Here is a 230,575-nt window from a genome sequence, read left to right on the forward strand (position 1 = left end):
ATTTTTAAATTCTACCCGGCAAAAATCGAAAAGGTTGACGGCCTCAACAACAACTACAGGCTCTTTTTTTCCCATAGAAAAAATTGGTTGTTGTTATAAGTTGTTGGGAGGAAAAAGAAATTTTCTTTTTTTCGGTTGGTTAGTAGGAGAAAAGACACATTTTTTGAGGGTCAGGAGAGCCAAGAGGCCCAAGTTCAAGGTTGTGTTAACCAGCCGTTCGTCTACTACTACAGTACACACACACAAGGCAATCATTTCAAAAAAGAAATGGTCGTTTTGATATTCTTTTAGTTTATTTTTTCCTTTAAGATTTTAACGAGTGAAAATGAACAATCAAATAAAATAGAAAAGAAAAGAGAATCGCATCCGAAACAAAATAAAAAAAATCTATAAAAGGATAAACCGGCCCGACTCGGTTTTTGTTACTTTTTCGGGGGGTTGGTACTACCAGTCCGTCAGTCCGTCAGTCCGTCAGTGCAAAAGAAAACAAAAATTTAGTGAAGATGACTGGGCGAAAATTTGAAAAATTAAAATTTGTTTTTTTGAAATTTCGAATAATCCCGCCTAATCTGCAGAGGAATTTTTGAATTCAAATTTGTTGTTGAAAGATGTGACTCAACAACCCGTCGGGATTTTCTTGTTTTTCTTACACCTGAAGGGAAAATAAATAGAGGAAGTGACGTGCTGTGACGCAATGTCGGGTAATTCCGATCAAATTCTGTTTTTTTGCGTGTGAAATCGTGACGACATTACACAAGGCCACACGAAATTCGAAATAAATTTGATTTGATTTCCTCTACGCATTGGCCTAGTAAAATAAAATAATTTTAAAAAATAACTGGGCTAGAGACGTACGACGCCATTTGAAAATCTTTTCCACTCCAATTGAAGTGAAAGAAAAAAAGAAGTAGAATCCACTTTTGATATACGTACACATGCATACATACATATAATTAGGATAATATAACAGAAACTTGTTCTTCTTTCCAGTCTGTGGTTAGATTTCGTCGTTCCATCCCCGAATTACATTCACCGCGCGCAATTTCTGGATTAAAAACTTTTTCAAAATTTCTTTTTTTTTCTCCGATTTTTTAAATTGGCCGCCCTATCTCTCTGTCTCTCAGCTGGCCGAGAGATGGGCGGCAAGGTCGCCGCCGACTACTGGGCGCCAATCCCATTTTTTTGTTTCTACGAATAATACAAAGCCCAATGCACCTAACCGTACGTATGTAGTACGATAAAGATAAGCGGGTCAAAAGAAAAAAGATTGCCGGACGGAATTATTATGATGTACACACGACAGCGGAATTTTTGTTGTATTTTATATTGCGCCCGTCTAGGGTTGAGCTGGGCCGTATAAGAGCGGTGCTGGATGTAATTATCGCCGTAATTATTGTACGCCGAGAATGGTCGAAAATGTCCAACCTTTTTTCTTTTTCTTTTTCTTCTTTGTGAATGTTTTGAAAGGCAGATCTTCTTTATCTCTCGGCGGAGAGCTCACGCTCCCGATGGCTTTGGTTGTGTGTGCAGTCGCCAGTCGGTTGGGGAATGTCGTTGACCCCTGGATATGCACCGGCCCGCCTCTAAATGTATTTTCCCAGTAAAGGAAAAAGGACAAAAAGGAAAAAAACGGGAAGAATAAAGATGCCAAATAGGGCGAATTATTTTTAGGCCCATTTTCTCCATGTCCATTTTCATCATTTTCCTTTTTTAAAAAAATATAAAATTTGAATTTTTTTTTTTTTTTTTGCGGAAAAAACTAAAAATTCCGGTTTGAGGAATTTCTTATTTTATATTTTCACGTGATGGAAGGAAAAAATATTCTCACGATTTTTTTTTTGTCAGGGGGTTTGCGTTTTTGAATATTCTTTTTCGGCGTCGGCGTCGTACCGTATTATATATCCATCAGCCCGCCAACATTTATCGTGTCTACCTGCCTAGATTTATTCAACCGGTTTTTGTGTCTATTTTTCTTTTTTTAAAAAATAACCTAACGGCCGCCTTCGATAACTTTTGCCTCCCCTACGACATTCACAACATCTCAGCCGATGTTATTTCTGTTTACGATCGAATTCGATTTGCTCACGATGGGTGGAAAAAGAAAAGAAAAGAAAAAATGTCTGGGCAAATATTTGATTTCCTCTTTTTATGTTTGAAAAAATGATTATTTTTATTATTTAGCCAACGTGTGTTGTAGAGACGTGACTCATTCCAGTCTCTCTCTAGGCAAACGCCCATTTTGTTCTCTCTCAACTTCTTTTGTTGGACACCAAGTGCACTTGAAGCAGACGCAATTTTCCCTGGCTTGCATTGTATGTACAGAGGGGCGTGTCACTTGTTCGTGATTTCACGACTCTTAACCTTCACCTTTTACCAATTTCCTTCCTCTTTCCCCTTTTCTCATTGTTCGTTTTTCTTTTAAGAAAACCCCTACGGCCTTTTTCATCCGGTTTTTCTTTTTTTTTAAATTTTGTATCGAAAAAGGCGCCGATTTCTTTGAATTCAAATTTTTTATTTTATTTCTCTTTAAATCAATAAAAAGTTGGAAATATTCCAAGTTTGGCTCGTGCCCTACATTATGGACACGCCAATTTGACCTTGACAGCTTGTTTCTCCTCAACACTCGACCGAAAAAAACTGGACCACCGTTTTTATTTTATTTTCTTATCTCCAAAAAATGTTGGTGATAAAAAATAAAATAAAATAAATAAAATTCAAAATAAGAAAGAAGAGCCGATCCGGTTAATTCAGTCACTGACTCCAATTATTATTCCCCTTTTTGCTCAATTTCTTTTTTCCTCGTATCATTGAGTTCCCGTTAAGTCACTAAGAATCGCATCACATCACAGCCCGTGTGCTGAGTACGTTGGTTTGAAATGGCGCCGGCCCTGCTGCTCCCGATGGCCCGTTTCAACAAGTCTAATCTTATTTCTTTCCCCCACGTGGCGATTTCGATCGGTTCTAACCGGCCAAACTCGATCACCCCCCCTTCCATCGCTTGAATTGTTTGATTGACACGACAGTTAAGTCCGAATTTCTTTGAATTGGTTACACGAATGTTCATTGGCCATCCGTCCAGCATACAAAAGAGTGTCTCAGTCCCACTAATGAAAGCGTCGCTCGTTTGTTTTGTCTAGCCCAAGAACAATGCCCTTATCCTTTTAGGCCTATCGGTAAAGAAAGAAAGAAAGAATTGCTCGTTAACTTGTTAACTTGTTAACAAACCAAAGAGGGCTTATTCCATAGGATAGATATTAGATTTAATGACTAGACTTTCTCAGTACAAACACAAAGGGGTAACGAGTTTTTCTTCTCCGTCCTAGAGGAAAAAAAAAGGTAAAAAGATTTCGAGTTAACAAGGGAATATCACGCGGTCAACGAACTTTTCGGTCTGAGCTTTCGACTTGTGTAACTAATTGAATTACATTTTCTCTGTCGACATTCCCGAATTTTTCTTTTTCTCTCTCCCTTCGTCGTCTGTGTGTACAACTCGACGGACGGACGTGATGGGAAATATTTTTCTTCTTCTTTGTGGTGATGATGATGATGACTGATGATCGAAAAATATTTTGTTTACTCTCTTGTTCGTGACAATCTCATCAGCGAAATTGGATTTTTCTCTGCCAGTCCACCGGTCGCATTCCGTGAATTTGAAAATGGCGCCATTTTACCCGCAATTCAAATGGCGCAAAAACACGTTTGGCGTAGTGGTGCATAAATGGGGGCCGTTTGTTTATTGAAGCGCATCCGCCGTCAAGTGTCGACCGAAAACTATTTCAAAAGTTTTGTGAACATTTTAACATTTTATGATCTGTTTGAACATTTCTAGCGCTTCCGCTAAAACGAGTTTATTTATTTATTTATTTCGGGTAGTACAAGAGCTGAGGAGCTCCTGTCCGTCACAACAACAACAACGGGAGCCCTTAATTACATAGGCCAGTGCGTTTCTTTTTCTTGTCCGTCCCGTCGGTTCATTTGATTCCGCAGCTCTCCGAAATTTTATTTAGCCAAAGGCGCAATTCCTTGTACGCGGAATGAACGCACCGGCATTCCTCCGTGTACATTAGCCCCAGGCTAATCTGCATTTTTTTTCTGCCGGAAGTCGTTTTCTTTCCTTGTTCAAAAAATAGAACAACCCGCGAAAAATATTTATTTTTCAAAAAAAATAAAATTCACCAAACATTTAGTTGATTTATTTAACCGAGTGTAAACAAGTTGCCTATTTATTCCTTTGTTGTCAAATGGCCGCCATCCGGCCGTGACTCATTATTATCCCGAATATTTTTCTTCAAACGACAAAGTTCCAGTTTCTGTTTTAAAAAAACTTAATGATGGCCGGCCGCCAGCTAAATAACAACCAACAAAATCAGGTCTATTATGTAATCGACGTTTATTCGAAGTGGAGGGAATTTTTAAAATTGGGAAAAAGGAAAAAATTTGCATAAAAATTATTCCTTATAAAGTCTCTTCTTGGTAGTAATCGGGTCGAGGGGCTACTGGAACTTTGCTGGCGCTCCTGATGGAGCTGCTGCTGCTGCCGGATCGGCCGTTGATGGGAATTAAATTGCGGCGGTTCAATTCGGTGCGGAGTTCCTCCAGGAACTGGTGCTGCATGTGTTCGCCCAGTCGACGTTCCAGCTCCTCCCTGGACAGCATTCTCAGTTGCTCGATGTACGGCTGTCGTCCGGCGATCGTGTTCGGCTCCGGCTCAGAATCTTCCGACTCTTCCGGTTCCGGTTCCGGCTCGACGACTTCCATTTCTTTGTAGACTTCTTCGACTATCACCGGCATGATGACCACCGGCTGGGCGGCCGGAATGTGTTCCATCTCGCGGACCATCTCCACCGGCCGTTCGACATTCGATCGTTCCATTTTCTTCTGTAGAAATTTCCATCAAAAAATTGTGTGTCGATCGATTAGGGCGAAATTTGTTTTTTTCCCAAGATAATTTGAAAAATACTTTGGACTTTGACGAGCCGGCCATGATGACGATAAATAACGTGACTGATAAAATGAAAGACAAGACGCTGAGCGCCGCGACGGCCACTTCCAAATCGAACCACAATTCGCAGTTGATGGTTTGATCGTTGTCTAATTGAGCGCAGGGATGATCGATATCATTAGAATTGATTTTGGACGATTCGATGGCCGTCATGGCGGCCGATCCGGCCGAGCAGATAGCGGCCAAAACGCCCACCAAGGCGCTGAAGCAAAACCTGTCGCCGATAAGGAAATTTCGTGATAATTTGTCCAATTTTAAAATTGAAATAATTTTTTTTTACCCGGAAGAGGATCGTTGGGAAGATGTGCAGCAGAAGCAAATGAAGCCCGTCAGGCAACTGACGGCCCCGCTGGCGATGGCCACTCCATTGTAGAGAATGAACGGACCGTAAGAGTCTTTAAATTGGTCAAAGCTGATGAAAACGTATGTCTGTCCATTTGAAATTTTTTTAAAAAAGAGCGCGAAATTTGATTTAATCATCTTCCGTGAAGTCAAATAAAAAAAATGTCCAGGTGTGCTGGGTCAGTTATATGTACAATAATACCTGAATGGCGACAACTGCGATGCCCGTCAGGGCCAGCAAAACCGACGGAATTTTGGCACGCACTTTCCCATCAGGTTTTTTACCGTTGCTGTCACCAGACATTTCCTATTTGATGTTTTTATTTTTGTATTTTTAGTTTTAAAACACCAATTGAACTTGTTTTTTTTTTTGAGAACTGTGAAAACCTGGCCGGCAACAACTTCTTTTTTTAGATTTCGTCACCCGAGCTGTGATGGATCACCTCGTCCAGGAAATGTTGCAAAATAATCCAGGACACTGGGCAAAATACAGTGGAACTGTTGTTGGAAGAGCTGGCCAGAGAAAGATTCTCAATCACGCGATAAAAAATGACTGGCCAAACGAAAAAAATAACCAATGGAAGCCATGATGTAAATTGACCGAAAGATAATGGGCCCCAAAAGGTCCAATAAATGTTGATCCCCTCGCAACTTGGGTATATCGATAGATAAATGTCGCCCGCAATGACGTCAGATAAGATAATGAGTTTTTAGTTGGGGTGTTTTAAAATTTGCCCAGTCTGGAAATGAGTCATTGATTTCAATCTTTTGGTTGTATATTTTGAAATTCTTTTCAAGTGGGCCGGCCATTTTTATGAAACAGAAAAAATGGTCAAGTCAAAAATAACTTGGATAAATTATCCAAGTTATTTATCGTTAATTATCCAGGATAATTAATTCATTCTGGTAAATTATTGGGTTGGATTTGAATTAATAGCGGTAGAGGTTGCTGTTGTTGGCGCTGGGCTTGGCCGGCACCGGTGGCGGTGCTGGACGTTGTCGCTGATTGTGGAGGACCTGGAGCCGGCCTCGATTCATCGGTGGGACGTTGTTGTTGGCACTGGACGGAACGGCCGGAGCTTCTCGGACGGGCTGGTGGTAGACACTGGGCGCTGTGGGTGGTTTCGGCTGCTGTTGTTGTTGTTGTTGGTGTTGTTGCTGCAGAGACAACTGCTGCAAATGATAACCGTATTGAGGGTTCAAATCGTCGTAACTTTGTTGGCTAGGGGCCGGTTTGGCGCTGGGCGGAGGTGAATAGTTATAGGCATTGTACGGGCCGTCCTTTCCGGCCAGATTTTGCGGGTTGTTGATGTTGTTGTTATTGTTGGTGGTGGTGCCGATGCGGGCCTGGGGGATGATGGGATCCAGGGACTTGTTGATGGGCGAGTCCAGGTTGTCTGTGAAACTTTTAGCGGCCGACATTCCCAGGAAGATGACTATGCCGATGAAGATGTACTCGCTAAAGGCCAGGCCGCTCAGGACGGCCACCGTCACTTCCAGGGCGAACCAGTTGGTGCCTGAAAATATTTTTGGGTATTCGGAATTTTAATTTCCATTTTTAAATTTCATTTTTTAATTATTTACAAATCAATTCCGATGGGTAAATGGGGTTGGCCTGGGATTCGTTTGAAAATCTGCACGGGTGGGACGAGTCGACATTGGCCGATACCTGGACCCAATCGGCTTCCAGGGCGGCCAGAACGGTCGATCCAGCGGCTGCAAAAGACCCGATGACGGCCATGATCATTCCCCACAACAACCTAAATTTAAATTTAAAACAAAAATCTTGTTAAAACATTCAGATAACCGAATTCCTTCAAATTGTAACGGTCATCCGGATGAACTGGATTTTTATTTTTTATTTTATTAGAACCCCCGCCACTTGATTAATTATTCACTCCACGTATATATTTTTGTGCTGGGTTTGGCGATTTAGATGTATGTATATTTACATCTTGGTTGTTGTTGCCTTCTCGGCGAACACGATGACGTAATAGAGTCCGAAGAAAAGGCTGGCGGCGCTGTTGGCCAACACCATGCCCGTGTAAGCGTCGCTCCAATTCCGGTCGCCCGTCCCCTCGCCGTACAGTTTGCTGTAGTAGCCGAACACGTACAACTAGACCCAATGTCACCGTGCCAAAAACAAAAAAAGGAAAAGAAAAATTAATTAAAATGTTTTAATTAATTAATGAATTAATTTTCTTTTTTTGGAGTGTGTGTGACGTGTTGATGAATTAGTTTGATTTAATTAAAATTGTTTTTTTTAGCTGGACATCTGATTTTTAAAAATGAAATTACCTGCATGGCCAGGATGAAGGTTGCCCAGACGATTAAACAAAATGCTCCGATTAAACCCAATTTCTTTTTCAATTTTGGGTAGTGAGCCATTTTTAATTTTCGGCTCTTTTTTCTTCTATCCAAATTTGAAATGTGATTCGTTCTAACGTGAATGAATCGGCGGAGAGAGACGGACAGGAAAACAAGACGGACTAGTAGCGTAGTAAAAATGGAACGGACAACTACAATTTTAACATTTTGGTTTTTTTCTTTATCAGAGAGCAATGTGTATGTAAGGTGAACCGGACCCGTGGCCGAAATATTTTTATACTGATAATATAATCCCCCCCCTCCCTCCCTCCTTCTCCTCCTCCTTCTGCCCAGTTTGAAAATGTTTGACACCAGATAGTGTCCATTTTTATCAGTTTGGTAATGTACTAATGTGTGGCTGGACTCATTTCGAACCAATTTCTAATATTTTTATTGCACAGCGGTGACTGTATACACTTTTGATCTATTTCGTAAATGCCCGAAACAATGACGTCAAACACGTTAGATCATTTTGGCGGACTAAATATTTGTTTTATCAAGTTGCACACCTGCGCTGTGTGTGTAATAATTTTACCGGATTATTCGATCCATTCTCGGCGATGAGTTTTCACCAGCCCAGCAAAAGTACCGTTGCCCGTCGTGTGCGGTAATCGATTAGCCTTTTCGTCCGGCGCGTGATGATTATTAACATATAGATATAAATTATTCACAGCCTCTCTTATAAGACTTATGTGCACACCTTTCCCATCTCTCTGTGCAAGGGTAAAACATACGGGCCAAAATTTCTTGTACGTACGTGTAATCGTTCAAAAAAGGCCAAGACACACAATCGTCTGTGCTCGCCGAGGGACCTCACGCCGTGACACGCGCTTTTGTGTCTGTCTGTAATAGACCCCGAATAATATAGTAAGCCCACGCCCTTTTTTCCTTTTCTTTTATGCATTCAATAGACAATTGATTTGGCTTTGACGATCTTATCGAAGCTCTTTTTCTCTCCGGTCTGGGTCCTAAATGCGCCCGTAGCATCGGCGGGATTATTCAAATTCTCCCATCGCATTCCTTTTCGGAGAGCGCGCATCTCTCCATCAAAAAGCGATGGACCACCCTCGAAAAAATGGTGGAAAACTTAGACAAGTCGCACCATTACATCCATTTACATCGTCTCCATTTTCGCCAGTCGTTCCTTTTGTTCTGTTTCACAAAAGAAGAAGAAAAAACGTTCGTGAAAATAAAAATCATTCGGTGAAATTTTCTTTTTTTTAATCCACAGAATTATATTTCCACGTCGTAATAAAAATTAAAAAAAATGATATGGCGGATAGTGTGTGTCTTATTTTCTTTTTTTGGGGGGAATAACAAAAGTCGTGACTCCCGAAACAAAAAAAAAAAAATTCTTTCGAGTTGGTTTTGTTGGTTGTTTCTAAATAGTTACGTATTAGTAACATTTTATGGAGTGTATTAACATTTTCTTTTTTATTTATTTATTTTTTTATCCTTTTCACGAAATGCGACAAAACATTTTGAAAGGTGACCGTGAACCTCGTCTCCACCGGCAGTTCACACATGTTTTGTATCACAGCCAGAGTCCAGGGGCTCTGCTGCTGCTGCTGCTGCTGGCCCCGGATGACTTTCATTCTTCTTTTTTTTTTTATCTTTTCCGTGCCCTCGGGCGGGTATAACTTGAAAACACTTAAATCCCGAGATCCTTTTTTTTTTTACATATACGTCCAAACACACACACACACACAGAGATGGTTGGCTGTGTCGTGAATGCTGATTATATATTTATTTTGAAAATAAAATCTATTGACATCAGCGTAAAATTGTTTTGAAGTTTTCTGCTGGCCAGGAAATATATATTTTCACCCCCTCACACAGAGAAATTTGCATAAATTGCGCAATCCAGATTTTTATTGGGCATTGTTTTTGGTTTTTTTTTTAAACGTTTCGTGACAAATTTCGCCGTAGTTCCGCGAGCGTGATTCTAGCCAAGATGGTCAGCCCCGATAATAATTATTTATTATCTCGAATTTAAAACGTTTTTTTTCTTTTTTTTTTTCAAAAAAGTCTAATAACTAACGAGTATTTAGCCGCTGACCTGACGCTGTATATATAATTGTTGCAAAGTCGTAAACATTTTCAAAGGTGGGAAAAAAATAAGTATATAAATATAAATTTTTTTTTTCTTTTCTTACCTGATTAGAAAAAAGCCGATAGCTAAAAAAAAAATTTGTTACGATCAATTTCATTCTGGAAAGACTCGGGTTATTTTTAGGAACCCCCAGAGCGCGTTCGTTTGAAAAAAGAAAAAATAGCGCCAACTTCGGGATTTGAACCTCGGCAAAAGTCATTGGCACAAACGATCGTTATTTTTGGTTTTTATCAAAAGCCGATCGTCGGGACAAAAATCATCTGTGTTCTTCTCGTCGACCTTGTAATTTTGTTTTCGCTCGTGTTATATAGCCTTGCCAAAGGTGGTAGAAGAGTCAAATATTATTATATGGACTCGTCTCGCATGAAACACATTTCGGCTGGTTAACAAAATAGCAAAAAAGAAGAAACATGTAGACTTGTAGAGCCCCCACAAGGTTGGAATAATCTTCGCATTGACCAGTCAACGCACTCGACCACTAAAGGAAAACCTGAATTATGTTTTTTTGAACAAACTGCGTCGTTCGTTATCACCAGCACCAGCGCGCCGTTGAATGTGTTTGTGCGTATTTTTTAGTACAGAGAGAAAATAAACCAAATGAGCTTAAAAAAACCGCCTTTTTTTTTCAAATAGACTCGGACCGGAATGAGTCCGGTTGCCTACACACACACACACACACAAACTGGCGCAATTTACGACGACGCACAAAATACGCCGAGTCCTTTTTTTATTTAACAATTTGCGACTTTTGAAAATGAGTCGGAAAGAAAATGGTAATTATCCGCTTAAGAAAATGTCCGAATATTTTCCGTATCATTTTTTAACGAGGTGGACGTTGTCCGGAATTTATTCCGACGGCGCCAGTGGAAATATCTAGAAGAAGTAGGAGGAGTGAACCTGTTGGGATATGATTATCACATGTGTTCTAGACGCAATAACCTATAGGCTATTTCGTTTGTTATATAAAATAACGCACGAAGAAGAAGAAAATGGATTTGCCATCGCCGCCAAATGTCTTGCGCAGCATTTTTATCGGGCAAACATATCGACTCGGTTAAACGCAATTCGATGAAATCCATTAGCATTTTTCTTTTGGTTATTCCCATTTCGAGTCTAGACAATAACGTCAAATTTATCAAACCAAAATAAAAAACCAAATGGAAAAATTGAATAAACTCGTTTTTTTTTCAAATTTCCCGCCGTCATTCAAATCAAATTGATTTGAACGATTAAAATGGAAATTTCGCGGGAAAAAACAAAAAATTGAAATAAAGATATCCGGGTTTACTTTTTAATGTCAAAATGCACTTTATCAAGTCTTAATATTTGGAATAATAAATTTAAAAATAAAACGCGCGATTTTTGAAAAAAAAAAATTTAAGAAATTTATGATATATTTTCTTTCCAACGCCAAAGAATTCTTTTTTACCATTCCAAATATGAAGGTATATAATAGCATACACGTGAATATGCTATATATCTGGCGGACTAACGGTGAATGGCTTGCCCAGCAAGAACACGATGATGATCTTTCTTGTTTCTACCATCGCATACATACCGAGTGTGCGGCTGGAGAAAATTCTTATTTATTTATTTCTCTCTTCTTTTTGTTAGTTTATTACACATGACAAAAGCTATTTTCTGCCCCCTTTGGTCTCTACTGATTTATTGTTGCCTTTTTCCCCCCTTTGTGTGATGCCCTTAAGGACTCACGGGAAAGATTCACGTGTTAAAAAAAAAGGCAGCAGCCAAAGTCTAAACTCCGGGAACTGCTGGGATATTTTTCGTGTGGCAAGAGAATCGGTTGATGGCCGCCGAATTCACCTCTGGGGCCCTTTTTTTTTCTTTTATTCTCCGTGGGTATCTCATCTTTGTGGCTCATTCTTCACAGCCAGGCTCGAGACAAACTGTCCGTTTTTCTCCGGGATAGAAAGAAAAGAAACGCACATGTGTTATACCCGGTGCGATGGATGGAAGAAAAACTATAGGATACCCACCTGAAAAGTGATTTGCATTTAGACACTTAAGGGAATATCTTTTTTTACGTCCAGAGTCGAGCACTTGTTAGATTATCGGCTTTTTTCCTCTTCGGAATATCTGATTTCCTTTGAAACACTCGCGCGGAATTTAAACCAATAAAAAAAATGAAGGTAAAAACCAAAATTTAAATTCAAATGTTTAAATTCGGCGCCAAAAAAAAAGGTGAAGAAATAAAAATTCATATTTTTTTTTAAATTCGCCGCCAAAAAAAGAAGAAGGAAGAAGAGATTTGAATCACAATGTTACGTATTATCATCCATATATGTATGCGTGTGTGTGTGTGTATGTCTTTTTAAATGTCAGCGAATGCGTCTGCCGGCGTCAGGTTCTTTTAAGTATCCGATTCATCGCCTTCCATTTTTTTCTCCACATCCAGACGCCGAGATATGCGCTCGGTGAAAAATTCCTTGAAATGTAATAATGAGTCAGCTGATGTGTCTGCTGGGAAGGCAAACACACAAGCCGGAGAAAATGTTATATGTTAGTTATTACAACCCGGTTTCCAAGGTCGGTCACATCCAAGTCAAACAGACGCGACTAATTGGTTAGAATTGAATATTGATACAAGATATTGGTCGAGTCATTCGTCTGTCTCGACTGCACACACAACATTTATACAGTCAACCTTTTTTTAAATTTGATTCATTTTGATTTAATTTTTTTTTAAAGAATTTTGAGTAGTTTAAAAAAATATTGAGTTGTTGAAGCAGACTACTACAAGGTGTTAAAATAAATAACATTTTTACGGATTATTTTATTAAAGGTTAATTGCGTGATTTTTATGACAGTTTCATTTCTTCCGGGTGTTGCGCAATTTCCTTTTTCGCTCGGTCTCGGTCTGTGTGTGTGACGAAAGCAGCGTCGGTAATTATCTCTGCTGTGGTAAATGTAGCGATCGTAAAAGTTTTTACTTTTAATCAAAGATTCTATCGAGATTTTTTAAAGAATGGAAATCAACAAGGATTCTTTTGATGAGATAACAATCACACAGAAATCGAATAAAAATTCAGTTTTTAATATATTCATGTGCGACTAAGCAAAAGATTAAAGTGGCAAAAGTTTAAAGCAGAGTATTTTTGAAACCTAGAGGTTGAATAATTGAATAACAATTAAACCATAATAAAATAGGAAAAAAAAATGAACTCTGTAGACCAATGCTGGCATCGCCAGATCAATGTTAGCTACATCTAGAGTTCTGAGCCTACGCTTTTTAGGACTCAAAGAACCGCTGTATTCAGTTAACCATGGATTAAGAATTAACTGATTGACTTACAAGTGCAACGTTGAAAGTCATTTGAATACCTAGATGTGGGTCTTAGGATTTTAATGCAATACTTCCATGCTAACTTTCTTGCACCTCGATAGTTTCAATTGAAACCAACGATAATCCATTCCATTGACGAGTTACTATCCCATTTACTTTAATCAGTTAAACTTGCGTCCGGGTGGGAAAGCAGCCATGCTCCCCAGGGGAGTCGAACTCAGGTCTCAAAGTGCTCTTGCGATCACTAAGCGACGCCTCATCCTACTCACCCACCCTTCTCTTATTAATTAATCGATTTTTTTTAATCGTAATTTTTTGAACATATTCCTGCTTAACTTGTTGATTTTTTAAATGTGGTTTTTTTAAATTTTACGTGCTTTTTGCTCTTCTTTTTACGTCGAAAGAAAACAACAAATTCAGGTGCGACTACTAGATGGCGACTGCAAATATAATGTATTAAATTAAAATATGGCTGGTAGGTGGCGTCATGGGCTCTATTTACTATTTAGCAGTCGACAAAAAATGCAGAAACAAAACATGCCGAATCCGAAAGTAGTAAGCATGCTTTCAGAGTGAACGAGATTCTCGATTCGTTGTACGAGAGAGACTGGTTGTAACGTTTTGAAAATGGACGACGACGAAAAGCAAGAGAAAAGAGAATTGAGAAATTGGAAAAGAAGGATGAAATATCGAACAAGTGGCAAGTTCAAAGGAAACATACAGACATTCTGTTCCAGTGATGATGAAAAACCTCCTGTAAAGAAGAAGAAAAGAAGTGGAGTGAGTTGGAAAAAGAATGTGGACCGTACAATCAATCCAGAAGGTTTGTTGTTTTAACCACAATCTATTTTCTAGAAGTAAGACTTCTAAAAGTGTAATCTTAGAATCTTCTCCAGAGTTATGTGGTCAATTCGAAACATCCAGCCATTATTCAGAAGAAGATGAGATTCTATTGGCTGAGATGGAAAGACAGGATGACGAGACAAATGAAAAACACAAAGAAAATCCAGGTACAAACAATGGTTGTGCTAATTGTAATAAAAGCTAATAATGAAAACATACATTGAACGCTACTTAGGTGTTGAATGAGCAGGGGAAAGCTGTTGCATTTACGAGCAGCAATCTGAGAAAAACATTCAAGGAACCCTAAAAGTTATCTAACAAGCCATCGACCGTTCGCGACAGAAAAAATACCTTGAAAAAGCTGGTAGATAAATGTTTTTATTTGTTTACTTAATTTACCACTACAGCTTATTCTACTTTTCTATTAGTTGAAAGTCCTCGAAGTCTCGAGTGGTGTAAGTGGAATGCTCTTCCTTCACTCACCCAACTGGAAACAGTCATCAGTGAGAATCAATGTATATGGGCAGATTGGAAGAAAATTTAAAAAGACTCCAGTGTTCAAACTAGTATGTAAGGCTTTTCACAAGGAAGTAGCCATTTTTCAACAGCAAACGTCCTCCTCCAGTTGCTGACAAAAATGCTAAAAAAAGTAAAAAAAAATCATTGGCAAACAAAAGTCAGTGGACGTATTGTGTTTGTTGAAACACTGGAAAACAATATAGTCATGAATTATAACCATTCCTGTCGTTGTCATTCATCTTTCAAGTTTTATACGTAAAGCGCGTAAAGTTTGGAATATCATAATTCAATATGTGACTAGTAGATGGCGCTGGCGTCGCACAGTGTATTATGTAGCAGTCGACGAAAGTTACGAAAGATGAGCAATGGCTGACAAATTTTTGCCAAGCTGATGTGTGTTATCGCTTATCCGTTTGATATCTTTTATAACAAGGCTCATCCTCATTGCTGTTTGAAATACTTTATTAGTTGATTTTTAGTCAACATTGTTAGTTTTTATTTGTTACCGTAATCTTTCATGCTCATTTCTCATATATCTAACAGTCCATTCTCAGTCTCTCAGAGTCTGGTAAGCACTTCGTAGTCTGTGGTTAGGGTTTCGATGGGTGTTATTAGCGCCAAAAGTGAAAAACTGAAATAGTTAAGTTGCTAAACGAAGTATCAATTTAATTTATTTAATAAATTTTAAGCAGGATTTGTGTATCCAAATCATGCTAACTATACTGCTGATTATTAGTTTCAAAATCATCTGTTCTCTTTCTTGCCTAGTGTCAATGCTACTAGGTCAATGTCAATTTTCAAATTAAATGAAATAATCTCATTTTTCTGTATCATGTGATATGAGAAAATGTTAACTTTGACATATCTGCCCATTTACATTTCTGCGCACTGTCTTAGTGTGTCTTAGGTTTGCAATTAATTTAACATTCAGATGCTGGTTCTGCTTCAGAAAATAGTAGCGTTATGTATTGTGTTTCCTTTTCCAAATGTAATATTTTACTCTTATTTATTTCATTTAGGATTCTCTGGTTCAATTGACTTAAGTATGTGGCTTCCCAGATCCAGGTCAGTCAAGTTATGTGAAAACTCCATTGACGGCACCTCTGTACATGTGGCTGATAATGAAGCTTAAGCCTACCAGCAAAAGAGTAAGTCATTATATTATTATGTAGCTAGTAAGTGATTAGTGGAAGAGAAACCAGCTTTCTACCAAATTATTTACAGCCCAAGTTTACTTTAACTTTACGGGTCTCTTGTTCTTTTACCAATATGACTTACAGCTTACACCAGTTTAGACCAACTGATTCCTAATTCTTATGAAGAATGTGTTACTAGGCCCAATTACTCGACAGGAATTTTTCAGTAAATATAAAAAAAAATAATTAGGTTAGAGATTTAAATCTTAAGTGAGTGTTCCGCTTCTTCTTGAAGAAAGTGAGCTTCTTTTTACGAGTATACGTTGAACGAATGCTCGTGATAAATATTGTATTGAAGTTGAATGCAAATCCTTTTATTAGCTAGATCCGGTTCACTTACTTCCAACTGCTGCATGCCCGTTCGTCGAGTGGTTCGTTGTGTTTTGCAACGAGCTTCTTTCTTGCGCTGAACAAGATTTAATTTCAACCTTCTGGAATAGTCTGTTTTGTGCGCTGCTGGGATTCCCGTTTGCCACATCCGTAGATTAGGTGGGAAGCTGATTTATTGTTTCGTTCGCGCCAAAATTCTCGCTTACTTTCAGAATTGCGTAACAGTAGACCTACATGCGTATTAGACAACAGCTATAGACGTTGTTACATCGGTCCGACATGCAGTAAAACAGAGATTTAGTTACTTAAGAAAATCTTTATAATGTCACATTTCTAAGTCTCTCTTTCAAGGTCGAGTATGCAGTTTACCCGTTAATGTTAATTTTATTAAAAAGTGATTTCAATAACGCCCCACATTTGGCTAGTGTAGGGCGATTTCTGAACACATCCGGATCCTTCCGGAATTACCGAAGGATTTCGGTGGATTTTCCCTTTGCCATCAGGGAAGGGTTGGTTGTCACTGATTTCTCAGGGTATTTCACCTGAGTCTGCTGGATTTTACACAACAGGTTGTTTACAAGCAAACCTGATGGTCCGTTCCCTCCGCCGAGTCGGGGGACGAAGTTCAACCGAATATTACTCGGATTGTACCAAATCAACATACAGCGGGTCTGCCCGTGACTACTTCCGAGATTATCTCCCCTCCTCAATCTCAGTGGAATCATCAAGCCCCCTAGACTTTTCGGATATAATATGACGCAGAGTGGGCCTTTTATACGCTTTTATACAATTTCTGTGGCGCCACCTGATGGTTGGGTGGTTAATTAGTTATGTTCCCTTTGAGAGTCGAACTCAGGCCATGATGTGTTTAGGCATGATGTTACGCCCTATCCGACTCACCCACTCTGCTCACAATATTACGTGTTTTAATTGCCGATAGAATTTTGACATTGACATGTAACATCTAAATTTAATATTTGGCACTTTATTACATGGAGGACAAGGTCAAAAAGCAGCTTCCGCGGGTTATAGATGAGGCAATTTTTCAAGTGGAATTTTCGCATAAATTGGCTGCCGAGTACCGACTAGTGACTACTTATGATTGTTTTCATCTCTTCTCTTAACATTAAATGACAATTTAAAACAGAACTCAAATATTAATTTTCTTTTCCCTGTAGATTTACTGTAGAAAAATGTCTATTTTCACCATTTATCGTAGAATATGCTTAAACTTTGAGTTTGGTTCATGTCTGGCTGCTCACCACTTACTCTGTTTTGTTAATGTTATTTAACCAATATTTGTTTTACGTGAAATTATTCAGGAAATTTCCAGTTCAGTCGACTTAGAGATGGTGCCCAGACTGTCCTCAAGTTCCGGTGTCCAAACTCAATTGACGACAGCATATAGATGGACTGATGAAGGCTACCAGCAAATGAGTAAGTCAGCCTATTATATATTAACTCTATAGCAAGTGTTCTGTAATATTTTCTAAAAATGAGGCTAGAGACTCAAATCGTAAGTGAGTTAAGTGTTCCGGGTAATAAATTAGGTTAGAGATTAACATTTTAATAATCCTCAGAAATAGTCAAGTAGGTTACATGAAAACAATGTAAAATCAATTGCCTTTTTTTTAAATTAAGAATTACTGCAATGAACTATTTTTTACACGTCTTGGTTCACGTCTCTTGATCGCGATGTCTCATTCAAAATGTTCACAATATCCAAACGATTCATCGGAGTAGGATCGAGTAACTTTTTGACTGCACCATTTTCACTAGAGAAATTCATATTCAAATAGTCGATGCTGACTAATGACCCGATGTATTTTTCGATCATCTCGGCAAGATGAGAGAATGTTGGCCTTTTCTTTGGATCTTTCTCCCAGCTCCAATTTTTCATAATTTGCCCGAATAAATTTGGAGAATATTACGGTGGTGTCATTCGATATCCATTTTGAATATCTTCCATAAGTATTCTGCCATTCATTCCTTGTGGTAATGAAATAATTCATTCGTAGAGATCGGGGGGATATTTCATTTCATTTCTGTCTCACCTGGGTATGTGATTTTGCCGAGGGAAAAGATTTCCCACAAGAGAATTCCGTAAGACCAGACATCCGATTGACTGGAGAAGATGTGATCCGTAAGGGATTCAATGGCCATTCACTTAACCGGTATTAAGCTCTGTCCACCAAAGAGAGATGATCGCAGTGTTGATACAGTTATAATTTTACTTGGTTCTCAGTTTACCTCTTCCTTTTTCTCGTATTGGTAATCCTTCATTTGTTTCGCCATTCCGAAATCGGCCACTTTTGACGATTCCGTGGTCGACCAAAAGAACATAGCGGGCCGCCAAATCTCCGTGTAGTACCTGTTGGCCAGATCATAGTTGTAGTTGTAGTAGACTCGGCGCGCTAGTAGATGTACAACAATAGTCATTTTCAAATTTAGAAATTAATTAGGCCGTAGGTCATTTGATTGCACGCACCTTTTTGCTGGACAAAAATTTCATTCCCCAAGCTATTTGCAAAATCCAACGGACTAAATCCCAGGTTGAAAGAGTGAAACCTTCGTTGACGTGGTCACTAAAATTAAAGAACAGATTAACGAATCGACTTATTTCATAACGATTTACCTTTCAATTATTTTCGTTTCGCCTGATCCAGTAATTGGTAGCAAGTCACCTAATTCGTTCAATTTGTTGCCAAATTTGTCCCGATCAAATAACACTGTAGATTGCCGAAACGACAATAATCGATTATGACGAAAATTTCTTCTGCAAATTAATGCCGCTGGTTGTGTTAATTTTCCAAAATGTGTTTTGTTACTTCTTGAATTCACCTTAGACATTTGTTTTGGTGTAGGCCCCTAGTAAATTAACGACGTTAACGTGCGAACCCAAGTAGATGAGAATTTCAGTTCTCTGATGAGAGATGTCAATGCTTCATTAGACTAGGCAGTTGCTCGATTCACATTTTGACGGCCACTGTGGTCAAGGTTTCAGTTCCTCCAAGGCCCACGGCTTCGGCCATGACGACTTTATGCTTTTATTTTTGAGCAATTTTTTTTTTTATTATTGTCGTCAGATTAATGGATGGTGATAAAATTGTTTCAACAGAAAACGAAGAACGAACCGAGTCTGAGTCTCTTCCATGAAAATTCCCATTTCTTGTCGTAGGATAGAAATTCCGTTTAATATTCAATCGGCACGTCCGGGTCGATTCTATCTGGATCTCCATCTAATCTTTTTTCAATGGTTTTCTTTCCCTTAATCTTTCCATGAATGCCAATTGAAATTCTGATCCGATGGAAGAAAACATCGTATTAAAATGGTGTAGGAAGTTATGAGAATGTTCCGTTTCACTTACATTGTCGATATAATATTTGATCCCAATTCTAACTCCAATTACGAACAATAGAGCAAAAGTTATAGATATACTGATGGTGATTGTAGTCTCAGTTTTATCGTTGAAAGTGACACTGAAGAAAAACTGCCTGTGCCTCGCTTAACCGCAACTATTTTTCCATCGACACTCGTAGGTTCCCCTTTCTGTTCCTTGCAACTTTGAGGTGCAATGTTGACGAGATTTCGTTCTTATAAACTGCTTCAGTGTTTTCCTTGTTCTCCTGAAAATAAGTATACTTTATTTGCCAAAGGATAACGACGAAGCCACGAAGAAACTAAATTACCTTAAATCATTGAATTTAATTTTTCTAATGCGACAGAATTATTTACCGGTTCGTTGTTTATTTCTGAAGTCCGAAAACAGATTCAAAAATTAAATAATTTTTTAATGAATTAAAATATTAAAATAATAAAAAAAAGTATTATTTTTGCCTTTGATTGTGAAAGAAATCTGTTTTCGATCCGCTTCGTGTGAACATTGGAATCTTGTGTAGGGTGTGTCAAGGGTTATGTTATGCAGATATAGTCGTCCCTCATACCTTGCCGTTAGGGGTAGTGATGAATGTGCCACTCTGCTCCATGAATATGTTGCGTACTGCTTCATCGTTTGAATTCCTGTAGCAAGTGACAGAATTGGCAAATCACGACCATCTTTATTTTTCCAGTACTGTCAAACCTGTTGGCGGGTCATTCTCATCAATGATTTGCATTACTCCGTTGTCGTTGATCTGATAGGACCAAATCAGGGATGAAGTGACTGGATTGATTTCTTTAATGCGGCAGATTAAGGTGACGTTAGTTCCTTCTACTCTTCTACTGGATCAGACTCGCCAATCCTTTCCAAAGAAAATATTTTAACTGTTATTATCGATCAATGATTTTGCTTTTCCTTGGTTTAACTGCACGTTAAGTTACCTATCCCGTCGAAGATGAAGCGTGCAAAGTCTGTCATTTGCCGAAAATCATTTGGCAAGTACCGCTTCAAAAAATCTCGGCTGAAAGTATCGATGCCGTTAGATGTATGGGGAATGTCGACGTGTTTTCCGTTGATGACGTCCAGCCTTCCAGTGCAAAAGTACACAATATCTCCACGAAGATTAATCTTCGTTTTCTTTATTGTAAATCCTCTTCTTGGGTCGAAGGACCACTCCGAATCGGTTTGGGATAACGAAACCTTCATAAAGTTTCATATTCGAAATAATTTTTTTTTTTTTTTATTTTGATCGAAGGTTGGCTGTACTGTCATGGGTACAGTCATGCCTCACTATTGTTCGTTTCTTTTTTATAGTTGCACCCACGACTTTACACTGTTGGAATCAAATGTTTCCACATAGACTTCAAGTAATTATAGACCTTTTCGTAAAGTTCAAAGATCATTCCCCAGAAGAGATCGACGGCGACATTAGGGTGAGTGGGTTTGCAGGGGATAGTACAAGGTTTTCCTGTTTCGGTGGTGAAATGGGTCACGTTGTTTTTGACTTCCAAAAAGATCAATCGATCATGGCCTGTCAAATAAAATGAAATAGATTCAATAACGACTGATCGTTTTGTCATCTTTTGTAATAATTTTCGCGTTTCATTTGCTCTGTGACCAATGAGTTTTGGGAAAAATACCAACTGTAAACGTAGACATATTGACGAAGGGGTGAAACGGTACGCGAGAAGCTAATTGAATTGCGGCATTCAAAGTATAGCCTATGTCTGCAGGTGTTACGTTTCTTAAAGTGAGCGTCGATATGTTGTGCGTTTTGTTAATGTTGTCAGTAATTTTCAAGCGTCCATCCTGAATTAATTTACGTAATGGCTGTTATTTCCAATAGAGTTCTTTAGCAGTTCTTATGATTCCAATTTCCAACCTTTTTACTGTTGTCAGGAACCACCCATCTTAGTTGAGGAGCGTAAGACCCTGCGGTGTTCAAAGCACAGGTGATTGTTAGGTTTGAGCCGGTTTCGATCCCCTGTTCTTTTCCACTCGGAACTGCTGTTAAATAAGCTTGTTCGCTCAGACCGATCCGTGTCGAAAAGAAAAAGAAAAGTTCAAACAACAAAACAGTTCGCCCACTAAACTGTGGCAATGGCAATGGCTTCCCGAGCATTGAAACACGCATCCGTCGTGATCTCGACATTTTCTGTCTATGGCAATCACGAATTTGGTTAAATAGGCGAAGGAAGAAGTCAAATAACCTTTTCATTTTTTTAAGATCACGTGTAAGAATTCCAAACCGCAGAAAGCGGTTTACCGGTAATCAAAATTAATCAATTAAATACAAATATTCTCTTTCCTTGAATTTCCAATTTCAAAACCGATCTCAACTTCCTCATTTTCCTCTTTTTTTTTCCTCATTCCTCTTCAAAGTCATCGGTACAGAATTTGTTGCGGATATTAGTGGTTTCCCTCTCAAGTTGTTAAAATTAGTTTCCTTTTTCCCGTTAGGCAACTGATGGGCAAAATTGATTAGAACTTCTTCGATTAAAGTTGATCTATTTTCTATTACTATTTTGAAGTATGAACCCTTTTCGCTTGATAGCTCGATTTTTAGGGTTGTTACCACAACACAAGAATTCCAGCTTTACTCTTTTTCAACATTTAAGTTTGCACGCGTGCAACTACTTGAGCTCTTGAGTTGCCATAAAGCTAAGCGTATTACTGACAAATTCAACACGTGTCAACCATGTGAGTATCCAAGATGTGACGAGATGTGATTGGCCTAAACTGCATGGAGTAAAACACATTTGGCCTTCAGTCTTGTGTAGTACGCCTTAGCCCTATGGGTTAAAACGTCGTAAAATTGAGGATCAACAGCTCTGGATGAGGCCAACGGGGATTGAAGTATTGTATACGTGGAAACACGTTACATGGAACCTGAACCGAAGGTACGAGTCCTTGGGTCAGATCCTCACATTTTTTCCCCAACAATACTGGGGAAAGTTAAACAAACGTCTTTTATCTTTTTTTTTCTTTTTTTAAATTAATCTTTTGCTTATTGTTTCTTTTCTTTTCTTAAAGTAAATAAGCGACCATTATAGGGTTTAATCTAGCAAAGTTTACCTTTGCAACTGGGTCGAACCCCTTTCTGTGGAAACGTTTTTTCAAATAAATTTTTTTTTTCAATGGTTTGAATTGATTCTCGGGGGGTCCACATTCTAAAAAACAAACATCGAATCAATGTTTCGTATTATGAATGAAAAAAAAATCATCGAATACCATTTAACGGACTGAGGAGAAGCGAGCCAAATTTAAGTAGCTATCAATCGTGTTAGCTAGACGTTAGCGCTCTTGCCTAAAATTGCATCATGTTATGAGCATTTTTAAATCGGTGTGAACAAATTAAGAGAAAGGTGTTACTGAAAATGTGCAAGGTCTGGCCAACGTTCGATAACTCTGGCCGAAATCAACGTCATATTGTGCCGTTCTTTGTCGGAAGTGCTGTCGAGCGTGTGAGCGAAATGTAAATATTAAGAAATGCTCAATGACCAATATAGGGCGTCAATATTTAGTATCGTTTGTTAGGATTAGAACGTCGCCTTATTTTATCAGACAAAATACGCTAGATTGTCACTCAAGAGGTCCAAATTTTTATTTTATTATTTATTAAATTTTTACCACTATTTCTTCATGCTCTCCCTGTGAGATATCCTACCTTTAACAAAACACATGTTTTCCCAAGATAATAACGCCGTGTATGTTGAATTCCCCTTGAATATTGTAGCTGAAGTGGTGCCTTACGAAAACATGTCTTACGATGGAATCAGCTATATGGTCATAATCGTAAAACATTTCAAGAGGTCCTTTTAACGTTTCTTGTTGCCGCTGAAATGTGACAATGTTTCGGCGTCGAATAACCTGTTAAAAATTGTTTATTTATTCGACTTCCCAACCTAATATCTCTTCCTGAAATCGTTGGGCCTTCACAGTCGATGGCGCGGGATCTTATGTATTCACCGCCTTACTAGCTTTAATGGGTTTTAATTTCTCAAACATAACTTATTCTTAACTATTATTTTATCAGCTGTTTTATGTCAAATAATTCTTGGAAAATGTCAACAGCTTAAATCCTATATTTACCCTTATAAGATACACATACACGTCACATGATTGATAATCGCACGTATGTTTATGTAAGAGATGCTTCGTCGAAGAGTTTTATGATTTCTTGAAAATTTATAGTTTCATTTTTCCGTAATAATGATCGTACGTCAATGCCATTGACGTCGCTCCTGAGTTGGATTAATAATTTGATTGCGTCGATTAATCTTTCGTTTGAATTAAATTGACACATTAAACGGAGTGCGTTGCTTCCGTAGTTGCTTTTCTCATTGACGTTGATCCCGAGTTGGATTAATAATTTCATTGTGTCGATTAATCTTTCGCTTGAATTAAATTGACACACAAGATGGAGTGCGTTGTATCCGTTGTTGGATTTCTCATTGACGTCGATCCCGAGCTGGATTAATAATGTCATTGCATCGAGTACTCTTTCGTTTGTATTATTAGCACATAAGAAGTGGAGTGCGTTGATTCCATTGTGGTTTTTTTCATTGACATCGATCCCGAGTTGGATTAATAATTTGATTGCGTCGCTTAATCTTGCGCTTGAATTGTACTTACACAACACATGGAGTGCGTTGTTTCCGTCTTTGTTTTTCTCATTGACATCGATCCCGATTCGGATTAATAATTTGATTGAGTCGATTAATCTTTCGCTTGAATTATTCCAACACAATAAATGGAGTGCGTTATTTCCGTCTTCGTCTTTCTCATTGACATCGATCCCGATTCGGATTAATAATTTGATTGCGTCGATTAATCTTTCGCTTGAATTATTCCAACACAATGAATGGAGTGCGTTGTGCCCGTAGTTGTCTTTCTCTTTTACGTCGATCCCGAGTTGAATTAATAATTTGATTGCGTCGATTAATCCTTCGCTTGAATTAAATTGACACAATAAATGGAGTGCGTTGTATCCGTTGTTGGATTTCTCATTGACGTTGATCCCGAGTTGAATTAATAATTTGATTGCGTCGATTAATCTTTCGTTTGAATTATTACGACATAAATAATGAAGTGCGTTGTCTCCGTCTTCGTCTTTTTCATTGATGTTGATCCCGAGTTGGATTAATAATTTGATTGCGTCGATTAATCTTTCGCTTGAATTATTCCAACACATTAAATGGAGTGCGTTTCTTCCGTCTTCGTCTTTCTCATTGACGTTGATCCCGAGTTGGATTAATAATTTGATTGCGTCGATTAATCTTTTGCTTGAATTATGAAGACACGATATATGGAGTGCGTTGTCTCCGTAGTTGTTTTTCTCATTGACGTCGATCCCGTGTTGGATTAATATTTTGATTGCGTCGATTAATCTTTCGCTTGAATTATTACAACACAATAAATGGAGTGCGTTGTCTCCGTCTTTGTTTTTCTTATTCACATCAACCCCCTGCTGGATCAAGGTTTTTAACTTTTCGTTTTGATTTGTTGAAGGAAAAATTCTGGAAGTAGCTGGGTATCTTATTTTACATAGTTCAAAAAGTTCCTTTTCTTTTTCTGCAAGCTACATTGAAATCAAGAAATATTAAATGCAATGGTTAATGCAGATACTTGCAAATGTAATTTAGTTTTATGTTTACCTTATTTTCTTCTGATTTGAGTCTATCAACAATATTTGATGAAGATATTCGATCAGCAGCTTCGTTTTTTAACATTTCGGTAACAAGATCATATGCGTAGTGCCATCGTTCTATTTCTGAAAAATAATTTAACGTTTAAATTCCGTTCTGTGTTTCACGTAAATATAGCTTAATTTACTATTCATGTTGATCGCTTTATCTCCCAAGATGTTGTTAATAATTTCAATCTCATTAGAACCGTAAATGTGTTGCCCGTTTAACAGAAGATAAGCGAAGACGAGGCCTAGTGCAAATACGTCGCTTTTGACGGTGCCTCTGAGTTGCCGCTGCCCACCCGTTTGAGATTCCTGAAGTAGTAGTTTAAGCAACTCGGGCGCGTACCAGTTTCTTGTTCCTTTTACTCCACTACTCATCGGGTATGTCCCTCGCTCATTCACAGCCCTGGACAGACCAAAATCAGCCCATTTCATTGTTACCTTAACGTCTTGCGTATTAGTGCTGGAGTTGACCGAGATGAGAACATTTTCCGGCTTTATATCTCGATGAATTATATTCTTGGAATGTATGTACTCGAGACCAGAAGCCAATTGCGAGAAAACTTCAAAATGGTAGGGCAATTTAGGCCCTTTGTATTTTTCAGGATGATCAGGCCTTAGAATTACCTGATCTAATGATGCGGTGCAAAGCTCCAAAGCAAATACCCTATAGAACACGATAGACGATACCCAATTGCACAAGTTACTTCTTCATTAACTTTTTAAAATGTTGTAATACAATTTGATATCTTACTTGAAATCCTTGTCACACTCAACGTGGAAAAGTTTGACGATATTTGGGTGATCTAATTTTCTTAAAGCTTCTTCCTCATTATCGTTAGCCATGTTAAGGAGAACTCTTTTGACTGCCACTTCACGACCTTTAAACGTTCCTTGAAACACTGAACCATAGCCACCTTCTCCTAATTGAACTTTCCTATTGTATTGGATTTCCATATTGTTGTTTTTAGAACAGTATCTGCTTAGTCGAAATTTCGAAATTCCAGCACGAATACGAAAGCTGTTAGGAGTGGTTTGACAGTGTGACTTACTCTTTCGAACGAATCTTACGCAAATGGTGTCGACCAACATGAAGTGTGTGATAACGGATAACAATATCTCAAAGATAATGGTTCAGATAATCTGACTGTAAAACAACAGGCGAAGGAGATGCGAAATATCAAATATATTTTTTAAGAAGTCTAGATGGCGGAAGATTATTCTTATACCATTTTTAATTGAATTATTTGGTTAAAAAATTTATGAGGTAGCGTTCAAGTGCTGACAGTGCTGACACCATTTACCTCGTGTGAATTTTATTCTAAACTAAAAAATAGTTCCAAGATAGTTTCGTTTCCATTTTATGTATTTACACTGTTTTCTTATCAACTTCTCATGGCAATGGAAAACAAATATGTGTTGTTATCACTTCATGTGCATTTTCACTCTTCCCGTTCACAACCATATTCTAGATTGTTCATGCCGAATTGGTTGATTTGAAATGACCAAAGAATTCAATTAATAACAGTGGTGGTGGGCCTAAACCCGTACAAGAAGAAAATAGGTTTTGTTTTGTAAACTCGGAGCTCTCCGGCCTCTTCTTGCGTTAACTTATCACCTTGCTAACATTTGCTAATTTACATTTTGAATTAACTAAATTATAAAATACGTGAGATTTGACTCCTATTTCAATCCGCATCTGAAACCCCCTTCTGATTCAGCATTTATTTTTTGTGAAAAACATCATTTTTTGCGCGTTTGTGACATTGTATATTTTCAGCTATTTAATTTACAAGCAATAGAGGCCATAGTAGGTTAACTAAACGACTAAACGACTCGATTCAAACATATGAATCAACACAGTTATTTTGTTCCATACGTATTCTCTTATCCCATTGCCTCTTGCGGTCTTCCCATTCATTTCCCAGAAAAGGGGTTAGGGTACTTCAAGATGAGTTAGAAATGAATCCATCATGGCCGCCGTTCCTTTTTTCTTACCCCTACCCCTTTTTCCAGTCAGTAGTCGTTTGTATGGTGGCTGGATCACTTGTGCATGTTGCTTCCGGATCTGCTTTCCAAATTTGTTTGGTGCTTAAACAATGTTATTCAAACTTTTCCTCTGTTAACAGAAAGATATAGTGTCGTACTGTTTTTTAGCTTGTGCATTGACAGAAATGTTACTGGATACTTTACACCTTCGTGGTCTGTGCTTTACATAAAGTGATTCGAAAATCGGCAAACTATACAAGAGATCGTACGGGGCACATTGAAACAGTTCCTTATGTTTTGTCATTTTATGCGGTTTTCTGATGAATATGCATTGGAATGTTGACGAATTTCATCTATCGGATCGCCTCGTGAGTTTTCTATATATTTTTATTCTGTTTTTCACATTGTGAAGCTTGTTTTATTTCTTTTCTTCTATTGGCACACCGGTCGCATTTGATGATTTTCCGTTTGCATTTGATCTTTAGACTGTCGAGCATTAAGTCTGTCTGCTAATCACCTGAATGCGAAGACATTTTGTCCTTCCACGACTTGCCTTTTTCGTTCACCGATTTTTTGCAACGATCGTCAGACAATTTAAAAAATTATTATAAGACTCTTTTCAGTACTTTGGCCACTTGCGAAATTGTACAACGAATTGTTTTCGCAGCCTTTGAACGTTACTATTCTGTCACATTTTATGCGGAAGCTTTCGATCACTTTGTAACAACTTGTTCAAGTTGCGGCGTCTCATTCTACTAATCTACTTGGCGTTTAGAATTTGTTTGCTTCTATTTAACTGGTTTTTGTCTTTTTTTTATTCTCTATAGCTACCCGGATTAGATTGACGGAGTACACCAACCATCCGGATGAAAACTGCCATTCATGAATCGCCATGCAGAGCTCGATGCGACGTGGTGACCATCTTTTCTTTTTCGAGGTTAGATTTTCAATTTTTATTATTTTCCGTTTTCATTATTTTACGTTGGTCGGTCAGAGGGTCGGCCAAAAGTTTTGGTTTATTGTGGTACGAAATTCAAAGGTTTTCCTATTTTCAAAGGCAGCTATTAGCTTTTTTATTTTCTCTCATCAACATCACCAGATCATATCTTAACTTGCCTTATCACCTTGTACGCGTTTTGTATAAATACTGTCTAAGTTAAAAGCGCTTGGAAATGACCATCAATATTTAAATGATGGCGTCTGAAAATCCATATTAATCAGGTAAACCAACGAACGCCGTAAATGCACTGCAATTAATACGGTTTGGAAAATAACAATTTATACGGCGATAAATTCGTTACTTTTCACACTTGTTAATCAAGCAATTTGTCTTAAAATACCGTGGGCAGCGTCCGTACATTAAAAGTAGTTTTCCCTTTAATAATTTAACGAAGAAACTTGTCTGTGGTTTCTTTTCCATTTTGTTTTTCTGTTATCAAATTCTCTCGTCGATGGAAAATAATTTTAGTGATGACTTCATGCGCGTTATCACCCGTTCCCTTAGCAACTATTTTCTAGACTGTAGTTGTCAACACGAGTTAGATTTAATGGGCCAAGAACTTTGACAAATCTTGCTTAAGTTATTGGTACATATTTCGTGTTCTAGCGCAACCAATTGACAACTATTAGCTAACTTTCATCAAGCAACTAGCTGCTATCAATTAAGCATTTTTGACTTTCCAGTAGAATCTTGGACGTTCCAACGATTAAAATTGAACAGCGGGTTGCGCACGGTTATGCAAAATACATGTGATTATTCTCCACCTCACGTGCACCACTGTTTAAACTTGAAAAATTGCTCTTAAAATGTTCAAAGATTTGCATCCACGTTATTTAAAAAAGGAAGTTGCCTAGTCAATCTATCCTTCTTTTCTTATCGAAGCAAGCAACGAGCTGGGGTACTTAATCAATAAAAAAAACAAGCAAAATCTTACCTGGATTTCATTTGATTTTTGGGTTACGAGCCTTTTCATCTGACCAATAGATTGCGGCACTTATTTGGGTCGACCCGTACCGTCCATCGTTCCAATGATGCCGCAGAGCGCACGATTCTCGATGCGGAGAAAATTATTTCGGTCGAGAGCTATTTTCATTTCATTTTTGATTTCACCATTGATTCACATTTGTTTTGGTGCCGGCCCCTAGTAAATTAACGACATTAACGTGCGAACCCAAGTAGATGAGAATTTTTAATTCTCTGATGAGAGCGGCCAATGCGTCTCTAGACTGGGCAGTTGCTTTAACCATTTTGACGGCCACTGTGGTCACCGTTTCAGCATCTACAATGCCCACGGCTTCGGCTTTGAAGACTTGCCCGAAACAACTGGTTCCCAGTTGTTGGCCTTTATTTTAAAGAATTATTTTCACTTGACGAAATAATGGATAACATTTGTTTCTAGCGAATAACTAACCGAGTCGTGAGTCTTGGGGATTCCTATTTCTTGTCGTAGGGCAGGAATTCCGTTTGACATTCCATCAGCACATGCGGGTCGATTATGCCTGGGTCGCCATTCATTTTTACTTTCAAGAGATTTCTCCACATTTTTCTAAAGGAGAATTTGAATTGAATTGAATTTTCAAATGTGCCGAAGGAAGGAAACGTGCTGAGAGAAGAATTCCGTTCCATCGCTTACCTTGTCGAGGTAAATTTTGATACTGTTTCCAACTCCGATTGCAAATCAAAGTGCAAAAATGATTTAAATGCCGTTGATTGCAGTAAATGACTTTGCTTCACTACCGTCGATTTTTTCAACGGTAGTGAAACTGACAACTAACCGCCTGTGCCTCGCTTCGCCACGGCTTTTGCTCCACCGACATTCGTATAAATTCCATTTTCAGTTGCTCTTCCTTCGAGTGGCAAAACGGACGCGATTTCGGTTTTGTTGACTTTGCCGGTGTCCCCGGTGTATTTCCTGTTATTAATTCTTGAGATCAAGGCAATTGTTTGATGAAGAAAGGCTGATGCTGCGAAGAATTAGTTTATCTTGAACCACTGAACGTTGACATATTGCGATAATCGGTTTGCAGTTCAAATTCTGGGCTGTTTTTTTTTTCTAATGCGACAGAATTATTTACTGATTCGTCATATCATTCATTACTGGTCATACTTTGTACAGCTGAAATGCGCCAGATTAGTGTGACGTTGCTTCCTTCTGCGGGATCGTTAGGTTAACCTTTCCAGTTCCATTCCTATTAAGAATTCAGTTTTCTTTTGATGTCAATCGACACACTTTCATTACTATTGAGCATGATTTGTTTTTTACTTAAAATTGAACTTCGTGTGCGGTACCTATTACACTTAAAAGGAAGGGTGCAAAGTCTGTAATTGGCAGTTTATGTTTCGGTAAAAACCCTTTTAAAAAATTTGGGAAGTCATCCTCAATCTTTTTTTCTGTAATTTTGACTTGTTTTCCTTTGATGACGGCGACGGTATATCAGGTGGATGCCGTTTGTGTTGCTTGTCAAATTCAGGCGTCCGCCAATATCCTGAAATAATGGCCGTGCTATTGCTGTCATTTCCAATATTCAGAATGCTTATTATTAGTTTAAACCTGTATGTTTCTCCTGTTTTCAGCCGTCCACGTCAAGTTTGACAGCTCGGGAAGAATTAAGTAATCGGCCAATATACAGGTGACTGTTACAGTTGAACCGGCTTCGACCACCTGTTCATCACCGCTCGGGACTAGTAGTATCAATGTTTCGGATTAAAAAGGAAAAAAAAAATCATCGAATACCATTTATCGGACTAAGGAGAAGCGAGCCAAATTTAAGTAGCTATCAATCGTGTTAGCTAGACGTTAGTGCTCTTGCCTAAAATTGCATCATGTTCTGAGCATTTTTAAATCGGTGTGAACAAATTAAGAGAAAGAGATTACTGAAAACGGGCAGTTAAGGTCTGGCCAACGTTCGATAACTCTGGCGGAAATCAACGTCATATTGCGCCGTTCTTTGTCGGAAGTGCTGTCGGGCGAGTGAGCGAAATATGAATTTTTAATATGCTCAATGACAAATTGGTTGTCAATATTTAACATCGTTTGTTGAGATATCGAACGTCGCCTGGTTTTATTTGACAGAATACGCTAGATCGTCCCTCAAAAGTTCATCCTCTCAGATTCAGGGCTTCCGCATTCTGAAAAAAAAAAAAAACTTAATTATAATTTCCGCTTAAAAATTAATTAATCGTCGAATACCATGTAACGGACGGGGGCCAAATTTAAGTAGCTATCAATCGTGTTAGCTAGACGTAACCGCTCTCGTTTCAATCGGAACGTCGCCTTTTTTTTATTTGACAGAATACGCTAGATCGTCCCTTAAAAGTTCAAAATTTTTGTTAAAAATAAATTTAAAATTTTCCCAAGACGCCTTGCATATTTTTATTTGTAGCCGAAGTGGTGGGAATATTTTTATAAGAAATAGTCTACCTGACGATATGAACATATGACAAATTGATTATAGTAAATTTGTAAATAAATGTCGTTGTTGAGTCCTATTAGTGAATAATATCCATGTTTTGACTAGATCTAATTTTGGTTGCTTTTCTACTACGTTTTAATTTTTATTTGCATATGATTTCTATAGGACCTTGAAGAAATGACACCACTCTTTGTCCTTCACGCTTGAAGGCCGCGGGAAACATTACGTAAAACTGGCATGCGGTGGTATAGAGGTTGGGTGAGAATGACGCGTGTTTCATCATTAACAAAGCAGGTACAATAGCCAAGCAAGGGTAAGCTATATTTGGTATTCATTTTGATTTTGGTTATTGTAGACCCATCCCCAGGAACGTCAACCTAAAGAAGGAAAGGCCAGTTTGCATTTTCTTCACGCTCGAAGGTCGAACCAAAAACGTAAAACGTGTCATGCGACGGGGGAGAGGTTGGGTGAGGACGACACGTGTTGCTTCATTATCAAGCAGGTACAATAGCCGCAAGGCTTAAGAGGTGGGTCAGGGTGAGAAAAAGAAAAAGTCGTATAAAAGGCGAGAGAAAAGGCTGTCGAACTTAGTCGAGTGAGCATCTGCGACACGGCAACAACTGCTGTGCACTATTTGTCACTAAATCGCAATCATGAGTAAAAAATCCGTTAGTTGTAGCTTTGTATCAATTTCTATTGTTTTTTAGTCAGTTATTATTGCATATTAATGTTCAAATTATTTATTGTATAGTAAAATGTGGCGTCGTCCTGCTGTTGGTTGTTGTCCTCAAATCCTCAAATACTACACCACCGAGGCTTCAAAGTATTACACTACAATTTATGCTGCCCCGAGCTGCATCACCAAAGAGCCCGGGTACTACATCGTGATTCCATTCGTTTTAAGCCATAACCATTTGGTATTAATTTGATATTGGTTTATGTAGACCCACCCCCAGCAACGGTAACCTGCAGAAGGAAAAGGCCAGTTTGCATGTCCTTGACGTTCGAAGGGAGATCATTACGTAAAACGTGTCATGCGGTGGTTAAGAGGTTGGGTGAGAACGGGAAGCGTTTGCTTCATTATCAAGCAGGTATAATAGCCGCAAGGCTCAAGAGGTGAGGGTGAGGAAAAATCGTATAAAAAGAAGAGAGAAAAGGCTATGGGAACTCAGTCGAGTGAGAATCTCCGACACGGCAACAACTGCAGCTCATTATTTGTCACCAACTGCCTTCTTCATTGTTATACCGTTTTGCAATCACGGGTAAACATTCATTTTTATTTCGAGTCGTGCATTAATTTTATCGAGAATTTTATCTTGTCTTCACTTGATATGACCAGTTATATTCGATAATTAATTTTCAAATCGTTTATAGGTATCAACAACTATGGCGCCGTGCTGCTGTTTGGTGTTGTATGGTTAATGGTTGGGTCGACCACGGGTGAACCGATGTCTCCTGGACTTGGTGGATACCAAGCAACAGCAGCGAAAGAATAGTGCACCACGTCGCCGCCTTACTACACAACAACGTCTAGATACGCAACATCTACTTGCTGCGCCGAGGCTCCTAAGTACTACACCACCGAGTATACTGTCCCAGCCTACTACACCGAAGTCCCCTAGTACTACACGACTACGAATGCTGCCCCATCTTACTACACCGAGGCTCCATCTTATTTCAATACCAAAGCGGTCGAGTACTACACCGAACCGCACGAGTACTACTCTGCCCCGAACTACACAACCACAACTGAGGCGGCCAAGTACTACTTAGCCCAGACTTGCTGTTCCTTCCCTCTACGTTTAACTGTAATACTACACCGAGGATCCAGTCTTCTACACCATAACCTACGCTACATCCAGATACTACGACGAAGCCCCCAACTACTACTACACCGAAATGTTTACTTCATTAAGTATAACTCTGCTCCAAGCTACACCAAGGCCACCGAGTAATACACTACAACCAAATGGTAAATATTCTGTTTCTACATGGAGTTTTGTATTATTTTTTCTGTTCGTTAATATGCTAGTTATTATTGGAAATTCATGTTCCAATTATTTACCTTCTAGTCAACTATGGCGTCGTGCTGCTGTTGGCTGTTGTATCCTTGACGGTTAAGTCGACCACTGGTGTACCGATGTCTCGGGGGAATGTGGATACCAAACCGCGACGCCGCCGTCTTATAACACAACAGCAAACGCAACAACCGGTTACTTCACCACCAATTCCCTGGAGTATAATCCACAACTGATGTCCCGAACTACTACACCGAGGCCCCAAAGTATAACTCCGCCCCGAGTTACACCACCAAGGAACCGTTGTTACTACACCACCAAGGCACCGGAGTAACTACACCACCAAGGCACCGGAGTAACTACACCACCAAGGCACCGGAGTAACTACACCACCAAGGCACCGGAGTAACTACACCACCAAGGCACCGGAGTTACTACACCACCAAGGCACCGGAGTTACTACACCACCAAGGCACCGGAGTTACTACACCACCAAGGCACCGGAGTTACTACACCACCAAGGCACCGGAGTTACTACACCACCAAGGCACCGGAGTTACTACACCACCAAGGCACCGGAGTTACTACACCACCAAGGCACCGGAGTTACTACACCACCAAGGCACCGGAGTTACTACACCACCAAGGCACCGGAGTTACTACACCACCAAGGCACCGGAGTTACTACACCACCACGTATGCTGCCCAAGCCTTTTACACCGAGGCCTAAGTACTACTCCGTTCCCAGCTACTTCACCAAGGCTACAGCTTATTACGCCACCAAAGCGGGCAAATACTACACCGAAGCGTCCTAGGACTACTCTGCACCGAATTACTACACAGCGGCTGCTCCCTCGTACTACGTTGGATCGAAATACTAGACTGAGGTTCCAGTTTACTACACTACAACCCACGCTGCCTTCAGCTAACATACCGAGGCTTCGCTCCCATACCGATGCTCCTAAGTACTATACAATTAAGGCACCCGAGTATTACATCACTACTTAGGCTGCTCCCACCTACTGCATCGAAGCTGCGAAGTATTCCACTGCCCTGAGTTACTACACCATTAAGGCACCTGAATGTTACATCACAACCTTCGCTTCTCCAGTTTACTACAGGGAGGATCTTAAATACTATAGCCAAAATTTCTGACTTATCTAATTGTGTTCAAATTTGTCGGTCACATCTTAATAGTTACTAATCACTTGGAATCGTTGAGCTTAAATGAGAAAATAAATTTTTTTATGGTAATCATCTTCTACGATTTCTCTTAACACCTTCAAGCATTTTTACCAGTTGAAAATATATTGACACGACTGCAACACATTATTTTTTGACAAGTGATAAGACACGGCAAACACAAAACTTAAAATAGGAATTGCTTTATTATCCCACCTCCACCCACAATTCCACCACATTTTACAATCACATACACACATAAATACATACACACACCAAAGTTAACCCGTTGGCTGCCACGCCATACAACCGGTAGGTTGCTCTCTACTACTCTACGCGCCACGTCTGAAGGATCTATGACCAAGGTGGGACTTGCCATTGCTGACAAGTCCGTGCTGAAAAGGGGGAACTATGGTGCATTGCCTTGTAACAGGCGCCTTGCGGCAGATTTGGGCTGGTGCGACTTTCCGACCCCACGGCATGAAAACCACGAGGCCGAACAGCGCACGCAGCCCGTGCTAAGGAGCTAGGGGAGAACAAAGGCGTGGCAGACAACGGGTTAACTAACACTCACAAACATATTACCAACAACAAACGATGATGTGCGCCGACATTTTGGAGATACCGGCGACGTTTTGGTGTCCACCTTCTCGACGTTTCCTCTGCATTACCTGAATAAAGATAAAACAATTCTTATTTAGTGGCATGCCAATAAAAGTTACATAATACAGATGGAAACAATAATCAGGTTTTTTAGCTCAAAGATTTAAAGATGACATTTTTTTAGCTTAAAATCAAGCTTGCAATATTGAGAACTGTTAACTGAACAAAGCTCACTTGCTAGTTTTTCGAAAAAATTTCCGGAAGTATACCGGAAGTAACCACAGCTCCTCAACCATTGAGCTGTCATCAATTTAAACCACATATTCGTGATCTCCATGAAATTTGGGGTCGATTAAGTGTGTTTAAAACGAAATCCAAAATTTGGCCAAAATCGAGAATTTTCCTGAACTATAGTTCAGGAAAATTTTCGAAACCGGAAGTACGCGTACGTAAAAAAGATAACATGAACTTTACCACAAATTTTACGAGGATCACGAATATGTGGTTCTTTCGTGCGTCAGAAGAATATTTACTGAACTACTGACTGAAATGTGAAAACCGGAAGTAGAAAAAAAATGCAATTTTCGAAAATTTAACAAGTGAGCTTTGTTGCTCGAATAGTAATCGTCAGTTATCACTAATTATTTCAACAAAATAACTGCCAATTAATGTTTAAGAGATGTGAAAAGTAACTGGAACTGACTGTTTTGACAGCTGCAAATTATCAAAATGCCATCTAGCGTTAGAAAAAAGAAACGTCCAAGAAAAACCGTTTGCGCGTAAGAAGGGCCTGATTTTGGAAACTATTACACAGACAGAGTTTAACGCTACTAGACTATTAATAGATAACCTACGAAAATAAGTCAATTGTTACCCAACAATCTGGGCATTACCTGGGCATAATCCCGTAGTGAATGATTACAGGTGTGTCACAGCGGGCGGAAGCGAACACTGAAGTGATCCAACTCGTCAATGAAGAAAGACAAGTTCTGCAGCAGTTCATACAAAGCAGTGAAGCTAGATGAGCGGACGTCACGAAGATAAGGATGGAGAAGACATTGGTGGAAATCCGTCTTCCGTCATGGACAAAGGTCAGCATTGGCACAAGAATCTCCGTGCCAGGAACACACGTATCCATAAAGGAACTGCGTGCTCTGTAAAAAAAAATGTTGTACATTAATTGAAAAATAAAAATGAATGACTCTTCATGTCTCTGAAACTCTAAGTGGAAATGGTACAAGGAAATGATCTTCGTTATTTACAAATTAACCTATGAGAAATAAAACTCTACCTATTTCTTAGCTGGGTTGCCTTCTAAACAGAAGTAAAAACAGCCACAACAACAAACATGCTGTTGCAGGGTACACCACCAAAATTGTGAGATTCGGAAAAGATCCTATGGTTCATGAGAAAGAATACCTATGTTAAATGAAAATCTGAATAGTAATGGTCTCGTAGCAGTAATGGGGAAATACCTTATCTCAGAACATTTGTATTCCAGTATGTGTGTGCATCAAACATGAGTTTTAGGCTTGACAGCATGATGGGTTTAATGGGTGGAAATTGACTGAGCGCTAAGTCAACTTGTTGGAATACTGGCAGTATGCATCTAGAATTTGAAGAAATATGTTGGTAACTTGGTACAGTATAAAAATAAGGAAACTAGGTAAAGATAAACCTACATATGATACGAAGTTCAATTTGGCATTTGAAATCACAGGATTCATTGAAATTTCACGATGTCAGAATGTCAACATGGGCGACCTGGCGACATCTAGTAATGAGTTTTGAATCTTAAGTTAGTCAGGTCACAGACAGACATGACATGACATACAACCTGCAAGCTCACAACCTGTCTTCTGAAGCAAAATAATTTTTGTTGCAAGGTATTTATTGTACCAAAATTATTTTTGATTACTGTGTTCTTTAAGGCAATAATGTTCATGTTAATTTTTCCCTGTCAAGTTGTAGATCTTCAAGATATTTATGCCTTCGCCAGATCCAATTCTTTGCTGCTATCTATTTTGGGGACAACAGCGAGAAAATGCTGCTACTCAAGATTATGTGGTGTAATTTAGGACAATGTAAGATTGATAGATTTGAGGTATGGTTTTCTGTTACTACAATATGCGGTTTGAAAATTATATCTATTATATACTCTCCTTTCAGGTTAATCCCTCTCCACTGTTCTAGTTGCTTGGAAACCGACGAGAGATTGCTGGAATTGAAGACTGATCATTTGTGTAGATGTAGATAACTTACAAGTGCATAATCTGGGCTCCCTTCTTTTCTGTGGCCCTGTTTCCCTAACTAACCACTAACCAACGCCCGCCGGTGGTCACTCACTCGCTGTGTCAACCAGGAGGAGGGGAGGGCTCTGGTCGAACGGGGACTTGGAAGGCGCATGATCCGATGAAAACTTTTGGAGGGTCATGAGTCTAACCCGGAAGCCTAGTATGACTATATCTCCCCAGTAAAACTGGCCTCGTACTTCTCTCTTCTTCTCGGTCCAGATACTATCTCTGGGGGCCGTAGACAATTCCAATTGCATGTGCGAGTTTTAACAAAGCAGGCCATGCGCTACCCAATGAGACAAAAAGCGATGTTTAATTTTTGTGGAATTAGAAATTTTTAAAATTGGTTCTGGAATAAGTAAAATTTTTAACTTATTTACTGACATCAGCTAAAATAAAATATTGCTTTTTGTGTCATTGGGTAGCGAGTTGCTTGCTCAAACTCGCACAAAAATAGACAGAATTATATATTATATGTTTTTGAAACAATTTAGATTTTATTGACTATTAAATTCATATTGCACATTACAAGAGTTATATGGAAAGGAAAACTATATGTAGGTATGTTTGTTGGATTAAAGGTTATAGGGATGTGGGAAAAATATGACGGTGTATTATGGTGGGATTATAAGTTATGGTTTTAATCATTACCTAACATGTAGGTAATATTTTATTTACAACAAACCTCTAAATTTTTTTTAAAATTCAATCTCCCCCCCCCCAACATCCTCTACATTCCTTTCCCAATCTCAAAACATGTTTATTAATTGTTTGACATGAATTCCCCAGATTTCTGTTTTTGTTCCCTCATAACATGTAAACGATAAACTGCAGACCCAATGACAATCAAACAAAACAATGATGCAACTTCGGTAACACGACACCAGCACCAAGGAACAGCCTGCAGTTTAACATGAGATGTAAAAAGATCTTTCACCAGCATAGGCTGCAACAACGTCCCACATCGGACATCAACTAGGGAACAACCTATAACCAAAATGAAATGAATTAATCTTCAGCATGAATGGAAATGCTGTCTGAAAAGACAAATTAATGTCACTTTATGTCGTTTAACCCAAGTATTCTGAAAAACATCTGTAGTACTTATTATCTGAAAGCTATTGTTGAAACAAAATTTGAGTTGAAAAACAAAATTTACATGAAACTAGATGCATCTAAGACTACAGTACAAAATCATTGGAACTTTTTAGTCTACACTGAAAGAAAGATTCTTTCAGAATCAAGTATCAACCTATCTTGTGTTCAATCATTTTCTCTTTAGTCCTTTACACAGTCCAGACTCCAGAACTTAATATATTTAAATTGAAAGAAAATTGTTTTTAATGAAATCCCTAAATGGTAAAACTAAACAATCGAATCAAAACTTTGTTCCTGAATACTTTATAAGTTTTACTTCTAACTTAACACGATTAATTTTCAAATAAACTGAATAAAGTAACTTACTGGCCTTCAATTAGTGCACATCTATTGAAGTTCACAGTAAAGGTAAATGAGACTTCTTCATGTAAAGAAACATACAGCAGGACAAGTAGCAAGATGAATACCTTTAACCATCTGGCTACATCAAATCCATGTGCATGTTGTGCAACAACAAGGGAGCTCTGAAGACTTTACCAGGCTGTTAATCCTATTTAAAAAAAAAAAAAAAAAACTCAATTACTCTTAATGAAAAATGTCTCAAATGACACAACAAAAATGATGGAAGTTATCTTAAGTTATGCAATCCCTCAGAATAAATGTTACAAAGGAACCTACAGTTTGTAAGCTTTTGCAATGTAGGCACAACTGAAAATTCTACAACAGATTAGTTAAGACTAAAGAGATAGTCACCAACTAACTAAACCTGTAGTCTCACAGTTAAAAAGATAAACAATATATTTACTTTAATTGTTCTGAAGTTGACGAAACGTGCACTTCAGGTATAGGAAAAGAGATATTTTGGCAAAATGTACAGCTGTTCCACACGATCAGATGAAATTGCCAAGTAGAAATTGCACGCTATGATGCCATACAAATAACTAAATTCACAAACAAATAATTAACATTCAGTATCCTTTAAGAATCCAAACAAAAATTAGTAAATTACCTATTTAATTCGCAGTAAACCATTACGATTTGCATTAATTATCTCACTCGCACAGCGTCTCGGAAACAAATGGCACAAATTGTCACTAACGAATGGGCACTCGCCACCTAGCGACAGTCCTCAGCATCCACAAACCACAAACGAATGAACGGCTGGATCGCTGCCTCGCTGGATTGCTTCCAAAATTTTCAGACAGCTTATCATCCGAAATTCCGAATATTGAATCCTACGGGGATAAATGAAAAATGAATCATAAATATTGTTGCCAATAGTCTATAAACTTTTCTCTTTAATTTTAAGGAAATTAAGAAGTAAATTTTGCAAAAAAATAGAAAGAACAAAGAAAGACTCTTGGCTTGAGTCACTCTTCCGCCGAAATCCAGCTGATCAACATGACTGTGTTCGTCAATCGTTCCACAGAGAGGCCCTATTATTCAGAACAGATATTATTCAGACCCGTAACACTTGAACTATGCCCTCTGCAGTGATAACAGAACCAAGGACGCGTTTAAAAAATATAGACTTTTCCACTAGTTGAGTACCTCAAGCCGAAGCAGACACTCCTGTACGGATTATCTCAAAACTGGTTTCGACAACAACAGTGGATTTTCACAAAAAAAGTAAGAAAAATTCAAAAATAAAAAATATTCATCGTCTGATTCAATCGCAATATTTGTGTTGGTATGTAAAAAAAAAAGTTCCAAGTTACAATTAACCAAAAGTTAAAACGTTTCCTATTTTTACAATTGTTACAAGTACTTTTACTGTAGGCTACTTCAAAATGGCAATATCTTCCGAAAAATGGCGACTGGCGCAATATGCAATACTTGTGCTAGCAATCACAAATAGCTCTCAATCAGAACTGCCGTCATCTTCCTCATGGGCTAAACTTCAAATATCGCCCAGTGAACTGTGCTCAATGCCTTACGGTAGTTTCAGAGTCAATATTTACGAACACGCAAATAACCACAAGACAACTACACCACCAACCCGATACAAGTATTTCTACGCGCCCATCGCCCTGCTGGACCACAAAAGTGCCGTCACTTCGTTCAACAACGTGACAAAACAAGCCGAAGTTCGTTTCCGCATCGAAATGTGGAACGACAAAGTTGAGAGCCAAGTCGTCAAATATTTGACGGAATTCGTCCGTCAATCAGTCCAATCCAATCAGGTGCAAGTCATCCCTCTCGAAAAAGTTGTTCTGGCCAGCACGAAACCTTCGACCGTCTTTTCGCTGTCAACCGATTGGCTGCCCTATCAGCTGCACAAGTCGCTGCAATTTACTCTGTCGTGTTTCGTCCAAAGAGATTGCGACCAACTAGCGGCAGACATGCGCATCAACCCACAGCAATTCGACCACTTCAAACTCCTCTTCAGTCTGACGTCACAGACATCACAAACTAAACAAACGGTCATCCGCATCGACAATGTCGTCTCGGGTCAATTGGTCAGCGACCTTCTCCAGCGATTCGATCAAGACGTTCAACAAGCATTTCTGACGGCTAAGGACGAGAAGCGACTCTTGACCGAAACGATAACCAACGTCTTCGTGGAAACGTTCGAAGACTCGGATGTCGTTTCACCAAATTCCGAGTCGCAAGTCTACAATTTATTGAGAAATCTTCTTATCTCTTCCAGAACGGTCATCAAAGAGCAGAGCGACAAAATGTGGGACTCAGTTTTTTGGAACGAGGACAACTACAGACCTGATAAAACCACCAAAACTTTGAACGAAATCTTTAAGAAACTCGATACGGAATCCCAGAAAAAGATGTCGGAAACGTACAACAATAACAAAAAAGTAAGTGGTGGGGGGAAAGTGGGATTTCTCAGGTTGTTTTCGGGCGAAGCCAAATTAAACAACGAATTTTCACGTCACGGGTCGACAACAAAAGAAGACATAGAAAAGTTCTATGAAGAGAGTAAGGACCACGTTGAGTGGGATGGAGAGAAATTTTCACCCAAGCCGTTGTCACTCAGTAGAATCAATTTGGTGCAATTACGGGACACGCAATCTTTACAGGATCGCAAAGTGAGCGTTCGGTTCTCGACTGCCGTCCTATCCACTCCCATCAATTTTGTACAAAATACCGAATTGACAGTCACTGACGAATGGCAAAATCTCAAAGAGGAGTTGAAAGGTATTTGAAAAAAAAAAAAAAAAAAAAAAATAGAAACAAAGTTTTGATACTAGTAACAGATTTTGCTGTTAACCAGATACATCGAAACGATCGAAAAGTTTGGAAGAAGCAAACCTTATTCTGACCAAAAAATTGGAAGAAGCAAACCTTATTTTGACCAAAACATCGGGAGGTATTATTTAAAAGATTCACGTAAGGAAGTACGAAAAAGTAAAAATGCTATTTCTATTTTTAGAAACCCGAAGACATATTATGCTTCTGAATAACCACGAATTTGTTTCGACCCTATCGATTGAAAGCTTAGCTAAAAAGGTATCTGAATTTAAAAATTCAGTGTGTGAAGAGGTCGACCGGTGTGGCACCAATCGGCGCAAAAAATGGGGATTTGGGGGTAAAAATTGATGAGATTGAAATTGATGAATTGAAAAATGATTGAGCGCAGGCGCGCTTCGCGCAAATTAGGGACTGCCATATGCTAGCTTGTCCTGCTAACGAATTTCTCCATCATTTTCATTTCCTCAGGAGTGGTAAGAACAATGTCTACTACAGTTACACTTGTTGCCACTATACTTTATAACCTAAGCTAGTTGTGTGGCTGGAATGTAGGGAGAATCTCTTTCACTGCATTAAATACAGTTGCCTATGCTTCCTTGCTTATTGTTTTTAAAAAATACCAAGAATACAAATTATTGACTTACCAAATGTTAATTGGTGACAGCTGCATATTTTCTAGGGAGCTTGATAAACAAATAGAATCAGACACGGATTGTTTATCTGAAGGTTCAAGGGCCAAGGCTGAAGTTAAGTAGGAGCTGCTGGTTGACTAGCCATGTTCTCCTCGATTTTTTCTCTAGAAGATATAAAAAAAAAGAAAATTTAGCTATTATGTACTGAAATTATTAAAGACATAAAGCAACATAATGTATTGTAGAATTAATGAAATTTCAATAAATGTCAGCACTTTATAAAAATTATTCGTGATGGGACATTTAGACATTTACATACCTTCACATGTCTCTGGTTAAAATTGCCATTTGAATTCCTTTGAATCCGCGATTCAGATGCATTGGGCATATGATGATTGAATTTTTAAAAAAAAGTGCCTAGTAACCAACAGTCCAACCCCATGCAGACTGTGTAATGAAAAGTAATGCATCCTACTTACTCCTCCTAAAACAATGTGTTTAAGAATCATTTGACAATTTCAATCAAAAACTGAACCTAGTCCGATATTACCTTTAATTTCTCTTATTAAAATAAAATATTTCGGTTGAAATTAGCAAACATGAGAACATTAGCGTTAGGTTTTCTAGGTTCGGTAGAACGGCCAGGAACGGCATGTTAGCATGGCTGGCAGCTGGCTGCATGTATAGCAGGCCGGAGACGACGAAGCTCTTGTGGAGTTGTGGTGGAAATCGGAACCACACGCAAGAAACAGACCTATGTAGGTTTGGAATCGGAAGCATATAAGTTTTTTTTAATTATTATTATTTTTAGCTGGTTACAAACACATGTTGATGTTTGTTCATAGCAATGTTTGGGTAGCCATCCTTCAGTCCACTGGTTACAGGTTTGACCGTGTTTCCGGCGCCACTGTCAAAGAAACGATAAAGTTAGCTTCGCCTCGGCAACAATTTTTCTACAATACCAATTATGAGATATGACAGATGCATTTTGATGATCATTGAAATAATTTAAAAATAAATAAAATACATTTGCGATCTGCATTCCCATAACGCTCGCGGTGTCAATCGGGTTCTGTAGGCCACTATTCCCGAAGATTTTTTCCCAGACTTTCACATCGCTCGACAATAAACGCCACTAGAAACATTTAAAAATTTGTTAAACATAATACTTAAGAAAACACATTAGACTTGGGTGTGATTGTACATGAATTTTGGAAAGCACATTTACTGTAATATCTTACTTTGAAAAATGAGTTGGGTTGCGGTTGCTTCCAGAATAGAACTAGTCGTGTCAATCGGTGTCAACTGAACACAATCTTGTCAATTAACACATTCAGATATCAAACACAATTTGTTAACAAGCAGCAGCGGGAACAACAAAGGAACCTTTCTTTAGAATCAATTTTAACTGTTTAATTTCCTTTTCCTCTCCGCACACGAAAACGGACACAAAAATGATCTTGGTTGTATAAGCTTGAAAACATTTGAAAAACATGAAAAAAAAACTCTTGGTTTGTCGAAAACGAACTCAACAGGCAAAACGTGAAAGCCTAACATTCAGTTAACTCGTTTAAAACAGTAAACAGTCCATCCGTTGAACCCAATTAAACTTTCTTGCAAACCATTTTATGCTGAGCCCAGTGTTGACGTTGGCATTCCACGCAGCAATAAACAGTGCTTCGGCAACGGCTGCAGCGTTTCAGACTTTGGGAAACTTTCTTGCAAGCGGCGCAGCAATTGTTGTCATTCATGGATCTGTTTGAAACATCAGAAGATTCAAAAGTAAAATGTGGGTTATCGGTGTAAAGTGGTGAGACGAATGTAGCCATCCACGGACTGTCTTCTCCCAGCGCAAGGTTTTTTTTCTGCCAAGTGCTGGGTGTGATCTTGAGTCTGTTAAGCCGCAGGATGAATCTCAAAAGCTGCGAATCTTCAGTCGTTTTAATCGAAATGGTTGATACTTTCTCGTTCCCGGGGGAAACTCGCTTTATAATCTCGGCATTCTTTTTCTCGGTCCATTTGCCGTCTGCAGCAAGTTTTTCAAACAATCGGCAATCAAAAGCAGAAAGCAAAAGGACTGGACTGCCCGTCGGAGTTGTTGAAACAGGACGATGGACTAGAAAGAACCAGTCGGGTGTTGGTGCATTCTCCCGTTTGATGGTGACATAACGAGGACGAGAGGGATCCAAAAACAGAATTTGCATAACGTAACGAACAACATCCAAAGGAGATTTTCCCATCATCGAAATATTTTCCAGATGATTAAAATTGAATTGGCTTCTAATGTGATTTCCCAAGGAATTTAAATTGCGATTCGATGATTTTTCTTCTTTCCAAGGTTTTAGTTGATCTGGATCTAAGACGCTGTGCAAATTGTGAGCAGGTCGGTACTCACATGGCCATGGTTCCCACAATGCTTTCTTTAGCACTAAATCAACATGACAGCCTTTGCGATGGAGGGTAGCGCGGATGTCATCGACAAGAATCGGATACGGAAATGACAGCGACAACGACTTGAAATTCTCAGGCTGCTTCAGTGACAAAGTAATCTCGTGACAGGATTCACAAGGCGCCTTATGATGCGTTGTTACCTTTAAGTCTAAAAAAGAAAATTAGTCATAGCAATTACACAAAAAAACGTTCACAAACCCACCTGAGACACTTTTGGATGAAGTAACATTGATTTTTAGATGGAACTGATCTTCGGACTCGACGCAACTGTCGACCTTCATGCTAAATTCTTCAGGAGCTGGAACCTCAAGTTCGGTTTTCGCAGGTTTAAACGGGTACGGAAAACTCCAGTTCTCGACCTGAACAGATTCAAACGACTCAAAGACGACAACTTCTGAACCATTCGGTATATCCACGATGATAGCACGATGAGTTTTTTCGAGCCCGTGATTAGGAATCAGGAGAAAAGAAATTGACACTTCTTGGAATCCGGTTGAGGACTTTTCCAGTTTCACTTCAAAGTTGTCGATGAAATGGACACCTGGTCCAGAAAAGTCGTAACAGTTCCCTTGCTTCGCTTTCGGAAGGAGTATCAATCGAATGCTTGGAATTCCTGATAGAGAAGCCATCTTGTCACATGACGCAGTAGGAATGTTTGCGGATAACTTAAGAATCTTCTGGCCATTTTTCCAAGCTTCAAGTGTTCGTCTAGCGAGTTGAAAATTGGGATTCATCTCGGCCGGCCTGACATCTTTCTTCAGCCAGTGGTCTCCTCCAAGCCGTTGAATCATCGAGTTCACTACGTAGCTGAACGTTTGCGGGGTATACAGCAACATGCCACATCCGGCTCCGGGAGGGACACCAGTGATTCGTAAAGGAAATTTTGCATCAAAGCAAACGTTCGCTAACTGATCCAGGAATTCGTCCAGTACAGAAGATGGTGACATGACAACGTTACGAAAGGGAGGAGCTCGTTGCCAGCAAACCTCAACAGGGGGCGTCATCAAGCGTCGCAAGTCAACAAATTCAGGCAATCCTAGTTCGATGCGGCTTTTGAGACGTAATCCATAAATAGTTGGGATCATGCTCAACGGGCAACAGAGGGCTTTCTCGAGGTACAACTTGACAGATTTAAAATCGAACCATCTTATAGTTTCGGTGAACAACATTGCTGATGGGTGATCTGACAACTTTCCGCTGCATGCGAGGATCAAATTCGCTAATCCGACATGATCTGCAATGTTGGAGCAGTCAATGACGTCGAACTTGTTGACGTTTTCGGAATAGCAGAACTCCAAGGCATCCTCCAAATAGAAGAACAATTCAAAGGTTTTTCCGTCGTTGAGGCGTTTTCGATAGAAAGAAAGAAGGTTTCTGAGTATTTTCTGGCAGGAACGTATCATCATCTTGCTTTTGATTGAAGTGTCCAGTTCTTCTTTAACTAGCGGCAAGTATCCCTCAAAAGGGCACAGTGAATAACTGAGTGTCCAGCGGAGTGTTGCGTGGTCAAGCAATGTTGGATTAAGACAAACGATCTTGATATCGTTTTCAAGTCGACAGCTACCTTTTTCAAAATATTGCTTAGCTTCTTCACGAATTTTCTGCCTCGCAGAATCGTTCAATCCTTCAAGCCCAATACTTCTTTCCAAGTTAAAAGCTAGATCATCAATGACAATCGAAAATGAACTTTCGTCTTGGAATCCGAATCCTTTATCAAAATTTCGCTTAGCTTCTTCTCGGATATTCTGCCTCGCCGAATCGTTCAATCCTTCAAGCCCAATACTACTTTCCAGGTTAGAAGCTAATACATCAATGACCGTCGAAAATAAATCGCTGTTTTTCACTTGCTGCAATTCTTCTCCATTTTCAAGCCTCCAGAGTTTAGAAATAAACAGTTTCCTGGAAAGAAAAGGAAGTAATTAGTACATCAATCCAGTTATAAACTTGAACAAAAATTTTACCTTTCAGAGCCTACTCTTTTCATTAAAACACTAGCTTCAGATTCAGTTTTCGACAAAACAGAAAGCCAAGAACTCCACACTTTCTTCAACATTTCAGACTGACTAGTTTTGGGGACTGAGATATTTTCAGGGAACAAATCATTCAACAGGTCCTTCAAAACTCCTAGAAATCTCTTACGGGTGACTTCTGGCCATTCAAGATTGTACCAAACATCCCAAAGGAAAGCTATGTTTTCGTCATCTTCGGGGTTGAAATCAGATGCTGATATTATTTTCAAAATAGTGATGTTGCGTGCTACAACTGATGGATTGCGGTCATTTGCATGGATTTGCATGCCATTGCAAATTTTGTTTCTTGAAACATGAAGTATGTTTCTCACATCACCACTACCCAGAAAAAGAACCTAAATGCAAATGGTGCAATTCAGAAATTAGTTATCAATCAAACAGATTACTCTGCTGTGGGTTACCTTCAAAGATGAACTGCATGGGTTAAGACCCCCTACTTCATAGTTGAAGTCTTGCAACACATTTCGACTTCGAGTATTACCAAAAGGGTAATTTATAGGATTAGCTTCTATTATCTCACGTTGTACAGTAGTCAACATTGTAGCAATAATTTTGTGTTCTTACAATTTACGTGCATAAATTAAGCACTTAACAGTTAAGTTAACAGAGGAAACACTGGAGGTGGAGCGATTGCAACGCGTTCACCAGAGGGCAGAGGTTGCGCTTGACGACGGACACAACGAGTCATCACACCATCTAGCGGTCGGCATCCAACGACTTACGTGGAAACAAAGGGGGGAAATTTCAATCACTGTGGACAATATAGATCAGGGAGGACTCCTCCCTGATATAGATAAACGGCTTTACAAACAAGATATCTGTCATTCAGACCCTGAAGTTCAGTCCAAAAATATCAACGTCACTAAAACCGGACTTGAATTCCTTTTCTTTTACTTTTGATTAAATTATCAAAGAAAACAACAAGGAAAAAACAATTTCTACTAGCAGAACTTAACTTCATGGAACACCCTAATTTTGAAAAATAAAAAGAGAAACATTAATTGAACGCCAAATCAATTCCCATTGAACGTGTATTGGAAATATTTTAATAATAAACAAGGGAAATGACAAGTGAAATCAATTCTCACCAATTACGAATAATATCACAAGAGGAATGTTGATCATGTCTGGACTTTATTAGTGTGTTTGAAAAACAATTTTTCTTTAAATGAATTATTTCAGTCGTTGAGTCACATTGGCCAATGCGACAGCAAATGCCTGGACAGCCGAGAACGGATACTGGAAATCTAAGGTGTAGGCATTTCCGTCGATTCTTCCAAACTGCATAACCTGGTCAAACGAATGCATCTCGTTAATAAAACTGGCGATCGTCAAACACTCTTCAGTATCTTCCAGTACTGTACCTGTTTTCCCTTGAATTCAATTTGAAAATTCTTCGCCGACTCTTGGGTCACTCTTCCGCCAAAATCCAGCTGATAAACCTGACTGTGTTCGTTCCACAGCGGGGCTTTATTATTCAGAACAAATTCGCACCTTCGTTTCGTCTGGGCCGGCGGCTCGCGTTCTTCAACTTTGTTGGCTGTTGCCGCATTCTTTTCGGCTATCCAAGTCTGTCGCAGCTGAAAAATGGGAAAAAAGTTATACGATCAAATAAGAAAGTTTCAAAAACAAATTGGAAATACCTTATTGAGCAGCTGGGCTTTTTGAAAACTTTCGAGATCGTGGAAATTGTGTACTGTTGTAGCCTGAGGGTCGTCGATATCATCGTCTGAGCTATCCATCGTCATTGCAGAAGCGGCCGGAGTAGCGAATCGATTTTTGCCCAGGCGTCTGGCGAGCAACGGAGAATTGAGCAATTGCCTACAAGAAATTCAGGATCGATAAATCAATTATAGATTGACCTTTGGTCGATCGATTTTTGGAACATAAAAATTTAAACTTTTTGAATTATTGATGGGCACAAGTTTACCGGATGGGAGATTGATGGCGTCGTTCACTTTTGGCGGTAGCCGATGAATTATTCCGGCGGCGGCCTATGGATGGACTAGGATTAGGAGTATTGGGTTCGGATCGGCCAGCTGTCGATTTCCCAGCCGACGATGGACACTTGCGACCAAACAGTGGACTAAGACGGGCTAGAGCGAACCGCTTTTCCTTATTCACTTTGTTATTGGTTTCGCTATCCGAAACGTGCTGGACCTGCAAAACTTGGCTGCCGACTCGAGAGCGGAACGAACTGGTATTCGTTTTCTTGTCCGCCGTCATTCCTTTAGTAATTGGCGGCTGGGTAATCTGAACGGCCCACGAACTGCGCACTCCAGATAATCCGGGGCCGCCGCTCCGGTTACTACCAAGGACGGGACTAGAATCCAGTGAACGACTCTTCCGTCGTCTGCCGGATAGGCGATTGTTGCCACTGCTGTTGACTGTTGACGCAAGATGCCCAGCGCTTTGACTGCGCCACCGGACGGCTGGTGTTGACAAAACGATTCTCGACTCTGATTGGTTATTCCATTCGATCCGCAGCAATTCATCCGGCGTCGACTGGTGCTGCTGTTGTTGCTGGACGGGTCGGCGATGGTGAGTCGGTGACGGCGGTGGTTCCATCCGGCCCCTTCCGGCCTTCCTTCTCAACCGCAAATTGGGTGTCGTCAGTGGAACGATGGGCGGATGCTGACGATTCGGCGGTTCCCTGTTGGCCTTCGCGTGTTCTTCATCATCCGACGGGCAGATAAACACGGGCGATGGCCCAGGTTCTTCGTCGACTTCAGGTCCAGGTGAAGAATCGCGTAAATCCACCACGCCCAGGGTCATTTGACGCGGCTGGAGGTGCAACAGCGACGTCTTGTACGTAATCTGACCGAGATGCGACGGAAGAGAAGGAGCCATTCCGGTGATTTTGAATCGAGTTCCCCAAATGTTGGACGCCACTTCGGCCAGCGTCGATTGCTGCCCAAATTTCAAACAAAAATGCCAACATTTTAACATCCATCAATTTTTAATTGAAATTCTGAATTGTTTCAAACCTCTTGGCTATTTGTTTTAGATTCACTGACATCCCCGGAACTCGGAAGATTGACCGACTGATTATTGAGTTGTTTCTTCCCTCCAAACTTGCGGTGGAGTCTCGGAGTCGATACGCAACTATCGTCCGTTTCGGAATCTGAATCGTCATCGGGACGATGTCGCCGGAATTTACGTCTGAGACCCTGGAAAAATTTACGGAAGAATAGTCAGAATATTTGCGGCGACGTCTATTAGCCCAGAAACAAACAAAAAAAGAGAAAAAAGGAACAATACCGGACTAAGTAGCTGCTGGAATTTGCTGCCGGATGGTTGCGGCGGAGCCAAGAAATGTTCCGAATTCTTGTTCAGCAACGGCTGGACTTTGTTGGTCTCGTTGTTGGCGATTTTTCGCGGGTCATAAATGACAAATTCCGGCCTTATCCTCGACGTTGGTTTACCCTGAAGAAAAAAAGGGGATGGAGTAACAGCCGGTCGTAAATAATGCGCAAATGAAATTGCGGCGACAAATAGCCAAATAGGAAAGGGGGAAAGTGTTGAAACCTTGAGAAGAGGAATGAGTCCGCCGAGGAATTCGAGATAGAGCGTGAAACCCACTCCGCCACCGCCGCTACCACCCGCTGCAGAAGCCGCCGCTGCGGCTGGATCGATCGGATCGATCACGCCGTCCGCTCCGTGACAGCCGGCAGCGGGAGAGTCGTCGTCGTCGCGTCGTATCATGGTGCAGTAGAGACGTGTGTTGCCCGGCGGCGGTCTGCAGACATAATCCCGGATGCGATGCTCCTCGGGAACGTGACACTTGAAAAAGACAACACGACGATGAATAAATTGACGACAAAACCACAACATTTCAAACAAAAACAAAACAAATTCGAATTGTTACGTGGACGGTGCTGGAGAAGAGGGAAACGACCAGATTGCGGATGAGTCTGGGCACTCGATCGGCGAAAGTGGCGTCGTCCAGCTGATCCGGTCCGGTTAGGCACCGCCTCAATTTGAGTCTGGCCAAATGTTGGAGTGAGGCAATCCGCCTGGGTGAAACCCAAGCCACGTGAACGGTGCATCCCGTTGCTACGAAGAGACGACGATCGTTATGTCCCCAGGTGAAACTTGTAATTGGAGCCTTTTTTTGTTTCGCCCATCAAAGTCAAAAAAAGAAGAAAAAAACTTTTTAATAAGAGAAAAACGTCACATTTAATGATGGCAATTAACAAAAAGACTTGACAGTTTCAAATATCTTCTCTCCCTGGAAATTTTCCTGGAAAAAATATTTTATGGCGTCCTTGTCGTTTACTAAATTAACAGTTCAAAAGGATCGATACTTTGTGTAGTACAAGGACTCGTTTTGTTGTGGTAACCGAAACCCTCGGTGGTGGTAAGAGGAACGGGGGAAAAAAGGCGGAATTGTCATTTAATAGAAACCTGCGTGTAGGGCACGGCGATGCGGAATCGTAGGACTCCGCGGCTGTTGTAGAACTGCAGGATGTTGGCGTAGTGATGAAGTGCAGCGGTGGATGAGCTTTGGACGTGATGGTGACCGCCGAGGCAGAGTAATTCGCCGTCGTTATTCCATTCCATCATGGGAGCAGAGAGGGGTTCCTTGTTCCAGCAAGGATCATCTTTGCCGCAGTGTCCGCCAGTTTCATCTTCATCATCGTCGTCCAGGGCGCAGCAGGGATGAACGTCGTCGAAACCTTTAATCAAACTCAGACGGCCACCGGCAGTCAGGACGGCCAGGACGTGATGTTGATCCTCGACTGTGCGCAAACAAACGTCAAGAAATCAACAAAGCGGAAGAAACAAAAAAGAAGAAGAAAAAGATAACGTACCGCCACCGGATAAGGACGAAAGTAAATGTCCGTCAGCTCCTGCCGACTGACGGCCGGTGCCGTTTGAAGTAGTAGCTGCAGTTGACGTCGGTTCTTCCATTTTGAATCGAGGGCAATTCCAGGCCAGCTGGCGGATGCCATTGGCTGCTGCTGCTGACGCGCTGCCACTACTCGATACCGAGCCGGGCGACAGGGAACTCGACGGCTCCGACATTTGAATTTGGGCTATCACGGCCCCATTGTGCACATCCAAAACGACGATTGATCCACTCGACGTGCCCAGATAAACCTGTTGGATTCGACGATGATAATTTAATCCAAAATAAACAAAAATCAGAAAATAAAAAGAAAAACCTGTTGATCGTCAGGTGTCCAAGTCCCGGTGGTGATGATGGATTCCTGGTTAAGGATCGTCGACCAATAGCGCTGTCCAGCCACCGAACCAACGAGAACAAATCCGTCCTGTTATACGGGGAGGTAACCGAAACATACGACGTCCATTAATACTCAGGAGCTCAGGAGCCAACGAGAGAAAGAAAAAGAAAAAAAAAGGAACTCGACCAAAAAAAGAAGGATTGGTACACATAAAAGATATTAGTGAACGAAGAGAGAGAGAAAGTCTCTAACTCTCTCTCTCTGGGGGCTTTTGTTCGAGAAGAGACCGTGATCCAATTTGCGACGCGGCTCTTTCCTTCTCCCTCTCTCTCTTATCGATCTCTCTCCCCAACCCCCATACATGTATCCAGGAGGCTTTGACGTCATGATCAATACTTACGTAAAAAGCTTCTCTGTCAACCCATCACCCGAGCCCGGTCTATATATCTACTGCCCTTGTTAGGTCCTCAACAACAACATTGAAGTAGAAAAGGGTCGTAGTCGCGACCAAGACCTCACTCTCTTATACTACGACGGCCATCCATCGTTGACTTTTATTTATTGACAATGAACTTTATTGGTTTTACGGGTCGGGTTGGGGTGTTGGTTTTGAGCTTCTCTTTTTTATTTCTGTATTTTTTTGTTTGTTTGCGTTGTGTTTCTTTACCTGGTAAGCGATGACTGCCATGCGACCGTCGTGAGACCAGGAAAAGTGGGTCACCTACATACATCAATGTATTCACGCCGGAATAGTGAATTAATGATCGTCATTGGATAGGCGAGCGAAAATAGAAGAGAGAAACGGGAGAGATTATAAGCATTGTAGTATAAATAATGAGAAGAAGAGCCCCAGAGATATGGGCGGATGAAATTACCGGAGTGTTCCGATCGTTGATGAGCTCAATGGACCATCTGCCCTCGTAACGGATCCAGACGAAGATGATGCCGGATGCGTCGCACGTGGCCAGTTTCTGATACGGCTCGTTCCATCTCACTAAACTGATCTACATAATTCAAAACGGAGTTAAACATTTCAAGTTTAACCAAATTTTACGGATCCTTCCGGCTAGTTCCGGAATTCAATCCAATTTTTTAAAAAAGAAAAACGAATAAATCCAATTAGATGATACCTGGGCACGATGTCCACGGAGGTTGTAATTCGTGCGCGGAGGCAGTGGAAGGTGCGGAGGAGCCGGCGGAAGCGGTAGACTGCCGGATATTTCATTATCCGTCGGCGGATTGAACGAGCCGAGGCCGCTGTTGACGCGATGAGGTAGCGTGCTGGTGAACGTGACTCCGACAACGCTCCGGTTGTTACCAGCCGCTAACCAGCCCTCTTGATAGTAGCTGGTTCGGTTGAGCTTCCATCCGTGTCCCTTTTTTATATTTCCATTTCGAATCGAATTGTCAACACACACACACAAATGATCATCATCGTCATCAAGAGAGAAACCCAACACAATATCCCCCTTGATTGAGGAGTTCTTCTTGGCTATGGATGCAATCCAGTCACGCTCAACCAGACACGTTCAATCAACGTCTTAATGACGAAAATCAATAACACTATTTATACATGTCTGTCAAAAAATAGCTGCAATGGCGAGAAGAAACCCCCCACACACCAAAATAAGGATCGAGCTTTTGCACATGTTATTTTTCTATATGTACGATAAAGTCATCATCATTTTTTCCCCCTCTATAATAATAATCCTAGGCCATCCCCCCCCCCCTTCTCAAATGTCCACCCCATCTTTCAATCGACCGTCCTTGTATAGAGCCATTTATATACACACACCGAGTGTGTAGTATGTGCTGGGCTCGTGTGCGCGGTCCGTTGTATTGATCGGAACTTTGCCCTCCTCTCCTCCACATAACCCGCCAACACAGTTGAAGGGAGAGAACCTACTTTTCTCTTCTTTTTTCTTCTTATTCTCCTTCTTCCACTTGAGCGTGAAACAAAAGGCGAACGAAAAAGAAGAAATAGGAAACAAAAGTTTTTTTTTCGGATGGAAAGGGGGGAGCCTTCTTTCTTTTTGTTTTTCTCGCGCCTTCGGTTCTTCTCGTGTGAAACGAAATCAACTGGGGAACCAATTAAGAAAAGTTTGCGTGAAAAATGGTACCTCTGGCTGCTCGTCAGGGACACGTCCCATCCACGAAAGTGAATTGATGACCGAATCGCAACGCAGTTGGCTGCTGGGCTCCTCGAAATGCAGGTGCATTTTCTTTTTTTCGGCCGGGCCGGATTGACTTCACCACCTGAATGGGACACACACACACCACACACACACACACTACACGAAATACACACACCGTTCTTCTAGGACTGGACGCCGGAACACTCGAAACGGAACTGAAATCCACGCAGACCCAAAATTTTAAATTTGTCCTTTTTTGTTGTTTGTTTTTTTAATATTTTACAGTTATCGCGTCACGAAAACTGACAACATGTGCAAAGATAAGAGAAAATAATAATAATAATAAAAAAAATAAGAGGATGGGATGAGAAATGCGACGAGAGAGTTGACGGGCTACGTGGACGTGTTGACCCGTCGGCAACTCTGCGCAACTACCCGCCGACGCTGTAAACCTGTTCATTTCTGTGTGCCTTTCACGGTTGAAGAGGTGCGGGAGAGGGGGGTGGGGTGGGCAAAAGAGACAGAGGGGAAAAAGGAGAAAGGGGGAGGGATCACTCTCTCTCTCTCAAGACGTCGCCGGCGTCGTCGATTCTGCGCATCCTCGGCGCGCGCTATCAAAGTGAAAAGTCGACACACGACACGAAGCGAAAATTCCGTCGCTCTCTTCCAGCGACATCTATTAAACAACACGACAACTTGACATTCGAAATTTAAAAAAGCAAAAACGGATTATTTCATTCAGTTAAAATAAAAATTAAGGCAATTTTACTTTTGAATTTAAAAAGCTGCTTGGAAGGCCTTGAGCAGCGGAAGTTTGAAAAACGGATTGCAGTGAAGTTCGAAATCGGCCATGGTCTCGTCCGAAAAATCTTGTGTTTCTGTGTCGACACATTCGACAATGCGGAATGAATCATTAAAGTTTAGATTACAACAGGCACAACTTTGTTTGTCTTACTTTCGAATTCCAAATCGACATTGTACGGCAGGATTTCATCTGACTTGTAGTTGAGCGAGATACTAACGTTGAAATTTTTGTCAGACTCGTCCGAGGCTTTGACTTGAACCATCACTTTCAATGTATCGCAACTAGCATTGACCGATCGATCGGAATTCTTTCCAAATAATTCCTGCCAGAAAAGAGTTGATTACATGTTAATATTGGCATGCAATTTCGACTGGAAACTTGCCTCGAGCTCAACGATTTGCTGCTGCCGATTGGTGAAACAATCGACCAGCTTGGATATGTCCCAAACGAGTTTCTCCAGAGGCTTCGTGTGATCCAAATCGAGCTCGTCTATCGATTCCGGTAGATAACATTTGCCGATTTCATAACCTGCAACTCGTCACGCCAAACAGAGTTTGAAACCCCAATCGAGAAATGAAATTAGATTTTAATCGCTCGAAATACCTTTCTTGGTAAATTTCACCGTCATGGCGTACGCGTCATAATACGCGGACTTGTACATGGGATGGAAATAGAACGTGCACGAATTATCGCTCAATTTATCCACCGACACCCCTGCGTGGGAAAAACAAAAACAAAATAATGATTAATGAATTACAAATTTTCCACTTGGAATTTGTGTTACTCTTAAATACAAACAAAACAACAACAAACCGGAGAATTTGGTCGCCTCCTGAATCAATTTCCAGTTCTTCACTTGACGGTCTTCCAGGTCGTGTGTCCTTTTCATTACCGTTTTCTTTTCGCGCTCGATCTCGTCCAGCTGCCTACGCAATTCTTTTACTTCTGATTGAAGCTGCTCCACCGCCGGATTTGTTACGGCTTCTTCTTCTTCATCCTCCTCCTCTTCTTCTTCTTCTTCTGCACTTCCACTTTCGACTTCTTCCGCACTTCCACTATCGACCTCTTCCTCACTTCCACTTTCGACTTCATCCTCTACAGCTTCCATAATCTTGTTGGGTTACACACTACGTCGCGTTCACAATCTGGAAAGAGAATAGAAAAAGAATATAACGTGAAAGAATCGATTCATGAGATAAGAGATCGATTTGTGAACCAGCCGCCGGCTAGAGAGGGGGGAAAAAGGCCAACACATACGGGACACGAACATCAGTCGTGACTCAAGGCCACTATAGAGACACACGTGTGAGTTGATTGTTACCAGTTGGGTTCGCCGTCTGCGCAGTTTGCCAAGTGTCTTGTTTATATATTTCCTATCCGCGCGTGCAACGGTTTGATTCGGCGTTTGCTGCCCAGTTATTGAGAGATAAAACAAGGGAAAAGATGAGTACTCCCGCACTGCACCTAGACGATCCAGTTAAACTACAAAAGGTAAGATTAAATTTTACAAGCATCTGTCAATGAAAATCTTGACTCAATTAATTCTGTTAATCGGGTTGTTATTTCGATTAAAATGCTAATTTTCTTCATTTTACGGGTGAACGGTCTTTCGATTGGTCCCTAAAGTAATCATATTAACGGGCTAGGGGATAGATAAACATCAATTTGATTGACTGACAACCTGATAACAAAGGACTTTCTTCCCCCCCCCCCTTCCAACAGGTTCTTGAGTTGGTGCGAGGTCTCGACCTCACGGCAGACACACAAAAGAAGATTAGGGATGTTTTCGAGTCTGAGATGGAGCTGGGCCTAGCCAAAAACCCTCCTGTGGCATCTTCGCTGCAAATGGAAAACACTTTCTTGCCTGAATTGTGTGATGGCTCAGGTTTGATGCATCCATCGATTTCAGTAATGAATGGGAATAGGACATTTTCTTTATCTGAATTTCAGAGGAGGGAGATTATTTGTCTCTGGATCTGGGAGGGACCAACTTCCGAGTCATCTGGCTGAGAATCAAGTCTGGAGCTGTGGTCAGCGAAGCAGTTCAGTACTATCAGGTGCCAGAGGATGTTCGTCTTGGTCCAGGGGTCAAACTCTTTGATTTCTTGGCCGAATGCATTCACAATTTCATGGACGGCAGGCAACTCAAGGGACAGAACCTTCCACTTGGGTTCACATTCTCATTTCCAATGACCCAACAGGGACTGGATGTTGGCATCCTCGTCTCATGGACAAAATCATTCAATTGCTCGGGTGTTGTGGGTGAAGATGCTGTCAAAATGCTTAACGATGCTATTCATCGACGAGGAGACACAGACGTAGACGTTATCGCCGTTTTGAATGATACAACAGGTAATGATTTACGTTTGATCATCAAAGTTAACTATTTCTGCTACTTTAAACGTTCACTATACTAATGGCAAGTATACTTTTATAATAATGAGAAAGTTACCTTGTGATTTGTTGGAGATGTTAATTTACTATGTGAATATGTCAAATTGTCAACATAACTACTGTATCACGATGTGAAGTTTTTCGGCGGGATTTTCACCTAACATAGTTGCCAAATTTCACTAATGCACAATTTTATTTGCACTACAAAAATTCGATCCAATTCCGACTTGCCTTGTAAATTCTCCGTTTCTTTTCTCTTTATCCATTCCGAAAATTAAAGGAACTCTTGTTCAAGGAGCTTTCGTCGACAGGAAATGCGCAATTGGATTGATTCTCGGTACGGGAAGTAACGCGTGTTACATCGAACGAGCTGATCGAATTGAAAAGTGGGAAGGAGAGCACAAGGACGTCAAAGAAGTAATTCCATCTTTTTAGATATCCAAGATAAACTTTCTAAATTTTTTAAAATGAATTAATAGGTCGTCATTGATGTCGAGTGGGGCGCTTTCGGAGACAATGGCGTTCTGGACTTTATCAAAACAGAATATGACAAAGAAGTGGACCGAAACTCTCTGCTTGTTGGGTCCTTTACGTGAGAATAATATTCCGTTAGCTATTTTCTTGATTGAACTATTACGATTAATGATTACAGATTCGAAAAGCATTTTGGAGGCAAATACCTTGGTGAGATTGTGCGCTGTGTATTGATTCGTCTAACAAAAGAGGAACTCCTGTTTCAAGGCAAAGCATCAGAAGAGCTCCTCCAACATGGGGCATTCACCACACGTTTCGTTTCACTCATTGAAGAGTTCAGTCACACACATTTTCTTTCACTGTAAGGAAACATAAAACAAACATTTGGACTTTAGGGACAACGTGAATGGCGTAGATGTCAATACCACCGGCGCTCTCAACGAGCTCAAATTAGCCTTCAATAAAGAGGATATTGAAATTGTCAAGTACATCTGTTGGCTCGTTTCAGACAGGGCAGCCATCCTCGTTTCTATTTGTAATTAACTACATTGGAATATGGGTTTGTGAGAAGACTGAAAGAATTTTTTGAATACAATTAAAGGTACGGCGTCACTTTTGGAGCGAATGGACCGACCGGAAACTACAGTGGCCATCGATGGATCTCTCTTCAAGCACCACCCTCGTCTTAAATCGTTCATGGAGAAGTACATTGCTGCTATGGCACCAGCTAACAAATTCCAGCTGATGCTGGCAGAAGATGGCAGTGGAAAAGGTGCCGGACTGATAGCGGCTATCGCAAGCAGATTGAAGAAGCAACAAGCCCATTAAGAGAAAGGTTGAAAAAGCTGGGCTCTACATTCCAAATCTAAAGTTATTTGTTCTGTCTTGTGAAACAAAACTAAAGACTAAAAAAATTATAAAATTATGAAATGTCTAGTTTTTTCTCGAGTGTACTTCCATTCCATCGATACAAGCTATTCACACTATAAGGGTTTCTCTTTTCACTCCAAAAACTTATTCGCAAGCCTTGATCAAGGCTTCAGACACCTCGATGCTGATTTCAGCTTCGGCTTTAGCCACATCAGTAGACGCTGAAGCCAACTGACTCTGGGATTGGGCTAAAAGTTCCTTTGCGGCGCTGATGTCGAGGGTGTCGACGGGCACGGCCTCCTCTGCCAGTAGTTGCACTAGAAACAGAAAATATTGTAAAAATAGATACTCCTGGATTATATGGTTACAATTTTATACCTGTGGAGTCTTCGTTGATGGTGACAGTTCCACTGGAGACGAAGAATTTCTTGGTACTGCCGTCGTTTTCAAAGACAGTTACAACACCAGGCTTCAGGACTGCAAGTGTTGGTACGTGGGCAGGCAGAATACCAAAGCTACCGCTAAAGGATGGAACATCTACTTGTTTCACAGAAATGTTGTTGTACAGAACCTAAAAATAACAGGATTTTTAGTTATTCTGCATTATTTCACTCTGGTTTGATTGAGTCTTACATGGGAAGGTGCTGCGAAGGTTAGAGACATTGAAGAGCCATCAGCATAACCTCGAACCTGGCAGGCCTGGGCGAATCGCCCGGAGAAAAGTCGAAGTGCTGAGCGAGTCAATGCCATTCTATTAAATATGATCTGGAAATGGTAAGAAAATGAAAAATTAGTATTTTTGCCAATCAGCTGAAGCAGATTGAGAGATTTTGAGCAAGTCGAGTAGGACAAAATAAGACACGAAAATCGACCAAAATTACTGTGGAAAGGTGAAACTAGAGTAAACACAAAACTTTTCTAATTCTATGGCCAATTTCGGATGTTTTATCTGTACAAAAACTTATCGGGAAAAAGCAAAAATTATTTTTTACCGTGCAGAAAGCCGGAAACGTGAACGAACACCAGATGGCAGGCAGATGAAGACAGTGATAGCCATTTATTAGTGGATCCCTAAACACATATTTTCTCAGTTTTTAAAAATCGATTTAAATCAAATTTGTATTTCGTAACTTTTATATCATATTATATAAGAAATTTATTGTCTGAAAAACTGTTTGGCCTGTTATAATTCTAAATTGTATATAATAAATATCTAATGAAGTAATTTCAGTCGCCATCTAGCGTCCAGAGTGGAGGGCGCCCAATTTAAAGAATTTTTTTGAGAAACTACACGAACACATACCTGTACACATACCTGGGCCACTAGGCGTTGGTGTTTCTGTTAACCAGTATGTAGAAATAGAAGAAAAAAAAAGCGCCTTGTACTTAGCATTCTTGGGCATGTTTGGGTCAGCAAAGCAAGCATTAAAAAAAAATCTCTTTTCGTCCCATTGCGATCGTTCTAGATAATTAGATGCAGTAGGACTAGAACTACTAGGTTTATATTGATTCAATTTACCCTAATCGTAGCCACTAACCAGATAGGACATTGACTAATTAACATTTTTTTTTTACTCGACTGGTTTCACATTAATTATTCATGAAATTGTGACGCATTGTTCATTCGCATTTAATCGTATATTTTTAAAATAACTGTGATCTTTTCAAACTCAGATACAGAAAACAAAAACTTAAATTGTACATATTCATGTATGCCACCGTTTTACTTGGTTGACCGTATCATTGTACAAACCGGGCATGCATTCGACATAATCAAATTTGATTCAAACGTTATTGTCATCATCAAAAGTCTCTGGAGAAATCATCAAGATGCTTTTCAGCAGAAAATAAGCGACTTTTTCGTAGGGATTATCACTTTGATTCGAAACGGTCAGAGTTTTCTTCGGCACATTGGAATTTTGCGGAATATTGGCGATGGGCAGACACAGCAGCTGGTGATGGTCATCTTGCCCGTTTTTCTCCGATCCCATCGGGCTGGACTGGGCGGCCGGCAAACAAGTTGGCGACACCTCAATGGCGGGATACAAAATCGTCTTGATCGTTCCGTCTTCCAGCGGCGTCGAGGAAGCCGGAACCAAACCAATTTGATAGTAGCTGTACTGCTCATTGGAGCACCAACGGGCCTCTTCAGAAAATCCATGAAAGGCCCTACTAATTATTCCTAGGCGTTCTTTCCCAGAAGAGATGGCCGGAAAAACTGGGAGTCGATAGACCGGTTCCAGATTTCCGATCAAATTTTGGATGCGCTCCATCAGCGGATCTGGAATGTAGTCGATTTTCAAAATGAAAACTCTGGCGCGCTTTTCACAATTGGACAGAGGTCGGGACTCGATTTCCGCCATGTCGAACATGCCCATCTGGTTGCCTTTCAACATTAGACAAATTGCGTCAATCTCACTCCGTCGCAGGATCAGCCATTCCACCATATCGGACAGGAGCATGCCATCGGCAATTGTTTTGATGTCGTTGGAAACCTGTTCCTGGATGCACTTTTTGGCGATGAGATTGACATTGAATTGCATTATCTCGTTTTCGATGGGTTCCAGCAAGTCGACGAATTGGCAAATGGCTCTTTCGAACGGAGGGACTCGATTGAGAAACGGATGCTTGGCTATTCTTCGACTCTCTTTCATGATCCAGTGCCACTTCCGTTCGACTTTCAGCCTCTTATCCGTCAATCTGTCCAGCAAAATTCGAGTTTCAATCTGTTTGGGGATGAGACGGCGGACGATGTAAATGGGACGCCATAATTTGGCGGGTTGATTATCTTCTTTGAAATTAATAACGTCTCTCAGGAACTCACAGGTTTGTCGGAACGGAATCTCTGTCGGTTGAATATCTTCCAGACTGCTGAGAATTCGACAAGACACTTTGTCTAGTTCAGCTGGCGGCTCGGTGTTGATGGCATTGGGTCCGATAATTCGATCGAAATAAGCTTTGGCTACCAGGTAGATATTTTCTTCGGCGCTCTCCTTGGATTCTCGTCGCCAATCGACGGTTCTGCTCATTGTGCAAATCAGCTCCGCTCCGAAGACGACTTGCTCCACCAAATGGGTGGCCCATCCGCCGCTGTCTAGCTGATAGTCGTACATTTTAGAATTGAAGAAATGTTGATCGAGAGTCTCTGTCCTCCGAACGACACGGAAAAAGACGCTGACTGTCGCTTCATTTTCATCGCCTTCTGACGGATTGGCTCTCATGAAATCGGCGAACCAAAGGTGATTCAAGTCCACCGACCCTTGCTCGATGCTCTCCTTCAAGTGTGAATTAATTCCAAGTAAAGAAGATTTGAATTTGGCGGGCTGGTTGAAGAAAAAGTAGCGTTCCGTTTCCGGAATCAATTTGTGCTCGATGTGTATGGCATCACCCGGGACTAAAATGCCACCTGTTTTTTCGGAGAAATAATAACCAATCGAGGGTAAGAAAAATATAATTCAATTTACTTTTCAAGATGTTATCGGTGTAGTAGTTGTAAAGGTCTCCAACCAGCACGTCGCGACCCAAAGCGGAAACCGATATCCGAGAAGAATCCATTTTTAGTCACTTATTAAATTAACTTATTGTTATTCCAGTAACCTGGACAGCACTGAAGCGACTGGAATCCGCTGGCAAACTGATGCCAAGTGACGACAATGGCCACACGACGACCGATAGGTGCTCTGGAAACAAACAAAAGGTTATCCAATCAAAAATAAATTCCAACGACTGACCGCTCCAGTTTTGAGCGTTGGCAAACGAAGCTGTGAGAACCAGCACGTAAGGAACGATGACCTGTGGTCCAGACAGGATTTGACCGCTCCGTGTTCTTTTAAAACAAGCACAAAGGTGTCTTTGTTATTTCTCTAGATATATTCTCAAAGAGGAGCTGTGACATTTCCTCCAGAAGGGCTTGCAAGATGAATAGTTTGACACGGATCGAACCGGTTTTTGTTTTTAATAATTGCGTGGCGTTATTTGAAGAGAAAAGAAAAATATAAGAATCACCGAGGTGTTGTTGAGCATGATGTGACCCGACAGCTCTCCTCTCATATTGTGATGCCCTCCTGTCATTTTCGGGATGAAAAGCGATGGCCTCAATGTCAAAGTCGTTCACTTCAGTGTATCTATGTGATTATTTCGAACCGTAAAAGACAATATCCTTCTGTTTCTGGCTGTGAAAAAATGGGATAAAATCCTCCGTTCACTCCTACTGTTTTGTTGGTTTTCTGGAGAATCACGCACCTGAAATGATAAGAAAGTTCCATGTATATTCGCAATCCATCCCGAGATTCATTTCGCCGATTGGCTTCAATTCAATGAACTGACCGACAGAAACAAAAAAGAATCATCTAAAAATTTATTCCATTTTCGAAATGAAATGTCACGCGCAAACTGGTATTCTGCATCACACAGGGATCGCCCAACAAATTAAAAATGCAATTCGTGAACCACACCCAGTAATAGTTTAACCCCAAATGGACGAAAAGGTCTGAACCAGAGCAGTGGGAGAAATCTTACATCTGGGATCACATTCAAATTCAGCGCTTTTTGAGTATAATTTAATTACCTTCGCGTGATGAAATTTGCATGTAATCTTATCCATTAAGCTTCCACAGTTTGGCCCAAAATACTTTGCGTGTTCGCTCGACAACTCAGGTAAAATCTCCATTTCAAACTGATGGGCGGTGACTATGTGATACGGCCTTGTCCGATGACTCCAAATCAGATTGGATGGATCTGCTGCGGATTGGCTGAGAAGCCCGGATGTGACACATTCAGTTTGTCGACTCCAGTAGCTGCAGGAAAAACAAGAAACTAATTGTAAAGTAACAAATAACATTGGGAACACACCCTAATCAGCTCCCAACTATTAAAAGCAAAGTAGCTGGGTAAATATTCACTGCCTCAATCGGCAGATGGAAAACAGTGTTATGTGTTTGCAGTTCGGTGATGGGTTTCTAGATTCAATTGTGGCATTCAGTTTCGTGATTCACTTGTTGGCTGAACTTGTTTAATGTTTTTGTGGGGATGCTAGCTATAACTACATACCTTATGGTGTTAAGGTTAATCTGTACTTGTCACTTTAAGAGCTGACATCAAGTTGAAACCTGTGGCGAAAATATTTTTAAGTCACCGCGCATAAGAACCCTTGTTTGGTAGCAGCTTAGAAGGCCGCTAAAAGTTTTTTTAAAACCCAGATTCGGGAGTTAAAACAGGTTCGGCATACAGTTGATTTGTCGAGAACAATTTTGTAAAGGCTGCTCCTTGGAATTGATTAATAGATCCAATACGGGACAAAAGAAGAACGGGGTCCCATAGAACAACGAAAAACGACAAACAACATCTACAACTGTTTTTGGTCTTGTAGTACAACGAAACAAATGTTGGGAAAAACCACAAACTTATTTGAAATTTAAAAAAGCTGGTGACATTTTCTTATATACAATGATTTATCTGTTCAGGATGAGTTATTGAATTTGAAACTATTTTGAAATTAAAAGAATAACAACATACTACTACAATGAATAAGCCCTCTGCGGTTGGCGATGCTGCTATTTTACATAACGAATTCGTCTTTGTCATTTTTCCAGACGTGCTCTTCATATATGCGCTCCTCCCGATACAATCAAATGTCAACCCAAAACTTGTTACAAAGTTGTTTGTCATTGGTTCTCCAGCACCCCATACAAATTAAAACAGAATTTGTTTTCGTCACAAAATTATTCATTTGTCTGTTAACAGATTTCTATTTTATTTGCAAGCTGATTTCATTGTATCGTTAATTTTCTTCTACTTAAACTTGATAGCAGAATTCCCTTTTTTAATCAGAAAAGTAAAAGGTGAATACACCCGATAATTTGTCCTTGACAACTTGCCGGTGCAAGTATGAATATCTCAGCAGCTCACAAATAATAACGATCACGTCACAAAGACACGTACCCTTTCAGGTTATTACCGGCGGATCAGTTCGCTTGTCAAAACCTATCTGTTTATTACGCATCAGAATTTATTTCGTAAAAAATCTTTTAGTGATAAATCAAGTCGTTTGGAAAAATCTATAATTCCCTTTTAGTTCTAAACCGCAATGTTTTCCTATTTTAAGCTTCAGTTTTCCTATTAAAAAATATAAATAAAGGCTTACTTCATTTTAACCATTAGATGAGTTCAGCCATATTGTGTGGGTACAGTGCTCAGCAGCTTTGTATGTTAAACAGGAACGCTTTGGCTGAAAACGGTCAGTCTTGGAATGGACTCTGGATAAACAAATTTTCTGTTAATTTCACCAGATCTTTAGAAAAAGTAATAACTTGTATGTAATACCATATAATGTTGTAGTCATCAATAAAAAAGTTGATTCTTATTGGTAGATTTCAGCCCCTGTCTGTCTTGACTGTAGCATATATTGGCACAGCCTGCCATCGGTGTAGACCATTTCAGCCACTTTATCTATTTCCCACCCACACTTTGTCACTAATTTCTCACCTGGCAGTCACAATGGATTTTAGATTAAAAATTCTTGGTGATTTCTTGTAGTGAAATTTCAGAGGAAAAACTTGCATCACGCACTTGTCAGACATCAATAGAATCAAGTCAATTTCAACTTATTTACCCAAAACTGCATTTTTCTAACAAAGAGCACAATGCAAAAAGTGTGAATGAAATGTTTTTTTTTTTTTCAAAAGAAAGACAATCTTTTCTTCTATCCACTTGCACTGTTTTCAATTTTTCATACTTCAAAACACTGTGGCTATACTATTAGCAAAGCAAAATGCCCTGCGAGACACACGTTGCCACACTAACGTTTCTTGCTTCAAGTTCTGTTTGGTGCGTCGTACCTTTTTGAAAATGTGTGGGAACAATCTGAAAATTATTTGATCTCTGCTGAATAGTCTGACCGAACGGTTTTGCATTTGCCGAATATTGATTGTTCTTTCAAGCAGTGTTAACCTAAAAAATTCCAGTGCAGCTGAATCTTTGATCAGATATGCTGTTCGTTTCACAGCTGACAGGTGCTAGAGAATTTAATCTGTCTTGATCAATTTTGCAAAGAAAAGAATGCGGTCCTAGCCAAATATCAAATTCCCTCGCTCTGCCCCCCTTGTGATATCGTATCAAGTTCTACTTTTGAAATTAAATTCGGACAATTGGAGCATCAGGAGCATTGGGTATCAATCAGCAAAACAGGGAAAAGAAAACATTTTCATTAAAAAAACAAAAAAAACAATTGAGTCGCTGGAAACTGGTAGCAGGGCGTGTTTAGTTGTCTGAAGTTTTACTGGGACAGCTTAGTCAATATCAAGTTAGTCACGTGCTTAAATTGGATCCAATTTCGCACTGTTCTTCGGCTAATCAAAATTCATTGGCGACAATCTCACATCGAAAACTACTCGAATTTTTCGGAAAACATATTCTATAACAGGTCAAAAGCAAGCTCATTTTGTGTACAACTAAAGTAATTTAATGTTACACGCTTTTTATTCACAAAATTCGCGCATGATGTAATTTTATTTCTCATACAACGTATAAGGTAAGCCGTAAAGAGAAACTGGTTGGTATATACCCAGCACTAGACCACCCCCTTCAAGTTGTAGAGAACCGGATTTTATCAGCTTATTTGACTTTCAAGAGTTATCATGGTACTATAGGCACTATGATGGATTTAAGTTTTCGTGTCCTAGGACGACGATTATTACCTGTACCATTCACTGGGCTGTGTTGATGGAAAAATAAAACGTGTCGAAGACTCCAGTCGTGATGATTTATCGTCATAGGCAACAATATTTTTGGTAGATGATGGATTAGACCCACATTTACATCAGTTAAATTATCATCATCTCCACACCAGATGGTTTTTGGCAGCGCATGGTTTAATCAAAATTAAACCTGTTACACATTACCGATTGGTTAAAAAGTCCTGAATCCATTCCTGTTCTGGTCCTGATATCTTTTTTTTTGAAGTCCGCACTGTTTTTGTTTTTAGGTGGGTAATCAATAAGATGTCGCCCGTCTTGTAGACAGTTTTTTTTCGGGTGCATCCAAGATTGGCGTCTGACTAGAAACAGTTTCCAATTTGGGTGGGCTCTCAAATTTGTTGTCTAGCCGAGTCCAAAAGGTCTTCCTATTTTAAACCGGTGAAATTTTGTCCTATACGTGATACTTTACATATTCACGTTCATGTATGTGGTTGGTTGGTTAATTCTTTTTTTCATTCTATGCTGATAATTTGGTATTCAATGTTCATCTGCCCTGTGTCGGGTAACCTATTTTCTGTTGTCGTGCGTTAATTTTCGTCCTTATCTTGATTTGAGCGGTTTTTTCAATATTCTCCAACAACAAAAAATACTTCTCATTTGAATAATATGCAATCTTTTACGATGTATGTGCCGAGTTATTGTTCGCTCATCTGAAATCTGTTATGTTTCTCATTAAAGCTGAACGGCTGCGCGGAGACTTTTCTATCGCTAGTGATTGATACCTTTGTCGGTATTTTTTCGCAAATAGGCTTATTCCTAATGAATTCATCATTGATTGCCCTAGTGTGAACTTAAGTTAAATCAGCTAAAAATACAAAAATTATTTGATTTTTAAGGCAAATGACTGGATAGATTTGTCCGCTGAGCAGTCTGAGACTATTTACCTGTTATTTACAAAATTGTTTCTCATTAACACGGTACATAATTTATTTTAAAAATTAAGTTATCCATTTGTAAGAATTCAACTCATGTTCCTAGAATAGTTTAATATAAGACAAGAGGGCCGTTTGACTGGATTATCACTTTACATCTCATCTGATCGGGTGCCTGAATAATATTTGCAAAATGAATTGATGGAAAATTAAAGACTGCAACTATAGATTAATACTTTTCGTTTCGTGTCATATCTTGTGATTGTTGCTAGGAAGAGCAAAAGAACATCGTTGATCGTTCATGCGTTGTGACTGGAACTGAGCGATCAAATTGAAAAATGACTCCTCGTCGTCCACAGGATTGCTGTCTCCGTTAACCTGTCAATGTCCAATAAAAACAGATGTATTATAATTGATTAAGATAAGATAAAACGAAATAAAGTTTAAACCTTTTCAATATTTTTCTGATGACTTAGATTTGAATCAGTGGGTGGTTTGATGGAACCATTAGAACGATGCGACAAACCGTTGGGTGGACTTAATTGCTGCTGTTGTTTAATCGGGTTACTTTTGTCCGGTTCAACTACACCAGAACAATACACCGGCAAACACACTCGGGGTGAAGCCTGCTGCTGGACGGCCGGATACAAAATAGTCTTGATAGTTCCGTCTTCCATCGGCAAAGAAGCCGGAGCCAGTCCTATGTGGTAGGAATTCTTCTCATTCGAGCCCCATCGAGCCTCTTCCGTGAACTCAACAAACGTCCTTCTCATCACACTAAGACGTTTCCTTCCGGATGAAACGGCGGGAAAAACGGGGAGTTTGAACACCGGCTCTATACTAACACCAGTCAAATCCTGGATGCACTCCATCAGCGGATCTGGAATGTAATCAATTTTCAAGATGAATATCCTGGCGCGTTTATCAAAATTCGACGGCGGACGAGTTTCAATGTCCTCCAGGTCGAATATGTCCAGCAGAGTGTCTCTAAAGAGCATGTGAATCGTATCGATTTCACTCCGCCGCCTCATCAACCAGTCGATCATGTTGGACAAAAGAGCACAATCGGAAACGGCTTTCAAATCGTTGGTGATTTTATCTTGCTGGGGGCCTTGGGGGTTTTCCAAACACTTTCTGGCGATGAGATTGACGTCAAACTTCATGATCTCGCTCTCTGTCCGCTGGAGTAAACTGATGAACTGATAAATGGCTCTTTCCATTGGCGGGATCCGAGTCAGGAACGGATGCTTGGATATCCTGCGACTCTCAGACAAGATCCAGTGCAGCTTCCGTTCAATCTTCAACTTGTCATCCATAATCTTGTCCAGTAAAATCCGAGTTTCAATCTGTTTGGGGATTTGACGGCGGACGATGTAGATGGGACGCCATAATTTGGTGGGCTGATTATCTTCTTTAAAATTGATGACGTCTCTCAGGAACTCGCAGGATTGTCGGAACGAAGTTTCGGTCGGTTGGACATCTTCCAGACTGCTGAGAATTCGACAAGAAATTTTGTCTAGTTCAGCTGGCGGCTCGATGTTGATGGCATTGGGTCCGATAATTCGATCGAAATAAGCTTTGGCCAGCAAATAAATGTTTTCCTCGGCGCTGTGCTTGGTTTCACGACACCAGTCGACAGGTCTGCTCATGGAGCAAATGAGCTCTGCTCCGTAGACGACGTGTTCCACCAAATGGGTGGCCCATCCGCCGCTCTCCAGCTGATAGTCGTACAATTTCGAGTCGAGGAATTGTTGATCGAGAGTTTCGGTCCTGCGAACGACCCTGAAAAAGACGACGACTAGCGCTTCATTCTCGTCGCTTTCACAACACCCTGACTGACTAGTTTTTAGAAAGTTAGAGAACCAGAGGAGGTTCAAGTCGACAGCGTCTTGTTCAAGACTCTCATTCAATTTCGAGTTGGTCGAGCCCAGCCAAGACGATTTGAACGTGGCCGGTTGGTTGAAGAAAAAGTAGCGCTCCGTTTCGGGAATGGTTTTCTGATCGATATGGATGCACTCGCTCGGTACAAGAATGCTACCTGTTTGGATACAGAGAAGAAAATCAAATTAATGAATGGATGATGATATAAATGAATGGGATCTCACTTTTAAAAATTTTGTCGGTGTAATAATTGTAAAGGTCTCCAACCAACACGTCACGAAAGAGAAAGGAAACCGATTTTCGAGCAGATTCCATTTATAGTTAAATACGCGGAGCTCATTGTTCACCTATTTCCCAGCAGTCAATAACAATTTCAGATGCTCAATCCTATTGTCCCATCAAAAAGTTACACTATTAATTGCGGTTGACATTATAGGTAAATGTTTAAAACTTGAAGAAATTCTGTGACACGTTTTAGTTCAACAAGAAAGTCACGACAAACAGACGATTAACGATACAACGAAAACAACTGAAACAAATGAAAGGTGAATCTCCAATGACCACTGGAGCTTAGCACTGACGAGATTGGAATCCGTGAACGAACTGATTCAAAAGTCCAAACAAGAATCATGAAATGGCCACGTAGAGACCAGATGTTGTCCTACCCAAAACGAAACTACTAATGTTTATAGCCCGGCTTATTTTCTATCATTCTCGAGGGCCGACCCGTTCCAGTTTGACCATAAGAAGAAGGTAAAAGGAGGGGGAGAACGATGACCTGCGTTCTTTTTTTTTAACTTCTCCAGACGGGATTTGTTTTGATCACATCGACATTAATACAGCTCGATTTCAAACAAACCTTTGGCGTGTAGTACACACAGTGCAATTTTTTTTTCCAAAGGAACATGTGTTAAACAGGTTGAACAGTTTCCCCTTTCTTTTTTGAAAAAAGTGGCTAAGGCAGAATGCAAATGGCAGGGGGTTAAATTTCCAAAGAAAACTTCCATCCAAAATGGACAGGTGAATGAGACGGTCGAATTCACAAGGACATTGTCGTCGGATATTTGGACGCCAAGTGGACCATATCAGCTCAAAGTATATCAATTTCCCCCCCATTGATAGACAATACAGTTTTCTATTTTTCAGTAGCCGCTTAAGACAAACTTGAAATCTTCAATGTCGAGTTTTAACCTGAACCGGTCAAACAACTATCCGTCTCGGTCGACAACCACGCCTAAATCAATCGTTTCATGATACCAAATTAACTTATTTAAAGATATAGGAGCTAGAGAGGCAGCACGAGCGAACCTTTTAATATCATAATTTGAAAACTCGTTTGCGCGCGTGTCTCATCAGCTGCCTTTTTCGTCACGTGCCTGTCGATTTCGACTCGATGACATTCGAAGGCGCCAGAACGTCGCCCGAACCAACCCCAAAATAACCCACAATCTGTCCCGATAAAAACCTTACGGTGTTAAAATTAGACGATAACAAAATAGTCGGCGCAAATCCAGTTATTTGCTGCTGCTGACGGCTCCCTTCCAAATGTTACACATTTTGACTTCGATGTTGAATTCATTAAAAGATGAAAATATTCAAATTTGCCGGGGAAAAAACAAACTGGTTTAGTCCCCTGCTAATTTAAAGCTACTTACTATCAGATTAATCGAACAAATTCCTTAGAGTTGATGACAAAAAAGGTCCAGCGCATAATTTTCCCACTTGGCATAGACCTCCCGTGTTATCCTACACCGTGACGTGGACAAAAGAGGGTGGTGAGAAAAGTCGTCCAAGTTTTCTGAAACATAAAATAGAATAACTGGATTAAGTTACTATAACAACGGGGTAGATAACAAAGTCACGTTAGTTGTTATAATAATAATACATCTTGGGTGTGCAATCTTCAACAATGGGGATACTACATGCCCATAGTTGTATTGTTTTAAAAAGACAAAAACTTGGTCGTATTAACACGAGGTCAACGTATAAACTCGTTATTCATTTTTGCGTGTTATTCGTTTTAGCTCGGTTGAGAGGCAACAAGAATTTGATCTTTTTGTGAAATTTGCAGGTGTGGTTGCTGGACACTTCTTTTGTTAACATTAAAGTTAAATTCTTAATTCGACCCACCTTATTTTTCATGTACGATGACCAAATCAAGTGGCGCTTAAACTTTAGTTGCTGTTGATTTCGTTTTGCAAATACCTAAAATAGACTTTGGCGTGATGATTTTGACAAGATTTTTTTCAGCTTTCGCAAAAAAATCGGGAGAAAATTTCGTGTTCAATCTATCGTTGGGTCTGGTTTGTTGAATTAATATTCCAGATTTTTATTTCATCGTATTGATTTGGTAAAAAAGATAAAATGATAATGTCAAATTTGGCTTTAAGATTTGAACGAGTCGATAGATTCAACAGTTCTACTAGTTGATTTTTATTCGTAAGGTCATTCGCCTGTGGATGAATTCCGTTATCAAGATTTGCATTAATGACCTGTCCTCATTTGAATTTCCTCTCAAATTGCAATAAAACAACACTCAGTTGGGCAAAAAAAGAAACTTACTTTTAAGGTTCATTCTTGGAGATAATAAGACAATAAAATTCACAAGATTCAGCGAGAATAATATGTAACGATATCAGCCGTCTGAAATGACAGCGTGAAAATGTAGTGTGGGCGTACAAAACTGATTTTCTGTCCTAATAAGTTCTCTCCCTGTTGAACGAGCGAAAAAATATTCAAGGCAACAATAATTCGTCGTCTAAACATTTCAAATGATGACGAATGAAAAATTTCAACTTCGCAAGAACACCCACTCGTGCACAAAAGGATGTGATCTCGAATGATTTAGTCGTAGCCGCTCATAATCTAATCTAACAAAGGTGATTGGTAGTCGACGAAACATCAAATAAAGCGCTAGCAGCGACTGAACCTTTAAAAATAGAAAAGTGCTTTTGATGTCGGAAGCGAAATAAAAGTTAGTTAATTACTCAAATCAATATATTTGTCACATAGATGCTGAACAGGGGGCATGCTCCAAAACGTCAAAGGTTGACGTTCGGTGATATATATATGGTCTAGAAACCCTACGTTTCGTCATTCGACAATTTCCTGTATCACGAGATCCTATCTTGTTTTAGGTGCTCTTTTATACTTGCACTACGTTCGTTGATCGTATTCAAACAGGTATATCGACCAATCCGTTTTGTATTTCATCTAAAACTTGCGTGCTCAATATATTACCCAAATTGTTTTCCGCAATAGGTACAACAAAAGAAAATGAACAACACGACAAGCAATCAAGAAGGTGACCATATCGTTGACCCGGAAAATAACGACGACTACAATCCCATCGACCCTGTTTTCTTCCTAATAATCGTGAAATGTGTCTGCTGTTCAATCGGAATTCCACTCAACGTTTCGATCATCGTCACCATCATTCGCCATCGCCAGTTTCGCAGTAAACCGCGCAAAATTTTCCTACTGGGCATCTTCTTTTCTAATTTGTCGTTTTTCGCCCCCGCCCTGATCAAACTAATTTACTGGGGATTCTATCCAGTCGAATCTCTTTGTAAAACATATGTCGCACTCGTCGGTTTGCCACAAAGTCTTCTCTTGTCCAACATGTTACTCGCCCTTGTTGATAGGTATTTGGCCATTAACGACCCTTGGGCCCATCGAGAAAAGATGACGGTTCGTCTAGCGTGTCCCGTTGTCGTAATAAGTTCCGCATTGATCGTGTTAATCCTTAAATTTGTTTACATTGCCGGACTAGTTCCGCTCCGCTGTCAAGAGCTGCCCATTCACTCCAACATTCTGGCGGCAGTTTTAGTAACGCTTTTCCTATCGTGCATCGCAATGAATTTCATCGTCTACCGGCAGACGAAGATTCACCTACGTCGTGATTCCCGAACGCTAAGCCCACAGGGCACCAATGAAGAGGCTCAAGAGATTCCTCTAAATGACAGGAGCACACGAGGATCGGCCAGCATATCCCTCAACGATCATTTGGCCAATAACAGGCGAATGTCCATCCATGTTGACAGAAGGAAATCATTTGAAATGGAAATTGAAGCCACTTGTACCTTGATTATCGGCGTGGCATCTCTTTTCGTGACGGTTTTCCCGATGTTTATCTTGCTCTTGATTATTATGATGTGTCAACTGGTTTACAACGAAGAACTTGAATGTAGCAATCTCACCTGGCTGATGACATATTTCAAGGAACTGGGCTCCATCCATGCTGTTTATAGCCCATTGATATTTCTGGTGAGAAACAAAGAATTAAGGGTAGTGTTATTTGATTGCTTCCAATAAGTCATTTTGACAGGAATTTCCCTGTTGAGTTTCACAATTACCTTTGATTTGATTCAAGTCATTCACTCAACTTAAAACTACGTGTGGACTTCTTCTCGTTTCTCACGACAAAAGCTAAATTATATTTTTGATTGACTCACGAACGAATGACACACAACTCCACCTCCATGTCAAAGATCTCCAAGTCCCAGCTTCACACCTTGTTACCTTATTCAACTGTTTGTCCCTTATCAGCAGTTATGATAGCAGACGATACTACGATACAAGCGTTTTGGGTGTGCAATCTTCAACAATCGGGATAACTAAAAAACTCGTGCCCATAGTTGTATTGTTTAAAAAACAAAACTTCAAAGTATCATGTTTAAAATAAAACAAAGTCGTTTTAAACACGAGGTCAACGTATAAACTCGTTATTCAATTTTGCGTGTTATTCGTTTTAGCTCGGAGGCAACAGGAATTTGATCTTTTTGTCAAAATTGAGAAATTTCCTGGTGGTTGCCAAAAAGTTATTCTTAGTTCGCCCCACCTTATTTTTCATGTATGCTGATCAAATCGAGCGGCGCTTAAACTTTAGTTGCTGTGATTTTGACAAGAATTTTTTCAGCTTTCGCAAGAAATTCGGGAGAAAATTTCGTGTTCAAATCTATCGTTGGATCTGGTGTGTTGAATTAATATTCAATATTTTTATTTCATCGTATTGATTTCGTAAAAAAGAGAAAAAGAAAATGTCAAATTTGGCTTTAAGATTTGAACGATAAATTCAAAAGTTCTACTTGGTGATTTTTATTCGTAAGGTCGTTCGCCTGTGAAGCTGATGAATTCCGTTATCAACATTTGCATTCATGACCTGCCCTTATTTAAATTTCTTCTTGAATTGCAATAAAACAACAGTCAGTTGCGCAAAAAAAGAAACTTACTTTTCAGGTCCATTCTTGGGGATAATAAGACAATAAAATTCAAGAGATTCAGCGAGAATCTGTAACGATATTAGTTGTCTGAAATGACAGCGTGAAAATGTAGTGTGGGTGTGCAAAACTGATTTCCGCCCTAATAAGTCTCTCCCTACTGAACGAGCGAAAAAAAAAATGTTCACAGGCCGATAACAATAGTCTGTTCTAAATATTTCACGACGAATGTAAATATTTCCAAATGAATTTCCACAAAAAACCCACCCAGACACAATAGGATGTGATCCGCCATCTGAAATGAATTAGTTGCGCAGCAATCAGGAGCAGCCGCTCATAATCTAATCTAGCAAACGTGATTCGTATACATCGATGAAGAAGCACTAGCAGCGACTGAACCTTTAAAAATAGAAAAGTGCTTTTGATGGTCGCAAGGAAAAGCAAAGAAAGTTAATTGCTCGAATCAATACATTTGTCAAATAGTTGCTGAACGTATGCCTCGTTGGGGGCATGCTCCAAACGTCAAAGGTTGACATATATATACCGTCTAGAAATCCTACATTTCGTCATTCGACAATTTCCTGTATCACGAGATGTGCCCAGATCGCTCTCGATCTTTCCATGTGTTTTTCAAAGTATTTACACTAGACGTTTTTTGATCGCCCATCAGTTTCTATTCAAAAAAGGTATCGACCAATCCATTCGCATTTAATCTAAAACTTGTGTGTATTCCCCCAATTATTTTTCCGCAATAGGTAAGGCGCCAACTTGGGAAAAAACAAAAAAATGAACAACACGACAAGCAATCAAGAAGGTGGCAATATCGTTCAACCGGAAAATAACCAAGAATACAATCCCATCGATCTTGTTTTCTTCCTAATTATTGTGAAATGTGTCTGCTGTTCGATCGGCATTCCTCTCAACGTTTCGATCATCGTCACCATCATTCGCCATCGCCAGTTTCGCAGCAAACCGCGCAAAATTTTCTTACTAGGAATCTTCTTTTCTAATTTGTCGTTTTTCGCCCCCGCCCTGATCCAACTGATTTACTGGGGATTCTATCCAGTCGAATCTCTTTGTAAAACATATGTCGCACTTGTCGGTTTGCCGCAAATTCTTCTCTTGTCCAACATGTTACTCGCCCTTGTGGACAGGTATTTGGCCATTAACGACCCCTGGGCCCATCGAGAAAAGATGATGGTTCGTCTAGCGTGTCCCGTTGTCGTAATAAGTTCCGCATTGATCGCGTTTATCCTCAAATTTGTTTACATCGCCGGACTAGTTCCGCTCCGCTGTCAAATGCTGCCCATTCACTCCAACATTCTAGCGGCAATCTTGGTAACACTTTTCCTATCGTGCATCGCAATGAATTTCATCGTTTACCGGCAGACGAAGATTCACCTACGTCGTGATTCCCGAACGCTAAGCCCACAGGGCATCAATGAAGAGATTGTCCTGAATGAACGAGTTTTCTTCAGCAATGAATCTGGATCAGCCAGCATTTCCCTCAACGATCAGTTGACTAACAACAGGCCAATGTCCATCCACGTGGACAGGAGGAGAACGTTTGAAATGGAAGTTGAAGCCACTTGTACTTTGATTATCGGCGTGACTTCACTGTTCGTGACAGTTTGTCCCATGTTTATCTTGCTCTTAACTATTATTGTTTGTCAACTTGTTTACGATGCTGAACTTGAATGTAGCAATCTCATCTGGCTGATGACATATTTCAAGGAACTGGGCTCTATTCACGCTGTCTATAGCCCACTAATATTTATCATGAGAAACAAAGAATTAAGAGTGGCATTGTTTAGTGGCTGCTTCCAACCTTCTATCGTTCAATAAAAAAGTTTACATGGTTTCTTATAGGTTCCCTAATAAAAACAACAACACATTTTTGCTATTGGTTATGCAATAAAAAGAAAAGGGCAAACCCATGTTTCACATTTGCCTTAGCATTTTCATTCGAGTCTTTGGTCTAACTGAACTACGCATGTGTCAGACGTTTTGGCTTTTTACCTGATATTCCATTATTTCTTTCATTGAAATAGCTAAATATTTATTTACTGACCTTTGATTGACTCACGAACGAATGCCGGAATTCCATCACCACGTCACATGTCCATACAAGTCTCACCCACCTCCAATACACTTTCAATTCAAATGTTCATTTCAGCTTCTGTAGCAGACGGTACTCCGAGAAAGGAAACGGACTATGGTGGTGTTTGACAGATCACACAAAAAAGAATTTAAATGAGTTAATTAAGTATAAAAATCAGTTAAATTAGAATAAATTATTTAAAAATCCCATAGTACTAAATTTATTTGTTTTTATAAAACTCTAATAAAACAATTGCAATATTATTACTTCAATTCGAAAACATTGCTAAATCAAGAGTGGCATTTGTTTTGTTTTATTTTATCGAATTTGAAACAGAGACAAAAAGAGAAAACACGCGCAACAGCGTTAAATAAAAAATTAGCCAAGTGTGCTTGCCATTGAAAATGTACTGCTATTTCTTTTCTTTTTATTGAATAGCGGCCACCACTTTCCCTGTCACTTGAATCAATGATCGTAGTCTCAATTCAACGGAATCCGGAACAAGACACTTTACCAGACGTCACGATCAGCCGTCTGTTCTGTGTTCTCCATACAGTTCAGTTCATTATTCACACTTCCGTGATAATAAACAATGGAATTGAAATAACTTTCCCTCTCAGATTAGTAGACCATACACCGACATGAAAATTGAATCGGAGAATTTTTAATAACTAATCCAATTTACGTGTGGATAAAAGATCCGGGGAACTATAAAAAGCGGCAGCAATTCAGACAGAATTCATCAGTACGACTTCGTTTGACGAACAAGTTCATCTACTAGAACCCATTTCAACATGCATTGCAGCAACAAGGTAATTTTAAATCATATTTAGTCATATTGAATCTGAAATAAACTTACGTTTTCTGGTTCAAAAATTAGGTTTGGATCATTTTGGCCGTGGCCATGGCGATTTTCGGAGCCTCGGATGCCGGTCATCTCAGAACTGGAGGGTACGGCGGAGGGTTCGGCGGTGGGTTCGGCGGAGGATACGGTGGGGGACATGTATCCTCATTCTCAGGACACGGAGCTGGATACGGAAGCTTTGGCGGAGGAGCCGGATATGGAAGCTTTGGCGGAGGAGCTGGACATGGAAGCTTTGGCGGAGGGCACGGAGGTGGATACGCCAGACCGGTATCTGTTGTTGTTGTCGGCGGAGGTCATGGTTCCGGATATGGAAGTGGAGGAGGCCGTGGTTCCGGATACGGAGGTGGAAGCCACGGACACAGATGCCCACATTGTTGAATCCTGAAAGTAATTTATTTAAAAACCCTGAATATTTAAAACAACCGTCGCAGGCAGACTGGCTAAAAATAAACAAATTATCATATTGAACAGAAATCTGGAGATTTTTATTTCACATATGACATGAACAAAGCAATAACAGGTCTCTAAATAGATTAATCTTCTCCAGCAGGCATAGCATCTTCTAATTTCTTGACAAACTTGACTCTGAGTTCTGTGGTTGGATCTCCTTTCAAAGAATCTTGGACGAACCAACTGGTGACTTCAAGTTGCACCTAAAACAATAAAATATCAGTAATTTATGTTGGTCACAAGCTGTTCACATGTTTACCATTTCACAGGCTCCCCTGATAATGCCACAGAATAGATTACAGTACTTAAGGCTGAGACAGCTCTCTGGCAACTCTACAAATTCTGTCATAGGGTTTTGATCGAACAAGAGTGAAAACTCATCACTGGCAGAGGACCAGCTGGTGACGGTAGGGTTCACTCCAAGATACATTTTGAAAGCACTTTGAATCTTCTCTGCAGTATCTCTCATGTCAGTACATCTGGCAGTTGATGTTCGTGCTAGGAAATCTTCAATGATCCTAACACCAATATTGTATCCCATTCTGTCAAGTTGTCGATTCACATCCTCAGCATTCTCGTAATCCTTCAATAGCTGACTTACTAATGCTCCATAAGTCAACGTAAACAGCTCGGAATTCTACATTACCGTTTCAAAACCACACACGAATAAGTCTAGGTTAGAAAATTTGTTAAAGTGTGTAGAGAGGTAAGTGCTTACAATCTTTTTTGCATCGGTTGCTCTAACACCAGGTCTCGCCATTGCTTTTAATTAAATCGAAATAATTATTGCTAAAGCTGATTTAAGGATTTAAAGATTATAATACAGAAACTTTCTGTCAACACACTATGTTCTTCCTCTTGACAGTTCGTGTAACGCCATCTAACGGAGAGTAACTCCAGTAATTTGAAGGATCACAAAAATGGATGCGGTACTTTTTGGCTTAACGGGATAGCAGTAACTACATCTGGTTTAATACAATTACTATTCAAGGACTTATCCCATTCTAAAAATTAAAATTATTAACAGTTTTAGTCATTCTTTATCACAAAATTGCGGATTTATTTTATTTCAAGAGAAAGGAGTGCAGGTGTAATGATGGATGGAAGCTTTCATCAAGATGCGTATCAGTACTGATGTTATTTAAAAAAGACATAAGTAACCCTTATTACCCTATATAATAGCGTATTGTTCGTAAAGTAGTTCTCTGACGCGATAATAGTCGTCGGATATACAGCCTTCGAGAGTTACTCTACCCGATTCATTCTGTAGAAGCGATAAAATTTCGTTAAATGATTTGATCACAATTATTAATTATATTAGATCTTACCCTACGCAGTGCAACGTTACCGTTACAACACCAAAGAACACCACCGATAAACTCGGACGAGATACCATTACGCACAAGTACTTGTTTAAAGTCCGATAATTTTAGTTCGTTGATGTACGATGTTTCGTGGCCAGGAATCTAAAACAGATTAAATCATTCAAAATTATTTTCAATTGTTACGTTATTTAAGTATAAAGTATTATTTACATCTTTAGGTTCTAAAGGCTCTAACAGCGGAGCTTGTTCTTTACGGAGCGAATTATTTTCTTTATCGTCCAAGTCCCTCAAGTCCTCTGCCTGTTGAAAGAAAAACAATTACTCCTTATTTTTCCCCAGCAATTTTAAGATTAACTGTAAGATTTACTTGATAAGTTAGCCTTGCATCAATCCAAGCGACTTCAGCATCCTTGGCTTTACCGAATGAAAGTGAAGAAAGTAAAGAGTCTTTCAACCTCACTTGGTAGATGTGACTTTCAATAGTTGCATCTATTGTTTCCCCTTTTCGTGCTATAAATGCTTTATTATCAGATGATCCTTAATAAAAGAAATATCAACAAATTTAGGTTAGCATATTCATTTTCTGCCTTAAAATCAATTTTACCGGTTGAAAGACACAAATTTTGCAGTGCTTGACAGGATTCGGATGATCCCCTGACGACGATGGTTCGTTTCGGTTTCATCGATTCAATCAGTTTGATAATGGATTCACCATCAGATCGTCCTTCGAAATCAATATGCATGATGCTTGCATTGATTGCTAGGGTCGTTGTGGTAGAAATGCACTTGGTAGGGCACTCTGCTTCCGGCTAAACGAAAGAAATGATCATGAGACTCAAAGCGATGCATTGGAAGTTAAAAATGACAAAAAATCATACCTCTTCTTCCCATTTAGGCTTTTCAACCGAATAATCGGCCATTTCGTGATCTTCCGACTCGGCAATGACGTAGTCTTCCGGGCGGATAATTTCGCCATACTCGTCGAATTTGATTTTGTCTTCAAAATATGGGAACATGGTAGGATGTTTCTTGGAACTTTTAAAAAAGTGTTGCACTGCTCCTGTCGTTTTATCGTCGGACCGGACAACAATATCATGTCGGCCTTTCTTGACTTCGTCTTCAGATTCACTAGACTCCGCCGCTATCTGATCTTTTATTTTTATCCCAGATAAAATATTTTTTTCGCGTTCTTTTCTACGGAATTCTTCCAATTCCGCACCTTTAAAAAAAATTAATGGAGTTCTAGATTAGATTTGTTTGTTGCGTCCGCAAAAGCAAATTAGCTTACCCTCTAGTTTGACTCGTTGTTTAAGCTCGAGCGTGACAGATTTCAAGTTACGCTGATCATGTAGCCGCTGGCCCAGCGTTCCTTGTCCTGACCGGCTGGTTAGAATGATAGAGTTTCTTGCATCAGAACACCATAAGGCAAATAAATCCCTGGCGAATCCACACTCCAGATCTGGGCAGCTTGAGAGAACAACTTTTGAGCCAGCAATACGGAGGACTTCTGGCAATGTATGACACAGCTGCAAATATCTAAAGAACAATTTGCTTTAATATTACTTCTAAAACTTTATAAATGCTAGATTGAATACTTGAATCCAAAAGGATTATTCCTGGCCCCTTCAAAGGATTTCATTAATTTATCTGACATCCATTCGATCTGTGACTTGGCGAACTCGTTGACATTATAAGCCACATTGTTCAAAAGAGCCAAACTGTAGGCTCTCAAGCCAGATTCTTGATTTCTCCATAGTTGCTCCAACATATGAGCCAATTCGAGAACTCTTCCAGCCGTATCGACAGCAACAAGGACGTTTCCTCCTCCTCTAAGAGTCTGTAGAATGTTGGTCATGAGCTTTTCGTCACGACTTCGCCTTCTGGGTTGCGCGTAAAGGGTGTTATACGCATCGGTAATGAGAAGAGACGGTCGCTGAATTTTCTCCAACTCACAACCGTTTAAGTGGCGTTCTTTTTTATGATTGTAGTCAACAGCATAAATGATATCTTCTTCTCCATCTTTTACTATTTTCCACACAGTTCCTCCCAACATGTGCCCTGCTGGAAGGGGTGTGATGATCAATCCTTGTCCCTTTCCTGTAAACAAGTAGTAATTTCAGTATGAAAAACTTGAATGAAATATTAGGACTTGTTATACCTTTGAGAGGCACACTTTGGCTGTATTTCAACTGAACAACTTTGTCAAACGAATTGTCAACATCATCCAGAGTGAATAGATCGAAGTCTTCCCTGAATAGATACAAATGTCAGTCATCTTGAATTGAAATTTGAATTAATCAATGTACTTACATGTTGTCTTTGGATTGATACCAATCGTACATAAACATCTGACCCATTTTGTAAACAGGAACTGTTGCATACACTGGACATGTTAGTCCAAGTTTTCCAACTGCATATGGCAAAGCTCCCAAGTGCAGCTGATCAGGATAGGATAGAAGCACTGCATCAATTTTGTTGACATGCTTCTTTAGTTCATGTATAAATCCTTCTGAACACTTTTCATCCCATCCACAGTCCAGCAAGAAAGTGAAATCGTCAACTTTGAGAAGGTACGAATGTGGCGAATCGTCAAGCGCGCCCGAAAGCGCGCAAAACTTGATGATAGACGTCATATTTGTCTACTGCGGATTGTTTATCATGAGTAAATTAGTTGAATTGGATTGTTGTTGACGTGTTCCTCTATTAATCATGTAGGAACATATCGCATTCTCAATAACCGAAATTGGAATGTCTGCTTGGTTTCATCCTACGATGCCTGATATCTTTATTCAAAGAATAAATGGGATTGGCCAGATTAGTGTATCATGCAATGCTGCTCGTCTAGCAGACAATTTCTTTCACAAAATTCACAATAAAAACTCGTTAAAAAGTCCAGCTGTGTGTATAGTGAGTGTTATCGGTACAGTAACTAGAAAAAATAAATCCATGGCAATGTCTTATTCTCGTTTAACTCAACTGAGGCTATCGCTTAAACATTTCCGAAGATCATGTACCAGTACATCGAACACAAGACCGACGGCCGGTATATCTCAAATTGCCAAACTAGGTAATGACAAGGCAGAGGTGGAGAAAAAGAAGGAAGAAGAGGATCGCGTAACATATGAACTCCCCAAAGCAATGTATGCTGAAAACAAGAAAACCGTCTTTCAGTTATTCTCCAGTCAAAAGAACTATGCAATTGAAGTAATCAGTGTTCTTAACGCGATCGAATTCTCGCCGTATGGAGTTAAAAAAGCGTGGAGTGATTGGAAGGAAGATAAGCTCGTTAGATCACAGTTGTACGTCAAAGAAAGAGCAGAGTTTCTTGGCCCAGAAATAGCCACTGGTCATTTTATTTGTTTTCGAGGTGGCAAAGTTCGCTTTTATGGCCATAAAGACTGGATTGTCGAAGACCCTGATTCGGATATCATACCGAATTTACCCAGATTTTACTTGGAATCTTATAAAATGGAAGCTGTTGACTGTTCAAAAATGACTCTTGTCTATGAAGGATTGGAAAACATGAGTATATTAATATCCTGTTTCATGAAAAAATGTAAACCAACACATAACCTTGACATTTCTTTTAGAAAACATGGAGAAGCTCAAATGGTTGAGCCTGGAGTCGTGTCCCCGTATTGACGATTGGTGCCTGGACAGGATTTCCGGCGAATTTTGTGACACGTTGGAATATCTGGATATTCGAAACTGTCCACTGGTGACAGATAAAGGTATCGCTTCATTAAGTAAGATGAAGAAACTGAAAACTCTTCTGGTTGGCGGTCACCCGGAAGCTAAAAATCTTGAACTTGTATGCCTCATGCTTGAGGACGTTTTGCCTGAATTAACCATCCGAGGTATTCTTTATTGCGATGAGTCTTTATTGACAAATGACGAGGCCCACGAGTAAAATGTAAAGTTCTTTCAACAGTCATTTGCCGATTTTTGTTCTTGAGGAATTATTATGAATCAATACATAAATGTTAATGTTTATTCCATCTTTTAACTGGGAAAAAAAGACATGAAGGCTAATATGAACGGGTTGGGTGTTTTTTTTTTTCTCTCCAAATCGCAAAAGAATTGAATCAAGAAGAAAAATATTGAACGTAGTTACGAAAAGATGAAGAGGACCGAATTTACATGACACAATTTTAGCGGACTTGGCGAACTCTTAAACAATATTTGGATTAAGGACGGGGTCACACATAATTTGTTATTGATTATTTTTTTTTTTTCATTTATTCAATTCCCAAATAATAACCATTAATGTTGTTCAGGGTTTATTTATAACTACTTGGAAACATACAATTATGACCCCCTGAAACCCACGTTCTTAAAAAAATTAACCAGTATACTATAGATGGAGGGGTAAGAGGACTATCTAATTTTAACCCAGTTGTTGTAGCCACGGTTTCTCGCAGCTCTGCAAAGATGTTCATTCCTAGCAATCAATGAAATAATGGAAGTAAGAAAAAAGTGTCCATGCAATTACGATTAAATCGAATTAATAATACCTTATCCGACGACTCATTTTTACTCGCAATCACCGACTCGATGAAGGTCCGTCTGTGGATACACATAAATATGGATTACAACCTGAAAAACGTCGCGGGAGTGGCGCGTTAAAATTATTTTTGTAAGACTAATCTATGTTTACCAATTGACCTGATTGTAAAATAAACCCACGAATCATGCACAAACAAGATTTGTCTGGAATCGACAAGCCATCAACTTGACACACCCAATGACGACATCACAACACTTGAACAGTATTCCAATCACACAACTTACTTGGAGCCGAGTACGCTGAGTTGTGGTTGATCAGGGATATCTTCATCATTTAGAATTTGCAGAATACGACTGGCTTCAGCATGTGGATCATCATTCAAAATTTCTAAAGCAAAAAAACATTTTTAAAATATTTAACAAGTTCACAATTAATAAATAGCTATGACGTCTTACCAATCGTTCTTTTTTCAATGTGTTCTTCGAACTTTTTTTCGCGTTCCATATCTTCTGGGACAGGTTTAGGCGCTGCTGGAAAAGTAATCAATACTATGCTCATGTTATCTCGGCTTCCCTAAAAATAGAAAATTCATTGGTGATGACTCAAAAATGGCGGAAATGCACAATTTGTTTTTACTTTGAAGAGGCAATGGTCGACGACAGCAGAGCAGACTTTGGTCAAATCATCTGTGATGGTTAATTGATGACGAATGAATTGGCATAAGTCGTCGTTTGTCATCACGTCCCAGATTCCATCACAAGCAAGTACGAGGAACTGATCTTCTTCCGGTTTTCGCGTTTCGACGTAGATTTCTGGAGCTGGCGATACCAACTGCTCAGTCGGTCCTGAGTCACACATATGAATGCACATTTTTTTAGAGTCATGTGCCAGGTAAAACATTAAAGAGCATTTATAGTACCTCTGCCTTCTACACTTTTGTATTCAAAGTCGCCGAGGGCTCTTGAAACTGCTAACGATCCGTTAACCCTGTGAATCATGACCGAACCACCAGCATCTTGTATTCTCTTTTTCTCGGCGGCCACTGTCGGCTTGTGATCCATCGTGCAGACGGCTGCCAACCCATTTCGACACAAAACAGCTCGAGAATCACCACAATTAGCAATGTAAAAGTGTGTAGGGGATATGAGTGCTGACACTGCTGTCGATCCGCTCTTATCTTCACCATTTGCCACGCACGGCATTTGTCTCATAGTCTCGTCCAACCTTTGAAAATGAAAAGATAAGATAAGATTCTTACTAACTAAAGACGCAATCATTTTATACTTGAGGAATCCCGCGTGAATTGCTCGTCTAATGATACTTTCAATTTCGTTGTTTCCCTCATCACTATCAGCACTCTTTGCTGAAATTTTTTTGAAGTCATCTGTATCAATGATGGTAGGCAACAAATTATCCGCACAATGAGTCGAAACAGTAGAGCCGCAATGTCCATCAAATACGGCAAAGAATGACCAATCTATAGATTAAAAAAAAAAGATAAGATGAAATCAGTCACATGTTTGAAATTTAACATGCAATTTTTGTAATAGATGATGAAATGAACAACCACATGGTCAATTATTTTAATAAGAATGAGAATTTAAAAACTGTCACTATGAAACAAGACAAGCAACTAGTTACTTTCACCTTGGAAATGACTTGATCAACCAAACAAAAGAATTGAAACAAATGTGACGTTGAAATTACCTTTAAAATCTCCTGGCAGCCCAATGACAGCACTGTGTGAGTCCTCCATTTCTACACGCCATCCTTGCATGCTGACAACACCATACTTGAGCCCATTGCCCTCATTACATTCTTGACTTTTTTCTGTCTTCGGTTTATCTAGGAATCCACCCATTTTTTTTCTCAGGTGAAATAGGGTTAGCAGGTACACAACAGCCTTTCTCTTGGCCTCACTGATGATTTGTTTACTTGGAGCACTATTTGTACTGGATTGTACATCCATGCACAGATGAACGTCCTCACAACTGTCTGTCGGTTTCTAGTGCTTTCCTAAGCACATGACACTGCCTAAAATAAAACATGAATAAAAATAATAAATTACTAAGCATTAACAAAAATGACATGTGTGAAGCTTAAATGTAATATTTTTTCTATATGACAATGTAGATTTTGCTTAGATTTACAAGAATTCAGCAACAAACCATGCAGCATGAACCTCATGAGATGAAAAGTCTGTTAAAATGGCTGACATATTATCACAGGGAGATAACAACTTTGAAAAGGACCATTTCAAAAAAAAAAAAAGAATCAAAGACCGTACCTGTGTATGGTCTCGACTCAAGATAACGCCGCCTTACCGTTCTATGTCAAACGACTATCGCCTCCTCGTTATACTTTTTTTTATCGATTTTCCCGTTTTTGTTTTGGTCAGTTTCAATTACACTGCCAATAATTCTGTTCAATGGAAATTGAGATGGGCGACAATTCAATCAAAATTTGAGACACTGCAGATCAGTTTCGCCTGGCTCAACTCAATTTCGTCGCCTTTTCTTGCAAAATCAATTCACGAAAACGAGCTAGACTAATCTCACGACAACGTTTTTGCCTTCTGGCGTAAATGGCTACCCGATACGATATGCACAACTATCGATAGTTAAAACTATGACATCATCGCCCAAAGTCCACGAAGTCGTAATTTCGTAAACGTGATCAGATTATCATTACAATTAAAATGACCTTCACATTTAATAACTATAAATGTAAAAAGCATATTTTTTATTACACATAAAATGTGTTGTGAGGTTCGAAAATTTGACGTAAATTGAATGGCCATCTGATGAACAAATTGGCGACTAAAAAATATACCGATTTCTGTTTAGAATTAGATATATAGAAAAAATTAAGATAAGATATAATGTTCTATTTTACGTGGAGGATAATAAATTGTAATATCATCATTCACCATCATGTATTCCATTGTCACAATCTCACTTTTTACACATACTCATGGTAAACAAACAAAAAAATCTTTTCAAGTCAGCCCAAACCATAGAAAGTCAAATTCCTAGACAGGAGGAGTTCAGAGGAAGGGTGGTATGGAAATTAACCAGTTTCTTTAAAAAGTACACACAATTTTCTTGAAAAAAAAATGGATTATTTCCCTGCTCCTCCTCCCATTCCCATAAGGTTTCCTAGGCCACCAGCTCCTTGTTGAAGTTGCCTCATCATATTTTGCAATCCTCCCATACCACCTGTATAAATAGAAAGGAAGGATTTTTAGTTGCTTGGTCTTAACATAACATTTTATTCGTTTCACATACCCATTCGTTGGAGAACGGATGGGTCCATCATGCGGGCCATCTGCTGGTTCAATTTGGCCATCTGTGTGGGATTGACATTTTTGGTCATGTCTCCTCCTGGAATTTCCAAAAAAGAAATGATTATCCTACCAAATAAATTTTGACTAAAAATGTCAACACTTTCACTTACCTTTGAAAAGACCTTTAATGCCGCCCATTTTCTTGACGACGGCTGCGAACTTTGTGTACTGGGAAATCAGTTCTTTAACTTCGCGTTCAGTCACACCCGACCCTCTGGCTACCCGCGCCATCCGAGTAGGTTGTTTGCTGAAAAGTTTAGCTCCATCCTGATGGTCCAGTTCCGAGTCGTTCATGCTGTCCATGATTGTCATTAGTTTCTTCAATCTGGCCATCGACTCTTGCTCACCACCTTTGGTCATGAAATCTTGGCTGAAACCAGGTATCATTCCCTACAACGGCGTAGAATGACATCTCACTTTCTTTAAACATTACAGGCTGCGCAAGAATCTACTTACCATGATTTGTGAAAAGGGTCCCATTTTCATGATGTTGGTGAATTGTTCGTACATGTCGCGCAAAGTGAATTGGCCATGTTTAATTTTCTCTATGAGCTCTTCATTGTCGTCTAACTTGAGCTCATTAACCTTGTCAATGAGGCCTTCAATATCACCCAGTCCGAGCAATTTACTGATAAAAGGTTTGGTTTTGAAGGATTCGAGGTCATCAATGTGCTCTCCAGTACCGATAAAGATCACAGGACTCTGAGTAGCCGCCACACTGAGATTATCAAAATCGGGTTTGAGATTTTTTAAAACATTACAGTATTCTTTTCAACGAAATTTGCTTACGCGCTAAGAGCACCACCACCTTTAGCGTGACCGTCCAACTTTGTGATGATAACTGAACCGACATCTACTTTTTCCTTGAAGGCACGGGCTTGTGCCTCGCAGGCCTGACCGATGGAGGCGTCCATTACGAAGATGATGTTATCCGGTTTCTATCGTTAATAAAATAATTCTTTTGTTATCTTCTCTTTTTTGTGGCGTTAAACTATTCAACCGATAAATTTCATACCACTGCATTTGAAACTTGCAACATCTCCTCGAAGAGGGAATCCTCCTGTTTGTGTCGACCGCTCGTATCCACGACGATGAATTCGAAATTTTCAGCTTTGAACATATCCACACCCTCCTGGGCAATAACCACTGGATCAACTTCTGTGTAGCTAAGAACCAGAGCATGAGAGAATCATAAAACATTTAATAATAGGGACTCCATTCATGTTTTACCTTCCATAAAAAGGGATTCTGGCTTTAGTGGCATTCTGTTTCAACTGATCATAGGCACCAGCACGGAAAGTATCAGCACAGACTAGACAAGACTTCCAGCCTTTCTTCATGTAGTGATATGCCAGTTTTGTGCAAGTAGTGGTTTTACCAGAACCTTGCAGACCAACAAACATGATCACATTTGGTCTTCCTTTCACTGGCTGATAAGGCTTCACTCCAGGATCTACCAACTAATAAGGAAAGCCAGTAAGAAATAAAGAAATATCAGGGTTAAATCAGACAAATTACCTTGATTAGCTCTTTGAAGACAGCACTCTGGATCATTCGACGCTTGTTCAAACCACCAGCCATGTCATCGAAATCGATGACTGATTTCACATTTTCTCTCAACTGCTTAACCAACCTGATGTTAACATCCGATTCCAATAAAGCGGCGCATATCTCTTTGAGCATAGCATTTAAAACCTAAAATGAAGTCAAAGTATGATATTAGGGTCATACATGTAGCATATTTTTGTTTGTTTAGGGCTTTACCTCTTCATTGATGACGGTCGCATTACTCAACGACCTCAAGGCCGAGGTAATTTTCCTTCCTAAATCTGCTAACACCATTTTTGATAACTATTTCACTTATTATTTATTTATTTTAACAATTTGTTTTCTCAGTTTACACTATTTCCCCTGCAGGAGAGAGACACGACGAGCACGTCACTCTCTATTTGACTCCCTAAACACAGAAACGAAGTTGTTCTCACCAGGTTGGTAAATTCGCCATTTTGCGGGATTTTTCAATTGCAAATTACAATTTCAAATTCGTGTTGAATGATTGTTTTGTTTTGTTTGTTTAGGGCGGAAATAGATTTTTTGAACATTTTATCGGCAGTTGAGAAATATATGTTACAGGAGAATTGTAGATAAACTTACGGCCTGACGCGATAGAATTAGGATAACAAATAAAATAGCAGTGAAATAAGCAAAGAACTGACTTGACATTTGTGATAAAAATGTTTCGTAATTTTGCAGAATATTAAGTTAGAAATGGTTGCAAGCGTTACGAACCGTGATGTTACTGAAATTCACTGCCGAAAAGTAAAAGGATGTTCTGCTCAATTAAAAGCGAAATTAAAAGTATTATTTTACCATTTAAAGACACTTTTTAATGTACAGACCATTTGCAAATAAATTACATTGATAAAAACCAAACTTAAGTAGATGTTGCCTTTTCTCAATGATCATCACGGGTAGCTCCTGGACAATTTGAAGTGAGATCTTGATCATCTTCGAATTTGGTGGCGCACCAGGAACAGTAGAAATGAACTTGACGGAGGTAGGCTGTGATTAGCTCCAATTGCTCACCAGGTTCTAAAAGTTCTTCTTTTTCTTCAGCCTCTTCTTCTTCTTCTTCGTCAGATGTGGGCTCTTTGATGACCTCAGGCCAGAACCAAGGTTCAGCCGGCTCCAAAATGCTTTTTTCTTCGTCCAGCACTTTGCACATGCGTTGGCTTTTTCTCAGATCTGCGTGGGTGAGTTTCTGGACGGCTTCATCCTTTTTTCGATTTCTGAACTCGGCCACACTGGTCGAGTTACTCTGACTGGCGATTCTGTTCTGTAACATCGTCATCTTCCTCTGCAGAATGTCTTTGACAGCTGCTTCTCTACCCAGGCCAGCTCGATCGACCTTTATTTCAACAGCCACGGGCTCCACTCGGCCTTCTCCCGTTTTTCCTAGACCTTTGCCCGGATTGTAGCCCATCTTTTGCAACATGGCAAATCCTGCAAATAAAAAAAAAAATAAAACCATTATTTTTTGTTTCATTAGGACTATTAGAGTTCACTTCATTATTATATACCTTTATTCTGGCTGGTGATGGCTGTGCTTAGTCCTTCTTCACGTTTTTCGGCTTCTAAAACTTTGACAGGCTTGTTCAATTTTCTCATTTTTTCATTGGCGCTACGATGTTGTTCCTCCAACTGGAATTGTCTTTTGGTGCTTTGCTTGAATACTAGGCCTGGGCGGACATCCTTGACACTGAATAATAGTTTCATTGTTGAAAATAAATAATGTTTAGACAATCTTGTGGTCAAATACACAATATAGATGATTCTTTTTTTTCTTATGATGTGTAATTCTTAGAACTAGAAAATACAAACTGTGACCACTAGATAACTACTTCAAGTTTGTTATGATAAAGCCATAGTTGAAGGTGTGTAATAACAGTGGAATTGTTCAAGTAGTGGGTTATTACCATGAAGATAAGAATTCCTCAGACATGTAGTCGGGTTCTTCGTCACTATCAGCCATTACTGTAAATTACAGATCTACAAGAAAATAATAAAACTTGTGTCGCTTGTGTCTTGTGTTTATAAAAATTTGCTGTTCGATTCGGTGTCGAATTTTCGTCAGTAAGCAAAGTTGCCATTTTCGTAAAATGGTCCGCGCTAAAATTCAAGCGGCAATTCAAAAACAACTAAAAGACCATTGTCACGTTAAACAACTAAAAGACCATTGTCACGTTATTGACTTATTTCATTACAACTTTTCGTAACTGCTTATTAATTATCTTTTCAAATTGAAAATTGGGCTTATAATCTTTATCAAAATCGATGGAAAAAGTATAGTTTTGAATTGATTCATCACGATCGATCCTAAACTGTAGTCCATTTACTCGTACGCTTAGTTTTGCGAATGAAGAAGAAGAAAAGTTAAAAAGGCAAAAATTTTATTAAATTTTGATAGATGACTGTATTCCCGGAAATTCACACGAAACCACAAATTTCGGTTATGACCAAAAACTACAGACATTTTGCATTTTACCTTTTAAGCCAGCTTAAAAGATTGCGCATGCGAATTCGCTGGTGAAAAGCGACACATATTTTTCTTAAGGATATGATGGTGGAGGAGCTGGATAACTAGGAGGAGCTGGAGGAGAATATGCTGGGGGAGACGGTGGTGAATAGGCTGGTGGGCTGTATGCAGGTGCCATGGGTGGCATGTAAGCAGGAGGGCTATATGCAGGAGGACTGTATGCAGGTGGCATGGGTGGCATAGGTTGCATGTAAGCAGGAGGACTGTAAGCAGGGGGACTAGGAGGAGCTTCATATGAAGGTGGGCTGTAAGCTGGAGGAGCGTAGCTTGGAGGCGAGTACGCAGGAGGAGCATACGATGGAGCTGGGTAGTCCATAGGCACCGGAATAGGGACTGCGACCGGTCGCCTGACAATTCCTACCACCGGAATCGGATTTCCGGGATCTCCGGGTAATTTGGCTCCACCTCCACCGCCGCCGCCCGCCTTTTTACTGAAGAAAATGAAGCGCTTGTCTCGGTTGACTGAATCTTCCGTCGTCGTCGATCCTTCCGATTTCACGGATCCTTCCGTAGTCGTAGATCCCTCTTCGGTGGTCACTTCTTCAGCTCCGGCGGCCATCAAACTGATAAGAACTACCAGCAGCGCCATCACAAGCCCATTCTAATTCAATAAAATAAACCATTGATTAAAAATTCGAAATAATAAAAGTAAAGGGGAAATGAATTAAAATTCAGAACAGTAAAATTACCTTGAAGAACTTCATGTTGGGTGTAGGCAGAAGACGATTGAGATTGTAGAGAGAACTGTACTAGTCCGATGAAAGCTGGAGATTGATGCTGATTGAACGGTCGCATAGCAGTTTTATACATTTGCCCATACCTGCCAACTTACATGACGAGGGGAGGAGTTCAAAATTCACCCGAATGGCCGCTTCACCTGTGACCTTCCAGAGGCTAATCGTTTTTAATATTTAAGTGTCCATTATTGTTCCTATCCATTTTTCACGGAACCCATCAACTCCGTTATTATCCTCTTTCATATGTGAATTTTCAAACGACAATAACAACAGCCCAACAAACAAATATTTCAGGTGAAATTCTATCAAGTATTAGCTTAATGATACTGCACATTAATACCTGAAAATTTGGATGAATCCAGTCTGGTAGATTTACTTTTGTTTCCAACGCTGTTATTAAATAACAGATGTTTTTTTAGGATTCCTAAAGAAGATTAAACTGCTTGATTAACCCTACAATATTGAATATTGAACGAATATGGCTATCAATTCCTGGAAAGTAGTAGGTATACTAAACTTATAAGATTTATAAAAAAATTTCAAGTTTTTTGTGTTCGTTTTTCACAAAAATTTGTGTCTTAAGGTATCGTCCTTGCTATATGTCATTTGCACCTGTGACACCTTGAATATGTGGCAATCAAAGGCCAAAGATACACAATATTCTCCTCTGATTTCGTTGTTTCACCTTAGGTGTAAGGTCACAGAAAAATTAGTACTGGAGAAAACGGAATAAAAAGGCCTGGCTGAGTGTTGAATAGCATCATTCGATCTTCTGTTGGCATCAAGCAAACAGCTCGTCCTTTGGCTTTTATTTGTAATTCATAAAGTTGTTTTATTCACGACAAGATGAAGGGACTTTTCATCTCGAAAATGGTAAGTTTTAATTATTTATTTCTATATTGTTTTGCAATTGAAAGTGCAAGTTTTATTACTGTTCGACCGAAATTGACAAATTGTATCAAATTTTTTTAGGTTTTACTAGTTGCGTTTTGCGTCTGGAATTGCCAGGCGGATAACGTGACCGAGACGGCGCAAAATGACCGGACGAAACGGTTCATCCTCTTCAAGCAATCTAAAGGCATGGGCTTCGGTTTGGGTGCTGGACCAAAAGCAAAAGGTTTTCCGGCTATGTCGATGGTCGGCGTCGTCGAGCAACCTTATCCAGTTCCGGTAGGAGTTCCGGAATATCCTGCATACGCTCCTCCGAGTTATTCACCACCCGCCTACGCACCGCCTCCAAGTTATTCACCACCTGCATACGCCCCGCCTCCCCCTGCTTACAGTCCCCCTGCTTACATGCCACCTATGGCACCCATGCCACCTGTGTACAGCCCTCCTGCTTACAGTCCTCCCGCTTACGAAGCTCCTAGCTACCCCATGCCGTCCTATGCTCCACCAGCTCCTCCAGCCTATGCTCCTCCAGCCTATGCTCCTCTAGCCTATGCTCCTCCAGCACCGCCAGCCTACGCTCCTCCGGCACCTCCTAGCTACCCCATGCCAGCACCCCCAGCATATTCTCCTCCAGCTCCTCCTAGCTATCCTGCTCCTGCTCCAATGTATCCTTAAGCGAATTGTCCTTAAGGCAACTGTGTGACGGCATTCTTTTAAGCGGGCTTGAAAGGAAAATGGTAAAATGTCTGTAGTGTTTGGCACTTACCGAATTGTGTGGCTTCGTGTGAATTTTCAATAATACATTCGAATGTCAAAATCAAATAATTTGTTTTTGATTTATTAATTTAATTGTCTTCTTCATCCGGTGGTCCTATGTTGGTTTTCCACAAGTAGAGTTGAATCCATTAAAATGTTGGGATCGCTTTGATGACTCTCTTTTCTGAAAAGTTGAACAGATAAAACAAAAAGTAAATGTCAAATGAAATAAGAATTAAGTCACATGTGTTAAAATGACTTGGTATAGTAAAGTAAGCAAAGTTTTACTATAGAGATGAATAGGAGCGAACTCAATTTTCGAATATATCCAATAACTAAAAAGTTTCCTTATTAACCTAACGGAAATTAAACGTCATAAGCAAAACCAACAAATTATTCATACTGGCAAGTGGCAAATCAAAATGAGAGAAAATGAAGAAGACGCACGGTTACGTAAAATCAAACAGAAATTCAAGTTGCATACGTGCTCTCAAGAGGGTCATATTTTGCCCTTGAAATAAATTTTTGCTTCCAAGGCTCAAATGAATATTATATGTAAATAAATAAATACTCTTCATCCAAATTTAGAAAAGTTACATTCGAATTAATTGGAACTCAAAACACAACAATTTCCACACAAACAATTCCCGTGACTCACTTATCCACTAACATCAAATTTCAGTTTATCACAGTTTATAACCTTGCGATGGCATTTTCGACTTGGAAAACCCTTTCAGCGCTTTCACTAGGGAATCGGAAAAGGACAATCTAGGAATATCAGCATGTCAACAACTGCGAGAAATTTGTTAAAAAACAAACATTGCGGATTATTAAGGCAGGTGTGTCAACAAAGGTATAAAATGATGGAAGTGAGATATCAAATCCGTCAGTCACTTTTGATCGCTGAGCGATTATACATCACAAGATGAAGTTGAGCTTCATTTCAATATTGGTACAACATTAATTCTATAATCTAATTGTGTCAAATAACTAAACGTTCATTACGATTTCGACAGTTTGTTTTGGTGTTGGCAGGATCGGCGAAATCCAGTGAAAACCGTCAGAAGCGTTTCATTCTTTTGAAAAAGATAATGCAGATGGGTGGCGCTGCTGGAAGTTCCAACATCTTCCAGGACGAGACTCCACCGCCTCCTGTTCCAACGTGTCCCAACATTTACATTCAACATCAGCAACCACAACCGAATTATACACCAGCGTACAATCCACCGGCGTACAATACACCAGCGTACAATCCACCTGCGTACAATCCACCTGCGTACGAGTACACAACGCAACCCAATGTGTACACTTCACCACCTCCGCCAAGTTACGCTCTACCATCACCATCGACATACGGCTATGTTTCATCAACTCCTTCGCCACCGCAATCAAGATACGAACAGCAGCCATCTTACCTTCAGATGCCACCCATTTACAAGCAGCCAAATCCATCCTACGTTCCGGAGCAAAGTTATAATTCGCCGGTTCAATCATCTCCGTCGTCCTATCAGTCACCACTGGTAAAACTTCACATGTTCCAAAAATGAAAAAAAAAAAATGAAAATACACAATTTCAGCATAAATGAGTTAAGCTTAAAAAACTTTAAATTTGGCATAACATAGATCAAAATGTTTTCTGTTATAACACCTTAACAAATCAGCTGTTCCTAATAATGAGATGCCAAATTAATCACGGTCAAGTCAACGGAGATAAAAATGAGAATTTGGCTAGGTGGCCAGAAAACTCGAGACCCGAGTTATTTTTTCTCGTGACTTGGCAAACGATATCTCTTTTTCGCATGAGCTTTTGAAAGATTGGAAAAGAAACATCAGTCAACGAGAGAATTCGCACGAGGTGCCGACGAGAAACAAGTCCACTTAACGCCAAGAAAATCCAGTTTACAGCCATCTCATGCAAAGTATTTGTCCATCATTCCAAACAATTAATTATGCAATCGTTTTTAACACGAATAAAAATTATACTAGTGTCCTAACATTTAGTTTACATTAGTATAATCAGCAAAAGCACGTTGTGGCTGAGATAAGTAGCTTAGCAACACCCTTGTATACTAGTTTTTAAATGCAAGTCATTGGGTTCATTGTGTATACCTGATGCAACTATTGGTGTATATATACAACAGCTGTGCGTGATCGTGTTCCATTATCACGGCGTCACACTCGATATGCACCGGGGACCGGTTATTTGGCTGTTTTTCACGAAAAACACACACAGTAGTCTGCCGTCAGTCGTGCTCCCTCTACGTCGTCTGCAAATGCTCCCGTCATCACATTCCTCTGACGGCCGAGTCTAATTCAATCAGTGTGTTAATAATCTGGCTTCCGTCACTGCCCCTCTTGTTCTTGAAAAATAATTATAACTGAAGGGAACTCTACTAGCCAACAGTGATGCATAGCTTCGGAGCATTGTGATTCAAATTTTTTCATCTTAGATTTTGGGCCACCTCTTACATATACTCACTGAGATTTCTGCCTATACTCCCCACACTGCACATGTTTCAAGTGCACTGTTATCTTGTGTCGGTTTTGGCTTTGTCCGCGTCCACTGCCGTAATATTACGAGCTTTTACTTTTTAAGTGTGCGTCGAGTTGTTTGCCATTTTGCATTTTCTTGTTTGCTTTATAATTACAGGTAAATTTAACCTAGAGCTACTTGACTGTATACTAACGTTTGTACATCTTTTGACAATCTATTGCACCGTTGACTGATTGACCAACCTAACAGACATGAAAATGGAGAATTCTTGTTTTTTTAACACTTTAGGAGACTTGCTAGGCTGCATCTGGTAGGATGAGTATGTCAGTGAGAAATCGTAACAAGGTAGCAACAGACAATTTCTACTATTTGTTAAATCAATAATAGTCATTTGAGGCAATGCCATGGCAAACCTACAGTTCACTCCAGAGAAGAACACTACCATGTTGATTAAAGAGAAGACAACTAGTATTTCAAGAGCATTCCTTGTCATTAGGATGCTCTTCTTCACCACCGTGATTGCCCTGAGTGTGTTGATTGCAACAGGTATCTCAGCTCATCTTGACGCTTGAAGCAGAAAATCTTAATGGACCTTCTAAAATTGTGTTTTCAGTTATGGTCAACAATAGTACAGGCTGGATTTCTCCCCATCACAGCACCAACTTTTTGGACAAACTTTCACTTAGTCTCGGTCTTCAGGAACATGTATATACGGTCGTGATTGACGCCGGAAGCACAGGCTCAAGAGTGTTGGCATTTACGTTCCATCGATCGTTATCAGGTTTGAGTTCATTATATCAGTATATTCCAGCTCTTTGTTTTTAACTAATAACTTGTTTATTTCATTGCAGATCGAAGCGTAAAGCTTGACCAAGAATTCTATTCACATATCAAACCTGGATTGTCTGCTTTCGCTGACGACCCCAAGAAAGGGGCCGACTCGATCAAGCAACTTCTAGACAAAGCCAAACAAGTTGTCCCTTCACACCTTTGGCACCAAACTCCCCTAGTACTTAAAGCAACGGCTGGATTGCGACTCTTGCCCACTGAAAAAGCCAACCTGATTCTAGAAGAGGTTATCATTATATTCTTCTTAACTTTATCTTGAATTTAACTCAAAATTTAATTGCCAGGTTCGACTAGTGTTTGAAGAATCTGGATTCATGGTGACGCCTCGTTCGGTGAGCATCATGGATGGAATCGACGAAGGATTGTTTTCTTGGTTTACCATCAACTTTCTTCTCGGTAAGTCTCATTTTCTCCTCTAATTAAACACCAAATAACAATCAAATGTTTATACAGATCGGCTGCATCATCCTGAACAAACGGTTGCAGCTTTGGACTTGGGTGGAGGCTCGACTCAAATTACATTCGTCCCAAAACGTAAGACATTTTTATATTTTGCTATCAGACCAGTGTATTAATTAAACATTTTAAATCATTTAGAGAAAAGTACAATGGAAGCAGCTCCTCAGGGATTTATCCATCAAGTAGCCACCCTCCATCAGAAGATTGACGTCTATTCATTTAGGTAACTTTTCCCTAATAAGTTATGTAACACACTAGCATATTGATTTTTCTCTTGACCCATACAGTTACCTTGGACTGGGCTTGATGGCGGCCCGGAAGCAGATCCTGTCTGCTGGCCAAGACGAATCAGAAGTGGAACTGCGTTCTCCTTGCATTAATCCCATGGTCAAGAAAGGCTGGACTTACAGTGGCGTCAATTACGTCGTCAAGGGGACTCACGATGTCGACGTCGAGAAAATCCCCATGTCCGAGTGGCAAAAGAAGGGTGGCATGCCCAAAGCTGATTTTAACGAGTGCCTCAAGCTCAGTCGAAGTCTACTAGACACTTCCGTTCACAAACCTGCCGAGCTCAACGAACGTGAAGTGTTGGCCATTTCTTACTATTACGACAGAGCCAGTGATCATGGAATGATTGGTAATCGAATCTTTTTGTTCCAATATCTTTCAATTCATTCCAACGACCTTTGAATTTTCTTTTACAGACTCTGCAGACGGAGGAACTCTGACCATCAAAGAATTATTCAAAATGGCAGAGCAAAGTAAATCGATTCAGAGACCGCATTTAATTAAATAAATACTAATTTGATTTTTGAAATTGCAGTCTGTGGCGTCCCGAACCCTGACCAAGCCTTTGCTTGTTTGGACATGACTTACATTTCTGCTTTGCTCCATCACGGTTTTGGACTGTCCACCGACACCAAACTGCAGGTTTGTTTTAATTGATTTTTAATTGGGTTTCTAGTCCGAACGAGTTAATAATTTGTTTTGATTTAAACACCAAACAGCTGAGGAAGAAGATTGACGGCTACGAGACCAGTTGGGCTCTGGGTGCAGCTTTCCACGTTCTCCATAACGGAATTTAAAAAGTGCCAGTGAGACATATCACTTTTCTTTTTTTTTGGAAAACAAAAACTTAAAAAAGTAATAATTTTATGAAACCAAGATTATCTTTACTCTCGGTTGTTTCTTATGGTGTTAATTGAATTTTCCTGTGCCTTCCTATCTCTACATGGTGAACTCTATTATTCTACTTTGGTTTCCCGCTTCGCCCCACACAGCCCCATTTTTTATTTTAACATTCCTCAACGGCGCTTGATTGTTTCGAAACAAAGTGCAATGCTACACACACACATGAGTCGAACCTTTTCCCATTTGCCACCAATAAGTTGTATTTTTTTCCCCTGTTTTTGCTCCTCCTGTTTATTATTTCGCTGCGATTAGTCATGGAAATTAAGTAGTGGCTTTTCTACCCTTCTTCCTTCTTTATATTCGAGTGGGTTTGTTTTCTTCAACTGGTTTTTAAGAATATCCATTGTATATAATAGTTTGAAGATCGTGGGGGATTAAATAAATCATATACATTAATAGCCGTGTTTCTTTTTCATGAAATATTATAGGTCGTTATTATTGCACATCGAGTTGATTGAATCTGATCGCGTTCAAGCGGTAAAACAGTGACGATATTATCTTAGATATTATATTACTTGCTATGGCATTTAAAAAGGGCACGTACTTTTCAAAATGTTTTAGATTTCAGTCGTTTCTTTTTTCTTTGACATACGAGTGTTAACCTTTTAATGACATTTGCACATGCTGATAGAAAACTGAGAGTCGGCGTGTCCGTCACGTGATTAATAATAAGCAAATGCACTTTGAAAGTAGTTCAAAGTTAAATCTGAATTTAAATCAATGATGCTGCAGAGAATGAAATTCTGATATGAATATTAATCAATCCAAATCAAACATTCAATACTAGTTCAATCAAGTTTCGGTGGCGCTTTGTCGTTTTAAAACGCGCATCACGATGACTTGCGTGAAAAAGAGTTGAAGCGCAAGATAATAAATGTTTTTGATGTTCGTTTATCGTTGGACGTGGGCTGGTTACTTCACAGTTGTGAACGGAATGCGCTTTAACACTCGAGTGCTGCTAATGTCTAGTAGTTCTGCTTGTATACTTTGTATTGTATACCAAAATAGACTCTTGGAACAACACCAACAATGTCGTTGATCACAATGCAGAGTGTGAGGCAACAAGTACCGCGGTAGTACTTATTTGCAAAGGAAAAATAAATAAAAAAAAAAATAAAAAAAAAGGAACTCACTTGGAATGAAGAGGATCGTAAATCATCAACTCCGTTCCGGAGCAATGCGGAGATTACAAAGTGATGTAATAAACTGCGGAATGTTGCCCTGCGGCACTAGCGCTGATCCGGCACTGAAATAGAATTTGTATAAACTTGACGAATTGCGTAATTAATGTACTATCTTGTGACTAAATTTTAAATTATTAGGCTACTATTTCATCTCAACTCTTATAACTATTTGGGGTGGGGATTTAAGTAAGGATTACATAATTCGACGGGAATGCTACACTTGTTCTTCGCTACGATCGCCATTATTACGTATAATTTTCTCGGCCACTTCTTTGATGGTTTCTTCGATCTGTTGGTGCCATCGGCGTTCCATGATGAATTCAAAGACCTCGAAGAATTCGCCAAAGTGATGGGGGAACAGGACGTTCGTTAATTGGAATCCGCTTTCCGCTTGATTGATGAGGTTTTCCGCATGAGTTTGCACCGTTGAATTATTAGCCACTGGACGTTGATGGATTGCGCCTATCGCTTCTGCAAAAATATAAAAGTGACAGGGAGTTTGTTATTCACCCGGAATTTCTTTCAGACTATCTATTTCTATTTTTGCCTCCGGTTTGAACATCGTTGGATATTGCAACATCAGTCGAAGAAACTTGATCGGGTGGCACTTCGGCCGGAAATGACGTAACGAAACCACTGAACGCCAACAATTGAATCGAGACCAAAATGAATAGCATCTCGTTAAGTTTCATGATTTCTGAAAAAACTCTTGAATTCAATTAAGTCAGTGTGCACTAAAAAATTGTTTTACACGTCCGGAGGAGAGAAACTTGTAACTGAAAGATGGTGAGGAGACTGCGGTTATCATTTCGGGTGAGGCTTGTTTTATATAGGCGCTTGACAATCTAGAGGCTAATAGACTAATAATAAATAGGAAAAATTTTTATGGACATGAAGGAGACGTTATTATCTAAGGTTTATCAATGATAGAACGATCCTTAAATAAGTGTTAAAAAAAAACCGCTACGCTACACATTGGATCATTAGATCCGTTTGTAAAGCCAGAAATGTTTGTAATATACCCCGGTTGACTTTGGGCGTTGCACCATAGAGGGCAAGATTTTCTTTGCTAATAATAACGAAAAAGGACATGGATAACAGCAATGAAATTTTGTTTTAAATCCTATGTGCATAAAAGACTAGACGAACGATAGAGGGTCCTATGTCTCTGTAGCACTTCCGTATGTTAAAGAATAGGCTTGAAGGTGAAATCTCTACTGTAATGCTGTACTCGTAAGAAAAAGTCAAAGATAAATCGTAGTTGACCGTTGGCAAACAAGTTTTCAAGGGAAATTATCCATAAATAATTCTGCGAGTGGAAAGGAAAATCCTTTTTTGAGTTTGTACTCGACGAACTTAGTGTAGATTTCGTTATCATTTCAATCAAAATTGTTCTGAGTTTTCGCAAGTGAAAAGTATTAGCCACTTATTAGCCGCAATAAAAACGTTTTCTCGAATTTACCATTGAATAGATTATATTTTATATTACGGCTAATGACCCTAACCCGAAGAATCAAACTAGAATTGTGCAAAATTATTACATGACATTGACATTTTTAGTTTGATTCCCATTTAAATTAAAGATAGGAACGAGCTTTATTACACTAACTTTTTGGAAAAATCAATTATAGCAGTATTACGTTACATACGAGGTATTAAAGGTGAAATATTAATTCCGTTTCCGGGAACCAACAAATCATCAACCTTGAGGATTAGCAATCTCATTAGCCTACATTACCCCAAAACTTTACCCCCCTAAAAAAAGATATTCCAGGAAAAGGGAAGCCCCATTTAATTTAAATAGCGTAACATCTTCTGGTTGTCATATCATTCTTCTTTCAGCAAGCAACAGAGTAACTTCACCAATTCACCATGGGTCAAAAGCAATCTTCGTCCGAAGTCACCGACTCCGAGATGGCCATGACCAACAGAACTGATTTGTCTTCCCAATTTACAAACGTCATGAGGTAAATTGAAAATTTCATTTCTTTTTTCTTTATCGCTTCCAATCTTATAATTGACATCATCTCATTTTTATAGCAAGTCATACCAGACGGATGAATGCTTCAACTGCGGTGCCGCACTGGAGGATAGCAACTTGTATAACTCGTCGACGAGCTCATCGAGAACCCCGAAATCATCGACGGAACTTACCGTCCGATGCCGTCAATGTCGCGTTTGTGATTCGACGAATGTTATCTTGGAAAAATTCCGGTCTGTCGTCACATCATCCCCTCGTTCTATTCCGATTGTGCCGTCTGCCCATAACGAGTCGAACCAATTTAGCCACACGAATCATCACCTTATGAGGACTAATTCATCACATGACATGCCCAATAACGCCACAAGCACTTTTACCGAGTCCTCGTCGACCTGTGTTTAACTCTATACAACCCTACATTTTGTACATTGATGAATAGCTGTAAAATAAGTTTTTGAAATAAATGTTGAACTTTGAATTTAAATCACGAATGCCTATTGCTCATTATTTACTTCTCGATTAATCATAAAACGAGGTGGACCGGGGCTTCAATAAAGATTGACATTTTCAAAAAAGAAGACGGGTTAATGTAACTTCTGCAGTTAGAGGCGCTGCTGCAAGATTGTTAACTATCAAAACTCGGTTTTGAATTCTTGATCGATTGTCGGAAATTATGATATGTCTTTAGAGATGTTTAAACTTTAAAAGTAACTGAAACTGACAGCGACAAATAAAAAATACCACGTAGCTATCTAGCGTTACAAATCGGAAATGGAACGAACTAACGTGAAGACGTCCCCGCTCTAGCTCGTTGACACTCGATTGGCATAACAAACAATAAAAAAGGTCTGAAACAGCTCGAGACTTACGTCTCATCTACTCACCAATTCTTAATCATCCCGTCGTCACCAATAAGCCGCCAACAGTCCACAAACAGCTATAGCTCAAAACTCCAAACCTCACCAGGTGAAAATCGGCGCCAGTCCTTGATCCTTAAAAATAAAAAACAAACAATAAGTTTTAAAAAAAAATCTTGGAAAATGAACAAGAGCTGAACAGTAGTTTTTCACACCCCTTAAGGACGGACGGAAATCCGGCACATTAAATTAAGAGTTCACAGAATCACGTGAGTCATCCAACTGAAAGCGTAATTTACTCTTTTCGACTGAAAAATTGTGAATGGTTTCCGTAAAATAAATTATCTTATCTTTTTAATCGAATTTCCTATTCGGATACCAAGTCATTTACGCGGGATAGAAGGAAAATCAAGCCACAAACATCCGTTCACCGTTAGTCACATTAATACAATTTAATAACGGGAAAGGAAGACCTGTTCTTAGTCGACGTTTGAAATTTAAACTATTGGAAATGCGAAATGCTTCGGTGGTGTTTTGTTTTTAGACCTGGGTGCAATTACAATTGAGAATGTGTTTTATTTCAAAGAGATCGGAAATTCCGCTGCCAAGACTTATATTTCTTTTGTTAGCAAATCATATCGTACAAACTAACCAAGACGAAATATTTCATAACGTGGGAATGGCTGAACAAGTGACTGAAGCCGACTCAGTCCTAGTACTCACTTGCATCGAAGTGTTAAACCTATCAGATGGTGAAATCAAATGGGAAGTTCCTCGAATAACAAAATATAAGGAAGTAAAAATTAAATTGCATTATCTAAACTTTTAGTTGCTGTCATTCTTTCAAGTGATTTCTCTAACACTTTGAGAAAACGAAGAAACGCCTTTATGAAACAACTGTTACCAATGAAACGCACTTGATCTCGACTATGACTTAAAAAACACCGAGCCCACTGACACGGGCATTTACAAATGTCGTGGGAAAAACAAAGAAGAAACTCGCTATGTTTATGTTTCCAGTTAAATATTAATTTCTTTCCTTCGAGGACATTTGGAAGTCATCAATAAAATAACCTTTTGACTCGATTCAGGTCACGTAAAAATGGCTTTCATGGACTATCTTGCTAGTACGTACGCGCCAAATTTCAAGGCTAATCCAGGAGAATCTATTCAGTTTCCTTTCAAGACAACTCATCCTAACGTCAGCAACTCAGTTTTTCAGCAAACAACAGAAATAGGAGTCCATCCCCGAAATGAATTCTTTGAGGTAATTCTCAAAAATTCGATCAGAAACACTTTTAATGGTGTCGGATGAAAGTCTCTGCATATTAATATTATTTCAAAAAATCAAATTAAATTGCATGTCGTCTTGTTTTTTAAAAACACATTTGGAATTCCTCATCCCCGCTTGAAAATCCAAGATGGTCATTCAACTCTCAATTCGGACTGACGTTGGCGAACGCAACCATTTTCGACACTGCCAACTATTATTTTGTTGGCTCAATGCCCTTCGTTAACGGAAAACGCGTGAACATTAAACATAACGAGGAAACTAGAAAATTTCTTAGGTAATCCTTCCCAGTGGATAAACTCAAAGCTAATCATGAAGTATCGTAGCGCGTTCCTCTAATTGTAGAAGGCAATTCCATTTCGATACTTTCCTAAAGCAGCTTTTCGTAATAATTTACGATCGCAAAATTAGGAATAGAACTGGAAAAAGTTGGAGCACCTGGCGATCCAGTGGAAGGATCGAACGTCATTTTCATTTGTACCACTTCTTCGTTTAACTTCAATCTTTTACCTTTTCCACCGAAATGGACTATTATCAATCACACCTATCAATGCATTAACCTGTTACCTGTAAAGAGATTTCCTGATACAACGCACATCTCTTTGGAGCGAACAAACAAAGGTCTAACTGTGTTAACATTTTACCATTGGGAGATTGAAAGATTTTCCATATCATATCATCAATTGATGCAGATATTGAAATAAAGACGGAACGAAAATGACTAATACTACTAGACTAATAATAAATAGTAAAAAAAAATACATTTCCACATCAACATAAATGGAAATATCTTGGTAACCTGGGTCAAGTTTTCTTTTTAAAGACATGTCGGTTTTAGGGGAGACGTTATTATTCTTGAAGTGTTACAAAAATACCGCTATGTTGCACATTAGATCATTATAGATCCGTTTGTAAAACCAACAGTTTTTGTAATACCCTGGTCGACTTTGGGCATTGCACCATAGAGGGCAAGATTTTCTTTACTAATAATAAGGCAAAAGGATTTGAATAGCAATGGAATTTTGTTTTTTAATCCTCTGTGCATAAAAGACTAGACGAACCGTGTAAGGTCCTATGTCTGTATAGCACTTCCGTAGGTTAAGGGATAACGCACAAAATCAATTCATTTTTGGTTTCATCCAGTTCGTGGCTGGATACCCAACGCCTTGATATAAATGATGTAATCTTACTTTTTACGCACTACGGTTTTTTAAACAAAATGATAAATCGTAGGTGACTTTGGCAAACAAATATCCAAGGAATTATCCATAAATAATTCTGCGAGTGGAAAGGACAACCTTTTTTTGAGTTTATACTAGACTGTAAATTTCGTTATAATTTCTATCAAAGTTGCCCTGAGTTTTTGCAAGTGAAAAGTATTAGCCACTTATTAGCCGCAATAAAAACTTTTTCTCGAATTTCTCATTGAATAGATTATATTACGGCTAATGACCCTAACCCGAAGAATCAAACTAGAATTGTGCAAAATTATTACATGACATTGACATTTTTAGTTTGATTCCCATTTAAATTAAAGATAGGAAAGAGCTTTATTACACAAACTTTTAGGAAAAATCAATTATAGCAGTATTACGTTACATACGAAGTATTAAAGGTGAAATATTAATTCCGTTTCCGGGAACCAACAAATCATCGACCTTGAGGATTAGCAATCTCATTAGCCTACATTACCCCAAAACTTTAACCCCCTAAAAAAAGATATTCCAGGAAAAGGGAGGTTCCATTTCATTTAAATAGCGTAACATCTTCTAGTTGTCACATCATTCTTCTTTCAGCAAGCAACAGAGTAACTTCACCAATTCACCATGGGTCAAAAGCAATCTTCGTCCGAAGTCACCGACTCCGAGATGGCCATGACCAACAGAACTGATTTGTCTTCCCAATTTACAAACGTCATGAGGTAAATTGAAAATTTCATTTCTTTTTTCTTTATCGCTTCCAATCTAATAATTGACATAATCTCATTTTTATAGCAGGTCATACCAGACGAATGAATGCTTCAACTGCGGTGCCGCACTGGAGGATAGCAACTTGTATAACTCGTCGACGAGCTCATCGAGAACCCCGAAATCATCGACGGAACTTACCGTCCGATGCCGTCAATGTCGCGTTTGTGATTCGACGAATGTGATTTTGGAGAAATTCCGGGCTGTCATCACATCATCCCCTCGTTCAATTCCGATTGCGTCGTCCGCCCATAACGAATCGAACCAATTTAGCCAAACGAATCATCACCTTATGAGGACTAATTCATCACATAACATGCCCAATAACGCCACAAGCACTTTTACCGAGTCCTCGTCGACTTGTGTTTAACTCTATATAACCCTACATTTTGTACATTGATGAATAGCTGAGAAATAAGTTTTTGAAATAAATGTTGAACTTTGAATTTAAATCACGAATGCCTAATATTGCTCATGATTTACTATCTCGATTAATCATTAAATGAGGTGGACCGGGGCTTCAATAAAGATTGACATTTTCAAAAAAGAATATAGGTTAATGTGAGATTGAGAAGGGGTGATCCCTATGAAAGTGCATCCCAGATCGCTATAGCAGATTGGGCAATTTCATCTATGCTACAAAACCATTAAATAACCTACGGCGATTGTGATATTTAGTAGTTAGGATAAGGACATTAGATTGGACATTGCTTTGTTAATTTTAATTTTGATAAGCAGATCTCAGTTTTCCTTTTTGAAAACAAAAAAAACTAAATAAATTTGCTACGTTGATTACGTTTGAATAGAATAGGCGGGGCTTCTAAAAAATATCTACTCACGCACTTGAAAAAAAAAACTGTTACTGTCAAGAGAGAGAGAATAATTGGAAAAAAAAAACGATTGACTGTTTTTACATTTCAATGGAAATAATTACCCTTACTCTGCAATTAGTACTACCACCCGCAATGAAAATAACAGTTTTTTTTTTTATATTCGATAAACTGACAATTTCAAAAACCTCAAAGTCAACGATTCTCAATCAGCATTTTAGCGGACATGATTGAACTCAGTAGATCGACCAATTACCTCAACAAAGCGAAAAACACGCATGGTGAAAGTATCCACGTCAGATGCCAGTATCGCACTGCAGTAAGAGAAATTACCACGGGACAAAAAGAAGAAAGTCAAATTCATTATCCAGACATTGCAAGGAAAGGACACAACGGAACGGCAACTCACGTAGTCACAGATCCAATGCGATATACTGACGCTACTTTCACTTTTTCTAGGGGATTTTAAGAGCAACGAAGATGACCAAAATGTAAATGATGAGTTTAAAAGTATATGCGGATATACTTGTAAACGTGCTTGTAAACGCGCTTGGTGGAGGATTGAGCGGTACTTGTGTCGGTGAAAGTATTTCTAGAAAACCTGAAAACTCAAACATCGAGTGCCAATTGAGCGGTGATTTTGATATTCCCAAAAATGTCAAAGCCCCCCAAATCGTACAAAGTGGCCATCGAGTTTTCCAGCAATTTTATCCAAATTTTATCTGATGCGATTTCTAAAGACCCAGCGGCTGGAAACGAGACCCTTGGTATACCTTGTGTCAAATGGTTCTACCCGCTGGTGTTTAATGCAAGGTGCCGATAGTGCACCGACCATTCGCTATGAAATTAGCCACACGTTGGCCTCTGAAAGCGTACGTATGATGCAAGATTATAACGAAATTGAAGAAATGGGGAGAAATGGTCGTCGATATTCGTGGGAAGTCCAACGTGGATTCTTTCAGGCAGCTGCTGAATCGACTCAATAGTGAGCAATCGGTTTTCAAGACAAATCGAAATTATCGATGGTTGGATCAAAAACATAAAGAAATATGCATGATAAAAAGGTTCCAGACCATGGAAAACTTGACAAATAAAAATAAAGTCCTACTTTTCCCAACAACGAAAAAGTTTCAATAACAAACGACAATATTCGTTGTCTTGGAACTCTTGTTCCCTTTTCTATTTCACCAAGAACCTTTCCTGAATCTTGTTAGGAATCAAACGATGGTATCAATGAAGACCTTTATACCATGCCGAAGCATTGCAATAACGAAGAGTTTTGGTGTGAAAATAACGACATTTTCGAACGGATTGAAAAGGAAATTGACCCTAATAAAGGAAATTGATTAAATACATTTCTTTACTTCATGAAGCCTGCCTATTAATTACTCCTCGGTCAGTTTATCATCAGAAAATTTTTACTACAGATCTCCAAGAAAACTTTCTAAATAACATTAAATGTACCTTTTGGAGTGGTGCACATGTTATTTCACATGTTAGCAGCTAGACGACCAATGATGTGCTGTAGGACTGATGATGGCTGGTGTTTGCTTCCTCCCAAACGGCAGTTGACCCTTTAACATCATTTCAGATTCTTGTAATCAATATCTGATGTCCTAGATCTTTTTTTTTGGCATCTGTATAAAAGAAAGAGGATATATACAAATGTATCAGGAATCATTTCCAGACTTATAACAAACTTAAAAAAGTTTTGAACGAGATTTTTTTGTAAAATCTGCTTAAACAACACAACCCCAACCATATGTTTTAGAAGGTTCATACTGCATAGTGCATAGGCACAAGAAGGAAAAAATACTTAACATATCATGTAAAACACTGCAAAGTCAAAACACCTTTAAAAATGCCCACCTGCCCGGACAAGTAGGCCACACTACACTTACAGAATAACACAAAGTTAAGTTATGGCATGATGTACATCATAGTAATAATTACCTTTTTCTTTAATATGTAATAAAACAATTGCTTCAAAAATGTAAAATTCAAATGGGAACTTTGAGTCTTAACACGTTAGAAGATCAGCAGCAGCGTGGTATTGGTAGATATGGGAGTGAAAGTATCGTCTGCTTCTGCTGCTGCTGTTGGTCACGTGATGTCATTTTTGCACAAATTTCAAATTTATGGAGAGTACGAAAATAAAAAGATTCGGTTTTAGTTCCGTTATAACTTTCCCTTTGTAAGCATCGCTTTGAGGCACATTGCTGTATAGAAATACAGTTTTCGCATATGCTTTTTCTATTTAATTTTTATTTGCTTCATTATTTTCAAGCGTTGTCGTCACATTAGAAAATATGTTCTTATTCGAATGGTCAAGCTTTCACTTGTTCAAAGCAAATAAATATCATGCACGCGATTTCTTTAATTTCCTACACACTACACTGCACACATTCGTCTCGGTCAAGCCCGTCAGACTTTATATCTGGGTTAGACCCCTAATGGCCACCAGGGGCACTGTAATTTGATTTACAAATTGATCAAGAAGAAGACGTTTTGTCGAACCTAGCTGATAAAACTGAGGAAAAGAGGAGAAAGCTGGTGAGTGGTGATGATCGGGACGATTGGGATCAAGCTAACAGATGTTTCTGACCTATCTATTGGATACTTTATTGCGATGTGTCCAAGTCTGTTGAACCGACTGTTTTCTCCTCTAGTGTCTGTGTTACATAACGATTGTTTACTCAGTTGCATGTGAAATAAAATGTGTTGGTTAAGGTTGACTTCCCAGCTCGTTTAATACCCAACATCTTTTCAGCGTTTTGCGGTTAACATTAGGTTTCTATCCCACATATTCGAGTCAAAATCATACCTTTCTAAACATTTTGTTTTGGTAAAAACCCGGCTCATTATAATTTCAACTGGAAACTGTTTGCTACTTTTTAGCGAATTTTGGCGCGTGCCACTTTCCTCATATTTTCCCTTCAAATGGCGGAATTAAACCAGGACGATTGGAAATTTTGCGAAAAGATAAATGTTTAGAATGCCCTGAAACACTTTGTCAACAGTAAAAGCTCAACTCACTGTATCAATTTTCCAAATTTTAGTTCAACGAGCACTTTATAATCAGTGAGACTGGGAAAACACTGTATTCCCACGGTTACCATAGCTTTTACGATTATCAAAAATAAATATTATTGGGTTATATTACAGGCTAACAGTAAATTGCTTCGGTAAATGAGCGGACCGCTTGGTGTTAATCACTCCACGCAATTTGAATACAATAATTGTCCGGAAATTGCTTTTTTAGCGTTTTGACGCACTGCGACAAAACTAAATGGATTTATTTTGACCAATTGTAAACAACAACTAGTGAATAGAACGACAGAGAAATGATAGAACATTTTTACACAAATGATTCGACGTTTCTGAAAGCACGAATGAATTTAATTTCTCGAAGAGCTTGCTGCGAAGAGATTATCATAAGCATATGAATCGTAGACATCAGGCTTGTACTCGGGAATATCGTAACTCGCTGGAGCCTGTTGATAATAGTTTTGGTAATCCGGCTTGTAATACGGCTTGTACTCCGGCTTGTACTCCGGTTTGAACTCTGAATTGAAATCAAGCGTAAATGGAAGCTTGAAATCAGGCTTGTACTCCGGCTTGTAGCCGGGCTTGTAGTCCGGCTTGTACTCCGGCTTGTAGTCAGGCTTGTAGTCAGGCTTGTAGTCAGGCTTGTAGTCAGGCTTGTAGTCAGGCTTGTAGGCAGGCTTATACTCCGGCTTGTAGTCGGGCTTGTAGTCGGGCTTGTAGTCGGGCTTGTAGTCGGGCTTGTAGTCGGGCTTGTAGTCGGGCTTGTAGTCGGGCTTGTACTCCGGCTTGTACTCCGGCTTGTATTCTGGTTCGTACTCCGGCTTGTAGTCGGGATTGTAGTCGGGCTTGTAGTCCGGCTTGTACTCCGGCTTGTAGTCAGGCTTGTGCTCCGGCTTGTGCTCCGGCTTATAGTCGGGCTTGTACTCCGGGTTGTATTCCGGCTTGTACTCCGGCTTGTACTCCGGCTTGTATTCCGGCTTGTAGTCAGGCTTGTAGTCGGGCTTGTATTCTGGTTGATACTGTGGTTTGTACTCCGGCTTGTACTCTAAATTGAAAGCAGGCTTAAACGGAGGCAGGAAATCAGGCTCGAAATCAGGCTTAAAATCGGGCTTAAAATCAAGTTTAAAATCAGGTTTGAAGTTCGCCTCGTAGTCTGGCTTAAAATCGGGCTTGTAATCCGATGTATAATCGCCTTAATAACAAAGTAATCAAAATTAAAAAAAGAAAGAAGAATATAATCCAATAACAATTCGATAGTTGCCTTTATAGTTTTGCCCATGGTTGTAATCCAAGGCATGTTCACCATGTCCATCATAAGTATCAGCCCATTTGACCTGAAAATAAAATTGGATTAAGCTTTTAAAATTTTTATAGGTTAACTGAATTAGATGGGACTTACCTTGGTGCGGAAATTGTCGTTTTTGTACTGTTGATGACGCGAAACGTGATGGTCGGCATTGCCGCGATTGAATCCAAAATCGTATTCACCTTCCGCTGGGAAATTGGCGTATTGGAAAAATCCTTGTAATTTGTCGAAAGGTACCTCATCCGCCGACGAATTGACCAATAGTCCCACAAGAACCAAACCAGCCTGCATAGTAATAATTCAGTTAAATATTTAAAGAAACTCATTCAACAATTTAAAAAAAGACAATTTACCAAAGAGTAGACGTTCATGGTTGAGGACGTTGTTGCTGGGTGCTGAGGCGAAGTCGGAGAAAAGACTGCGCTGCTGAAATGGTGAGCACCGAAATGTCTTTATATACCCAAGACTGGGGGGAGATAACCGCAGCAACGCTTATAGGCCATTCAGTGTGTAATATTGTCTTCTTCTTCTTTAAAAAAAAATTTCTCTCCCGGCGAAGAGATCGTAAAAACCAGCAATATGTCCGTCTCTCTCCTTGATGGATGTTCCCGCCTCCTTTTTCTTCCTATACACATCGGCTGGTGCTGCACTGATATTATATCCCCGCAGCTATAGGTATTTCTCCGACTCAGCGAAGCAGATGCAATACACACTTGAGTGTGTATAAGGTATATATCTGCTGGTCGAGTTTCACTGTTCTTTTCACTTGCAGAGAAGCCCCGTTGAAATCTTTTCTCTCTTCAGGCGTGTTATGGGACTCCCACCTGCCGAATCAAATAGTTATAATGTGTGATTAGCCGGTTCTGTGTGAAAGAAAATGGTGGCAGTTACAGACAACTTCATCGTGGTGTTAAATAAATAAATAAAGTGGACCTCATCTTTTCTCGTAGCAGAAAATGTTTGGCAGTTAAAAACGAAAAAAGAAACTCGCCGGCCACTCTCTCCTGATGGCATCTGTCATGCGTTGCTTTTTTCTTTTCCTGGATCATGCTGTACTGACTAAAAAAACACCGACTAGGTACGAGCTACGCTATACGTAACATCCCAATTACATTAATAGCGAGTAGACCCATTCAGTCAATGACGTGCATTTCATTCGTCATCGAGAAATTTCCCGGCTCTGTCAACGGACTAATTAAAAGCACCTGGCGTGGTAAAAGGGGGAAAGAAGAGGGTGCCGATCAACAAACAAGGAAAGTGTTTCCAAAAAAAAAAAAAAAAAACCCCTGTGACCAAATTTTCAAGAAATTAATTTAAACCAGAAGAGAAAATGAAATTCATAGATCGTGTGAAACTAAAACGAGTATGTAGGTGGTGGACGTAGAGGAAAAATAAATTTGCGGATCTGCCCGGAAAAACCCACAAACCGCAGGGTATAGATTAATCGGAATCTAACACAGGTTTCGTGAAGGATTGGCTTTCAAGGAAAAGTGAAAAAAAGACAAAACGAAATGTAAACAAAATAACAAGGTAAAATAAATTACCTGATGGAACTAACCATACAGTGCAAACAGGATGTTACATTGGAGATATTTCAACCACTAGAAACCCACCCACTTTTCGCGTCATTCGACTGCGTTGGACTCGAAGCAAGTTGTAATCTACCAGTTGAGTTCAGTTTATTAACATTACTTAATTTCAGAACACTATTATCCTAACCTTCTAAACATTTAAATGCCTTGTTGGAGGACTAAAAAGAAATTATCCTGAACGAGTATGATAGTATTAGGGATCTGAAGTTGACGGACGTGGCTACAAACGCAGGAAGTGATGCGGTTTCTATGGAGACGGTATCACTCCTATTTAATGCTGATTATACTTATCATTGTGAAACGCCAAAACAAGACTTCACAGATTGATTAACCGATTTTCACAGTGGCAGTTGAATCCTGGTCACAGCCGAAGTAAAGTGCGCAGTACAAGAGTGGTGTGGTGAGAACGACGTGTACCAACACGTCCATCTCTTCAGTAAAACAACTTCCAGTGGCCCATTCACTCCTGTTGAGTTTAAAGGTATCACCAATTTTTCACCAAGTTCAAACAGGATGACGCAATTTGTTGATTTTGAAAAATAGATAAGCAGCATTTAAATTTTATGGTAAAAGTTTCAAGTAAAGAAAGATATTTTATTCACTGGTGATCAATTCCAGACGATTTAAATCTCAATAGATATTCGATTTGAATTGTAGGTGCAGCTCACATCACACTGGTAAAAACTAAAACAAGAAAAAATGAACTGTGATACAGATGATATATCTATAAAAGTGTTGGAAATGCATGCGTTGGGCAGAAACTTTAAGTTGGGGACTCTTTACGACGCCCGAACGGACCAGACGGTCCCAGGTATAGACCATTTCATTAATATTACACGTAAAAGCCATTTTTTTTCTAATAGATTTAGCGATTTATGACTGCAATTTCAGGCTACACTTTGTGGAAAGATGAGGATTTGCAGACTATCAACACCACGCGCAATGAAGGTAAAAGTTTCTCGATGATCGCCTCGGACAAGTTGACGGAAAAATTCGGAAACCTCGATATCAACGGTTCATTGAAAATCAGTGTCCTGCTGGGCATGGTGGAGCCCAAAGGATCGGCGGTTTATCTCAACCAGAAGAAAAGTCATTTCCGCGAGTCTAGCACCCACGTCATATGTCAGTACCGGACGGCAATCAAGGAGCTTACCATGAACCAATTGGATGAAGGAAAGATTCGTTTTCCAGACATTGCCAGGACGGGAAACAACGGAACGGCAACCCACGTCGTGACCAAAATCCAGTACGGTGCCAACGTCACGTTTACTTTCACCAAACGTTTTGAAAGTGACGAGGACGAGCAGAAAGTTAGTGGCGAGCTCAACATCCGTGCCAACAAGCTCATAAACGCACTCAATGCAATGGTGTCCGATGTCAATGCAAAGAGTTCAGGAACGAGCAGCAGGAATGAAAATGACATCGAGTGTCACTTTCAAGCCGATTTTCAACTACCCCAAAATGTCAAAACGCCAACGACGTACGAAGAAGCCATCGAGTTCGCCAGACAGTTAATCCAAGCTTCATCCCAATCGATGACCAAAGACGCCACAGACGGAAACCAGCCCCTTGGAGTGCCCATCGCTGTGTGGCTCTACCCGTTGAGGTTGATGAAAGTGGGCGAAAGCGCACCGGCCATTCAATGCGAAATTGGTGTTGCGCAAACATCGGAATGCGTTCGGATTATGCAAGAATACCAAGAGGTGGAAGATTTGCTGCACTACTTGCTGAGAGACCCTCTGGCGCAGCAAATGAAGCCATTTCAAAAGAAGCTTCAACACTTCCAGCAATATCTAACATCGCTGCGTGACCAGCTCAAAAAGATGCTGAGAAAAATGGTCGTCGACATTCGCAGCGGCAAGAATACACTGGACCTTCTCAGGCAAGTGCTGGATAGCAAAACGAATGACCAATTTCATTACTTAATCAATACGAATCACCTGAGTCAATGGCTGAAGCAAAAGCACGAGGAACTGTGCGCTGTCAAGCGGTTTCAAGATGAAGTGAAAGAAAAAATAGGACAAGATCAGAGCAAAGTTCTTTTCTTCCCTTCGCCGGAAAGGCTGCAAGAGCAATTCACAAAATACCCAGTGGTTTACGGATTCGAATTCGCATTCTCATCGTTAGCTAGAAACGAAACATTTTTGGAAGAACTCAGGAAACAGACTCTGCACACGGATGGCATCAATGAAGACTCTAAAATTTCTGAGAATGATGAGCTCTGGTGTAGGAACAGAGACATCATGAAACGGATCGATAAGGAAATTAACGATTTCGCCGGACTAGTCGAAGAAAAATCCAATGACGAGAGATACGCCTTTGCCTTGACGGCACCTGAAGAATACAGTGAAACTTGCGCGTTACATTCTTCGATAATTATTTACCTCAAGCAGAAAAAGTTGATTGCGGGCGATGCCGAACATTCAAGCATTTTTAATCGTTTCGAAGAAGATAGGATCGAAGATGTTCTTGAAATGTTGCAATTGTATGAATAGCATTTCTTCGGAGGTATTTCCCGGTTAAGAACTCAAAGTGCAGAGCGACAAATATCAAAAAGTGCAAATCAATTTGACCTTGACTGGCAGTTTTTTAAATACTGTGATTTTATCTAATGTTTCTTAAAATAATTTTCATCTTTTTCTCTGTAGGTCATGATATTATATTTCTGACTTTTTTAAAAAATGTTAAAATCAAACTTTGAATATAATCGTTGTCATTCAAAAATTAAAATTCAAAATCAAGTTTTTTTTTCATTACTAAATCAGTACTGGAATGACCTGCAAAACTCAAATCTATCAAGAGTAAAAAATCAGGAAAATCCATCCAACTTAAAGTGGTATTTGACTAATATTTTAAATAAATGGTCGTTATTGTTTCCTTAAAATAAAACAATTCGACACACAACATTTTCAAGAGCTAATTGGACATGATTCAAAGCCAAATCACTCCATTTCCACGAGACGAGAATTGCGCTTGTGAGAATTCAATATTACACTTTGTTAACAAAAAGAGGGTGAATGACGCCGGCCTAACAAACACTCACTTGCATCTTAAAGTCCCATCGTCGAGAAGTGGCGAAACATTTCTAGGAATAAAAAGCTCCTTATTTTAATGATGACTTTAAATGACATCACACCTTTTGACAAAGGGCACAAATGTCAAAGGAAATGGGATAGAGATCGAAACGTCGGTAACATCATATGGTCATTACAAACAACAGAACCTACGTGCCTAAGAAGACAAGGGGGCAGCCGCTAAGTAAATGCGCAAAGAAAAATACGGTAGGCTTACCTCAATCAGAAAGGTAGGGCCCACGTTGATTTTTTCCGCCATCAGTTCTTTGCTCGGACTGGGAAGGTAAGAAGATGCCGGCCTTGAAGCGTCGATAAACGCTGTAACAGCGTGGGCAGTCATTCAAAAAAACGAATGTGGTAAGAGAACGAGACCTGAAAAGGACAGCGACTCAAATACAAAATTTAAATAATAAATTTTTCTAACTAGAATATTGATATTGAACGCAACCCACTTGGAACACCAACATGTGCGCACCGCCGGTCACGGGCCGCACCGGTCACTAGTGAAAAAATTAATCAGCCAGCAGTAGAAGTCCCCACTGTTGGATCTGAGGCCATCTTTACTAACAAATAAATATTCGACTACCGATTCATTCCGTTTTTTAAGTCTCCGTTAGCTATTGGTGAAAAAGGAGGGACGAAAGTGGTTTTTATCTCTGAATGTATGACCGAACCGTAAATATTTTTTCATAATGATGATATCACCTTTCTAACTCTCCAGGATTATCGGTCGACATGTTGAGTCACCAGCAACCAGCGCTTGCTCTCCAGGAATCCAAGGAAGCTCATTCGCAGGATCTTCATTTTCACAAGATTTTGTTATAAAAGAAAACACAGTAGTTGAAATAAAGAATTAAACGTTAATCCACTGTGCGATGTCTATAGTAATATCAGCTACGGTATATGGAACACATAAAACTTAAATCTATAGAGATAAGTTTAGAGCCTACCTTGTAAGTGAAGTCATTCCTCCCACATGCAGCAACGCGTCGCATCATGGCGAAGTGAAGACCTGTGTCACCAGGTGTCGATCCGCAGACAAAATTTCGGATTCGATGCCTTTCCGTAACACTGATGAAAACGTGATGATGAATTTACGACAAATAAACTGAATCTGAAAAAAAAATGACAACAAATAGTGAGAAGAATTAGATTTACTTCGACTGTGCAGTATTTCAAATCTTGCAAAATGTTGTTGGAGTTCGACTATTTTTCGGGGTGAAACCCTCTTTCAGAAATAATAGGTATTTTCACCGCGAAACTAAGAGCAGTTTTTAAAAGATCGGTAACAAGCATCAGCTTTGTCGTCATCGTTCTATTGCGGTATCCCTACAGTCGAAAACATTAACTAAAAATTTTAAAAAGAATTAAATAAGATGATGGTATTATAAAATAAAAACCAGAATGTATGGAAGATCATCCCTTCCTCTACCTCAAAACTAATAGTTCACTTGCCTCCGTCTTCTTGGTCAGCAGAAGAAAGACATCTGGGACGTGACGTGATTCTCGAAAGGCCAAAAACATATACTGAAAGATGAAGACAAGCTAATTAATTATATTGACTCCTGCTGACGTACTGCTGCTCGATATTCTCAAACCACACAACTTCCCAAACCACACACATCCCGAGAACTGACCGGATTAAGCAATAAAAGTTCAATGAAAGAGGATATGAATACATCTGTAGTATTCAAGGAGAGAAAAAGTACATGCTTACACAGCTCAATACACATAAAAAGGAAGATATAAAGAATCGCCAACGAATTAACAAATGAAAAACAAGGGAATTTCGGACAAAGCGCTGACAATTATTTGACTGGTGTCGCCGAATAAACACTTGTACAGAAAAAGGAAGCATTACACAAGGAACACGGAGCTTCTGAATAACTTGAGCACAACAGCAGGCAAGAAGAAACACAACCTGCACAGAACAATTCTTCGGACACTTCAAACTGCTCTTGAAATTCCTCAATGCACGCCTAATTGCGTAATCGGGATGGATGCATTGGTTGACTTTAAGAACTACATTGAAAACTTGTAGTGCCGTTCGCCCAAAGGAATTTATTAAACGTGGAAATTAACACGAGTTCAAGAAAGCTTGTACGACTGATGTGAACAATTTCGACCTGCAATTGTCTCAATCAACCCGATCTCTCCACCGAGCAAGTTCGCATTCGTTTATCGCAAACAAACGAAGGGCACTTCTTCCGTCGTTGTCCAGGGAGTTTGGATCCGCCCCTGCATCCAGCAGCAATAGAATTACTTTGAAGATTGAAGTCGGTGTGCAAGGAACTGCACACGCTTTCAGTAAGAGCTGGGAGTTTTCTGTAGTCCATCTGTTATGGGTGAAGACGCTGAGCGCGAGTAGATTCTCTACAAGGATATTCTCTTGTGCTGACATGCTATCCATTTCATAAATTGATTGAAGAAGGCATTTGATGAGAAAAGACAGCTGCGATACTCCCTCCTCTCGAAGTCATTTTGGATTCTTCGCTTGGACAATAGTGATTGTAGAATTTTACCAAGAAGTTGCACGTGAAGTCCATGCAAACGTAGAGGCTTTCAATCTTCAAAAACGTGCCAGGTTTGTTGAGAATTGGAACACTATAGAAATGAAAGAACAGATTAAATAAAATTTACATGCAAGTAAAGAAATAAAACTTTACTGTTGGTATGGAAGTTCTTGTTGTTGGAATGTTTTTAACATTTGGAAGTTTCTACGTTTGCTTGGATTTCATGTGCAACTTCTTGGGAAAATTCTACAATCACTATTGTCCAAGCGAAGAATCCAAAATGACTTCGAGAGGAGGGAGTATCGCAGCTGTCTTTTCTCATCAAATGCCTTCTTCAATCAATTTATGAAATGGATAGCCTGTCAGCACAAGAGAATATCCTTGTAGAGAATCTACTCGCGCTCAGCCTCTCCACCCATAACAGATGGACTACAGAAAACCCCCAGCTCTTACTGAAAGCGTGTGCAGTTCCTTGCACACCGACTTCAATCTTCAAAGTAATTCTATTGCTGCTGGATGCAGGGGCGGATCCAAACTCCCTGGACAACGACGGAAGAAGTGCCCTTCATTTGCTTGCGATAAACGAATGCGCACTTGCTCCGTGGAGAGATCGGGTTGATTGGGATAATTGCAGATCGAAATTGTTCACATCAGTCGTACAAGCTTTCTTGAACTCGTGTTAATTTCCACGTTTAATAAATTCCTTTGGGCGAACGGCACTACAAGTTGTCAATGTAGTTCTTGAAGTCAACCAATGCATCCATCCCGATTACGCATTTAGGCGTGCATTGAGGAATTTCAAGAGCAGTTTGAAGTGTCCGAAGAATTTTTCTGCGCAGGTTGTGTTTTTTCTTGCCTGCTGTTGTGCTCAAGTTATTCAGAAGCTCCGTGTTCCTTGTGTAATTCTTCCTTTATCTGTACAAGTGTTTATTCGGCGACACCAGTCAAATAATTGCCAGCGCTTTGTCCAAAATTCCCTTGTTTTTCATTTGCTACTTGGTTGGCGATTCTTTATCAACTTCCTTCTGATGTGTATAGAGTTGAGTAAGCATGTGCTTTTTCTCTCCTGGAGTCCTACAGATATGTCGAAACCCTGTTTCATAGAATTTGTGTTGTATAATTTGACAAGATTGTTACAATAATGGTAAAAGAACTTACATGGAAATCAGTGAAGACAACATTGTGATTCGCAAACTAATCAAGCCCAAAGGAGACAAATCCCATCATGAAGCACGAGTTTAAAAATTCTAGAAATAAGAAAGCAGATTAGAAAAATGGTTTACACACCAGTAAAGAAATCAAACTCTAGTGATAGGTTATTCTTACATTTTGTGTAGATTAGATACAAAAATTCTATGTGAAGGTCTGAGGGAGCGCTGAAACTTTTCCAGTTTGGTGATCTGACTTGACGGACATGGATTCTTTATAAAAAACATTCACGGGTTGATAGGCTGAAATGAGAAACCAGTATTTCATCAAAATGAGACAATAAAGTAATTAACTGCATCAACAAAGTAGCAAACCAATGATAGTCAAATAACAACTAAACAAAAATATATTGCCAGTGTCGAAACACAAATTTAGTAGTTTTATCTTTTCTAAATGATTGCCAATTGGGCCTCCATTGTTCATTGTCTATACAACCAAATTATTTAAAGTGTTTTTAGAATAATTTTCAAGTTTTCAATTCTCTCATGGAGCAATAAAATGAAAGATACTCTTATCAATTTATCATGCTAACAAAGAAGAACAAAAAAATAACCAAATGCAAAAAGAGTGAATTTATACCAATTGTCTTCATAGAGAATTTCTAGTGTAGGCAAAGTGGCAAACTAAGAAATTTACTTCCACTTGCTTCTTGCATGCACTTCCAAGCACCAAATGGAATGGAGACTGCCCGGAGTGCTCGACGCCCCGAGCCCCCGACTGGCAAGTGTCAAGCAGGAACCAGGAAGCAGCCATTGATGCAAGTTTCAGTGACACCTGGTGGCTGAATTCGAGGCCTTTCTAATTCGATTTATTTTTTAATTCTAAATGAAATACGATATAATGTTGATAGACGTTTAATCGAGAGTGAATAACTATGGGGGAAAATAAATAAGAATGCGTATATTTACTTTTATAAATAGGAACTTAACGAATCTTTAGTTGCCGACTGAAAGTGCCGCAAGGCGAAAGTGCTTGTGCTACACGCAGCGATTTCCATGTGTGTCAGAGAAAAGATGTGTGGTATTATTTATCAAACTATAAGGAAGTTGCATGACGATTATTACTTAACAAATTGTCAGTATAAGTACGATACATTTTTATTACACAAGAAAATAATATAAAGTATATAAAGCGCCCATGGTTTATTGGTGTAATGGTTAAAGGCATCTTGAAATTTGAATACCTGTTGGCGGCAATGCGTTGCTTTTTTTATTTTCCTGGGTCGTGCTGTACTGACTTAAAAAAACGCCGACTAGGTACGAGCTACGCTATACGTATCGCAATTACATTAATAGCGAGTAGACCCATTCAGTCACTGACGTGCAATCGAGAAATTTCCCGGCTCTGCCAACGGACTAATTAAAAGCACCTGGCGTGGTAAAAGGGGGAAAGAAGAGGGTGCCGATCAACAAACAAGGAAAGTGTTTCCAAAAAAAAAAAAAAAAAACCCTGTGACCAAATTTTCAAGAAATTAATTTAAACCAGAAGAGAAAATGAAATTCATAGATCGTGTGAAACTAAACGAGTATGTAGGTGGTGGCAGAGGACAAATAAATTTGCGGATCTGCCCGAAAAAACCCACAAACCACAAGGTATAGGTTAATCGGAATCTAACACAGGTTTCGTGAAGGGTTTGCTTTTAAGGAAAAGTAACAAACAACAAAACTTAATGTAAACAAAATAACTAAGGTGAAATAAATTACTTTGTGCAACTAACCATAGGCATATAGTGAAAAATAACAGGATGTTATATTCGAGGTTATGACCCGAAATCGTTCGCGTCAATCGATTGCGTTTTAAGACTCAATGGCGTTGAGGCAGGTTGTAAAAGTTCTTTTAATCTACTAGTTGAGTTCAATTAATGGTTTGGCCAGTTCCGGTCACTTCATTGATGACACACTTTAAGTTTGAACTTATTCTGATAAAGAAGTCAACCAAAGTACTGATTCCATCACATCTGTAGCACACTAGCACCACTGAATAAAATTAAAGTGGGGATGTATGGGTGAGTGGTCTAGAGCGTCAAAGCTTCAATGAGGAAGTAATGAGGTTCTGGGATCAAATCCCTGCTGAACTCGGCATAACCGGGGTGTATGCACTGATTGATTTCCAGTACAATGTCAAACACTTCTAACGCCGTTCGCCTGAAAGAATCAATCAAGTTTGAACGAAAACCTAAGTTCAAGAATTCTTTCACGACAGATGTGAATCTGCGGTGGGGGTAAAACAATAAGGGGGGGAGGGAGGGAAGTAAGGGCGTCGTTTTGAATTCCTGACGACAATTCTTGCTACCTGGTGAATGTGTCACTCGCTCTCGTAAGAAAAGCTAAAAAAAACTTTTTAAAAGTGCACAAAATACTTGATCGGATGCCAATATTTTCCCTCCCACTTAAAGTATTGACAATTATTTAAGCAGCCTAACTTATAAAAAATATGTTCCACGCTAGGCCCGAAATGAATCTACAATTTTTATATCCATATTAATTTATAACATCAACAGAGAACAGACCATTCGATATCGCATTTAAATCAGTCAATTTTGATATTTTGTTTTATATTAGCTTTCTTCATTTTTTGTAGTAATTTGAGACTTGCCGCTCGTGACGCGATGAACTCGTCAGGAATTCGAGGGGGCCTTTTTCAATATTTCAACATGTAAAATAGTTCATTTTCATTAGTAATGGACAATGATTGAGTAGAAAAAAAAAACAAGTTTGTAATTTGAACATGCAGTATTGTTTACTTCTTTATTATTTTTCGAAGTCAATTTTCTTTCACGTTATGGACTTGCAGAAAGTGTAAAATTTAGCTAATTCAGTCTTCAGTGGTTAGTGAAATATTATAAAAACTTAATTTGACCGGTGTGAATGGAAATGAATAACAGAACTACAACTACCGTCATAAGTGTAATTATTCAGGCCTGAAATTTTTTTCGAAAGAACTGTTACAAAATACAACCAAGAACGGTTCAGAAAGTGAAGTTGACTAGAAAAAATAGGGCGGGGTTAGCGTTAATCGCTTTATTTTTAAAATCTCCTATTATTACCTGAATTCGGTTCCATGGAATTCAGTACGAGCTTCTTTCACTGCAGGTTCGATCTCCCCTATTTCAGCTTCAGACTTTTGGGTTTGTAATTCGCAGAATCTGATTGTTTTCTCCTTTTGCAGCAGCTTCGAATAGCCAGTGTTGAGAAGTTTATGTTTCTCCTGCGATATTATTTTTTCAATGTTAGTTTCTATAGTCAGCTTTGGGTGGGTTTTAAATATTTTCGTAGCTAGTTTACAAAATAATACCTGTTCCGGTTTGTTGTAATCTAGGAAAATTAGGAGGGAAGACATTTCTAGTAGGTCGTTAAAGTCGTTATTTAACGGAACGCTTCGAAATCCTCGACGAATGCACGACAGCTAAGTAAATATTTCAAGAGTAATTCAATAAATAACCAAAGAATCAAAGTTAATTTTCACTTTCACGTTGACTAAAAAGTTTCATGTAAAAAATTCGTCATGAAAAGAAATTGCAGTGAAAGTTTGAATTACCGGATATGTGGCTTGCGCTATGAAGCGGGAATCGCTAAAACTATCTAAAGGAAAAAAAATCCATTTGAAATTAATATGGGTTGATACAATACATCGATTAACCAAAGTCTATAGAAATATACCGCTGTCATAGACGACAAACCGTAAAAAGGCTAGTGATGGGCGCGAAACATGAAATTGGAAAGATTCGTCCCAAAATGGATTAAAACCATTATCGGCTGTAACCACAAATAAATTTAAAGATAGACAGTAATACTTAATCATTATGCGCATTAACTCTCTTATCTTACTTATGGTCTTTGTGGTGTGCTTATTGCTGCTCTTCATATCTTCATCACAGCCGATTATCTCAATCTCGACAAATGGACTAACTACTCCTAAGCTGGTGGTGAGGCCGTTTGGACGGTAGATGAGGTGACGGGCAGAGATGATCTAAATTTTTGAGAAAATTTTTGTTAATTTTTAGCAGAGCAATTGAAAATCATAATTGAATTCCATACCATCACGACGAATGAAACTGCAGTTTCATCAGTCAGTGAACAAACGGAAGACGGTTTGTAGTCACTAGAATACTCCCGCAAGTAACTCGGCTTTAAAACATATCCACATTTTCCATTTTGCAGAAACTTGGCTTCGTTTAACTGCATACTTCTGTCTGTTGATATTAAATAAATTTCATTCTTTAACACGAATACAACTAAGTTAATTATTTAAGTTCTCTGTAATACCGGGTGTTTGATAATTTAAAGCCACAAGCTGAGAGCCGACATTCCAAAAAGGAACTGGGTTGTAATTGCTAGAATCTATCCTTTTACCGGCCGGATAGATGCGGCTTAGCATCACCTATACACACAGTAGAATAAAGAAAATTTTAAGTTAATGAATGGAAAAACGTGAATTAATGCTGAAAATACCTGATGATACCAGAGAAAGAATTGGTACTCTTGTTGAGTCATCAGCTTTTCTGGTTCGCAGAAGGACGACATTTCACAAGGGTTTCGACCCTTGCTAAGGATACGTTCTTGATTGAAATGCGTAGCCTGGCAGTAGACGATGATATCGGAGAGTCCTTTAACAATGCTGTATTTATTTTCGACTTCGCTGAACTGGATCGTATCATTGTTCTCTTGCTCATCAAACGGTGGTTCCGTTTCACATCCGCTTGCGTTCCTTGGTAAAAGAAATAACAATTAGATCCTTGATAACTTGTTCTTTAGCTATCCTATTATTTACCTGATAGCATTAGCCCAGTTTAAAGCATTTTCTCTGGATTCCACACCTAGTTCGATTTTTTCTGTTTCGGATGCTAATTTTACGAGCACTATCCACCTCGGTATTACTCCACCCTCAACTGTTTGCTGCTCAGACTCCGACGACCCATGAATCGTTGACTGGCGCACTTTCAACAACTCCACTGTTGCCCCCGTCATATCGAAGAAAGCGTCTTTTTTCTGTAAGCCTTTGGTTATGCCAACTGCGGACTTTTTAAACAAGCAAACATTATTCAAAGCTCAAATTTAGCATTAATAACAACTAGTATTGAATTGTTAATTCAATTTACATTTTCTTCTTCGTGTCGTATTCCTTCGTCGTAGTCGATTTCTTCCGTATAAGAAGCCATGAAGAGGCACTGATATTTTTTCCCATAGTCCCCTCGCCACCAATCAGTGTCCACCTTCTTCACGTTTTTGATAATGGCGTCTTTAGGGAAACTGAGCTCATCTTTCCTTCGAGCATTGTAACTCTGCAGAGTTTTCACTGATATCTATTGATAAATTGAAAAATTATAAACTGGTTTAAGTTTTCTTTTAATGGCAATACCCTCATGGATTCCATCAAAGCTGTGCAATCAATGTAATTAGAAGGATCTTCTGGTGAACACGAAATCGCTATTTCAGCTTGGGGATTCTGTGTTACAAATAAATGGCATTCAGTTGACAAGTGATTCACATTAATACTGAATTATATTACCTTTTCATAATGGCGGATCGCCTCTTCCGTCACTGGTAAACGAAGATGAACTTGCTTGTAAAGTGGGTTCTTTTCGTAGTGGCTTATCAAGGCGACAAGGCTAACAAACTGGGCTCTTCCAATCATGAATAGACGACCATCTTGCTTGATACGGCAGTGTTTTATCTCCGTTTCAGTCCTGAATTTACTCAACAGCAAATACAGACAATTAAATATTTTAATTTTGGAAAATACAGTATCTTTAATCATTTCTAACCTGAATGAGATAGTAAACAGGTCCGGATCGTTATCGCTGGATCTAACGAGAAATGCACCGGATATTGGAATCTTGCGAAGTAACTCGACAGCTTCCGCCTGTCCAATATTTGGGTGGAACCAGTTTTTCCCCACGTGAGTACGGAAATGAGGAACGGGTTTGTCGAAATAAACTTTGAAATTCTGATGGAGCGATTAAATTTTACAGTAAGTATTAGTGGAGCAAAAAGGTAATAGAGGCATTCACTTACTGGAGCTTCATATGGATTAGTTTTGTAATAATCGACTAAACTACACAAACTGTCGAAAAAAGGTCCACCATTCTTTAACTGAAAATCTTTCTTCCGTTTCCCAGTTTGACTAGTAACTACTCTACTCTTGATGCGGATGTTCTCGACTTTGGATTTGTACCTGGAGCAACGTAATGGGTTATTCGTGCGGCACATAATAGCCCCATCAATAATTTATCAGAAGAAAAATTGTCATTACCAAAATGATATTGTATAGTCTCCGATTAGATTGCCACTGTTGCGGACTAGGAAAGTTCCATAGCCTAGTTTGGGTCCGTACTCTTCCAAAAGTTCTTTTGCCTTGAACTTTCCACCTTCCATATGACCGTGAAACCAGACCTCACTATAATGCAGCTCGTATTCCACAACATCATCCGGTATCTGCTGGTAAACGTAATTCACTTCCCCATCATCCTCTTCCTCTTCGTCCGGCTCGCTTCCTTTACACTGGAATTTCATGTAGAACATTTTGGTGTCGTTGAACACGACGAAATACGAGACCCAATCAGCACTCGCCTTATCTCTCATATACAGAACGCCGGTCATTTTCCTCAAATTTTCATCTGTTTTTACAATTAAACACTGATAAAATTATTATTATTTTACTTTAAACTTTTAAATTCTTACCATTTTTAGGAGAAACAGATGGCGAAGTACAAGTACCGGAATTTTCGGGTAGCTTTTTATTCTTGATGATAATCTTCCCCTGCAAATCCTGAGGTGACGGCAGCATTCTCACGTCATCCAGTTCGATTGGACTCTTGAGCAACATAGAACCAAACACCTCTTCATAAATCTCGACCATTTTCAATTGCTGCGGCAGCGAACAGTGGTTCTCGATGGACAAGATGACTGGGAAAGATGAAGTGACAAAAGCGTATTCCTTGATCGTCTTCACAACTTCTAGAAAACTGATTTTTGACGTCAAAGTCATCCCGAGTAAACCGTGGTAGATTAACGGTGTTCCGTCCGGACCGTCCCAACAATCCAGTTCGACGCAGCGACAGCCTTGCATTAGACATCTGGCGTAAGCCTCGCAACTTGAAGGGCTTTTCAGCTGGTCACCAGTTAAATACCTTAATTCATTTTTAAAAAAAATAACAGGATCAGTTATCAGGGAAATGATTCAGTTATTAAATTTCTGCACTCACGTATTATGGGAAGAGGCGATCCAATAACTAGATAAAGGTTGCGTCATATCCTGATTGACAGTCTTGTGTTGAGGATCGAAGAGTTCGTTGTGATGTGAAAACAGGTAATTAATGAACTCTTTATCACAAAAAAATCCTTTCTCGTAATCTTGATCGAAATTATTCTGCCGTGGATCTCTGGTAAAATCTCTCATGAAGTTGGCTATCAATAGATCGCTGTCCTTAAAGGCTTCGCTGTCACCCTGTTGCGCAAGGAATGCCTTGAAGTTTGAAAGAGTGATCGTATTTTCTTCAGAAGAATATTTGGAAAAGAAGGAATCGAAAATCTGCAAAGTAGAAATGCAATGGCGAGTTAGAAAATAGGCGAAAGTATTATGCATGACAGAATTCAAGCATTTCACCTTTTCATCGTAGGTAAGTAGATTGCAGAGAGATGCGAACTCGTCGAACGATAATTCGCCAACACTCCGATTGTTGACTTCGCTGAAAATTTCTTGGAGCCGAGTCTTGGGGATTTGACAGTTGACTTGCGGCAAAAAGGCTCTGATATCCTTCACATTGACGTTCTCTTTCTCGGAAGTCATGCGGTAAAATTCCTTCCATAACCAACGTTCCATCCGCACCGGGTAGGAAGCATTGATAGTGTCGTGAGTCAGACTACGTAATCCCTTCACCCAATCGTCGCGCTCCTTTTCGGATTTGGCTGTCATGTTAGTATTTTAATATCAGTGTGTCGTATTCTGAATAAAAAAAGAGTTTTAGATTTTAGACAACTTACCACAGATAGAAAGGGTTTTCATATTAAATTCGCGCGTGTAGCAAATGACAAAGCATCGAGCCTCTTCGAGTTCTTCAGTCTTGACGATTTGCAATTTTGACAGCAGCTCAAAGTTGCTGGAATTTTTTCCACTTCTGATTTCTTTGACATCTCTTAAATCAACTGGTTGACAAAAGACGAATTGATTAATTATGAAACGGAATTTTAACAGGAAAATATGAATTTTGTACTTATTCCTTCGTAGGTCTTCTTTTGGATCATTCCCAGTTTGTTCCAGACAATTTGACGGGACCATCTCTTGACGGACAGATGCCTTTTTTCAGGAGCTTGCTTATTAAAAATTTTCAAGACATCCGTGCCAATCTCGAACTGAGAAATAGTTTTCTCCAGATCATAGAACGAGTCAGCATCACTGAAGTCGTTAAAAGTCACCATGGTACTAAACGATTTGGTTTCTGGGTTTCAAGAAATCACAAAGGAAGAACAGGTTATGACAAATTTCCTGATGATTCACTTCTGATATGAGAGAAATGTGGGTATAAAATGCTGGAAACCATTATGAACCACTAACTTCTTTATCAACCTGAATTTCCGCTCATTTTAAAAATGCCAAGGTTAGAAAAGAAAATGCAGGACGTCAGCCCACCAACATTCGTCCGGTCTTTGGTCGCAGTTAAATTATTCCAATTATAGTAGCAAAAGCCTAAACATTTATAGAAACATTTTGATTCTTAAGACAGTTTCCAAGTGCAAAATATTCGTCAATAGTTAAAAAATTCAGAAGATTAAACATTCTATATCGACGCTTTCCTAATTTTTAAAATTAATTGACACGAAAAAAAACTATATTTTACGGAAAATTCATTTCAGCATAAAAGTGCCCACTTGTCCGCTGATCCTATTTACATTTACAATTTCCTCGTTGCCCGGATGATCTCCCTGACTACGGCGCTTGGCGAAGCTAAAAGCTTTTAAATTTCATGGACATGTTTATAGCAATGGATAAGACTCCCTTTGTCACATCAAATCTTTTAATTTTGTCTCGTGCACAAATTAATCCTTACAAATTATAAACCACAGATAATAAAAATTTGAAAAGTTTTATCTTACCGGAATCAGCACGTGTTTGCGGTGTGAAAAGATACCACTCGAACAAATTTTCTGTAAAAGAGTTTGGGCATTGGGATGGAAGGGGAAGACTATGCCTTCTGATGATTGTTTGCCTGTATCAGAATAGAATTACTTGAAATTTCACAATAAATAATTTTTTAAAAACTTGATTAACCCTCTTGAGCGGGGAAAGGTGAAACGAAATACGCCATTCCATGTTGCACTATTTTAATTCCAAGTTCCAAGCTGTTTGGAAAAAAGGGGTCAAAAAATAATTATTCTTGTCTATAAAGTTAGGCGCCCTTTCTAGAAGCAGGATCGTTAACCTAGGAAAAACCAAAATGGATAGTGATACAGTAAACCAAAAAAGTAATCAAATATTCTACTTTGCAAACTTGTGATTACGGCACTTGATCATTTGTTATCTGTTCTAGTAGTACCATTTAGACTTGAGAATAACTTAGTAAATGTCTATTACCTTATTAGGTGAAGCAGCTGAAGCACAATGGAATTTTTCAATCGCCATTCACGGTACGTATTGAGGAATCAAGATCCTGAAAAAAAAATAACATTGCGCCACTTCCTAATGTTAGTTAATTAATCCGTTTTTTGTGCAAAACATGCTTGTTATTATAAACGTGAAATTGTATTTAGTCAATTAATTTTAGAACGAATTTGTAAAAACGCTAGGCGATCAAAAAACAAAACACAAAGAGGAAAAAATCAAACAATGTAAAATGCTAAATCAGAAATTATCTTTAAACAATCTTCCGCATAGTGGCAGAATTGCATAAAAATTAAAGATAAAAAAAAACTGGAGGTTGGCAATGATTTTAAAACTAGTACTCAGACATGCTAAAACGAGTTTCAATTAAACAATGTCTTTAAACTTTGAATTTTCTCCTTTAAACCAAGCCGATTCAACTGTGACTCGGCGTCGGCTAAAAGGAAAGAAACCAACTTCCGTGTCAATAACAATTTACCACCGGAAATCTTGTCCAGCGACCAGATACAACTCTCAACCATCTGAAATCGATGCAATATTGATTTGCTATTGACGGATATTTTGTCTTCCAAGAAATTCACCATGTCCAGTACAGTTGAATAAACAGTTTCCCATTTACATTCAACTTCCGAGTTTTGATCGCCAGACGGTAATTCCGTCTTCAGTTGAACGCATTCCAATCGATAGGGCTTGATGGAATGTACGTTCCAGTTGCACTTTTCCGGGCAAACGGTACAGGTACCCGCTTCCGTCGACATGGACAGATCTATCAAGGGCCAGTAGTAGCCGGTCCTTCCGTTTTTATCCATGAAGACAGAGGAGCTGCACGTAACGTTGCAATGGCTGCAATTATTCGCGAATTGTCCGGCCGGAAGCTCAACTTGCACTACTTCTTGTTTTACTTCGGTTTGACAATTCTTCATAATTTGCTGCTTCCGCATTTGGCAATTCGATTCCATCTGCTTGGCTGTTACCATTTCTTCCGTCATGGCAAGGCCGTTGTTGATGAGCGACCGGATTTCGTACACTGTCGACTCAAGTCTTTTCCTCCCACTCAGCAACTTCTTTGTCAACGACAGCGATTTCTTCTTCATCGTGGCCAGCAAAGTGAAGAATGTTTGGACGTCATCATGCCAGGTGTCGCTCACGTAGTCGCTCGGCTGGAAGCAGTGAATGTTTTCCTTGAGGTCGTTGGCGAAAACGGACAGAAACGATGAACTGATTTCAGTCCCGACGTTGCAGATCATGTCCAACTCCTCGACACTTTCCTTGTTTTCAAAGAACTCGTGAAAAATTTCAATCGTTTCTTTATCTCTGAAAATTTCCAGTTCTTCTTGGTTAGAGTCGAAGTTTGGCGTGTCCACAATCGTCAGGGAGAAAGGGATCGGGAATCCTTCGCAATGGTGGATGTCGTATACTTTGATGCAGTTTGTCTTGACTGCGTCATCCTCTTGAATCAATTGTAATCGGAACTTGTCTTCCTTGTTAACCTTAAAGATATAGTTGATAATTCCATCGATGAATTTTCTCCTTTCTGAGCCGTTCGCTCCCAATACCAGGACCGTTCTGTGCTCTTTTTTGTCGTGTGCTTTACCGAAAACAAAGCGCTCGAAATTTGAACTCGACTCGATTGATTTTCTCTTGAGCGGAACAGCGAACACATCCATTCCGTTTTGGTTCAATATCTTGGTGGATCGCTTCATTAAAGTCTCAGGAAAACGGATCTCTTTGTCCGGTGCTCGTTCTAGTTCATCGAAGCTTTTTTCTTCAGGTAACAGACGGCGACGTGACAGAGGACCCCATGGTCTACCATTTCTAAATGAATTACCTAAACATAAAAATAACAAACTAAATTTGAGTAATACTGGATCGGCAAAGAATTACAAAGAAAGCTACCAAGATTTTGGCGATTGGTAGAAACAGTTCTATCCAGCGAACAAGACGAGTCCGACAACGAAACAGACGCAGCTTGAAGCTCCTTTTCAGACTCTTTGGGTTGATCTGGACAGGAATCTAAAAATGCGTACCAAATAATTATCGATAAACATGAAATTCAATTACTAGAAACTTACTCTTTAGTAATTCGCCCGAGGTCTTCCCATCAAGTTGAATGATCTCATCGATTTTCTCCTGACTTAATTTTGATCCGTCAGATTCCACTGCCAAAAGAAAAAATTCAATAAAAAAAAAGCTACAAAATTAATAATAATAATAATTTCGTACATCTGTATGAGAGAAGATGTGCAAGAGCTTTCTTCAGGTGCTCGGCTTCGCGACTTTTACGTTCGGCCTCCATCCGGACCTCTTCCAGCATCCGCTTTACTTCCGTCAAATCGGCTGATTCCACCGACTCTCTGCTCACTCCAAGTACTGAATTGGGCGTCAATTCCGCCGAAGACGGAATACTATTTTCTTTAGAGCTGAAATTTCCCGATTCTCCATCGGATCCAGAAGATTCCTTTTCCTTCGGTGTCGATGTCTCGAAACTGTTTCTCGCCCGATCCGATTCACTATCCGAATTCCGCTTCTTCTTCTTCTTCGACTCTTCCCTGCTTCTTTTATCTTTGCGGTGGGACTTGTTTTCCTCTACTGGAACGCGAGGACTGGCTTTGTCCTTGGACTTGTTGGAACTAGAAATTTTCTCCCCAATTTTTTCTTTGGCATTGCCAGACGAACGAGAGATTTTCACCCCTTTTGGGTCCTTGTCCGTTTCTTGCCTAGCCTTCTTTTGGGGATTCATTTCCTTTTCAACAGATCCGCTACTGCGCTGAGGTGAAACATTCTCTCTTCTCCTTTTCCCTGTAGGGACGGATTTCTCTTTCTCGACTAAACAAATACAAAGATTTAAATAATTAACTTCTAGTAATCTTCAGTAACTTAATGAATCTTTAATTACCTGCTGGTTTCGGTCCAGTGTAAGGTCCCCAGTAATGGATGTTTAGTTTGAGTGCAGCGATAAAACGATCCAATTTCTTCTGAGGATACTCCTGGAGGAAACTCTTCTTCATAAAAGTCGATTGTCCATTTTCTTCTTTGCTAGCTCTCTGGAACGTGTACAGCGACGTTTTCAAAGAATCGTACAGCTGGACGATATTTATGCCGAGCTCCAACGGCCAATCTTGGAAGCAGATTTCAATGGCCTTTTTAGGAGTGACTCGACCACCTTCGTGAAGCAAAAAGAGACCCACTTGCCACCGGAAAGCCTCCACGTGCATCTTGGCACGTGAATAAATGGGATGAGCATTATGGCTGCGACGATTGAACATCCCAGGACAACCATTGGTGGAACAGTGATCATTCTTCACACAGTAAAGGTGGCCTGTTGGAAGGTGAAGTTTCAACTGTTGGATGTTATCTGAAATGGTGCCTGGTAGGAAGACGAATCCCTTGTATACTGTTTGGCCATTCTTGTCGACAAGTGATTCCTGTTGGGTGAAAGTTTTCTCAATCAAGCTATGTATGTAACATCTTGAGCCCTAAGGCACTTAAATTTACACATTTGATACAGCATTTCACACATATTAGTCAGAAAGAGCAATCGAGGTGTGCTTGATACTTACGAAATTGGGTGGAAGAGATTCAGATCTTTTCTCCATCAGCTTTCGGTCCCTTGTTGGATTCATTCAGATTGTAGTTTTGTTCTTTCGAGAGAATTTTGTTTCGATATTGCAAAGAAAATTGTAAAATCAGCAGCAACTAGGAGATCAAACTATCTCTTGTCCTCGCGGGAAACTGACTGAATCTTTTATGTTAGTCAGCTGTTCAGTTCAGGTTAAAGGGGTGGGTTTTGGCGGTTTTGCATAATGAGCTCCAGCGTTGCAGAATTTATGCGATACATAAATTCTGTTTACGGCTAAATCAGGCTAAATGAATTAACGATAATTGATCAAACCAGATCAAACCAAAACTTTGTTTTAAAAATTTGAAAAGAGTGTTTAAAATTAATATCGTTTAGCGAAAATGTTACAATAAACGAATACAAATCTATAATCCACACATGGACCTAAATAATGGAAAATGTCCGTCTGTGGATTGGATGGGCTCTAAAAGCACCCGGAAAAAATCCTGCAAAGCTGCCACACCCATGAACCAGTGAAGCACTAGATGAGATTCGGTTATGTTGTCAATGCGCTCATCTGCTATTCATCGTTGTCCTTCACTGAATGTTTGCACTGCATTCCCAGAAAATCTACTGGACCAAAAACACAGATAAATAAGATTTATGCAGATGTGCACTAAAAAAGCAGCTTGGTGCTTACTTTTCATGGGGAATTGGACACTGAGAAAGTATACACGTATAAAAATAAACGGTTTGTGCACCATCGCAAATTATAAAATTTTGAACATCATAACTCTTTGGGCAGGCATAGCATGGTGAACGCATTGACGTAAGCAAGTCCATTCCCGATTCCTTGACTATTCCAACTCATAAGCTCTCACGTTATTATTTTCTATTTAAGATCGTGACCAAATGGATAAGCTACAGAGGACATGTTTTGAACAGCTTTTTGAACTTCTTTTGCTTTCTTTAATCTTATAGTTGTCCACTCGAACCAAACATTTTCATAGCTATTGGGAGTCTGCGAAAGAAAATTGCCCCACCTAAGGTGCAACAGTTTTTAATTGTAAAAAGAAAGCAAAAACATTAATAGTTTATAACCTTTGAATGAACTTGAGCCTCCATAGCTCATCTGATTCTCGAATAATATTGTATAAAGGCCGACAGGAAACCATAAGACTTTGCAAGTCAGATATGGAAATAGTATCCAGCGAAAAGATGTAACATATTAAAACTTCGTTAGACAATGAAAGAAGACTCATTTTTTTTCTGAATCTATTTTTCGACCTGAAATACACAATGCCTGTTTAATGTGTACGTTCAAATTTCAAAGTACGAAACGGACGAACATTCGATCGGTTTAGAAATTTAGCTACCGATTTGGATTTAGAAAAATCATCGCCAGGGTGCCAAATCTTCAAAAACAAATACTAGTGTCTAGATCAAAAAATGAATAAACAAATAAAAACCGTAAAAACAGGCAAAAACAAACAATTTTTTCGCGAAATGGAGTGAAATAAAAATAATAATAAAAAAATGGCATTTTTCATGATTGGGATCTATGGCTCGAAGTTTGGACTTGGGAACTTGTTTGGAACTAGGAGTAGGATGGAAATTGAAGTTTGGAACAATTTGGTGGAAAGTTGGAGTAGGGCTTACGAATATGTAAAAATGAACGACTCAAGGCGATAAAAAAACAAAGCACAAAGAGAAAAAAATCAAACAATGTAAAATGCTTAATCAGAAATTATCTTGAAACGATATCGGTAGGGCTTGATGGAATGTACGTTCCAGTTTTCCGGGCAAACGCCACAGCAAACGGGCCAGAGGAAGACGGTCTTTCCCTTTTTATCAATGAAGACATTGGAGCTGCTGTCACGGTTACAATTGCTGCAATTATTTGCGAATGGTGCAACCGAAAACTCAACTTGCTCCTCTGGAACACGAGGACTGACTTTGTCTACTAGAAACTTACTATTTAATAGTTCGCTTAAGGTCTTCCCATCAAGTTGAATGATCTCATCGATTTTCTCCTGACTTAATTTTAATCCGTCAGATTCCACTGCTAAAATAAAAAATTCAATAAAAAAAAAAAGCTACAAAATTAATAATAATAATAGTTTCGTACATATGTATGAGAGAAGATGCGCAAGAGCTTTCTTCAGGTGCTCGGCTTCGCGACTTTTACGTTCGGCCTCCATCCGGACCTCTTCCAGCATCCGCTTCACTTCCGTCAAATCAGCTGATTCCACCGACTCTCTGCTTACCCCAAGTACTGAATTAGGTGTCAATTCCGCCGAAGACGGAATACTATTTTCTTTAGAGCTGAAATTTCCCGATTCTTCATCGGATGAAGGTGAAACATTATCTCTTCTCCTTTTCCCTGTAGGGAGCACGGATTTCTCTTTCTCGACTAGATAAATACAAAGATTTTAATAATTGACTTCCAGTAATCTTCAGTAACTTAATGAATCTTTAATTATACCTGCTGGTTTCGGTCCAGTGTAGGGTCCCCAGTAATGGGTGTTTAGTTTGAGTGCAGCGATAAAACGATCCAATTTCTCCTGAGGATACTCCTGGAGGAAACTCTTCTTAAAGTCCAAGCGTCCATTTTCTTCCTTGCTAGCTGTCTTGAACATTTTCAGCGAATTTATCAAAGAATAGTACAGTTGGTTGACATCTTTGCCGAGCTCCAACGGCCACTCTTGTAAGCAGATTTCAATGGCCTTTTTGGGAGAGACTCGACCACCTTCGTGAAGCAAAATGAGGTTCACTTGCCATCGAAAAGCCTCCCGGTGCATCTTGGCACGTGAATAAATGGGATGAGCATTATGGCTGCGACGATTGAACATCCCAGGACAACCATTGGTGGAACAGTGATCGTTCTTCACAAAGTAAAGGTGGCCTGTTGGAAGGTGAAGTTTCACATGCTGGAAGTGATCTTTATATCGTCTGCCTGGTAGGAAGACGAATCCCTTGTATACAGTTTGGCCATCCTTGTCGACAAGTGATTCCTGTTGGGTGAATGGTTTCTCAATCAAGCTAATGACAAACATGTACGTAACATCTTTAGCCCTAGGGCACTTATACACATTTGATACAGTATTTCACATACACATATAGGTCATACCATGCAATCGAGGTGTGTTAGATACTTACGAAATTAGATGGAAGAGATCTCTCGCGTCTTGTCCTTTTCACTGAGTCATCAGATCTTTTCTCCATCTGCTTTCGGTCCTTTGTTGGATTCATTCAGATTGTAGTTTAGTTCTTTCGAGAGATTTTTGTGTCGATATTGCAAAGGAAATTGTAAAATCAGCAGCAACTGGGAGGTGGAACTATCGCTTGTCCTCGCGGGAAACTGACTGAATCTTTTATATTAGTCTTAGTCTAGTCAGCAGTCAGCTGTTAAGTTCAGGTTAAGGGGTGGGTTTTGGCGGTTTTGCATAATGAGCTCCAGCGTTGCAGAATTTATGCGATACGTAAAATCTGTTTTACAAAATATCGTTTAGCGAAAATGTTGAATAAACGAAACAAATCTGAAATCTATAATCCATACATTGACCTATTTGGAAAATTTCCGTCTGTAGATTGGATGGATAGGCTCTCCTGAAAAAATCCTGCAAAGCTGCCACACCCATGAACCAGTGAAGCACTAGATGAGATTCGGTTATGTCGTCAATGCGCTCATCTGCTATTCATCGAACGATGTCCTTCACTGAATGTTTGCATTGCATTCCCAGAGAATCTACTGGACCAAAAACACAAATAAATAAGATTTATGCAGATGTGCACTAATAAAGCAATTTGGTGCTTACTTTTCATGAGGAATTGGACACTGAGAAAGTATACATACATAACAAATAAAAATAAACGGTTTGTGCACCACTGCACCATCGCAAATTATAAAATTGTGAACACAATTCTTTGGGCAGGCATAGCATGATGGTGAACGCATTGACGTAAGCAAGTCCATTCCCGATTCCTTGACTATTCCAACTCATAAGCTCTCACGTTATTATTTTCTATTTAATATCGTGAACCTGGGCCCAAGTCTCCACAGTTGGACAACAGTTGGACTGCCAACATGTTCTTCATTGGCAGCCTCTTTGGTGCCATATTTTTCGCTGGCATCACGGCCAAGCAAATGACAGGAGTTCATTTGCGAATCGCCGTCTGTCACGTAAGTTGAACAAAAAATTATAGTTTAGTACCTAAATTTTCAGCTAATAATTTTTTAAAAAAAAATTAAGGAACCGCCAATTTTCTCCATCATACGAAGTCCAACCAACGAGAGCTCCGTCCGCTATGTCGGTTTCCCGAAGGACTTTTTTGATTACTTATCAGCTCTACTGGGTTTCACGTCAGTTATCGTTGACATTCCTCTAATAAATTTAAAAAGTTGGTTAATATTTGATAAGTCAATAAAATCGCAGGTATTCTTTCGTGGAAGTTACTCCGACTATGGTGAACAGTAAAGGATCGATCGATGAAGCCATCATCGACCAAATTCTGCAAAAGGTCATTTTAAGCTTGCTTAATAGCTTTAAATTCATTTAATTAAACCTTAAAAAATTTCGGCAGAAAGCTGACATTGACGGACGTCTAATCTCACCCACTGCCGACCGTATGAATTACATGGATTTCACCTCGGCCGTGTCCGTCCTTAATTTCGCCGTGATTCAGCCCATGCCAACAATCCAAAAGGGATTCATGTTTCCGATTAAACCCTTTCAGTCAACGGCAAGTAGTTCAAGTAGAATTAAATCTATTCAAATCAATTCTTAACAATTAATTTTGTCATGAAAAGGTTTGGTACATGATTTGTGTGGCATTCGTCTCGACGGTGGTGTTTTTGAGCGTGATTACGCGATTGATTGGACAACAAATCGGGACACAAAGTAACATTCGAGTTGTCACTCGGAATGTCTGGTACAGTTTTGCTATCCTTACGGCTCAAGGTGATTGGCGGGTTGTTTGAAGTTCGAAAAATCCTTTTTATAATTTTCCATTGCATTTGATGAACCTAGGCGGATATTTCCCGTCCAATCGTTTGCCTCTTCGTGTACTGGCCGGTTCCTGGTGCCTGATTGCCGTCGTCCTCGTCTACGCTTACAACAGCACGCTCATCTCCTACGTTTCTTTGCCCACCCATCAGCCGATCGTCAACACTTTCGAGGATCTGGCGGCCAGTAAGACCCTCCGTGTCACCACGCAAAGAGGCAGCCTATCCGCCGAAATCATTTTGGTAACAATTTGATTACAAGTTATCTAGAAGAAAATCTTTTGATTCTCTCATCACCTGGATTTGTCAGAATTCCAAATCAGGAGCGTTGAAAACACTGGGCGATTCGCTCAGACGCCATCCGGAAGATCTTCTCCTGACGTTGCCTGGACAATTTGACAGAATTTTGCACTCTGGCTGCTGCGCTTACGTTGAAGTTTGTGATTATTTAAAATTAATTAACTAAATAAGAGAGCGATTGAAAACATAATTTGAGTAATAGGTTAGGAGACTTGGAGAGTTACTTGTGCACAAGAGTATGCTGGAACATCAAGGCCAATGCAAATTGACCATCGGAAAAAATCTGGATTACACCCAAGTTTGGAGTTTCGGCGTAGCTAAAAACTTCCCTTATCTTTCCAACATCAACATGGGGTAAATAGGATTAAAGGCCGTTTACCGCATCAGGCTATAATGGAATTCAATTTAATTTAATAGGATACAACTGATGCGCCAAAGTGGCCTGATAACTCGAATCGGAAAGACTTACTTGAAGCCAATCGACAAGTGTTTGGCAAGAGAGGCCGGCCACAATAAGCCGAACAAGATCAGCCAGTTGACACTTTCCGATTTGGCTGATGTGTTTACGATGATTTTCGGCCTGGGCTGCCTGCTGTCGGCCTTGGCGTTTCTCCTGGAAATGCTCATGTCGTCAATCGGCTTCAGGGTGGCTAATGGCGCCGAACCGGGAATCATCATTATATGACTGTCATACCTTTATAATCAGTCCATCCAAATTGACACGTAATCTGCAAATGTCTTTTATTTAAAAGAAAAAAAAAATTTTTGATTTAATTCACCGGAACCCAAATGGGAAATGCGGATGGGCATGAAATAATTTGCATATACGTTGGTAAATAATTATCCCTTGAGACATTGATTTGTCATTTCAGTTTCTATAGCCGCTTGCATAAATTTTTGAAACCTGTTTTGCATTTTGCTTTATTAATTATTACACTGCGCATTTTGCGGTTTGAAATGGGTCGGATAAGAATCGGATGTACACATCAACTTCTCATCACTAAACCAACGCCGATTTCCCTACACGTTCCTAATGCCTTTTGGGCTTTCATGAATTGTTAAGAGTAGTAGCCAACAAATCACGGACTATAATGTATCAATCTGTATGCATCGGTGACTCCATCTGCATCCGATGGAAAATCTCAACCGAGAAATTTGTACAAAAATTCGTATGAATTAACAAACTGAAACACGCAGTCGGTATACAAAAAGTATTGAATAGTTCAGGTTTATAGATTGCAGTAGCTTTGTATATTTATCGATTGGTTACCAGGCAACGATACGTTATCTAACATATGTAACTAATTTAACGATATTGATTTAGCATGGACGTTATCTACACAATGCTCGAAAAAACAACAAATGGAAATCAGAAAATGAGAGTATATGTTTAGTGTTTCCATTAGGCATTAGGATAGAAAGTATTACCCAAAAGTATGAAACTAATATTATTTTCATTTGTTTCGGTTTGTTTATTGGTCACGCCAAGTTAGAAAGGCTCATTCAGCTTAATTTCTTATAACGTCTAGACAAGTTGAAAAAATGTGAAAATCCGGTGACGCGATTTCGTTTGCTAACATCGTTGGATATGGCCAAAAGTCTTAATTATATTTTGGAAATTTCGTTGATTTCTTACTTACATGTGACTATCACTTAAATATGATTGGTCATGTGCAAAATTGTTTAATCTTTCCCATTATTCATAATTTTACGCAAAACTAGAGCTTTTTAGTATATATTCGAATAAAAGCATGTTATGGTTGAAGCTAGGAGAAAAGTAAATACTAATACTAAAAACTAGGCCACCACTATACAGGGTTTCCTCAGCTAATCGTGATTGGGGATTAAGACTCTTATTTTCATTGTGGGCATCTATTCGATTAGTGTTTTTTGTCTTCTAAATAACTGGAATTCAAAAGTAATTTAACTCTGCTTCGCTGTATATGGGTGAAACTATTTGGCAACAAATTCTAACGAAATATATAATGAATAAAATATCTAATACTGGCTATGTGTTTCAGCAATGTGCGATAATAGAATCCAATCAATATGGATAATTAATGAAGCAACTTTTCGGAGTTCTGCGACACAAAAAGTTTAATTTAACGGAATTCAAGTTTTACGGAACTTTCAAGCCGAAGACGTTCAACTTTCACAACAAAAAGAAGCTTCCAAGTTAGAAGAGAAAAAAAAATCAAGAAAGAAAAGTGAACAGTCCATAAAACCCATTTTAAAAAAAGAAAGAAATATTGACCAGTTTGAGTTATCCAATCAATGATAAGGTGACTGCTTCATCCTCGGGAAACTGGGCTCTTTTCTCCGCATTCGGCACGTACCTACGGCCGTCGAATCTCTCAAAATGAAACCAAATTTTATCATGCTCGATGGGAACAGCCGCAGGAAGGAGCTCCAAGGTTTCTTTAAGAAAACAAAACAAAAAGATATTTAGATGGTTATTTGATATTAATTCTTATTGATCCAGAAACGCATAATTGGTTACCTTCAGGAACGTTTAATTGAAATTGGGGGTTATCTGCATCACTATCAACCATCAAGATATGATAGTGCGGCTGATCTTGGCTGGGAATGACTTTCTTTGTTCGGTAACAAGCTTCGTCTTCATCAACTTCCTCATGGTCCGAATCATCATCGCTTGTCACATTGGACTTCCATTCTTTCGATTCTTGGAACTTCACATACCAAGACACAATAACGCAAGGCTTCCTAAAGTTTCTTCCCCGTTTTTTGTAATTGCAAATCACAACGAGACCAACTGAAAATTTTAACGAGGACGGCCGATGATGAACAGTTTTCTGAAGAAGACAAAACAATAATGAAAGGGAAAACTTTGCACATTTAAGATATAACCTCACCGCTGCAGCGATTTCAGCTTTTTGTTCGTTGAGCTTACTGATACATTCCTCTAACATTTCCGATGGACTCCGAGAATATAAATAACGAATAAAAGTAGGTTTATATTCTGGAGACTGAAAATAATTCTATACAAATACAACAACATTAATTAATCGTATGAATTTGTTTATACAGTAGGTGGATACCATACTTGAAGTAGTTGGATTGCATCGTCTAATTGGATTCCCAAACCTATACAGTGTTCTGCGTAGTACGTGATTGTGTTTGGGTTTTGGGGCGACATGGAGCACTCCAATCGTACATAGAATGACAAATCGTCTCTCACCCTTTCCCGCCCATATTCATCATATTGGTTCCACAAAATTTCCGTTAAAACTTTAAGCATATTAAACAAAACCGAGTCGACTGATGCTGCTGGTTGTTTTTTGAGGGATGGATGCAAACTTGACTGGTTTAAAGACCCTCCACGAAAGACGTCAATATAAATACTATCGTCCTCTGACCTAACGAAAGGAAACCAAAGAATCTTAAAATGTTAAACTGTATAGCAATAGTTCATGCTATTACCCGGCTGAATCCTTCCATCTAAGAAGAAGCTTTGGACGGTTCATCAATCTATCCGAGAGACTATTTTCTTCTTCAATAAACTGGCGGTCACCGTGGTCACAATAAACCGCCTCACAAACAATGCCCATTTTCCTAGCCACTTCCTGATAGATGGCACACAAAACTGCTGGGCAACCTTCCTTTCTTTCAAACGCCTTCAAAGTATGGAGAAAGAAAAATATAAATAAATAACATTAGACCTTGATCAGCATTGCATTTTAGCCAAATTGATAAAGTTGCAAGGCATACCTGTTGAAAATTACTATAGAGATTGCAATAAAAATATGGAAGTTTTTTAAAACCCAATTCATTGAACATAACTTGGTTTATGGAATCCAAAATTTTAAGATTTTTCTTCTTTGGCTCATCAGTGCTAGCACATGATACTTTTCCCACTTCCAATTCCAGAAGTTGTTTCACTCTATCAGTTATTTTTTCAATGGAGTTTTCCAGTTCTTTCAAAGAAGTTTGTTGTTTTCCATGTTCCAATGTTGACCACTGTGATATAAGTGCAACTCCCTCAAACAGAGACTTTCGAGATTCTGGTTGGGCCATAAAATCTCTCCACTTTTTGTCCAGTATAGACATCCTCACTTTGACTAATACATCTCTGGCATAGTGAAATGTGGTTTCATTTTCTCTTCTAAAGAAAATCAAATTTTGGTTATGTTTAAATTTCTAATAAATTACATGAATTAATTGATAGTCACATTTTCTTGTCATAGACGATTTCTTCAAGTTCATTCTGCACACACTCAGGAATGGGATATGACCCCGCAATCAACTCATTGATCACAATGAGGGGAGATTGACCCAATGGATAAGCTACAGAGGACATGTTTTGAACAGCTTTTTGGACTTCTTTTGCTTTCTTTAATCTCATAGTTGTCCACTCAAACCAAACATTTTCATAGCTATTGGGAGTCTGCGAAAGAAAATTGCCCCACCTAAGGTGCAACAGTTTTTAATTGTAAAAAGAAAGCAAAAACATTAATAGTTTATAACCTTTGAATGAATTTGAGCCTCCATAGCTCATCTGATTCTCGAATAATATTGTGTAAAGGCCGACAGGAAACCATAAGACTTTGCAAGTCAGATATGGAAATAGTATCCAGTGAAAAGATGTAACATATTAAAACTTCGTTAGACAAAGAAAGAAGACTCATTTTTTTTATCTGAATCTATTTTCGACCTGATATACACAATGCCTGTTTAATGTGTACGTTAAAAGTTCAAAGTACGAAACAGACGAACGGGTCGAACGCTCGCTCGGTTTAGAAATTTAACTACTGATTTGGATTTAGAAAAATCATCGCCAGGGTGCCAAATCTTAAAAAAAAAATACTCGATCAAAAAATTAATAAACAAATAAAAAACCGCAAAAACAGGCAAAAACTAAAAAAAAATTTCGCGAAAAGGGGTGAAATAAAAAAAAATATTTAAAAAATTGCATTTTTCATGATTGGGAATTATGGCTCTTTTATGGTATTGGAATTTCGAAGTTTGGACTTTGGAACTTGTTTGGAACTAGGATGGAAATGGAAGTTTGGAACAATTTGGTGAGTAGGGCTAGAATTAATTCGAATAAATTTGAATTCAATTCAACTTGAATTGAGGTGACGACGTCGTCACCCTATCTTTACAGATATAGGATAGGACTCCATAAATTAGACATTACAACATTGGTTTACTAAGGGTTCTTATGAAGTTTTCAATTGTCAACAAAGCAATGCTACACGGCAGAATTGTATCATCCCCATTCGATGTGTTTCACTTAATTTCACTTATTGTCAGCATGTGGCACATCTTACGTAGCGTATGTCAGCGTATCACAAAGGCATCACAAAACTGTAAATTGATCATTGAATTTCGTCGCGTTTAGCTATTTGCCTGTAGGCAACTATCTATACGCCTTGACTGGACTAGCCAACATCGATTGTGAATGTATTGTATAAAAAGGTGAATTAGTGAAATTCTTTGATCAATGAAATAATCCTATTCCATAATTTTCTATTCCAAAACGATGGCGACTACATCTTAGGATAAAATAAGACATTTTCTAACTAATAAATTTATAGGTTAAAATATTAACCAGTTACTACACAGTTACTACACCGTGGAAACCGAATGTTCCGGAGCAGCTGGTGTTTTCGTCCTGAAGAAACGAGATGAAACCAACAGCTCCAATAGAAAGACCAGGAAAGAAAAGCCGCCACCTAGGCCGAGGACAATAAAAGAACTGGTCATTATGTCGTAAAGAGTCAATTGGCTTTTCTTCGGTCGGTAGGCCTCCCTCGCTAAACACTTGTCGATCGGCTTCAAATACCGCTTGGTAATTTGAGAATAGAGTCCCGTTTCACGCATCGTTTGGAGCCTGTTAAAGTGTCGGATCGGTGAGAAATTTGTCATAACCCTTTCAGAATGACGTAATGTACCCTCTATTAATTTTGGATAAATGAGGAAAGTTTTTAGCTACGCCGAAACTCCAAACTTGTGAATAATCCAATTCTTTTCCAAAGGTCAATTTGCATTCGCCGCCATGTTCCGCCATACTCTTGTACACCAGCAACTCCCCAAGTCTCTTGACCTGATGAAAGCCAATCAAGAAGATGTGGAATCCATTCTGTCAATTTCTTTTGGTTTTTTTTCCCGTGACATAATAATAAAAGACGTAATGTTACAGAAATATCCTATATTACAGCAGTTGGAGAGTTTTTTTGTATTTCGACGAAGTCAGTTCCACATAAGTCTCTCTACCTGATGTAGTAGCTTTTTAATCACGACACTTACGGTGCAACTTGGATGGCGACTTCCGCGGCCGTGAATAATTCAGCGCAATATTTCTGGTGGTGGTGCAATAATCCTTGTCCTCCATAAGACCCAACAGTCGGAAATAACAAAGGCTTAATTTTTTTTTTTTTTTTTAAATAAAATAGTGATGGACGGTGGTATTTTTGATACACGATTGATTGGGCAGACATATCGGGACACAAAGTAACATTCAAATTGTCTCTGGGAATGCCTGGTATAATAGTTTTGCTATCCTTACGGCTCAAGGTGATTGGCGGGTTGTTTGAAATTCGAAAAATCCCTTTGATAATTTCCATTCCATTTGATGAACCTAGGCGGATATTTCCCGTCCAACCGTTTGCCTCTTCGTGTCGTGGCCAGTTCCTGGCGCCTGATTACCGTCATGGACGTATCTACATATACACAATGCTGGAAAAAAAATGGAAATCAGAAAATGCGAGTAGGCCGCTATATAAGTGTCCTTAAATGAAAATGGAAAGAAATGATCAGTTTAGGTATGGTTACGTAAATATCTTATCACCTTTTCGGTGACTCACGTAATAAAAGGTCTAAATGCGTTCAAGATAAATCGAGACAAACAAAAAGTCGCACGTCAGTTATTCTGAAGAATTTTTTTCGGGTTTGGCCGAGTCATGCGACGCGATGCGATGTTTTCATTATCGTCTACCATTTTACCACACCGAGATAAACAATTTGAACACATCATTATTTCCACACTACTCAAATGCGCACTGAATAAAATTAATCAGCAGGTGTGTCCGTAATAGACTGAAATAACATATTTTCCCACGTTATCCTCTTCCCGATTCTCAGTTACATTTTGATTTCCGTCAGAACTATAACACTAATTGCTTCGATCCGTATAACAGGGGAAATGGCGAAACATTTTTCTCCTTCCAAGTAACGTATTAAACAACCAATTAATAAAAATATCTTATTAGTGAGCTCGTTGAATTAAAAAGAAATTACCGTCTGTATTACAGAAAAAATTCTCCAATGAAGAATCAGTGGAATAAAAACAGCAATCGTAACGTTGGGAATAAGCAGTAAGTTGTAGAACAATAAGAACATTAATATTTATTTCTTCAAATTTGACTTCTGAAATTTGAACTGTGATAATAACTGATAATAACTTAATAGATAATTGTTCTTTGCTGATATGCATTCAGATTTTCAGGTCAATTCCTGGAAATCAACCCGGACGCCAAGTTTCTGGATGGCGAGCAGGTGGAAGGGATTCACTTGGTGACGGATTTTGATTTAGTCCGTCAGTTGCAAGTTCGTTTTGGCCAATGCGCAAATGGACCGACGGACTTTTTCCCGGCCATGTGGCCGGTCAATTTGTCAACTGGAAACATTTCATCCCTCGAGTCTGAGCCACACGTTGTCACTCCCAAACCTTACGGGACGCGTTATTTGCTCTATGTCAATCCTTCCGGTGAGATGTTCTTGGAAAACATGACGCAACACATCTTCCGCATCGATGACGATCACGCAATTCAAATGATTTCTTCGGATGGGCAATCCATCACCGACGTCATCCTGGACGGCGTCGTCACCCGAGTGTCGGAAAAGCATCCGGATGCCGGAAGGCTGACATTTGTCATTATGGATGCCACCCTGTGTCGAGGAGTTGGTTTGACGCACATGGGCATCTCCCAGCGAATCGCTTTTGTCAAAGTTAATTCAATAATAATGCTGATAACATCTCAGTCGAGCGAACTAAAATTAGTTTTACATTTTTATTAGGACGCGATCGTGACGCCCAGACTAGAAGCTTTGAAGAACGGGACAATTAAAAGCGACGGAGAAGCTTTTAATCTGGACATTGTCGAGTGTAAGGAAAGCTACGAAGCGGAGAAATTCCTGTCTGAAGAATTTCGTGATGTTCTGTTCAAATATTCCCTTCTCTCAATTCTATTCATTCCTAGAGATAAGGTCAGTCTGATTTGATTATCAAAACAACTTTTGATGTCCTGTTTATTTTGTATTTTATTAATTTATTTGTTTAATTCAGCGGTACACTTGCGGGACCTGTTATGACGTCTTTCAGTGGAAGGAGAATGACGTTTGCCGGGCTGTTTTTCGAAAGAAAATACCAGAAGGAAGCAGCGCCACGTGAATATTTTTTATTATGCAATTATAATTGGATACCGGTATTTAACTTTTATTGGCTGTATTACGGAACAGGGCTGAATTCGCCGAGTTGCATGTTGTGGGCCCTGGAGGAATGGATATGAAATTCGCTTCGATCAAACTGACGGACGAGATTCGTGAACTGAACGACCGCATCATCGATTGTTACTACGTCGATAACCAGTGGGTTTTCAAAAAATTGCGCAACGATCGTCAACATCCCAACGGGAGAATAGCTGTTACAAGTAAGCAAACTGTTTACAGTTGGTTTGTTTCAGTCCTTTGATAAGCTATAATTCGGTTTCATTTTTTTTAAATTACTTCTAGACACATTAGAAGTGTTTAAAAATCCGGTGACGCGCTCTCGTTTGCTGACATCGTTGGACATTGCAAGACGACGTCTTTTATAAGTCTGAATCTTTCAAATTTATATTATGGGCTGATATGTGATGCTCGGTGATTAAATTGCTGTTGAAAGTTAAATGTGTGCACGATACATGTTTTGCTAGTATACACATATTTTTATCACAAAGAAACGGATTGCTTTCATATGTGTATACTAATTCATTTTATAACAGAACACGTGTTGCCAATGCTGCTTATTAATATAGCCCAGTGGTATAAAGTGTCCAACTGTCATTAATTAAGTTGAACTTTGGTTCTATAATTTATATGCCAACTTGCTATAAGGTAATTAAAGAATTACCTCCTCCCTTTACTTGTCAACATTCCACGTCTGATTTATGTCTGATTAAAAGTAAGGAAAGGCAATTTACCTGTTCAAACCACACGTGTTATTAATTTAGAGGATTATAGCAATTAGCGGTAAAAATTCTTTGGTATCTTGTGGTGACTCACATTGATCAAAGGCATAAATACAATAAGATTAGAAACGAAAAATTTAACAAATATTACGAGAGTTCTGATGCAGTATTTCTGTCTGCTGAGCTTATCAATAATATACTGTAGCTAGGCCACACGACTAATCGTTTTTATGTCGTAATAGCGCACCAAATGTTTTTACCATTTGATTATTTTCGCCCAAAGGTGTATAGTGATAACGTGTAGTGATAACTATGCAACAGCATATTATGTGTCCGAACACTAAAAACAAAATTGTTTTCCCTCGTTTTCCTTTTTCCCGACACTCAGTCGAATTTTTAATTCCAACGCATCTGAACCTCTTCATTGCACGGAAGAAGTGGCGAAAGATTCTTCCCTTTCCGCCGTTCGTTTAAATACACCAATCAAAATATCTTTTAGTGATGAGCAAATTATGCAAATTATTGGATATTTAACTTTTACTGCCTGTATTACGGAACAGGGCGGAATTCGCCGAGTTGCAATTCGCCGAGTTGCTAGAATTGTAATAATTATGATACGTATTGGTTGATTGGCCCAGTTTGGTTCGATTTTTATTTCTCCGTATTAACTCAGCGAACTCAGCGTTCTAATTCATTTAAAACAGGTATTTCAGTTTCCATTCAAAATATAGGTAAAAAAAAAACCTTTCGCCAACTTTCCCCTAATGTCTGCCCTCCTTCGTTCGTGAACAAACAAGAAATGTCTTTCTATACCTATTCAATGCCAAATACGGCGATCCTTTCGATATAGCACGCAACCTTCACTTTTCACGCCGATATACGAAAGCATTTGTCGCTAATTTCACTTCGTCCCTAAATCCATGCAAGTAAAAGTCTCAGACGACCCTGACAGGCGAAGCTTTTGGAACTATAACAAATTCCTAGAAGGCAGTTTTCTTCCGCTGCAACAATATAATGTGAGGAAACACTCCAGTGGGTTTGGCTGCCAATTTCTCCTTTCGCTCATCTTATTCATATGATATGACGCCTCCAGCTGAAGAAGAAGAGAAGGTTTTGCCAAAAAAGGTCTTATATTTTATTCGTTAGCTGTGCTTGCAAAATATAAAAGATGGTCAGTGTCGGAATCATCTTCACACAATTCTCTCAACTGTCTTTAGAAGAGCAGCTCAGAACAACCCAAAACAACAAAAATGAAATTCGTAAGTTAATTTACTTATTTAATTTTATAAAATTCAAATAATAATTTAATGTTATACTTATCAGATCGTCGCTTTCGCTTTCTTGGCCGTGGCCCTCGCCGCCCCTCAAGGGGATAAGAAGCCCATAGAAATTGTGTCATCCAACAGCGAAATGAACGCCGACGGCAGCTACTCATTCGAGTAAGTTAATCTTATTAAAATCCTAATGTCATTTCCTAATTTTAAAAAATGTGTCAAAATCAGTTTCGAGTCTGCCGATGGCACCAAAGTGTCTGAAAGTGGCAACCAGAAACAAGTTGGTCCCAAACCGGAGGATATCGGCACCGTGTCCAAGGGCTCCTACTCGTTCACGACTCCCGACGGCGTCGTCCTCACCGTCAATTGGGTGGCCGATGAAAACGGATTCCAGGCCACCGGCGACCACCTCCCCACTCCTCCACCCATGCCCGAGCACGTCGTCAAGATGCTCGCAGACCTCAAAGCAGCGGGAGTTCTGTAAATCATTCGACATTACTAACCGGATGTACATAACGAGCCAACCATATTTTCGTTTAATCTTCCGCAATCCATAATACGACGATAAAATAAAAAATTGTTTACCAAAATCGCGATTTATTGCGTTAGACTAAAGGTCGATTGACTGGCCGGAATATGCAACTACGGCCTTTACGACGCGACGGGTACTCGAATTAATAGCTGTCAAAAGTTTCTATGCAGGAAAACACAAAGAAAATTTCTAGATCAAGTAGTTTTAGCAATTGCTCACGCTTGTCTCGACAATTGGTCCAAAAAGGTTGGATACACTGGTCCATCAAATATTGGCAGCGAAGAATGTCTGTTATCCCTGAGGGTAGTACTTGTACTACCAGAAGGCATTAAAGTAAATGCGGGTGTCTGGGTGTGTAGGAGGGGGAGGGATGTGGGGGGAGTGTACGCTGTTCTGGGCCAGGCTTCCAGAACCTTTAATTCAGAATCAGAATAAATTTATAGAAATCTAAACTACTGCATCGATTTTCTTCAAACTTTTTGTGTAAACTTACAGTAATTTATCTCAGCGGATAGGTAAGTTTCGATTCATTTGGTAATACTAAATTTTATTTCATTTTATGCGGATTTAGTCATTAGCTTTTTGTGACTTAGGACAACCACAAAATCCATTAGGTTGTCTGTTGACAGTCTGTTGATGTCTTGTTCAGTAAAAATAAATTTCGTCAACAGTTTTGTTATTGTTACAGGATATTGTTTCTCTTTTAGAGAAGTTCAGTGGAACAAAGGTATTTTGGTGTGTGCTATTCCATTTAAGAAATGTTCGTAAATTCATCAATTATGCTAGGCAATATTTTGGGATGAACAACTCACTGGCCCCATTGGTTTGGTGGCAGAATACAGTTTTCTTAAGGAACTAGATGTTGTAAAAATGTTTCAGTTAAAACCTGGGCGCTTGCCTTCCATATCTGTTAAAAATATACTGTTCATCACAAGACCTGAAGTTGAGCTGATGGATTGTATTGCCGATAACTTGCACAGGTATGAATAATCTACATATTTTAACTTTAAATAGTCAACAGTAAGTTAATTTACATTTCAGCGAAGAAAGCCAAGGACATTCTGCTAGTAAGGAATATCAGTTAATTTTTGTCTCCCGACGAAGTGCAGTATGTGAACAGCGGCTCAAGGTTGGTTAAAGTTACTTAAATCAGCGAAGAAGAAATTGTTGACAAAATTATTACTTCATTTAGGACAAAGGAGTGTATGGAACTCTTACTTCTATTGATGAACTGCCTGTTGATTTTTTCCCACTAGATAGTGATGTCATTTCAATGGAACTCGATAATGTTTTCAAGGTATTTATTTATGAGCCAAACTTTGAAAGGGATTGCTTGTCATCAATTTCTTCAAATTTATTCTCAGGATTTATATGTTGACAATGAAATCAGCTCCTTACACCAAATTGCTCATGGGTTAATGTCCCTCCAAAGTTTATAAGGCATTTTCCCCAACGTTGTGGGTAAGGGGCGCCATGCCCGTAACGTATTCGAATTGATGACTCGAATGCGACGTGATATTGGGGTAGACTGTGATCCCCCATGTCTCCGTTGTTCGACACTCTCATGATCATTGATAGGACTGTAGATTTGATAACTCCTGTTGTCACTCAGTTGACCTATGAGGGTCTTATCGACGAATTCTATGGAATAAAACATAGTAAGAAAGTATTGTTAGCTTCTGAGTAAAACAATTATTTTACTTGCATTTTGTGGTTTCATTGTTATTTAGATACAGTCAAGCTTCCAGGAGAAAATTTTCTAGCCTCATCACATGCGGGCCAGTCACCTCGCTCTGATGGTAGCTCTGTTAAATCTGTTGTTCTAAACTCGGCCGAAGAGCTTTACGCTGATTTGAGGTGAAATTTTGAATCAGACAAATTTTGCTTCCGACAGTTTTAAAGTTATTTATTTTCGCAGGGACAAGAACTATTCAGCCGTGGGTACTGCACTCAGTCGCAAAGCTAAAGCTATTTCAGCTCAGTAGCCTGGATAACGCCATTGTTGCATTTGGAGGTGTTAAGGTTTCTGCATTCGCACGTGATAGTGGAGAAATATTCCTAGACTCCTTCGATGATTCGGTAATCATGGTTAGTTTAAACTCAATAATATTTCTCCAGCAGTTTTTTTCATCGGGATTTTTTTTTCTTGTGTATTCTCTTTAGATCAACCCGGATATACCTGATGAAAGGGAGCTGAGGGAGTGGCTTAAAGACAATCAGTAAACAAATCCTTTTTTACTGATTGTCTGAAGATCTTAATTACTTGACGTCCTTAAACATCAACTGCAGCTAATTGCCTCATCTTTTTTCTCGAATTGTTGCCTCCATCTGTTTCCCTGAATTGTTGCCTTGCCTAAAACTTTTTTCCTAAAATATGGCTTCGATCTTGTAACCTGAACTGTTGCCTCGATGTTGTACCCTGAACTGTTGCCTTTTTACCTCAGCCCTTGTGATGGAGAAATTGGGCCACTGTCTGAGTTTAACTCAAGAATTTACATTGTTTATTATTTTATTTCGTAAATGATACAGAAAAAAAATCCAGGAAATTACAATAAACAAAATCTTACGAAATTCCTACATTTTAATTGTTTTGAAAATATAAGCAAAAGCTTTTAACTGATATCTTGCCCGTTAATACCCGAGGGCGAACCTGGAAGGGTCTTGTGTCTCAAAGTAGGTAGAAGAGATGGGGGCTAGTTGTGTAGGGGGAAGACAAATCTATTAGTTTCCCTAGATGGAACCCTTTAGGATTAGAAATAAAAATAATAAAAGCCCTTTTCAAATGAATATACGGTTCCCACCAATTTTCAAAAAGATACGACGCATCGAACAAAAGTTGCTGCAAAAATCGGTGTTAAACTTTTATCTGGCATCGCAGGACATTTTGCGTGATGACTAGTGTAGTAGTGTTTCAAAGTGTTCTACTGCTCTGTGAGTCTGTGCTGTTCTAGAAAGAAGAAAAGCTGTAGGTTTTAGTTTTCCTGAGATTGTAAACTAAAGAAATACTTCAGTCCTTATTCAATCAAACAAATCCTTTATGGCAGGTGTCTAATGAGTTATAAATTTTTGGAAATAGATGAGGAGGCTATAATGGTTTCCGTCAGTGGAAATGCCAGAGTCTGTACTGTTATCAAGAGTGGGGCTAAAATCTACTGAGATTGTTTACTGCAACTTTAAAATGGTATTAGATGTAACATTTTTTTTATTTTATGTATTAGTTATCTAGTGAACTTAATTTGAAATTTGTTTAACCAGAGTCCATTTCACACAAACGATTTCAGCCAAGTGTTCAGACTGACATCTTCAATTGCTGGTGCATGCAACACCCAAACTAATCAAGTAAATGTTTTCAATATTAAACAAAAACTAAGATAAGAAAAATCGTGTATTGAGACCAAACTAAAAGCTAGGCAATCTAACCCTCCCCTGTAATTAATTTTCCTGATCGTGTCACCCTCAGATGCAGTCTTGTTAAGATTCAGTAACAAATCACAATCTTATTTACCCTACACATGTCCAGGAAACTTATTCCTTAGGTGGAGCAAGTTGGCTGAGATTTTATTTTGTACATTTCTGTTATTTTTAAGAAGCAGAATCTCAAATTCACGAAACATTGCGATCGCTGCGTAGATTATCAATAAAATAATTTGTTAGTTGTTATTTGGGCGACTCCAAAAGGGAAAGAACCTTTTTTTTTTTTAATTCCTCCAAAAATGACCGATAGCACCTCCTTAATAGGAAGGGGTATTTTGCAATCTCTAAGTGTGTGTATGGCAGGTTCAGATGATGGGCTTCAACTGAAAACAAGTGAAAAGAAATAGATTTCACCATTTTGTGGTGAACCACAAATTCATGTCAATTTCGAGTCTCTCTTTAATTTCGAAAGGCTCACTCCAAAAATAGATTTCGTGTATCGATAGGCTTACAATAGAATAAGATCTTCTGTTGTATTTATTTACATAAACCATTCATCATCTCACAGACAAGACATTACAAATAATTTAAGAATTATTTAGCAAATTGAATTAATTATTTAATAGATTTTGTATCCCTTTCCGTTGAATGGAATGTGGACGGGAGCGATGGGGAGTTCGTATTCGTGGACGGGGGCGACGGGCAAGACGTACTCGTGAACGGGAGCCACCGGGAGCTCGTAGACGTGGACGGGAGCGACGGGCAAGTGGTCACCCTTGGGCTGGAATCCGGCGTTATCGGCGGCCCAGGTCAAAGTGAATTTCTCGCCTTCAGGGGAGACCCAGTAGGAAGATCCTTTGTTGGTATTTCCGTAAACCTCCTCGGTGTATTCTTTGCCGTAATCGTCGACGGTGGTCACGACGAATTTCTTCTGTTCCTGGGTCTCGTCACGGGTCGTGTAGTCAGACTGGGCGTAGCTGTTTTTTTTTTTTTTTTTTTCATTTCATATTTTATTAGTCGTAAATTAATTAATTAAAAAGAAAAAGAAAATGGACGTACCTCCACTTGCTGCTGCCGTCCAAGTTGCGCTCGTCCGATTGGCTGGTGACGGTAATCTCGGGATATTTGTAGTCCTTCTCGTACGTCTTCTCGTACGTTGCGTAACTCGAAGGAGCGGCGGCGGCGACGGCCAAGACAGCGGCGATGACGAACTGTCATTTTATAGAACAGGTTGAATAATTAATTGTTATTCAACATTTTCCAATCTTACGGCAGTGAAATTATTGTTAGGCTTTTGAGGGAACTTACCAATTTCATGTTTGAACTGGATGATTGACTTCGAGTGTCTGATGTCTTTCCCGTCGATTCGATTTCTTTTTATACGAATTGGAACGGTGCACGCACATTCTAATCTTGACCCACACCCCAGTATATCTCTCCACGAGAAAGTAAAATCAATTCTTTCTAGGGCGGTAGTAAGGATTTCCTTTTTAGTACTCGTATCTTGTGGAAAATTCGTGTACGGACTTGTCGATTTTTAAGTAACGGATACACACTTCATCGCCCAATAATGCTTCGTTCATTATCGCATAGCCAATGAATCTATCACATAAGTGGTAATAATTCATATGTTTAATTTAATTGTTTGCAATTAATGTTAATATTAAGATATTTATTTAAAATATAGTTATCCGAAATCTGTTACATTATTTCAGCTGTATACTTCACAGTTATTCGATTTAAATCTTCATCTAGACCAGACTATAGACTAGCCGGAGAAATACTAAAATTTGAATTTTTGAAAGTCAAAACATTTATGGCGGGCTTTCTAACCCTGCTCCTGTCAACTAGATCCGTGATAAGCATTTTTATTTTTTTATTTTATTTTTACGGTCAATCGACTCGACCCCACAGCAGCCGTGGAATCTGTGCTGTGACTTGTGGTGTAAATGTAAATCTCTTGTTCGCGTTGACCATAAATTCGATTTCTGACATTCTATTTCTCGGTCGCACATATCCCGTAGGAATTCGTAATACCTTGTTTTATTTTATGTTACGACTTCTGGGAGACGTACTCGATACACTGCCAACTAGAGCAAACAAGTTAGCAGAAAAGAATCTATACAGCTCTGCTGTTCAATGCCAAGTGCGGTCCTTTCACTCGGTTCAACTCTCACGCATTCCTTTTATGTAACATTTGACTATTATTCGCACTCGTCGCTTTAAGTTTATCATTGATAATCAAAACTGGTTAGGATACCTTCGATATAATAGCCTTTACAGGCTTATAGTATTTGGCTATTTGCTAAGCAACTTGCGTCATATCATAAAAGGACCAGCGGCTGTCACGGCGGACGGCGGACATCCGGATGTATGGAGGACGGATGGATGAGATTTTTTGGCAGATGATTATAAGACGACAATGAATCATCTCGTAACGGCATATGCACATTATGTAAAAAAAAGAGGAGTGTGGTGGGTCGTATCGATCACTGAGCACACTTTCAAAGAATCACTGACAGCAAGGTTAAATCAGTAGAGTTAAGTAGGACATGGTAGACGTGCCGATGTGTGCAACCTATTCGATTTGTTGGGGGGAAATGCACAAGATGATTTTCTAGGAAAGTCTTAATCGACGATTACAGAGCCAAGTTGGTTTTCTGGCTAGTTGCCGAGCTGGGAGTGTTGCGACTGGAACGTTGGGTTGAACTTTCACAGTCGTTTTTCCCGTATATGGACTAAATGCAATATAAACAATTCCTTTCGCTTTATCTCCAAAGATTAGGAAAAATAAATACAGCACAAATAATGAGTGAATTTACGTTTTGAATAGAAAATTTATTTTTGTCACGCGATAAGTTGTCAGCATCAAGCAATAAGAACAATCTTTTTTCAAAAGAATTCGTCGATCAACAGATTTCAGCTTTCAAGCAGGCTAACACATTAAGGCTCTATGTACATTTCCAAGGTTTAAATTGGCTTTTGTCAATGATTTACAGAACTCCAGCGGCTTTGAGGTCTGCGAGCATCTTGACGACGTGCTCGGGCATGGGTGGAGGAGTGGGGAGGTGGTCGCCGGTGGCCTGGAATCCGTTTTCATCGGCCACCCAATTGACGGTGAGGACGACGCCGTCGGGAGTCGTGAACGAGTAGGAGCCCTTGGACACGGTCCCGATATCCTCCGGTTTGGGTCCAACTTGTTTCTGGTTGCCACTCTCAGACACTTTGGTCCCATCGGCAGACTCGAAACTGATTTTGACACATTTTTTAAAAATTAGGAAATGACATTAGGATCTTAATAATATGAACTTACTCGAATGAGTAGCTGCCGTCTGCGTTCATTTCGCTGTTGGATGACACAATTTCGATGGGCTTTTTATCTCCTTGAGGAGCGGCGAGGGCCACGGCCAAGAAAGCGAGAGCGACGATCTGATAATTATAGTGTTAAAGCATAATTTGAATTCAATAATACTAAATAAGTAAGTTAACTCACGAATTTCATTTTTGTTGTTTTGGGTTGTTCTGAGCTGCTCTTCAGAAGACAGTTGAAAGAATTGTGTGAAGATGAATCCGACGCTGACCATCTTTTATATTTTTCAAGCTCGTGAAAACGAATGGAAGACCTTTCCTAGTTCTCTCTTCTTCTCCAGCTGGAGGCGTCATGTTAAAATTTGGTGAAAGGAGAAACCAACAGCTACAGCAAATGTTGTGGAAGCTTCCCCAAATAAAAATCCAATTTTATTGTTTGATGTAATAGGAAGAGTTCTTCAAGGTCGAATTTGACTTTTACTTAACTTTTTCACTATCGCATACATCGGTGCGCTAGTCATATCTGTGCTAAATAAAAACCAAAGAACCGAACCGCATACAAGAAATTGTTGAGAATTTAAAGGTCTTGTATGATGAAGGTCTTTCTGATTGGTTATGAATAAATAAAAGAAAGAAGAGAATCCATACCCTTGCACTAAATAAAAGCTATTCCGGTATACTTATTGATAATGTGAATAATAGGGCCTATAAGAAGAATTGCGAATAAGGAATAACCCATTGAATAATAAAAGGATTAATTAATCCTTCTACAATTAATTGTAATTGGTATGGCTTTAGGAAATATCCGACAAACTGAATTGATCGTTTTTATCGATACGTGACAATTATCAAGTGGAGGAGATCAGATCAATTTGTTCGGTGATTTCACCAGTGGAATTAAAATAAAAACAAAAATCGAAGAGTCGCTATATGGTCGTGAAAACTCGAACTGTCTATTTTGTTATAGATTAGGAAAATGAAAAACAAGTAAACAGAGGAGTGAAAGGAACGCACTTGGCATTGACTTGACAGTTACCTACTTATTCGGAAACTCGTTTGCCCTAGTTCGTGATAAAATTGCAACCCGCTTCGGGATAAAAAGTAAAATTCAAATTTTGTCTTTTCGTTCGTGGTAACGATTGAGATTGACCCAAACCAGAAATGTTATGCTCTAAAAGATTTCGCGACGTTAACGACGAGAAGCGATAGTTATATAATACCTTTTAAGAAAATTTTACGTTGCCTTATATAGGGAAATCGACGTGAAATTGAAATTGAAAAGGAAAGTCGATACCGACTCTATAGTTTTGAATTTGCAAAATAAGGATCGAAGATTTTGGAAGTTTAAAAAATAAAAGTACCTTTGAAAGGGAAAATTGAAAATCCGACACGAAAAGCGACAAAAAGGTCTGCAGATTCCGCCGAAACGAAAGGTGGCAAAATTGCCTGTAGCTGAAACCGATTTGTCTGAGTTGTTTTATTTTTTTTTCTTCTTATTGTGACAGACAGAATGAAACCGAATAAATCACGTGAGTTGACTATCCTGGTTTTGCTGAGATTTACTGGAGTGTGGGTCAAGATTAGAATGTGCGTGCGCCGTTCCAATTCGTATAAAAAGAAATCGAATCGACGGGAAAGACATCAGACACTCGAAGTCAATCATCCAGTTCAAACATGAAATTGGTAAGTTCCCTGATTTGTTCTTACAATAATTTCACTCATATAATGTAAAATGTAAAATGGTTGCATAATAATTAATTATTCGACTTATTCTATTTAATGACAGTTCGTCATCGCCGCTGTCTTGGCCGTCGCCGCCGCCGCTCCTTCGAGTTACGCAACGTACGAGAAGACGTACGAGAAGGACTACAAATATCCCGAGATTACCGTCACCAGCCAATCGGACGAGCGCAACTTGGACGGCAGCAGCAAGTGGAGGTGCGTCCAATTTCTTTTTTAATAAATTGACCACTAATAAAATATGAAAATTAAAAAAAAACAGCTACGCCCAGTCTGACTACACGACCCGTGACGAGACCCAGGAACAGAAGAAATTCGTCGTGACTCGTGACCACCGTCGATGATTACGGCAAAGAATACACCGAGGAGGTTTACGGAAATACCAACAAAGGATCTTCCTATTGGGTTTCCCCTGAAGGCGAGAAATTCACTTTGACCTGGGCCGCTGATAACGCCGGATTCCAACCCAAGGGCGACCACTTGCCTGTCGCTCCCGTCCACGTCTACGAGCTCCCGGTGGCTCCCGTTCACGAGTACGTCCTGCCCGTCGCCCCCGTCCACGAATACGAACTCCCCGTCGCTCCCGTCCACATTCCGTTCAACGGAAAGGGATACAAAATCTACTAAATATTTAATTTAATTTGCTAAATTATTCTTAAATTATTTGTAATGTCTTTTGTATATGGAATGATGAATGGTTTGTGTAAATAAACACAATAGATGACTTATTATTGAGTTGTACAACATTTACTGGTGGGAGTTTGCCTCTTCTATAAGACTCGGTAAAAGACCAGACGGAAGCTGAATGTTGGTATTGATCTACTTAAAAGTTGCACACGTTCTAGTTATTTTAGGTTGGTTGTGTATCAGATATTGTTTTAATTCTTGACAGGGGGCAACCGGTGTCGAGCAGGAGACTGCCCGATCTGCAGTCGGATGCTCGTCTGCCACTGAGCTATACCCCCATATAGGCCATGATTAAAATTAGAATTTAATTTCAGTAATAGAAAATTATTTGGGCAATGTAAATAAATGCAACAGACAACCGATTTGCTAGCCGACAAGTTCTATGGTCTGGAATTAGCTGTGAATCAGAAAAATTGCTAGATAGATAATTAATTGTTTCTTTGCTGTTCTCTACGTCCAGGTCCAACAGACCCGTTTCGTGCGATAACTTATCTGATCTACCCGGAATCAACTTTTCTAAAATGTTGCCTCTTTAACCAATTTATTCAAATCAGGCGGTCTCAATTTGAAACAATTACATTCTAATGATTGCTTTCATTGACAAATTAAAGGTGAAGGGCAGGTGTCAGGATTGATGGAAGTTCTAATACATTTACAACACCGTCTACTTGTTTAATCAAATTTACTTAAACTGTTTCTGCGACGAGTAATGTGCGTACGACGTCACGCGAAAGCCTCTTGAATCTAATTACGACATTTTCACAGACGAAACAGAGGAGAGAAATGAAATAACCTGCGATCAAGACGTAAAATGCACCGCTAAAATTTTTCAAATTGATTCACTTTTGGTTGTTGAATGATGGCGACTTTTTCTGCTGCAACTTCTTCCCTGCCACGTTCAAACAATGATTGGCATTTCTGTTATTCTGCACTTCCTTTTGAATCCAAAAGTCAATCAGTCCGGCTTGATGCAGTTCCATGAATCTTTCAACAGGACAATAAATAATCCCTAAACTCCAAATTTCAATGAATCAGCTATAACACCAACCCTTTGGTGAATAATTGGGTGTACGTAGGGGCTCTTATTCTTAGCCAGTGCCCAACCTAATGATCCCTGCATCGGACTGATTTTTTGGGCTAAAGCGAAGTGACAAATTTGAGTATCCTTAAAATCTTGATCGATGATGTCGATCGCTACATATATTGCCTGTTTTTATTGATTGAAAAAAAAATGGGGAATATTATTCGAAATATTTTAATAGCTGGATATTATAGACTTATTCTACCTGTTGATAGGCGTAAGATTGGTGTTTCACCAGGTCAAGGCAATCTTGACTTTTTAGACAACGGGATTTCGGATTCGACCGTAGCTTATCGCTCAGTTGCTTGTAAAGTCCGTCTTTGGCACCCTGAACACAAATTAAAATGTCATGCGCATATCCTATATAACAAGCGAGTACGATATAAATCTTAACGGAAAGGATGACATCCACGCCAAACCCTTTGTCGATGACCAGCTGAACTTTGGAATTGTTTGCAAGTTCCTCGAGGGAATGAACTATCGCTTGCGCGTTCGATCCCAAGATGTAGGAAATCAGGACGCTGTTGTACGCGCAGACGAATGCGGCCAGACATCAAGAACCCACCACGAAATAAGCCACTTTTCGTTTCATTGTCTGAAATTTCGCTCCTTTTGTGTTTATAAACGAATTTTTAATGAAGAGCCTATAATGTTATAATTTGAATTGCGACGGGTGTGATGATAAGGATAAAATGAAATACCTGCATTTGAAAAGGGTAGGCGATAGCGGCCGAATTACCAGATGACTCAGGCATTGGGATGATGATGACAACGTTCGTGTAAGCATATCCTTCTGCGAAATCCATATTAAGGAGACGTTTAATCGTCATCACAAGGGGTCCGATAACCAAATCACATTTCTGAAATGTGTCAAAAAGAAATTGAATGAAAAAGTCCTTTCATATTAATTTATTAACAATTGATAAATATTTATACCCCTTTCGCTAGGTGATAAGCAAGACCTGGCAAAGAGTCGCTTTGTTTTTCAATCAAACTGTCGTTGACCTGCAGACTAGAATACCTATTATTATACCAAAAAAAATCAAAGCCTTAGTTACATAATGTGTATTTGTTCTAAATTTAAAAAAAAATGCAAATAAACGAAAGATTTGACTTGCGTGAAACGATAGCGTTTTGACAGCGCATCTAAAGCGTTGACTGCTACACCTTCTATACGGATTACATAACCGGAGACATTTCGGATCAATTTGACGTGAGAAAAGCCAGCTGAAATCTTTTTCCGGCAAAGTGACATCAGGATATTCGTTGATTAATCAAAACTATATTATACATGAGAAACGCACGTATTATTATTATATTACCTGTGACCCAACAATCCAATGTTTTCCTTCCAGCGAAGTCAAATAACTGGAAATAACTAGTCCCGTCACGACTAACAAGAATATCACGTGAACGAGTCCCTTCATTCTGATGTGAATGATGCGAATATTTGACAAATTAGCCTATAGTCTCGATTGTGCAAGACATATATGCAACAGCAGTGCAGTTCACGGCGGCCAGCTCCGCGCGTTATGGCAAATCGAGGAGGAGACGAAGCTTTTTCTATATCTCAACAGTCGCCAGGGAAACGTTGTGACGAGAAACAAAACGAACAAATTCAGAAATGATAAAATTCGATTTGTGCTGGGGATATGCGGAATGCCATCAACTTTAGCTGTTCCAAAAACATTTTTAAAACACGGGGATATATAGTATAAGGTTGTCAGGGTAAACAAAAATACACAAGACACAAAATCACGATAAAATTGTGAGTGACGACGAAGATTTCTAAAAGCAACATTACATACAATTTCGACAATCGACAGCAGCAATATAATACGAGAAGTACAGAACATTAATGTTCAATTACCTCGTCAGTCTGTCACTAATAATACCGAACTCGTAGTGTATTCGCCGTATTTATGAAGTTCATCAGCAATTCTGTTGATTCAAAAGAAATGGAACTTCAACTATTATTTAACAAGTTGAATTTTTAAAAATCGCGCCAATAAGAGAAGTCCCTTTTTCACCATAAATCTGACATTTCTGTTTCTGCGCGGATGTCTGTTCGCGATAGCATAAATATTTAAAAAAGACACATACATACATCTGACCATCTGACCATCTGACATTTTTACCAAGTATTGGGAGCCACCTCTCCATACCCCTGCATGAACTGATGAAAGAGCCATAATAGATCCCAATCATGAAAAATGCTATATTTGTTTAATATATATTTTTTATTTCACCCCATTTCGCGAACATTTATTTAGTTTTTGCTTTTTTGCCTGTTTTTGTGGTTTTTTATTTGTTTATTCATTTTTTGATCTAGTATTTGTTTTTGAAGATTTGGCACCCCTGGCGATGATTTTTCTAAAATCTGAATCGGTAGTTAAATTTCTAAACCGATCGAACGTTCGTCCGTTTCGTCCCTCTTAGTCTGTGGTTTCGTACTTTGAAATTTTAACGTACACATTAAACAGGCATTGTGTAACGAAAAATAGATTCAGATAAAAAAAAATGAGTCTTCTTTCTTTGTCTAAAAAAGTTTTGATATGTTACATCTTTTCACTGGACACTATTTCCATATCTGACTTGCAAAGTCTTATGGTTTCCTGTCGGCCTTTATACAATATTATTCGAGAATCAGATGAGCTATGGAGGCTCAAGTTCATTCAAAGGTTATTAAACTATTAATGTTTTTGCTTTCTTTTTACAATTAAAAACTGTTGCACAGGTGGGGCAATTTTCTTTCGCAAACTCCCAATAGCTGTGAAAATGTTTGGTTTGAGTGGACAACTATGAGATTAAAGAAAGCAAAAGAAGTCCAAAAAGCTGTTCAAAACATGTCCTCTGTAGCTTATCCATTGGGTCAATCTCCCCTCATTGTGATCAACGAGTTGATTGCGGGGTCATATCCCATTCCTGAATATGTGCAGAATGAACTTGAAGAAATCATCGATGACAAGAAAATGTGACTATCAATTAATTCATGTACTTTATTAGAAATTTAAACATAACCAAAATTTGAATTTCTTTAGAAGAGAAAATAAAACCACACTTCACTATGCCAAAGATGTATTAGTCAAAGTGAGGATCTCTATACTGGACAAAAAGTGGAGAGATTTTATGGCCCAACCAGAATCTCGAAAGTCTCTGTTTGAGGGAGTTGCACTTATATCACAGTGGTCAACATTGAAACATGGAAAACAACAAACTTGTTTGAAAGACCTGGAAATATCCATTGATGAAATAACTGATAGGGTGAAACAAGTGCTAGAATTGGATGTGGGAAAGGTATCACGTGCTAGCACTGTTGAGCTAAAGAAGAACAATCTTAACATTTTGGATTCCATAAACCAAGTTATGTTCAATGAATTGGGTTTTAAAAAATTTCCAGATTTTGATACTGATTACAATCTCTATTGTAATTTTCGACAGGTATGCCTTGCAACTTTATCAATTTGGCTAAAATGCAATGCTGATCAAGGTCTAATGTTATTTATTTATATTTTTCTTTCTCCATACTTTGAAGGCGTTTGAAAGAAAGGAAGGTTGCCCAGCAGTTTTGTGTGCCATCTATCAGGAAGTGGCTAGGAAAATGGGCATTGTTTGTGAGGCGGTTTTATGTTACCAGAATGATAGAGAAGACGAAAATAGCCTCTGGGATTTCATGATGAACTTTCCAAAGCTTCTTCTTAGATGGAAGGATTCAGCCGGGTAACAGCATAAACTATTGCTTTACGGTTTAACATTGTAAGATTCTTTGGTTTCCTTTCGTTAGGTCAGAGGACGATAGTATTTATATTGACGTCATTCCTGGAGGGTATTTAAACCCGTCAAGTTTGTATCCATCCCTCAGAGAACAACCAGCAGCGTCAGTCGACTCTGTTTTGTTTGAAATGCAAAACGTTTTAACGTATTTTAGGGGGCACCAATTTGATGATTTTGGGCTGGAAAGGGTGAAAAACGATTTGCCATTCTATATACGATTGGAGTGCTCCATGTCGCCCCAAGACCCAAACATAATCACGCGCTACGCAAAAGACTGTATCGACTTGGGCATCCAATTAGACGATGCAATCCAACTACTTCAAGTATGATATCCACCTACTGTATAAACAAATTCATATGATTAATTCTTGTTGTTGTATTTGTAAAATTAATTTCAGTCTCTAGAATATGGACCTTTTATTGGTGATTTATATTATCGGAGTCCATCGAAAATGTTAGAGAAATGCATCAGTAAGCTCAACGAACAAAAAGCTGAAATCGCTGCAGCGGTGAGGTTACATCTTGAATGTGCAAAGTTTTCCCTTTCATTAGTGTTTTGTCTTTTTCAGAAAACTGTTCATCATCGGCCGTCCTCGTTAAAATTTTCAGTTGGTCTCGTTGTGATTTGCAATTACAAAAAATGGGGAAGAAACTTTAGGAAGCCTTGCGTTATTGTGTCTTGGAATGTGAAGTTCCAAGAATCGAATGAATGGATTTGCAAGGTGACAAGCGATGATGATCGTTATAATTCGGACGAAGAAGATTTGGACGATGTGATAGTTGATGAAGACGAAGCTTGTTCCCGAACAAAGAAAGTCATTCCCAGCCAAGATCAGCCGCACTATCATATCTTGATGGTTGATAGTGATGAAGATAACCCCCAATTTCAATTAAACGTTCCTGAAGGTAACCAATTATGCGTTTCTGGATCAATAAGAATTAATATCAAATAACCATCCAAATATCTTTTTTTGTTTTGTTTTCCTAAAGAAACCTTGGAGCTCCTTCCTGCGGCTGTTCCCATCGGGCATGATAAAATTTGGTTTCATTTTGAGAGATTCGACGGCCGTAGGTACTTGCCGAATGCGGAGAAAAGAGCCCAGTTTCCAGAGGATGAAGCAGTCACCTTATCATTGATTGGATAACTCAAACTGGTCAATATTTCTTTCTTTTTTAATGGGTTTTACGGACCGTTCACTTTTATTTCTGATTATTTTTTCTCTTATAACTTGGAAGCTTCTTTTTGTTGTGAAAGTTGAACGTCGTCGGCTTGAAAGTTCCGTAAAACTTGAATTCCGTTAAATTAAACTTTGTGTGTTGCAGAACTCCGAAAAGTTGCTTCATTAATATCCATATTGATTGGATTCTATTATCGCACATTCCTGAAACACATAGCCAGTATTAGATATTTTATTCATTATATATTTCGTTAGAATTTGTTGCCAAATAGTTTCATCCGTATACAGCGAAGCAGAGTTCAATTACTTTTGAATTCCAGTTATTTAGAAGACAAAAAAAAACACTGTAATCGAATAGATTCCCATAATGAAAATAAGAGTCTTCATCCGCAATCACGATTAGCTGAGGAAACCCTGTATAGTGGCGGCCTAGTTTTTAGTACCTTTTAGTATTTACATTTCCCCTAGCTTCAAGCATAACATGCTTTTATTCGAATATATACTAAAAGTAAAAAGCTCTAGTTTTGCTTAAATTATGAATTGTTGATTTGTTTGTATTGAAAAAAGTTGCACATGCTATATTTATTTAGGTTGGTCGTAAATTAGAAATAAATTGAATTCTTGACAGGGGGCACCTGGAAATTTTCTATAGCTGCATAGTGCATACGTATTGTCGAAACAGTCCACACGTCAGTAGATCTCTTCCAACGAAATGGTGCAATTAACTCTATCTAGGCTACATAAAAGTGATTGTATTTCTTCTGTCTAGCACAGATGTAACAAAAGCCAACGACCTGCTACAGTCTATTATCGATATAGCTCTTCGATTATTGATATGATAGATGCATGAACTCCCGACACTTTGGCATTATTGAGTTCTATATTTCTTCTATGTGGGGTATATATTCTCACACACGGAAACGGTTCCAAACAGTCAAGAAGGAACAAGCATAGTGACTTCATGGCTCTCTTCGTTGTACGCCATTTTTCAGCCATGTTTATTCTATTGGCATTTTCAGCTCCCCTATTGTTTTGCCTCGCTAATGAAGAAGATTCTTCACAACTTGGAACTCGGCAAGACAATTCTCATGTGAGTAAAAATCTTAATTTCAATTCTTTTCCCGCCATATGTATCCGTAATAGCTATATGGGAATCTCTCTTGAGGTTTCACAGCTATAGTTATTTCTTTTAGGATATGTTTTAATTCACTATTATTTTGTACGTTTATTTATGGCCATTAAAAGTCAGACGCTTTTTCCAACGACTCCGAAGGTATGTTATAATGCTAAACAATTATAAGTTTATGACGAATCATTTAAACATCGATACTTACTAGGCATAAGCTTCTTTGAAACACTGGTCAAACGATTGGAATCTGAGTCGTCATCACCACGCATGAAACCGGAGACAATTGCAGCAATTCCAGAAGAAGAGCTTCAAGAAGCTCTACGCATTGGCCAAAACTACGTGGAAAAATGGGATCGACTGGAAGAGCAGATTTTCAAACAGAATCGCACTTTCAGCGGATATCCCAGGTATATGCGGGAAGCGATAGCCCAGTCAAAAGAAGCTGCCGTTTATTTGATGGCCCGGAAACACCTAAGCCAAAAGTGAGTGTAAATACCATTATAGACGATGTATAATCATTTTTATTGACGAGTAAAACCCAATTGATATAAAATAGATGCAGTTGCGCACTAATAAATAAATAAAGCCGAGCTATATTAATGAATGAATTAAAATTGAAAATTGTTGTGAAAAGGTTAAGAGTCTCGCCTGACAAAATCGGAGATATCGATCGTCTGTTGAGCGTTCGCCAAAAGCCTCAATCGACTTCAATGCCATTATGCGATTTCAATTCAAAGTTTCGGTCTATCGATGGAACTTGCAACAGTAAGGAGCAAGCACAATACGGAAAAGCTGGCACCATTTTCAATCGATTATTAAATTCCAACCAATTCTACAACGACGGTTAGTAAACTCTAAATCATCATGATCTAATTATTTAACCTCATGATTAATCATAGAAATGTCATTCTCTTGTTGAGTGAATTACTATAGCGTGACTATGATAACCGCATCATTGAATGAAATACAGGTGTAGAGACAATCCGAAAAAGCCAATTAACCGGAAGCGAATTGCCAAGCGCTCGTCTCGTCTCTGCCACCGTTTTGAACAGCGACGACGCATTTCTTATTCATCCCAAAGCCACTCTTCTGTCGATTCAGTGGGGCCAATTCCTCGGCCATGATCTGAGCCATACTCCGTCGTTCTCTCAAAGTAAATTGAGATATTTCGGGGAGAATAAATCAGCAGTTTGAGATTGCGCATTAATTCAAAACCTTGCGGGAAAATAGGAGACGGATCTTCCTACGACTGCTGCTCGACAACAATCGAAGACGGGCATCCTGAATGTCTTCCCATTGCCATTCGCAGTGACGATCCGATTTACAGTCTACTGGGCAGCAGTCGATTGACCTGCATGAATTTCATCCGGTCGGCGTATGGAAACAATTTGGACGGGACTTCTCCTGGAATGCGATCGCAAGTATTAATTCTTCTAAATCAAAATTTAATAGAAGGGAATTCATTTGCTGGTAATTGAAACGCAGATTAATAGTGTGACGCACTGGATTGATGCTTCTCATGTGTACGGGAGCACAATTGAAAAAGCAAATGAGTTACGAGACACGACGTCGGGTAGAGGACGGCTGAAGACGTCCGTGGACAGCAACGGACGCCAAATGTTGCCTTTGGGTAACAGTTCTTACTTATCCTACAAAGCGGGTCTGTTTATATTATTGAACGTTATCTACCGTTTTCATTTTAATTTGACGGTTTTTCTTCTCATTCACAGGTGATTTCCGGGTGAATCAACATCCATTGCTGACTCTCTTGCATACCGTTTGGCTTCGGGAGCACAACCGCATCGCCGAAAACTTGTACAGGGCAGCTCCGGGAAAGGCGGACGAATTTTACTATCAACACGCTCGGCGTATTCTGATTGCTCTGATGCAACACATCACCTACAACGAATACCTTCCCGTCATGATAGGTCCTCTTACTAAACTTAATGTCCACTTTTGTTTTGTCCTAATAATCGATAATTCTTTTTTTAAAAGCAAATTTAGTTTCCTGGTTGTGTTGTAATAATAATTTCAAATTGCATCAAATTTCTATTGATAGGTCCCGCACTGGCAGCCCGGATAATGTGCCCGAAGAATGGTTATTTGAAAAGTGGCAATCCGGCGATATTTACCGAATTCTCAACGGCTGCCTTCCGCGGAGGCCACTCTCAGCTAAGAAGCCTCATAAGGTATGTATAAATGTTATAAGTACATCTGTTGTGATTTAAGGTGTAATTTAATATGTATAGGCCTCTAGTTCCGTGACGCAATTACCGAATTTTAAAAAATAAAGTAACATTGCTTTTGCTTGTAGAATAGTGGAAGAAGACGTTAACAAGGTCGACAGAGGCCTCAAATTTGATTTGAGGGTGGAGCTGCCATCACTAGAATATTTGCCTCCTGCCTTGAAAACCGGTTTCATGGATCAGGCTCTACATGGTCTCCTTCAGACGCCTGTGCAGACTGTCAAGTCCAGTCTGCAAGATGATTTAAAAACCCAAATTGTCAAGTAAATAACGAAACACCAAACCAATCAGCATATTTTTTTGTTTTGTAAGTTACAGATTAGAAAATGATGTCGTATTATTTTCACAGGCCGAAAGCAGAGCCATTTGATTTGATATCGTTAAACATTCAACGAGGTAGAGACCACGGTCTTCCTTCATACACCAAAATGCTAAGTTATTTCGATCGCAATAATGTGCCATCGAATTTCGACGAACTACTCCCACTCATACCAGAAGAAGTAAGCAATTAAATACCCCTTTAATGTTGAAGGGCATTAACCTTAAATTTTTATTTTACGGTTGCTGTATCTTTTTAATTGTTGCTTAATTACTGCGTCTAGGCTGTTGCTGCAATGAGATCCGCGTGTACAAATCGGTGGACGACGTTGACTTGTACGTCGCTGGACTCGCAGAAAAGCCTCTGCCCAATGCCGCACTGGGCCCCACATTTGCTGGCATTTTCGCGGCGCAATTTTTGAATTTGAGGCGAACGGACCGCTTCTTCTACGACCACAACGTTGACGGAACTACCGGATTCAGTTCAAGTAAAAACATATCCGATATTTTTATTATCCAGCGAATTATTATACCCGTCATTTGCTTTTTGTATCAACAGATCAAGTGGTGGAAATTCAAAAAGTTTCTTTGGCGCGTATCATTTGCGACAACAGCGACGGCACCATCACACGAGTCCAACCCAAGGCCTTCCTCGCTCCCGAAGGGTAAATTTACGCAATGCTTTAATTAAATTATTATTTTTTTAGATTGATAATTAATTGTTTTGTTTTTCATATCTCTGCTGTTCTCTACGTCCAGGTCCAACAGACCCGTTTCGTGCGATAACTTATCTGATCTACCCGGAATCAACTTCTCTAAAATGTTGCCTCTTTAAAACTTTAACCAATTTATTCAAAGGAGGGTGGAGTCTCAATTGAAACAATTACATTCTAATGATTGCTTTCATTGACAAATTAAAGGTGAAGGGCAGGTGTCAGGATTGATGGAGGTTCTAATACATTTACAACACCGTCTAATTGTTTAATCACATTTACTTAAACTGTTTCTGCGCGACGAGTTATGTGCGTACGACGTCACACGAAAGCCTTTTGAGTCTAATTACGACATTTTCACAGACGAAACAGAGGAGAGAAATGAAATAACCTGCAATCAAGACGTAAAATGCACCGCTAAAATTTTTCAAATTGATTCACTTTTGGTTGTTGAATGATGGCGACTTTTTCTGCTGCAACTTCTTCCCTGCCACGTTCAAACAATGATTGGCATTTCTGTTATTCTGCACTTCCTTTTGAATCCAAAAGTCAATCAGTCCGGCTTGATGCAGTTCCATGAATCTTTCAACAGGACAATAAATAATCCCTAAACTCCAAATTTCAATGAATCAGATATAACACTGAAAGGATTAAAAACAAATTTCTCACCGATCCGACTATTTAAATAGGCTCCAAACAATGCGTGAAACAGGACTCTATTCTCAAATTAGTACCCAGCGGTATTTGAAGCCGATCGACAAGTGTTTAACGAGGGAGGCCTACCGACCGAAGAAAAGCCAATTAACTCTTTACGACATGTGATAAAATTCTGCCGTATAGCATTGTTTTGATGCTCAATTGAAAACTTCATTTAAACCAATGTTGTAATGTCTAATTTATGGAGTCCTATCCTATATCTGTACAGATAGGGTGACGACGTCGTCACCTCAATTCAAGTTGAATTGAATTCAAATTGATTCGAATTAATTCTAGCCCTACTCCAACTTTCCATCAAATTGTTCCAAACTTCCATTCCCATCCTACTCCTAGTTCCAATCTTCCAAACAAGTTCCTAAGTCCAAACTTCGAAATTCCAATACCATGAAAGAGCCATAGATCTCAATCATAATAAATGCTATTTTTGTAATATTTTTTTAATTTCACCACATTTCGCGAACATTTTTTTTTTAGTTTTTGCCTGTTTTTGCGCTTTTTTATTTGTTTATTCATTTTTTTATCTAGTATTTTTTTTGTGAAAATTTGGCACCCTGGCGATGATTTTTCTAAATCCAAATCAGTAGTTAAATTTCTAAACGGAGCGAACGTTCGTCCGTTTCGTACTTAGATATTTGAACGTACACATTAAACAGGCATTGTGTATTTCAGGTTGAAAAATAGATTCAGATTTTAAAAAATGAGTCTTCTTACTTTGTCTAACGAAGTTTTAATATGTTACATCTTTTCACTGGATACTATTTCCATATCTGACTTGCAAAGTCTTATGGTTTCCTGTCGGCCTTTATACAATATTATTCGAGAATCAGATGAGCTATGGAGGCTCAAGTTCATTAAAAGGTTATTAAACTATTAATGTTTTTGCGTTCTTTTTACAATTAAAAACTGTTGCACCTTAGGTGGGGCAATTTTCTTTCGCAGACTCCCAATAGCTATGAAAATGTTTGGTTTGAGTGGACAACTATGAGATCGAAGAAAGCAAAAGAAGTCCAAAAAGCTGTTCAAAACATGTCCTCTGTAGCTTATCCATTGGGTCAATCTCCCCTCATTGTGATCAACGAGTTGATTGCGGGGTCATATCCCATTCCTGAATATGTGCAGAATGAACTTGAAGAAATCATCTATGACAAGAAAATGTGACTATCAATTAATTCATGTAATTTATTAGAAATTTAAACATAACCAAAATTTGATTTTCTTTAGAAGAGAAAATGAAACCACATATCACTATGCCAGAGATGTATTAAACAAAGTGAGGATCTCTATACTGGACAAAAAGTGGAGAGATTTTATGGCCCAACCAGAATCTCGAAAGTCTCTGTTTGAGGGAGTTGCACTTATATCACAGTGGTCAACATTGGAACATGGAAAAGGACAAACTTCTTTGAAAGAACTGGAAAACTCCATTGAAAAAATAACTGATAGAGTGAAACAACTTCTGGAATTGGAAGTGGGAAAAGTATCGTGTGCTAGCACTGATGATGAGCCAAAGAAGAAAAGTCTTAAAATTTTGGATTCCATAAACCAAGTTATGTTCAATGAATTGGGTTTTAAAAAACTTCAAAATTGTTATAATTCTGATTACTATCTCTATTGTAATTTTCAAAAGGTATGCCTTACAACTTCATCAATTTGGCTAAAATGCAATGCTGATCAAGGTCTAATGTTATTTATTTATATTTTTCTTTCTCCATACTTTGAAGGCGTTTGAAAGAAAGGAAGGTTGCCCAGAAGTTTTGTGTGCCATCTATCAGGAAGTGGCTAGGAAAATGGGCGTTTGTAAGGCGGATTATTGTGACCAGAATTATATTGGAGCCCAGTCGGTCGACTCGGTTTTGCTTCAAATGCTAGACCATTTAACGGATTTCATGTGGAGCCAATATGATGAATATGGGCGGGACTTTATGAGAGACGATTTGTTATTCTATGTACGATTGAAGTGCTCCATGTCGCCCCAAAACCCAAACATAATCACGTGGTACGCAGAACACAGTATCGGTTTGGGCATCCAATTAGACGATGCAATCCAACTACTTCAAGTATGATATCCTTTATCCACCTACTGTATAAACAAATTCATACGATTAATTCTTGTTGTTGTATTTGTAGAATTATTTTCAGTCACCAGAATATAAACCTTTTATTGGTGATTTATTTTCTCGGAGTCCATCGAAAATGTTAGAGGAATGTATCAGTAAGCTCAACGAACAAAAAGCTGAAATCGCTGCAGCGGTGAGGTTATATCTTAAATGTACAAAGTTTTCCCTTTCATTATTGTTTTGTCTTCTTCAGAAAACCGTTCATCATCGGCCGTCTTCGTTAAAATTTTCAGTTGGTCTCGTTGTGATCTGCAATTACAAAAAATGGAGAAGAAACTTTAGGAAGCCTTGCGTTATTGTTTCATGGAATGTGAAGTTCCAAGAATCGAAAGAATGGAAGTCCAATGTGACAAGCGATGATGATTCGGACCATGAGGAAGTTGATGAAGACGAAGCTTGTTCCCGAACAAAGAAAGTCATTCCCAGCCAAGATCAGCCGCACTATCATATCTTGATGGTTGATAGTGATGCAGATAACCCCCAATTTCAATTAAACGTTCCTGAAGGTAACCAATTATGCGTTTCTGGACCACTAAGAATTATAACCATTCAAATATCTTTTTTTGTTTTGTTATCTTAAAGAAACCTTGGAGCTCCTTCCTGCGGCTGTTCCCATCGCGCATAATAAAATTTGGTTTCATTTTGAGAGATTCGACGGCCGTAGGTACGTGCCGAATGCGGAGAAAAGAGCCCAGTTTCCCGAGGATGAAGCTGTCACCTTATCATTGATTGGATAACTCAAACTGGTCAATATTTCTTTCTTTTTTTTAATGGGTTTTACGGACTGTTCACTTTTATTTCTTGATTTTTTTCTCTTATAACTTGGAAGCTTCTTTTTGTTGTGAAAGTTGAACGTCGTCGGCTTGAAAGTTCCGTAAAACTTGAATTCCGTTAAATTAAACTTTGTGTGTTGCTGAACTCCGAAAAGATGCTTCATTTATATCCATATTGATTGGATCCTATTATCGCACATTGCTGAAACACATGGCCAGTATTAGATATTTTATTTATTATATATTTCTTTAGAATTTGTTGCCAAATAGTTTCATCCGTATACAGCGAAGCAGAGTTAAATTACTTTTGAATTCCAGTTATTTAGAAGACGAGAAAAAAAAACACTAATCGAATAGATTCCCATAATGAAAATAAGAGTCTTTATCCCCAATCACGATTAGCTGAGGAAACCCTGTATAGTGGTGGCCTAGTTTTTAGTATCTTTTAGTATTTACATTTCTCCTAGCTTCAACCATAACATGCTTTTATTCGAATATATACTAAAAAGCTCTAGTTTTGCGTAAATTATGAATTGTTGATTTGTTGGTATTGAAAAAAGTTGCACATGCTATATTTATTTTAGGTTGGTCGTAAATTAGAAATAAATTGAATTCTTGACAGGGGGCACCCGGGGCAAATGTTTTCCTTCGATCGAAGTCAAATAACTGGAAACGAGTCCCGTCACGACCGATAACAAGAATCACGCGGAGTCCCTTCATTCTTCTGTGAATGATGCGAATGTTTTACAAATTACAGTCTCGATTGTGCAAGACATATGCAACAGTGTAGTTGACGGCGGCCAGCTCCGCTATATATGCCAAATCGAGAAGTAGAAGAAACTTTTTGTTACCTCAACAGTCGCTAGGGAAACGTTGCGACGAGAAACAAATCGAGAACAATTTCAGAAATGCTAAATTTCCATTTGGTGCTGGGCGGATGATGCCATTAAACTTTTTAAAAATATTTTAAAAATACGGGGAAAGTAGCCAGCTTCTCAGGGTACATTGTGCACACAAAAATAAAATTAAAGCGATAAAGATATAACGTTAAAAAAATGTCAACGACATGAATTCGAGTAATGTAACATTAATGTTCAATCAGGCCTACCTCCCACAAATGTACCGAGCTCGTATAGTGTTCTGTATTCATGAAGTTCAGTTTGTTGATTAAAAGGAAATGGAACTTCAATTATTATTTCGTGACAGCATAAATATTAAAAAAGACAAAGCAATCTGATAGTTTATACCTTACGTAAAAGGTGGATGGTTTCGTATTTTTTTGGCACATTGGTTGCCATCGTGTGTCGTGCTGTTCGGTTTGATTCGCGCACTGATTGGACTCTTTAACTTCACGCACGCATAACTAAGTCAAAGTTGATGAGGGATGCCGTGAAACTGACATGTCGCCACGTCACGAGGTTGCGCTGAGTCATAGAACTAACAACTGCTGTGAATGGCGATAGGAATCAAACAAAACAACAAACCAGTTTTCACCTGTTGTATGTTTCACTCGAAATCTAATTTTGTTTTGTTCTTAATTTTGACGAAAGCGCCTACGCAGTATACAGCTAGAAGTTTGGTGGTTTTCAGCCGAGTGCTGAAGCGGAAGGACACTGTTATTTCCGACTGTTGGGTCTTATGGAGGACAAGGATTATTGCACCACCACCAGAAATAATGCGCTGAATTATTCACGGCCGCGGAAGTCGCCATCCAAGTTGCACCGTAAGTGTCGTGATTAGTCTGGAAAAGCTACTACATCAGGTAGAGAGACTTATGTGGAACTGACTCCGTCGAAATACAAAAAAAAAGAAAAACCTCCAACTGGTGTAATATAAGATATTTCTGTAACATTACGTCTTTTATTATTATGTCACGGGAAAAAATCAAAAAGAATAATTTTCCATGTAGACATAATGGAGGCTCTACCATCTACAAGGATACAATCACGCAATGTTGCAAATGCGCATTCGTAGAAATGACGAAATAGGGAAATCCCATTATATCTTGTTGTGAAGGGGCCGCGATACTATCAGATATTATGCGTTTCTCCTGCTTGTGGGTTTTGATTGATTCGACGGACTCGACAAGAAAATGTAGGGCTTTCTATATAATCCACGTCTAATGGCTAATTTAAGAATTCCAAGGAAAAACGGCAGTCTGGAAAGACCCCAACATTCCATGTCTTCCGGTGCTGCCGGGATCAGGGTATTCCCATTTTCAGGTGATCGGCACTACAGCGATTAGCCAGAACCGGTTTACATTTATAATACCAGCGCTTCAAGGCTTCATGGCTGTAATACCATACACGGGCTTTTGATATAAAACTGGGAGGAAGAGTTTTAATTCGGCATCAGTCTTTCATCTCACCGACAATCAACAACTGACAAAAGGAAAGAAGTTGTACCGTAGGAAAACGCATTTGAATGACTCGTCTTCACATTTTGGTTAGTTTTAATTTAATAATTTATTTTTATTTAACTTTAAAAACTTTAACACAATTGCATTGGCATTTTCAGGCAGTTCTTTTGGTGTCTGTTTACGGTGTCGCTTCCCGGCCGACCGAAATGACCAACAACCCTGCAACCGAGTCCGTGAATGACCGTCTAACATTTGGAAATCTGAATGCTGAACTACCTGGAAGTTCTCCCTTGTCGATTCGCTTTAAAAGTAATTGAATTTTTAAAAAAAATTTATAATTGCCAAGATGAGAATTATTAACTAAAATATTTTTACTTAAAAGGAGCCGATCAAACAGCGCAAAGTCACAACGGTATTCGATATAATGGAATGACTATTAAACTACCGGAAGGCGAAGGATACCTCAATCAACTGGCTGCCTCCAGCAGCAGTACAGAAAAGCCTAAAAAGCCAATCAACCGGATGGCGCGGATACACATCCGGATTGGATGAAATGTTCACGGTCGTTCCTTATATCAAACATCCTATGTGATTTTATCTCAACTGTCTATAACTATAGACGACTTTATATTTTATGACAAACTTTGATAGTATTATACCTATACGTAATCATGTTGACGAACCGCAACCCCATTTATATCGCCTGTGTACAGTTACGCATTAAATAAAACGAGTGTTTAGCAACGAAAGAAATGGACTGCAATGTGTACAGGAATTATTTGGAAATCCGACGGTTGGATTGTTGCAGCTTGGTTGAAAGAGTTGTTATGTTCATAATTTGACCTAATTTGAGCAGCCAATGAAATTGACGGATGCGGTGGTTCGATTACATCTGCTGCCAGCTAGTTTAAACAGTCCCATCTGTAAGCATACCAGTTTCTAGGGGTTTCCCATCGAATTAAAGCAGATGTGTCCTAGCATAGGCGATGACAACAAGCCTATATTGACTAGCCCGAGTAACCTACATATAGACTTTAATTGTACAGCATCATCAAATAATTATTCAGGCTATTTACTTACAAGCAATTGTGCCTTGTGTCAACAGAGACTAATAGAATACATGGCCATAGAAGTATAGACCTACATAAGTAGGGCGCATCTGTGCCTCAAATGACCAAGCTTTCCAACACAATAATGAAATATATAGGCGAAAGTCAATATTAAGGCACTATATAAAGGGCAGCCTCTGCCTATAACTGAACATACAGCACCTTCGCTTAACAACGAAATCAACACCATCCGAAAATGTTCAAGAAATTCTTTGTAAGTAACTTCATAATATTAAATCCTATGTTGTTCATTATATTCGAAAGACAAAGCTTTTATTTTATTGTTTCCGGTTTAATTTTTAATTAGCTCCTTGCCTGCGTCTTGGCTGTGATGGCCATCGTCTACACCAACTCTCTACCCACCGAAGAGGGCGAAAATGACGAAACCTTCTGCAAACCTTTTTGTAAGTTGTCCTTTATTGGATTCCCCTTATTACAAATTCACTACTTAATTTTCAATGTCCCAAAAAACAGCATCCTGCACGAATAGCACCGACTGTTCCAGCAATCTGATCTACAAGACCTGCCGCGCTAACCTCTTTGGCAACAAGCAATGCTGCTTGTAAATCCTCGAAACAACTTCAAGTCGAAATTTCTCCTTATGAAATTTATAATTCTTAGTTTTTTCACTTATATTAGCATATGTCTCGATCCTTTTAATTAAATAATTAAATGAGGTAATAATAATAATAGCGGGTGTTTCAATGCATTTGTTGTTCGTTACGAGCTTCAAATAGAAATACACTTTCACAGTTTCACCACACAAAACTACTGTTGCACTCGCTCTAAACGTTATACAGCATGAAAATCAAAGCTACGCTCTATTATTGAGAACGAAAAAGTGAAATGGAACTAAAGGCCGGCGTAGTTTTGCAATGCCAGTGTGAATAATGCACGAACGCATCACCTTGACAGTCCATATTCGTGTCCAGAAATGTTTACTTTCCCGGCAAATTGGGCAAATTATGCTATCGTTATTTACAACACTAGTGTTGAACCAACCATAAAAAAAAATGAGTCAGATTAATTATATTGGTAGAAAAGTAATTTCCAACATTTCTCAAAATATTATTTAGTTAGCAAGTTTGTTTAGTTAGTTGGATAATTAATAAGCAGCATCAGAAGCAGCATGTGTGCCAATGTATGCATTGAGTTATTCGAACGGTGGCTAGATTAATGACGAGTTGCAAATTATATACATGCTGTTGACTAATTATTTCCTCATTTATTGACTGTCAGCCAATAAACAGCATCAGCTAATTAAATTTGATGACGCATCGGACTCAATAAATCTTTACACAAATGACGGTAAATGATAAAGAAAAAAAGATTCGAATTTCAAATTATTTTGGGAAGAATATTATTTACATTTTTACCAAGAAAAATGCGCGTTGATATTAAAATCTGGAAGCTGTGGTTATATTTTCAACACTTGCGTAACCGTTAGTTATTTTCGTCTGCTTGACTGCTTTCGTGGCTCGGTGGCTGCACGAAAAATACCAAATAAAATTACAAAATGTGGTCGTCGTGTAAAAACTCCTGTCGGCTCTCCATGCTGTTTGGCAGGTAATTAAAAGTAAGAATTCAAATGGAATGATTTATGAAAGCTCAAATAGAAGAGTTAATCCTGTTCAAAATTTTGGAAATATTAGTTCCTGACACGGAGGTTCCTGACTAGCATTTAGGTGATTTAGCATGTATAAGCCCCAGCCCCAGCCCCCTTGTTGATAGCTACATATGACAGTTTGTTTGCACTAATAAGATGTTACCTATCCATTCGTCAGATCTGAGGCCTGAGCTGATTCAACTGTCAGGACAACACAATATATGAAAGTTTTTCTTGCGCTGGTATTGACTTGTCATCAACAAACAATCTCACTGATTGCTAGGATAATCTCATTTGTGTTACTTTTGTATTCCTGCGACCTGCTATGTTTGAATGTATTATGCAGAATAATCAGACGGACAGAAGGATTCAGACAAATCAGACAAATGAATCAATGCAATGTATTACATGGAAGCATTCAATCATTCCATTTATTAGCAATTAGGAGTTATATTAGGACCCTAGCTGTCTCATTTTCAACATTTCCTTGCTTGTTATTGTTTCTTTCAATATTTTTCGTAACCCATTTCTAAAATTTTTATTTAGATAAAAAGCATCCAGTTTGACTGGAGAAACTACGTATGTCGTCATGTCGATCGAATTTCGTCTCTCTTCTTCCCCTTTCTTTAATCTTTCTTTAATTGTCCTCGTGTACACTGTACACCCACGTGACTGTAGGTGTATTCACCAGGACACCCTTTTTGGCCTTTTCCTATCCCGACCAGATGGATTCAACTTTTCTGCAAATGGGATATGGAATGGTTGAAGCATATTATGGGGGATGGATGCCAGATGCCTGGCCGTATTTCCCTGGCTTGAAGTTAGGATAAAAGTATTTCTATTCTTCCTTTTTTAACTATTTGATGGCGTTGATTATTAATCGTTACGCCTAAATAGTACAGAATACGATTATTCTTGAGCTATGGCGTTTGGGACTGTTTTCTCTTGTCAGTTTTGGTTTACTCAGTTAGGGTTCATTAGTTAACTCCTTTGAAAAAAGACTGTAGATCAGGCTTGTTTTGTACCTCACAACTTTGTGTGTATGTGGATCAAATTCAAAAATATTTTAACTTTATAAACACCAAAATTTCTTTACCAAGAGGGACCTGTCACCACATTGGCACCCCTTCGTTGGTAAAAGAAGCCAGCTATTATGTAGAACGAAGATGAATTTTGAAATTGAAAATGGTATTTATTTTTTGCTTAACTGAGATTCATACAAAAGAGATGGACATGACAACTCTTGATAGAACTCAATTAATAAAACTTGGGATGTAAAAGGAAATGGGTATAATTAGAAACTCGAAAAATATATCGGTTTTCTTAAAAGTGGTCCGTGTCAGAAAGCTTTCGTTACTAGGTTACACCTCATTATGTTTAACCTCTACAGCAACGGCCACCGTTGCAGGTCTTGTAGATCAGATTGCTCGAGCACTGGGTGCTGTTGCTGCAAGAAGCTATAACAAACATAATTCCATTAGTCGTTTCCAAAGCGTTGAGATTTATAGATTTCGTCAAGCCTTGATTGTTGTCTCCAGCGTCATTTATAACTTATTTTTAAACGAAGAGCGTGGTAACTTACTGAACCAGCGACAGTAGAACAAGAACTGGTCTCCCGGCTCGTCGGAATTAGCGGGTTCATCTTCAGTGGGTGCCGAGTTGGTGTAGACGACGGCCATCACAGCCAAGACGCAAGCAAAGAGCTTTAAAAATGTAACCGAAAAAACAACAAAAACACAACATTTTCAAGAGATTTGAAGAAGAGATTGAACTAATTTAGTTATTGTGGAAATTAATACTTACAAAAAATTTCTGGAACATTTTGGGTTATCGCTGCAACTGATATAGGACGAATTGTGATGATAAGTCCAGAGAAAAAGCCGGCTTTTTATACTCGTATTTTCTCTACTCAGGTCCCACAGACTGAATATTTCATTTACATTTAATCACTAATACCAATATTTGTTTATCCCTTGTAATTAGGGCAGAGCTGCTGCTCATATATTGTCTATGTTGATTTAACGAATATTTATTAACGCACAGCACGTATCTAGATATATATTCTATCTACTAACACCAATCTAATCTAATACGCATGTCTATCCTCTTATTAAACAGCTTTCCGGATCCAGGTGCCAGGGGTGTCTGTGCTGACGTAGTGACGTGACATAGACTTGCTGAAGGCCTCCGCTTATTTGTCTGACCAATTTAGCTTTGCAAACAAAACAAAAAAATTACCGAAGGCTGCTTTTTTTTTGTCGTCATAGTATGGAATGGATTAGTCGTCGATTGCCTTTTCTCTCCGATTTTGATAATAACGAGAGGGCGGCACGCAATCCTACAACTCACAGGTATGTCGCCCTCCTCGTCTCTCCCCCCAACAGCCAAAACTTGTTGCTCTTTTGCGTCTGAGATACATATCTTGTTCGTATTTTCTAGATGAAGTCAGAGGAGAAATAGAATGAAAGCTCGAAAAATTGATGGGACAAGGTGTCGAACTCTACTCTCGCCAGCCTTTAGCGTCGAACGTTATCATCCTTAAACCTCTCAGCGCATCTCCACTGCCGAGTTAGTTAAAAGGTATTTAACTATTTAATCTCGTTCAAAAAAAACAAAACAAAAGAAAATTAAAAACGTTTTTTCGTTCAGGGTTCGCCATCTCTCATACCGGTCTATTACAGCAGTAGCCAACCTTCGAGTACTACGGCGTACAAGAATGTCCCACGTCTTACGATGATAATCGATTTGACTTGCCCCAACGAGTTTATCTCAAGTTTTTTTTTTAATTTTCAATATGCCGTGCATATCAATTGTTAGTAGTATTGTTAGTAACTGGGGTTAGTAAGGGTTAGTACATACATAGTTATATTATACAGGGCGATATGGGGAACATCAATGGGATACAATGTGGTGGAGGGCGGGGGGACAATGTGGCGGAAGTGGGGATCGAACCCGGGACAATTGAATACAACGCTAGATGCTATAACCATTATATCATGGTCGCATATCCTCACCAAACTATTTCCGGAAGTAGATCATATCCTAAAAAAGTATTGGCTGAGCATATCTAACAATATTTCATTTCTAGGTTGCATTATTTAATAGCCCAGTGGTATAGTGTTGGATTGACACGCCGGAGTCCAGGGTTCAAATCCCATCAAAGACATTTTTTCACTAGGTCATTCTACCAATTTGCGCAACAAGAAATCTCAGAGTTACCTCATAAGAAAAGAAGAAGCGAAAGCATATGGGGTTTTTAATTCATTCTTAACAAAACCAGAGTCATCTTGGTTGCAGCAGGAGATGAGTTAAATTCTATTTTTTAAATTTTTATTCAAGTTTAAGGAAAACAAAATTACAAACAAAATAATCACAAACTACCTTGCTAACGCAGGCTCTGAACGCAGGTAGTTGACATGGATATGTGCGTTGGGGCATTCCACCGCTAGGTGACTCTACTACTACCAACGGAAAATCGTCTGCTCGTGCTCGTACGTCAGTTCCAAACTTGATGGGTTGGCAAGTTCAAGTTGGGAACCATAATTCGTGTTTAGATGATATAGCATGATAGATTCAAGGTGAAATAAAAATTAAAGATGATTTCATTTCTTAGGTATGGGTAAGGCCATTCGAAGGCCACGAGTTAATGTTTCCGCCGGTGGATTTATTTGAAGATTTTATTTGATTTCATCTGATTAGAACTACTCTTCATTTCCTGTGACATTGGAGGAGCAGCCAGGAGAATCGAGACACCATCTCGGACATCATGGCCCTTTGATGAAGATCAGGTGATGGAGTTATTCAAAGGTTAGCATCCATGTTTCTTCTGCTTTAGCGCCTGCCATTACTTCAGTTGTGTCTCCTTGTGTTTTAATTGCATTACAAGTTTCATAATCAGGGCTTCTCAATGTATGACCTAACAGTGGCACATGACTTACTTAAAAGAAAGAATGTTATGATGTTGAACGGGAATGGACCTTCTTCATTAATTGAATATATTGAAATGGAAACTCCTTACCCTTCTATAGTTTTCTTTTCACTGGGTACTCGTGTACATTCATGTGAGGGTGAATGTATTCACGGGGACGTTATCCTTACCCCTTCCCCTCCTGATGTCGCCACTTTTACCCACAAAAACTCGTTCAAAATTACATTATATTCTTTTCAATTAGGTACGTAAAAGGAGTTGGCTTAAAAACAGGAATCAGAACTAATTAAAATTGTCGTCTTAGTACATTTCTGAATAGGGATGGGGACTACTAATGGTATTTTTCTGCATTACGTTGTTACGTACTGATTCGTTGAACACATTCTGAAAAATATTTTCTTTATTATTTAAAATAGTAACTAACCCTTTTTAAGTTTAAGTGTTGAACCATGAATTCTGTTTTATTTCTTTTTATTTTTAACAGGTCCATCCAAACTTCCTAAGGGACTGGCTTAACAAAAAGGACACAATGGAGGTTTTCATGGAATCCCCATAATGGGTATCAACTATAAACTAAACATTTGTTTACTACTAATCAGCGATGCAATAGTATAGTATACATGATTAATTCACTTTTTATTAATTAGGCAACGAAATAATTTCGTCATGGATATGCAGACCGAGAGAGCAGTGTACCCAATTAGTAAAACCGGTCGACGAAAAGAAGTTTAAATTCACCATTCCGGTAAAGTTGAACTTGAAACGAGTATAATATTTATTGTTTCTTTTTTAAAGCATTGTACTTTCTGCGGAAGTGGAAACCGTAAGATATATTACCGCAATTAGCAACTATATTATTAATCCTGTAAGTCGGTACTCAGCAAATGCGAATTTGTTGGATTCGGAACGATAAAACGTTTAGGTACAGGATATAAAACTGTAGAAGGTCTATTTTCTCATGGGGTTCATCTTACGCCGTATTTTTCAGGCCGCCAGGCGCCAGCTATCTGTGCATTGGCTCGATGGAAATTTTTGCTAATCTGATCTAATGACAGTCAAGAGTGGGAGAATTGCATTATTATTTATATAATAGGCTAAGGCCATAGGAAACATTTCAGCTCTTATTGGTCGACGTAATTCGAAAGAGAAACATGCCAAGAGGCAGAGCAGATTCGCTTACATCCGACTCTGATCCGGATTTGATAATTTGTTCACCTCCGGTATACGTTCGTCATTCTGGACCACACCCTATACATGCAACGGTAACGGTGTCATTGGTACTTTAAAGTAATAGAAAAGAAAAAAAGTTTGGTGCGATGAAAAGTTTTCACCATCCAGGTTCAGCTCATTTTCGGATAGTAGCACTTGTGTTCAATATAAATTTGTTTCCTTCTTGAAGTTGAAACTTTAGACGGATGTACTGGCGTTTCGTTGTTTTTCGATTGTACAATAGAGATCACGCCACGAAAGTCTTCGCTCATTAGAAATATTTTTGATAACATTTTAAAACTTGGCGTCCTAAAAAAAAATTAGATCTTGTCGTGTTGGTGTGATGTGTGAATTGTGCGATGTTGGTAGACAATTTGTAGAGGGAGCAATTTTGGCAATCGTGTGTGGTCTTATCTTATCCACGGCAAACACCTTCAATTTCCTTTCTATTTGCCATTCGTTCGTATTACTGTCCAGGGCAAAGAAAATTGAAAAAGGGAAAGGTTTTTTTTTTTTCCTTTATTCCATGAAAGTTCTTGTATGTGCGGTGTAAATCACTTCAAAATTGTTTCTTTTCACTAACCCACGTTACTCGGTTTTGTTTTCTTTAGGGCAACTCGTTTTCCCTGTTGTTTGGTGCTGGCTTGCGACACTGACCGGCATTTGAACAACATGTTGAGCTGTTCGCTTTTGCTGTTAGCATTAAGCAACTCTGAAACCTATGCAAGGAAATATTTCACCTGTACAGTCACCTTGAACCTTGGTAATTATGTTAAGGTCATCAATAATATTGAATTCAAAGGATATTTCATAAAAAGGAAAATTTTTAAACGTTAGTTTATTGTAGATTGCCAATCACAAAAGAGTATCAGGTCATGCCAGAGATGCAACGTTTTTGCGTAAAAAACTAAAAATCCTTATGGGCCTTCGTAAGACAACGATTCGAGAAAGTTATTTGGCGGTAAACAATTAATAGTTCCCGTTGCACTGATTTCTCGTTTTGCATTCGATCTAATACCAATACTGATATCTAAATTTGTGGTCTGTTGGTCTAAATTTGTTACCTTCACCTTCTTTTTTACCTGCAGCCCCACCCTCATATTGGCATATTGGTCGTCTCTTTTTCGTATAAAATCGTGGAGGAATGACTTGGAAAGTATCAGTTTTCTAGCTGTTTCAAACAAGTCAACTACTGCTCCCAACATGAAGGTAAAAATCGTAACAACTAAATTGCATGTTTCACAAGCTGAACAACTAGAAGAAAGTCTTACTTGACGATGAAAGACTTCCGTTCATCATTATTGCTGAGAGTTGAGACTCAAGCGATAAATATTTTAGTTACTTAAAATAATTTTAATTTTTTTAAATTCCAGTTCTTCATCCTCGTTGCCCTTTTCGCCTTCGCTGCTGCCGATTCCTACAAGGCTGCTGAGTACAAAGAACTAAAAAAAGAGGCTCCTAAATACGAGGTCCCCAAGTACGAGGCCCCCAAATACGAGGCGCCCCCTAAATACGAGGCTCCCAAGTACGAGGCTCCTAGATACGAGGCTCCTAAGTACGAGACCCCTAAATACGAGACCCCTAAATACGAGGCCCCCAAGTACGAGGCTCCTAGATACGAGGCTCCTAAGTACGAGACCCCTAAATACGAGACCCCTAAATACGAGGCTCCCAAGTACGAGGCTCCTAGATACGAGGCTCCTAAGTACGAAGAAGTGACATACGTAAGTTTTCATTTAACTAATTAACTCAGATGACGCAAATTAATTTTCATCCATTGAATTACATTTTCAGGCCCCCCAACCCTACAGCTTCGGATACGATGTCCAGGATAAAGAATCTTACAATGACTTCGAGCACAACGAGAAGTCTGACTACAACGTAGTCACTGGATCCTACCGTGTTGTTCTCCCCGATAGCCGCATTCAGATCGTCACCTACAAAGCTGACGCAAACGGATACACAGCTGATGTGAAATACGAAGGCGAAGCCATTTTCCCTGAGAACGCTGAGCCCCAATATAAAGCTGATGCTTCCTACTCCCCTCCATCCTACAAGGCTCCCCAATACCCAAAACCGGCCTACGTCGCCCCCGCTTACGCCGCTCCAGCCTACACTACTCCAGCCTACACTACTCCAGCCTACACTACTCCAGCCTACACTACTCCAGCCTACAAAGCCCCTGCTGCCAACCCGAAATATTAATTTCCGTCAATTTTCGTTTTCTTCTTTTTGAGTTATCTTAATTAAAATCTTATTATTTAATAAAGTTTTTAAAAGGTCTTACTTCTCAGTTCTCAACATCCTTTGGCAATTTTTGTAATAACGGTGCCATCGTCGAAATCTACAATGTAGAGACAAATAGTTAGCTATATCTAGCAAACTCGAACTGCTAGTGCCGAACATGCAATTGCAATGATAGGTAGAAGTTTTAACAACCGGGAGTAGGTAATGTTATGCTCACTGACGGTAAGTCAAATTTATGAACGAACTCAATTCAATTGTTACCAGAGCGAGTGAGCGGATAAAAATAATTCTTATAATTTGTGCTTAAACAATTAACACAAATGATTTGATTAGGTTGATGTTGATTTTTGATTTGGTAGCTGTCACAAAATAAAATAATAGTATGTTAGTAGCCTTAATTTGTACTTGGCAGTAATTTTTTAAGTCAGAACTCAGAAAGTTGCGCATGAAATTTTTTAATCTTCTCTTCGGTTCTTCTCCAGTCTCCATAAACGCCATAAATAAATTGGGTAAAATGGTATGTTCGAAAGAAATTTGATGTCGCTAAAATCGCATTGTTTTCTTCTCAATTCTCACGTCGAAAGATCTAAATAATAGAGTTCGATTCACCTGAAGAATTACACGATATAATTTATTAAATTTGTTATTGCTGTTAATCAACGCGTCGAGCTTTCTAAATTGGCATCGCCGCTTCTCGATTAGGGAAGTTCGTCTGCAGCGAGTACAGGCCGACAACGCGCCAACTGCCAAGGTGTGATTAATTGTTTTTTTGTTTTTTTTTTTGTTTTTTGTTTTTTAAATAGTGAGATTATACTGAACTAAGCCTTTATTAAACGAGACTGTAGAATTGTTATTTACCCAATCGAAATACCCAGTGTTATTCATGGACCTACCGTCCCCGTTGAACTTGCACGAGGTTGAAAGTCAAGGATACATTTGAAACAGCCCACATCACATCGGTGTGAATAGCAAATAGGAGGTATTTAACTGTTTATTGTTTCACCCACATTTAACTCTCTAAACTTGTGGAAATAATGTTTCTTTTTACACATATCTCAGTAAGCCCAACACAAAACTTATTGGTACATTATCGTTAGGTGATACATTAGTGATTATTGGCACATCAAACAAATTTATGACAACGAGATGTAGTACAGGCTCCCTTCTAAATTTACAGTCTAGAGGTCAGCTTCAAACTTATCTTTACACAGAATTCATCAAGTGACGTGTGTTTCAATTATTTTGGAAAATTTCAGATTTTGTCAGACTGAACGAAAATCTCCTTCCCAGTAAAAGAACAACATGGTTAATGAGGATTTGTTGTTTGTAAAATGTTGGCTGCTGTAAACTCTGGTTTTAGTTCCTTTTTGTTTCTTGATTTGAGGTATCAAATTGGTGTCACTGCAATGTTGTTTGAAAATTGTTGGTATCTTACTAAATTTCCATTCTCCATTCAGGTTAATCATAATCCCTCACAGCTGTTTTGTGGACTGGTTTCTTACAGCACTATTTGTTACGTCACTGAGAGCGCGAGTAGGCTGCCTACGTCAATAATCTAAAACGCAGTGTGTTTATTGAAATTGTGTGGTCCTGGCTCGGTGATCCTTGAGCCAATGCTGGCCTTCGTCCATGACAGAAGAGTGACTTAACTATGGCCTGTAACGACGACCTCTAACTACGAAACTTCGGCCTGTAACTACCCAACACGAGGTCACTGGGCACTAGCAGTCAAGAGGAACTATGCAACCTTCCACGGCAGTTGCAGACCCCCAAGATCTCCTGGTCATTCCTTGAGCCCGGTTAAAAGCAAGTCCCTGACAATTATCAGATCATCAAGGATTGTATGGTCTTTGGTTGAGACCCGGATTGCAGAGAGACGTTTTCAATAACTTGTGAAGTTTATTACCAACATCGTCAAGATTACCCATTAATTTAATAGTGGGTAAGTGTAATGTGTATACTTGAATTGTTATACTGCAATCGAAGAGTGGTAGTGCGTAAAGTGACACCTAATAGAAGATATTCGTACTCTTTACTGTGTTGATGATGGAGAAAGAGTCGAACACTCGTTATGGTTACTTAACTTTAGATTGTCAAGTTAAATTTAGGTATATTTTCAACATGTTCCAACTGATGCAGTGTTTATTAATTATTTTTCAATTACCATAGTAGAGTTCAACCTGCAGACGGGCCTGACAGTTTGCATGTCCTTCACGCTTGAAGGTCACGAGAAACATTACGTAAAACTGGCATGCGGTGGTATAGAGGTTGGGTGAGAATGATGCGTGTTTCATCATTAACAAAGCAGGTACAATAGCCAAGCAAGGGTAAGCTATATTTGGTATTCATTTTGATTTTGGTTATTGTAGACCCATCCCCAGGAACGTCCACCTAAAGAAGGAAAGGCCAGTTTGCATTTTCTTCACGCTCGAAGGTCACGTAAAACATGTCATACGACGGGGGAGAGGTTGGGTGAGGACGACACGTGTTGCTTCATTATCAAGCAGGTACAATAGCCGCAAGGCTTAAGAGGTGGGTCAGGGTGAGAAAAAGAAAAAGGCGAGAGAAAAAGCTTCGGAAATCTGATAATTTGATATTGGTTTTGTAGACCCATCCCCAGCAACGGAAACCTGCAGAAGGAAAAGGCCAGTTTGCATGTCCTTGACGTTCGAAGGGAGATCATTACGTAAAACGTGTCATGCGGTGGTTAAGAGGTTGGGTGAGAATGGGAAGTGTTTGCTTCATTATCAAGCAGGTATAATAGCCGCAAGGCTCAAGAGGTGAGGGTGAGGAAAAATCGTATAAAAGGAAGGGAGAAAAGGCTATGGGAACTCAGTCGAGTGAGCACCTCCGACACGGCAACAACTGCAGCTCACTATTTGTCACCAACTGCCTTCTTCAATGTTATACCGGTTCGCAATCACGGGTAAACATTCATTTTTATTTCGAGTCGTGCATTAATTTTATCTTGTCTTCACTTGATATGACCAGTTATATTCGATAATTAATTTTCAAATAGTTTATAGTACAGTTAACTATGGCGCCATGCTGCTGTTTGGTGTCGCATGGTTAATGGTTGGGTCGACCACGGGTGTACCGATGTCTTCTGGACATGGTGGATACCAAGCAACAGCAGCAAAATAATAGTACACCACGTCGCCGCCTTACTACACAACAACGTCTAGATACGCAACATCTACTTACTACGCCGTGGCTCTCAAGTACTACAGCACGGAGTATACGTATACTGTCCCAGCCTACTACACCGAAGTCCCCAAGTACTACACGACTACGATTGCTGCCCCATCTTACTACACCGAGGCTCCATCTTATTTCAATACCAAAGCGGTCGAGTACTACACCGAACCGCACGAGTACTACTCTGCCCCGAACTACACAACCACAACTGAGGCGGCCAAGTACTACTTAGCCCAGACTTACAACACAGCAGCTGTTCCTTCCCTCTACGTTTAACTGTAATACTACACCGAGGATCCAGTCTACTACACCACAACCTACGCTACACCTAGATACTACGACGAAGCCCCCAACTACTACTACACCGAAAAGGCCACATAACAAAGTACACTGCCCCAATTTACTTCACTAAGTGTAACTCTGCTCCAAGCTACTACCAAACTGAGGCTCCCGTCTACTACACCAGTACACCAAGACCATCGAGTATTACACTACAGCCAAATGGTAAATATTCTGTTTCTACACGGAGTTTTTTATTACTTTATTTTTTTTTTCTGTTCGTTTATATGCCAGTTATTATTGGAAATTGATGTTAAAATTATTTACCGTTTAGTTAACTATGGTGTCCTGCTGCTGTTGGTTGTTGTTTCCTTGATGGTCAAGTCGACCACTGGTGTACCGATGTCTCGGGTGAATGTGGATATCAAACCCCAACGCCGCCGTCTTATAACACAACAACATACGCAACAACCGGTTACTTCCCCACCAATTCTCCAGAGTATAATCCATAACTGATTATGCCCCGAACACCGAAGATACAAAGTATAACTCTGCCCCGAGTTACACCACCAAGGCACCGGAGTACTACACCACCAAGGCACCGGAGTACTACACCACCATGTATGCTGCCCAGCCTTTTACACCGAGGCCTAAGTACTACCCGTTCCCAGCTACTTCACCGAGGCTCCAGCTTATTACGCTACCAAAGCGGTAAAAAACTACACCGAAGTGCCCTTGTACTACTCTGCACCGAATTACTATACAGCGGCTGCTTCCTCGTACTACGTTTGATCGAAATACTACACTGAGGTTTCAGTGTACTACACCACAACACACGCTGCCTTCAGCTACTATATCGAGACTGCGCTCCCATACCGATGCTCCTAAGTACTACACAACCAAGGCACCCGACTATTATATCACTACTTAGGCTGTTCCAACCCACTGCATCGAATCTGCGAAGGATTTCACTGCCCCGAGTTACTACACCATTAAAGCACCTGAATGTTAAATTTAAACCTTCGCTTGTCCAGTTAACTACATTTATCCTCTTGAATACTAGGACCGAAATTTTTGATTGATGTAATTTTGTTCAGATTTGTCGGTAAAACTTAATAATTCCTAGTTACTTGGAATCGATGATCCTAAATGAGAAAATAAAATTTTTTATGGTAATCATCTTCTACGATTTAACACCTTCAAGCCTTTTGACATTGCGACTATTTAATATGTTGGAGTTGCTACTATTGCCCAAGTCAATTTGAATTACGAAACATACGTACCGTTTAATGTTAACTCTAAATTTTTGAATATAGCTCCATTTTAACTTAAATGTGCGTGTCAGAAGTTGCAGATAATGTTTAGCACTTCATTAGAGTCTGGAAATGATTAATCACTTGGCTATAAGACACAGCAAACACAAAACTTAGAAAAGGAATTGCTTTATTGTCCCACCTCCACCCACAATTCCACCACATTTTACAATCACATACACACATAAATACATACATACACTTGAGTTAACCCGTTGGCTGCCACGCCATACAACCCGTAGGTTGCTCTCTACTACTCTACGTGCCACGTCTGAAGGATCTATGACCAAGGTGGGACTTGCCATTGCTGACAAGTCCGTGCTGAAAAGGGGGAACTATGGTGCATTGCCTTGTAACAGGCGCCTTGCGGCAGATTTTGGGCTGGTGCGACTTTCCAACCACGAGGCCGAACAGCGCACGCAGCCCGTGCTAAGGAGCTAGGGGAGAACAAAGGCGTGGCAGACAACGGGTTAACTAACACTCACAAACATATTACCAACAACAAACGATGATGTGCGCCGACATTTTGGAGATACCGACGACGTTTTGGTGTCCACCTTCTCGACGTTCCTTCTGCATTACCTGAATAAAGATAAAACAATTCTTATTTAGTGACATTCCAATAAAAGTTACATAATACAGATAGAAACAATAATCAGGTTTTTTAGCTCAAAGATTTAAAGATGCAATTTTTTAAACTTAAAATCAAGCTTGCAATATTCAGAACTGTTAACTGAACAAAGCTCACTTGCTAGTTTTTCGAAAAAAATTCCGGAAGTATACCGGAAGTAACCACAGCACCTCAACCATTGAGCTGTCATCAAAATAAACCACATATTCGTGATCTCCATGAAATTTGGGGTCGATTGGGTGTGATTTAAACGAAATCCAAAATTTGGCCAAAATCGAGAATTTTCCTGAACTATAGTTCAGGAAAATTTTCGAAACCGGAAGTACGCGTACGTAAAAAACATAACATGAACTTTACCACAAATTTTACGAGGATCACGAATATGTGGTTCTTTTGTGCGTCAGAAGAATATTTACTGAACTACTGACTGAAATGTGAAAACCGGAAGTAGGAAAAAAAAAAAGCAAATTTCGAAAATTTAACAAGTGAGCTTTGTTGGGGGAATAGTTATCGTCAGTTATCACGAAATATTTCAAAAAAATAACTGCCAATAAATGTTCAAAGAGATGTGCAAAACAACTGAAACTGACTGTCTGACTGTTTTGACAGCTGCAAATTATCAAAAAGCCATCTAGCGTTAGAAAAAAGAAACGTCCAAGTAAAACTTCGTTTGCGTGTAAGAACTAAGAAGGGCCTGATTTTGGAAACTATTACACAGACAGAGTTACACAGACAGAGTTTAACGAAACTACTCAAACTAGACTATTAATAGATAACCTACGAAAATAAGTCAATTGTTACCCAACAATCTGGGCATTACCTGGTCATAATCCCGTAGTGAATGATTACAGCTGTGTCACAGCGGGCGGAAGCGAAGTTAGCGAACACTGAAGGGATCCAACTCGTCAATGAAGAAAGACAAGTTGTGTAGTAGTTCATACAAAGCAGTGAAGCTAGATGAGCGGACGTCGCGAAGATAAGGATGGAGAAGACATTGGTGGAAGTCCCTCTTCCGTCATGGACAAAGGTCAGCATTGGCACAAGAATTTCCGTGCCAGGACCACACGTGTCCATAAAGACACTGCGTGCTCTGTAAAAAAAAAAAAAAAAATGTTGTACATTAATTGAAATATAAAAATGAATAAAGCATATCAATCTTTACCTTTTCTAAGAAGCACACTGAAACATTCATGATGAAAAAACTGTAAAAATAGAATTCACGGCAACCCATGTTCAGCACTCACATGTTGAGATAAATTTCCTGATGCTAAAGACAGTGTCATGAAGTATTGCAGTGGCGTGGTGATAAATTGTATTGATGCTTACCTTTATCATATGGGATATGAATTTATGAAGCCATTTGACTTTCATCAAGCAGATCTGGTACAAACATGGCAGGTCACTTCACACTTTTCACGTCTCTGAAACTCTAAGTGGAAATGAGACAAGGAAATTATCTTCATTATTTAAAAATTTACACAAATTTACTTTACCCATGAGAAATAAAACTCTATCTATCTCTTAGTTGAATGACCTTCTAAACAGAAGTAAAAACAGCGACAAACATGCTGTTGCAGGGTACATCACCAAAATTGCGAGATTCAGAAAAGATCCTATGGTTCATGAGCAAGAATACCTATGTTGTATGAAAATCTGAATTGTAATGGTCTGGTAGCAATAATGGGGAAATACCTTATCTCAGAACATTTGTATTCCAGTATATGTGTGCTTCAAACATGAGTTTTAGGCTTTTGACAGCATGAGGATCTAATGGATGGAAAGTGACTGAGCGCGAAATCAACTTGTTGGAATGACTGACAGTATGCATCTAGAATTTGAAGAAATAAATTGGTACAGTATTAAAATAAGGAAACTAGGTAAAGATAAACCTACAAATGATACGAAATTAAATTTGGTATATGAAATCACAGAATATAAGTATAAATTAGCTACAATTTGAATTTGTTTCGCTCTTTTTCTTTTCTTTTTCGTAAGTTATGACTTATGAGGCACTGGTGAGGAACAACATGGGCGACACTGGCGACATCTAGTAATGAGTTTTGAATCATGGATTGAAGACCGCAGACGACGAAACTCTTGGTCGAAATCGCAACCTCGCGCTAGGAACAGATTGGCGCTGAATCGTTAAACCTCATTGAAATAGCATAACGGCGTAACAACGATGTAGGTTGAATCGGAGACACTAACAGTTTTTTATTAATTTTTACCTGGTTACCGACACATGTTGATGTTTTTGCATAGCGATGTTTGGGTAGCCATCCTTCAGTCCACTGGTTACAGGTTTGACCGTGCTTCCGGCGCCACTGTCAAAGAAACGATAAGGTTTGCTTTGCCTCGGCAACAAGTTTTCTACAATACCAATTATGAGATGACAGATGCATTTTGATAATCATTGAAATAATTAAAAAATTTATATAATACATTTGCGATCTGCATTCCCATACGCTCGCGGTGTCAATCGAGTTCTGTAGGTACTAGCCCACTACAGCACAAGATTTTTTCCCTGACTTTCACATCTCTTGACAATAAACGACACTAGAAACATCTGAAAAACTAGAAAACAAATTAGACTTGGGTGTGGCTGTACATGAATGTTGAAAAGCACATTTACTGTAATGTTTTACTTTGAAAAATGAGTTGGGTTGTGGTTACTTCCAGAAGAGACCCCAGTCGTGTTAATTGAACACAATCATGTCAATTAACACATTCAAACAAAATCAGCTCAAGTTGTTAACAAGCAGCACCGGGAACAACTAGGAACCTTTCTTTAGAATCCAATTTAACTGCTTAATTTCCTTTTTCGTTCCGCATACGAAAACGGACACAAAAATGTTCTTGGTTGTATTAGCTTGAAAACACTTTTAAAAAACATGAAAAACAACTCTTGGTTTTGAAAACGAACAGGAAACACGTGAAAGCCTAACATTCAGTTAACTCGTTTAAAACAGTCCATCCATTGAATCCAATCAAACTTTCTTGCAATCCATTTTATGCTGAGCCCAGTGTTGACGTTGGCATTCCTCGCAGCAATAAACAGTGCTTCGGCAACGGCTGCAGCGTTTTAGACTTTGGGAAACTTTCTTGCAAGCGGCGCAGCAGTTGTTGTCATTCGTGGTACTGTTTGAAGCATCAGCAGATTCAACATCCAAAAGTGGGTTATCGCTGTAAAGTGGTGAGACGAATGTAGCCATCCACGGACTGTTTTCTCCCAACGAAAGGTTTTCTTTCTGCCAAGTGCTGGGTGTGATCTTGAGTCTGTTAAGCCGCAAGACGAATCTCAAGAGCTGCGAATCTTCAGTCGTATTAATCGGAATGATTGTTACTTTCTCGTTAGCGGAGGAATCTCGCTTTAAATTCTCTACAAACTTTTTATGGCACCATTTGCCGCTTGCAACAAGTTTTTCTGCCAATCGGAAATCAAAAGCCGAAAGCAAAAGGAATGGTCTGCCCGTCGGAGTTGTTGAAACAGGACGATGGACTAGAAAGAACCAGTCGGGTGATGGTGCATTCTCCCGCTGGATGGTGACATAACGAGGACGAGAGGGATCCAAAAACAGAACAATCATAACGCGTCGAACAACATTCAAAGGGAATTTTTCCATTAGTGAAGTATTCTCCAGATGATTTATGTTGAACTGGCTAATAATGTGAGTTTTCAAGGACCGTTGGAGTGATTCTTCTTCTTTCCAAGGTTTTAGTTGATCAGGATCTAAGACGCTGAGCAAATTGTCAGCAGGTAGGTACTCACACGGCCATGGTTCCCACAATGCTTTCTTTAGCACTAAATAAAGATGGCGGCATTTGAGATAAAAGGTAGCCCGGAATTCATCGACAAGGATAGTATACGGAAATGACAGCGAAAACGACTTGAAATTTCCAGGCTGGTTAAGTTCCACAGTAATTTCGTGGCAGGATTCACAAGGCGCCTGATGATTTCTTCCGATGTTTAAGCCTAAAAAAAAAGGCCCATTAACCGAAGAAATTAAAAAAAAAAAAAAAAAAACGTTCAGAAACCCACCGCAGGCACATTCGGATAAAATAACATTGATTTTCAGATGGAACTGATCTTCGGACTCGACGCAACTTTCGACCTTTATGTGAAATCCTCCAGGAGCGGGAATCTCTGGTTGGATTTTTGAAGGAATAAACGGGAAAGGAAAACTCCAGTCTTCGACCTGCACTGATTCAAACGAATCAAAGACGACACATTCTGATCCATCCAGTATATCCACGAGGATAGCACGATGAGTTTTTTCGAGCCCGTGATGAGGTATCAGGAGAAAGGAAATTGATGCGTCTTCAAATCCGGTTGAGAAGTTTTCCAGTTTCAATTGAAAGTTGTCGATGAAATGGACACCTGGTCCAGAAAAGTCGCAACAGTTCACTTGCTTCGCTTTCGGAAGGAGTATCAATCGAATGCTTGGAATTCCTGATAGAGAAGCCATCTTGTCACATGACGAAGAAGGAATCTTTGCGGATAACTTAAGAATCTTCTGGCCATTTTTCCAAGCTTCAAGTGTTCGTCTAGCCAATTGAAAATTGGGGTTCATCTCCGCCGGCCTGACATCATCCTTCAGCCAATGGTCTCCTCCAAGCCGTTGAATCATCGAGTTAACTACGTAGCTGAACGTTTGCGGGGTATACAGCAACATGCCACATCCGGCTCCGGGAGGGACACCAGTGATTCGTAAAGGAAACTTGGCATCAAAGCAAACGTTCGCTAGTTGATCCAGGAACTCGCTCAGTGCAGGAGAGGCTGACATGACAACGTTACGAAAGGGAGGTGCTTTTTGCCAGCAAACCTCAACAGGGAGAGACGTTGGGCATCGCAAGTCAACATATTCAGGCAATCCAAGTTCGATGCGGCTTTTGAGACGCAATCCATAAATAGTTGGGATCATGCTCAATGGGCAACAAAGGACTTTCTCGAGGTAAAACTTGACAGATTGAAATTCGAACCATCTTAAAGTGTTGGTGAACAACATTGCTGATGGGTGATCGGACAACTTTCCGCTGCAAGCCAGGATCAAATTCGCTAACCCAACATGATCTGCCATGTTGGAGCAGTCAATGACGTCGAACTTGTTGACGTTTTCGGAATAGCAGAACTCAATGGCATCCTCCAAGTAGAAGAATAATTCAAAGGTTTTTCCGTCAATGAGGCGTCTTCGATAGAAAGAAAGTAGGTTTTCGAGAATTTTCTGGCAGGAACGTATCATCATCTTGTCCTTCATTGAAGTGACCAATTCTTCTTTCAGGAGCGGCATGTATCCGTCAAATGGGCACAGGGAATAATGGAGTGTCCAGCGGAGCGTTGCGTGGTCAAGCATTGTTGGATTAAGACAAACGATCTTGATATCGTTTTCAAGTCGACAGCTACCTTTTTCAAAATATTGCTTAACCTCTTCATGGATATTCTGCATCGACGAATCGTCCAACACTTCAAAGTTACAAGCTAGATCATCAATGGCCATCGAAAAGGAATCGCAGTTTTTCGCGTTTTCCATTGCTTCTCGATTCAAAAGTTCCCAGTGTTTAGAAATAAACAGTTTCCTGAAAAATTAAGGAAGATAATTTACTACATCAATCTAGTTATAAACTGGAATACAAATTTTACCTTTCTAAGCCAACTTTTTCCATTAAAACTCTAGCTTCAGATTCAGTTTTTGACGAAACAGAAAGCCAAGAACTCCACACTTTCTTCAACATTTCAGCCTGACTAGTTTTTGGAACTGAGACATTTTCAGGGTACAAATCATTCAGCAGGTCCTTCAAAACCCCTCGAAATCTCTTATGGGTGACTTCTGGCCATTCAAGATTATACCAAACATCCCAAAGGAAAGCAAAGTCTTCTTCATCTTCTGGATTGAAATCAGGCGCTGATATTATTTTCAAAATTGTGATGTTGCGAGCTACCACTGATGGATTCAGGTCATTTAAATGGATTTGCATGTGATTGAAACTTTCGTTTTCTGCAATCTGGAGAGCATTTCTCAGGTCACCACTACCCAGAAAGAGAACCTAAATGCACACAGTTCAATTCAGAAATTATTTATCAGTTTATCCAAACAGAATACTCTGCTGAAGGTTACCTTCAAGGATGAACTGCATAGGTTAAAACCACCTGCTTCACAATTGAAGTCTTGCAACACATTCTTACTTCGGGTATTGCCAAAAGGGTAAGTTATAGGATTAGCTTCAATTACGGTTTGTTGTACAGAAGTCAACATTGCAGCAATGATTTTGTGTTTTCAACTAACGACCACAATCATGTAGTAAAAGAATTAGGGCAATGAACATTAAACCACCTTGAACATTGGTTGTTCCTTTGTTCGTGATTGATTCGTTTTTTTTCTACTTACTGCATGTGCCTGCATGTAGCATGTCTCTACATCACACGTGACCACGCGCATACTAGGGGGCAGAAGATGCGCTTGACGACGACACAACGAGTCAGCACACCATCTAGCGGTCGGCATCCAACGACTTACGTGGAAACAAAGGGGGGAAATTACGATTTGAATTCTAGGAATTTTAGAGTTTTTGTATTGACCTGCGCACTGCGGTGGACTGTTTAAAAAATGCCACAATATGTGAAAATTATAGGCTCCATAACGTATTAATTCACACAAATATTTTACAACCAGAAACTTTAAGAAATCTAAATAAAAATCGAAAAAATTACCATTTTTAATTTGAATCATGTAAAATAAAAATAATGTCAAGAAATTGAGCAACATGCATATTTCACTCGGTGTCTCAGCGAAAAATGGCGGGATTCCTTTCCTCGCGAATACAATCGCGCTACCTGTTACTTTAGACATATTTTTAGGCACCTAGTAACATTTAATGTTGGCGGCATTGCTTTCAGAGAGCTCAGCATTATCTAACTAATAAGGTATTCTATAAAACGAAAAAAAATCATTAGATGCAAGTAAAATCTTGTGTTAAAGATATTAAAATTTTAAAACGAATATTTAAAAAATAAACACAAACACCAAACCGAATCCAGAAGGTTGGCCACAATGTGGTGTTATTTACTTCTTAATGGTAGTGACTGTATCAATTTCGTTAAGCTATTGCATTTAAGGTCGATTTGTAGCCGTGATAGAAATTATTATGAGATATTGATTTATTCGATAGATACATTTGATGGACCCAAAAATCCGATGGGCATCGAAAATCATATAATACAACAGCCCTTCAATCAAAAGCACTTTTTCGTCTATGGCTTACAGAACTACGCCGTACCGAACAATCTCAGTCTGGCACGTGCGATCAATAGTTCGCCAGGAACCAAGAATTATTTAACTATTAACAGAATTAGCAATGAAGTAAACGAGAGGTACAGTTAAATAAGACAATATAATACGGTTTAACGATCGAAATATCAATATTATTTAATCATTTGATCAAATGCTCATTCATTTATGATACTAAGCCCAGTCAGTCTAACTAACATTTTGTCCCTCCTGGCGTACGTGCATCATTTGCTGCGAGTCATGCCGTATCTTCATCAGTTATATAGAACTAATAAAGGAGCTGGACTTGTCATACTTCAATAGGAACCTATTGAGGAAAGACGTCGCTGTGAAAAAACGGGAAATCATGTTATTCATTCGCGGTTTAATTGTCGCTAAATTATTAGCTGTCGCTTTTGCAGCCGGAAGTATCACCCAGGAAATCGCAATAACTAAATCTATTACCGGCGCACACGTAAGAATCCTCGCCTATCACGTAAGTTTTCAAGTTGAAAAATTATGTTAAAGCTATAATATATAATATTGAAATTTCAAATTTGAATACTTTACAGGAACCGCCGATTTTCAACATAATCCGCAATCCGGCTAATCAGAGCTTGGTCCGCTTCATCGGATTTCCCAAAGATGTTTTTGATGTTTTGTCAGCCAGTTGGAATTTTACGTGAGTTTGATTTTCAAATTTAATTATGGAATATTTAAATGTTCTTATTGTTTGCTAAATAAAATGAGCCTCCAGGTATTCTTTCGTCGAAGTCACGCCAATTATGGTGAAGAGCAAAGGATCAGTCGACGCAGCCATGATCGATCAACTTTTGCTAAAGGTCATATAAGATTTAATTGCATTGCATTAATTTAATTTTTGAAGTATCATTTCCTACCCAATTAAAAGAACGCTGATTTAAATGGACGTCTTTCTTCGCCAACTGCCGAACTTTTGACCCACATAGACTATACCGTCGCTGTGTCCGTCTTTACTTTCGCCATCATCCAGCCGATGCCACAAATCCACTATGGATTTTCAGCTCCGATCAAACCCTTTCAGCCAACGGTGTGTGATAGTTCTGGATATTTTTGCGGCATTTCCTATACCAAATGTAAACTTTATTGGTGAATTAGGTGTGGTATTTGATAATTGTGGTTTTCGTCGCCACCGGGTTATTTTTGAGCGCCATTACAAAAGCCACTGGATCGAACGGACTCATTCGAGTACAAAGTAACACGCGAATCATTTGGGACAACATCTGGTACCCTTGGATTGTTCTCATGACGCAAGGTACAGCCTAAATGACGTCAAGGAATCAATTAATAGACAATTATAATTTAAGAAAAAAGGTTATATTCAATTACCATCGTCATGTTAGGAGGACATTTGCTATCCAGCCGTTTGCCGCTCCGTTTCGTGGCCGGTTCCTGGTGTCTAATGGCCGTCGTCCTCGTCTACGCTTACACCGGAACGCTCATCTCCCACATTTCTTTGTCTAAATACGAATCGGTTATCAACACCTTTGACGATCTGGCGGCCAGCACAAAACTCCGCATCATCACCCAAAGAGGAAGCCTATCCGCCGAAATCATTTTGGTAAGTAAAATTATAGAAAAATATTTAAAAAAAAGAAGAAAACTAATTAATGTACATGTAGAACTCGAAAATAGGTGCGCTGAAAACCCTCGGCGACTCGCTCAGACAGAATCCTGAAGATCTTCTCCTTTCGTTACCCGGAGAAACTGAAAAAATTCTGCTCTCCGGTTGCTGCGCTTACGTCGAAGTTGATTCAATTCATTTCCATTACAAGATTGATAGAATGGATTCTACATCTTTTTGATTGGGTTTCATCAGGTCAAGAGACTTGGGGAGTTGCTGGTGTACAAGAGCATGGCGGAACATGGCGGCGAATGCAAATTGACCTTTGGAAAAGAATTGGATTATTCACAAGTTTGGAGTTTCGGCGTAGCTAAAAACTTTCCTCATTTATCCAAAATTAATAGAGGGTACATTACGTCATTTTGAAGGAATTAAGACAAATTTCTCACCGATCCGACACTTTAACAGGCTCCAAACGATGCGTGAAACGGGACTCTATTCTCGAATTACCCAGCGGTATTTGAAGCCGATCGACAAGTGTTTAGCGAGGGAGGCCTACCGACCGAAGAAAAGCCAATTGACTCTTTACGACATGACCAGTTCTTTCATTGTCCTCGGCCTAGGTGGCGGCTTTTCTTTCCTGGTCTTTCTATTGGAGCTGTTGGTTTCATCTCGTTTCTTCAGGACGAAACCACCCGCTGCTCCGGAACTATCAGTTTCCACGGTGTAGTAACTGTGTAACTGGTTAATATTGTAACCTATATTATTAGTTAGAAAATGTCTTATTTTATCCTAAGATGTAGTCGCCATCGTTTTGGAATAGAAAATGATCAAATGGGATAATTTAATTGATCAAAGTATTTCAGTAATTTCTCAACTTACTGTATTTAACTTTACATTCGTCCATTAGAATTGTTTTGTCCAGTGTGCAGTATTTTTGTGATGGAACATAAAAAAAGGCAATTCCACATTTGGTTATTCACAGGTATGTAGTAAATTCAATTTAAGAGAAAAAAAAGTAAGTGAAAATATAATACACCTGGTGAGTGACAATACAATCCCCGTTTAAACTAGATTCTAACCTTGTTTGGGCTCACAACATTTCCAAATTTAAAAACAATTGCGATTTTCGGTGCATAACTTTGAAAAAAAAAAAAAAAAAAAGATCCGGTCAGGGAGATGCGAGATTATGCATGGCGTAGTTTTGAATTCATTTCATCTTGCAAAACAAATTTGTTGAACTCAGCTGATTCAGTGGCAAAAAAGGTTGCGCGCGTTAACTCATCAATGGGGCGACGGCCAGCAGCTGGACGGAAACTAAAACGGTCGCAATGAATTGAAAAGTTAACGACGAGGTGCTGATGATGGATCCTGTGGCTCCGCTCCTACTCCGGTGACACGGTTCGGTGATGTGACGCGTTTTGGACATGAGCCAGTAAAACGCTCGCTGCAAAAATATCAAACACACACAAATGGCCCGATAATGACGTGAACCATCAGTTGGTGACCCATTTTTATCCGAACAAGTATAAAATCAAACGATAAAAGCTTGTAAAAAGATGAACGTACCATTCTGTTTTGACGTTTCAATTCCTCTCCTACTTTTATCCTCACCATGGCCTGGTAGTGGTTCAACCAGTGAAGCTGTTTGCGGAAATAAACCAACAAAAAAAGAAGTAAACAAAAAGTAAACGGAAATAGAGCAATAATAATGAAATAGATTACCTGTTTATGTGTCATTAATTCAGGAACGATCAAGTACGGATCGAAGGGCACCAACGAAACCACCTCGAACCCCAAATAGCGGCTGTCTCGCTCATGCTATAAATAAAATAGCAGGGTTCACATGGCAACCAAACGTCCAAAACGATAAATGCTGTGACCTGAACATTTTGAAAAATACCTCGAATGTTTTACGGATGACTCGCAGAATGGATTCCAAGCGGATGCCGTATTCGTTTTCCTGGTAAAATCCAGGCTCTGTTCACATGTTTCAATTATAAGCGTCAACTCGTATTAGATGAACAGATTTAATGAGGAAGACGTACCGTCGGAGAAAAAGTAATTTTCTTCGAAATGATGACCGACTTTACCGTAAATTCTGATCTGAATGGGACCTGCGAAAAAAGTCGTTTTTAGACTGAACAAGGAATATTTAATTCTTGGGCGTAGGCTATAGCCTATAGGCTACTTTCGTGAACGTTGAGGAAAGAGCCGATTCCATGGCCGGTTCCGTGAAGGTAGTCCAGCCCAGCGCTGTAAAGGTGTTGACGAGCTATAACATCGATCCGGGTGTCATCAATCGAGTCCGGAAAAACCAGTGTGGCCAGATCAATGGCTCCCATCAAGACTCGAGTGTAAATTTCCTTTTGGAGTTGCGTGGCTCTTCCAAAATGGAACGTTCGAGTCACATCCGTCGTTCCATCTACAAGAAATACAAGACGTTACATATCAAAACGAATCCATCATCTCGGGCCGCAACGGCCCAAACTGGATGACGCACCGAGATATTGGCCACCAGAGTCGATGAGCAAAAACGAGGAATTGTCAATGACCCGATTGGTTTCCACCGACGGCCTGTAGTGGATGACGGCGCCGTTGGGTCCAAATGCGGCGATCGTACTGAAACTGGGCCCTCGATTCAAGTCCTGCTGGGCGCGATACTCGTCCAAGCTGTGCACCACTTTCAACTCGTCCCATTGCTCCTTGCCCTCTTGCACCTTTAAAAGGACATGTCCAATTCAATCAGAGGAAAAGAAAAAACAAGAAAACCGAAATAGAATTCGAGTGGAACCTGTTCTTGGAGCAGCGAAATAAAATCACAAAGGGCCACGGCGTCTTTCAGGTGGGCGTTTCTCATTCCTTCCACTTCAACCGCATTTTTCGTCGCTTTCAATAAAATCAGTGGCGAAGGTGACGTCCGTCTCTTGTCCGCCGGAATCTGTCGGGAAACAACATTTTTTACTCAATAAGAACAGACGACCAAAAAGGGGCAAATTGAATTGGAGTTTACCGTTTCGTAGATGGCGAAACTGACTCCGCCGCTGTAGGCGTATCTGGACGGAAGAAGGATCGAATTGGCTTTGGCCGTTAAACGAGGCAGATCGGTGAATACATTCTCGTATCTCCTTATCCTTTAAGTTCCACCGATGGAATCCATTCACACACACACACCAAAGTAATAACAATAAAAACGAATAAATATTGATGGCTTTTCAAAATCCGTAAATGGGACGAGTGATTAGATACAGGGGCACCTCCCCATCATTATTTTTCATTGTTGTCCATCACCGAAAACAAAGCGAGAGTGTTTCGCTTGAACACAAGTCCCGCAACATCACAACCAACAACCACAACAAAAAATCTTCCGGCGTGAAGGGCGTGGCCCGCAGCCTATGCGGCCGCCGTGCATATAAATCAATAACCGCGCATCTTTTTTTTTCCATCCGCTCAACCAACAAAAATAAAATAAAAATAAAATAAAAAGAGAAAAAGGCTAAATGGATTGTTGGCTATGCCGCGTGTGCTATCGACAAAAAGGAATCTCTGCCGAGACTTTCACAGTCATTAGCGGCCCCGTCGTGACGTTTGTGATGAATGATGAGCGTTACCTTATATGTCATTCCCCCCCCCCCCCTCTCTCTTCTTCTTCACAGGCCCGTAAATAACAGCAGAGTCGCCTTATCAGGGACGATGGCCAGAGGCTTTTGACACACCCTCGTTGCATCCGACGTTTTTTAAAAAAAAAGCGCCGATGGAAGGAATGAAAAATAAAAGAAATTGCGCGCAACTTACTCGACGCAAAGGTCAACGGACTGCTCCCGGGGACAGCGATCGCTGTCCAGGTGCTCCCTGATGGGCGCCACTTTCAATTTGAGCGGCTCGACGAAGAGGACGACTTGATGCAGGGACACGTAGGCGTAGCTCTTGACCAGCGGACTGTAAGGCACGTCGGCCCCGCGCAGATTCAGCAGCCAGGCGATTTCGTCCAGGGCCGTCACGACAATTCCGTCAAGGCCGAGCTCCTTCAACTCGTTTCGCACCACGCCCACCTTCTCCTGCCACGACTGGCCTGTGCCACCCAAACCAAAACATTTCTATTCATTTCACAGTTTTTATGTTTTTAAAAAGGTTTTTTAAAAAATCTGTTAAAAACCTGCGTGAACAATGTCGTGAATAAAGGCGGGACGAGGATTGGGCTTGGGTCTTCCGTTGTCCTCGTTCCAAATCGAGTCGACTAAATTGGCCTGAATCGCATCCAGTTTGATTCCGCTTTCGGCTAAAATCAGAAAGAAAACAAAATTAGACATATTCTGAATTAAAGATGAGTTGATTGAATTTGAAAAAGTTACCGAGTTCAGAGCGCCATTCAAGCCACTGATCGGCGCTAACTAATTTGGGATCGGCCCCGACGCGGTCGCCGGAAGAGAGAACCGATTTGAGCCACTCGCTGATGCTGGGCACTTGTTCCTGACCAGATTTCATGACGATCCATTGGCAGTCGAGTTGCTGGTCGGCCTGCAGGTGATAGCGGCCGTCCACCCAGAGAGCGGCCGAATTGAGCGTCACGACCGCCGTTCCGGCGCTTCCCGTGAAACCCGTCACGTACTGGCGTCTCCTGTCGCTCGGGGAAACCATTTCAGTCTGCACAAACAACAACAACATCAACAAGGTAAACACGAGAACATGAATCGCGTCAAATTTTGTCCGACATTCCTGAAACAGCCATCAGTTTTGAGCGGGAAAGTTTGAAACGTGTCCAACCCAAACATCACATAAGATGCTCAACCAACAACTCACAAAGATTCCTCGTTACGCTGACAAGGAAACTCCCCCCCAGGGCTGTATGATAGGTTCAAAATATGGGTGTTTTGAATTACTAAATACGGCTGACATTATTATTCCATCATAACGGATTCCCCGAGGCCCGTCAGCCATTGATTAGGCATAAATTATTATCCCGCGTATACAATTAATCAATTGAATGGATATTTGCAAATCATTTTGATTTACCTGATGCTCGTCGTCACTGGTGATGATGTAGGCCTTGAGCGGGGCTCCTCTGACCAATTTGGTGGCCGACATGGCGACCCGCAGCTGCTGCAGCCGCAGCGTCGTATTGACGCGGTTGATGGGCTGCTGCTCCTGGACGATGCCGTCCAGGCAACCCAGTCGATCGGGCGTGATGCGTCCACCGCCGCCGCCACCGCTTGCCGCCATCATCCAAACGCCTTTCGTCGCTATTTAAAAAAGAAAAAATTCTCAACCAGATGCTGCCGTATCAAATCTGATGTGGCGTTAATAGCCTTTTGGGCGTCTTTTTAAAAATAGGCGCCGTACGGGGGCGTCCAGTGACACGCCGACATCAACATAAAAAGCCAACGTTGGCGGCATAGCACACACACACAAATTTAAAAGGAGGAGATTCTTCATGGGGAAATAGTTGTCTTTTAGTTCAGCATGTGTGGTCGACCTTTTTTCTAACTATGCCGACTGCCAGTGTGTGTTACAAGGTGTACACCAAAAACCATCAACTCGATTATCTTTTTTGAGATTTTCTGGGGAATTCTTACAAGATGCATGGGTTTGGCGGAGTGACTCATCACCTATAAAAGTGCACTCCTTTTTTCTTTTATTTTTGGTTGGGTTACTGTTCCCTATCTGTTCGCTAACGAGTTTTTCAGACAACACCAGCACACATCCCCAAGGCCGAGTGATGGATCTGCAAAGTCTAGAATTTCCATCTGCCAACTGTCTCTCGTTGCTACAAGTTACAACAAATGTTGATATCATTTTTGATGATTTCCCACCTTGATTCAAAATTTCGGGAATGTCTGACGCGCTACACATCTAATCGCGGGAGAAACATTTCTCCACCGGAGTGAATTTTGTCGGTTCGACATTTTTTTCCCCTCACGACAAAATGTTTTTGAAAATAAAAGTAGCGGTGGCGCTAAAAATAGAAATTTTTCAAATCCTGCGAGTAGCGGCGATCGGAAGTCAAAATGATTTACGCGCCATTGTTTTTTGAATTATTTTTCTAAAGCAAACATCCGGTAATGTCCAATGGGATAAGCGAATAAGAAGAAATATTTAAAAAGTAAATTTTGTCCTACCGTAGAGGATGAAGAGGACGAGAAATTGCGCACGAAACATTTTGCGTTGAATTTTTGAAGAAGTAGAGAAAAGTGTTCAGTCGATTGTCGATGAAGAATGACGAGGCATGAAAGATGACGCCACTCGAAACACGTTGAAAGAGAAAAACAAAATGCAAATGCTGTTTTTTTTCCCGCACGACTTTTTCGACACGTTTTTTGACAAAAGAGCAGAGAGAACACGTTGGTGGCAGATGATGATGATGATGTGCGAGCTGCTGGCGCCTCACTGAGCCTTCGGGACCAACAGCAGCGGCTCGTCATGTGTATTCAATCCCTCCCATGACTAGGGCTTCTCTCTTTGCGTGTTTCTTCATCTCTCACTCCTTCCTTCACCCAACCCCCCCTCTTTTTTTCTCCCTTATATAACAAACTGCAGCGCCCGCCGTCTAATTTCGGTCATCGGCTCCCAACGCTCCATACCTCAATAAATACATCTAAATTTAGATAGTTTTTGTCTTCTTCTTCTTCTATTTTCAAATTTCGTTTAGTGGGGGGATTTTTTCAAGTTTTGTTTCTTGATTCGATTGTTCAAGTTTCGTGTTCTTCTTTAGATTGGGACGATTGTCTCTGGGCATTCAATCAATGGCAGGGGGAAATTCGACTATTCAGAGCTCTGCGAAATGGGCGCGGTCGCCGTGTGGATCGTTGTGAACAAGAAAAAGTAAAAAAACATTTTCTGCGTATTTTCTAATCTCCGGTAATATAGCGCGTTCGTGCGTGTACCGCATTACAGGGGGGCGTTGTCGTTTTTTTTCTTTTTTCGTAACTTTTGCGATGCCAATCTGCATATATATTTCCTCCACCCCTCCACCAGCACTCTTCTTTCTTCTTTCGCAGATGTAGTATACAAAATGTTGAGATACTCAATACGCCTCTTTTTTCCTTATTTTAAAAAAGAATCAAGCCTTGTTTTTATACTGGTCGGAGGATTTATCGACCTCTGCTCCAGGGGGTTACACACACATCCACCAGCCATAACTCTTGTAATATGTTGAGATATCTCGACCATCGAGTGTATAGACATTTGCAGCCACTTTTTTCTTGTTCTTCTTTTTCAAATATAAATATTCAGACGATGTATTTTCGGGAGTAACCAATTGTCTTGAACGGAGAATGTCGGGAATGTGAACGACTCCATCCGTCAGGATTTCTTGAGCAAAAAGAAAAAAAAAGCGGATCGAATGTAAAAGTAATAAGCGAAATTTTCGGTTACTTGGTTAAAAATGAGATAGTTCTAAGAAAGAAGCGTGTCGAATGCGATGCTGGGGGGGAATATCTCAAAGGGGTAGCGGACGAGTTTTGGACAGGAGCCAGGGCAAGCATCCGCTTGTTTTGGAGGAAGTGGCGGATGTTTTCCCTGGCGGGTTTTGTTGTTGTCGTCGTTGCAACTCGGCGACGACATTCTGCCGGACCAGTTGGTGGTAATCGTTCAGCCACTTCATCTAGACACGGGAAAACAAAATGGGAAACCCAACAAAATATTACGAGATAAAAATGGCAATTCTCTCCAGTCGATTGTTTAGTTTGGCTTGACTGGGCAAGAAAGAAAAAGAGAAAGGTACACATCAGAAAAAGATGATGGGTTATGTAGAGGTGATGATGGGCGTTTTTGAGGGGACTCACTTGTTTGGAGGTCATCATGTCGGCTAGAATCAAGTCGCTCTCGAACGGAACCATCGTCACAGGCTCGAAGCCAAGGAATCTATTCCCGCCGCCCTCCTGTTGTTTTGCCATTTGTTGTCATCCATCAGTGACCCACCCGACGCAACAGCCGAAAAGAAAAACAACAAAAGTAACAAACGAAGACGAATCGTTAGGTAAACAAAACCGCAATCGCGTGTGTGTGTTTAATATACCGTCATGTTTAGGTCGACGACGCGCAGGATCGTTTCCAATCGGATTCCGTACTCGTCGGCCAAGTAATAACCCGGTTCTGCAAATATAACCAAGTGAAAATGTTTAGCGGGGTCAATGGTGAAAGCAAAATATTACCGTCCGAGAAAAAGAAATTGGGCTGGAATTTGTGCGGCTCTTTGCTGTTGATTCGCAGTTGAATTGGACCTGTTAAAAGAATAGATGATGAAAGGGAATTAAAATTGGATTCAAAAGGACACGCACTTTCGTGAACGTTCAGAAAGGAGCCGATTCCGTGGCCCGTTCCGTGAAGGTAGTCCAGTCCAGCGCTGTAAAGGTGTTGACGAGCTATAACATCGATCCGGGTGTCATCAATCGAGTCCGGAAAAACCAGTGTGGCCAGATCAATGGCTCCCATCAAGACTCGAGTGTAAATTTCCTTTTGGAGTTGCGTGGCTCGTCCAAAATGGAACGTTCGAGTCACATCCGTCGTTCCATCTACAAGAAATACAAGACGTCACATATCAAAACGAATCCATCATCTCGGGCCGCAACAGCCCAAACTGGATGACGCACCGAGATATTGGCCACCAGAGTCGATGAGCAAAAACGAGGAATTGTCAATGACCCGATTGGTTTCCACCGATGGCCTGTAATGGATGACGGCGCCGTTGGGTCCAAATGCGGCGATCGTACTGAAACTGGGCCCTCGATTCAAGTCCTGCTGGGCGCGATACTCGTCCAAGGTGTGCACCACTTTCAACTCGTCCCATTGCTCCTTGCCCTCTTGCACCTTTAAAAGGACATGTCCAATTCAATCAGAGGAAAAGAAAAAACAAGAAAACCAAAAATAGAATTCGAGTGGAACCTGTTCTTGGAGCAGTGAAATAAAATCACAAAGGGCCACGGCGTCTTTCAGGTGGGCGTTTCTCATTCCTTCCACTTCAACTGCATTTTTCGTCGCTTTCAATAAAATCAGTGGCGAAGGTGACGTCCGTCTCTTGTCCGCCGGAATCTGTCGGGAAACAACATTTTTTACTCAAAAAGACGCAGGACCAAAAAGGGGCAAATTGAATTGGAGTTTACCGTTTCGTAGATGGCGAAACTGACTCCACCGCTGTAGGCGTATGTTGATGGAAGGAGGACCGAACTGACATTTTGTGCCAAAACAGCCAAGTCTTTGAAAACGGCTTCGTAGGCTCTGACTCTGTCAACAAAGGTTAATTTTAAAAAGGAATTCCAAACAAGCCAAAGTTGGGATCAGCAAAGAGACGGAACGCCCAACGCGTTTCTGTTGTCTGTATAATCAAACCAACGCACTCGACACAAATAGGTTCCTCTTGACAGCGGTCGCTGTTCAAGTGCTCCCGGATCGTCCCCGTGACTTTCTCCGGCTGGATAAAGAGCACAATCCGATCCAACGATAAAAAGACGTAGCCCTCCACCAGCGGGCTGTTGGCTACATCGGAGCCACGTACGTTGAGCAACCAGGCGATCTCGTCCAGCGTCGTCACAACCACCGCGTCGACCTTTTGGGTCATCAACTCCTTCCGCACCGCACCCACTTTGTCTTGCCACAATTGACCTGCAAAAATTAAAAGAAAAAGAAAATCATTTCAATAACGAGATGGACTTTTTTAAAAAACATCAAACGAACTCAATGGCCTCCCTATCTTTTTTCTATAAGGTAGACGTATAAATTATATGACCGAGATAGAGTGCACAATAAATATAGCCAACTACATACCAGCGAAGGCAACGTCGTGAACATAAGCGGGTCTTGGTTTAGCGTTGCTGCTGCTGCTGTTGCTGCTGCATGTCGGTTTATTAGAGCTTTCGATTTTGGCGTCGTTCCAGACGTCGTCGACAAGATTGGTTGGCAAAGCATCCAGCCAAATGTCGCTGACGGCTGCATAACCGGGAGAGAGAGACAGAGAGGTGGGGGGAAAAACCCAGACAGAAGGGGAAATAAGGTTTTAATAGCAGCTCACATGAATAGGTGAAAACTTTAACAAAGGTAATATTGTTAAGGCAATCTGCTGGGATGTTGCCGAACGAAAAAGTGGATGTCCCAACAGACGCACAACACCTGTGCAGAGTTTCCTATACTTTATACCTAGATCGTTTCGCCATTGGAGCCAAAGATCGAAACTGACCAATTTCGGATCGGCCGCCACTCGATCACCCGGTGACAGGGCGGACTTTAGCCAATGGCTAATCTCCGTTACCTGCGCACGATGAAGACGAAATCATCGACAAAATTAACTCCGCATTCTCTTTTTGGCGATGTGGGAAAAAACAAATTTACATTGAATATTAAAAAAAAACGGCAAACCTTGTCGTCTCCGGGTTGCATGAGGGTCCACTGGCAATCCAGTTGCAGATTGGCCTGCAGATAGTAGCGGCCGTCTGTCCATAAAACGGCTCGTTTGTCTGTCACGACAGCTGTCCCCGAACTGCCCGTAAAGCCGGAGACAAATTGCCGCCTGTCTTTGTCGGGAGAAATGAGTTCTGTCTGTTAATGGAACAAGCCACAAAAAAAATATGGAGTATCAAATCAATCGTCAAAAACAATCATAACATGTTGGGGCAGACTGGGTAGACCGTTTGCGCTCTGAGTGGAATACCTGATGCTCGTCGTCTCCTGTAACGATGTAAGCGTCGACTTTGGACAAAGTCATGGCCTTTCTTAACATTTCCAGACGCTGCGACGTATTCACTCGGTTGACTGGCTCATGTTGGCCATTATCCGGCGGACAGGCCAGTCGATCTATCATTTCATTCCGGTAGACGCTGGTTGTAGCCTTGCTGGTGGCTACTGGCGAGACTGAAGCAGCCAGAGCTCTTTCGGTCATCAACCAAATAATAACAACTATCCGGGACAAAAAAATAAGAAATTGGAACTCGTGAGATTTATTAGGTACTGCAGTAATCATAGAATATGACTTACTTGTGATGAAATGAAATGTGCTTGAGGCCTCCATATCTCTTACTTCTTACTCTTGTAAAAAGAGCGATGAAACTGGACTTGAAAAACTGGACTCAGCAGCTATTATTTGCACGGTCGGATGAACCCTGGGAGAAGAATGAATAAAGAAAATGTTGAAACAACTGGGAGATGACCAGCGGCACTTATTTTATCAAATCAAAACCACTGGGAGATGATGGTGACAATCAATTTTGTAACTGTATACGTACTTGTCGGATTAAGAGGCTATATTTACACATGATGGTCGAGGATGGTGATGGTGATGACTGATGACCTTCAATTTCTTACCTGTGGTTTTCTTGGCCTTCACCTGTCCGTCGTGGAATTGGTACTTACTTTTCTCCTGGGAAAGCCAAATGGTCGATAAAAAAACAGAGCAAGAAATACATTTTGCCTTAATTTTGCAATTGAATTTCAAATCACTTCTTGAAATATCGATTCAAAGTTGTATCGATTACTAAGACAGACTTGTCGTCTGCTACGTTTGTTTAAATTTCGTTTGTATGTTGTCAGTCGCCCTGTCAATTTGGGTATAATATCGGTAGTGCTTTCTTGTTTCTAACTGGAGATCAGTAGAATTAGATTTAACAGTTCCCGGATTCTCTTTGCCAGTTGGTCATGGATGCAAACAAGAAACCTTTCAAACTCGTCAGTCAAGACCGAAGAATCAAAAAAGGTGCTGTGGCGGGAAGCATGGAAGAGTTGATGCAAAAAGGTATTAGTCGTTAGTTTTAAGATATGTTTTGAGTCTAACGAACTTTTCCCTTCAATTTAGCTAGAACACTTTTCAACTTGGGCTCAGAAAATATCCAAATTGTACTGGAAGAAGATGGGACAGAAGTTTTGGAGGATGAATACCTATTGTTCCTAGACAACAACACCAAGCTGATGATTCTTCCATCCAACAACCAGTGGAATCCCCCTATCCCTGCATTTGATGTGACTGACTGCCCAGGAACGGAGAACTCCAACTACAACCCTGTGAAAATCCTGCAAAAGCTTGTGCGAAGTCCTGGGTGTATTGCTCTGCTCAGCGAAGAAGAACTGGATGTGGTTTCCTCCTTCACCAGCCATCAAAACATTGGCATACCACAGACTGAAGTGGAGTACCTGATTGGAGCATGTCAGAGGGAGTTGGAACAGAAGAAAAAAATCAAAGATGCTTTGGACCTGGTGGAATTGTATCAAAGAGCCAAAGAGCAGTCAGAATTACATCCTTAAAAATCCGTGTCAAAATACCCCGAATTCATCGTTTTCGTTCAGCTTTCCACTTGTAAATCGGCGCTGTGCTCTTTGTACCAGGTGTAATTCGAACTGGCTTCGTATCGCTTTTTCCCTATAAATAAAAAGGGTCGATTAAATTACATTTCTTTAAGTTTTGTCGAATCAATTTGTCATACTCTAAGCATTTTCTTGAGTTCCATTTTCTGCTGGGCAACCATCAGTTGCTTCTCACGGGCGATTCTTTTCTCGAGTTGGCGGTAAGATTTCATTCGCTCCTCAGCCACATTCTGCCATCAAAAGGGAATTTATCAAAATATCACAAGCACAACAATAAAAGCATTTTACCTCAGCTGTTTCATTGGTCAACATTTTGCTGAGATCCATCTTTTTCAAGTCTTCAAGCTTTGGACGATTGGATTTTCTCGAAAGAAGAGATGGATGTGTTTGAAGTCTCTCGGCGACATCAAGATTTTTAGCTGCAAACAAACACACATATTTAAAATCATTTTGACTTGGAATAGATTGAGTTGTTTTACCTTCTTCTTTTGTGTCGACGAAAAACACATGATTGTTTGATTTTTCTGCATCAATGAGGTGAAGCTGGGACTGAAGCTTGTCAATCTTTCTGGACTCTACCAGACGTTTGTGTGAAATGTATTTCAGGTCCTGAGTCTGCATCAACTTGAGTTGCTCTGGAGTGCATTCTTCCTCCTTTGGTGTGTCAATGTGCTCACCATCCTCCATGCGGGACCTGATCATGTGAAAGTAGAACTCATCCGGATTCTTGTCCAGCACCCGTCTGTGGAGTCCCTTTAACGCTGCTTTCTTGTTGTTAAAGTCCCTGTGGGAACGAATGCATTTAACAGAGCAGGCAAACAAAAGTAAAGATAATGCCAAAACTTACTTGGCCCTTTCGCGATAGTCTTTCTTTTTCTCCAAGACACCCAAGTGAGCTCGGGCTTCAGGCTGTGAGGAAATTCAACATTCATTTCATTTGAATCCAGAATCTTGGCATTACATCGAAAATTTGGAATCTTACCTGATGTCTTTCCCTGTGGGCTTTATTTGTCTTGAAAGCATTTCTGAGTGAAGCCATTTTTCCCGCTTAATTGTCTAAAATTATCTTGGGAACTGCTTCAACTGTCGTCTTGTCGTAAACACGTGAAGAAGCAGAAGAAATTTTGTTTCCATTTTCCACCACGTGCAGAGCCATCTAGCGGTGAAAATAAATAAAATTCGTAAAATGGCTACTAGGTGGCGCTGACCGCAACGTGTCCAATAAATCACGGAAGCGTAACGATGGCGCAATAAGTCCACCACACAGTTAGATATTGTGAAGAGGAGGGGGGATTTCATGTTCACGGTTAGTTAAACTCAATCTCTCGTGAAAAGCCTGATTTGCCTTCATCTCTCCCCGTTTCACCGCACAACACCACACCCACTAATAACACGCAATAACCACCGTCGTAGACTTGTCAACCTTTTTTAAATTGACTCGCATATAATAAACACGAATGAATAAAATTTGATTTAAATTCAAGTCAGACATCGGAAAAATCTTCTTTCGACTTTTGCTAAGAAAGTCTGTCGATTTTCACGCGGTGCTTTTCTCACTGTCTAGAAAATATCTGCATAATATCTCGACGGGGAATGAAATAATAAATTTTTTTAAAAAAGAGGATCTCTTCTTCTTCTTCCTCTTGTGATATCGTCATAATAATAATATCGACGCTGCGGATCATGCAAAACAGTCCATCAGTCGATCCTACCGTTTGCAGAGCCGATGTCTCGCAGGCTCCTGATGCGCCAAGGAGAATTTATAAGCCGATTGGGCCCCGCCATCGGCCAGCAAAAGGAAAAAAAAAAAAATGTTCTTATATGCAACAAAAAATGGCATAGAATTTTATATAGATATAGGCCTCGTAAAAATTTCAAATCGAATCAATCTAAATAGAGCTCGATGTGTTCTATTGTGGAAATAAATCAACCGGATCTAAAGAGCTATAGGCATTATATCGTTCATTACGCGTTCAATAGGAGGTCATTTATAATTCTAAAGCCCATGATATAAAGTACGTGCAGTTTAATCTCCTATCTCTCCCCCCCTCCACCCTTCTATAGGAGCCGCGTAGGAAATTTCTCATTTTAATAGCCCCCCACCACCACCACCCACACATCCACCCATAATTTTAAAATTGGATTTCCTCTTTTTTGACTGCTCCTCCTGTATATACATATTCACCCCCTTCAAAACCATATATACTTAACTTGTGTGCGGCTCCTAAAGTCTGTACAGTTTCTGTTCTTGTATATTTGAAACGTTCCCCGAGGACTAGGAGCCGAGTGAGAGAAACGATAGAAAGAAAAAAGAAGAAGAAGTCTCATACATCAGGATCCTGGCGCAGGAGCTCTTTTGATGCGTCTCTCGGGATAGTTTTCCTTCACGCCCTTTGGGCTCCTTTTGGCTGATGTGGCTCCTGCGCCACAGCCCCTGTGTTGGCTGCTGGCTCCTATTCTGGCCCAGCACCCAGAAACATGGGGGATGCTGGGCTCCGTCTCCCCATAGCAGTTTCTCTCTTTCCACTTTCTGGCTGTCTGCCTCCTCTCCCTTTGACATGCAAATGATATGGAAAGGAACACACACACATATATATATATAGGAGCCGTATAGACTACTACTACGGAGGAGTGCTGGATATTTACCATGTAAGGGACAGCTAGGAGATGTATAGGATCGAGTCCCTTTTTCGCCCGCCCTTATTCCAGTAATTGATGTAAGGTGGAAACTATGCTGTCAAATGACGTAACGAGCCGTCATTCAACCAGCTCCTGCCCTGGCTCCTAGATTCAATTTCTCCTCACAAGCATTTCAACTCTACACATCTATACATTTCAAAATAATCTACGAAATAATACAATCAAATACAAGGCCTATTATTTATTACTAAATTTATGAAATTAATCGATTGGAAAAAACCCAATCGCTCGGAAGATTGAGTCTATCCAGCATCAAAGTTGAGTGTAGTTTCATTATCGGCCTTGTATATATATAATACAGGGTGATGCTGGGTGGGGGATATATATATGTCCGTGACGAAAGCGGTTGGCCACACGACCGTCGCTGGGCTTTCCGATCCGCCTGTCAACGCCACACACACACACAGCCCAGCCCAGTACACAACCCTGTCTATATATTCTTTTTTTGGGTAGAAATGTGTGTTGGCAGTCCAGCATAGCAGCAGCCAAAAAGGAACTCGTCTCTCTATATATTTCTTGCTGATGCAGCTCCTCTTTATTATATATTCTTTTTTTTTTTAGTTTTTATTCTCTAGTATATTTTTCTGTATGGATATGATAACAAACGAGCTGCTGTGCCGTTGTTTGGCTCAACCCCCCCACAGCATAGTGGAGAGAGACTGTGGGAGGAGGACGCCCTCCGTCATGTTTTTGGCTCGTGGATCGACCCCTAATATATTATACACATCTTTTTCTTTTCTTTTCTTTTCTTTCTTTAGGTTGGAGAGAGAGAGAGATATTTTTCTATAGGCTGTGCTGGCCATCACGTCCAGGAGCCCAAGCCAAAAAAGGATCCACCACCCTACCATCACCCTTCGGCCGATGATGATGACCAGCAGCAGTCAAAGAGGGTCATCGATATCATCCATATAAGACAAGTCCCAAAAGGGGGGGGAAAGAAATAAAAAAAGACAAATCACAGCATCTATTGTAGAGATCGTACAGCCTCCTTTGATAATAATAATATCGACGAAAAGAATTTGATCGGCTGCTCCTGTGACTGAAAAGTAGGCTGAGCTTCTTCTCTCCATCATTAATACGTCATCGCACACCGCAGAAACATGTATAACAAAACAACACAAAACATACATTTGATGGCATTTAGATTTGATCACCATAAAAGCTACTGTATAGCTACAACCCAAAAATATAATCTGCATAGATAGATGAATTTAGAAAAGGCCCCCCTTATGTTTTTGATGTGTGCTGGATATATCCACACACATCCATCAGCGGCTGTGGCTGGGCTGGAAGCAGGTAGTATATATATCCATCCAGCCACTGTGTGTAGCTACTGCGCATATCTTCCTGTGGGCTACTGCGTGGCTGGCCATTAGCATAAGATGATGCGGTATATACATCTACAGAAATATGTGCGTCCGATGAAACGAATGAATGTTGAAAAGAGAAGTTGAGATGATGATGATGAAAACCGTATCAGTCCAAGAATGTGCCGCTTTTTCTTTTCAACATATAGGCGGCCGGCAAAGACATGAAGGATCGACTTGTTTTTCTACAGCACACACACACAAAAAGATGTATATAATTATATGCAATTACCAGACATGTATTTTCGATTGACTCGAATCGCTGCTCCATATTTTTGATATTATTTCCTATTATGATTTGCGAAAGCTATATAACAGTAGTTTCCATCGTCCGTCTTATTCCGACTGTCACGAGAGCTATATGCTAGCCGGGCGCGCATCAAACCGGCAACCAACATCATTGTTGTTGTTGTTGTTGCTCGGCTCGAGCCCAAAAAGCCTTTCATCCTCCTATACCCCAAGAAGAAGTAGAAGAAGAAGAGGGCTAGTCTTGTGTGTAGCGTGTGTGCCAATCAAATATATGCGCATTTTTGATGCGGGAATTATACACGCTCTAGACCGTATAGAGAGAGTCTACATACTATACAGCAGCAACAGTATACTATATAATATAGGCTCTATATCTCTCTATATATTTAACGAAATGATTTCAACTTGAAATGTTGTAGAATTCTTTTTTGTATTTCGCGGGAGTTTGACAATTGAATTTAGCGCGCGCGTCAATTTCAAAAAATGGAAAAAAAGGTTCCATGTCTCACCCTCCTAGCTCCTAGCTCCTTGAACACATGAAATAAATTTGAAAGCATTCGACACATATTCAACGAACCGTCCATAGTCCATAGACAGACCGCAGCGCAATGGTATCAGCACCATGTGTGTCTACACACATCTCATATTCAATAGTTGTATGTATAAATCTTTTAGATTGCAACAACCACCGTCATTTTCTTTCTGGAATATGAAAGTGTTGTACAATACAATAGAAAAAAAGTGCTGAAATGTGTTAGTGTATTAAACAAATAACACGTCGAGAGATATTGCATTGTAGAGAGCAGCTCAAATACAATCAGAATAAGAAATAAAAAAAGGTTTTTTTCTGGGGGGGAGATGTATCGACGCTGCTGTGAGTAGGCGTCGTCGTCGTATTCTCTGCAAAGTTCACCAGAGTGAAGAGATGGGGAACGATCGACGTCGATGTATCTAAAGGTCTTAAAGGATGCGCCAGCAGAAAAGAAAAGAAAAGAAGGAAGAAGGAAGGAAAAAGGGGTCGACGTCGTCGAATATAAAATAAGAAACATTTGCAATTCAAATGAGAATGAAGCCCAGCAACGAGTCATCGCGTCTCTCTCTCCACCCTTCTCTCCTATTTCTAGACGTCGTCGTCTCCAACATTTTTCGTCTATACACGAGCCGTCGCTTCCGATCTATACATCCAAGGCGCGCCAAACTAAAAAAAACTAAATTTAGAACTTTTAAATTTGGCGCGCCATTTTTATTTTCTTTTTCAGCGCGGGAATTTCGAAAAATAAAAAAAGATTCATTTATTTTTTCATGCGCAGAGTCTAACGGATCGATATTACATTCAGCCGCATAATATGTAACAATGTCTAATCATATCACAAAGAGAATATAGTAGAATAATAAAAAGATGATAGATCGACGACATTTGATGACGCGGCTGTTGCTGAGCTCGCGCGCGGGGGAGATAAGAAAATCAGAACAATCAAATCACATACACAAAAGAGAAAGAAAGAGAAAATAGATACAAAGATGTGTGAATTAATCGAAAATTAAGGACTTTCCAATGCGTCTAAACGGCACGTTCTATAGTCTACACAATAACCAAACGATTGAAATCTGCTTTTGATTTTTCGCTGAATGTTCATAATAAAACGATTGAATAACTTGCTTTTGTGATATCAATGAAAAGCTGCTGGCCATCTGTCGCTGCCTTCGCCCCCACTGTGTCGCCTATAACTGCCAGTAACCGCGGTGTCTATTTCACCATGCAGCTATAATGCTATATAGAGATTGACACTTTTATATAAATAGGCTGTTTATAGATGGTCGCCATTTTGCCAATAGCCATCATCGAAAGTCGAATTTCAAAATTGCGCGCGAATTAGTTCATTTTCATCTTATAGGACTATTACATCTAAATGTACAGGAGAAAAAAAAAGACGAGCTGGGAAATGGTTTTTCGACGCTGCCGACGCTATAAAAGAAGAATAAAGAAAGAAAAAAGAGATTTATCACCAGCGATCGCTTTCATCTCGCCCTTCAATCTTTTGATACATTTTTTGGTTCCCTATATTCGTTGCAGTAGTTGTATAGGCCATAGAAAAAGAAAGAGAGGGTCTAAGGATAGAATGTATACAATGGCAAATTTACTCCCCCTCCTCCCCATTAGCCCTCAGAGCGTCTATCCACCCCCCTGCTGACGCCCGCCCCGTGACTGCGGTTTTTCCACCCGTCGACACGGCGTCAGTCAGGCAGCCAACAGCCAATTCAACACCCCCAAACACCCAAAACGACTTTTCACATATAGACAAATCTGTATTACATTCCGTGTTGTAGAAAATACAGACAAAATCTTGTGTAGATTATTCATTTAAACATGACTAAGATATTAGACCTGTTGATGTCATTGATAACATAGGTAGGATAGGAAATTCAGGATGGACACAACATGTTTTGAGCCAACGAAATAAAAGGACAAACATCTCCAGTGGCGCCAGTTTCAAATAACCCAAATGGTCACACAATCAAAACCCAACAACGAACCAAGGAAAATAGAAATCCGTGAGAAAGTTGTAATAACAATTGATATAATAATGCTCTATTCTATTCTATATGATGTTTGATGATGAAATAGGCAACTACTGCTGTACTGTGTACACAAGGAAATAAACAAGGATCTAATATACACACAAGTTCGATTCTACTGTTTGGGCTGGTGGATGGTGGCTGCCGGGGGGGGTGTCGAATAGATTGACAGTTTTAAAGGTGACGCATCATCACATTGGGTAGGGTAGGGGGCGGTTGTGATAATAGGACACAAATACGAACGGACCGTGTTGTCATTTCAATCATTTCACGCTCCAACGGATTTCCAACGCCCCCCTCTACCACCACCAGCCACCAACGCCACCCACACACTTTGATTGTTGTTTTGATCTGCCCAGCAAAGTATCAGAGATGCATTTAAATTCTGCACACAGCAGTTGGAAATAAATAGAAATCAAAATCTAGCCTAGCCTACACACACACATAGAGGAGGAGGAGGAGGAGCTGGTCTAGGTTCTTATTGGCCAGTTTCCCGGCCCGTGTGTGTGTGTCTTATATCTCCCCCCCACCCGCCGCTTTGGCATTTCCGCGCATAATAGACGCAGCAGCATGCACACATATAGGAGCTTAGAAATATATGTATTCAGCGGGAAAATGTCTAGAAGATGGTGGCGGCCATCTTGGCTCACACGAACTCGGCGTGAGCTGTGCTGCTAGAGGCATTCACGCTGAGATCTCACGTCTCTCAGCTGCTAGGGCACCACACGGTCGCCATGGTAACCTCTAGCTACATATCAATGCTGCACGCACACACACACAAAAGAGATAGATATGAAAGGGGGGGTTGGACTGAGCTGCGGCTGCTCCTGCGCGTGACTCCCGCACGCATCTCATTGCCCCCCCCCCCCCATGATACATCGAAATGATACACACACACACACACCGCCCATTTTTCCCCCCACCCCCCACCCATGTTGTATGAGAAAGGGTGGAGTGTGTATGAATGCAGGAAGGCCGAGGCTTTGGGGAACAACTCACGGTGGGCGTGACTAAATCTTTTTGTTTTTTCTAGATCGATTTGAAATTTTCCAAAAATAATTATTTTGGCGCCAAATTCAAAAAATTATTCCACAAAATCACTGACAGATGCGACAGTCAATCAAGTCTTGGGTCGTCTAAATTCCGTTGTACACCAAATGGAATTCCAAATTGTTTTATTTGAAATTAGCAGAAAAATTGGTGTGACGAGTTGTAAAACTGAGAGAGCTGTGGATGCTGGCGGTTCACGATTAGAGCAATGACTGGCGACGTCGGTCGAGTCGCCCTCCTCCTTTTATACATATGGCCGTCGTCTAGAATAGAATATACTCGACTCATTAGCATACCGCACTAATATATACCAGGCCAGCATCGCAAATCGGGACTATGTGAGAGAGAGAGGGGGGGTTTATAAATAAAAATAAATGTAATATAAATACATATATAGCTGCTATAGACTATATAGCAGCAGCGATAGTAGAGAATAATAATCGAATAGACGACGAGAGCGGGACATCCATAGTAGATGAGGTGGGGCCCCTGCGTATAGCACAACCACGGGCAGACATATATAATCGAAGCCCATCATATTCATTTATTCACCATTTATACAAGCTTGCAGCTATAGCTGGATATGTAACATTCATGCGACCTTGGCAGTAGTAGACGATTCGATATATCGACCAACAACAACAATTGATATTCCGTCTACGTTTATACATAGGAGAAGAGGCCAGCAAAGAAGAAGAGGACCAAAGCACATGTATTATGGAACACACACACACACTACTATAGCTATACTAGATGGTCTGGGTTGTGATGATGATGTGTGACATCACACAGCCCAAGAGTTCATTTGCCTTGCTGATTTGTTAGATATATTATTATAGCCGGGGTTGTTGCTACTACTATACTAGCTGGCCCTGATGAAATATGTATCACGCCACCATGTGCGCAATCAGTTGAGGGGGGGGGAGGACGACTTTTGCTCGCGCCATTACATCAATAGACGACCAAGTTCAAGGCCGTTGTATAATACATCTCGCCCATGATTTATTTATAAATTTTAAAATCTCAGCCAACATTCGGCGATGGCCTACATTTCGAGTTATTGGCCGATTCAAATGCTGATGAGAATTGTGTGTGTAGATGTACGTACACGTCACATCATTTCGAATGCGGAATAATTTCCAGTCCAGTTATAGACATCCCAACAGGTGGCTGCTGCTGCTGCTGCCAGTTTCTATTTATCGATTGGTAAAATAAGAAAAGAGGAAAAAATAAGAGTCGAGGGACGGAGATGAGCAGCTATTTAAACTGAGCCGTTGAGTCAACATTGCGAGCTGTGCTGCTGCCGCCGTCGCTGTGCAAACACAAACCAAACAGCAGCAGCAGCAGTGGGTAGGGTCTCTATAACACAAAAGCTATGACTGAGCTTGGGCCCATCACAGGAGCAGTTTCACCAATGCTTCAAAAGGGGAAATGAAGAAAAAACAGGAGCAGCAGCTACTATCATGCATGACCACGCGCCCAGCACCACCAGCAGCACCATGGAATATTTGTGTGTGTCTCAAAAAACAACAACGCCGTCGTGCATATATTGTCTTATAAAGCAGCCAGCAGTAGAGAAAAGCCTTTTGGTATAGATAGATAGATAGATCTATATAGAAGGGGATTTTCCTTCATCCACATCAATGTGAGTGCACAGAGGGATCAGGACTCTCGCGCTAAAAGAGGAAGATAGATTATTGATATCAACTTTAATAGACACTCGAAGAAAAAATATATATCTATAAGGATCAACTGGCTGGCTGCTGCTGCTGCTGGTCGGTTTTGTCTATTGGGAAAAGATCGTTCGGTCATGTGAGACGTGTCAGAGAGATATGTGCTGGGCAATACGGGACAATCGTCATAAGCTCTTTTTGATATTTCTAATATATCTCCCCCCATAGGCTATACATAACACCATATCTCTCTCTTATATTATATTATATCAAAGAATTGTTTACCAGTGAGGCTGCTGGACGCTGCTGTGAAATGTCTATAGGCCTATACATACTACTACGTGCTGCCGAGCTGGAAATAAAAGGAAACGTCAATCACAAGACCTGGCTGAAACAAAAAGCCCCACATTTCTAAGTCGTACATGTCTAACCGGAAGTATATGAATCGTGCCTTGGCTTAAATTATCAATTTTGAACACACAAAAGTCTTAAAGAAAAACCTATTTTTCTTAGCTTCATTTGCATTTTCTAGGCCTATTCTTTTTTGGGTAACACGACCGAAAAGAAAAAAGGTCAGCAGCACAGGGCCCTACGATATATTGACCCTGAGGGGATCAACCGGAAGGAACTTTATATTGACCCATCCGGATGTTGTATCAAAAGAATAGAGGATCAAACCGCATCACAAGATCTAGATCCTAGTATGATGGCCACATTTATTGAAAGGACGAGATGATTGAATAGCACACAGACGCCATACAGCTGGAGCTATATAGCACACGTCTAATGAAGAGATATCTCATCCGGAAAAATTTTTTTGGGTTGGTTATTAATATCTCGTCTAATAGACGTTCTGCAAACGATAGAAATATTCTTTGATATCCATCATACTATGGCCAATATATATATCTATCTATAGTATAATATAGGAAATATACAAAAGCATACAGCATCTATTGAAGAATATAGACGACCCCCCATGCCTCTTATAGATAGATATATATAATACAAGTGGTGTGTGTGTGTGTGAATAGAGATGGATCGAGTTTGGCTGGGCTGCTGCTGGTCGTCCATCTTATATAGATCTGGGGGACCGAAAAAGACTCTTTTTTCAGTCTGTTGTATGTGTGTGTCCATACAGATGTGTGAGCTCTATACAGTAGACTTTTGGCGCTATATAAGGAAAATATAAATAGAGACACAAAAGAATGAGGGGGGGATATACTGTATAATCTGTTTGCATCTTTGTCGCTGCTACAGCAGTGCCACGCGGATCGTATGGTGGTTGTTACGTGGCGACTAGCCATGCTGAAATCATAGATTTAGTAAATGGACCTGTTCCTTCTACCTGCGCTTTTCTTGCTTTACAGCTTACGGTTTTGAGTGCGATCACGATGGCTTCCCGTCTATTAGAAGAGGGTCTCAGTGTCGATATAATTGCAATCGACCCTTCTGCCTTTACGTTCACTCGCTATTTCTCTAAACTTTCTGCAATTCAACGTCTTTGTCTAGACATGCTTGTCCCCTACCGAGATAAGATACGATTGTTTATTTGCCAACTCTCAAAGTCTGTAGGCCTTCAGCTTGCCATCGCTGGCTGTCAACTTCCTGGTGACAGTCTTGACAGTCTTTATAACCTTCCCAGATTACTTCCCTCTAAATCTTCAGCTCGACTCACGATTAAAAAGATAGCCGAGGAATTGTGGGATTCGGAATGGCGGAGCTGCTCAAATGGAAAAATGACTAGGGAATTTTTCCCAACGATTGAGTCCGTCAGACATATTCCAACTCACCAGCTCTGCCGTCAGATCGCCCAAGTCCTTACCGGCCATTCTCTACTTAAAGAACATCAGTTCCGCTTTAAATTTGCCAACTCTCCGGTCTGCACCTGTGGCAGTCCTACGGAGTCAGTGGAGCATTTTATTTTTCACTGTCCGCTCTTTTCCAAGCAACGTCTTCCTTTTGCTGCGACTTGCATCTCTATTGATGGTTCTTGGCCTAGGTCATTGCATTCCATTCCATCGAACCCCATTTTATGGGAAGCCTTTCGGCAGTTTGTACGCTCAACTAATCGCCTGATGTGGAAAGAGGTGTAGGGTGTTACCCGTAATTGCTTGAATATTGGCTCTGGTCTCTATTCTCCTCCATTCTTGTACCTTACCGCTCTCGATGTTCACTCTTGGCCCTAAGATTTACTTAGGTTGCCCAGGAGGTCATCTCGCGGTTCTTATCTTGTGTAAATTGCGGCTCTGCTCCCCTGCTGGTCAGGAGAGTGTGAGCCCTTGCATTTAATTGTACATATTGATCTTATGCCCAATCTCTAACCTCAAGCTAGCCAGAGATTTTCCCGCTGTAACTGTGTTCACCGCTCTCTGCTTGGTGGAGGCTGTACCGGTGGCCGTCGGCTGATGGTCTTGAAGGTGCAACCAAACCGGGTAGACTCCAAAAAGCCAAGCAGAGCTCGCGGATGATCGCCCGCCCAGCGTGGTGTAAATAGGCCCAGTTTCCCTTTTCGTGTTGTCTTATTCGTGTTGTTTTATTCGTGTATTAGTTTTCGCCATGCACAATGTTCCCTGTATATATGTGTTGTATCTATATTGCCATGAAACTGTACAATACATTCGAGCGACACTCCTGCAGGAGGTAACGCTCAGTAAAAAAAAAAAAAAAAAAAAAAAAAAAAATATACTGTATATAGGACGAGGGTGACACTTTTTCTCTCTCCAGCCAGCACAGCCGAATACTATATACAAGTATTATATATATCTAGTGAAAAAATAAAAAAGAAGAAGAAGAAGAAATGGTTAGCCCAAGCGTGTAATCCGTTTTGCCACTGGGTGACAAGCGGCCAACACATCAGTCCGACCATCAGAGACTAGAGAGACTATTACGCTCCAACGGCCTAGATAGATATCGAGTGTGAACTGGTGATCATGTGGAAACGGTATGGCGCGTCCAAGCCACCGCCAAACGTAGGTCACATTAGATGAGCTCCATCACAGCCCATCACGTCACATCATCCTCTTCTATTGGTTGAAATGATGTACATCAAAATAAGACAATTATTCTTTTTAAAATTAAGCAAAAGTCTAGTCAAAGTTGAGATGGATATTATAGTAAAGATATAGAGAGCTGTGGAAATCTAAACGAACCCGAGTTGCATCATCAAGTAGGCTAGCGTTGTACACCAGCACACACAATAAGGATCTATATAGGCCACTTCTAGATATATATATTTCCTGCACTGGAATATTGTATATTACACATTCCATGCAGCTATGTAGGGTGGGTGGCTGCTGCTGCAGCAGATCGATGAAAATGTTTCTTATATATTTATTTCGCCATTTGATGCTAGGCTGTATTATCTTAGAGATCCAATCTCTCTGCTGCTGCTGCTGCTCCTGGATTTTTTAGTCATCAGTCAGAGACTCTATCCCAACCAACCCCCACAAAAAACAGATCAATAAAATCGCAACGGATAACATCTAAATGTTTTTAGCTCTCGAATACATTTTTAGTGCATCACTTTCATCTTATATTATAGAGAGACGGATAATATAAGAAGAAGAAGAAGAGTGTTTGTACATCAACAACAATTGGATTGCCGGGTAGACCCATATTATAGGATACGTGTAATGTTGACACCCAAAGGCGTCCATCATGAGTTATTCACTGGTGCTCTTGCATCACACACACACCTCTACTGATGCTGATGGAAATCAAAAGTCTACTCTACACACATCAGGCGAGCGCCTTGTCCAGTCAAAGGAAGCAAAAGATCAAACGCGGCCTGTTTGTGTTTTTCAGAAATGTACAACACACGACATTATTTTTTCGGCTTTGACGTAATCACAAAAGGAGGGGCCAATTGAAGGGACACACGTAAAAATGTGTATCTGAAAATAACTACGACGACGCTGGTGCTGCTGGGCTGGCAGATATTTCCTCTTCCGTGCCCTGGGGTGGGGTGGGGTCGACACCCACCGTGAAGGAGGGAGGGGGGGTTGTGTGAGCGACGACGACGAGTTGACTTGTAATTTACGGTAACCGAATTTCCGCAGCTTTGAACGCTAATGTGTCACGAAGTCTACGACCCCCAGCGACTCTCTCCCACTCGATGGAAACCCCACAAGTTCCTCCTCCTCTTTTACGTGGTGATGGGGGGGGGGATAGAATGGTAGGGGGAGGGGGAATTGGGTTAGATATTCCTACAAGCATAGACATATACAACATGTATATAGTACACACGTATAGATAGATCTGTGAAGAAAAAGGTGATGGTGAAATTATTTTGTACATTTGTCTAAAATTTGGTAATCAATAAATGAACGGGGAAACAAAAATTCGAGACTGGAAAAAATAGAAATGATGATCGGGAATTGTGTGTGAATTTCAAGCAGATGATGAGGAGAGGAAAGGAGGTAGGGGGTTTTGTGGGGGAGGGAGACGTTGAATTTCCCAATCCGATTAGAGACTGACACGGTCCACAATTGACAGCGACGACGACGGAGAGTGGCGATGCTGCTGCGATCCATGTCGTTTGAAATTCAACACGACAGGATAGAGAGCTCTATCTATACAGGGAAAATCCTCCCCTATCGTATAGAGTTTGTGAAATGACTTAAAGATGATTCAAATGATGGCCAACATCATCAAGAATTGTCTAGCTCGTTTGAATTTAGAAATTTGAATTATTATTCCGCTGGATCGCCATTTAATATAACGAGATGTTGTTATAAATGACTTGATCAAACGCGGGTTCAGGTGACTATAACAATCAAACGGTGATGGAAAAGTGTTTCAAGCTGTACTTTTTGCTTCAAGTTCAAATACATTTTCTGAATATGATTGCTCATACCCACACAGACAAAATGTTGTGTGAGGTACAAAAGAAAAACAGGCCTAATCTGCAGTAATATCGTTCAGCAAACGAAATATTTAACGAACCCTTTCCGAGTCAACAAAACACGTTCAAGTCCAATAAAGTTCCATACAGTCAACGGCCCATAAACTCAGGAATAATTTCGTATTACTCCGCAACGATTTATAATAACCAATGCCATCAAATAGAGAACAAGGAAGAATAGAGATGAATTCGTCCTACCTTTTTGCCTGGGAAATGTACAGCCAGGCATCCATCCACAGTTGCTCCATCCGCGCAGTAAAGTTGAATCCAGGAGAGATAGGTATATGAAAGGGAGTCCTCGTGAATACACCCACACTCTCATGGGCGTACACGAGGACATTTTGTTAAGAAAGGGGGAATTGAAGAGAGATCCTGAACTCGGCCGAGAAGATTCTCCAATCAAACGGGATGCTGTTTATCTAAAATAAAAAAATAAAAAATGGGTTACGAATAATTTTGACAGACACAACAACAAGCAAGGAGAGGTTGAAAATGAGACAAGTTATAAACCAGAGATATAACCTAATGCACCGAATGCATCATTTTAAAAAATCTGGCAGGTCACACGCAGGTTGACAAAAGTAACAAAAATATTATTACCCAAGCAATGATACTGTGATTGCTGCTGATGGCAGGTGGTCATTAGTAAAATATTAATGACTGGAGGTCCAGCACAAGCCAAACTTTTCTGTTACGATGGCTGGCTCAGGCCTCACATCTGCATTCTGCACAAAAGAAAAGGTTACAATTTAGTGCAAACCAACTACCATGAATTAACAAGGGGATCAATAATATGCTAGCCAGTAACAATTCACAGACTTGGAAATAATTGAACTTTTCTATTTGGTCATCCCATTTTTATTCAGAGTATTTCTACCTGCCAAACAACTAATGGAGAGCATGGAAAGCTTGACATGATGATATGACCACAATTTTATCATTTAATTTTCGTGCATCCACGTACAAATAAAGTGATCGTTCACTCTTTTCCTTTGAAATCTTTTTATTAGTCTTGGTCTTATTAGTCACTTTTTCAAAACGTGGAAAGCAGACGACACTAATATTCAAATTAGCAATAGATATCGATTATAATTGATTAGTAATCGAACGGAACTTGATTATTAATAATTAATATAAAGCGAGATTTTACATATAAATATAATGTATAAATCACCGTTGGCCGAAGATTAAGTTATTCGTTTGGGTACGAAAAAAGGTCAAATTCATTTCCTCTGCATCTAATTAATTTACAAAACGAGTTTATTATTTAAATCTATAATATTAACATTGAATTTTGGGCTCAATAAAAACTGGTCATCCGTTTAAAGAAACGAGAGTGACCGTTTTATATCAGCAGCAGAAAAATCAATTTAAATTCGTATTAAATCACTATAAAATCAACTTTATAGATAGACAGGCGTGAAAGTCCCGCTCGTCGAGTGTGTTGACACTTTGTGATGAAAAGTCGAGAGGATCTTCACGCTCCGATCCCTTCATTTCTCATCAGATGAAATGTATAAAAGGAGACTGAGAGAAACGCCAATCTATTTCGCATCACGACCCACTCACAATATATCTATAGAAAGAACACAGAGGGGGTTAAATCACACTTCAAATTGGCTCCTTAAATCTACATAATAGGAGCATATACAGTTGCACTGTCTGACGATTTTTTTGCTCCGGTGAATCTTTGCGAGTCACATTTTTTATAATACAACAAATAAAAATCTATTCAGCAACAGCAGAAGTGACTGTATCTATACAAAAATGTATATAACAAGGAGTCAATGGAGCCCATCTAATGAATCGCCAGCTGATGAGAGGATGGTCCCCCTCCTATTTTATATAGGCTCCTGATGGATCGCTCCTGTGGGGGGGTGGGGGGAGTCGTCTATATACAAAATGCCGGACAATAGGAAGAAATACATATAAAAACCCCACACACAATATATGTATGACAAATTTGGACGGCCAACAGTATAGCAGCTGCCACCCATCCCCACAGCAAATCCAGCACGTCGACTTTTGAGCTGTTGTGGCCGGCGGGGGTAATTAGCCATCTTTTTTTCGGCTTTCAATATAGAATCTTACGTATTTATAATCCAGGATGAGATTACCTACAAGTCGACACCTATAATCGGATGTGAATAAATCATCATTTGGTCTATAGCCTATGTGGAATTGCCAGGGATTCATCTATAGACATCTGCATTGTTTTAGAATTCATTGAACTGGTGCTGACCCCTGCTGGTGGCTAGCAAATAGCCCCCAGGCATTTTTAGGAGCGTGCTGCCGTTTTTAAAAAGCCAAAAAACAGCCGACTGTATGCTATGGGCTCCTTGTTGTTTCTATATCGGATAGCATCTAACAATCATCTTCATCGCTGGGCCACTGCTGCATGCAGCCGATCAATCGATCGACAATTTTCAAAAGCTCAACCTCCTACACACACACACACACACAGGAAATGCCCCACACACACACAACACGAAAATCGAATTAGGAGCAAACGAAAGGAGAGAGGAAAATTCAATCCCGCGAGCGCCCAGCAGCAGGGCTGAAAGGGGATGGGGGTGGGGCTTAGTATATGTACATATATTGAAATGCGCTTATCACGCTGGGCTAATTCACAATGAAGTCAGACGCAGAGAAAATGTTCACCACCACCGCACACACCACACCGCAGATAATACATATCTATAATAATACAGGAGCGTCACCAATGATATTTGAATGACGCGCGCGCGCGCGCCTATTTTTCAAAAAAATATCCAACACACAGGGAGGGGTTGGGTGGGTAGGGGGGGTGAAGCCAATTTCACGCGGCTCTATACAGTAGGAGCAGCAGCCAAATCATATATAATACGTGAATGTACTTCTTCTTCTTGCTGGAGCTATGGCGCCAAATCCAATCATCGAGTTTTGTGGCGTATAAGCCCGCCGGCGTCGGTTTGTGCAATGGCGGCGGTGATGAACATCTACCGCAAAGATTTTTATTTTTAAATAAAAATAAAAAATAAAAAATAAAAAGTGTTTATTTTTAAAGGGAGGTGACGCCATAGATTTTCGCCCCGGTGAAAATAAATGATTATGCAAATGAACTTTATATTTAGACTTGCTCCGGAATATAATGTGCATCGATTTTTCTTCGACTTTTCTATACAGTCGGTGGAAACCCCGAATTTCTTTCGCCGGGACTGATGAATGGAGAGCCGATCGAATTAACATCAAACGCCAACCCGAGAGCAAGTGACATCATTCAGTCAGTATAAACATGTCTAATTCAATGCAAATGAGATTCAAGCAAAAATTTCAACTGCGTATTTATTTGTCGAATTTGCTCTACATTTTCATGGTCGTTATTTTAAATATTTGGACTGAAAAATTCTATGTAAAAATCTAGTAAAATAAAATTAATATTATTAATACACTCCCCCCGGCAAGTACTTATCTAACATGTAATAATATCCGGGCATGAATAAAAGATCAACTTTGTATTATTAAATGCTGCTGCTGCTGTTGTCTGTGTCATCATTTGTTGCTTCTCTCTTTTCTCTTATATTACATTTCGTCCAGCCATTGATCCAGCAGAGTGCCCGTGTCACCATCGACTATTTATAACCAGCAGTACTATGCCGAGTCCAGCAGCAGTCTAACTTTTAACCAGGCGATTTCTATGTTTATATAGGGCCAGCCCTATACTATAAGCGACAGCCAAGTACAGATCATTTAGTAAATAGCCTGTAGCTATCTCATCCTATATATATCCAAGAGTCTATTTATTATATTGTTTACATTTTGCCTCAATCCCTCTGATTGCAACTTGGTTTTTTGTGTGTCCGTCTGCTGGGCATGTATACAAGTGCTGTGTGCACTCCAATTCCCCCCTCCCCCCTTGTTTTATTCTACCGCAATATAATACCAAAGAGTGCTATACTAAACATTTATATACATTCAATTAAAGAGATCTATCCTGTTTGATTTCAATCAACTTTGCTGCTGGGCCCGGCTCTAATATACAAAATGATGAAATCGAATTGAAATTTTTTTCCCGCTCAAAACACCTGCAACATATTATATAGACTATTATAAATTTCCCGCTATGGATTTGTCACATGTCCCTTATATATAAGCTTAATATTCTATTCTTTTACACACAACAGAGATCTATAATATCGATTAAGGAGCTCTATAGCTGGTACACGTAAATGTGTAACATTGTAATAATATACAGGAAGTCCTTTATCACCTGGCCCGCGCTAGCTCGCCGAGCATTTTCTATATCAAATACATCTCTCAAAAGAGTAGGGGCTGCTGCTGCTGCTGCTGCTGGTGCTGGTGCTGGTACCCTCATCTTTTATGCATTTTCTCTGCTGTGTGTGTCTTGTTGGTATTATACATGTATAGACCCAGCACAGTCTATATAGTATAAAGAAATATATCGGATGTGTAGATGAATATTATTCAGCTACTGCTGGGCGGTGTATATGTGATTGCTGCAACAGATCCTGGTTTTCTTCTTATACCTTTTTGTAAATTATAAGGGCTATATAAATACACAGGCCTAATATAAAATATCACCTGTTTTATTTATTTTAAAAAAATTCGAACTCAACTTTATTTGGGTGTACACGTTTATCTTATACCGGATTTGCGTGTATTAGATGTCAGCCGTGCATTTATGCAAATTTCTGCTCGATGTACAATAGAGCATCAGACGCAGCAGTGTCATAGTGTCGCCAGCAGCCAGTTCCAGTTTTATAATCATCTTCTTTTGATTTGTGATTTTATTTTTTTTATTATTATTATTTGATGTATACCAAATTTGGTTGGGTGTATGTAACGAAAAACCGGTA

At 39.7% G+C, this 230,575-nt stretch overlaps 43 protein-coding genes, 15 long non-coding RNA genes and 1 pseudogene across 108 annotated transcripts; 28 read left to right on the forward strand and 31 right to left on the reverse strand.

Moving 5' to 3' along the window:
- Positions 1 to 4,371: 4,371 nt before the first annotated feature.
- LOC124208450 lies at positions 4,372 to 5,911 on the reverse strand. Of its 3 annotated transcripts, XM_046606181.1 has the most exons (5): positions 5,732 to 5,910; positions 5,547 to 5,651; positions 5,283 to 5,431; positions 4,961 to 5,216; positions 4,372 to 4,878 (listed from the first exon to the last, which is right to left on the reverse strand). In XM_046606181.1, the coding sequence occupies exons 2-5, from the start codon at positions 5,646 to 5,648 to the stop codon at positions 4,456 to 4,458; spliced, it is 930 nt and encodes a 309-aa protein (XP_046462137.1). In that variant the 5' UTR covers positions 5,649 to 5,651; positions 5,732 to 5,910; the 3' UTR covers positions 4,372 to 4,455. The 3 variants fall into 3 exon arrangements, with proteins under 3 accessions (XP_046462137.1, XP_046462138.1, XP_046462136.1); XM_046606182.1 differs by having other exon boundaries at positions 4,372 to 4,875; positions 5,547 to 5,911; XM_046606180.1 differs by having other exon boundaries at positions 5,547 to 5,909.
- A 191-nt stretch (positions 5,912 to 6,102) lies between these two features.
- On the reverse strand, positions 6,103 to 7,877 carry LOC124208448. The gene is made up of 5 exons (XM_046606177.1): positions 7,643 to 7,877; positions 7,297 to 7,460; positions 6,929 to 7,104; positions 6,238 to 6,861; positions 6,103 to 6,200 (listed from the first exon to the last, which is right to left on the reverse strand). The coding sequence occupies exons 1-4, from the start codon at positions 7,730 to 7,732 to the stop codon at positions 6,275 to 6,277; spliced, it is 1,017 nt and encodes a 338-aa protein (XP_046462133.1). The 5' UTR covers positions 7,733 to 7,877; the 3' UTR covers positions 6,103 to 6,200; positions 6,238 to 6,274.
- Positions 7,878 to 20,724: 12,847 nt separating this feature from the next.
- LOC124209009 (sensor for unfolded proteins in the ER ire1-like) lies at positions 20,725 to 26,151 on the reverse strand. The gene is made up of 5 exons (XM_046606878.1): positions 25,843 to 26,151; positions 25,232 to 25,755; positions 25,054 to 25,169; positions 24,032 to 24,977; positions 20,725 to 20,927 (listed from the first exon to the last, which is right to left on the reverse strand). The coding sequence occupies exons 1-5, from the start codon at positions 26,043 to 26,045 to the stop codon at positions 20,725 to 20,727; spliced, it is 1,992 nt and encodes a 663-aa protein (XP_046462834.1). The 5' UTR covers positions 26,046 to 26,151.
- An 880-nt stretch (positions 26,152 to 27,031) lies between these two features.
- Positions 27,032 to 31,750, forward strand: LOC124208457. The gene is made up of 3 exons (XR_006880438.1): positions 27,032 to 27,445; positions 27,905 to 28,014; positions 31,656 to 31,750. It is a non-coding gene; the product is annotated as an uncharacterized LOC124208457 (long non-coding RNA).
- Positions 31,751 to 32,079: 329 nt separating this feature from the next.
- On the forward strand, positions 32,080 to 34,762 carry LOC124208458. The gene is made up of 5 exons (XR_006880439.1): positions 32,080 to 32,147; positions 32,242 to 32,364; positions 32,435 to 32,752; positions 32,865 to 33,462; positions 33,563 to 34,762. It is a non-coding gene; the product is annotated as an uncharacterized LOC124208458 (long non-coding RNA).
- Positions 34,763 to 36,631: 1,869 nt separating this feature from the next.
- Positions 36,632 to 37,117, reverse strand: LOC124208628. The gene is made up of 3 exons (XR_006880534.1): positions 36,976 to 37,117; positions 36,769 to 36,902; positions 36,632 to 36,689 (listed from the first exon to the last, which is right to left on the reverse strand). It is a non-coding gene; the product is annotated as an uncharacterized LOC124208628 (long non-coding RNA).
- A 14-nt stretch (positions 37,118 to 37,131) lies between these two features.
- Positions 37,132 to 38,115, forward strand: LOC124208631. 2 transcript variants are annotated; one of them, XR_006880538.1, is made up of 3 exons: positions 37,132 to 37,179; positions 37,259 to 37,397; positions 37,463 to 38,115. It is a non-coding gene; the product is annotated as an uncharacterized LOC124208631 (long non-coding RNA). The 2 variants fall into 2 exon arrangements; XR_006880537.1 differs by having other exon boundaries at positions 37,265 to 37,397; positions 37,463 to 37,692.
- LOC124208630 lies at positions 38,071 to 42,688 on the reverse strand. Of its 2 annotated transcripts, XR_006880535.1 has the most exons (6): positions 42,537 to 42,649; positions 39,695 to 39,920; positions 39,491 to 39,626; positions 39,153 to 39,235; positions 39,052 to 39,072; positions 38,071 to 38,574 (listed from the first exon to the last, which is right to left on the reverse strand). It is a non-coding gene; the product is annotated as an uncharacterized LOC124208630 (long non-coding RNA). The 2 variants fall into 2 exon arrangements; XR_006880536.1 differs by having other exon boundaries at positions 39,052 to 39,235; positions 42,537 to 42,688.
- LOC124208629 lies at positions 40,214 to 42,598 on the forward strand. Of its 4 annotated transcripts, none has more exons than XM_046606470.1 (4): positions 40,214 to 40,314; positions 40,465 to 41,838; positions 41,915 to 42,010; positions 42,074 to 42,598. In XM_046606470.1, the coding sequence occupies exons 2-4, from the start codon at positions 40,476 to 40,478 to the stop codon at positions 42,238 to 42,240; spliced, it is 1,626 nt and encodes a 541-aa protein (XP_046462426.1). In that variant the 5' UTR covers positions 40,214 to 40,314; positions 40,465 to 40,475; the 3' UTR covers positions 42,241 to 42,598. The 4 variants fall into 4 exon arrangements, with proteins under 4 accessions (XP_046462426.1, XP_046462427.1, XP_046462428.1 ...); XM_046606471.1 differs by having other exon boundaries at positions 40,219 to 40,375; XM_046606472.1 differs by having other exon boundaries at positions 40,225 to 40,375; positions 40,451 to 41,838.
- A 1,234-nt stretch (positions 42,689 to 43,922) lies between the features above and the next one.
- On the reverse strand, positions 43,923 to 47,674 carry LOC124208632. The gene is made up of 4 exons (XM_046606475.1): positions 47,407 to 47,674; positions 46,937 to 47,340; positions 45,178 to 46,874; positions 43,923 to 45,123 (listed from the first exon to the last, which is right to left on the reverse strand). Exons 1-4 carry the CDS (start codon positions 47,542 to 47,544, stop codon positions 44,129 to 44,131), a joined length of 3,234 nt encoding a protein of 1,077 aa, XP_046462431.1. The 5' UTR covers positions 47,545 to 47,674; the 3' UTR covers positions 43,923 to 44,128.
- A 332-nt stretch (positions 47,675 to 48,006) lies between these two features.
- Positions 48,007 to 54,975, reverse strand: LOC124208671 (tubby-related protein 4-like). Its single transcript, XM_046606518.1, has 15 exons — positions 54,315 to 54,975; positions 53,325 to 53,570; positions 53,070 to 53,198; positions 52,862 to 52,915; positions 52,174 to 52,281; positions 51,820 to 52,108; positions 51,413 to 51,747; positions 50,874 to 51,113; positions 50,534 to 50,788; positions 50,267 to 50,431; positions 49,993 to 50,175; positions 48,936 to 49,915; positions 48,649 to 48,826; positions 48,370 to 48,585; positions 48,007 to 48,295 (listed from the first exon to the last, which is right to left on the reverse strand). The coding sequence occupies exons 1-15, from the start codon at positions 54,411 to 54,413 to the stop codon at positions 48,179 to 48,181; spliced, it is 3,594 nt and encodes a 1,197-aa protein (XP_046462474.1). The 5' UTR covers positions 54,414 to 54,975; the 3' UTR covers positions 48,007 to 48,178.
- Position 54,976: 1 nt separating this feature from the next.
- Positions 54,977 to 56,598, reverse strand: LOC124208674. 2 transcript variants are annotated; one of them, XM_046606521.1, is made up of 7 exons: positions 56,456 to 56,598; positions 55,948 to 56,279; positions 55,738 to 55,848; positions 55,517 to 55,662; positions 55,285 to 55,456; positions 55,099 to 55,207; positions 54,977 to 55,005 (listed from the first exon to the last, which is right to left on the reverse strand). In XM_046606521.1, exons 2-6 carry the CDS (start codon positions 56,240 to 56,242, stop codon positions 55,107 to 55,109), a joined length of 825 nt encoding a protein of 274 aa, XP_046462477.1. In that variant the 5' UTR covers positions 56,243 to 56,279; positions 56,456 to 56,598; the 3' UTR covers positions 54,977 to 55,005; positions 55,099 to 55,106. The 2 variants fall into 2 exon arrangements, with proteins under 2 accessions (XP_046462477.1, XP_046462476.1); XM_046606520.1 differs by having other exon boundaries at positions 54,977 to 55,024.
- On the forward strand, positions 56,490 to 58,938 carry LOC124208673 (hexokinase-2-like). Its single transcript, XM_046606519.1, has 8 exons — positions 56,490 to 56,625; positions 56,857 to 57,019; positions 57,085 to 57,486; positions 57,809 to 57,945; positions 58,008 to 58,120; positions 58,181 to 58,336; positions 58,398 to 58,537; positions 58,604 to 58,938. The coding sequence occupies exons 1-8, from the start codon at positions 56,578 to 56,580 to the stop codon at positions 58,828 to 58,830; spliced, it is 1,386 nt and encodes a 461-aa protein (XP_046462475.1). The 5' UTR covers positions 56,490 to 56,577; the 3' UTR covers positions 58,831 to 58,938.
- LOC124208675 (ATP synthase subunit delta, mitochondrial-like) lies at positions 58,935 to 59,971 on the reverse strand. Of its 2 annotated transcripts, none has more exons than XM_046606522.1 (4): positions 59,865 to 59,971; positions 59,506 to 59,637; positions 59,251 to 59,443; positions 58,935 to 59,189 (listed from the first exon to the last, which is right to left on the reverse strand). In XM_046606522.1, the coding sequence occupies exons 2-4, from the start codon at positions 59,620 to 59,622 to the stop codon at positions 59,017 to 59,019; spliced, it is 483 nt and encodes a 160-aa protein (XP_046462478.1). In that variant the 5' UTR covers positions 59,623 to 59,637; positions 59,865 to 59,971; the 3' UTR covers positions 58,935 to 59,016. The 2 variants fall into 2 exon arrangements, with proteins under 2 accessions (XP_046462478.1, XP_046462480.1); XM_046606524.1 differs by having other exon boundaries at positions 59,754 to 59,871.
- Positions 59,972 to 60,491: 520 nt separating this feature from the next.
- Positions 60,492 to 65,618, reverse strand: LOC124208676. 4 transcript variants are annotated; one of them, XM_046606525.1, is made up of 7 exons: positions 65,194 to 65,551; positions 65,015 to 65,126; positions 63,440 to 63,668; positions 63,016 to 63,114; positions 62,878 to 62,936; positions 62,337 to 62,552; positions 60,502 to 62,278 (listed from the first exon to the last, which is right to left on the reverse strand). In XM_046606525.1, the coding sequence occupies exons 6-7, from the start codon at positions 62,425 to 62,427 to the stop codon at positions 60,657 to 60,659; spliced, it is 1,713 nt and encodes a 570-aa protein (XP_046462481.1). In that variant the 5' UTR covers positions 62,428 to 62,552; positions 62,878 to 62,936; positions 63,016 to 63,114; positions 63,440 to 63,668; positions 65,015 to 65,126; positions 65,194 to 65,551; the 3' UTR covers positions 60,502 to 60,656. The 4 variants fall into 4 exon arrangements, with proteins under 4 accessions (XP_046462484.1, XP_046462481.1, XP_046462483.1 ...); XM_046606528.1 differs by having other exon boundaries at positions 60,492 to 62,278; positions 62,878 to 63,114; positions 65,194 to 65,618; XM_046606527.1 differs by having other exon boundaries at positions 62,337 to 62,936.
- A 1,917-nt stretch (positions 65,619 to 67,535) lies between these two features.
- On the reverse strand, positions 67,536 to 76,769 carry LOC124208678. 4 transcript variants are annotated; one of them, XM_046606530.1, is made up of 7 exons: positions 76,670 to 76,754; positions 73,462 to 73,642; positions 71,035 to 71,177; positions 69,604 to 69,766; positions 67,948 to 69,536; positions 67,735 to 67,876; positions 67,536 to 67,673 (listed from the first exon to the last, which is right to left on the reverse strand). In XM_046606530.1, the coding sequence occupies exons 4-6, from the start codon at positions 69,692 to 69,694 to the stop codon at positions 67,748 to 67,750; spliced, it is 1,809 nt and encodes a 602-aa protein (XP_046462486.1). In that variant the 5' UTR covers positions 69,695 to 69,766; positions 71,035 to 71,177; positions 73,462 to 73,642; positions 76,670 to 76,754; the 3' UTR covers positions 67,536 to 67,673; positions 67,735 to 67,747. The 4 variants fall into 4 exon arrangements, with proteins under 4 accessions (XP_046462486.1, XP_046462488.1, XP_046462485.1 ...); XM_046606532.1 differs by lacking the exon at positions 73,462 to 73,642 and having other exon boundaries at positions 69,604 to 69,726; positions 76,670 to 76,769; XM_046606529.1 differs by lacking the exon at positions 73,462 to 73,642 and having other exon boundaries at positions 76,670 to 76,769.
- Positions 76,770 to 77,382: 613 nt separating this feature from the next.
- Positions 77,383 to 78,032, forward strand: LOC124208684 (glycine-rich cell wall structural protein 1.8-like). The gene is made up of 2 exons (XM_046606538.1): positions 77,383 to 77,511; positions 77,580 to 78,032. Exons 1-2 carry the CDS (start codon positions 77,494 to 77,496, stop codon positions 77,940 to 77,942), a joined length of 381 nt encoding a protein of 126 aa, XP_046462494.1. The 5' UTR covers positions 77,383 to 77,493; the 3' UTR covers positions 77,943 to 78,032.
- LOC124208683 (trafficking protein particle complex subunit 3-like) lies at positions 78,028 to 78,910 on the reverse strand. Its single transcript, XM_046606537.1, has 3 exons — positions 78,733 to 78,910; positions 78,274 to 78,651; positions 78,028 to 78,217 (listed from the first exon to the last, which is right to left on the reverse strand). The coding sequence occupies exons 1-3, from the start codon at positions 78,772 to 78,774 to the stop codon at positions 78,098 to 78,100; spliced, it is 540 nt and encodes a 179-aa protein (XP_046462493.1). The 5' UTR covers positions 78,775 to 78,910; the 3' UTR covers positions 78,028 to 78,097.
- Positions 78,911 to 79,050: 140 nt separating this feature from the next.
- LOC124208680 (probable cleavage and polyadenylation specificity factor subunit 2) lies at positions 79,051 to 82,108 on the reverse strand. The gene is made up of 10 exons (XM_046606533.1): positions 81,650 to 82,108; positions 81,498 to 81,589; positions 80,935 to 81,436; positions 80,628 to 80,875; positions 80,218 to 80,558; positions 79,944 to 80,148; positions 79,707 to 79,876; positions 79,550 to 79,639; positions 79,343 to 79,480; positions 79,051 to 79,278 (listed from the first exon to the last, which is right to left on the reverse strand). The coding sequence occupies exons 1-10, from the start codon at positions 81,970 to 81,972 to the stop codon at positions 79,186 to 79,188; spliced, it is 2,202 nt and encodes a 733-aa protein (XP_046462489.1). The 5' UTR covers positions 81,973 to 82,108; the 3' UTR covers positions 79,051 to 79,185.
- An 87-nt stretch (positions 82,109 to 82,195) lies between these two features.
- LOC124208681 (distal membrane-arm assembly complex protein 2-like) lies at positions 82,196 to 83,332 on the forward strand. The gene is made up of 2 exons (XM_046606534.1): positions 82,196 to 82,865; positions 82,930 to 83,332. Exons 1-2 carry the CDS (start codon positions 82,286 to 82,288, stop codon positions 83,247 to 83,249), a joined length of 900 nt encoding a protein of 299 aa, XP_046462490.1. The 5' UTR covers positions 82,196 to 82,285; the 3' UTR covers positions 83,250 to 83,332.
- Positions 83,317 to 89,154, reverse strand: LOC124208685 (signal recognition particle 54 kDa protein-like). Its single transcript, XM_046606539.1, has 16 exons — positions 88,957 to 89,154; positions 88,711 to 88,887; positions 88,423 to 88,652; positions 88,208 to 88,358; positions 87,982 to 88,130; positions 87,649 to 87,910; positions 87,303 to 87,582; positions 87,134 to 87,229; positions 86,994 to 87,064; positions 85,131 to 85,324; positions 84,766 to 85,070; positions 84,483 to 84,691; positions 84,302 to 84,419; positions 84,131 to 84,233; positions 83,854 to 83,905; positions 83,317 to 83,780 (listed from the first exon to the last, which is right to left on the reverse strand). Exons 1-16 carry the CDS (start codon positions 89,032 to 89,034, stop codon positions 83,775 to 83,777), a joined length of 2,481 nt encoding a protein of 826 aa, XP_046462495.1. The 5' UTR covers positions 89,035 to 89,154; the 3' UTR covers positions 83,317 to 83,774.
- A 378-nt stretch (positions 89,155 to 89,532) lies between these two features.
- On the reverse strand, positions 89,533 to 90,827 carry LOC124208682 (G patch domain-containing protein 11-like). Its single transcript, XM_046606535.1, has 3 exons — positions 90,669 to 90,827; positions 90,273 to 90,451; positions 89,533 to 90,195 (listed from the first exon to the last, which is right to left on the reverse strand). The coding sequence occupies exons 1-3, from the start codon at positions 90,722 to 90,724 to the stop codon at positions 89,648 to 89,650; spliced, it is 783 nt and encodes a 260-aa protein (XP_046462491.1). The 5' UTR covers positions 90,725 to 90,827; the 3' UTR covers positions 89,533 to 89,647.
- Positions 90,828 to 91,145: 318 nt separating this feature from the next.
- LOC124208687 (repetitive proline-rich cell wall protein 1-like) lies at positions 91,146 to 92,363 on the reverse strand. The gene is made up of 2 exons (XM_046606542.1): positions 91,978 to 92,363; positions 91,146 to 91,889 (listed from the first exon to the last, which is right to left on the reverse strand). Exons 1-2 carry the CDS (start codon positions 91,990 to 91,992, stop codon positions 91,302 to 91,304), a joined length of 603 nt encoding a protein of 200 aa, XP_046462498.1. The 5' UTR covers positions 91,993 to 92,363; the 3' UTR covers positions 91,146 to 91,301.
- A 413-nt stretch (positions 92,364 to 92,776) lies between these two features.
- LOC124208686 (repetitive proline-rich cell wall protein-like) lies at positions 92,777 to 93,732 on the forward strand. 2 transcript variants are annotated; one of them, XM_046606541.1, is made up of 3 exons: positions 92,777 to 92,898; positions 92,998 to 93,225; positions 93,259 to 93,732. In XM_046606541.1, the coding sequence occupies exons 1-3, from the start codon at positions 92,872 to 92,874 to the stop codon at positions 93,589 to 93,591; spliced, it is 588 nt and encodes a 195-aa protein (XP_046462497.1). In that variant the 5' UTR covers positions 92,777 to 92,871; the 3' UTR covers positions 93,592 to 93,732. The 2 variants fall into 2 exon arrangements, with proteins under 2 accessions (XP_046462497.1, XP_046462496.1); XM_046606540.1 differs by having other exon boundaries at positions 92,998 to 93,732.
- A 2,043-nt stretch (positions 93,733 to 95,775) lies between these two features.
- On the forward strand, positions 95,776 to 99,061 carry LOC124208688 (ectonucleoside triphosphate diphosphohydrolase 5-like). 7 transcript variants are annotated; one of them, XM_046606546.1, is made up of 12 exons: positions 95,776 to 96,269; positions 96,455 to 96,511; positions 96,586 to 96,712; positions 96,780 to 96,947; positions 97,018 to 97,241; positions 97,300 to 97,411; positions 97,469 to 97,549; positions 97,613 to 97,697; positions 97,762 to 98,111; positions 98,179 to 98,235; positions 98,298 to 98,404; positions 98,482 to 99,061. In XM_046606546.1, the coding sequence occupies exons 2-12, from the start codon at positions 96,482 to 96,484 to the stop codon at positions 98,557 to 98,559; spliced, it is 1,419 nt and encodes a 472-aa protein (XP_046462502.1). In that variant the 5' UTR covers positions 95,776 to 96,269; positions 96,455 to 96,481; the 3' UTR covers positions 98,560 to 99,061. The 7 variants fall into 7 exon arrangements, with proteins under 7 accessions (XP_046462502.1, XP_046462500.1, XP_046462499.1 ...); XM_046606544.1 differs by having other exon boundaries at positions 95,838 to 96,322; XM_046606543.1 differs by having other exon boundaries at positions 95,849 to 95,992.
- On the reverse strand, positions 98,890 to 108,829 carry LOC124208692. Of its 2 annotated transcripts, none has more exons than XR_006880551.1 (4): positions 108,729 to 108,829; positions 108,240 to 108,391; positions 102,715 to 102,822; positions 98,890 to 100,320 (listed from the first exon to the last, which is right to left on the reverse strand). It is a non-coding gene; the product is annotated as an uncharacterized LOC124208692 (long non-coding RNA). The 2 variants fall into 2 exon arrangements; XR_006880550.1 differs by having other exon boundaries at positions 108,240 to 108,412.
- LOC124208690 lies at positions 101,561 to 102,314 on the forward strand. The gene is made up of 2 exons (XM_046606551.1): positions 101,561 to 101,816; positions 101,890 to 102,314. The coding sequence occupies exons 1-2, from the start codon at positions 101,722 to 101,724 to the stop codon at positions 102,230 to 102,232; spliced, it is 438 nt and encodes a 145-aa protein (XP_046462507.1). The 5' UTR covers positions 101,561 to 101,721; the 3' UTR covers positions 102,233 to 102,314.
- LOC124208691 lies at positions 105,772 to 106,359 on the forward strand. The gene is made up of 2 exons (XM_046606552.1): positions 105,772 to 105,899; positions 105,973 to 106,359. Exons 1-2 carry the CDS (start codon positions 105,805 to 105,807, stop codon positions 106,313 to 106,315), a joined length of 438 nt encoding a protein of 145 aa, XP_046462508.1. The 5' UTR covers positions 105,772 to 105,804; the 3' UTR covers positions 106,316 to 106,359.
- A 1,268-nt stretch (positions 108,830 to 110,097) lies between the features above and the next one.
- LOC124208694 (adhesive plaque matrix protein-like) lies at positions 110,098 to 112,808 on the reverse strand. Of its 5 annotated transcripts, none has more exons than XM_046606557.1 (5): positions 112,674 to 112,808; positions 111,483 to 111,953; positions 111,223 to 111,414; positions 111,085 to 111,157; positions 110,098 to 111,015 (listed from the first exon to the last, which is right to left on the reverse strand). In XM_046606557.1, exons 2-5 carry the CDS (start codon positions 111,498 to 111,500, stop codon positions 110,174 to 110,176), a joined length of 1,125 nt encoding a protein of 374 aa, XP_046462513.1. In that variant the 5' UTR covers positions 111,501 to 111,953; positions 112,674 to 112,808; the 3' UTR covers positions 110,098 to 110,173. The 5 variants fall into 5 exon arrangements, with proteins under 5 accessions (XP_046462513.1, XP_046462514.1, XP_046462517.1 ...); XM_046606558.1 differs by lacking the exon at positions 112,674 to 112,808 and adding an exon at positions 112,063 to 112,365; XM_046606561.1 differs by lacking the exon at positions 112,674 to 112,808 and having other exon boundaries at positions 110,098 to 110,410; positions 110,615 to 111,015.
- An 87-nt stretch (positions 112,809 to 112,895) lies between these two features.
- LOC124208693 (verrucotoxin subunit beta-like) lies at positions 112,896 to 115,453 on the forward strand. 4 transcript variants are annotated; one of them, XM_046606556.1, is made up of 5 exons: positions 112,896 to 112,979; positions 113,066 to 113,202; positions 113,265 to 113,300; positions 113,359 to 113,532; positions 113,613 to 115,453. In XM_046606556.1, exons 4-5 carry the CDS (start codon positions 113,421 to 113,423, stop codon positions 115,214 to 115,216), a joined length of 1,716 nt encoding a protein of 571 aa, XP_046462512.1. In that variant the 5' UTR covers positions 112,896 to 112,979; positions 113,066 to 113,202; positions 113,265 to 113,300; positions 113,359 to 113,420; the 3' UTR covers positions 115,217 to 115,453. The 4 variants fall into 4 exon arrangements, with proteins under 4 accessions (XP_046462512.1, XP_046462511.1, XP_046462510.1 ...); XM_046606555.1 differs by having other exon boundaries at positions 113,379 to 113,532; XM_046606554.1 differs by having other exon boundaries at positions 113,265 to 113,287; positions 113,379 to 113,532.
- Positions 115,454 to 119,277: 3,824 nt separating this feature from the next.
- LOC124208695 lies at positions 119,278 to 120,233 on the reverse strand. Its single transcript, XR_006880552.1, has 4 exons — positions 120,097 to 120,233; positions 119,635 to 119,759; positions 119,467 to 119,555; positions 119,278 to 119,401 (listed from the first exon to the last, which is right to left on the reverse strand). It is a non-coding gene; the product is annotated as an uncharacterized LOC124208695 (long non-coding RNA).
- Positions 120,234 to 122,336: 2,103 nt separating this feature from the next.
- LOC124208463 (1-phosphatidylinositol 4,5-bisphosphate phosphodiesterase gamma-1-like) lies at positions 122,337 to 129,208 on the reverse strand. 3 transcript variants are annotated; one of them, XM_046606193.1, is made up of 25 exons: positions 129,088 to 129,208; positions 128,785 to 128,935; positions 128,610 to 128,722; positions 128,083 to 128,202; positions 127,730 to 128,015; positions 127,500 to 127,661; positions 127,123 to 127,424; positions 126,722 to 127,047; positions 126,198 to 126,646; positions 125,770 to 126,133; positions 125,532 to 125,691; positions 125,282 to 125,463; positions 125,026 to 125,203; positions 124,876 to 124,962; positions 124,616 to 124,819; positions 124,288 to 124,535; positions 123,969 to 124,224; positions 123,783 to 123,897; positions 123,555 to 123,709; positions 123,345 to 123,486; positions 123,177 to 123,272; positions 123,055 to 123,098; positions 122,812 to 122,922; positions 122,564 to 122,724; positions 122,337 to 122,502 (listed from the first exon to the last, which is right to left on the reverse strand). In XM_046606193.1, exons 5-25 carry the CDS (start codon positions 127,932 to 127,934, stop codon positions 122,367 to 122,369), a joined length of 4,083 nt encoding a protein of 1,360 aa, XP_046462149.1. In that variant the 5' UTR covers positions 127,935 to 128,015; positions 128,083 to 128,202; positions 128,610 to 128,722; positions 128,785 to 128,935; positions 129,088 to 129,208; the 3' UTR covers positions 122,337 to 122,366. The 3 variants fall into 3 exon arrangements, with proteins under 3 accessions (XP_046462149.1, XP_046462150.1, XP_046462152.1); XM_046606194.1 differs by lacking the exon at positions 128,083 to 128,202 and having other exon boundaries at positions 127,730 to 127,954; XM_046606196.1 differs by having other exon boundaries at positions 122,405 to 122,724.
- A 25-nt stretch (positions 129,209 to 129,233) lies between these two features.
- Positions 129,234 to 136,064, reverse strand: LOC124208464. 4 transcript variants are annotated; one of them, XM_046606197.1, is made up of 6 exons: positions 135,833 to 136,064; positions 135,159 to 135,687; positions 131,338 to 131,940; positions 131,187 to 131,276; positions 131,011 to 131,127; positions 129,234 to 130,942 (listed from the first exon to the last, which is right to left on the reverse strand). In XM_046606197.1, exons 1-6 carry the CDS (start codon positions 135,923 to 135,925, stop codon positions 129,477 to 129,479), a joined length of 2,898 nt encoding a protein of 965 aa, XP_046462153.1. In that variant the 5' UTR covers positions 135,926 to 136,064; the 3' UTR covers positions 129,234 to 129,476. The 4 variants fall into 4 exon arrangements, with proteins under 4 accessions (XP_046462153.1, XP_046462154.1, XP_046462155.1 ...); XM_046606198.1 differs by having other exon boundaries at positions 131,187 to 131,273; positions 135,833 to 136,063; XM_046606199.1 differs by lacking the exons at positions 135,159 to 135,687; positions 135,833 to 136,064 and adding exons at positions 132,011 to 132,539; positions 132,675 to 132,881.
- A 691-nt stretch (positions 136,065 to 136,755) lies between these two features.
- Positions 136,756 to 137,578, forward strand: LOC124209010. Its single transcript, XM_046606879.1, has 5 exons — positions 136,756 to 136,856; positions 136,927 to 137,036; positions 137,110 to 137,194; positions 137,258 to 137,420; positions 137,484 to 137,578. Exons 1-5 carry the CDS (start codon positions 136,761 to 136,763, stop codon positions 137,576 to 137,578), a joined length of 549 nt encoding a protein of 182 aa, XP_046462835.1. The 5' UTR covers positions 136,756 to 136,760.
- Positions 137,490 to 138,876, forward strand: LOC124208780. Its single transcript, XM_046606653.1, has 4 exons — positions 137,490 to 137,921; positions 137,989 to 138,114; positions 138,181 to 138,332; positions 138,396 to 138,876. The coding sequence occupies exons 1-4, from the start codon at positions 137,694 to 137,696 to the stop codon at positions 138,661 to 138,663; spliced, it is 774 nt and encodes a 257-aa protein (XP_046462609.1). The 5' UTR covers positions 137,490 to 137,693; the 3' UTR covers positions 138,664 to 138,876.
- Positions 138,877 to 140,057: 1,181 nt separating this feature from the next.
- LOC124208827 (F-box only protein 21-like) lies at positions 140,058 to 142,752 on the reverse strand. Its single transcript, XM_046606711.1, has 8 exons — positions 142,464 to 142,752; positions 142,169 to 142,405; positions 141,708 to 142,101; positions 141,420 to 141,613; positions 141,043 to 141,355; positions 140,852 to 140,977; positions 140,479 to 140,791; positions 140,058 to 140,396 (listed from the first exon to the last, which is right to left on the reverse strand). The coding sequence occupies exons 1-8, from the start codon at positions 142,622 to 142,624 to the stop codon at positions 140,242 to 140,244; spliced, it is 1,893 nt and encodes a 630-aa protein (XP_046462667.1). The 5' UTR covers positions 142,625 to 142,752; the 3' UTR covers positions 140,058 to 140,241.
- A 2,334-nt stretch (positions 142,753 to 145,086) lies between these two features.
- LOC124209136 (mRNA-capping enzyme-like) lies at positions 145,087 to 146,941 on the forward strand. The gene is made up of 7 exons (XM_046607016.1): positions 145,087 to 145,169; positions 145,253 to 145,315; positions 145,439 to 145,949; positions 146,019 to 146,207; positions 146,287 to 146,387; positions 146,460 to 146,650; positions 146,733 to 146,941. Exons 1-7 carry the CDS (start codon positions 145,144 to 145,146, stop codon positions 146,813 to 146,815), a joined length of 1,164 nt encoding a protein of 387 aa, XP_046462972.1. The 5' UTR covers positions 145,087 to 145,143; the 3' UTR covers positions 146,816 to 146,941.
- A 1,347-nt stretch (positions 146,942 to 148,288) lies between these two features.
- LOC124209137 (larval cuticle protein LCP-22-like) lies at positions 148,289 to 149,030 on the forward strand. Its single transcript, XM_046607017.1, has 3 exons — positions 148,289 to 148,428; positions 148,493 to 148,608; positions 148,672 to 149,030. Exons 1-3 carry the CDS (start codon positions 148,420 to 148,422, stop codon positions 148,925 to 148,927), a joined length of 381 nt encoding a protein of 126 aa, XP_046462973.1. The 5' UTR covers positions 148,289 to 148,419; the 3' UTR covers positions 148,928 to 149,030.
- Positions 149,031 to 149,543: 513 nt separating this feature from the next.
- LOC124209138 lies at positions 149,544 to 151,546 on the forward strand. 2 transcript variants are annotated; one of them, XR_006880791.1, is made up of 8 exons: positions 149,544 to 149,702; positions 149,762 to 149,955; positions 150,017 to 150,104; positions 150,168 to 150,272; positions 150,340 to 150,633; positions 150,706 to 150,832; positions 150,894 to 151,063; positions 151,139 to 151,546. It is a non-coding gene; the product is annotated as an uncharacterized LOC124209138 (long non-coding RNA). The 2 variants fall into 2 exon arrangements; XR_006880792.1 differs by having other exon boundaries at positions 150,894 to 151,054.
- Positions 151,547 to 151,899: 353 nt separating this feature from the next.
- LOC124209142 lies at positions 151,900 to 152,633 on the forward strand. 2 transcript variants are annotated; one of them, XR_006880794.1, is made up of 3 exons: positions 151,900 to 151,940; positions 152,052 to 152,156; positions 152,231 to 152,633. It is a non-coding gene; the product is annotated as an uncharacterized LOC124209142 (long non-coding RNA). The 2 variants fall into 2 exon arrangements; XR_006880793.1 differs by lacking the exon at positions 151,900 to 151,940 and having other exon boundaries at positions 151,963 to 152,156.
- Positions 152,634 to 152,908: 275 nt separating this feature from the next.
- Positions 152,909 to 153,786, reverse strand: LOC124209140 (larval cuticle protein 65Ag1-like). Its single transcript, XM_046607018.1, has 3 exons — positions 153,698 to 153,786; positions 153,449 to 153,600; positions 152,909 to 153,366 (listed from the first exon to the last, which is right to left on the reverse strand). Exons 1-3 carry the CDS (start codon positions 153,704 to 153,706, stop codon positions 153,009 to 153,011), a joined length of 519 nt encoding a protein of 172 aa, XP_046462974.1. The 5' UTR covers positions 153,707 to 153,786; the 3' UTR covers positions 152,909 to 153,008.
- A 1,420-nt stretch (positions 153,787 to 155,206) lies between these two features.
- LOC124209141 (larval cuticle protein LCP-22-like) lies at positions 155,207 to 155,986 on the reverse strand. Its single transcript, XM_046607019.1, has 3 exons — positions 155,883 to 155,986; positions 155,703 to 155,818; positions 155,207 to 155,638 (listed from the first exon to the last, which is right to left on the reverse strand). The coding sequence occupies exons 1-3, from the start codon at positions 155,889 to 155,891 to the stop codon at positions 155,383 to 155,385; spliced, it is 381 nt and encodes a 126-aa protein (XP_046462975.1). The 5' UTR covers positions 155,892 to 155,986; the 3' UTR covers positions 155,207 to 155,382.
- Positions 155,987 to 157,241: 1,255 nt separating this feature from the next.
- Positions 157,242 to 158,166, forward strand: LOC124209143 (annotated as a pseudogene).
- A 3,422-nt stretch (positions 158,167 to 161,588) lies between these two features.
- Positions 161,589 to 172,316, forward strand: LOC124209144 (F-box only protein 21-like). 3 transcript variants are annotated; one of them, XM_046607021.1, is made up of 8 exons: positions 161,589 to 161,887; positions 161,944 to 162,180; positions 162,248 to 162,647; positions 162,742 to 162,926; positions 162,991 to 163,303; positions 163,379 to 163,489; positions 163,550 to 163,886; positions 163,971 to 164,305. In XM_046607021.1, exons 1-8 carry the CDS (start codon positions 161,727 to 161,729, stop codon positions 164,123 to 164,125), a joined length of 1,899 nt encoding a protein of 632 aa, XP_046462977.1. In that variant the 5' UTR covers positions 161,589 to 161,726; the 3' UTR covers positions 164,126 to 164,305. The 3 variants fall into 3 exon arrangements, with proteins under 3 accessions (XP_046462977.1, XP_046462979.1, XP_046462978.1); XM_046607023.1 differs by lacking the exons at positions 161,944 to 162,180; positions 162,248 to 162,647; positions 162,742 to 162,926; ... (2 more) ...; positions 163,550 to 163,886; positions 163,971 to 164,305 and adding exons at positions 170,199 to 170,435; positions 170,503 to 170,908; positions 171,003 to 171,338; ... (1 more) ...; positions 171,592 to 171,904; positions 171,981 to 172,316 and having other exon boundaries at positions 161,606 to 161,887; XM_046607022.1 differs by lacking the exons at positions 161,589 to 161,887; positions 161,944 to 162,180; positions 162,248 to 162,647; ... (3 more) ...; positions 163,550 to 163,886; positions 163,971 to 164,305 and adding exons at positions 169,856 to 170,139; positions 170,199 to 170,435; positions 170,503 to 170,908; ... (2 more) ...; positions 171,592 to 171,904; positions 171,981 to 172,316.
- LOC124209145 (chorion peroxidase-like) lies at positions 164,950 to 168,828 on the forward strand. 2 transcript variants are annotated; one of them, XM_046607025.1, is made up of 13 exons: positions 164,950 to 165,248; positions 165,404 to 165,431; positions 165,496 to 165,769; positions 165,922 to 166,130; positions 166,258 to 166,440; positions 166,518 to 166,708; positions 166,773 to 166,917; positions 167,018 to 167,476; positions 167,602 to 167,796; positions 167,883 to 168,033; positions 168,136 to 168,339; positions 168,411 to 168,516; positions 168,611 to 168,828. In XM_046607025.1, the coding sequence occupies exons 1-8, from the start codon at positions 165,120 to 165,122 to the stop codon at positions 167,308 to 167,310; spliced, it is 1,452 nt and encodes a 483-aa protein (XP_046462981.1). In that variant the 5' UTR covers positions 164,950 to 165,119; the 3' UTR covers positions 167,311 to 167,476; positions 167,602 to 167,796; positions 167,883 to 168,033; positions 168,136 to 168,339; positions 168,411 to 168,516; positions 168,611 to 168,828. The 2 variants fall into 2 exon arrangements, with proteins under 2 accessions (XP_046462981.1, XP_046462980.1); XM_046607024.1 differs by having other exon boundaries at positions 164,953 to 165,248; positions 166,773 to 166,947.
- Positions 172,317 to 174,532: 2,216 nt separating the features above from the next.
- Positions 174,533 to 175,294, forward strand: LOC124209146. The gene is made up of 3 exons (XM_046607026.1): positions 174,533 to 174,616; positions 174,689 to 174,839; positions 174,913 to 175,294. Exons 1-3 carry the CDS (start codon positions 174,596 to 174,598, stop codon positions 175,080 to 175,082), a joined length of 342 nt encoding a protein of 113 aa, XP_046462982.1. The 5' UTR covers positions 174,533 to 174,595; the 3' UTR covers positions 175,083 to 175,294.
- A 430-nt stretch (positions 175,295 to 175,724) lies between these two features.
- LOC124209147 lies at positions 175,725 to 176,407 on the forward strand. The gene is made up of 3 exons (XR_006880795.1): positions 175,725 to 175,853; positions 175,947 to 176,043; positions 176,114 to 176,407. It is a non-coding gene; the product is annotated as an uncharacterized LOC124209147 (long non-coding RNA).
- A 2,009-nt stretch (positions 176,408 to 178,416) lies between these two features.
- Positions 178,417 to 179,154, reverse strand: LOC124209150. The gene is made up of 3 exons (XR_006880796.1): positions 179,049 to 179,154; positions 178,828 to 178,948; positions 178,417 to 178,702 (listed from the first exon to the last, which is right to left on the reverse strand). It is a non-coding gene; the product is annotated as an uncharacterized LOC124209150 (long non-coding RNA).
- Positions 179,155 to 179,669: 515 nt separating this feature from the next.
- On the forward strand, positions 179,670 to 184,665 carry LOC124209149 (adhesive plaque matrix protein-like). Of its 7 annotated transcripts, XM_046607034.1 has the most exons (11): positions 179,670 to 179,825; positions 179,895 to 180,552; positions 180,640 to 181,052; positions 181,658 to 181,732; positions 181,821 to 181,918; positions 182,994 to 183,145; positions 183,230 to 183,343; positions 183,471 to 183,591; positions 183,756 to 184,106; positions 184,177 to 184,486; positions 184,532 to 184,665. In XM_046607034.1, exons 8-11 carry the CDS (start codon positions 183,586 to 183,588, stop codon positions 184,585 to 184,587), a joined length of 723 nt encoding a protein of 240 aa, XP_046462990.1. In that variant the 5' UTR covers positions 179,670 to 179,825; positions 179,895 to 180,552; positions 180,640 to 181,052; positions 181,658 to 181,732; positions 181,821 to 181,918; positions 182,994 to 183,145; positions 183,230 to 183,343; positions 183,471 to 183,585; the 3' UTR covers positions 184,588 to 184,665. The 7 variants fall into 7 exon arrangements, with proteins under 7 accessions (XP_046462990.1, XP_046462984.1, XP_046462983.1 ...); XM_046607028.1 differs by having other exon boundaries at positions 183,220 to 183,343; positions 184,177 to 184,665; XM_046607027.1 differs by having other exon boundaries at positions 184,177 to 184,665.
- A 721-nt stretch (positions 184,666 to 185,386) lies between these two features.
- Positions 185,387 to 186,858, forward strand: LOC124209151. 2 transcript variants are annotated; one of them, XR_006880797.1, is made up of 5 exons: positions 185,387 to 185,608; positions 185,727 to 185,813; positions 185,886 to 186,013; positions 186,087 to 186,571; positions 186,802 to 186,858. It is a non-coding gene; the product is annotated as an uncharacterized LOC124209151 (long non-coding RNA). The 2 variants fall into 2 exon arrangements; XR_006880798.1 differs by having other exon boundaries at positions 186,799 to 186,836.
- A 485-nt stretch (positions 186,859 to 187,343) lies between these two features.
- LOC124209152 lies at positions 187,344 to 189,282 on the forward strand. Its single transcript, XR_006880799.1, has 3 exons — positions 187,344 to 187,555; positions 187,649 to 188,331; positions 188,441 to 189,282. It is a non-coding gene; the product is annotated as an uncharacterized LOC124209152 (long non-coding RNA).
- A 1,936-nt stretch (positions 189,283 to 191,218) lies between these two features.
- LOC124209153 lies at positions 191,219 to 191,659 on the reverse strand. The gene is made up of 3 exons (XR_006880800.1): positions 191,544 to 191,659; positions 191,377 to 191,479; positions 191,219 to 191,317 (listed from the first exon to the last, which is right to left on the reverse strand). It is a non-coding gene; the product is annotated as an uncharacterized LOC124209153 (long non-coding RNA).
- A 1,203-nt stretch (positions 191,660 to 192,862) lies between these two features.
- On the reverse strand, positions 192,863 to 196,499 carry LOC124209154. Its single transcript, XM_046607035.1, has 4 exons — positions 196,164 to 196,499; positions 195,689 to 196,092; positions 194,090 to 195,624; positions 192,863 to 194,023 (listed from the first exon to the last, which is right to left on the reverse strand). The coding sequence occupies exons 1-4, from the start codon at positions 196,299 to 196,301 to the stop codon at positions 193,038 to 193,040; spliced, it is 3,063 nt and encodes a 1,020-aa protein (XP_046462991.1). The 5' UTR covers positions 196,302 to 196,499; the 3' UTR covers positions 192,863 to 193,037.
- Positions 196,500 to 197,679: 1,180 nt separating this feature from the next.
- LOC124209011 (glutamate receptor ionotropic, delta-1-like) lies at positions 197,680 to 199,645 on the forward strand. The gene is made up of 9 exons (XM_046606881.1): positions 197,680 to 197,808; positions 197,885 to 197,994; positions 198,070 to 198,154; positions 198,223 to 198,381; positions 198,450 to 198,606; positions 198,695 to 198,912; positions 198,974 to 199,099; positions 199,171 to 199,322; positions 199,384 to 199,645. Exons 1-9 carry the CDS (start codon positions 197,680 to 197,682, stop codon positions 199,643 to 199,645), a joined length of 1,398 nt encoding a protein of 465 aa, XP_046462837.1.
- A 136-nt stretch (positions 199,646 to 199,781) lies between these two features.
- LOC124209156 (xaa-Pro aminopeptidase 1-like) lies at positions 199,782 to 205,571 on the reverse strand. Its single transcript, XM_046607040.1, has 14 exons — positions 205,032 to 205,571; positions 203,929 to 204,155; positions 203,268 to 203,559; positions 203,072 to 203,194; positions 202,711 to 202,987; positions 201,929 to 202,049; positions 201,710 to 201,856; positions 201,419 to 201,635; positions 201,107 to 201,340; positions 200,964 to 201,032; positions 200,819 to 200,895; positions 200,641 to 200,736; positions 200,485 to 200,559; positions 199,782 to 200,362 (listed from the first exon to the last, which is right to left on the reverse strand). The coding sequence occupies exons 1-14, from the start codon at positions 205,069 to 205,071 to the stop codon at positions 200,192 to 200,194; spliced, it is 2,166 nt and encodes a 721-aa protein (XP_046462996.1). The 5' UTR covers positions 205,072 to 205,571; the 3' UTR covers positions 199,782 to 200,191.
- A 563-nt stretch (positions 205,572 to 206,134) lies between these two features.
- On the reverse strand, positions 206,135 to 210,216 carry LOC124209155 (xaa-Pro aminopeptidase 1-like). Of its 3 annotated transcripts, XM_046607036.1 has the most exons (15): positions 210,126 to 210,216; positions 209,878 to 210,002; positions 209,555 to 209,799; positions 209,263 to 209,442; positions 209,044 to 209,155; positions 208,675 to 208,836; positions 208,248 to 208,512; positions 208,014 to 208,134; positions 207,796 to 207,942; positions 207,504 to 207,720; positions 207,192 to 207,425; positions 207,066 to 207,134; positions 206,930 to 207,006; positions 206,697 to 206,792; positions 206,135 to 206,606 (listed from the first exon to the last, which is right to left on the reverse strand). In XM_046607036.1, the coding sequence occupies exons 2-15, from the start codon at positions 209,909 to 209,911 to the stop codon at positions 206,283 to 206,285; spliced, it is 2,283 nt and encodes a 760-aa protein (XP_046462992.1). In that variant the 5' UTR covers positions 209,912 to 210,002; positions 210,126 to 210,216; the 3' UTR covers positions 206,135 to 206,282. The 3 variants fall into 3 exon arrangements, with proteins under 3 accessions (XP_046462992.1, XP_046462994.1, XP_046462995.1); XM_046607038.1 differs by having other exon boundaries at positions 206,135 to 206,515; positions 209,878 to 210,171; XM_046607039.1 differs by lacking the exons at positions 209,044 to 209,155; positions 209,878 to 210,002; positions 210,126 to 210,216 and having other exon boundaries at positions 209,555 to 209,697.
- A 183-nt stretch (positions 210,217 to 210,399) lies between these two features.
- LOC124209158 (DNA fragmentation factor subunit alpha-like) lies at positions 210,400 to 211,280 on the forward strand. The gene is made up of 2 exons (XM_046607042.1): positions 210,400 to 210,631; positions 210,692 to 211,280. The coding sequence occupies exons 1-2, from the start codon at positions 210,535 to 210,537 to the stop codon at positions 211,135 to 211,137; spliced, it is 543 nt and encodes a 180-aa protein (XP_046462998.1). The 5' UTR covers positions 210,400 to 210,534; the 3' UTR covers positions 211,138 to 211,280.
- On the reverse strand, positions 211,077 to 212,339 carry LOC124209157 (probable U3 small nucleolar RNA-associated protein 11). The gene is made up of 6 exons (XM_046607041.1): positions 212,180 to 212,339; positions 212,045 to 212,106; positions 211,677 to 211,981; positions 211,486 to 211,616; positions 211,317 to 211,427; positions 211,077 to 211,252 (listed from the first exon to the last, which is right to left on the reverse strand). Exons 1-6 carry the CDS (start codon positions 212,234 to 212,236, stop codon positions 211,163 to 211,165), a joined length of 756 nt encoding a protein of 251 aa, XP_046462997.1. The 5' UTR covers positions 212,237 to 212,339; the 3' UTR covers positions 211,077 to 211,162.
- A 2,507-nt stretch (positions 212,340 to 214,846) lies between these two features.
- On the reverse strand, positions 214,847 to 226,748 carry LOC124209160. Of its 2 annotated transcripts, none has more exons than XR_006880801.1 (4): positions 226,597 to 226,748; positions 226,320 to 226,444; positions 225,918 to 226,138; positions 214,847 to 215,449 (listed from the first exon to the last, which is right to left on the reverse strand). It is a non-coding gene; the product is annotated as an uncharacterized LOC124209160 (long non-coding RNA). The 2 variants fall into 2 exon arrangements; XR_006880802.1 differs by lacking the exon at positions 214,847 to 215,449 and adding an exon at positions 216,251 to 216,711.
- Positions 226,749 to 230,575: the final 3,827 nt, after the last annotated feature.

The sequence above is a fragment of the Daphnia pulex genome, chromosome 12, assembly GCF_021134715.1.
Source record: "Daphnia pulex isolate KAP4 chromosome 12, ASM2113471v1".
NCBI lineage: Eukaryota > Metazoa > Arthropoda > Branchiopoda > Diplostraca > Daphniidae > Daphnia > Daphnia pulex.

Coding starts and splice junctions, on each gene's coding strand:
- LOC124209140 (XM_046607018.1), bottom strand. Junction 153,367..153,448: donor GACGGCAGCAGCAAGTGGAG/GTACGTCCATTT, acceptor AAAAAAAAACAG/CTACGCCCAGTCTGACTACA.
- LOC124209136 (XM_046607016.1), top strand. CDS start 145,144: ATGGCGAAACATTTTTCTCCTTCCAA. Junction 145,316..145,438: donor CGTAACGTTGGGAATAAGCA/GTAAGTTGTAGA, acceptor ATATGCATTCAG/ATTTTCAGGTCAATTCCTGG. Junction 146,651..146,732: donor CGGGAGAATAGCTGTTACAA/GTAAGCAAACTG, acceptor AATTACTTCTAG/ACACATTAGAAGTGTTTAAA.
- LOC124208691 (XM_046606552.1), top strand. CDS start 105,805: ATGGGTCAAAAGCAATCTTCGTCCGAAGTCACCGACTCCGAGATGGCC. Junction 105,900..105,972: donor CAATTTACAAACGTCATGAG/GTAAATTGAAAA, acceptor TCATTTTTATAG/CAGGTCATACCAGACGAATG.
- LOC124209146 (XM_046607026.1), top strand. CDS start 174,596: ATGACTCGTCTTCACATTTTG. Junction 174,617..174,688: donor TGACTCGTCTTCACATTTTG/GTTAGTTTTAAT, acceptor TGGCATTTTCAG/GCAGTTCTTTTGGTGTCTGT. Junction 174,840..174,912: donor CTTGTCGATTCGCTTTAAAA/GTAATTGAATTT, acceptor TTTACTTAAAAG/GAGCCGATCAAACAGCGCAA.
- LOC124208827 (XM_046606711.1), bottom strand. CDS start 142,624: ATGAGTCTTCTTTCTTTGTCTAACGAAGTTTTAATATGTTACATCTTT. Junction 140,978..141,042: donor ATGCAATCCAACTACTTCAA/GTATGGTATCCA, acceptor GTATTTGTATAG/AATTATTTTCAGTCTCCAGA. Junction 140,792..140,851: donor AAGCTGAAATCGCTGCAGCG/GTGAGGTTATAT, acceptor TGTCTTCTTCAG/AAAACTGTTCATCATCGGCC.
- LOC124209009 (XM_046606878.1), bottom strand. CDS start 26,045: ATGGAAATCCAATACAATAGGAAAGTTCAATTAGGAGAAGGTGGCTAT. Junction 25,756..25,842: donor GAGTGTGACAAGGATTTCAA/GTAAGATATCAA, acceptor CGTGTTCTATAG/GGTATTTGCTTTGGAGCTTT. Junction 25,170..25,231: donor TAAAGCGATCAACATGAATA/GTAAATTAAGCT, acceptor ATTATTTTTCAG/AAATAGAACGATGGCACTAC.
- LOC124208686 (XM_046606540.1), top strand. CDS start 92,872: ATGAAGGGACTTTTCATCTCGAAAATG. Junction 92,899..92,997: donor GACTTTTCATCTCGAAAATG/GTAAGTTTTAAT, acceptor AAATTTTTTTAG/GTTTTACTAGTTGCGTTTTG.
- LOC124209155 (XM_046607036.1), bottom strand. CDS start 209,911: ATGGAGGCCTCAAGCACATTTCATTTCATCACAA. Junction 208,513..208,674: donor TCACGACGTTGCCTTCGCTG/GTATGTAGTTGG, acceptor TAATTTTTGCAG/GTCAATTGTGGCAAGACAAA. Junction 208,135..208,247: donor GAGGAACCTATTTGTGTCGA/GTGCGTTGGTTT, acceptor CTTTGTTGACAG/AGTCAGAGCCTACGAAGCCG.
- LOC124208674 (XM_046606521.1), bottom strand. CDS start 56,242: ATGGAAGCTGTAGAGGATGAAGTCGAAAGTGGAAGTGAGGAAGAGGTC. Junction 55,849..55,947: donor GGAGGCGACCAAATTCTCCG/GTTTGTTGTTGT, acceptor TTTCCCACGCAG/GGGTGTCGGTGGATAAATTG. Junction 55,208..55,284: donor TGTCGATTTGGAATTCGAAA/GTAAGACAAACA, acceptor GTGTCGACACAG/AAACACAAGATTTTTCGGAC.
- LOC124208682 (XM_046606535.1), bottom strand. CDS start 90,724: ATGGCTGATAGTGACGAAGAACCCGACTACATGTCTGAGGAATTCTTA. Junction 90,452..90,668: donor GAGGAATTCTTATCTTCATG/GTAATAACCCAC, acceptor ACTATTATTCAG/TGTCAAGGATGTCCGCCCAG. Junction 90,196..90,272: donor CATCACCAGCCAGAATAAAG/GTATATAATAAT, acceptor TTTTATTTGCAG/GATTTGCCATGTTGCAAAAG.
- LOC124209154 (XM_046607035.1), bottom strand. CDS start 196,301: ATGTTGACTTCTGTACAACAAACCGTAATTGAAGCTAATCCTATAACT. Junction 196,093..196,163: donor TATGCAGTTCATCCTTGAAG/GTAACCTTCAGC, acceptor GTGTGCATTTAG/GTTCTCTTTCTGGGTAGTGG. Junction 194,024..194,089: donor TTTATCCGAATGTGCCTGCG/GTGGGTTTCTGA, acceptor CTTTTTTTTTAG/GCTTAAACATCGGAAGAAAT.
- LOC124208675 (XM_046606522.1), bottom strand. CDS start 59,622: ATGGCATTGACTCGCTCAGCACTTCGACTTTTCTCCGGGCGATTCGCC. Junction 59,444..59,505: donor CCTTCGCAGCACCTTCCCAT/GTAAGACTCAAT, acceptor TGTTATTTTTAG/GTTCTGTACAACAACATTTC. Junction 59,190..59,250: donor CATCAACGAAGACTCCACAG/GTATAAAATTGT, acceptor TTCTGTTTCTAG/TGCAACTACTGGCAGAGGAG.
- LOC124208694 (XM_046606557.1), bottom strand. Junction 111,158..111,222: donor ACGACAATTTCCGCACCAAG/GTAAGTCCCATC, acceptor TTTTATTTTCAG/GTCAAATGGGCTGATACTTA. Junction 111,016..111,084: donor CCATGGGCAAAACTATAAAG/GCAACTATCGAA, acceptor TTTGTTATTAAG/GCGATTATACATCGGATTAC.
- LOC124209011 (XM_046606881.1), top strand. CDS start 197,680: ATGTTATTCATTCGCGGTTTAATTGTCGCTAAATTATTAGCTGTCGCT. Junction 197,809..197,884: donor TAAGAATCCTCGCCTATCAC/GTAAGTTTTCAA, acceptor AATACTTTACAG/GAACCGCCGATTTTCAACAT. Junction 198,382..198,449: donor TCAAACCCTTTCAGCCAACG/GTGTGTGATAGT, acceptor TTGGTGAATTAG/GTGTGGTATTTGATAATTGT.
- LOC124208450 (XM_046606181.1), bottom strand. CDS start 5,648: ATGTCTGGTGACAGCAACGGTAAAAAACCTGATGGGAAAGTGCGTGCC. Junction 5,217..5,282: donor TCCCAACGATCCTCTTCCGG/GTAAAAAAAAAT, acceptor TATCGGCGACAG/GTTTTGCTTCAGCGCCTTGG. Junction 4,879..4,960: donor CCGGCTCGTCAAAGTCCAAA/GTATTTTTCAAA, acceptor AAATTTCTACAG/AAGAAAATGGAACGATCGAA.
- LOC124209149 (XM_046607028.1), top strand. Junction 184,107..184,176: donor AGTACGAAGAAGTGACATAC/GTAAGTTTTCAT, acceptor TTACATTTTCAG/GCCCCCCAACCCTACAGCTT.
- LOC124208693 (XM_046606556.1), top strand. CDS start 113,421: ATGAACTGTGATACAGATGATATATCTATAAAAGTGTTGGAAATGCAT. Junction 113,533..113,612: donor AACGGACCAGACGGTCCCAG/GTATAGACCATT, acceptor CTGCAATTTCAG/GCTACACTTTGTGGAAAGAT.
- LOC124209156 (XM_046607040.1), bottom strand. CDS start 205,071: ATGTTTCGTGCGCAATTTCTCGTCCTCTTCATCCTCTACG. Junction 201,857..201,928: donor GTTTCGCCATCTACGAAACG/GTAAACTCCAAT, acceptor GTTTCCCGACAG/ATTCCGGCGGACAAGAGACG. Junction 201,341..201,418: donor CTCTGGTGGCCAATATCTCG/GTGCGTCATCCA, acceptor TATTTCTTGTAG/ATGGAACGACGGATGTGACT.
- LOC124208464 (XM_046606197.1), bottom strand. CDS start 135,925: ATGAATCCAACAAAGGACCGAAAGCAGATGGAGAAAAGATCTGATGAC. Junction 135,688..135,832: donor GATCTCTTCCATCTAATTTC/GTAAGTATCTAA, acceptor TTCACCCAACAG/GAATCACTTGTCGACAAGGA. Junction 130,943..131,010: donor TACCAATCGCCAAAATCTTG/GTAGCTTTCTTT, acceptor TTTTATGTTTAG/GTAATTCATTTAGAAATGGT.
- LOC124208680 (XM_046606533.1), bottom strand. CDS start 81,972: ATGACGTCTATCATCAAGTTTTGCGCGCTTTCGGGCGCGCTTGACGAT. Junction 81,590..81,649: donor TATCAATCCAAAGACAACAT/GTAAGTACATTG, acceptor GTATCTATTCAG/GGAAGACTTCGATCTATTCA. Junction 80,876..80,934: donor AATAATCCTTTTGGATTCAA/GTATTCAATCTA, acceptor ATTGTTCTTTAG/ATATTTGCAGCTGTGTCATA.
- LOC124209158 (XM_046607042.1), top strand. CDS start 210,535: ATGGATGCAAACAAGAAACCTTTCAAACTCGTCAGTCAAGACCGAAGA. Junction 210,632..210,691: donor GGAAGAGTTGATGCAAAAAG/GTATTAGTCGTT, acceptor CCTTCAATTTAG/CTAGAACACTTTTCAACTTG.
- LOC124209137 (XM_046607017.1), top strand. Junction 148,609..148,671: donor GACGGCAGCTACTCATTCGA/GTAAGTTAATCT, acceptor TGTCAAAATCAG/TTTCGAGTCTGCCGATGGCA.
- LOC124209010 (XM_046606879.1), top strand. CDS start 136,761: ATGTTCTTCATTGGCAGCCTCTTTGGTGCCATATTTTTCGCTGGCATC. Junction 137,195..137,257: donor TCGACCAAATTCTGCAAAAG/GTCATTTTAAGC, acceptor AAATTTCGGCAG/AAAGCTGACATTGACGGACG. Junction 137,421..137,483: donor ACCCTTTCAGTCAACGGCAA/GTAGTTCAAGTA, acceptor TGTCATGAAAAG/GTTTGGTACATGATTTGTGT.
- LOC124208690 (XM_046606551.1), top strand. CDS start 101,722: ATGGGTCAAAAGCAATCTTCGTCCGAAGTCACCGACTCCGAGATGGCC. Junction 101,817..101,889: donor CAATTTACAAACGTCATGAG/GTAAATTGAAAA, acceptor TCATTTTTATAG/CAAGTCATACCAGACGGATG.
- LOC124208683 (XM_046606537.1), bottom strand. CDS start 78,774: ATGGCGAGACCTGGTGTTAGAGCAACCGATGCAAAAAAGATT. Junction 78,652..78,732: donor CAACCGATGCAAAAAAGATT/GTAAGCACTTAC, acceptor ACGGTAATGTAG/AATTCCGAGCTGTTTACGTT. Junction 78,218..78,273: donor TCAGGGGAGCCTGTGAAATG/GTAAACATGTGA, acceptor TTATTGTTTTAG/GTGCAACTTGAAGTCACCAG.
- LOC124208780 (XM_046606653.1), top strand. CDS start 137,694: ATGAACCTAGGCGGATATTTCCCGTCCAATCGTTTGCCTCTTCGTGTA. Junction 137,922..137,988: donor TATCCGCCGAAATCATTTTG/GTAACAATTTGA, acceptor TGGATTTGTCAG/AATTCCAAATCAGGAGCGTT. Junction 138,333..138,395: donor CTTTCCAACATCAACATGGG/GTAAATAGGATT, acceptor TTAATTTAATAG/GATACAACTGATGCGCCAAA.
- LOC124208463 (XM_046606194.1), bottom strand. CDS start 127,934: ATGGTGACTTTTAACGACTTCAGTGATGCTGACTCGTTCTATGATCTG. Junction 125,464..125,531: donor CTAATCCATATGAAGCTCCA/GTAAGTGAATGC, acceptor TCGCTCCATCAG/AATTTCAAAGTTTATTTCGA. Junction 124,536..124,615: donor TACGACACGAAGAAGAAAAT/GTAAATTGAATT, acceptor TTGTTTAAAAAG/TCCGCAGTTGGCATAACCAA.
- LOC124209141 (XM_046607019.1), bottom strand. Junction 155,639..155,702: donor GACGGCAGCTACTCATTCGA/GTAAGTTCATAT, acceptor TGTCAAAATCAG/TTTCGAGTCTGCCGATGGGA.
- LOC124209157 (XM_046607041.1), bottom strand. CDS start 212,236: ATGGCTTCACTCAGAAATGCTTTCAAGACAAATAAAGCCCACAGGGAA. Junction 211,982..212,044: donor GACTATCGCGAAAGGGCCAA/GTAAGTTTTGGC, acceptor TCGTTCCCACAG/GGACTTTAACAACAAGAAAG. Junction 211,428..211,485: donor TGACCAATGAAACAGCTGAG/GTAAAATGCTTT, acceptor TTTTGATGGCAG/AATGTGGCTGAGGAGCGAAT.
- LOC124208681 (XM_046606534.1), top strand. CDS start 82,286: ATGGCAATGTCTTATTCTCGTTTAACTCAACTGAGGCTATCGCTTAAA. Junction 82,866..82,929: donor TGAAGGATTGGAAAACATGA/GTATATTAATAT, acceptor CATTTCTTTTAG/AAAACATGGAGAAGCTCAAA.
- LOC124208678 (XM_046606532.1), bottom strand. CDS start 69,694: ATGGAATCTGCTCGAAAATCGGTTTCCTTTCTCTTTCGTGACGTGTTG. Junction 69,537..69,603: donor CACCGACAAAATTTTTAAAA/GTGAGATCCCAT, acceptor GTATCCAAACAG/GTAGCATTCTTGTACCGAGC. Junction 67,877..67,947: donor ATCAGAAAAATATTGAAAAG/GTTTAAACTTTA, acceptor GGACATTGACAG/GTTAACGGAGACAGCAATCC.
- LOC124208688 (XM_046606546.1), top strand. CDS start 96,482: ATGAGTATGTCAGTGAGAAATCGTAACAAG. Junction 97,412..97,468: donor TACCATCAACTTTCTTCTCG/GTAAGTCTCATT, acceptor ATGTTTATACAG/ATCGGCTGCATCATCCTGAA. Junction 98,236..98,297: donor ATTCAAAATGGCAGAGCAAA/GTAAATCGATTC, acceptor TTGAAATTGCAG/TCTGTGGCGTCCCGAACCCT.
- LOC124208676 (XM_046606528.1), bottom strand. CDS start 62,427: ATGGATTCTTCTCGGATATCGGTTTCCGCTTTGGGTCGCGACGTGCTG. Junction 62,279..62,336: donor CACCGATAACATCTTGAAAA/GTAAATTGAATT, acceptor CCGAAAAAACAG/GTGGCATTTTAGTCCCGGGT.
- LOC124209145 (XM_046607024.1), top strand. CDS start 165,120: ATGGCTCTCTTCGTTGTACGCCATTTTTCAGCCATGTTTATTCTATTG. Junction 165,249..165,403: donor CTCGGCAAGACAATTCTCAT/GTGAGTAAAAAT, acceptor GGCCATTAAAAG/TCAGACGCTTTTTCCAACGA. Junction 166,441..166,517: donor TACTCCGTCGTTCTCTCAAA/GTAAATTGAGAT, acceptor GCGGGAAAATAG/GAGACGGATCTTCCTACGAC.
- LOC124208671 (XM_046606518.1), bottom strand. CDS start 54,413: ATGCACCTGCATTTCGAGGAGCCCAGCAGCCAACTGCGTTGCGATTCG. Junction 50,789..50,873: donor TCTTCTCCAGCACCGTCCAC/GTAACAATTCGA, acceptor GTCTTTTTCAAG/TGTCACGTTCCCGAGGAGCA. Junction 48,586..48,648: donor AAGCCCAGCTGCTCAATAAG/GTATTTCCAATT, acceptor CCCATTTTTCAG/CTGCGACAGACTTGGATAGC.
- LOC124208685 (XM_046606539.1), bottom strand. CDS start 89,034: ATGGTGTTAGCAGATTTAGGAAGGAAAATTACCTCGGCCTTGAGGTCG. Junction 88,359..88,422: donor AGAATCCCTTTTTATGGAAG/GTAAAACATGAA, acceptor TCTGGTTCTTAG/CTACACAGAAGTTGATCCAG. Junction 84,420..84,482: donor TCGACCATTGCCTCTTCAAA/GTAAAAACAAAT, acceptor TTCTATTTTTAG/GGAAGCCGAGATAACATGAG.
- LOC124208629 (XM_046606470.1), top strand. CDS start 40,476: ATGGCAATATCTTCCGAAAAATGGCGACTGGCGCAATATGCAATACTT. Junction 41,839..41,914: donor TCTCAAAGAGGAGTTGAAAG/GTATTTGAAAAA, acceptor GCTGTTAACCAG/ATACATCGAAACGATCGAAA. Junction 42,011..42,073: donor TTTGACCAAAACATCGGGAG/GTATTATTTAAA, acceptor TTCTATTTTTAG/AAACCCGAAGACATATTATG.
- LOC124208448 (XM_046606177.1), bottom strand. CDS start 7,732: ATGGCTCACTACCCAAAATTGAAAAAGAAATTGGGTTTAATCGGAGCA. Junction 7,461..7,642: donor CCTTCATCCTGGCCATGCAG/GTAATTTCATTT, acceptor CATTGGGTCTAG/TTGTACGTGTTCGGCTACTA. Junction 7,105..7,296: donor AAGGCAACAACAACCAAGAT/GTAAATATACAT, acceptor ATTTAAATTTAG/GTTGTTGTGGGGAATGATCA.
- LOC124209144 (XM_046607021.1), top strand. CDS start 161,727: ATGAGTCTTCTTTCTTTGTCTAAAAAAGTTTTGATATGTTACATCTTT. Junction 162,927..162,990: donor AGATGGAAGGATTCAGCCGG/GTAACAGCATAA, acceptor TCCTTTCGTTAG/GTCAGAGGACGATAGTATTT. Junction 163,887..163,970: donor TCAATTAAACGTTCCTGAAG/GTAACCAATTAT, acceptor GTTTTCCTAAAG/AAACCTTGGAGCTCCTTCCT.
- LOC124208632 (XM_046606475.1), bottom strand. CDS start 47,544: ATGTTGACTACTGTACAACGTGAGATAATAGAAGCTAATCCTATAAAT. Junction 47,341..47,406: donor CATGCAGTTCATCTTTGAAG/GTAACCCACAGC, acceptor ATTTGCATTTAG/GTTCTTTTTCTGGGTAGTGG. Junction 45,124..45,177: donor TTCATCCAAAAGTGTCTCAG/GTGGGTTTGTGA, acceptor TTTCTTTTTTAG/ACTTAAAGGTAACAACGCAT.
- LOC124208673 (XM_046606519.1), top strand. CDS start 56,578: ATGAGTACTCCCGCACTGCACCTAGACGATCCAGTTAAACTACAAAAG. Junction 57,487..57,808: donor CGTTTTGAATGATACAACAG/GTAATGATTTAC, acceptor CGAAAATTAAAG/GAACTCTTGTTCAAGGAGCT. Junction 58,538..58,603: donor AGCCATCCTCGTTTCTATTT/GTAATTAACTAC, acceptor ATACAATTAAAG/GTACGGCGTCACTTTTGGAG.